General features: G+C 51.4%; 3 protein-coding genes across 9 annotated transcripts; 1 reads left to right on the top strand and 2 right to left on the bottom strand.

Annotated features, from left to right (window-relative positions):
• Positions 1-109: 109 nt before the first annotated feature.
• On the bottom strand, positions 110-34,425 carry CDC16 (cell division cycle 16). 4 transcript variants are annotated; one of them, XM_054447122.2, is made up of 20 exons: positions 34,201-34,425; positions 32,655-32,709; positions 32,458-32,555; positions 30,754-30,792; positions 30,292-30,432; positions 27,306-27,465; positions 26,245-26,336; positions 25,607-25,740; positions 24,628-24,707; positions 23,549-23,598; positions 22,588-22,661; positions 20,040-20,165; positions 13,489-13,641; positions 11,348-11,411; positions 8,795-8,856; positions 7,699-7,834; positions 5,458-5,548; positions 4,739-4,861; positions 304-601; positions 110-221 (listed from the first exon to the last, which is right to left on the bottom strand). In XM_054447122.2, exons 1-19 carry the CDS (start codon positions 34,246-34,248, stop codon positions 342-344), a joined length of 1,986 nt encoding a protein of 661 aa, XP_054303097.1. In that variant the 5' UTR covers positions 34,249-34,425; the 3' UTR covers positions 110-221; positions 304-341. The 4 variants fall into 4 exon arrangements, with proteins under 4 accessions (XP_054303097.1, XP_054303096.1, XP_054303098.1 ...); XM_054447121.2 differs by having other exon boundaries at positions 110-601; XM_054447123.2 differs by lacking the exon at positions 4,739-4,861.
• Positions 34,426-46,745: 12,320 nt separating this feature from the next.
• Positions 46,746-89,792, bottom strand: CFAP97D2 (CFAP97 domain containing 2). 3 transcript variants are annotated; one of them, XM_054447119.1, is made up of 4 exons: positions 89,629-89,792; positions 72,287-72,367; positions 69,362-69,480; positions 46,746-47,335 (listed from the first exon to the last, which is right to left on the bottom strand). In XM_054447119.1, the coding sequence occupies exons 1-4, from the start codon at positions 89,716-89,718 to the stop codon at positions 47,326-47,328; spliced, it is 300 nt and encodes a 99-aa protein (XP_054303094.1). In that variant the 5' UTR covers positions 89,719-89,792; the 3' UTR covers positions 46,746-47,325. The 3 variants fall into 3 exon arrangements, 2 of the variants coding, with proteins under 2 accessions (XP_054303094.1, XP_054303095.1); XM_054447120.1 differs by having other exon boundaries at positions 46,746-47,332; XR_008493453.2 differs by lacking the exons at positions 69,362-69,480; positions 72,287-72,367; positions 89,629-89,792 and adding an exon at positions 57,801-57,967 and having other exon boundaries at positions 47,037-47,332.
• Positions 89,793-137,891: 48,099 nt separating this feature from the next.
• On the top strand, positions 137,892-283,999 carry RASA3 (RAS p21 protein activator 3). Of its 2 annotated transcripts, XM_054447115.2 has the most exons (24): positions 137,892-138,112; positions 192,958-193,075; positions 215,409-215,512; positions 227,533-227,627; positions 237,998-238,074; positions 240,179-240,259; positions 240,645-240,717; positions 244,512-244,588; positions 248,574-248,678; positions 251,349-251,505; positions 252,016-252,164; positions 252,912-253,026; positions 254,454-254,528; positions 255,483-255,606; positions 257,438-257,544; positions 259,439-259,516; positions 261,785-261,862; positions 262,709-262,782; positions 267,256-267,362; positions 268,120-268,202; positions 271,071-271,279; positions 274,784-274,887; positions 280,407-280,590; positions 282,359-283,999. In XM_054447115.2, the coding sequence occupies exons 1-24, from the start codon at positions 138,058-138,060 to the stop codon at positions 282,432-282,434; spliced, it is 2,505 nt and encodes an 834-aa protein (XP_054303090.1). In that variant the 5' UTR covers positions 137,892-138,057; the 3' UTR covers positions 282,435-283,999. The 2 variants fall into 2 exon arrangements, with proteins under 2 accessions (XP_054303090.1, XP_063506755.1); XM_063650685.1 differs by lacking the exons at positions 137,892-138,112; positions 192,958-193,075 and adding an exon at positions 202,194-202,578.
• The last annotated feature ends 1,024 nt before the right edge of the window (positions 284,000-285,023 follow it).

Below are 285,023 nucleotides of genomic sequence, written 5' to 3'. Positions count from 1 at the left end.
AGGTGAGGGGCACATATAAGCTCTCTGTACTATCGCTGCCATTTTTCTGTAAATCAAAAATTAGTCCAAAATAAAAGTTTATTGGAAAAGAAAAAAAAAAGACGTAACAGATGGTTTACCTTCTTTATTCCACTATGTATAACTATTTTGTAGGTTCAGAGAATCAGAACACATCTGTTGCCAAGGTGTGCGATCCAGTCTCTTAAGGCAGGTCTCTGTTCCTAAATGTAGAGATGCAGTTTGGAGTCACGTTAGGAAGTGGGACATCCTTAAGCCATGGAGAGGATGTGAGGGAATACTAACCTACACTGGGACAGTGGGACCAGGACCACTGACTGGAGTCACGTGCTGTGGTCTGACATAGATGTCTCTAACATCATGTCACTTTCATTCATTTCAATTTCAAAGGTTTCTTCCAAGGAAGGTCTGGAATCTGGAGTTTTCCTTGAGGTTTCCAATGGCGTAAGCCCCGTTTCTTCTGCAGTCTGTTTTTCTACTTCAAATTCCCTGAAATCCCACGGAGGTGAAATAATGTTTTTTAGTGTCTTCATTGTATGCACATCAAAGTCATAACATTTTAATTTGTCTTTAATGTCTGCTCCTAAAAAGAAATACTATAATTAGAATAAAATAAGAAATTCCATCGTTTATCATTTCTATTGTTATATAACACCATCTCTATCATTTAAGTCAGATTATACTATTTAGAATAAAATACAAAACTCCATCATTTATCATTTCCATCATTATACACCATCTCTAATCATTTAAGTCAAATTATACTTTTAAGAGCACAAGTTGAGAGCAGAAGGAAAACAACATTCCAGTCTTCTTCTTTTTCATTTGTTTTCCACCATTTGCAAAGGAGGTGTTAGAAGACTTTTAGAAGCACATGCAGTTGCAGCTCCAGTGTTTCAACAGTTGCCCTATTTCCAAGGCCTCCTAAACACGCATGAGGCCTATGGACAACTTTTTCCTCAGCTGTTACAGATAAGAACTGTATTGTGTGGCCAGGCGCTGTGGCTCACGCCTGTAATCCCAGCACTTTGGGAGGCCGAGGCGGGCAGATCACAAGGTCAGGAGATCGAGGCCATCCTGGCTAACACGGTGAAACCCAGTCTCTACTAAAAAAAAAAAAAATACAAAAAAATTAGCCGGGCATGGTGGCGGGTGCCTGTAGTCCCAGCTACTCAGGAGGCTGAGGCAGGAGAGTGGCATGAACCCAGGAGGTGGAGCTTGCAGTGAGCCGAGATTGTGCCACTGCACTCCAGCCTGGGCAACAGAGTGAGACTCCATCTCAAAAAAAAAGAACTGTGCTGTGCCCATTGGGTATAGTCACCAATCTTACGCATAAAAAAGCCACGATGAAATAAAATCCATTTCTCATATATTAAAACCTTAAGGGTAATATAGATTTGAACAGATCTGAACAGATGTATTAAGTACAATCATTCGACATAAACAAAATGAGTTTTACACAGTTCAAACCAATAGCTTTCAGGAATAGGTAGTTTGGCAGATAATGACATGCAAACCTTCTAAAAATAAAAATAACATGAATGGTAAATCTCTTCTGCGAGGTCAAGGAGACGTCCCTCTGACTCATTATCAACTCTCCAGCCTTTATTTAGCTTCCTATAAACTTCCTACCCTTGAACAAATGAGAAAACTAAGGCTCAGACTTGCCTTTCTTGCCACAGGGCTGCCGAGGGGCAGAGCTGAGGCTTCAACCCAGCATCTCTCGGAAACCAGAGCTTACATTTGTTTTTTAAAATTGAGCTAAAACCAAGAGTCAAGTGTGAATCCCCTTAAGCACATGGCTGAATGAACCCTATGCACATGCATCCCAGATGACCACTGCCAGAAGGGCACAGAAACGTGCAACTCCTTAAGACCACCCTGTGCCCACTCCTGGTCAATACTGTCAGCTTTCCCAAGCCTGAGATAAGCACTACTTGGACTTTTCTATCGCTACCAATTAGTTTTGTTCATTACTAATTGACATGGTTTGGATCTGTGTCCCACCAAATCTCAGGGTGAATTGTAATCCTCAGTGTTGGAGGTGGGGCCTGGTAGGAGGTGACTGGATCATGGGGGCGGTTTCTCCTGAATGGTTTAGTACCATCCTCTTGGTGCTGTTCTCGTGATAGTGAGTTCTGGTTGTTTAAAGTGTGTAGCACCTCCTCCCTTTCTCAATCCCTCCTGTTCCGGATATGTGAAGTGCTGGCTCCCCACTTAGCCTTCTGCCATGATTTCAGGTTTCCTGAGGCCTCCCTGGAAGCCAAGCAGATGCCAGCATCATACTTCCTATATAGCCTGCAGAACTGTGAGCCAATTACATTTCTTTTCTTATAAATTACCCAGGCTCAGGTATTTCTTTATAGCAATGAGAGAATGAACTAATACACTAATCTTCCCATAAATGGAAGTAATTAGTACATATTCATATTTTTGTCAAAAATCTGTGAAATTTGCTGGGCACAGTGGCTCACGCCTAGAACCCCCCCCCTTTCCCTTTTCCAACTCGGGACCCTCAGTGGACAGCACCTAAGCACAGAGGCAACTGCAGGTCTCTGGCTGGGGACACTCTGGTGACAGTGAAAGGTTTCCGTGTGGAAGCCTGACCACCACTGCCCAGTTTGGGTGAGGGACCTGAGTCTTTTTCTTGTTTTCAGTCTTTCAGTGGCCATTTCCTACCTAATTGCTCCTTGGTAACTGAGGGCAACTGGCTGGGACCACACTCTGGTGTTACCTAAATTTCTTGAGGCTCTCCTTGGAGGAATGAGAGAGTAACTAAGGCAGTAAACTATGATAAAGTAAGGGAGGTTACACAGGACAAGCAGAAAAATCCAGCCATGTTTCATGGCAGGCTGGAGGAGGACTTTAAAAATATACCAATCTGGACCCTTCCTCTCCCAAAGGCAGTGTTGAGCCCTCTTTTATTCCTAGTATTACTACTTTTGATACGAACTTTCTTTTTTAGTGATTACTCTATCTAAAAGTTTATACATTTTAGTGACTGCTTTAAAGAAACAACCTATATTGTATCATTTTCAAACCCACAGAAATGTATAAGGCATATAATTTTGACATTTTCAATTATTTTTAAGGTTTTAAGCATGTAAAATACTGTTAATATATGTAAGAATATGCATAACTACCAATACATAGCATTTTTTTTTTTTGTTTTGAGATTGGCTCTGTCACCCAGGCTGGAGTGCAGTGGCATAATCTTGGCTCACTGCAACCTCTGCCTCCCGGGTTCAAGTGATTCTCCTGCCTCAGCCTCCCGAGTAGCTGGGACTACAGGCATCTGCCACTATGCCTGGCTAGTTTTTTTTGTTTTGTTTTTTAGTAGGGGCAGGGTTTCACCATGTTGACCAGGTTGGTCTTGAACTCCTGACCTCAGGTTATCTGCCTGCCTTGGCCTCCCAAACTGCTGGGATTACAGGCGTGGGCCACCACGCCCGGCCTAGATAGCTTCTTTTGAAGAGATATTCTCTAAATTTTCATCCACAGTAGATTCACTGCAGTTTCTTAGGTGTGTTTCTCAATACATTGCCTGAATGTTTTAAAGCATATAGAAATGTGAATACTGTTTAACCTCATGTATTCCTTTGTCTATAGATTGTTTAATATTTCTAAGGATTAAAGACATCACAGCCCCCTATAAGATTCAGTAATATTGGCCAGGCATGGTGGCTCACGCCTGTAATCCCAGCACTTTGAGAGGCCGAGGAGGGTGGATCACAAGGTCAGGAGATCGAGACCATCCTGGCGAACACTGTGAAACCCCATCTCTACTAAAAATACAAAAAAATTAACTGGGCGTGGTGATGGGCGCCTGTAGTCCCAGCTACTCAGGAGGCTGAGGCAGGAGAATGGCATGAACCCTGGTGGGGGGGGAGCTTGCAGTGAGCAGAGATCCCGCCACTGCACTCCACCCTGGGCGACAGAGACTCCGTCTCAAAAAAAAAAAAAAAAAAAAAAGATTCAGTGATATTAATAATATTATCATAATAAAATTTGAGATATATAGACATAGAACCCAACACATGCAGAGAAAAACTGTTTATACTGCTGTAGAGCAGGAAACGAAACCCAGGTTCTAAGGGGGCAGGGAAACTGCTAGGTGTGCCATGAGCTACCACACAAGTGCGTCGGTGACTGGGCATAGAGCAGGCACAATTACAGGATGGTTAAGAGAGTGAGCTGTGGAGCCTACGGGAACACGCATTTTTAAACTATGATGTGCCTCAGTTTATCCAACTTTACAATGGGTATTACTCATTTTTTGTTTTTCTTCTCAGTTGGCTGGATTATTTCCCCAGTCTGTCTTCTCGCCACTCTGGATGTCCACATGAGAGGACCCAAGGTAATTTCTGACAGCCTTGGGCTCCTTGGGAAAACCAGAGGGTGCCACAGACCCCGTTTTAGAAGAAACCTCTGTTTTCCTCAGGGAACCCCAAGACACATAAGCAGACAGGTCCCTCTCAAAATCTAAGGCTCTGCTGTTTTGTATCACATTACCTGACCTTTTTGACTTTGGGGGAAATTACATCATAAATTACTTTAGCAGGGGCTGGGCACAGTGGCTCATGCCTGTTATCCCAGCACTTTGAGAGGCCGAGGCAGGTGGATCACCTGAGGTCAGGAGTTCAAGACCAGTCTCGCCTAAACATGGAGAAGACCAGTCTCTACTAAAAATACAAAATTAGCTGGGCGTGGTAGCACATGCCTGTAATCCCAGATACTCGGGAGGCTGAGGTAGGAGAATCGCTTGAACCTGGGAGGCAGGGGTTGCGGTGGGCCGAGGTTGCGCCATTGCACTCCAGCCTGGGCAACAAGAGCGAAACTCCATCTCAAAAAAAAAAAAAAAAAATTACTTTAGTAGGAACGGGAGTTAGCAAGCTTGCAACTTTCCTATCCTAGATCTCAAGATTTAACCTCACCACATCCTCCTTATCACATAATGTTTATAACTAAACGAGTGCCCAAGTACAGCAATTCCATCCAAACTTATACTATTACTTATTCACTGTTATGGAAATGTATGGCATCTCTATTGAAATGTAAAGATTTATATTGTTATACCCTGCATTATAAAATAATGACAGAGCCTCTTCAATTGTTTATCAGAAAAATGTTGCTAAGATTTCTTTTTCCATTACAGAAACAGATGGGTCCTTCTATAACAAAGTGCTTTACACATATTCTGTAGTGGTATTTTGCACTTAGCAAGTATTCAGCTTTAAACTGAATGCGTCCTTGGTGAGTCACTAACTCCCCCACAGCATTGTTCTAATAAAATAAATGGAGTTTCTTGTTTTTAATGCAGCACGAATGGTTAGAAAGATAAACTTGGAACCTCAGATGAGAATATGAGAAACATACACAGAGACATATGACAACCTAAAATATGGAGTACAATACCAATAAGAATAATGATTATCTTACCGATATAAGCTTCAGAATCACCAATGTACATTTCGATGCAATGACCAAGCATTGTAACAGAAAATGTATCATCTCGCCTAAGACCAAGGGCCTGCCATAAAAGATTCAGCATGGTTATTAAAAGAAAATGTATTTCCTTCTCTTATCACACTGATTCATTTCAAAATATTCCAAGGCATCCGGGGTGGAGGAAGTGGAGCTGTTAGCAGGGACATAGCTACATGACTGGCCATGAGCCAATGATTGTTGAAGTTGGTTATGGGTCATGGAGGTTCATCACACTATTCTATTTTCTTATGCTGGAAATCTACCCCAAAAAATATTTTTTAAAAAGTCCTATCTCGACTGGGCGCAGTGGCTCATGCCTGTAATCCCAGCATTTTGGAAGGCCTAGACAGGTGGATCACCTGGGCTCAGGAGTTCGAGACCAGCCTGACCAAAACATGGTGAAACCCCATCTCTAATAAAAAACACAAAAATTAGCCAGGCATGATGGCAAGTGCCTGTAATCCCAGCTACTCTGGAGGCTGAGGCAGGAAAACTGCTGGGAGGCGGAGGTTGCAGTGAGCCGAGATCACACCACTGCACTCTAGCCTGGGCCACAAAGCAAAATTCTATCTCAAAAGAAAAAAAAAAAGTTCTATCTCCATACAGAGTTCTCTGAGCCTTCTGTATTTTTTTTTTTTTTTTTTTTTTTTTTTTGAGACAGAGTCTCGCTCTGTCGCCAGGCTGGAGTGCAGTGGCGCGATCTCGACTCACTGCAACCTCCGCCTCCCGGGTTCAAGCAAGTCTCCTACCTCAGCCTGGGACTGGGCGCAGGGCTAGTAGCTGGGACTACAGGCATGTGCTACCACGCCCAGCTAATTTTTCTATATGTAGTAGAGACGGGGTTTCACCATATTGGTCAGGATGGTCTCGATCTCTTGACCTCGTGATCCGCCCACCTCAGCCTCCCAAAGTGCTGAGATTACAGGCGTCAGCCACCGCGCCCAGCCGAGCCTTCTGTATTAATCAGATCTCAGAAGAAAGGTAAATTATACAATACTCAAATATACATATTTAAAAGGTCATACAGGACTAGAAAATGTGCTTAGTCCAAACTTCTGACAAGCTCAGTGTTCTGGTGAGCATCACGGTACTTTCAAGACTTCATCTAACCTCAAAATCTCTAATGAACTCTTGAAAATCAGTTACGAACGCTCATGAGTTTATCTTTGATAAATTTTCTCATATTTTATCTCTTTCTCCAGATACTATTAGTTCACTGATTCTAAGACCCACATTTTCTCAAATTCGAACACTGCTTCCATTTTACCTGTGGTTTCCTATTACTGCCATCCACCAGCCACCGCTGTGATGTGGGTAACCTGCCTGAGCAGCGTGGACTTGGTGGTTATGTTAGCAGCACAGACTAGATCACAAACCATGTGAGGAACACTTAAACAGACACAGGAATTGTGGTTTTCTAAAAACCTTCTGTTGACACTTTAGCAGACTGAGAGGGATGAGAGAGAGAGTTGGAAAGCAGGTGTCTGTGGCTGGGAGGAAACCCAGAGTCAGGAACTGGGTGTGTGTGCCAGCACCAGGGCACTATTTTGGGAAAACACAGATACTGGCCCTCCGGGCTGAATACTGTAACCATTTATTTCACTTATATGTACATTCCTATGTATGTACTAGAATAATACAAATCTGCCTAAATATGTTCAAGAATATTTTCTCTAAGTACAAAAAAATTAAGTGACAGGAAAAAATTATGTTAAAGTTTAATTGGCAGCACTTTTGTCTTTGTGGTCATCCTGCTTACTCATGGTGTCTTAAATTTGACGGAATATGGTACATGGATTAACGAAAGGTTCTTTCCTTGTGATGACTGCAGAGACTGTTTTGTTCCTCTACTAATGTGATCTAAAGGGACAGTCATGAACAGAAAGACTGGGAGTTCCCAAAGGGGCTACTGTGGGCAGATAACCCCGTGCTCAGCACTCAGATCACTGGTGAGTGCCACTGGGCACCCGCGCACCTCACTGTAAACACTAAGGACAGGACTCATGTTTGTTTCTAATTTGATGAATACTGTACAACACCCACATGCTTTTCTCTGCAAAGAAAAGAATAACACGTAAGGTTGCTTAAAGAATATTAAAATAGTAAGTAAATATTACCTAGAAAAAATATTTTCAAAAAAGGAAGTGGTCAATGTTAACCAGATTTAAAATTAGGTACAAAGAAAAGACATACTGTGTGGAAGTAGTCCACAGCATTTTCAAAGTTGCCCATCAGACTGTGGATATATCCAATAGCAGAGTAGGTGGATGCGTTCTGAGGAATCAACACCAGTGCCTGACGGTGGTAATCCAAGGCCTCAGCATACTTTCTGTGGGGGAGAACGCAATTATTGGCTACAGTAAAAGCACTAAATTCCTAAGTCTAAGATGCGCATCCATCCATATCAACACCCAAGAAACACTGTCTCAATGAGAACAGCAGTCTAGACTGGTGAATGTCCTCCACACCTACTCTCATGCCTCTAAATGCATCTTCCAGGCCCGCTCCCTCCGCCAGCCAAGGGCACTCCTGCAGGGATGTCTGCTGTATTCCTTTTGATGTTCAGTGGGACACTGCAACCAGAACCTAATCCATGCCTCCTAGCTGTGCCCTTACCACACACCACCCTCTTAGGTGACAATCAGTGTCCCATATCAGGGGTACATAAAAGCAGCCAAGGAGTATCGCTTTAAGGTCCAAAAGATTTACTTAGAAAAGTGTTCCTCAAAGTTCTCTGGAATACTTGACTTGTAAAGTCTTTTGTGAAAAAAATGTTTTATGCTCAATTAAACTTTGGAAAATGCTATAAGCTCGTAATACATAGTAAAGACTCAAAGAAATCCTGCAATAGAAATACTTGTCAAATCTTGAGTAACCTAAAATTGCCCAGACATATTTAACCAAAAAACCCATTTTTCAACTGTTGCCTGTTTATCAAACCACAAAACCTCTAGCAGAAAACAGACTATGGACAGGATTTTAATTATATCCTACTGTCCTAATTCTTCTGAATTAATTTTGAACACTAAATTTTCATGTAAAAAAGTAAAATTCTCAATGTGTTTCTAAATGTGTTTCTAAACACATTTCTAAAATTCTCAATGTGTTTCTAAAATAAAATTACACCAACACAGATAAATAATAAAAACTGATTTGATGCTGATTATATCTGAGCAGCCAAGTACAAGAAAGCTGGTTGATCTCATGAAATAAGAATATGACAAATATTCAAAATTAAGTAAACTTTGAGTCACAAAGTATATTTCTGAAAATGCTCTACTTCACTTACTTAAGTTTTCTGCAGACATGCCCCAAGTTGTTCAACAAAGGTTCCCATTTGTCAACTGTTACCTAAAACATAGCAACATCAAGCCCACGAGTTATATATGTCACTGTTCAGCCTGATTTGTTTGCACTGAATTATTTCACGCCTTGCAAGCTGGGCTCTCTCCCAGTGTGTGCCTCCAGCACACCACAAGGCCAGGGTAACTGCTGGTTTATCTATCTCCCTTTCTTTCCTACTAGGAGACTTCCTGAGGACTCTGTTATCATTAGGACAAGTTTATCCAAGAGTCTATCCCTGCTGGAGTTCAAATGAGTATCTGCAGCTCAGAGCTTTCCCTCAAACACCAGACATCTCTATCCATCTGCCTGCTAAATACTTCTGCTTGGAAATGTCACAAGCACTTTAAGTTCAGTGCACCACACACCACACCCATCTCTCCCTGGCCATCCCAGCCCCTGACCTCACTGCTTCTGAGTGTCCCTCCAGTCAGTGAATGGCACCCCCACGCCCTCTGACCCTTCCATGAAGCACACCAGGGCTGGTTCCTTCTAATCGCTAGGCATAACTCCAACCTATTTAGTCCTCACCTTCCTCATTAACAGAGTCAAATCTGGGCCCCAATCATAAAAGTCTGACCGGGATGTTTCCTTCTGAAATCCCTTTTGTTTTCCCACTCTCCTCAGGATAAGGCACAGACTCTTTCATTCTGGGCCCTCAGTGACCCACACTTAACCTCCTGGCCCACCCCTCGACATTCTCTGTGGACTCAAAATCCAAAAGCCATAATGCATCAGCTCCAATTGTTGCAAACACTGAAATACTCTTGCCCTAATTTTTGCCTAGCTGATGTCTGATGACTTTCAGGACTGAGGTGTATGCAAAAGGCTCATTTCTGGGTGAACTGCCTTTCTCTGCGGGCACCTTTAGTTCCTCAACTGCACCGTATTTTCACTGTCAATTTGCGTCCTTACATTCCCCAGTTGATCTGAGGTCAGGAAACAGCAAACTCATTCCCCGTTGCATCCCAAGGCCTAGCTCAGAGCCTGTGGCATGGCTGACACTCATTAAATATATGTCAACTAAATGAATGAACAGACCTGAGCCACAGATTCTCTAACTCTATTGAGACCAGTTCTAGGAGGCACAGCCCATGTGAATGAAAAACAAATCATTTAATGACTCTTAGGCATGACTGTTTCTCTTTATTTTGACATTTGCTGCAGTTCCTAATAAAGTCAATATTTTCTCCCTCTTCGTATAACTATTTAATGGGCATTTTGACATTTCAATAGTATTGTGCTTTCATACTTAAAACCATTAAGTTTCTGTAAGACTCTAAATTTAGTGCCTCTTAATCATCAAAGAATACAGGTTCAACTTAAGTATGGTTTAGGAAAGTGCTTCTCAAACTTTTCTGTGCATGATAATCCCCTGGGCATCATGCTAAAACTGCAGATTTCGATTCAGTTGGTCTAAGATTCTGCACTTCTAGCAGGCTTCTAGGTGATGCTGATGCTGCTGAGCCCGTCTGGGGCATAAGGCAGTCACTTCTCAGAAAACTGACAAGGTGGCAAGTGGCAATCCCCTATTAACAAAACACTTGGATTATCCAGAACTACCCAAGACTATGCGACAGAGGCACCTGCTTTATATACACGCATGTGCAAACACAGAAATGGTGTTTATAAGTTCAGATGACATGAGAGACCAAAGTAAACAAAGCTGTGTCTGTGGGGAAGATCGCTTGACAGGGAGGCAAAGCTGTGTCTGTAACAGCAGAGAGAGCTAACAGCCAAGGGAGAAGAAAACTTTGGGCAGGTGTGCACAAACAGGAACAGCAGGAAGCTGAGAAGTGAAAATCAGAATAGAATGAAACAAAACAGGCACGAATGAAACAGAAGAGCATCATGCAAATCTCTTACTACGCAAGTTTATGGTATCTAAAACTGTTACTACTTTCAAGTAATATCAGTATATACACATCCTTGATAATTGTTAGGTTAACTCATAAGCACCAATTCATGGGATCGTTCATACAACAGAAGCAGTCAAATATTTTAAAATGGAAAGGCCCAAATACACACTCAGTAAGGAGTAACAGCAACAAAAGGTGTGAATTTCAGTAATACCTATCCCATCCCTATCCTTTCAGAAGTGGGACCTGCTGCTGTACTTTATTTACCCTTCAGTCAAAGAAGCTCTCTGAAGTTCTAGAGGAATATTACATCTGACACTACAGTGCCCAATAGTTTCCATGAACCAATGACTATTCCTAGCTTCAGATAATCATCCGATCTATTCTGATGCCTCTCACGTTTCAAAGCTAGAGCCCATTTAAGAAGCAAACGCCCAACACTTGCCCTCTTAGGAAAAAAACTCATTTCTTACACCATGTGGTAAAACAGTTAACTGACAATGCAAACATTAACAGCTGCTTGTTATGAACATATCAGGTTACTATCTTCGAAGGCAAGAGATTTCTGTGTTGTTTTCCTCATTTAACAGTAAACACTCAGGGGTGTATATGTGTATATTTACAGATACTACAAAGAATACCTCGTTCCCAATTGCTTTAATTTTTTCCAAAGCATCAAGAAACCATTTTTCGGCTGTTTTCCATCTAAAATGAAAGGAAAAAAGGTTGCAGATTATTCAAAATTAGCAAATATAAACTTTTTAAAAAATTTTGATTATCTTTCTAGTAGTACTAAAATGCAATGGGGTAAACTGCTGGAAATAATTATAAAAATTCAAAGTTAAGTCACAAATGATTAATTTTATGGCATTAATATCAAGAGTTCAAGATTTCAAGATTTTGGGAGATACAGTATTTATATTCCTTTTTTTTTATTTTTTTTTTAGTCTCACTCTGTCACCTAGGCTGGAGTGCAGTGGTGTGATCTCAGCTCACTGCAACCTCTGCCTCCCGGGTTCAAGTGATTCTTGTGCCTCAGCCTCCTGACACAGCTGGGATTACAGGTGTACAACACCATCCCCGACTAATTTCTGTATTTTTAGTAGAGACGGGGTTTCGCCATGTTGCACATGCTGGTCTCAAACTCCTGGCCTCAAGCAATATGCCCATCTCGGCCTCCCAAAGTGCTGGGATCACAGACGCGAGCCACCGCTCCCAACCGCAGCATTTATGTTCTATAAAGTCACTGTGCACACTGAGTTAGCAAATAGTGAACTGCGGCTCCCAGGGGAAATATAGTTAGATTCCTGCAATCTCTGGTCACATTTTCTCTAATTGATCAATGCATAACCTTGTTTTATGTGTGTTTGTATTTAAAGACATCTTATTTGATACATATTGTTGATTCATCAATATTGAAGTCAGGGCCAGCAGCACTATAACTGATGCCTGCCTGAATGAAGCTTCTCTAATACATGTTTCCTCTGTAAGATACATCACAATTAACACTAGATAGCATTTCACTAAGCTTGGGGATTATTTCAAAACAGTGAAATCATCAACAAAAAGCACAAAAATATGAAAACTGTGGCACTAAATAGACCACAAAAAGTACACTGGTTTATAGTTGAACTGGGAAAAAAGGCAGAGCGTTGCCTTCTTAGACTCCAGCTGGGAGTGTGTGTGCCAGGAGACCCAGCTTTCTCCCAGCCCTGGGCATGTCTGCCAATGGCTCAGAAAGCACCGCAGGAACTGATTTGGGGGTTACAAATAAATTTTAGTGAGTAGGCAAATTCGCAAATACTGATGATTACTGTATTATATTAAAAGATTACTATTTATTTTAAAGGTTCAAACTTTTAAAAACTACCTAGATAACCCATTTTTTAGAACATATACATGCCATAAATGACACTGTAGTAGTATTAATACTAATATTACAGGCGTGGAGGCTCACGCCTGTAATCCCAGCACTTTGGGAGGCTGAGGCAGGCGGATCACCAGGTCAGGAGTTCGAGACCAGCCTGACCAACATGGTGAAACCCCGTCTCTACTAAAAATACAAAAATTAGCCGGGCATGGTGGTGGGCATCTGTAATCCCAGCTACTCAGGAGGCTGAGACAGGAGAATTGCTTGAACCTGGGAGGCAGAGAATGCAGTGAGCCGAGATTGCGCCACTGCACTCTAGCCTGGGCGACACAGCGAGACTCCACCTCAAAAAAACAAAAACAACTAGAACTAATTTACCATTTTAAAATTTGTATATCATGAAATGCAAAGGATTACAGACATTTTTCTCTTTGAGTATAACGCCAAATCACTTATTCTACAAATATCCTAGGGTACAGTAAAGCCTCCACTGACCAGGAATTAAATTTTCTGACTAGTAACTAAATAGAAAACACTATTGTTTCAAAAACCATGCCAAATCTTCCTCAAATACATAAATCCAACTCCTTATCAACACAGAGATAACTAAGGATTCCACAGTGCCCCCAGCCACACTGTGGGGTATGTGTAATCTGAACTGTCCAATCACGTAAGAAAACAAGTGGTAGCTCAGATCAAAAAAAGACCAAAACCTGGGTTTAGAATTTTTAAGGAAATCCAAGATAACAGTTTCTCTCTCTTTTTTTTTTTTTTCTATCTCCTTCTCCTAAAATAGAACATTTAAAAGTACAAATCTACTGAAGAGTCGCTTTGGTCAGTGAACTCTAGTGATCATCTATTCTATTTACAATCACTAGTTAACAGAAGGGTTTCTGGTCTTCTAGTACTTACTCTCCATTCTGAAATGCAACCACGCCGACTTCATGCATAACAAAAGGGTCTTCCGGTGCGATGCTCAGAGCTTGGCTGAAGAACCTTTCAGCTAGTTTTGAGTTATTGGTCAAACCATATTCTAATCCAATATACAGCATAGGCAAATGACACCTAAAAAATTGGAAAATTTCACATATTCAACACCAAAAACTGTGATTTAGCAGAAATTAATCTGTCAACTTCAAATCCTATCTGCAAAATAATTTAAAGGTAGCCAAAACACAGCATTTACTTTTTTCTAACTCTTAATTTACAAATATTTAATGAATGCCTAATGGGCTTTGGACTAATCAGCTGCCACTTCTAGAATCTATCTGCAACTTATTTACCTTTTTCATTATTATTCCACTGTAAAAAAACAAAAACTCTCTAAAGCAAAAGGGCAGGTCTCTGTGGTGCTGTCTTCCTCCTGATGCTAATGTCATGCCCCAGCCGACACTGGTCTTCCTCTTATTTATTCACCACCATTTATCCTTCAAAATTGTGTTCAAGTTCTACTTCCCTTTATGAAGCTACCTCTGACTTTTCTAACATAAATGCTCTCCCTTCTGTGAATTCCCATTATAATCAGTTCTATGCAGAAGAGTTATGAATAATGCCGTGTATGGATTTAATTTTCCCACCTTCTGAGACAGTTCTAGGCAGAGTCAGAACTACTTTTTAATTGAATTTTCATCTGTTCACACGATTGGATCAGTGATTGCATTAAAGCAAGTGTAATAAGACAATCTTTCCTTGATGATGATCTCGGAACATCAATAAATACTGATTGCTTGGTGTGTGCTTTGGTTCTAATCTAGAGCCATAACTCAAATTAAGATTATATCCTCTACAGAAGGTCATGACAAATTATTTAAAAATATTTACACCTCATAGAAGTACTTTCAAAATGGCAGTGTAAGGACTCCAAAAATCTATTCATCCATAGAAGCAACAAGAACACTGGCAAAAATTATCAAAACCAATTCTTTCAGAACTTTGGAAGGTAACCAAGCTCTTAAAACAATCTGAGGAGTGTATATTCAAGAAAAGATGGCTAAATCTCAGTAAGAACAACAAACTTTGTGCTGCTTTAACTTGTCTTATTCCCATCTCCTTTTCCCTAGCTTTGCATTAACTTTAAAAACAAGCAGTCTCATAACCACAGCCGTTGTAAAGCCATCAGCCTAGCAGCCACTGGAGAAAGCAGAATTAATTTAGAGTTCCTCAAACACCCTACAGGGAACTGCTGCTATTTGACCTGTCTGGTAGCTCCTAAAAGAGACCCCTGGGCTCATACCTGTAATCCCAGCACTCTGGGAGGCCAAGGTGAAAGGAATGCTTGAGCCCAGGAGTTTAAGACAAGCCTGGGCACACAGTGAAACCCAATCTCTAAAAAGTAATAAAAAATTAGCCAAGTGTGGTGGTATGGGCTTGTAGTCCCAGACACTTGAAAGGCTGAGGCGGAAGTATCCCTTGAGCCCAGGAGTTTGAGAATGCAGTGAGCTGTGATGGTGCCACTGCACTCCAGCCTGGGCAAGAGAGTGAGACTCTATATACAGGTTGAGTATTCTTTATCAGAAATGCTTCAGACCAGAAGTGTCTGGGTTTTCAGGTTTTTTTTTTTTTTTTTTTAGTTTTGGAATTTATACATCCCTATTCTGAAAATCCAAAATGCTCCAATGAGCAATTCCTTTTGAGTGTCATGACACTGTTCAAAAAGTTTTGGCTTCTGGAACATTTTGAACTTTGGATTTTCAGATTAGGGATACTCAGTGTGGAATTACATTGTTGGGCCTATCATATACACAAATGTAAGGTTTACCAATAACAACATAATAGGAAGTGGGTGACAGCAAAGCTGTATTACAGTAGGAAAGTAACACTGGATGGTAACCTGAACCCATAGGAACAAAGATAACTGAAAATGGTAAATAACAGGGTTAATGTAACAAATGATATAAGTATATACACCTTCTTTCCTCACAGCTTCTTTGAAAAACAAAATTACATAAATAATAACAATGTATAATTGAGAAAATCTGTCATTAGTACATCTGCCCAGTAAGAAATACTAAAGGGAGTTCTTTATGCTAAAATAGAAGGATACTACATAGGAATTCAAATCCACATTGTTGAAGAAGAGTCAAACTCTAAGAACTTGAAGTGCAGGCTTCCAGGTTACAGGTAGATTTAAGATTTTTCTGATTGGTTGAAAGAGTTATTATCAATAGTAAGCAATGTCTGGGTTATGATAAGAGGTTGCAGAGACCAAATTTTATCATGCAGATGAAGCCTCCAGGTAGCAGGCTTCAGAGAGGATAGATGGTAAGTAAGTGTTTCTTATCAGACTGAAGGTCCATTTGATGTTAATGCTGGAGGGTGTAAAGAGGCGTGTTGGACTCCCACTTCCCATCATGGCCTGAACAAGTCTTTCAGGTTAAATTTAGAGGGCCCTGGCCTAGAGGAGGAAGCCCATTCAGACGGTTGGGGAGGGTCTTCAAATTTTATTTTTGGTTTACAACATGAAGAAATGAGAGTCTGATAAAAATAGCTATATTGGTAATTATGAGACAGTATAAAATGTGCTTGTTTTTAACTCTTCTTTCTGATTTAAAAGACAACTGAATAAATAATAACAGATCTGTGCTGATGGACTTATAATGTGTAAGATGTATTCTATATGACAATAACAGCACAAGGAGGCAAGAGGAAACAGCTATATTGGAGTAACGTTTGGGCATACTATTAAAATTAAATTGGTATTAATTCAAAGTAGGTCGTTTTAAGTTAAGGTGCTAATTATAATCCTAAAGATAACCAACCTAAGAAAATAACTCAAAAAATATAGTATAATAAAAAAAGGGGATTCTAATGGGATATTATAAAATATTTACTCAACACAAAAGAAGAAATACAGGAACAAAAGATGTGATGTATAGACAATAAAGAACAAAACGCCAGACATAAATCCTATCTTGTTAGTAATTAAACATAAATGGATCTAACTATATGTTGTCAACAAGAGACATGCTTTAGATTCAAAAAACAAGTTGAAATTAAAAGAATGAAAAAAACCACACCATATAAACAGTAACAAAAGAGAGCTGATGTGCCTACAGTAACATCAGATGAAACAGACTTTATAAAAAAAAGTATTATTAGAAATAGTGATATTTTATAATGATAAAAGGCTCAATCCATCAAGAAAATACAACAATTATAAACATATACACACCTAACAACAGAGACTCAGAATACATGAAGTGAAATGTGCCAGAATTGGAGGGAGAAATATACAATTCAACAATAAAATCTGGAGACTTTAGTACCTCACTTGCAATAATGCAGAGAATAAGTAGAAGATCAATGAGGAAACAGAAGACTTCAACAACACTATAAAACCAGACGTAACAGGTATCTTTGGAACACTCCACCTAACAACAGTAGAATTCTCAAATAATCTGGAACAATCTCTAGAATGGCTCATAAAAAAGCCTCAATAATTTTTTTCTTTTTTTTTTGAGATGGGAGTCTCGCTCTGTCGCCCAGGCTGGAGTGCAGTGGTGCGATCTCAGCTCATTGGAACCTCTGCCTCCAGGTTCAAGTGCTTCTCCTGCCTCAGCCTCCCAAGTAGCTGGGACTACAGGCGTGAGCCACCACACCCGGCTAATTTTTGTATTTTTAGTAGAGATCGGGTTTCACCATATTGGCCAGGCTGGTCTTGAACTCCTGACCTCAAGTGATCCACACCCCTCCGGCTTCCCAAAGTGCTGGGATTACAGGTGTGAGCCACTGCGCCCGGCCAGCCTCAATAAATTTAAAAGGACTAAAATCACACGAAGTATGTTCTCCAACTACAATGGAATTAAGTTAAAAAACAAAAAAAGAAGAAAATTTGGGAAATTCATAAATACGTGGAAGTTAAATGTCAACATATTCTTAAATAACCAATGACTCAAAAAAGAAATCTTAAAGGAAATGTAAAAATATTCATCCAATTTCAAACATTTATCCAAACACAGACAAGTTAAGAAAATGCAGAGCTGCTCTGATAGATAAGTAAACTTGAAAGAAAAATAATGCTTATCTTGATGAGCTATCATGAGGTTTTTGAGACGTCTCTCAACTGGTCACCCAGGCTGGATTCTGGTGGCACAGTGACCATCCTGCCTCAGTTTCCCGCACAGCTGGATTACAGGCAGGCACCATCAATCCCAGCTAATTTTAAAAATTTTTTTTTGTAAAGATAAGGTCTCACTATGTTGCCAGGGCTGGTATCAAACTCCTGGCCTTAAGCAATCCTCCCACCTCAGCCTCCCAAAGTGCTGGGATTACAGGTGTGAGCTACCACACCTAGCCTAATGTGAGAATTTAATGACAAAGTTTGTTAGATTTGGAAACACTGAAGGTATTGTGTCATTAATTATCATTGATTCTGATTCCCAGCTAGGAACTAACTAATAACCATTCTGTTTCTGAGCACCCAAAATATCAAATAAAAATTACCAGACTGTAGCATGTGCTCATAAAAACCAACTCATAGTGAATTATTGAGATTTTTTTTTTTTTGGTAACAAATTATCATGTTGATACACAGGGGAAATATGCAGATACTGGAGCTGAGCTTCAGAAGAGAACTGGAAAAGGTCTCACCCATCTTGGTGAACAGGATGGAGAGACCTGGACTGAGTATGAGGACCATTTAGGTGGATCCATAACTGGGTGCGCAACTCTCCTCTGGAAGGTTATTTCTAGTAATATGTTAGTGCTATGGACTGTTTGTGACCCCTCTGTCCCCCAAATTCATACATTAAATCCCTAACCCCTACTGTGCCTGTACCTGAAGATAGGGCCTATGAAAAGATAATAAAGGTTACATGAAGTCCTAAGAGTATGGCTCTTACCCAATAGGGCTAGTGTAGGGCTCTTATCCAACAGGGCTAGTGTAGGGCTCTTATCCAACAGGGCTAGTGTAGGGCTCTTATCCAACAGGGCTACTGTAGGGCTCTTATCCAACAGGGCTAGTGTAGGGCTCTTATCCAACAGGGCTAGTGTAAGGCTCTTATCCAACAGGGTTAGTGTAAGGCTCTTATCCAATAGGGCTAGTGTAGGGCTCTTATCCAACAGGGCTAGTGTAAGGCTCTTATCCAATAGGGCTAGTGTAGGGCTCTTATCCAACAGGGCTAGGGTAGGGCTCTTATCCAATAGGGCTAGTGTAAGGCTCTTATCCAACAGGGCTAGTGTAAGGCTCTTATCCAATAGGGTTCGTGTAAGGTTCTCATTCAATAGGGCTAGTGTTTTTACAAGAGGAAGAGACACCAGAGCTCTCTCTGCCATGTGAGGACACAGCAAGAAGGCAGTTATCTACAAACCAGGAAGAGACCCCTCAATAGGAACTGCACTGGCCAAAACCCTATCTTGGACTTCTCAACCTCCACAACCATGGAAAAATACATTTCTGCCCTTTAAGTGACCCAGTCTGTGGTATTTTGTTATGGCAGCCCTACTGACTAATACAGCTATGGAGCTATGTCCTTCACAATATTTACTTGGATGAGTAGATATAAAACTCATACTTACCAAATTTAATGACTACTGACTGAGGTTGATAATAATTTGAATGCAGAACTGAGTGCCAAAAAGTCTAACAGTTTACAAAGAGATCAAACCTAACAGGATGAAATTCAATATAGATAAATATATGATTCCACCCCTGCATACTACAAGTAAATAAACAAAGGTAGCTAACTTTCATTGAGTGCTTTCTACATGTAAGATACTCTTCAAAGTCTTTAATTGGTATTATCTCAATTACTTCTCTCAATAAGCCAGTGAGTAAATTTTGCTATTATTCCTATTTCTCAGGAGGCTAAGAAACTTGTCCAACATCACATGGCTGGGAGTGGAAGAGCCAGGAAGAGTCCAGGAGGTATGACTCCAGACTAGGCCTCTGGACCACTGCACTCCCACTACCTCTCCAGGAAGGGATGCAGTCATCAGTCAACAGAAGCAGTCCACACAAACCAATCCTGTAAGTTGTAACCGATGGTGAGACCAAACAGTCAATGTGAATAGAAATACTCTACTCCTCGAAGTAACACACTCTTAATTTCAATACATTTAATATTGATATAAATCTAGAATATTGGCAAATACAGTCCTGCACCTACCACTAAGCCACATCAAATACCTTTTGGTAATAGATAAGATACGATAGTTTTGCTCGTGAATATTTTTATTCTTGCATGAGCATGTGAAGAAGGGCTTCCAGAACTCCTCTCCTCCACCGGCCTAATGTCCTGGTTCCTTCTTGCACTGGTTGGAATCAACTGCTAGGCAAATGCATACACCAGCTTCTCTCCCCTCCACTTTCATAGTTATTTTACAATCACAAGCAACTAGATTAAAAGGCAAGTAAAATGTTTGTGTTTAGTTTAGCAACCAAATAGCAGTAATAGTAATAGAAATTTCATTTCTATTAGGAAAAACATCCCTTCATGGAGTTTGATGAGTTTGCTCTGCCGTACCCTTTCATCAGCTGTGCTGCTGTGAAGTAAGCAGCCATCGCTTGGTCGTGCTCACTCTCCACCGCAAATGAATGTCCATAGGCTATCCATGCAGGTCCGTAGGTTTTCTCAAGTGTTGTGGCTTTGCTAAAACAAAAGAGTTAATTTAAGTAATATAATATTTATTCTTTTTTTTGAGACAAAGTCTCACTTTGTCGCCCAGGCTGGAGTGCAGTGGTGCGATCTCGGCTCACTGCAGCCTCCGCCTCCCGATATCAAGCAATTCTCCTGCCTCAACCTCCAGAGTAGCTGGGATTACAGGCACCCGCCACCATGCCCAGCTATTTTGTATTTACGGTAGACATGGGGTTTCACCATGTTGGTCAGGCTGGTCTTAAACTCCTGACCTCAGGTGATCCACCCACCTCGGCTTCCCAAAGTGCTGGGATTACAGGCGTGAGCCACTGCGCCCGGCCTATTTATTCTTTTTTATTTTTAGAGACAGAGTCTTGCTCTGTCACTGGAGGCTGGAATGCAGTGGTATGATCATAGCTCACTGCAGCCTCAAAATCCTGGGCTCAAGTGATCCTCCTGCCTCAGCCTCTTGAATCACTGGGATTACAGGCATGAGCCACTGTGCCCGGCTAGTATTTATTCTTAAATTGTTAATTTTATATAAGGAGATGGCCTCAAAAACATTAACATCCATTTAGTAAATAAATGAACTATCAACATATTAAACACTAATGTAACATTTGTGTTGATTCATTTGAACTAAAACTGTTTAATAGTATAGCAAAATTTTAAGAAATTTTAGGAGATCCACAGCTTTTTATGTACTGTAGCAAAATCCATTAGCATTCTAAATAGAACTTACAGATATTACTTAATCCAGGAGCTCCAGTTTGTAACCTAGTAGATACATCCTCTCATCCTAATAACTTGCAAGATAAATTCATTTATATTTTAAAGACAGGTATACAAGGCTTGAGGGATTAAGCGATATCCTATAGATGTACCCTGGTTACAGGGACTGGACTCATATATATCAGTGAATAATTGTATAGAGTGAACACTGTATAATTAACCCACAAGGAACAAAGAGAACATATCACAAAGCGTGGAAAACATACGGGGTGATACCCTACTTCCTTGTATCTTAAGTTTTCTTTTATCCAAATGTTACCTGTTTCATGTAGAGCAGGGGTCCCCAACCCCTGGGCCACGGACTGGTATCCCTGGCCTATTAGTCCCTGGCCTATTAGGAACCAGGCGGCACAGCAGGAGGTGAGTGGCAGGCAGGTGAGTAAAGCTTCATATGTCAAAAAGAACTTGCCATTTGAAAAAAAAAAAAAAAAAAAAAAAAAGCTTAATCTGTATTTACAGCCACTCCCCTTCACTTGCGTTTCCGCCTGAGCTCTGCTTCCTGTCAGATCAGAGGCAGCATTAGGTTCTCGTAAGTGTGCAAACCCTATTGTTAATTGCACATGTGAGGGATCTAGGTGGCGCATTCTTTATGAGAATCTAATGCCTGATGACTTGTCGCTGTCTCCCACCTCTCCCAGATGGGACCATCTAGTTGCAGGAAAACAAGCTCAGGGCTCCCACTGATTCTTCATTATAGTGAGTTGTATAATTATTTCATTATATGTTACAATGTAATAACAATAGAAAAAAGTACATGATAAATGTAACGCGCTTGAATAATCATGAAACAATTCCCCCCCACCCCGGGAGGGGGGGTCTTCCACAAAACGGTCCCTGGTGCCAAAAATGTTGGGGACCACTGACTGATAAAGAGTCCATCACTGAATTGCACACTAGATCAAAGCAGCATAGCTCAAAATAACTTTTACAATACTAATCATCTATGTAGAAGTTCTTCTAAAATGCTGAACATACAACCAACCAGGGAACATTCTAGTTTCTTCCTAGTACAGGGTACTTTCGTGGCATCAGTCTTCCTAAGAATCCTGGTATATGAGTATGACATCTCCTCCACCCCCACCCCCACCCCCACCCCCTTTTTTTTTTTGAGACAGAGTCTCACTTTGTTGGCCAGGCTGGAATGCAGTGGTGCAATCTCAGCTCACTACAACTTCCGTCTCCTGGACGGTGGCTCATGCCTGTAATCTCAACACTTTCGGAGGCCGAAGCAGGAGGACTGCTTGAGGCCAGGAGTTCAAGACCAGCCTAGGCAACACAGTGAGATTCGTCTCTACTAAAAAAAAAAAAAATGTTTAAATCAGCTAGGCATGGTGGTGCCTGTAGTCCCAGCTACTCGGGAGGCTGAGCAAGAGGATCATTTGAGTTTGAGGTGAGCTATTATTGCACCACTGCACTCTAGTCCGGGCAACAGAGTGAGAACCTCTCGAGAGAGAGGGGAGGGGAGGCGAGAAGGAAAAGAAAAGGAAAGGAAGACAGAGAGAAAGAAAAGAAAGGAAGAAAAAAAGAAAAACATTTATTCTTTCACGTTGCTTTTAAAGTACTCACTAATTACTACTTGAAAGCTTATGAGCAAGACATCAATTCTATAGGTTAACTAGAGAGGAAGAAAATAAATTCATACCTGAGATATCTTCTGGCATGTTCATTTTTATGACCGACCATGAGATAGTAACATCCCACTGCAAACCAAGACACCTAAAAAGTTCAAAATTTACCATAAACAAAGATTGGAATTGGAATATCTAATTGGAATCTGCAACAAATTAGGGTAGACAGAGGGTATACTACATGTTCCTTATCACATATTCTAGTTAAGTTAGACATTTCTCTAACATGGTGTACTAAGGTCCAAGAGAAGAGGGCAGACACTCCATGGCTCTTTCTCAAGGAGACATCTACACAAGACAAGGCCCCTGAAGAGTCCCTGTTTCAAAAACCAGCCTGTGAGTCCTGACTCCCCTGCACTGCTCATCTCCCCCAGCCTGACCCTGGCTCTTCCTTGCTCTCTGTCTGAGTTCTGACTATTTAGCTGGTTTTCTCTTGCTCTGGTTTCACACTGGGATAGGGTGCAAATTCTTGTCTGGTCTGAGTCTTACACCCTGATTCCCGATTTTGTCTTTAAAGATGCAGTCCCTGATTCCATTTTCCATTCCTAGTTCTCCATTCCGATCCATGACGAGTTTGGAATCAGTACACAATTCAATAGGTTGTCTTACATGTGCAATGTGAGAAAGCTACCAAACAATTATCCGCATTTCTTAGGAAAGGGAGGCGTGACTGTCATGGTCAGTATTTTATATTGCTATATGCTAAGTATTTTAAAATAAGCATGTATAACTTCCATAATCAGAAAAAAGGGTGTAAAACCCTTTTTGCTTTGGTATAATGAAAAAATACCTTCATGGGTTGAAAAGTTAATGCTGCTTTGTTAAGTACGTTAAACACTAGGAGATTCTGTTACAACACTTTAATAAAACATCATTTGCTTGAACTTAAGCTATTGTCTAAATACGAGTTAAGCATTTTCTTAAAGTACAGGTAAAAAAAAAAAAAAAACTAAGACTAAAAGTTATATTACTTACAGGATTACTAGGATATAAATCCACCAGTTTATGAGAAAGATAGAAAAGTTCTGTTCAGGAAAAAGCAGAAAAAGAACAATTGTTCATATCACATGTAATTTAAGACATGATTTCATTACAACTATTCACAATCATAGAATTCTGTTCTTACAGCAATGATTTCACACTTGTCTTTCCTTCTAGATACAAAATTAACTCTCTAACTGGAGAGTTAGATGAAGGACACACGCTGGGCAAGGTGGAACAGACACCCCCTAAGACAGCACTTACCGAATACTGCGGAGGATACAGCAAAGCACCTCACCTCTCTCAGAAGCTCATGCCTGTCACACCAAGGGCCCATTATGGACCATCATAACCACCCACACCAATTTGGTTGAACAAACTTTCAAGTTTATCAGATCAATGATACTATTTAATCTTGAGAAATGTGTAAATCCTGGCATTTCAAGATGACGTTTCCTGCATGCAGACTTGGATTCAGTAGACCAGGGCAGCTGGAGATGCTGCATTTCCAACCAGCTTCCACAAATGCGATGTTGCTGGTCCATGGACCACACTCTGAGCAGCAGGGATTCGGTGAGGGTTTTCCTTCCTGACAGAGCTCACCATTCAGTTTAGAAAAATTTAAGGACAAATGCATCCCCAAACACAACTAAATGTCAAATGTTAAAAATACGGAAAACATGAGCAAACAATCTGCTCCTTTCCAATTTCTAAGTAGTTATCAACTCTTACCATATCAGATTTCCAGTGGAATTTACAAAAAAAAAAGGGGGGGGGGAAGGCAGAACTGACACCCAACAATTCAAAGCTAACAAACCTTGAAACATAAATGATATTTGAGAAAGGGTAGTAGGAAGCAGCGATAAAGAACTAATTGTTCTGACGGGAAAACAAAATTGGCCATTTGCTACTTTCCTAAACATTTCCTCCCCAGTTGTTACTTTTATAGTAGGGTTCCATTATGTTGTTACCTGCAATCTCAACTATCCAGAATTTCAGAGACAAAATTTCAAGTTACAGAAAAAATTTGTTTTATGTCTAAGAATTACTTTAATTTAAAAAAAAATTCTTACCATTGGCTTTATTCAGCTCTACAAGCGTCCCTATATGTACAGGTAAACAACTTGCATGGAAAGGATCTTTCTCCATTACTCTGAAAGTTAAAGCGACACATTACTATGCCCAAAACAGTAGGTGACAGCACTCATGACTATCGGCTATATGTAGACAGTCATTACGGTATCACATATGATGCTGTGGGTTATAACACTTCACTTTCTTCACTCCATTATCTTCAGCTTGATTCAGTTAAGGCCATAATTAAGTTACAAATGAAAGAAAAAATTCTGGTTTATTTGAAAGGAACAAAAATAAACATTATCACATACATTTACTTTAAGTCAACAGAATTGTAATACATAAAATAAGTAGGCCGATTATTTAAAAGAATCAAAACCAAAAGGAAATACTATTAGGTTGGCGCAAAAATAATTGCAGTTTTACCCCTACATTCAACAGCAAAAACTGCAATTATTTTTGCACCAACCTAATAAATAGGTTACGTGTATTTACCAATTAAAATTTTTGTAATTTCAAGGATTTTAAACCAAACCAAGATCTACAAAAAATAGTATATGTCATTTAGCTAAAGTTTAAATTAGGTACACTGGAAAACTGATACGTGTGGGAGATGGCTTAGCTACGGCGTGCAGCATATTAAACACCTAGTATCTATAGTGTGAGTCTCTAATTGAGAATGAATTTTACAAAACAATGTGCCAAAATGGAATTTTCAAACTTGCAAATTATCAAGATCAGTAAGAGCAACATGTATATCCCTCCCAAGTTCATGTAATAAATCTACAAATATGCACAAATTCATGTCTGTAAATTGCTCTTTTAAGACAGCACCCTGTTCAGTGCTCTACAAACGGTAAAGATAACTTAAATTATCATCTAGTTCAAGATTATTCAGAGAGCACGTCCATGAATCACCTAGGTAAGATGGAGTGAACTCCATGTTCCTACAGAAAAATGGACGGATATACTTACACAGAAGTAAGCTTGTAGCACATTTTAAAATCACAGTTATAATAATGTCTCTCAGCTAAAGACACTACCACATCCAGATTCTCTTGCAAGCCATCTACAGACTCAGGGATGACCGTTTCACTAGGCTTATTATACTGAAACACATAGAAATGTAAACATAAACTCAATCAGCAAAAACAAAACAAAATGCGGATTCAATTTGTGTTTGGCCTAAGTGGTTAAAACATTTACAAGAACAAATGTGAGCCTCTGAAAACTTATAACTTTAGGTTTTATAAGTACTCCTCTCAGTAAGTTTAATTCCCTTCTCAATTTTATCACAGAATTCCACAGCGGGATGTATTTCTCAAAGTAAACATTCAGGAAGCATAACAAAAAAATCTTCATTTCCATGCAACACCATTCCGTTTACATTTACTTGGTAATTCAATCTTTTAGTATAAGGAGTCTTTCAGATGAAGAAGGTATTTTTGGAAACTTTTTTTTTTGGAATCTTATGTATCCTAAACGCTCTATTCTTAAAAATGTGCTAAATTTAAAAAGATTTAATTTCAAAAACTTAACATAAGACTAGATGCCAAATTTAATGGAATAAGATATTTACATAAAGCAAATGCTAACTCTTTGGTTTTACTTACTTTTTTCAATTTGTTCTCAAATAGAAAACGCAGCAATTCCTGTTCTTCATTACACAGCTTGCTAAGAGGTAGTGATTCAAGAAGTTCTTTTTCTTAAAAATGGTGAGAAAAAAAAGAATATCCTCATAATATTTATAGAGGGGAAAAAGCCAACAACTAAAAATATGATTCTACAGTTCTTGGTCTAAGTAAATCAAACTCAAAAAAGAACATAAGATCAAAATGTGCAACAGAAGCTGACACAGCGGCTCCAGGCCTGAAGACGGGAATCACCTGGTGGGTGGAGGCTACTCTTTCAGGGCTGAGGCAGGTCCCCAGGTGGCTCTCGTCACCTAAGAACCACCAGCCTCCACACTCCTGACTGCGTGGATCTTGCTCTGCTGGGGCAGGGGAGCCTGTGCACTGCAGGTGCTAAGCAGGACCTCTGGCCGCTAGCCACTAGATACCAGCAGCAACCTCTCAACCTCCCTCCCTGCCCCTAAGCTGTGACAAACAACATCTCCAGACATTACCAAATGTTCCCGGGGCGGGGGGTGGCAAAATCACTCTGGTTGGTTGAGAACCATTGCACTAGGCTAAAATATGTTAGAATCCCATTAATTCAACCACTCTATTTTCTGTTTCCCTTGTTTATGCACCTCACATCACTGCCAACATGCTTGGACTGATTCTCAGTGCCTCTGGTACATTAGGGTCACCTGGGAGCTTTAAATCATCTGCTCTGGAGTTGGGAACTGGACATGGATGTTTCTCAGTCTTCCCAAGGATTTAAAGAGCAACACGGTTGAGAATCACTGAATGAGATACTGAAATCCTGGTTTATACTATCTCAATCACTTCTCAAAAAGATGGCCTCTTCCTATCACAATCCCTAGATTCGGACAGCACAGGGCACCGTACAACACTGCATTCTGCAATGTGCTTTACATTTGAAGACATTAAGAAAGTGAGTAGGTCTATTTAAACCTGTATGTGGTCTGTTGTTGACTTAGAAGATTTCAGAGACAAAAAATCCAAACAATATTAATTTTGCTAAACATAAAACACCTGAGTTTCCAAACCTTCTTGTGCTGTCAACATGTGGTGTGACGTTAAAAGATCGAATGCTTCAAAACAGTAGACATCAAGCTTCAAAGCTTCTTTGTAGCTGTAGGTAGCCAGGGTTCGGTTATCTAGAGCATCATAGATTTTCCCGCGTAGAAGACAAATAGAACTCTTTATCTGTTGGAAAAATGATGAGTCACATATTAAGTCAGTACTTTTAAACTTCACTTTTTTTTTTTTTTCCGTAGAGGCAGAGTCTCACTCTGTCTCCCAGGATGGAGTTCAGTGGTGCGATCATAGCTCACTGCAGCCTTGAACTCCTATGATCTCAAATGACCCTCCTGCCTCAGCCTCCTGAGTAGCTGGGATTACAGGTGTACAACACCACGAACAATTAATTTTTTAAATTTTTTGTACAGACAATCTTGCTATGTTGCCTAGGCTGCTCTCAAACTCCTGGCCTCAAGTGATCCTCCCACTTTGGCCTCCCGAAGTGCTGAGATTACAGGCATGAGCCACCATGCCTGGCCCTTAAACTTAACTTTTGATAGAGAATTGTGTATTTGAATGCTAAGAAGTTTTTATTGCATTTAAAAGGATTTAGTTAATCACAACTGTCAAGGCATAAATAAAAACACACAAAAAAAAATGCAGAGCAAAGCTTCTTCAATTCACCTTCCCTGGGCTCCAACCGCTCTGTTCCAACACATCTTTATAACACAAGTACATGTCACGGCTACTAGGTTCATTACCTGTTTTGTCCAAAACAGTGCAATGATTGAGAGATGGCAGAGTGTGTATGTATGTGTATAAAACTCCAAGATTGACAGTGTGATAGGTAGACACCCCTCAAAAGGATCTTAATGAGCAGAAACTGGCAACAATGCAGCAGAGTGGTCAGAGCAGTCAGCACAATGGCCTGCTGGGGCAGGACAGACCTGAGTTCAAACCCCAGCTCTGCCACTTACTTGTAACCTCGGACAAATGACTGAACCTCTCTTGGCCTCCATTTCCTTTCCTCGTCTGTAAAAAGATAAAAACACTATCTAACTTACAGAACTCTTCACCATTTAACTACAGAAGTCTGTGAGGTCTAGAGATGCCACCATCTCGTTCAACAGCCATCTCACGACTACCATAAACACGAAGATGTGGAAATCTGATGTACATTCTAGACTCTGGACCTCAAACACATCACTGAATTTAAAGATGATCCAGCAACAGGCAGCTAATATCATTAAGGATATGAAGAAGATTCGTAAAGTAAAATTTTAGAAAAAAATAATGAATTATGAGAGTCTTTGAGCTAAGCAATATCCTAGCAGTTGTTTTTTAAAAATGCAATTTCACAAAATAAATAATAATGCATTACAAATAAATCACACATTTCGTAGCAGATAAGTTAATGGATAAGAGGTCCCAAAATAATGACTGTACCACACACTTTCATAAATGCATTTCTTAACAGAAGAATCTGCTTCCCAACACATACATTAGTGAGTGGCCAGAAAAAAAAACAAAAACAAAAACTTAGAATGTGTAATATTCTTTTATGCTTAAAAATAACTATCTAAGGTGAAAAGTCGAGTAATAAAGTTCTACCAAAATATATATAAAGAATAAATGGGCCAGGTGCAGTGGCTCATGACTGTAATCCCAACACTTTGGGAAACTAAGGCAGGAGGATCACTTGAGCCCAGAAGTTTGAGACCATCCTGGGCAACACAGTGAGACCCTGTCTCTACAAAACATTTTTTAAAAATTTAGCCAACTGTGCCGGGCACAGTGGCTCATGCCTGTAATCCCAGCACTTTGGGAGGCCAAGGCGGGCAGATCACGAGGTCAGGAGATCGAGACCATCCTGGCTAACACAGTGAAACCCCATCTCTACTAAAATAGCAAAAAATTAGCCGGGCATGGTGGCGGGCGCCTGTAGTCCCAGCTACTCGGGAGGCTGAGGCAGGAGAATGGCGTGAACCCGGGAGGCGGAGCTTGCAGTGAGCCAAGATCGTGCCACTGCACTCCAGCCTGGGCGACAGCAAGACTCCGTCTCAAAAAAAAAAAATTTAGCCAACTGTGGTGGGATGTGCTTGTAGTCCCAGCTACTCGGAAGGCTAAAGTGGGAGAATCACTTGAGCTTGGGAGGTTGAGGCTGCAGTGAGCTGTGACTGTGCCACTGCACTCCAGCCTGGACAACAAAGCAAAGACCCTGTCTTAATTAAAAAAAAAAAAAAAAAAAAAAAGATGTGGGAAGAAAGAGAAATTGGTAGGTCAGGTAAGGCTTACAGGGATTCTTTCTGAATAAAAAAAATATTCTAAAATTGACCATGGTGAGGTTTGCAAAGCTCTGTGAATACACTAAAAGGAATCAAACCATACAGTTTAAATGGGTGAACTGCATGGCATACAAATTATACCTCAGTAAGTTTTTATTTTTTTTTTTAAATCCAGATTAGTGGTCTGTAAATGTCACTTAATAAGTTATTATATAATGTCTGCCAGCAAGGAATGTACAATTTCATGGAGATATGAAGTATACAAACTGAAATATACACAATTACATAGCAATGTACTTTGAAGCAAACAGAACACAAAACCATTTCCTGGAAAGAAGCAATGTACACTAATTAAAGTTTCTTGGTGTAGGTCCAAAACACTGCTGAAACACAGAAAGAAGGAGAAAAATTATTCCACTTTTAGGGAGTAGCTTAAGGCATCAAATATGAGAAGGAAGTTTCAAGCCAGCCTATTTTGGATGCAGGCATCTGCGGATACAATTACAGCTTCCAACTGAGGGCTCAGAAATCTCTCTCAGAATCTTTTTTGGTTTTGGTGGGCAAATTAAATAAACTGGCAACCACAATTGTTGTTGCCAATTTATTAGCAACAATAAATATACAGTTTTATACAGTAATACTCAAGTCAAAGAAGATAATGTGTTTCTGCCACGTAATGAGGCAATTCTCACTGCCGTTACTGAGGTGTGCTAACAGTACTACTTACTGAAGACTGTGACATTTCCCAGTCGCTGGAGGGATCTTTGAAGCCACTTTCATCCTTCAAGTACTTTTCAAATAATCTTTTGTTGATTGGCTCTTCCATATCAAGAATATCAAGAGCCTGCTGGTACTCTTTTGCAGCATACTATGTGGAAAACAGAAATGCCACTCATCACCCACGATTTCTAACACTAAACATATGATCCAGATTTTTAAAGGATAATATATATTCTGTCCATTATTTAAATGTGAAATGTCTAAAGTAGAATTTTCTTCATGCATGTCAGCTTTTAGTAAACGAAGAATCAGTATTTTACAGCAAACAACACTAAGGAAAGGAACACTTCCTCATGAAATACTTTACTAACCTGCTAAGCTCCATCACTAAAATTCTCACACATATATAAGGGATGCATAACACTCATTTTATTCAACCAAATAAAAATGAAATTGTGAGCATACTTACATGGCACCTAGCTGCAAGGTAACGACATGCTTCATACAACTAGGAAAGAAATTAATTTGTTTAAGTAGTGGTCAAAATAATATGTATCTTCACTTTCAAAGAAAGCCGTAAGCATAAAATAGAGCTAATTTCATAATTTCTTTTACTCTTGCGGTTAAAAAAAAATCCAGTCTTGTTAAACCATATTTATTATGAACCCACTGTTTACTAGGCACCAAGGATTCAAAAGCAGTAAGGCCCTGCCCCAGGAGGTTACAGTAGGGGAGATGTGAACTAAGCACAACAGGTAAGCATGACGAAAGGGGGCTACAGAAAGCACCAGCCAGGTGGAGAAGGAAACGTCTGCAGGAGAGCGAGTAAGTGAGGCAGCGAGTAAGTGGTCAGGCAGAGGAGTGGAGCACTGGGCAGCTCTTCAAGCACTAAGTGTGAATAACTGCCGGGCGTCCAAGGAGCTCGCAGCAGCTCCACTTCAGGCACTCAGTGTGAATAACTGCCGGGCGTCCAAGGAGCTCGCAGCAGCTCCACTTCAGGCCCTGAGTGTGAATAACTGCCGGGCGTCCAAGGAGCTCACAGCAGCTCCATGTGACTGGAGCACGTGCTCCGGGTATTGATGGTGGTGGATTAGACACAGACTGGAGAGAAAACATGGAGGGCCTCACAGACCTACTGATGCATCTGACTTTATCCTGCAGCTAATGGGAAGTCACTGAATGACTTTGTGGGAATATAACCACATCCGTATTTTAAAGACTACTCACTCCTGTAATAGTTCACAAGATGAACTTGTCACAGGGAAGGTGAGAAGAGAGAAACTGTTACTGGGGAAAAGAGACAAGAAGAGAGGCTGTAACAGAACAGACAAAAAATCAAAGGCCTGACACATACGAGTGGGGAGAAAGAGGAATATCCATGATTCCAGAGCTGTTGAGAAAACAGTCTTCAGAATTTACAGACTAGATGGGAGATGGGGGAAAAAGAAGGTGACAGATGAGGTATAAGACATTTTCCCTTCACTTTCACTAAAAAAAATTGGGCCTACTGTGATGACTCACATCTATAATCCCAGCACTTTGGGAGACCAAGGCGGGAGGATTACTTGAGACCAGGAGTTCAAGACTAGCCTGGGCAACAAAGTGAGGCCCTGTCTCTACCAAAAAAATTTAAAAATTAGCTGGGTGTGGTGGCATGCATTTGTAGTCCCAGATATTGGGGAGGCTGAGGCAGAAGGATCACGTGAACCCAGGAGTCTGAGGCTATAGTGAGCCACGATCATCCCACTGCACTGCTGGGTGACACAGAGAGACCTCAAAAAAACAAAAACAAAGAAAAATTGCATCAATTTAAATAACTTCAACATAAATGGAATATACACCTAAAACCCCAATGACATTTTTTTTTGAGACGGAGTCTCGCTCTGTTGTCCAGGCTGATCTCAGCTCACTGCAACCTCCACCTCCTAGGTTCAAGTAATTCTCTGCCTCAGCCTCCCGAGTAGCTGGGATTACAGGCGCCTGCCACCAGCTAATTTTTGTATTTTTAGCAGAAATGAGGTTTCACCATCTTGGTCTTGAGCTCCTGACCTCATGATCCACCAGCCTTGGCTTTCCAAAGCGCTGGGATTACAGGTGTGAGCCACCACGCCCGGCCACTAATGACATTTTTTTTAAAGCTCTGAAGAGCTTTAAAGTTCATACCGTCACTTACTTTGTCCAGTTTTCGTGACCGAAGTGCATGGGCGGCTCTGTGATATTGTGCTGTCAGGTAAAGACATTGAGCCAACCAATAGATGTCCTGGGGTTCCTCTGAAGGGAAAAATTCACGTAAGTGGTCAGAGGTACAAGGTGAAACAGAAAAAAAAATTTAAGATTAATCAGAAAACCAATTAGCATTTTGTCACTTACCATGAGAGAGTGAAGCTACTTTATCTGCCCAAAATAGAGCACTCTGGTACTGTTGCTGCATACCAAAAAAAACAAAAAAGTGGTAACTGCTCTGTTATTTTAATAGTCTTAAACAGTCATCTAATATTATTATAATTCTATGTAATAAATCTACATCTCAAGACAACAATTTGTTACATCTCTATCTTACATCTCACGTAAGGTAAGTTTTAGTTCAGTGTCACAATACAAATATTCCTGTAATATCTTTGTATATACAACTCATGAAGGTAATTTTTTAAAACTCATACACTGTAAAAATGTATCGTGAAACATACAAGTGAAATGCAAGTGAAACAGCAAAGGCTAGTCATGAACAATTCTTGTGTGATTTATATAACACTTTCAACGAGCTGTTAGTGGATCCCAAAGTGAAATTTAGAAGACAGAACACTATACTCAAATACCTTATATAACACAGTTGCAGTTTTAATAACACTCAAGTTTAAAAACACACACACATAAATTAACTAAGCTTCACTGAACATGGGGAAGAACTCACCTCCTCCAAGTCTAACAAAAATGAAGGAGCCGACAACGAGAGACACCCACAGTGACCTACGGCTAGCTTTAGTCCCTGTTCTGCTCCTCGGTCCTCAGTCTTCTACAGTTTCTGCCTCAGTTCCCCTGGAGGCAAGCCAGGACCACTGCTGCTAGCCCGAGGCAGGAGGAATGCCAACGGGATGGTTACAAATATGCTCAATACCGGTGTCTCCGGCTGGAAACCAGGCCTGTCACATTCCTCACTACGTCTCCGTACTGAAGAAAAAGTGATCAGAAAACACTGAATTCAACTAACTCATGGTAAATAAAAACACAGCCCTCCAAATGGACTGCAAACATTTGGCCACGTCATTTAGCAACCAATTCCGAAAACTCTGCATTACCATGGCTTTTCTTTCCCTTTCTTTCCAATTTCCTGAAAGAGCAAGCATTTCAACAAAAACTAAACATTATAGATAAAACTGATGCTGATTCTCGAAGACACTTCTTCCCTTAAACGCTCTCTGCTATTCAAAGGTAGTGTAGAAAACACGGACATAGTTAACGAGAATTTTTAAAGTACTGATTTGAGACAACAGGCTTCTTCACATCTTTATTCACTTAAATTCAGCCCAATAAAAATTACAACTAAACCTCTCAAAAATGTTTTATTAGCTAGCCCTGTAACTTTCCTCCAAAAATTGTCCTTCAACTTGCACTGAGTAGTCAGTGTTTCCTGGGCACCTCCTCCGCGCCAGGTGCAGAACGAGGCTCAGACCCGACTGAGGCGCCCCCTGCGCTGGGGAGCCTCCACTCCCCGGGCTGTGCCCCTCCCAACTGCAGGGACCGCTCCCTTCGGGGTGAGGCGGAGACTGCGCTGCTGGCCCCAGATGAAGGCCCAGGGCTGGCCCAGTCCTTCCCCACCAAGAGCCCCGACGGCAGGCACCCTAGCCCCACGCCGCACGGAAAAAGACCCGGCGAGGCCTTGGCCCCGCACCCCGCGCCCCGAGTCGGGGCCGCCCACCTGGTCGAGGTACTGCCGGACGCGCTTCCGCAGCCGCTCTAGGTTCATGGCCGCGCGGGCCCGGCCTCCCGCCGCACTCCGCCGCCAGGCGCGCGCCTCCTGCCCGCTAAGCGCCCCGCCCCGTGCCCGTGCCCGCGCCCGCGCCCGCCGCCGCCGCCGCCCCAAGACTCGAAGGCCGCGGACTCGAAGGCCGCTGACCCCCACCCGGTCCCTGTGCACCGCCCAGGCTCTTCCGCTCCAGGCAGGCCCCGCCCCGGAAGTCCCCAGCAAACGAGTCCCATCTAGCGCGGGAAAACGGACCCGAGTTGTTGGTTCCGACGCATCTCCTGGAACGTGGGCTTCTGGTTGCCTTGGGGCGAGAGCGCGGCCTCCCCAGAATCGCTGCGGCGCCTCTGGGCATTGGGGAGGGAGTCAGGAGGGCTCGGGGCCGGACCACCCACCCGGGCAAAAAAGCAGGTGGCTGCTGAGCCTTCTTTCCCCAGAATGTAGTCAACATTTTAAAAATAAGAGCAACGCACTCTCATTACCAAAAAAAAAAAAAAAAAATTGTGTGCACAAACAGCAAATGAAGTCAAAAGACAACCTAGGGAAAAATTTGAAACCTATCACAAAATGCTAATTTCCTTATAATGTAAAGCCAGTATTCCCTTTACATATATGTAATAAGTCAGTGGGAAGAGACCAATGGCTCAGGAGAAAGACAGGCAAAAAACAGTTCACAGGGAAAGAAATGCAAATAGATTTTAACATTCGAAAGAAAGCCCAACTTAATTCATAATAAAAATTAAAATTACAGTACGGTACCACTTTTCATATGTTAACAAAGATCACAAAGGTTGATGACACTGCTAGCAGGAATGTGGGGAAGCAGGCACCCTCATGTTTTGTGAGTGGTATTGGTATACTCCCTAGGATGAACGAGTTGGAATATCTTCCAAATTTAAAGGTGTTCGTGCTGTTAAACCTAACGATTTTTATTTTGGGAAATATACCATGGATTTGCATTTTTGCATGTGTGCAAAATGACCTGTGGCTTCGTTTGTAATAGCAAAAGATTGCAGACAATTTAAAGACCCATCAAGTATGGAACTGAGTAAATAGGTTATGATACACTCACATAATGGAATACTCGGTGGCTGTTCAAAAGAACAGGCAGCTTTGCATGGACATTGAACAATCTTCAAGATACAGTATGTGGGAAAAAGCAAGTATAGGATCGTGTTTATCATATGCCTGCATTTGAGCAAAATACGAATTTAATGATAGATAGAAAAATCCCTAAACTGTCCCTGGAAGGAAAAAAGAAAACCGGCATAGCACAAGGCCTCTGGATGGAGTGCTGGAAGATGAGAGATGGTGGAAGTGGGGGAGGTACTTCCTTGGATATCTTTTTGTGCTTCTGAATTTCAGTCCATGTGCATATATTACCTTTTGTGAAATTAAATCATTCAAACTTAAAATAATTTAAACTTAAAGCTGTTGGAACTTTGAATTACCTGAGCCTTGAGGGGAATGTGGCTACGCGGCCTAGGTCATGCCACATGCAGCTGCAACTTCTGCCTTTTTCCCTGTAAATAATAAAGACCAAATGGCACTGGAGATAAGACCCCCTCAGATGACTACCCCTCCTCATGGAGTCATAACGCAATCTTCCTTCAAATACAGAGATCCCTAACCAATGGAACCGCTGCGGCGTGTGCCCCTGGCCTCGTATAAAAACTGTGGTGATCCTGCTGGAGCTTCTGTCTCCGCCTGGTAAGTGAAACCTGAGCTCCACTTGGAAAGGCTGACCCCATTTGTCCAGGTGGCCATTCTCAGGCTCTGTGCTCAAATACACACTATATGTAATCATATTTCTGAATCTCATTATTAAGGTTGACACTTTTAAAAAGTAAATATAACTTTTATAAATATAAAAACCTAAAAAAGTAAAAAAATTCAAAGAAGCAAAAAAAAAAAAAAAAACTTGCTGTAAAGAATCCCATCCACTCAAAAATTCTCTCACGTTACTGTGAGTAATCTGCTGTGTAATTTTCTATGTGTGTGTACATATATGAGTGGGTGATATTTTGAAGTTGTGTTTAAAAATTTGTCCCCCTGTATGTTTCCTTTTCCTCCTCCTTTCCCACTTCTGCAGGCAGGCAGTAATCAACTCTGCTCATTAACTTGGGGCAGGCATGTGGTGAGGTGTGTTTAAGCCATATTTTCAACGACTTCTGTTCATTTAATGAGATTCCTAGTTAACCAAAAATGAGTGACTGAGGCAAATGTCTCCACCAGTAGAGGTCTGAGGATGGGCCCGGGAAAAAAACAAGCCACAGAAGCATCAACTGTGCCATCCAAATAGGGTTATGGGGACTGGGTGTTTAGGAGGAGACAGCAAGCAGGACGAAAAAAAGGGAGGGGTCCACAGTGACGCTCTGATTAGTGCTCAGTAAACCAACAATTTACATAAGATGAGGCAAACATCTGATGAGAGGGAGTAGAGGAAAGAGTTATGTAGCCCATATCAGGGTAGGCAGAAGAGTGACTGATCTCATCTTGTCCTTGTTTTGTACCTGGAATGTAAATTTGTAATTAATATTGCCAGGGTGAGATTTAACAGAAATCACTTTTAGGAGTCCTCTGCCAGATACCCCAACTCATCACTCTCAAGTTCAAAGTTCAAGAGATCCCTAGAGCAGGGGCACAATGCTGCCAGGTTCTTTGCTAATGCATAGCAAAAGCGACCTTTGCTTCAGTTCCTAGTAAGTTTCTCATCTCTATCTGAGACCTTGTCAGCCTGCCCATCTCTCCATATCACTATCAGCATTTGGGTCACAATAATTTAACAAGTCTCTTGGAGGTTCCAAATTTTCCCCCATCTTCTTATCTTCTTCTGAGCCCCCCACATCCTTCCAACCTCTACCCATTACCCAGTTCCAAAGTTATTTCCACATTTTCAGGTATCTTTATACGAATGCCCCACTTTTCAGTACCAATTTTCTGTATTAGCCAGTTCTCACATTCCTATAAAGAAACACCTGAGGCCAGGCCCAGTGGCTCATTCCTTTAATCCCAGCACTTTGGGAGTCCCAGGCAGGTGGATCACGTGAGGTCAAGACCAGCCTGGGCAACATACTGAAACCTCATCTCTACTAAAAATACAAAAAATTAGCCGGGTGTGGTGGCAGACGCCTGTAGTCCCAGCTACTCGGGAGGCTGAAGCAGGAGAGTCACTTGAACTCCGGAGGCGGAGGTTGCAGTGAGCCAAGATTGCACCACTGCACTCCAGCATGGATGACAAGAGTGAAACTCCGTCTCAAAAAAAAAAAAAAAAAAAAGATAAAAAGAAACACCTGAGACTGGGTAATTTATAAGAAAAAAGGTTTAATTGGTTTACTGTTCTGCAGGCGGCACAGGAAGCATAGCTGCTTCTGCTTCTGCGCAGGCCTCAGGAAACTTAACAATCATGGCGAAAGGCGAAGGGGAAGCAGACACAACTTACCAGAACAAGAGAAAGAGAGAGAGGGGGCAGGTGCCATGCACTTTTCTGCAACCAGGCCTCACAAGAACTCACTCACTATACAGTCCCAAGTGGGGGATGATGCTAAACCATTCATGAGAACTCCACCCCCATGATCCAGTCACCTTCCACCAGCCCCACCTCCAGCAGTGGGGATTATAATTCCACGTGAGCTTTGGTGGGGACACAGATCCAAACCATATCACATTCTAATAGAATGACCTGGAATCTCTATATTTGGTTAGATTTCTTGTGCTTTTCTTCCCTTTTATACCTGTAATAGCCTACAGCAAAATCATGTTTACTGATTTTAGAATGATGCCCCTTAGGTTTGTCAACCTTAGATAGAAAGATTCAGAAAATACGAGTTAGCATGGAGTTTATTTGAGCACAAGCCCTGAGGATGACCGCCTGGGAGCACAGATTTGAGTTTCCTTGAGTACGCACCCGAGCAGCAGCAGGTACCTGGGGGGGGGGGGGGGCGGGGGGGGTTAAGGAGAAAAGAAAGGGCGGTTCCTGAGTTGTTTATCAAAAATTTACATTAAAACAACATAAGCTATTGATTGACTATACATTTTTCCTTGTCTCACAGACTCCAGAAACATGAAAATAATGGGTGACACAGCAGTCAGGAACAAAATGCCTTAAGCAATTGTCCCTGTGGCATGGGGAGCAGAGTGACTGCAGTTAGTCCCACACTCATGTCCTGATACATGTTTGCATCCTTCAAATAGTTCAGACTGCTCTGAGCTATTTTTCTTTCCTCAGGTTAAACCTTCCATCACTGTATTTCCTCTACCACACTTCCTAATTGGTTAAACTGATAGGGCTCATAAATATTGTGTATTACCTCACATGACAAAATGGACTTTGCAAGGGGTGATTAAGTTAAGATGGGTTATGTGGGTGGGTGTGATGTAATCACAAGAGTTCTTACAAGTGAAAGAGGGAGGCAGGGGGTCAGAGTCAGAGAGATTGGAAGACGCTACGCTGCTGGCTTTGAAGATGGAGGAAGGAAGGAAGGAAGAACAGTGAGCTGGGAGTGCAGGTGGCCTCCTGAAGCTGGGAAAGGCCAGGGACGGGATTCTTACCTAGATGCTCCAGGAGCACAGCGCTGCTGACACCTTGATATCCTGCAGAGACCCATTTCAGGTAGTGATCAGAGGTTAGCAAACAAAATTAGAACTCTGCCAAATGTGTACATGCCTGAGGCTGGCTTGTCTAACAGAAGACATTCTGTTTATTTTCCTCCTCTTACATTCTCTCCCAGTATTTGCCCTTGTTAAAGAAGATAAAATTTCAGGACCCTCTAAAGTTACTACAAGGGGGAAGTTAAGCGCTGGAGACTGAGTCACAGAGCATGTTTGCAATTCTGCAATACTGAGTTTTGTGAAATTGAGTGTGTAAAAATCTTTGTTTTGTGGTTTTAAAAGATAATTCCTTCCTTAAACTAGTTCCTGAAATACGGTCAGGAAAACAAGACTTGGATTTTCAGTATGACCAGAATATTAAACATGCCAAGTGGTTTCTCAAGAATTTAAATTACTCTGAAAGGAAGAGAGAACAATCACCCTTCTCACTGATTAGAGTGAGGTGGTATTGTCGCCACAGGAGAGCGGTTTACAAAGTTAGAGGATACTGTTGGCTGAAACTGCAAAATGTTGAGGCTTTGAAAGAGCAAAGGCAGTGATTAAGAAGTCAATGATTGGCAGATACATCTTTGTTGTCATTTTACAAAGACAGTTCTCAAGTTTGGAATTAACTGTAGGGACCAGCCCCACAGGGTCGATGGGTCTCTCCCTGTGTGTGGCGACGAGAGAGTGTAGAAATAAAGACACAAGACAAAGAGATAAAAGAAAAGACAGCTGGGCCCGGGGGACCATTACCACCAATGCGCGGAGACCGGTAGTGGCCCCGAATGTCTGGCTGCGCTGATATTTATTGGATACAAGGCAGAAGGGGCAGGGTAAGGAGTGTGAGCCATCTCCAATGATAGGTAAGGTCACGTGGGTCACGTGTCCACTGGACAGGGGGCCCTTCCCTGCCTGGCAGCCGAGGCAGAGAGAGAGAGAGGAGAGAGAGAGACAGCTTACGCCATTATTTCTGCATATCAGAGACTATTAGCACTTTCACTAATTTACCACTGCTATCTAGAAGGCAGAGCCAGGTGTACAGGATGGAACATGAAGGCGGACTAGGAGCGTGACCACCGAAGCACAGCATCACAGGGAGAAGGTTAGGCCTCCGGATAACTGCGGGTGAGCCTGACTAATGTCAGGCCCTCCACAAGAGGTGGAGGAACAGAGTCTTCTCTAAACTCCCCCGGGACAAGGGAGACCCCCCCCCCCCCCCTTTCCCGGTCTGCTGAGTAGCGGATGTTTTCCCTTGACACTTAACGCTACCGCTGGACCACGGTCCACCTGGCAACGGGCGTCTTCCCAGACGCTGGCGTCACTGCTAGACCAAGGAGCCCTCTGGCAGCCCTGTCCGGGCATAACAGAAGGCTCGCACTCTTGTCTTCTGGTCACATCTCACTGTGTCCCCTCAGTTCCTACCTCTGTATGGCCTGGTTTTTCCTAGGCTATGACTATAGAGCGAGGATTATTATAATATTGGAATAAAAAGTAATTGCTACAAACTAATGATTAATGATATTCATATATAATCATATCTAAGATCTATATCTGGTATAACTATTCTTGTTTTATATTTTATTATACTGGAACAGCTCGTGTCCTCTGTCTCTTGCCTCAGCGCCTGGGTGGCTTGCCGCCCACAATTAACATCTATCCAAACATCAAATCTTGATCTATCCTGCGTTTCTCCACACCCTGCGGCTGCAAGTCTGCTCCAGCGCTGCCTTGGAGACCTGTCCAGGTCCACCTGGACCCCACAGACAGGGGCCATAAGCGAAGCGTCGCCTGCAGAGTTGGGCAGAGGAAGCTCAGAGCTTCCCCACTGGGACATGAGTGCCACAATAACACTCTTAAAAAGAAAAACCTTCTGGGTTAATACCTTTCCTTTGAATTAACCTCCATCCAGGTAAAAAATGATTGATGAGTAAATGTTTGTTAATTAAAATTGAGGCTTTCTGTTGGCTTATAAATGTTAAGCTTTGTGGCACTTACTGATGTGGAAAGTAAGACCCAGCAAGGCTAACTTACCTAAGCAAGGTCCCAAAGCCGCAACTAAAACCAAGTCCCTGAGCTGACAATGGCCTCTTGGGTGTTGTACCCATTCGTGAGAATACCTGGGGTTTTAAGGCAAAAGCAGGCTGTGGGGACACTGAGAACATCAGCCTGGAGTTTGCAGCTTCCCCACTCTCCCTGCCTCTTCAGGGACAATGCCCTCTGGGTGGCGGTGATCGAGTTCTGCCAGTGCGGGGAAGCTCTGCGGGGTGAAGAGAAGCCTGGAGAGGGATCTGCCAGGCCCAGCGTCCCCAGCGTCACCTCCTAAAACTGCAGTAAAAGGACTGGGAGGCTACGGGAAGCAAGCTGGGCCACCCGGACAGAGCATCCCCAGGTGCCGGATGCCTTTTCTTCCTAGCATCCTGTCCCACCACCCCCAGGACACTGCAACACTAGTCATCCTGCACAGGCTTCCGCTGCAGCTTCTCAAAGACTGCTGTCCACAGACACGGGCCCAGCCCCGTCGACATGAGGGTAACAGCCAATTCAGAAATGTTGTAATCTCTAGCTGGTTATCTGATTATCTTTTTAATGTATCAAATTAACTGAATAATGCCCTCATTTTGTGTTAGGTGGATATGAACTTTGTCATGAGCCATGGAAGTGTTCACTGGTCTCAATTCTGATGTCAAATGTGGGAAAGCACTTTCTAGTACAAGTTGTTCTGATTGACTCATTCACGTGTGCTTTGGTCTCCTGTGCCAGTGTTCTGCCAGGAGCGGGTGACGGAGTGCAGATTGTGGAGGGCCCTGCGAACACAGGCTTGACGCCTGTGGAGGCCACAGTGGCGGTCCTCAAAGGGACGCCAAAATGGAACTGAAGGATGGGTTGGCCCAGTGGATAGGGGAGGGAGTGGGGGTGGGAGAAGGCCCAGGGCATTCAGGGAATGCAAAGAAACCTAGTCTGGCTGGAACGCAGTGACTGAGGGCCCGTAAGATGAATGAGGAAAAGCTTCCTACAGTGATGTGTGAAAAAAACAACTGCCTCTGGATAGTTTACAATGCTTACAGGTGTTGCTCAGTGTCAAAAATATTTTATTAACACACAGCTTGCTTATGCCAAGAAATATTATCATTATTGTCTGAAACATAGTGCTGAGGATAATTTTTAAAAATGACAGCAGTATATCACTGAAAACAAGCAGGAAATCATCTAATCTGGAGACAGACACACACACACACACACACACACACCCCCCACACTGGTGCACACCCCCCCACAGACACACTACACACCGCACACTAGTCCACACACACCACACACAACATACCACACACAACATACTAGTGCAAACCCAACAGACATACACCACACAATATACCACACACACCCCACAGACACACACACACCACACACTAGTGCACACCCCCCACAGACACACTACACACCACACACTAGTCCACACACATCACACACAACATACCACACCCCACATACTAGTGCAAACCCAACAGACATACTCCACACAATATACCACACACATACCCCACAGACACCACACACCGCACACTGGTGCACACAACACAGACCACACACACACACCACAGCCCCCCCGCCCAATACCACACACATGTAACTATGCTTATGAATTGCTGATTTCAGTGAATGTGGCACTTGGTGATTGGTTACATTCTTCTTGATCAGTCCTCCTTATTCTGAATTACTTTGTATGTATTGAGAATTATACATTATTTTGCCACAATTTATGATTTGATGAAAATATTGGGAAGAATATGAGAAAGAGTGATGGGGTGTTGGAATTGTGGGCTCCTTAAAATTTCCCCTCAGCCTTGTAGAAAATGAGAAAATCTCCAAGTGTCTGGTTAATTTGCCCGGGTACTTCAGTCAGCGGCATCTTTTTTGTTTGTTTGTTTTTGAGACAAGGTCTCCCTCAGTCACCCAGGCTGGAGTGCGTTGGTGTGATCGCTGCTCACTGCAGCCTAAACCTCCCAGGCTCAAGCAATCCTCCCACCTCAGCCTCCTGAGTAGCTGGGACCACAGGCGCCACCACACCCGGCTAGTTTTTGTATGTTTTGTAGAGATAGGGTCTCACTGTGTGGCTCAGGCTAGTCTTGAATTTCCAGACTCAAGCAATTCGCCCTGCCCCCCCACTCCCCCCCACTCCCCCCCATCAGCCTCCTGAGGTGCTGGCAGGTGTGAGCCACTGCCCGCCCGCGGCATCTACTCCACAGGACGTCCATTCTGGAGATCGTCACTAGTGGGCACCATTTCTCCACGCATCCGTGGGCTTTTCTCCAAGGTCCTTGTTAGCGGGTGGCTGCTGGCCTGGGGCATTGCAGTTTTTGAAAGTCTCTGACCAGACATGCACTTATGCAGCGAGGGACTCAAGGTTGTCTCGAGGCCCAGATCACAGAATCTGAGAGGCAATGGGGCTTCACAGATGGATTCCCTAAGGGTTCCGTTTAAGGAGTTCTTTCCATTTCAGCCACGGTTTTGAGGATCAGTACAATTTGTGGTTCCCCTTCCCCAATCTGTGGGTTACATGAAAACTAAATCTGGTCTTTAAAGAACTATTTATTGTCTATGGAGTTTTAGGACATTATAGTTACTGTTGAGGAGAGAAGACAATTAAACAAATACCCATACAAGAAAAGTCCTAGTTGGTAAATACTGAGAGCTTTGCAGCTGCGTGAGCAGAATGACATTTCACGAGTGGCTCCAGCCCAGTGTGGCACGGCTCTGGCACATCTCCGGACCTGAAAACAAGCTCAGCGTAACATGGGACAGACGTCACAGTCCACCGCCTGTGTCAGTCTTGCTGGTTTTAATAACGTTTCAATGTGTGTTTCCCTACCAGACCCATGTGCTGAACCCAGCTGTAGGTCACTGGAGTTTGCCTTCTCTGCTAAGCAAGTCTGACCTCTAGGCTTGGCAACCATTTCTGGAACAGAGATGTTTCACAGTGTTAGCACCCGAAGGGCCTGGACTCCATCAGCTGCCCAGGTTGCATTTCCAGAACATTCCCTCCCATCTGGAATTCTATCCACATCGCAACCAGAGGGGCCTACATGCACCCTAAGGCCAAAGACATCGCCCTTTTATGGTGGCCTCGTTCTTCTCTGAGACAGATGAGGTCTGGGAGTCCTGAGAGTGGCCTTGTGTGACCCTTCTGGTGACAGCAGGGAAGAGTGTGGCAATCAAACCTGGCAGAGCCACGGCCAAAGGGCTGAGATGTCTGGCAGGCCCATCTCCCACTGACCTGGAGAAAACACACAGCAGCCACTGCTTTACCGACTTTGGCTTCACCACTGCAGGGTGGGGACGGGAGTGAGGCAGAGGAGGCGCTCAGGGCTCGGAATGAAGGAGGCTCCTCAGGTGAGCCCTGCACAGCCTAGGGCAACAGCCTCTTGCTCTGCAGGGGGCACTCCCTTCCCCCACCCCAGTACGGGCCTGGGCCACGCCTGCAGTTCTTCTTCCTCCTTCTCTTTCTTGTTGTCCATCCTCTCCCTCCCCTCCCCTTCCACTCCCCCTGCTTCGCTTCTCCTCCCCTCCCCCGTCCCTCCCCTCCCCTTCCTCCCTTCCCCTTCCCCCTCCCCCTCACTTCTCCTCCCCTCCCTACCCCTTCCCCCTCCCCTCCCTCCTCTGTCTTTCTCCTCTTCCTTCTGTCTCTTCCCCTCCTCTTCCACTATGGGACTACTTTTCTTCCTTCTTTTCCCTTCTCCCTTCTTCTCTCCCTCCTTTATTTTCTTCCTTTCTATATTTAACACATATTTCCTGTGTGCCCACCTCACATGGGATAGACAGGCTTCTGTCCTCACTGCTCCATCCGTTATATTTATGATGGTTTTAAAGCATTTCAAAGTTCTATAGGTTTCAATTAATTTGATACCCGGTGTAACATGGGACAGACACATCTCTGGATCTGAAAATGCAGCTGGTACTTGACTTTTCAGGTCATCAGAGCTTGTGGGTGGCTGGTTTTTACACTAAGGCTGCTGGCAGGATGCTCATTTGTCCACTAACTCTCTGAGCAAAGTCCAGAAGGGAAAAGAGCTGACATTATGGCTCTTCTGTGTAATGGGAAGATTTTATCTACTTCTTGACTATGTGTAGCAATTTGTCAGTCTTTATAAACTGTTTGCTCTCTGGAAAGAGACAGATTGAGAACAATGTTCTCAGGACCAGACAGCAGCCTTTCTAGTTTTGTGATAGATCCTTTGAAGTTCATTGCATTAGGGCCTATCAGGGAGGGCTGGCACAGGCCAGGACTCCTACAGCACAACCCTCGTGAGGTGGAACAAGGTGGGGACACACAGGCAGGCACATTCAGAAAATGCTGCCAGAGTCAACCCTAAACTGCCACCTCGAAAAGGAAGTGCAAATTCAAGGCTTGCAAACCAAGGACGCAAATCGCTATGGAGAGGCCATTTTTTCCATCAAGTTTAGCACAGACGTGAACTGTTAATGGAGGTCTGTGCCCAGTTGGGCTTCAAGACAGAGAGGGGCGGGGCCACCTAGAGAGGTCATGGCTGCAGTGGGCAGAGGCCAAGCCCCTCCTGGCCCGATGCAGGCATCTCAGGCTCCAGCACCACCTGTTGCACAGGAGAGGCTTCAGGAGGTCCACTGGGGGAACAGCAGGAGACCCAGAATCCACGTCCAGGCCTGTCTGACCCTACAGTCTGTGATTTTAAACACTGTCAATGGAAGGTCCCCCCTGAGGAGCGCTTAGGAATCTGGGATTGCCGAATTCCGTGTGGAGGAGCCGGAGGCAAGCTCTGCTATTCATGTCAAGTGCATTTTAAAGGAGCTTGTGCATAAAGGAATGAAATAAGGAATGAAATTAGCTGCTGCTGCTTTTTTTTTCTTTTGGTAGAGATGGGTTCTCATCATGTGGCCTAGGCTGGTCTTGAATTCCTGGGCTCGTGCGACCCTCCCACTTTGGCTTCCCAAACTGCTGGGAATGTAGGTGTGCGATACCATGCCCAGCCTGAAATTATCTTCTTATTCTCATTCAAACAAAACAAAACAAAAATCTAAATCTATAATATGGGTTAAAAATAGCAAAGAGTACTTTGGGAGGCCGAGGCAGGCAGATCACCTGAGGTCAGGCATTCAAGACCAGCCTGGTCAACATGGTGAAACCCTGTCTCTACTAAAAATACAAAAATTAGCTGGGAGTGGTGGTGCATGTGCCTGTAATCCCATCCATCTCAAAAAATAAATAAATAAAATAAAAATAATAAATAAATAGCAAAGAGTAGTTAGGGACCGTGACATTTCTGAGGGGTCAGCTATCAGCTCCATGAGGCCGAGACTACATATGCAGAGCTTTGTTGAGTGAATGAAGGTGTGTGTGTGAGTCTTTTAACTCATTTTTAAAAGGTATTGCCCATGGGCTGATGTTCATTGTTGTGGAAGAGTTTAGATGGGATCTTACCTGGGGCTGATAGAGAACTAAGCAGATCCCAAGCACTCTCAGACATACCCTTAATGTCTCCAACCGAGACTCTCTGGGTCCTTTTTTCTTTTCTTCTCTTTTTCTTCTTTTTTTTTTTTTTTTTGAGATGGAGTCTTGCTCTGTCGCCCCGGTTGGAGTGCAGTGGCGTGTTCTCGGCTCACTGCAACCTCCATCTCCCGGGTTCAGGTGATTCTCCTGCCTCAGCCTCCTGAGTAGCTGGGATTACAGGTGCCTGCCACCACGCCCGGCTAACTTTTTTGTATTTTTAGTAGAGATGGGGTTTCACCATGTTGGTCAGGCTGGTCTCGAACTCCTGACCTTGTGATCCGCCCACCTCGGCCTCTCAAAGTGCTGGGATTACAGGCGTGAGCCATCGTGCCTGGCCCTCTGGGTCTTTTTTATATCTTAGGTTATGTATTCTGGAGCCAAGCTGTAGTTTCATCATGTTGAAAAATTTTAATCTGATTTATTTAGATATTTGTTAAAGGAACAATCACAGAGCTTTTAAGGTAAGTACACAAATCCACCTAGGAATTATAGACAAATCCACCACAGCTCAAAATATGGTAACAGAATAAGTCTTCATAGCTAGAGAAAAAAATCTAATTCAAAACCTTTAGCTCCTAATATTACTCTGCATAATTTGTTTTCAGTTATCAGTCCAAGAAGCACAGAAAATAGTTTTGCTGCATCATCTGCTCAGGCACATTGTTGAAACACCGTTTTAGGAGCTGCCTCATGGGTACTTCACAGCTGCTCTGGCTGTGATAACAGTGAAGAGAGGAAGAGAGCGGGACTGCCCTGGCCACGGCCTTGGGCAAGGCTGATACCCCACACTGCCCTGAGACCGGTGGCTGTGTTAGCCTGGGGGAGCTCACGGGTGGCCTTGTGGGTCTTCCTTGTCACCCCCTCATCACACTTGTCTTCTTTCTGGATTTGTGTTCTGAATCCTCACCCTTCCTCACTTCTCTTTTAGGGTCCAGGCTTGGCTATGTGCTTGCTAAATTCCAGTTTCAGTTCCTGCTGGATCAAAAATACATATTTGAAACTAACACTTTCTTAGGCAAGAACAAGAAACTATCAACTTACTTGGGAAATGGAGTATTTCAACTCATTGACAAGTCTTTACTTAGAATTAAACATACAATTTTTTAAATAACAGCTTTATTTGGATACAATTCTATACCCCTTTACAGTGTATATTTTAGTGTGTTTTGGTGTATTCAGAGTTGTGCAACTATTGTCACAATATAATTTCAGAACATTTTCATCACCTCCCCCTCCAAAAATCAAATTCCTTAGTGATCACTCCCCAATTTCCCTTCCCCCAGCCCCTGACAACCACGGATTACTTTTTGTCTCTTTGAATGTGCCTATTCTGGACGTTTCATATAAAAGGGATCAGACAACATGCGGCATTTAGTATCCAGCTTTTTCACAGAACATAATAATGTCTTTAAGGTTTATCCATTCTGTAACTAGTATCATTCTTTTTTATGGTAGAATAATATTCCATTGTATGGCTATACCACGTTTTATCTGTTCATCAGTTGATAGACATTTGGGTTATTTACACCTCTTGGCCGTTGTGAATTGTGCTGCTATGAACATCAGTGTATGGGTTTTTGCATGAATGTATGTTTTCAAGTCTCTCGAATATAGACCTAGGAGTGGAGTTGCTGGGTGATTTGGTAACCGTTTAACTTTTTGATGAACTACCAAACTGTTTTCCAAAGTGGCTGCACCACTCTTTTTTTTTTCATTTTAAGTTTGTATACCTTTTATTTCATTTCCTTTTTTTTTTTTTTGTTATACTTTAAGTTCTAGGGTACATGTGCACAATGTGCAGGTTTGTTACATATGTATACATACCACTCTTTACCCCTACCAGCAGCCTATGAGGGTTCCAGTTTCTCCACATCCTTATTATAATCTGCCTTTTGATTGCAGACAAGTTAGTGGCTGCGAAGTGACATGTCACTGTGGTCTTCGTTTGCATTTACTAATAACATTGAACATCTTCTCATGTGCTTATTGGTCATTTGTATATCCTGTTGGGAGAAATCTCTATTCAAATAATCAGATAATCTTTTGTCAATTTTGTTGTTGCTGAAATGCAGCAAAGTACTTTTCCCGGAATCAGTACACTGAGCCATGTTTACCATCCAGCTTGTTGCTGGATGGTAAAGGGCCTTCAGGAGGAAAAAGGAAAGAAACTCAAATTTATCTTTTGCCAAGTAAGTGTGAGTCACTTTTTTTGTTTTTTGTTTTTTTGAGACGTAATCTCACTCTGTTGCCCAGGCTGGAGTGCAGTGGCGTGATCTTGGCTCACTGCAACCTCCGCCTCCTGGGTTCAAGCAATCCTCCTGCCTCAGCCTCCTGAGTAGCTGGGACTGCAGGCGCCCGCCACCACACCCAGCTAATTTTTGTTTTTTTAGTACAGACGGGGTTTCACCATGTTGGCCAGGATGGTCTCGAGCTCTTGAAATCGTGATCCGCTTGTCTCGGCCTCCTGAAGTGCTGGGATTACACGCATGAGCCACCATGCCCAGCCAAGTGTGAGTCACTTTCACAGTCATCTTTGCAAATGTTATTCACTTAACCCTGACATGAGGTCCAGGAGGTGGTTCCTGTCCCATCTTTACAAGTGAGAATGGGGCTCCCCGAGGCTGAGCTTTTGTCCAAGATGATGGTTGGAGGCCAAGGAGCTCAAAGCCAACTCACATCCATTGTGTGTCCTGTGCCAACCTGCACTGAGTCAGCCGATTATTTAAACAGCTAATTTTGCTCCTTGAGATCATTTATGTTTGTTTAATTTTTGCTTCTTTCTCATGTGCAGGAGTTATTGGGGTTGGGGCACTAAATTAGAGCAATGCATACTTCCAGTTAGCTGGGGGCTCCAGGAAGTGCCAGGATGGCCAGTGGGTTTTGTTGGATAATTGTATAGAAATCCTTCAGTAGAAACAGGTACAAAATTAGTATCTTCTCATTTTGGAGTTAGGGATAAATGACGGATGACTTGAAGAGGTAAGGAGGATGGAAAATTGAAATCCTTCCTTTAAAATGTTTGAGAAATTTTGCAAGTTAATATTTAAACCAGATTGAGATATCCAGGAGACTGGCAGTGCAGCCTCCGTCAGGTGAAGCTTTGGGGCGGAGGAGAGGGGCCTGGGCTCTGGAGAGCAGGGAAGGGCTTCTCTGCCAGTGTCATGAATTTCTGGTACTATAAAGGTAAAATGGTGTGTCCCGTCCATGCGAGGCCAGCGAAGATCCCAGAGCAAAGATCCCGGATCCCAAAGGTCTGGCAGCTGGCCGGACCATAGGGAGGTGGTCCAACAGCAGGTCAAGGTGGCCACTGGGCCCAGGAGAGTCTTCTGAAGGCTGTGTTTCAGGTTTCTTGTCTTATAAAACTTAGCATTTTTCTTTCCTAAGCCTACAGTTTTCAAATAAGTTAACTTTGTTATTCTTTCTAAAACGAGAAGACCTGTGTGCCGTGCTCCCTCCTCGCCAGCTTGGTACATGGCTGGTCTGTTTCCAAGGTGGGGAAGCACCACCGAGAGATGCCTTCACGTTCCAGTAGTTCAAAACTGCAGACCCCATGGCAGGGAAGGGGACTGAAGACTGAGGTACCCTATGGCCCTGGGCCCATCGCCTCCTTCCTTCCTCACACACAGGAGCCAAAGGCCCTAGTAGCTTAAAGATGCTGCTGAGAAAGCCATCTTCTTGGGACACACAGACCATAATTCCAGCTTGAGGTTCAGAGACAATGAGTCGTTTCCCAAGTTTCCCGTTTTTGTCCAGGTACAGGGCAGTGGGGGAGGCACGCCTCAGAGCCAGTGTCCTGCAAGAGCCTGCCCCTCCCCAGCTCTGTCTTGGAGCCTACACTTGAACCATGTGCCAAAGCTGGGGACTTCAAATAAAGTGCAGTGACTGGCCTGTGGCTGCAGGAAACTCTTTCTAGTGCTTCTGTTTTCCTTTTTTTTTGTTTGACTTTATCTTAACATTGCTTTTGTGGTGGGCTTTATCTGTTTCCTGTTACATGAAGCAGGAAGAATAAGATAGCCAAAGAAAGTAAATGAAGTATAAATTTGAAACATTGGTTGCAAGCACTGCCTTGACATTTGCTGAGGAAAAACTCAATAGTATTAATATAAGAGGAGGAAAAGTAAGGAAATGAAAACAAAAGAGCCAGAAATGAGAACAAATACAATATACTTATGTCAATACATATAAATGGATAGAACTGAGTGGGGAAAGCCTCTGGGACTAGGTTAAAATGCAAAATTATGCTATTCTGTTTATGAGACAATATAAAATAAAATGACCCAAAGATATTAAAAATAAAATGATGTAAATTTGTTTGAGTTCTTTGTAGATTCTGGATATTAGCCCTTTGTCAGATGAGTAGATTGCAAAAATTTTCTCCCATTCTGTAGGTTGCCTGTTCACTCTGATGGTAGTTTCTTTTGCTGTGCAGAAGCTCTTTAGTTTAATTAGATCCCATTTGTCAATTTTGGCTTTTGTTGCCATTGCTTTTGGTGTTTTAGACATGAAGTCCTTGCCCATGCCTATGTCCTGAATGGTATTGCCTAGGTTTTCTTCTAGGGTTTTTATGGTTTTAGGTCTAACATTTAAGTCTTTAATCCATCTCGAATTAATTTTTGTATAAGGTGTAAGGAAGGGATCCGGTTTCAGCTTTCTACGTATGGCTAGCCAGTTTTCCCAGCACCATTTATTAAATAGGGAATCCTTTCCCCATTTCTTGTTTTTGTCAGGTTTGTCAAAGATCAAATGGTTGTAGATGTGTATTATTGTTTCTGAGGGCTCTGTTCTGTTCCATTGGTCTATATCTCTGTTTTGGTACCAGTATCATGCTGTTTTGGTTACTGTAGCCTTGTGGTATAGTTTGAAGTCAGGTAGCGTGATGCCTCCAGCTTTGTTCTTTTGGCTTAGGATTGACTTGGCAATGTGGGCTCTTTTTTGGTTCCATATGAACTTTAAAGTAGTTTTTCCAATTCTGTGAAGAAAGTCATTGGTAGCTTGATGGGGATGGCATTGAATCTATAAATTACCTTGGGCAGTATGGCCATTTTCACAATATTGATTCTTCCTATCCATGAGCATGGAATGTTCTTCCATTTGTTTGTGTCCTCTTTTATTTCGTTGAGCAGTGGTTTGTAGTTCTCTTTGAAGAGGTCCTTCACATCCCTTGTAAGTTGGATTCCTAGGTATTTTATTCTCTTTGAAGCAATTGTGAATGGGAGTTCACTCATGATTTGGCTCTCTGCTTGTCTGTTATTCATGTATAGGAATGCTTGTGATTTTTGCACATTGATTTTGTATCCTGAGACTTTGCTGAAGTTGCTTATCAGCTTAAGGAGATTTTGGGCTGAGACGATGGGGTTTTCTAAATATACAATCATGTCATCTGCAAACAGGGACAATTTGACTTCCCCTTTTCCTAACTGAATACCCTTTATTTCTTTCTCCTGCCTGGTTGCCCTGGCCAGAACTTCCAACACTGTGTTGAATAGGAGTGGTGAGAGTGGGCATCCCTGTCTTGTGCCAGTTTTCAAAGGGAATGCTTCTAGTTTTTGCCCATTCAGTATGATATTGGCTGTGAGTTTGTCATAGATAGCTCTTATTATTTTGAGATACGTCCCATCAATACCGAATTTATTGAGAGTTTTTAGCATGAAGGGCTGTTGAATTTTGTCAAAGGCCTTTTCTGCATCTATTGAGATAATCATGTGGTTTTTGTCGTTCGTTCTGTTTATATGCTGGATTACGTTTATTGATTTGCATATGTTGAACCAGCCTTGCATCCCAGGGATGAAGCCTACTTGATCATGGTGGATAAGCTTTTTGATGTGCTGCTGGATTCGGTTTGCCAGTATTTTATTGAGGATTTTTGCATTGATGTTCATCAGGGATATTGGTCTAAAATTCTCTTTCTTTCTTGTGCCTCTGCCAGGCTTTGGTATCAGGATGATGCTGGCCTCATAAAATGAGTTAGGGAGGATTCCCTCTTTTTCTATTGATTGGAATAGTTTCAGAAAGAATGGTATCAGCTCCTCCTTGTACCTCTGGTAGAATTTGGCTGTGAGTCCATCTGGTCCTGGACTTTTTTTGGTTGGTAGGCTATTATTGCCTCAATTTCAGAACCTGTTATTGGTATTTTCAGGGATTCAACTTCTTCCTGGTTTAGTCTTGGGAGGGTGTATGTGTCCAGGAATTTATCCATTTCTTCTAGATTTTCTAGTTTATTTGCGTAGAGGTGTTTATAGTATTCTCTGATGGTAGATTGTATTTCTGTGGGATCAGTGGTGATATCCCCTTTATCATTTTTTATTGCGTCTATTTGATTCTTCTCTCTTTTATTCTTTATTCAACCCCATCAAAAAGTGGGCGAAGGATATGAACAGACACTTCTCAAAAGAAGACATTTATGCAGCCAACAGACACATGAAAAACTGCTCATCATCACTGGCCATCAGAGAAATGCAAATCAAAACCACAATGAGATACCATCTCACACCAGTTAGAATGGTGATCATTAAAAAGTCAGGAAACAACAGGTGCTGGAGAGGATGTGGAGAAATAGGAACACTTCTACACTGTTGGTGGGACTATAAACTAGTTCAACCATTGTGGAAGAACAGTGTGGCGATTCCTCAAGGATCTAGAACTAGAAATACCATTTGACCCAGCCATCCCATTACCAGGTATATACCCAAAGGATTATAAATCATGCTGCTATAAAGACACATGCACACGTATGTTTATTGCGGCACTATTCCCAATAGCAAAGACTTGGAACCAAGTCCATCAATGTCCATCAATGATATATGATATCAGATATATCATGATATCTGATATCAATGATATCTGATATCAGATGTCCATCAATGATAGACTGGATTAAGAAAATGTGGCATATATACACCATGGAATACTATGCAGCCATAAAAAAGGATGAGTTCATGTCCTTTGTAGGGACATGGATGAAGCTGGAAACCATCATTTTCAGCAAACTATTGCAAGGTCAAAAAACCAAACACCGCATGTTCTCATTCATAGGTCGGAATTGAACAATGAGAACACTTGGACACAGGAAGCTGAGCGTCACACACTGGGCCTGTCGTGGGGTGGGGGGAGTGGGGAGGGATAGCATTAGGAGATATACCTAACGTAAGTGACAAGTTAATGGGTGCAGCACACCAACATGGCACATATATAGATATGTAACAAACCTGCACATTGTGCACATGTACCCTAGAACTTAAAGTATAACAGAAAATAAATAAGTAAAAAATAAAATGATATCTGAAAACAAGCTGGGAGGAGGGCAGTGGAGGTGACAATGTGGATAAAAACACTGAGATCCCTGGAGAAGGAGTGTCGCAGACACAGACAGGCTGGGAGAAGCACACCTGTGGGGCCGTGATTTCACAAGGGCAAAGCAAGCAGAAGAGGTGGGAGGCTCTGGGAGGCTCTCATGCACGAATTCAGTCCACTAGTGAGATTTTGACTTGTGTACTTAGACCCAACATATAGGAGGTGCTGACTCTCATACCTAGAACAAGACATGTGCGGGATTGTTAAATCTCATCCCCAAAACTTCCTGCAGGTTTGACTTTGACATAAGCCTCTGCCAAGCACTTGAGCAATTTGACTCTCCTGCCTGAGCCCAGCCCACAGATGGAATTGTGACATATCACCACAATGATCTGTCATTGTGAGAGAGAACAGTGAGGGAGAAAGTGTCTCACCTGTAGTCAAAGAGGGGCAGCATCAAACCAGACACTGCTTTTGGCAGTGAAATGAGCAAAGAGTGCCCCCACGGGTAACACTTCATGTTGGTGAGGACATGGGAAAGCACTACTACAAACCTCTGGAGAACAATTTCTATGAAGTGTGAAGAATAGAGTTTTTGACAATTGTAAACTAATTTTTAATAACTTGTAATAAACTGAAAAAATAAACATTGATCTCTAACTTGCACAATACACAAAAATTCCATAGTTATTAAGTTCCATATTTACTAAAAACTGAAAGGTAATCAAGAAAACTTATGGTATTAGAAGAGAATACAGGAGAATACTTGCATAATCTTAGCTTGAGAGAGCCCTTTCTGTGTATGGCACACAGACCAGATGCCATAAGGGAAATTATTGATGGATTTGGCTACCTTAAAATAAACTTAGGTGAATTGATAAGTAATAATGTGGAAGAGATACTTATGACATTGATAATAGAAAAAAGGTAAATATTGATAACATATGCTTACTATAGATTAATAACTAAGAGGAACATACGATAAGAATTTGGTCAAAGGCTGTGAGCAGACAATTCATACAGGAAGAAATCAGATGGTCCAAAATTTAAAAATATATTTACTACCCAGGGTTGGCAAAATTATGAGGAGACAGACACTTTGGGACCACTTTAAGCAGAGGTAAAAATTGCTAGACTGTTTGTGGGGGGCAATTAGGTGGTATCCACTGAAAATCTAAATGTGCTTACCTTTGATTTAACAATTTTCCTTCTAGGAATATAAGTTACAGCATAATTTTATGTAAAGATACATATGGGTTAAGATGATCATCATGGTTTCACTTGGAATATCGAAAAACTGAAAACAAGCTAAATTTCAATAATTAGGGGACTGATTAAATAAATTAAGGCAAATCTGTACAAAATATTTTGTAATTGCTAAAAAAGGAATGAAGAAGCCTTTCATGTATCGAATGAAACTATTTGTATGATACATTATTGAGTGAAATGAGCAATTTACAGAAAACTACATAGAGTAGGACTCCATTTTTGTTTAAACAAACAAATATGGCCGGGTGCAGTGGCTCATGCCTATAACCCCAGCTACTGAGGAGGCTGAGGCAGGAGAATCACTTGAACTCGGGTGGCAGAAGTTGCAGTGAGCCGAGATCGCGCCACTGCACTCCAGCCTGGGTGACAGAGCGAGACTCCATCTCAACAAACAAACAAACAAAACCTCAAATATATGTACTTGACAAATAAAAATCAAAGTTCACATGCAAGTTGCTAACAGTAATTACTTCCGGGGGCTGCCATCCAAGAGAAGACTCCCATGTTCCCTACACCCTCTATACTGTTTGACATTTTATGGTTTACAAAAAGCAAATATTAGCTTTGTAGTTAAAAGATTTGAGAAAATTGATTGGACTTGAAATGTTTAAATTTTCAATGTAAATTGCAAGGCAAACTAGATTTTCTGAATAATTTCGGAGTTAGTAGCTGCTTAACAGTGATGTGTCTTTGCACAGGTACTTGCTCTCTTCACTCTTCGGGATTCTATAAGAGATGTCCAGCAAGCAGCAAAGCTGGGCTTACAATGTTCTACCAGGCATGGAAGGAAGCACTGCAAAGCTGACATCAGCACAAATACCTGTGGAAACTGCAGGGGCCAAGGCAATGAGGTGCTACTTCAAGTAGGTGCGCAGGGGTAGAGCCTGTGGTCCTAGAACTTGTCCAGGGTGTGGGGTCTGTGGTTCTGAAGCTTGTTCAGGCTTAGGGTTAGGGTTAGGAGCTCGTACAGGGGTGGGGCCTGTGGTCCTGGAGCTTCCACAGGGATGGGGTCTGTGGTCCTGGAGCTTCCATAGGGGTGGGGGTCTGTGGTCCTGGAGCTTGGCCAGGGGTAGGGTTCATGGTCCTGGAGCTTCCACAGGGGTGGGGTCTGTGGTCCTGGAGCTTCCACAGGGATGGGTTCTGTGGTCCTGGAGTTTCCATAAGGGTGGGGTTCGTGGTCCTAGAGCTTCCACAGGGGTGGGGTTCATGGGCCTGGAGCTTGTCCAGGGGTGGGGTCTGTGGTCCTGGAGCTTCCACAGGGATGGATTCTGTGGTCCTGGAGCTCCCACAGGGATGGATTCTGTGGTCCTGGAGTTTCCACAGGGGTGGGGTTCATGGTCCTGGAGCTTCCACAGGGGTGGGGTTCATGGGCCTGGAGCTTCCACAGGGGTGGGGTTCATGGGCCTGGAGCTTGTCCAGGGGTGGGGTCTGTGGTCCTGGAGCTTCCACAGGGGTGGGGTCTGTGGTCCTGGAGCTTCCACAGGGGTGGGGTCTGTGGTCCTGGAGCTTCCACAGGGATGGGTTCTGTGGTCCTGGAGTTTCCATAGGGGTGGGGTTCATGGTCCTAGAGCTTGTGCAGGGGTGGGGTTCATGGTCTTGGAGCTTCCACAGGGGTGGGGTCTGTGGTCCTGGAGCTTGTCCAGGGGTGGGGTCTGTGGTCCTGGAGTTTGTGCAGGGATGGAGTCTGTGGTCTTGGAGCTTGTGCAGGGGTGGGGTCCATGGTCCTGGAGCATTTATTTAATCTTTGGTGTCTACATATTTTTCCTTATGATGGGCTGGATTTTAAGGAAAGCAATCTTCCACATTATAATGGTCCACAATATAATGGTTATATATACAGGTAAAGCGAGTGATGGAAGATCTTTAAAACTCTTTAATTAATTTGATTTATTGGGGGTATTTATAAGCAGTATAATTAATGATAAAATTTAAATCTCATGGTTCTTCCTTTAGAATTACAATTTTGTCAATTTGAATAAAATGAAGAGAGTTTAGAGTTTAAATGGTGGGACAAACTCAGATTTTTAATTCTTTCCATTCTGGATTCTGTGGGACAGCTAATTCAGGATCATCACATGATTTCTTTTTTTCTTTTTTCCTTTTCTTTTTAATTTTTATTTTATTTATTTATTTTGAGACAGAGTCTCGATCTGTTGCCCAGCTGGAGTGCAGTGGCAAGATCTTGGCTCACTGCAACCTCCGTCTCCTGGGTTCAAGTGATTCTCCTGCCTCAGCCTCCCGAGTAGCTGGGATTACAATTTTGTGCCATCACACTTGGCTAATTTTTTGTATTTTTTAGTAGAGACGGGGTTTCACTGTGTTATCCAGGAAGGTCTCCATCTCCTGACCTCATTATCCACCTGCCTTGGCCTCCCAAAGTGCTGGGATTATAGGCGTGAGCCACCATGCCCTGCCTCTTTTTCTTTTTTTAATAGAGACAGTGGCTCACTATATTTCCCAGGCTTGTCTCGAACTCCTCAGCTCAAGCGATCCCCCTACCTTGGCCTCCCAAAGTGCTGGGGGTTATAGACGTGAGCCACTGCGCCTGGCCAACCTGGTGTTAATGATGTTTTATGCATACTATCTGGCTAAGTTATTTTCACCAAATCTTTCTTTCACAATCTACAATCAATCAGCTCAGCTTGTTTTAATTTCCTCAACTTCGTGAACAAATGCGTGGTGGGTGAGGTCATCAGCTGGTTGACTGTTCTGCATCTCTTGTTACTAGGATGTGACCATTTGACATGTCCTGCTGACAACTGAACAAAATGCTCTAATATGGCAAAGAATGAGTGAATACATAATTTTGATGAATCTGATGAAGTAAAACGGGAAATTTCAAATTGCTATGGATTTTAGATGAAAAAGAAGGTGCGGGTACCTTTTTGCTTGGCGTATCTGCTGTCTCCGGGGAGATTCCGCACCAGCACCCGGGACTTCTCAGCCCTGCCCCAGTCTTCACACCACCTTTGAGCTCCATACCATGGTTCTGAGTGTGTGATTCCTTCCAGAATAGCCGTGTTTTCTTCTGCACTCTGTGAAGTTCCTGTTCCCTCTTCCCCCTGTGCAGACTCCAGGAAAGAGAACACACGTTTTGAAATTTGGATTTTATTAAGGCCGCCATTCCCTCGACAGGGCCAACAGGCTCCAGAGCAGGAAGGGGTCCCGGGATGGAGGGTTGCTCCTGCTTCCCACTGAACCAACATTTAAGAAACCGGTTCTCCAGGTGCTGGAGTGGGAGCTGCTGGCTCAGAGAGGAGCAAAGGGCACACTCAGCCCCTGCGTGCTCGCTTTGCACTGCAGGAGGGGCGTTTTCAGGGTGAGCACAACGGGGCACAGCGGGGAAGTCTCCCGGTGCTTCCTGAGCGTCGTCAGCAGAGCAGATGCTGGACAAGATGAGTGGGAGAGAGTGGGGTCCCCAGGCAGGGAGGTCGAGAACCCGGGCGCCCGTGGGGGAGAGCAGGGTCCCAGACAGGGAGGGCAAGCACCCAGGTGCCCATGGGAGAGAGGTGAGGGAGGTTGGCAGGGGTTGGATTTTGGAGGGTCTAGCAGTGCACAGAGTCTGGCATATGTGGAACACAGTGTGGAGCCACTGAATGGCTTCAAACCAGGCTCCACAGGCACTTGAGAAAGACCCCTGTGGACAGGCTGGGGCTGGACTGGGGAGCATGAAGTGGGAGGGAGGGGCATCGATGCCAGCCCACTGCAGTGGTGAGATGGGAGCGGTGAAGACTTGTTCAGGGGGCTGCACTGGATGGAGAGGGAGCCATGGGGGGCTGCGGAAGCGCCTAGAGTAGGGGTTTGACCCTGGCTGTGGAGCACAGAGGAGCACGAAGTAAAGAACCCACCAGGGTTAGGGCTGAAAGTTTGGTGAACTAGGGAGATTTGTGGAAGCAGGGAATAATGGTGGATGGTTGGTGGCCTCCTCCTGGAAAGTCACCATCACCCTCTGGAGACTTGTTGGGCACTTCCTCTGTGCCAGGCACTGTCCTGTGCATATTTGGTTTCATTGGTGACAGATTGCATCTGTTGTTTTGGAAAACCATAGCACACCATGTGCTGCAAGATGCATCTCCATCTCAGAGCCATTAAAGAGTGTGTGTGTGTGTGTGTGTGTGTGTGTGTGTGTATCAAGGAAATGTGCTTCTCTCATTTAACCCTGGGAGTGACGTGAGAGGGAGGCACTGTTGGCAGCCTGGTGGAGGCTGAAGCCGTCCAAGGTGGGGCTGGAGCCGGGCTTGGGCTGGGGTGGAACATTTGGGTGGAACCATCTGGGAGGCTGGTGCTCAGGAGTGACAACAGGGCTGAAGACCTGGATCTGCAATCAAATCTGCAGCATCGAAGTGGTGCTGGGCAACGTCGCCCAGGGAGGACAGACAGGCAGGGAGGCAGCCAAAGGCTGAGCCACGGGGGCAGAAGAAGAAAACAGTTGAGGGAGGAAGGAAGTGCACAAAGTCAGGAGTGAATTACAACCAGGAGGGCGCGGATGCTTATGTTAAAAGTTGCAGAAAGGTCAAGGGTTAGATCGGATCAAACTAAACTGACATTTTATGAGGGTCAAATACAGTGGGTCAAAATCAGCAAAGTCACTCAACATAAAAAGAGTAGGACGGAAGAGTCCACATGGAATTAATGCATAAAAGTTTTCCTTTCAGCATCACTGATAATAGTGAAAATTCTGAATTAATTTTTAATAATATGGAACTGATTAAGAAAGTGATGAACCCATTGAAGTGGTGTTCAAAAGTTTCAATGAGATGTAAAAGTCTTAAGCCAGGATATAAGGTTACATATAAGGTACAATTTTAATTATACTTAATATATACATGTGCACAAAAATATAACTCTAAGGAAATGCAGAAAATATACAAAAAGTATTCTCTCTGGGTGATGAAATGACAGTTAACTTAAATTTCTTCTTGGTATCCATAAATATGTATTATGTTATAATCAGGAACAATAAAAACATTATTTTTTAAACTTTAAAAGGAAACAATTCAATAAATTGAGCAACTAGGAAGTCACTGGTGACCTCATTTGATTGTTCAGTCATTCAACAAATATTTACTGAGTACCTATTATGTGCCGAGCATTGGCCTGGGCATTGAGTCTACAATGACAAACAAAAGAGACAAACTCCCTGGAGTCATAAGGTTTGAGATTCAGTGGGAAGACAGACAGTAAACAGGTCAACACACAAGTAAGTGACTGTGCTTTCTTTTACTGTGCTTAAATGATGACTTTGGCTACTTGAATGACAACTGTGGTGCCCATGGTAAAGGAACACACAACGGTGGAGCTAGAATGAGCACAGAATGAGCGCCACACTGGTGGGCATCAGGATCTTCCTCTAGATGTGACATTTAGGTGAAGGCTGAAAGCTGAATAAGAGCTAGGCCTACAGGAACATTCTAGATTTCTTTTCACATACCAGGAAGGGCCCCTGAGACATGGAGGAGAAAGGTGTTGTACTTGAGACATCATTTTAACTGACACCTTTGCTATTATTCCAGGCAGACCTGTTCACTTTATTATCTGGTCTTCTATGAGACCACCTACTCGGATTATTGTGCAAATTGATGTCATCCAATTAAGTCTTCTCTTTCTTTTACTGTGCTTAAATGATGATTTTGGCTACTTGAAGTTTCACTGGAGCAAATTAGCATGTGTTGGATGCAGACAGAGGGATGGTGCCCAGATGGCACTGGTAAGCGAGCTCCTGTTTCACTGCGGTCCTCACGGCAGCAGAAAGTGAATGTTTCTCTATTATCCATTATTTGTGGATTATCCTTGCTTGCTTTCTTCTCTTTTCATGAGTAATTGGTAGCTGGCTTCATTTGTCTTCCTTCCTCCCTAAATTTTCATTTAGCCCAATTCTCCTCCAGGCTTTAAAAATCACCTTCTATATCCAAAAACCAAAGGGGTCCTATTTAATTCCCTGAGGGATGAGGCTGTCTTTGGTTGTGGACCTGCTTATTCATATTGGAGGCAGCAGGGAGAACTCACATCTTGTGGTTTCTGGCAGCCCAAAGGAAGGGGTTCTTGTCCAGGCTTCTGAATAGGAAACTGGACACATAACAAGGCTCCTAAAGTCGTCCCAGCCAGAGCCAAATCCTAGAGACATGGGCTGGGAGATTCGGCACATAGTCCAGAAAATCATGGATAGAATTCAGGCATCCATGAACCTGGATAGGAAAGCAATTGTGTCATATTTTCACCAGTTTTTAGCTGTAATTCAGCATTTTCTTCCATTATAATTGGAGGCAACAAACACGGTAACCTATGACTTTGTCATCAAGAGAAACTTCAGTATTACAGTTGGTGCTTATTTTTTGGAACATTATTCATACTTCTCACTTAGGTGAATTTTGGTGGCTATAGGGCCTGCTGCAGGGTCCTGTTATTTAATATGGTAATAAATAAGCACATGAATTATTTTGTCATGGTTAAAAAATTATTTTGATAATGTGCTTCAATATAATTGGCTGCCTGTCAAATTGTGTGGATTTTATTCTACTCATTTAAGCACACTGCTTTCAGGAGTCTATGACTTAACCATTCTTCCAAAGCAGGTCATGGCATGAAAAAGTTAAAGAACCCTTGATAGAAAACATCCATATTTGAAATATGAAGAAGCTAATAGCAACAACAATATTGGCTGACTTTAATTCAGTGCTGAGCACTAAGCATTCGCATGTATTAACTCATTTCATTCTCATGACAAGCCTACAAGAAAGGCACAGGAGTTCCTATTTTATACATGGGGAAACCAAGGAGCAGAGAACCTGACAATTTGTCCAAGGTCACACAGCTAGAAGTCGTGAAGCCCAGGTCTAAAGCTGGGAGAGACGGCAGAGTGAGCTGAGGTCCCACCAAGAGCCTGGTTCACAGATCTTACCATCTCCATGGAATGTTGAAACTGCCCAGTGACCCAAGGAGATGCATTGATTACAGATTTTTTATTTTCCAGAGACAGCTTCTCCTTGCTTTCTGGCCAATGTCTTCTCTTAGAGGAAGAGTATGGGACATATTTTGGACCTGAGTTGTAGAGCCAAAATGGGATTAAAAGCCACCACATAGCCTCTCTAGGGAAAAAAAATGGTGGTGGTGACAAAGTCTAGTTGGCTACATGAGAACATTTACAAGCATAGAACAATGATCTAATCAGTTTTCCCTATAAGGCAGAGGTCCCCAACCCCCGGGCCATGGACCCATACCAGTCTGTGGCCTGTTAGGAACCAGGCCAAACAGCAGGAGGTGAGCAGCACAGCCGCTCCCTATTGCCGGCATTACTGCCTGAGCTCCACCTCCTGTCAGATCAGCAGCGTCATTAGATTGTCATAGGAGTGTGAACCCTATTGTGAACTGCACATTCGAGAGATTAAGCTGCTTGTTCCTTATGAAAATCTAATACCTGATGATCTGTCACTGTCTCCACATGATCCCTAGATGGTATCATCTAGTTGCAGGAAAACAAACTCAGGGGTCCCACTGATTCTACATGATGTTGAGTTGTATAATTACTTCATTCTATATTACACTGTAATATCAAGCCTCACAAGAACAGGACCCCTCCCCTCGCTGTCCATGCCGTAGCCCAGTAGCATCCTCAATGGTGGCAAATAAACCCCTAGATTGTTTGAGACCTGTCTAGATACTTTCTGGTTTGCGAGCCCCGAGGACTTTCTGTGTGCCCTGCACGGTGCTGCCCTTGCAGCGGCAGGGGAGCAGATGGGGCTCAGGCTGAGCTTGTGCCTTGCCCACACCAGGTGGACCTGGGGACACAGCTGCCATGCTGTGGCGATGCTTGGCAGCCTGTGCCGGGGCCACAGCTTCTTTCTTTTATCCCCTCAGGGATTGCACTGGGTCTGGGAGGGGTCCCTTTTTGTTGGTGTCTCAATGCCTATCCCTTTAAGGCAAGAACTCCTCCCTGATCCCATACAGGAGCATCCATACACATCCAGCTGACCAGAGAAGGCCAGAATCCGGTGACCCTGGTCCCTTGCCATTTGCAGTAGGTTTGGTGAATGGGCTGTGGGTCTTAGAAGCCCCCAAAAGCAGTGAGATTCTTCCTTGAAGTACAGTTCACATACCATACAAGTCAGTCATTTATCGTGTGCAGTTCAATGGGGAGACGCCCACAGTCATCAACAGTCAGTTGAGAAGATTTTCATCACTTCCTTAGGGAGCTCTGGACCCTTTATCATCTTGCTACCCCTCCATACCCTTGCCTTAAGCAACCACTGATCTACTTTCTGTTTCTATAGATTTGTTTCATATACGTGGAATCATCTAATATGTGGTCTTTTGTGACTGCCTTCTTTCACTTAGCATGTTTTCAAAGTTCATCCATGTTGTAGCCCATGTTAATACTTTATTCCATTTCATAGCTGGGCAATATTCCATTATATGGTTGGGTTAGGGTTCAAAGTCTCTGCTGTATGGTCCTAAGAAGAAACATTTATTCAAAAAAAGCTACTGGCTGGAAGCGGTGGCTCACGCCTGTAATCCCAGCACTTTGGGAGGCCAAGGTGGGCAGATCATCTGAGGTCAGGAGTTCAAGACCAGCCTGGCCAAGATGGCAAAACCCTGTCTCTACTAAAAATACAAAAATTAGCCAAGTGTGGTGGCATACGCCTGTAATCCCAGCTACTCGGGAGGCTGAAGCAGGAGAATCACTTGAACCAGGAGGCAGAGGTTGCAGTGAGCCGAGATTGTGCCACTGCACTCCAGCCTGGGCAACAAAGTGAGACTTTGTCTCAAGAAAAAAAGGAAAAGAAAAAAAGCTACTGTAATTTGGCAAATGTCTCTGGCATTTGAGCTGAAACCTGCTCTTTCTCTGCTGTTCCCAGCTCGGCAATGCAGACTGCACTCCAGAGGCTGCAGCCAAGCACACAGGCTCTACTCCCCACAGCTTCTAGTCGAAGGGCCTTCTTCCTGGAAGAGGCAGGGCCTCAGCTTTTCTCATCTTGTCCTCAGCTGCCTGTTGCTGAGACTAAGTTCCAGGTGAGTGTGGCCCTGAGCTGGAGGTGCCCTTGTTCTGCCCAGCCCCTGTTTATGGAATGGAGGATCAACCTAGAGCCTTGGGAATTGTGCTCCTAAGAATACAGGAGCCCAGATCCCCGTGGTCTGGTTCACAGGCATTGGTTCCATGATGGGAGAGGCAAGCCCAGAAGACCTGTGTGTCCCCACAACATACACACAGTGAAGCAAAGAGCCTGGGGTGTCACTCAGAGAGAAGATTGCCATTGTCCCCACTCCCAGCTCTTCCCAAAGGGACTGTTTCACTTGCAACAGAATTTAGAGAAGTTCAACCCTCACTGAACATGAAAATAAAAGACATCCAAATTGGGAAAGAAGCAGCAAACTATTTCTATTCACAGATGATATGATCTTGCATATAGAAAATCTTAAGGAATGCACTAAAAAGCTGTAGAACTAATCCACAAGTTCAACAAGGTTGCAGAATACAAGATCAATACACAAAAATCAATTGTATATGTTTTTGTGTAGACATGTTTTCATTTCTCTTGGTTATATACTTGGGAGTGAAATTGGTTGTATGGTAAATATATTTAATCCCCATATATTTATTAAAATATGTTTAATCACTTGAGGAACTGCTGGACTGTTTTCCCAAGTGGCTGCACCATTCCTCCCAGCCCTGGAGGGTTCCAATTTCCCCACATTGTCACCAACACTCCTTACTATCTGTCATTTTGATTCCAGTCAATCTGGTAGGCGTGAAGTGCTATCACGTTGTGGTTTTGATTTGCATTTCCTTGATGATTAACGATGCTAAGTATCTTTTCATGTGCTTATTAATCATCTGTATGTCTTCCTTGGAGAAATGTCTATTCAGATCTTTTGCCCATCTTTTAATGGGGTCATTGTCTTTATCATTGAACTGTGAGAGCTCTTCATGTATTCTAGATGCAAGTCCCTAATCATATCTGATTTGCAAATATTTTCTCCCATTCTGTGGGGTTTTTTTTACTTTCTTGATAGTGTCCTTTGATGCACAAAAGTTGTTAATTTTCATTAAGTCCAGTTTATGTATCTTCTTGTTTGTCATTCCTGCTTTTGGTGCCATATCTAAGACTCCATTGCCAAATCTGAAGTCACGATGATTTCCCACTGTTTTCTTCTAACAGTTTTATGGTTTTAGTTCTTACGTCTAGGCCTTTGATCCATTTTTGATTAATTCTTGTATATGGTGTGAGGTGAGAGTCCAACTTCATTCTTTTGCATGTGGCGACAGAGTTGTCTCAGCATTTGTGGAAAGACTATTCTTTCCTCACTGAATGGTCTTGGCCCCTTTGTTGAAAATAAATTGATTATAGACACATGGACTTATTTCTGGACTCCCATTGATTTATATGTCTATCTTTATGCCAGTGTAGTACTATCCTGATTACTATAGCTTTCTTAGTAAGTTTGAAATAGGTGTGGAGTCCTAATTAGGAAAGAGGAGTCAGGCTGGTGGGACCAAGGGAAAGCAAAGAGATAAAGCAGGTAAGCGACAAATCTGCCTTTCTTCATGGTCCAGAACACGCAGCCCTCCCGTGTAAACAGCTCACAATTTTCCTGTGCCGAGCTATTACCAGACACCTGCAAGTTAGCTCACTGTAGCTTTGGCGTTATTGGTGCTGCACAAAGCCCTCGTCAGCATAAATGCTACCCTATAAAATCCCCAGCAAGCCTTGGTCTCCTCATAGTTAGCCTCTCTCCTGTGGGCTGCCCGCTGCCTCCTCGAAACGTTATTTTCCTACTTTCTCTCATAAATCTGCCTTTCTTTACCTACAACTGTCTTGGTAAATTCATTACCCCCATGCCACTGGCTGAGATAGCCATTGCTCCCCAGCGACAATATGGACACGTGAGTCCTACTACTTTGATCTTCTTTTTCAGGATTGTTTTGACTAAAACAATCCATCAAATTTTAGAACCAGTGTGTCAATTTCTACAGAGAAGTTGGCTGGAGTTCTAATTGGGATCGTATTGAATTTGTAGATTGGGTTTGAGACAGTCAAATGCCCAGAATCTCTGCCCCATCTGACAAGTGTTTACACCAGATGCTTTTGTGCAGATAAGGGAACCTGCCCAGGGCCTTGTCTGCACATGCCCACATGCGCACTGGGGAAACAGGTGAAGCCACGGGCCGGGGAGGAGCCTGGCCTCTTCAGTTCCTGTGTGGTGGCCTGGGATTCCATTTGTGAGGTGGGAGCCTGTTAGCAGGACTCCATCTCACTTTGCTGAGTTTTTTTTTTTTCTTTTATTTTTTTCCTTTGTCGCCCAAGAAAATCCTGCTCTACTCACCCTTCAATGTGTTCGTGTGCCTAGATTTTCCTGGTTGTGTAATAAGAACCCAGTTTCAGCTGAATTAAGGAGCAAAATTCTGCAATAGTTTGTATATTGCCATCTTAATATAGCAAGACTTCTGAATCCATAAACATGGGATATTTTTCCATTTATTTAGATCTTCAGTTTTTGTGGATGATGGTTTGTAGTTTTTGGAGTATAAATTTTGTACTTCCTTTGTTTATTCCCAAGTATCTATTCTTTTGATACTTTTGAGTATGGAATTGTTTTCTTAGTTTCCTCTTCAGATTGCTCATTGCAAGTATATAAAAACACAATTGATTTTTGTGTATTGATCTTGTATTCTGCAACCTTGTTGAACTTGTGGATTAGTTCTACAGCTTTTTAGTGCATTCCTTAAGATTTTCTACATGCAAGATCATATCATCTGTGAATAGAAATAGTTTGCTTCTTCCTTCCCAACTTGGATGTCTTTTATTTTCATGTCCAGTGAGGCTTGCACTTTTCTAAATTCTGTTGCAAATGAAACTATCCCTTTGGGAAGAGAATGGGAGCTGTTACAAGGGTCTGCTTCTTCCTCTGGGCAAAATCTCAGAGCCCTGGAACTCGGAGTGGGGACAATGGCAATCTTCTCTCTGAGTGACACCCCAGGCTCTGTGCTCCACTGTGTGTGTGTGTTGGAGGGACACACAGGTCTTCTCGGCTTGACTCTCCCAGCATGGAACCAATGCCTATGAACCAGACCAAGGGGATCTTGGCTCCTGTAGTCTTAGGAGCACCATTCCCAAGGCTGTAGGCTGAGCATCCATTCCACAAACAGGAGCTGGGCAGAACAAGAGCATCTCCAGCGCAGGGCCACACTCACCTGGGATTTAGTCTCAGCGACAGGCAACTACAGACAAGATGAGAAAAGTAAGGCCCCGCCCCTTCCAGGAAGAAGGCCCTTTGACTAGGAGCTGTGGGGAGCAGATCCCATGTGCTTGGCTGCAGCTTCTGGTGTGCATCTGCATTGCTGAGCTGGAAACAGTGGGGAGAGAGCAGATTTTAGCTCAAATACCAGGGACATTTGCTGTTCTTGTCAAATTACAGTAGCTTTTCTTGAATATGTTTCTTCTTAGGACCATACAGCAGAGACTCTAAATGACTGTGTTTTAACCATTTTCAAAAGTTTTGCTGGGGAGTGGGTTGAGGGAGCTCCTCATGCGGTCATTCTGGGGGTCTCTCATGTGGATCCCACTTGAAATCCACTTGTCATTGAGTTTTCAGTCTTGGGCAGAGGTACTCATCTCTGATTTTCTTTTTACATAAACTCTGATTGCAGCCTTATTTGTAATAGCCCAAAACTGGAAACCACCCAAATGCTCATCAACAGGTGAATGGATAAACACATTGTGATAGATCCATACGATGGAGCACTACTCAACGTTATGCCAAGTGAAAGGCAGACAAAACGCATATACTTGATGAACCTACACACATAAAATCCAGAAAGTGCAAAGGCACCCATAGGGAACCTTTGATGGGTAGAGGGTGGTGGGTAGGGGGACCGACAGGCTCAGGGAAACCTGGGGAGTGATGAACGTGTTTACTGTCTTGACTGGGGTGCTGGTGTCATGGGTGTATCATATGACAAACCTATCACATACACTTTGAATATGTGTTTACTGTATGCCAATCACATCTGAATAAAGACATGAAAAATGAAATCAGGAGTGAAGGTCCAATTGTTGGCTCTATAGTTTCTCTCATGTTGATTTGTGCTACTGGCTGACCAGGTAGCTAGATATGTTTATTCCATCAACCAACTGGTCTGCAGTGCTCCAGAAGCAGCTGAGACTCCCCTGAAAATGAACTGTTTCTCTCCAGCATTGTGCATTAACTTGGCAAGTGTCCTTTGTTAAAGAATGGAGTCAACTGAGACATGAAATAGCCAGTTATCAAGCCCCAAACTGATGCATTCTTGAGAAAAATGGTTAACTTTCCCATGGCTTCTGTTGAAGCCCTGGAAGCCCGCAGTAAATCATCTCTGAGGCAGGTTTGCTCTGGTTGGGCCTTTGAACAGAGCCAGCACACAGGACCATGCAGGGCCCGCCTGAGCTTGGAGCAGCACCTTCCCAGTGGTGCACCCTGCTGGGCCTGCAGTCTTCCTGTATCACACACCTCGAGGTACCTGAGGATCAATTATATTTTATTATGAAATCTGAAACTACTATAAGCTTCTTGGGGATAGATACAGGCCAAAAGTCTTAAAAGTTTCAACTACTTCTGGAACAAAAACCCCTTCATTAGAATTAACTATCACAATCACCGTCAAAATCTTGCACTTACAGGGAAAGGGCCATGGTGTAACTATGAGGTTATTCTAGGATGTGTAGGATGCAGGGGGACAGAGGTTATTGACCTTAGACAAGAGAGGCTTTTAGGATTCACAGTCAAGCATTCATAAGGTGGTTTTAAGGAGTATGAAAGCCTGCTGATGTTCATTTTCACAGAGGGCAGAACTCCACTTCTGGGTGAAAAGTGAGGTTATGAAAGAACAGCACCAGCATCCCAGGCTGGGACCCACACAAGATGCAAAGGACATGATTTTCGGTGTTTTTTCCAGAAAGATGCTGGACCTAGTGGTCTGCTGACAGAAAAACAAAACCTTTTGCTGCTTTTGGAAACTGACACCTTCGAGAACTGCATGAGCAGGGCTCAGGTACAGCCTGTGTTCCTCCGCCGCCGAACTGCAACCTTGGCCAAGTTCTGCCACCTGCCAGTGCCTCCGTTCCCTACTATCCTGTGACGCGCACGAGAGCCCGTAGCACAGGGGGTCCTGCGAGGGTTCGGAGTCCAGCGCTTCGGCAGGTTCAGAGGAGCGTCTGGCTCACGGCCAGCTCACGGCGGCTAACTGTGATTTAGTTGTCGGTTGCGGAAACAGCCTAGGAGTCTCAAGTAAAACTTGCAATCACAATCCGCCAAGGAAAAGGGCACCCCTCAGAGCTGTGGCTGTTTTCGGGAGAGGACAGAAACGCCTCGACTCCGACCCACGGGCAGCTCTTCTGCTCATCCCCAACCCCTTCCCGGCACTCGGGTTTGGTGCTGAGCGCGGTGGGATGGCAGGAGCCCCTCCCTTACCTCCTGTGCGTGGAGTCGTTTTTGCTGTCATTCTGTCCCTTGGTTCTCATGACCGAGGCCACCTTCTCCAGGAGCAGGCGGTTGTCCCTCTCGATGACGGAGAGCCGTTCCTCCTCCAGCTGGGGACAGAGAAGGAGGCTGGAGGGGCGCCGGCAGATTGCGAGGCTCTTCCTCACGCCACGTTTCTGTGACTTGAGTGCCCTGGGAGCTTTACGCTGCCTCGTCTCATATTGGCGAGTGCGCCGTCACGCCTCAGCGGGGACCGCACCCACGGGGACGCGCCGTCACGCCTCAGCGGGGACCGTACCCACGGGAACCCACTGTCACGCCTCAGCGGGGACCGTACCCACGGGGACCCACTGTCACGCCTCAGCGGGGACCGTACCCACGGGGACCCACTGTCACGCCTCAGCGGGGACCGTACCCACGGGGACCCACTGTCACGCCTCAGCGGGGACCGTACCCACGGGGACGCACCGTCACGCCTCAGCGGGGACCGTACCCACGGGGACCCACTGTCACGCCTCAGCGGGGACCGTACCCACGGGGACCCATGGTCACGCCTCAGCGGGGACCGTACCCACGGGGACCCACTGTCACGCCTCAGCGGGGACCGTACCCACGGGGACCCACTGTCACGCCTCAGCGGGGACCGTACCCACGGGGACGCGCCGTCACGCCTCAGCGGGGACCGTACCCACGGGGACCCACTGTCACGCCTCAGCGGGGACCGTACCCACGGGGACCCACTGTCACGCCTCAGCGGGGACCACCAGCTGCTTTGGCCATGGATTGGAACGCATTGGGTGGAGTAAGTGACAGAGTTAACACCGAAGCGAGGCACTATCTTGTAAAATTAGGTCACCCTCCAAAAGTAACATGTGGCGGCGGTGCTAATGAGGAAATCTTTTTTATATTTTAAGAAAGGTAGAGATATTTTATTCAATTATAAGAAGAGAATATTTGAGCCCAGAGGAAAAGAATCTGCCTCTTGTTTTAGGCTTCTAAGCGGTCGGTCTGCACAAATGCTGAAGACTGGTTACTTGGCTTCAGCTCAGCCCATTTTAACACCACTGCTTAACAGGCACATAGAAAGCCCACAGCATTTTGTCCTGGAGGCATTACTTCGAGATAGCCATGCAATTCTCACTCACCAAATGAGGTAAACTTCACAAGGTCAGGAGATCAGACCATCCTGGCCAACATGGTGAAACCCTGTCTCTACTAAAATACAAAAAATTAGCTGGGCGTGGTGGTGCCGGCCTGTAGTCCCAGGTACTGGAGAGGCTGAGGCAGGGGAATCGCTTGAACCCGGGAGGCGGAGGTTGCAGTGAGCCGAGATCGTGCCACTGCACACCAGCCAGGCAACAGAGCGAGACTCCGTCTAAAAAAATAAAGAAAAAAAGAAAAGAAAAGAAAAAAGAAATAAACAATGCCTGTAATCCCAGCATTTCAGGAGGCCGAGGCGGGCAGATCACCGGAAGTCAGGAGTTTGAGACCAGCCTGGCCAACATGGTGAAACCCCATCACTACTAAAAACACAAAAATTAGCCGGGCTTGATGGTGGGCGCGCCTGTAATCCCAGCTACTCGGGAGGCTGAGTCAGGAGAATCACTTGAACCTGGGAGGCAGAGGCTGCAGTGAGCTGAAGTTGTGTCACTGGACTCCAGCCTGGGCGACACAGTGAGACTCTATCTCAAAAACAAGCAAACCAAAAACCCAACATTCTGAGGTGGTTAAGAAATGGTTTACTGTAAGGGAATGATGCTAGTTATTCTGGAACTGCACTGAATAAATTGTCACTGTGAATCCACTTCCCTTCCCCCCAAGACATGATGGGTCACGTAAACCACAAATAAAATTCTAAGCCCCCTCCACAACTCCCAGCCAACTGAACAGACCCCTCCTCTTGGCCAAGGGCATTCCTAAGTTAACCTGACAAACTAGTTCAGGCCATGATGGGAAGTGGGGTTGGACATGCCTCATTATGCCCTGCTCCCGATGGAATTTAGGCACAGCTGACCAGCATTAAGGTTAAAACAGAGACCTTAAAACTGCCAAAAAGACTCTTTGTAGCAATAAGATACCAACATGATAGATAGCAGGCGTTAAAAATATATATAACTATTTTACCCCAAAATATATTTATTTGACACATTTCAAAATGGCCCTGCAAAGCTGTCTCTTGTGGAGAAAAATCTACATTCTGTAGAGAATCTCCTTCCCTTTCCAGGTCTTCTTCCTGATCCAGGAGAGAATTTACTAAGAGTCTGGCACCTTTTTAACTCTGATGAGCAACATTTACAATCTATTTCCCCTGAAGCCTGCTACCTGGAGGCTTCATCTGCACGATAAGAACTTTGGTCTCCACAACCCCTTGGCTTAACCTAGACACTCCCTTCTATTGATTCCAGGTCTTTAGATAAATTCTTTCAACCAATTGGCAGTCAGGAAATCTTTGAATCCACCTGTGACCTGGAAGTACCCCTGCTCCCACTCCAAGTTGTCCTGCCTTTCTGGATGAAACCAATGTACACCTTACACGTATTGATTGACGTCTCAAGTCTCCCTAAAATGTATCAAACCAAGCTGTATCTTGACCACCTTGGGAACATGTTCTCAAGGACTTTCTGGGGCTGTGTCACGGGCAGATCCTTAAACTTGGCAAAATAAACTTCTAAATTGATTGAGACCTGTCTCAGATAATTTTTGGTTTACAGTCAGCACGATGACTGGGGAAAGATTTCTGCTCCAATTATCAACCAGCTCCCTCACAGACAGATGGGGCTAATTAATCACCTAGACTGCATTTTGTCTTTGGTGAGTTTATTCCTTACTAACCCTGCCTTTTCTATTTTCCTGGGCTTTTAAGCTGGCATTTTCTAGTTAGCTATTACATTAAGTAAGGTAGAAATGAAAGTGTACCTTCAGCCTCTTGAGTTTCAGGTGGAGATGGTGGAACGTCAGCGGGGCGCAGGTGTCTACCAGCGGCCGGGCACTCTGGACCTGTGGCATGAGGAGGCAGCGTTACTTGGGCGCAGTATTGGAAACAGAGTGAGCTCAGACTGTGCTGCTCTGGGGTCTTTCATGGCACCAGGGATTCCACGTCAGCATACGGCATGAAGTTCTGAGAGGCTCGTGCTTAGATTCGGAATCCGAGTATCCCTGGAGGAAGCCAGGCACCCTCAGAAATGAGCCTCTATTGCCCTTTTAAAAGAGAGAATTAAGTGGGTGCAGGGTGAGAATTTGTTAAATGCCAACACCTGATGACATTTCTAGTCTGCACTCTATTGCCAAGAGGCTTTTTTTTTTTTGAGTCTCGCTCTGTCGCCCAGGCTGGAGCATGGTGGCACGATCTTGGCTCACTGCAAGCTCCGTCTGCTGGGTTCAGGCCATTCTCCTGCCTCAGCCTCCTGAGTAGCTGGGACTACAGGCGCCCACCACCATGCCCGGCTGGGTTTTTTTTGTAATTTTTAGTAGAGACAGGGTTTCAACGCGTTAGCCAGGATGGTCTCGATCTTCTGACCTTGTGATCCGCCCGCCTTGGCCTCCCAAAGTGCTGGGATTACAGGCGTAAGCCACTGCACCCAGCCACCAAGAGGCCTTTTATACAGTGAGTTATGTCCCTGCATCCACCTCACTTTAATTTCCAAGCTCTCCACCAGTATTTCAGGATGAGCACCTTAGGCATTAGCTGTACAACAATCTCTAAAGTTTCCAATTAGAAAAGCTACAAATAAGGGAAACATTTATATTTAAAATGTGACAGGTTAAATGCATGAGACCTGTATGTATCACTGCTTGCAATAAAAAGGAATCCCCGCATATTCTAGACACTCCTTTATAGATTGTTAACTACGGGACCTGCTCACGGATAACCTGAAGGCGACAGCATTGGGAAACTCCCCAGTGGAGGAAGAAACCCCCAGCACACAGAGAAGGATAGCCAGGCTGGGGACTGAACCCACGTGCAATGTGGTGACAGCACAGAGGGTGGAGAAGATGCAGCGAGATGTCAGGAGGTGGAGAAAGGGGCAGATGGAGAGGTGTTCACAGAGCACACTTAGGAGCTGCAACTTGGTCCCCAAAGGAAAGGGAACCACTGGAAATAGAGGCAGAGGAGTGACGTGGTCACATGGTCACTTTTTACAGGCTCCTCTCTCACTACGTGTGAACGAAGAGAAGCCTGAAGGAAGGCAGGGAGGCCAATGCCAAGGCTCCTGTGGTCATCCAGGGAGGAGACCTGGGTCTGCAGCATGCCCAGGGCTGTGGGGCCACTGGGCGGGGAGCTGGCAGGAGCCAGGCCCAGGTGCGGTGTACATGTGTGGGGCGGGGGTGAAGGGAAAGGAAGGCATGAAGAATGCCCTCTACTTCCAGTTTTCATATCAGCTGACACTAAGACAGAGAAGGTGGTGAGTGGGTTTGGGGCATGCACAGGAAATTCTGAGTTAAATATGTTTAATCTGAGATGCCTTCACAGAGCTTTCTAGAAGTAATTTTCTTCAAGCTCCAGATAAAGATTTGAGAACCATAACTGTTATTAAAAATGTCACACTAGCTTGCCTGATAGCAGAACTTGTTGACCAAGGCCTTTTGAACCCCTTAATGTTATCTGATGTTGCTTCTTGTTTAATTTAAACATTAGGTACAGGGGGGAAGGGAGTGTTTCCTTACAGCAAAATGCCAGTTGGTAAACGTAGAAGCAGTGGTGCGGTCGAAAAATCACCGTTTTGTAACCATCATTGTAAAGATTGGTTTTGGCAAAATCATCAAAGAATGTTTGCTCTTGGGGGGAAATGAGTGCCCCCAACAGAGTGCTTATTAGTATAAAAAATGGAGACCCGATCTCCCTTCCACCCTCCTCCCTTCCATGTTTGACTCAGGACTCACGTAAAAAGGCCTGTATTGCCACTGGTCGGTAAATCTTTTACGTCTAATGTACAATTTCCCTGTTTTTCTCCCTGCAATTTGCTATGAGAAATCCAGAGAATTTGTCCTGTAGAGTTTCTGAGTCTGGATTTTGCTGATCACATGCCTGACATTTTCTGTATATTGGCAGTTAGAAATTCAGGTTCGTTTTTCTTTTTCCTTGATAAACCACAGGTGGTATATTGACATTTTGTTGGAAGGTACAAATTTTTGCTTGTCTCTACCTTGTGATGTTAGCAGCAGTGAATGATCCTAGATCCATTACTTAATTATGGTTTGAAAAGTGGAGATATTCTAATTCTATCATTCAATCTGTATTTGTTTGCTGGAATACTTCTGTGAAGAAAAGCTTTGCATTGGCAAGAAAATTACTAGGTTTTCTCTATTTGCCAATTTCAAAATAGTAAGTTGGTTCTTAGTACCTTCCAAAGGTGACTAGTGAGGTGTTTTTTTTTTAAAGACATTAGGAAGTAAAATGTTAAAACATATTTGACATGTTTCAATCTATTGTATTAACTTTGGCAAGGTGCAGTGGTTCACACCTGTAATCCCAGCACCTTGGGAGGCCGAGGCAGGTGGATCATCTGAGGTCAGGAGTTCAAGACCAGCCTGGCCAACATGGTGAAACTTCGTCTCTACAAACACATTTGCCAACTCCTTGACCTTGGACTTCCCAGCCTCCAGCACTGTGAGAAATAAGTTTTATCGTTTGTACATCACCAGCTTATAGTGTTTTGTTATAGTAGCCCAAACAGTCTACGATACTGCTATATATAAATATATTCTCTAAAATTTATGTGTTGGAAACTTAATATCCACTGCAACAGTGTTAGAAGGTGAGGCCTGCCTTCCTGAATGGATTAATGTCACTATAAAAAGGGCTTTTGGGAGTGGGGTCTCTCATGCTTTTCTGCTACATGGGGACACAGAGTCCATCACTTTTTGCCCTTCCACCGTCTGCCATATGAGGACACAGCAAGAAGATCCTCACCAGACACCAGCTGCCAGTACCTTGATTTTGGACTTCCCAGTCTCTGGAACTGTGAGAAATAAAATTCTGTTCTTTATAAATTACCCAGTCTGGGCATTCTGTTATAGCATCACAAATGGACCAATACAGATGCTGCTTTTATTGTTTTCTAAATTTTCATACGCAATTAAATCTATCTGAATATTCTATGCTGCTCTAATTATCTTTACTCATTTATTTTTTGTTTTTAGTAGTTTTTCCATTGATTGTTTTGTTTTTTTCCAGATACTTAGGAATTTCATTTACAAATAAAATATCTATTGTAAAATATTTTTATGCCTCTAATGGATTTGTCTTGTCTAATTGCATTGACTAACACCTCCAATACAATTTAGAAATTTTAAGAGATAGTAGGCATCCTTGTTTTATCTATTACCATAGAAGGAAAACTTTTAGTGTTTTCCTATGAATTATGATACTGGCTTTGAGGTGAGATATTAATTAGTATTTTATCATGTTAGGGACATATCATTGTAATTTCTATTTTATTGCTTGTTTTTTGGCATAAGTGGTTGTTGAATTGTGTCAAAATGTTTTCTGCCTCTATGGAACCAATTGTATAATTTTTTCCTCAGCCTATTATTGTGGTAAATTATATTAGTAGCTTTCCTCATATGGAATTACCCTTGCATCTATGGAATTTCCTTGGTTAAGATGATTTAAAGTGTGCTTCAGATTTTGTTTGATATTATTTTATGAATGTTTTTGCCTTTATATTGACATTCATAAGTGAGATTGATTTGTGCTTTTTTTACTTTTTTTGGTGAAGTATTTGTCATGTTTTGGGATCGATGTCTCCTATTTGCTTCATAAATTAGAAAATTTTCTTTCTCCCTGCACTGGAACAATTTAAGCAGGATTGGATTTTCTGATCATCAAATGTTTGGTATAATTTTCTTATGAAACTATAGATAACTGTCTGATAACTTGTCTGTTTGGACTTTCTCTTCAGAAGCCAATTTTGGTAACACAGTCCTTTTATGTTGTGTTTTTGATTGCAATTTAAAAAAAATTTAAATGAATTTTTAAAAGAACTTTCAGGTTCACAACAAAATTGAGAGAAAGGTACAGATATTTTCCATATACCCTCTGCATCCACACATGCACAACCTCCCCCATTATCAACATGCCCCTCCAGAGTGGTATGTTTGTTACAATCGATGAACCTACATCGACACGTCATAATTACCTAAAACCCATAGTTTACATTAGGGTTCACTCTTGGTGTCATATATTCTATGAGTTTGGACACATGTACAATAACAGGTATCCGTCACTGCATTATCATACAGCGTATTTTCATGGCCCTAAAAATCGTCTGTGCTCCAGCTCTTCCTTCCTCCCCCCCCCCCCCACCCACCTGTATCTTTTTACTGTCTCCATAGTAAACTTTGCCTTTTCCAGAATGCCATGGTGTTAGAATGATATAGTGTGTAGTCTTTTAGCATTGGCTCCTTTCAATTAATAACATGCAGTTAAGGTTCTTCCATGTTTTTTCATATTTGATAGCTCATTTCTTTTTAGCATTGAATGATATTCCACTGTCTGGGTGTACCATGGTTTATTTATCCATTTACCTACTGAATGACATCTTTTTTACTTCCAAGTTTAGGCAATTATGAATAAAGCCATAAACATCCATGTGCAGGTTTTCGTGTGGGCAAAAGTTTTCAACTCCAAGGAGCAAAATTGCTGGATAGTATGGTAATAGTATGTTTAGTTTTGTAAGCAACTACCATTCTGTCTTCCAAAGCAGCTGTATGATTTTGAATTCCCATCAGAAATGAATGAGTTCCTGTTACTCCACATCCTTGACAATATTTGGTGTTGTCAGTGTTCTGGATTTTGGCCATTATTGTTTTAATTTGCATTTCCCTCATGCATAAGATGTGGAGCATTTTTCATATGCTTATTTGCCACCTGTATATTTTCTTTGGTGAGGTGTCTGCTAAGGTCTTTGGCCTAATTTTTAAATTGGATTGTTTAGTTTCTTATTGTTGAGTTTTAAGAGTTCTTTATGTATTTTGGAAACAGTCTTTTATCAGACGTATCTTTTGTGAATATTTTCTCCCAGTCTATAGATGTCTCCTGACTCTCCAGACATTGTCTTTCACAGAGCAGAAGCTTTTAATTTTAATGAAGTTCAGCTTGTCAATAATTTCTTTCATAGATCATGCCATTGGCATTGTGTCTAAAAAGCTATTTCTTGCCAGCTCTGCTTGCTGATTTAAAAAAAAAGTCATTCCCATACTCATGGTCATCTAGGTGTTCTGTTATATTCTAGGAGTTTTATAGTTTTTATTTGCATTTTACATTTATGTCTATGATCCATTTTCCGTTAAATTTTGTGAAGGCTGTAAGGTCTGTGTCTGGATTCCTCTTCTTCCATGTGGATGTTCAGTTGTCCCAGCACCATTTGTTGAAAAGGCTGTCTTTGCTCTACTGTATTGCCTTTGTTGCTGTATCAAAGATCAGTTGATGATTTGCCTATTCTTTCATTAATAGCACACTGTGTTGATGATCATAGCTTTTTAATAAGTCTCAAAGTCCATGAGTTTCAGTCCTTCAACTTTGTTCCTTTCCTTCAATATTAAGTTAGCTATTCTGGGCCTTTTGCCTCTCCATATAAACATCAGAATGAGTTTGCTGATATAAACAAAACAACTTGCTGGGATTTTTATTGGGATTACATTGAATCTATAGATCAAATTGGAAAGAACTAACATTTTGACAATATTGTATCTTATCCATTAACATAAAATCTCTCTCCATTTATTTACATTTATCAGAGTTTTGTAGTTTTCTTTATACAGATCTTGCACATATTTTGTTCAATTTATACCTAAGTATTTCACTTTTTGGGTGCTAATATAATCGTTATCATGTTTTTAATTTCAATTGTCACTTGCTGGTGTATAGGAAAGTGATTGACTTTTGTAGATTAACTGTGCATCCTGCATCCTTGCTATAATTGTTTATTCCTTCCACATATCTTTTTATTGATTATTTGGTATTTTCTACATAGATGATCATGTCGTCTACCATCAAAGACAGCTTTATTTCCTCCTTCCTAATTAGCATATCTTTTATTTGCTTTTCTTGCCTTATTGCATTATCTAAAATTTTCAGTACAATGTTACAATGTTTAAAAGGAGTGGTGAGAGGAGTGGTGAGTGCCTTGTTCCTGATCTTAGTAAGAAAGCTTCAAGTTCTTCAGTATTAAGTGTGATGTTAGGTAGAGGTTATTTTTCAGATGTTCCTTTTTTTTTTTTTAAGACAGGGCCTCTCTCTGTCTTCCAGGTTGGAGTGCAGTGATGCAATCATAGCTCGCTGTAATCTCAAACTCCTGAGCTCAAGTGATCCTCCCATCTCCACTTCCCAAGTGGCAAACATGAGCCACCGCCCAGCTAATTTTAAAAATTCTTTTGTAAAGATGGGGTCTTGCTATGTTGCTCAAGCTGTTCTCAAACTCCTGGGCTCAAGTGAGCCTCCCTCTTCAGCCACCCAAAGTGTTCTGATTACAGGGCGAGCCACCATGCCCAGCCTGGAGATACTCTTTATCAAGTTGAGAAAGTTTTCCTCAACTTCTAGTTTCCTTTATTCTTGGTTTATTGGGATTTAAAAAATCATGAATGAATGTTGGATTTTGTTAAATGCTTTCTCTGCATCTACTGATATGATCATGTGATTTTTCTTTTTTTAGCCCATTGATGTGATTAATTACATTTATTGATTTTTGAATGATGAGCCAGCCTTGCATACCTGGAATAAATCCCACTTGGTCATGGCATATAATTCTTTTTATAGACTTTTAATCTAATTTGCTAGGTTTTGCTGTGGATTTTTGCATCTATGTTCATGAGAGATATTGGTTTACTGTTTTCTTGTAATGTCTTTGGTTTTGGTTATAAGGTAGTGCTGGCTTCACAGAATACATACAGGAGGTATTCCCACTGCTTCAGTCCTCTGAAAGCGATTGTAGAGAATAGGTAAAATTTCTTCCTTAAATGTTTAATAGAATTTGCCAGTGAACCCATCTGGGCCCAGTGTTCTGTTTTGGAAGTTTAATTATTGATTCAATTTCTTGAATAGATATGGGTCTATTCAGATTGCCTATTTCATTTTGTATGAATTTTGGCAGATTGTACCTTTGAAGAAATTGGCCCTTTTCGTTTAGGTTATCAAATTTGTGGGCATAAATTTGTTCATAGTATCCCTTTATTATCCTTTTAATATCCTGGGGATTGTAGTGATCTCCTTTTTTCATTTCTCGATGATCATAGCTTTTTAATATTAGTAATATTATTACTAATATAGTTATATTATAACATATATAGTTATTATAGTTATATTATTACATATATACTAGTAATATAAGTAATAATATTACTAATAATAGCAAAATATTAGTAATTTGCCTCCTTCTTCTTTTTTCTTAGTTAGCCTGGCTACAGGTTTATTGATTTTACTGATTTTTTTTTCCAAAGAATTATCTTTTAAAGAACCAAGTTTTATTGATTTTTCTCTGTTGAGTTCCTATTTTAAATTTCATTGATTTCTGCTGTAATTTTTATTATTTCTTTACTTCTAACTTTGGGTTTAATTTGTTTTTCCTTTTTTGAGTTTCTTTTTTTTTTTTTTTTTGAGATTGAGTCTTGCTCTGTTGCCCAGGCTGGAGTGCAGTGGCGCAATCTCGGCTCACTGCAAGCTCCGCCTCCTGGGTTCACGCCATTCTCCTGCCTCAGCCTCCCAAGCAGCTGGGACTACAGGCACCCACCACCACACCCATCTAATTTTTTGTATGTTTAGTGGAGACGGGCTTTCACCATGTTAGCCAGGATGGTCTCGATCTCCTGACCTCGTGATCCGCCCGCCTCGGCCTCACAAAGGGCTGGGATTACAGGCCTGAGCCACTGCACCTGGCTTCTTTTTTTGAGTTTCTTAAAGCAAAAACTTAGATTATTGATTTTAGATCTTTCTTCTTTTCTAATATATGCATTCAATGCTCTAAATTTCCCTCGAAGCACAGCTTTCACTGCATCCCACAAATTATGGTAAGTTGTGTTTCCATTTTCATTTAGTTCAGAATATTTTTAAATGTCTCTTGAAATTTCTTCTTTCACCCATGTGATTTTTTTTTTAATTTTTGAGACAGGGTCTCACTGTGTCACCCAGGCTGGAGTGCAGTGGCATGATCATAGCTGAAACTTCTCGGCTCACATGATCCTACTGCCTCAGCCTCCCTAATAGCTGGGACTACAGGCATGCACTACCATGACTGGTTAATTAAACTTTTTTTTTTTGTAGAGATGGTGTCTTGCTATGTTGCCCAGGCTGGTCTCAAGCTCCTGGGCTCAAGTGATCCTCCTGCCTTGGCCTCCCAAATTGTTGGGATTACAGGCATGAGCCACGGCACCCAGCCCCCATTGTTGTTGTTTAATATTCACATGTTTTGGGATCTTCCAGTTATCTTTGTTATTGACTTCTAGTTTAATTCCATTGTGGTCTAAGAGGAGATATTGTATTATTTCTAGTCTTCTAAATTTGCTAATATGTGTTTTATGGCCCAGAAGATGATCCATGATCTATCTTGGTGAATATTCCATGTGAGCTTGAGAAGAATGAGTATTATGCTGTTGCTGGATGAATTGGATGATAGATATCAATTGTATCTAGTTGATTGATGATGACGTTGAGTTCAACTATGTCCTTACTGATTTTCTGCTTGTTGGATCTGCACATTTCTGACAGGGGGTGTTGAAGTCTCCAATTGTGATAAGGGGATTCATCTATTTTTTCTTGTAGTATCTCAAGTAGTTTGATACTCTATTGTTATGTGCTTGCACATTAAGGATTATTATGCCTTTTTGGAGAATCGACCCCATTTTATCTTTCCCTTTAACTTTCCTTGTTTTGAAGTCTGCTCTGTCTAAAATTAATATAGTTACTCCAGCTTTCTTTTGACTTGTGTTGACATGCTATATTTTTTTCAACCATTTACTTTTAAGCTATATGTCTTTATACTTAAAGTGGTTTCTTGTGGACAACATATAGTTGGGCCTTTTTTTTTTATTTACTCTGACAAAGTGATTAATGTAGTTGGATAAATAGCTATCATATTTGTTACTATTTTCTGTTTGTTACTCTTGATATTTGTTCTTATTTTTGTCTTTTCTGCCTTTTGTGGTTTTAATTGAGCATTTTATATGGTTCCATTTTCTCTCCCTTCTTAGTTTATCAGTCATACTTCTTTCATTACATTTTTAATGGCTGCCCTAGGATTTGCAATACGTACTTACAAATAACTCAAGTTCACTTTCAAATAACACTATATTGCTTAACAGGTAGTGTGAGTACCGTACCTTATATTACAAAATAATCTGAATACCTCTCTCCTGTTCCTTATCATTGGTGTTCTTATGGGAATCTTGAGGGTGTTGCCTTTCTGGCTGGAAACCTCTGTGGCTGGTGGCACCTTTGCCGAATTTTGCTTGGGCCCACGGGGCCCACTTGGCCTAGCAGGCTGTGCTCAGCTCATGCTACTGGCCTGGATCCCATCCCTCCGAAGAGACTGGAGTGGAGTGGCGAGGGGTGTGTGAGTGAGTGAGTGTGGGGTCCAGTCACTGCACAGCCAGTCATGCCAGCTGCTGCAGTGAGATGGGCAGCTCCAGGTGCCAGCATGGGTGCTGGCTCACTGCGAGGCTGTGCCTGGACCAGGCGTACTGCAAGCAGCTTCCATAGTTGGCACTGGGGAATGCAGTGGTGCCCAGAAGCTTGGAGGTTCCAGGAACTGAAGGGCCCCAAAGTGGGAGTCACAGCCCTGGCTCAGGGAGCTCCCAGGTCTGGGCCCCCCAAGGGCCTCAGCTCTTTTCTCCTTCTCTCTTTTCTCCTCTTCACCCACAGCATGGTGAACAAGGGGCATGTTTCAGCCCTGTTTGTGTTGCAGTTCTTTTAGCCCCACCATTTGGTGGGTCCCAAGTTCTTGTCCTGCATCCAGGAAGAATGAGGTACGCAGACAAGTGGAGGGTGAGCAAGATGAAGAGGAGCTTTACTGAACAATAGAACAGCTCAGAGGAGACCCACAGTGGGCAGCTCCTCTCCATAGCCAGGGTGTCCTGACAAGTGTTCAGCTCTCAGTAGAGAGGGTAGCTCCTCCCTGAAGCTGGTTGTCCTGACGTCTCAGCTCTCAGCAGAGAGGAGATCTTGGGGTGTGCAGCTCCCCTCTGCAGCTGGTCATCCTGTCCTTTCTTCATCTCTCAGCAGAGCGGGTAGCTCCTCCCTGCAGCTGGTCAGCCCATCCTCTCCCCATCATATCTCCATCGTCTGCTAGGCTGTGGCTGAGTCCAGGGTTTTCATGGGCCTCAGTGTGGAGGAAGTGCATGCTGATTGGTCCATGGATGGCCATGGGCAGACCCAGGGAAACGTACCACAAGTTCCCTCTCTGGCTTGCAGGACTGGCAGCTGGACTCCCAGGCTTCAGGCCCTCCCCAGCTTGAAGGTGGGGCTTCACCAGGAACCTGACCCCTTCTGCCCAGGAGTCCGTCTGCCTCCTGTTGCTGTTCATGGCACCCAGGCTGTTCATGCCAAGAGGCACTGCAGGCCAGTGCTGTGCTGTCCTCTGCATCCCCCTCAGCCTCCCTCCTGCGCTTGTCAGTGCCCAAATCTGGAGAGGGCCGAGGTGGCAAGGGGCTGGCATGTCACTTCTGCCCTAAGTGTGGGCACACCCAGCCGGGCTGTGACAGTGCCTGGGCTTGGCCCCAAATTTTCTCCAAGATCGGAGCTGGTGCCAACAGCGGGGAGAAGCCAGGCAGTGGGAGCAGGCACTTCTGAGCCTGTGGGGAGACAGGGGGCCTTCCTGGGCTCCTGAGAGTGCAGAGCCACACACATGCCTGGGTCCACAGCCATGGCCGGGTGGCTGCAGCTGTACCCAGGGGGCACCTGACACGCCAACTCAGAAGGGGTGGGGCTCCTGCTCATTCCTGGCTCCCACAGGCTCCGTGGAGTGTGCAGCCCTGGCCACGCCTCCTCACAGCCGGGGTGGGGGTTCCAGGTCCTCACTGGGCCCCTCTCTGCCTGCTCCTGTGTGCCCAACTGCACTGCTCTCCCGTCAGCAGGTGGCTCGGCCTGGCTCCATTACAGTGGCTCTTAGGGTGACAGGTTCCAGGGGGCTCCCAGGGGTGGGCTCTGGGTACTGTTCACCTCTTTCCTGTGCCCTCCCTGAAGCAGCAGGAAAGAGTGGTGACACGGGGCCAGAGTCTACAGTGGTGGAGGCCCTGGACCCGGGAGCAGGTCCCACCTGGCCACACAAGGGTTGAGAGCGGTGACACGGGGCCAGAGTCTACAGTGGTGGAGGCCCTGGACCCGGGAGCAGGTCCCGCCTGGCCACACAAGGGTTGAGAGCGGTGACACGGGGCCAGAGTCTACAGTGGTGGAGGCCCTGGACCCGGGAGCAGGTCCCGCCTGGCCACACAAGGGTTGGGGGCGGTGACACGGGGCCAGAGTCTACAGTGGTGGAGGCCCTGGACCCGGGAGCAGGTCCCGCCTGGCCACACACGGGTTGGGAGCGGTGACACGGGGCCAGAGTCTACAGTGGTGGAGGCCCTGGACCCGGGAGCAGGTCCCGCCTGGCCACACAAGGGTTGGGGCAGCACAGTTGGCTGCCTTGGGGATGTGGGACACAGAGGTCCCACCGCTGTTACTGCCACTCCTGCAGCTGTTTCCACCACCACCAGTCACGCACCGCCCCCCACCCACTGCAACTGACATGATGGCACTGGCTGCTTATTCGTTTCACTTATATTAATATAAAAGCAGGTGTACGTGTATCACAGGTAGAGATATACACATAAGTATACACAGTCTAATACCATGCAGTTATTATGGTTTTGAACAAACTTTTATCTGTTAGATCAACTAAGAATAATAAAATAAGAGTTTTTATTTTACTGTTGCTTATTCCTGCTCTGATGGTTTCCTTTCTTTATGTGGATCTGTCACTGACCTACACCATTTTTGTTCTCTCTAAAGAATTTCTTCTGCTATTTCTTCCAAGGCAGGTCAACTGACAGATTTCCTCAATTTTTGTTTGTGAAAGTGTTTATTTCTTCTTCACTTCTGATGGATAATTTCTCAGGTACAGAATTCTAGGGTCTTGCTTCCCTTCGTCTGGACACTTCACGTGTCTCCCTCCACTTTTTCCTGGTTACCGGCTGGAGGAGGTGTGCGTGTCATTCTCATCTCCGTTTCTCTGTTGGAGTCTTGTTCCTCTGGCTTCTTTCAGGATGTTTTCTCTATCTCTGATTTTCTATAGTTTGAACACGATATGCCTAGGTGTAGTTTTCTGGGCATTTATCCTTTTTGGCATTCTCTGAACCTCTTGGATCTGTGGCGTGGTGTCTGACATTAATGTGGTGGAAATTCTCATTCATTATTGCTTCAAATATTTCTTCTGTTCATTTCTCCCTTTCTTCTCCTGGTATTCTCATTACAAGTAAGTTACACCTTTGTTATTGTCCCACAGTCCTTGGATAGTCTTTTCTGCTTTTATTCAGACTTCATTCTCTTTGCTTTTTAATTTGTTCCTTGTTTGGCTGTTTGGCTGGTTTTTCTGAGACAGGGTCTCATTTTGTTGCCCAGACTGGAATGCAGTGGAGTGATCGTGGCTCCCTGCAGCCTCAAACTCCTGGGCTCAAGTGATCCTCCTGTCTCAGCCTCCCAAGTAGCTGGGACTACGTGTATATACCACCATGCCCAGCTAACTTTTAAATTTTATTGTAGAGACAAGGTGTCTCGCTATGTTGTCAGGGCTAGTCTCAAACTCCTGGGCTCAAGCAATCCTCCTGCCTTGGCCTCCCAAAGTGCTGGGATTACAGGCGTGAGCCACTGTGTCCAGCATGCTTTTCAGTTTTGAAGGTTACTATGCCTGGAATGTTTGTGTCCCTCCATTGTTTGTGTGGAAACTTAATCCCCACTGTGGTAATAAGAGGTGGGGCCTTTAGGGAAGTGACTAAGTCATGAGGGCTCTGCTCTTGTGAATAGGACTAATGCCCTCATATTAATAAAAGAGGCTTTAGAGAGCTGCCTGGGCCTTCCATCTCTTATGCCATGTGAAGACACAGCCGTTCATCCCTTTTGCCCCTTTCACCACATGAGGATGCAGCAACAAGGTGCAATCTTGGAAGCAGAGAGTGACCTCATCAGACACCAAATCTGCTGGTGCCTTAACCTTGGATTTCCCAGCCTGTTGAACTGTGAGAAGTGAATTCTGTTGTTTATAAATGACAATCTTTGGCCGGGCGTGGTGGCTCACACCTGTAATCCTAGCACTTTGGGAGGTCGAGGCAGGCTAATCACCTGAGGTCAGAAGTTCGAGACCAGCCTGGCCAACATGGTGAAACCCTATCTCCACTAAAAATACAAAAAATTAGCCAGGCATGGTGGCGTGCGCCTGTAATCACAGCTACTTGGGAGGCTGAGGCAGGAGAATCGCTGGAACCCGGGAGGCAGAGGTTGCAGTGAGCCAAGATCACACCACTGCATTCCAGCCTGGGTGACAGAGCGAGACTGTCTCAAAATAAATAAATAAATAATGACAATCTGTGATATCTTGTTATAGTGGCAGAAATGGACTGAGACAGAGGTTTTAATTGATACATCCTAAAGCTCAGGGATTCTCTCCTCAGGAGTGCCAGTCTACTAACAAGCCCATCCAAGAGAAGTCCAGGTGGCACAGGGAAGGGGAAAAAGGAGTTTCTGGAGATGGCAGTGTCTGGAGGTGGCAGTGAGTGCAAGGCCAGAGGGGCATTGTAGGGAAAAGAAAGAGATCAGACTGTTACTGTGTCTATGTAGAAAGGGAAGACATAAGAGACTCCATTTTGAAAAAGACCTGTACTTTGAATAATTGCTTTGCTGAGATGTTGTTAATTTGTAGCTTTGCCCCAGCCACTTTGACCTAACCACTTTGATCCAATCTGGAGCTCACAAAAACATGTGTTGTATGAAATCAAGGTTTAAGGTATCTAGGGCTGTGCAGGACGTGCCTTGTTAATAAAATGTTTACAAGCAGTATACTTGGTAAAAGTCATCGCCATCCTCTAGTCTCAATAAACCAGGGGCACAATGCACTGTGGAAAGCCGCAGGGACCTCTGCCCTTGAAAGCGGGGTATTGTCCAAGGTTTCTCCCCATGTGATAGTCTGAAATATGGCCTCGTGGGATGAGAAAGACCTGACCATCCCCCAGCCCGACACCCGTAAAGGATCTGTGCTGAAGTGGATTAGTAAAAGAGGAAAGCCTCTTGCAGTTGAGATAGAGGAAGGCCACTGTCTCCTGCCTGCCCCTGGGAACTGAATGTCTTGGTTAAAACCTGATTGTACATTTGTTCAATTCTGAGATAGGAGAAAAACCGCCCTGTGGTGGGAGGCGAGACATGTTTGCAGCAATGCTGCCTTGTTATTCTTTACTCCACGGAGATGTTTGGGTGGAGAGAAACATAAATCTGGCCTACGTGCACATCCAGGCATAGTACCTTCCCTTGAATTTAATTATGACATAGATTCTTTTGCTCACATGTTTTTTGCTGACCTTCTCCTTATTATCACCCTGCTCTTCTACTACATTCCTTTTTGCTGAAATAATGAAAATAATAATCAATAAAAACTGAGGGAACTCAGAGATCGGTGCCGGTGCAGGTCCTTGGTATGCTGAGCGCCGGTCCCCTGGGCCCACTGTTGTTTCTCTATAGTTTGTCTCTGTGTCTTATTTATTTTCTCAGTCTCTCGTCCCACCCAACTAGAAATACCCACAGGTGTGGAGGGGCAGGCCACCCCATCAGGCATGGCCAGCCTGGCTGTGGGGTCAGGTGCGTTGGGGAGCTCTGGGGGCAGGGGCCACTCAGGCTCTCAGGGGGAAGGCTGGGCTGAGGATGAGGCTCCTATTCTAGGAGGGCAGTCATCAGGGGATGGGAGTGCACTGTTCTCCCACAGGTCTTTTTTCCCCTTTTATTTTATCTCCTCTTATTCTACCAAGGTCCTTTATAGTTTCAGAGATTCTCAGCCAAGCAATAAAAAACTAAGTTACTCAAAGAGCTGATTCTCTCCACTCTTAATTTGGGAGAAGCATTGTTTTCATCCAAGTTTTAGTGCCAGTTGGAGAACTGTGGAGTGTTAGAGGGGTCCTGCTCATGTAGCTGCTTCCAGCCCCTGCAGCTCCTCACCCTTCTGCTGTAGCTTGCCCTTCTTCTCATTCAGTGGGGCCTGTAGCATCAGGGCCCATCTTGCTCTTCCCCCATTTCTTTGCCCTAAATGAGCCCTACCCCTGTGGGACAGCTCTGCCAGCTGCCTTACCCCCCTTTCCCAGGTCTCACGTCCTACCCTCACGCCCCTCAGCATACCCCTGCCAGGACACCCAGGCATCATCACCACCTGTGTCTGCCCCTGCTGGGAAGCTGTGCTTTCAGTTGCCCTGTTCTTCACCACGACTTCCTTCTTTTCATCATTTGGTCAGCTGTGCCCAACACCAGTTCCTTGACCATATGTGACTTCCAGTTTCTCTCTTTCTGGACTGGTTCTCTGTCTTCACTTCATCCCCTCCAGGTCAGACACCCAGTCCCTTTCTTCAACATTTTTGTGCCAGAATCATGGGTTCCCGGCCCATGCCCCTTGCTGCTACTCAGGGGCCACACTGGGGTGTTCCAATGACTCCATCCTTGGACCCAGTACCTGTAGGTTTCCGATGTCACAGAGCTGCTAAGCTAGCTTATGCCCCCTGGGGCCTCATGGCTCCAGTCAACCTACCAAACTTCACTATTCAATCATCTCTGCACCTCCTACGATGACAATTTCAACCTTCTTTACCTTACAGTTTCTCAGGTACAGAGCCTGGTTACTCACTTAGGCTGCAGGATTACTGACCAGCTACCTCATGCAGGAGGTATATTCTAGTCCCCGGGATACAAAAGCGAACAAGAAAACACCCATGGGGTTTCTATCCTGTAGTATTACTGTAATGCTAACTGATTCATATGTGCTATTGCCTTACCCACTCCTTTCCATCTTTCCCTACTGACAACGGTTGGCCAAGTGCTCACTCCACACTCTACGTGCAGAGAACATCATGGCGGGCAGGGCGTGATCAACACCCTCACTGAGTGGAGAAAACAACACAAATAATGAACATGCCCATCAATCACGTGGCGACAAGAGGTAGCAGGCCCAGGAGCCAGAGAGTGCAAGAGGGGACAGAGAAGACTCCAGGGAGGTGATATTGGAACCGGAGTGCCAGGAAGTGAGGTTGAGCCGGGAAGAGTTCCCAGTGGGGACCTCAAAGGAGACAGCAGGTGCAGAGGCCTGACGTGGGGTGGGGGCTGGGTGCTATGGCGCCTTGCAATGAGTGCGACCTGCAGCCCAGGCCACACAATGTCACTTGCAACCCCAGGAGGAAGAGAAATGCTTGACCTGCAGTTCACTCCTTGGGGTAGTCACTTAAGATCGTTACAGGGCAGTGTCTCCATTCCCAGAAACAGAAACCCAAACTTCTCCTTCTTAAGAGTATTTCCAGCCTGATCAACACACACATGGAGACATGATACGTGGAACATCATTCTCTGACACCTCCACTGAGGTGTGGGCAGAAGACTGTGGGAGGTCACCTCGGATCTGCATGGCGATGCCCTCAAATAATTGTCCACATTTGCATCCGATAAATGGAAATAATAACATATCTTCTAATGGGGACAAGGGTTGGCTTTTAGTCCCCCTTGGAGTCCACTGTTTTGATAGAGAAAAGGATGCTGGGCTGGGCACAGTGGCTCATGCCTGTAATCCCAGCACTTTGGGAGGCTGAGGCGGGTGGATCACCTGAAATCAGGAGTTCAAGACTAGCCTGGCCAACATGGCAACACCCCTATGGCAACATCCCTCTCAAAAACAAACAAAAACAAAAACAAAAAGAAAGAAAGAAAAAGAAAAGGATGCCTCTGGTGTTTTTGTCTTAAGATGCTTTCAAGTCACTTAGGAAAAATTAAGTACTTCTTAAATATATGCTGTGATTAGAAATAGGATGGCCCTAAAACATGGCACATGAAAGTTGTCCTCTTAAAAAAAAAAAAAAAAGAAAGCCATCAACTATTTAATGAGATTTTTATTGGATGGCAACATAGATGATGAATCTTGTTAGGAAAAGTCATTTCAACCATGCTGTCTCCAAAAAGAAAATCACCTCCAGGACTCCAGGGAAAGCACAGGCATTTCGTGGGCACTGCTTGGTGCCCGCCTGCTGAGCTGTTAGGGCTGGATTGGGGACTTGCCTACCTTTCTCCTGTGATCCTGATAGGCTTTCTCCCTTACATGCCACAGGTACTCACTGGCACAGGGAAAGGTCAGTCGGGGAGCTCCGTGCATCTCAGCAACAAAATCGTCTTGCTCCTTCCAGACAGAGGAGCAGCTGGGGCCTGGTGCAGCCCTGGAGACACTGTGTTTGCAGGGTCATGTGACAGTTGTCATGGCGTCCAAGGAGGTGGAAGAACGGGAGCCAGAAGACAGTCTGGGATTCTCAAACAACACGCGAAGAATAATGGTGAAGAGTGGGATCTTCTGCTCCACTGGGGTGTTTTTTTTTTTCAGGAGATCTTGGATAGTTTAGTGTTGCCATTTTGATGCCACTCCTCAGCTACAGAGGAAGGAGATAATCACACATAAGATCCGAGAAATTCTCCAACTAACCTTCCTTCTGCCCACCCTTCCTTTGCTCCTTGCTGTCTTCCTCTCCCCTACCTCTTTCTTCTCCTCCCCTTCCTCCCAACCTCTCCCGCTCTCCAGTTCTTTCCTTTCTTAATTACTACCTTTCTTTCTGCTTTCCTTATCTCCTTTCTCTTCTATCTTGAATAATTTATATAATTCGGATAATTCCAAAATATTTGTTTGAAGGTTAGGCAGCAGATCTTCCCTAATTTTTCTGATTGACTTGAAGATTAGTTATGCAAAGGCTTAGCTGTTTTAAGCCATCCTCTCTCCATTGCTTTAATCAGGTTGGGATGGGTTTTTCCTGAGACTAATGAAGTGAACATGATGCTAGGACAGCTGTCGGTCATTTCATCTTTGTTGAAGCCACATGCGCAATGTTGGCGATGACACATCAGAGGATTTGGTTAATGAGAAAATAGCATTATCATTTTCATGTCAGGCTGTGGTCTTCATTACACTACAGCTCTCATCACATGAGACTCCAGTGCAGAATCCATGGATGGGAACTCATTGTTCAGCTATGCATATGTGAGGAGCAGATACAGGGCATTTCATGAGAAATTTGCTCAGAATATTAGCAGGATTTAGTGGCTGCCAGTCTGAAAGAAAGAATCAGATCTGGAAGTAATAAGATGTGAGTGAAGCCAAAATATGACTTTATTTCCTCCCCTGCCACTCTTGAGGTGGCTGAGGTGCTCTGTATTCAGCTAGCTCTAATGATCTTCAACATTTGGCAGAAGCCTTTATAGGCTGTTAAAACTGTTGATTTAATGAAAATTTTAAAGTTGCCTGGGTTTTTGAAAAGAAAAATTTATTTTAATCCATAATTGTTCACAAGTATTAATTTTTAGATAACTTGCATATACTGTAGAATTTAGATGTAAGAATTCCTACCTAGAAATACAGCCAGCACTTTAAGACATAAGGCTTAGTTAAGATTTCTTAGCCTATACAATCTAAATGTTACATTCAGAGGAATTCTATTAGAATAATCAATTTCCTTTACTCTGATATTGTCATTGGTCAAAAATGACCAGAAAAAGCCTAATATTCAGTAGGTGCTCAACAAATACCTAATATTCAGTAGGTGCTCAACAAATACCTGACAGTCATGCTGATGGGAAGTAGTGCTGTCCATACTGTTGGCTGGTTCCTCAGCTGGGACTCGGAGTCAGACCGTGGGGCTGACCCTGCGTAGCCCTGTCTTCCCTTGTTCTTTCATCCTGTGTGCTGAGAAGCCTGACTGTGCTTGCTGCTGCCATCGGTTGGTGGATGGAGGAGTTAGGGCTGTGCTCTACATTTGCTCACACTCACATGGATAAAGCGTGCATTGAGGGCAAAGTGGACAAAATATGTGATGTTTGAAGTTTTTGTTTTTACAGTGTGGGGGATTCACAGTGGTTTGGATGCACACGCTGTTTTTGATGCTCCTGGTCAAATGAAGTGAGCTCAGGTCAGGGAAGGAGTCCCAGCTGCCACCCATGGCTGCCCACCCACGGCTGTCACTCACAGCTGTCACTCACAGCTGTCCACCCACAGCTGCCACCCTCAGGGAAGGAGTCCCAGCTGCCACCCATGGCTGTCACCCACGCTGTCCACCCACAGCTGTCACCCACAGGGAAGGAGTCCTAGCTGTCCACCCACGGCTGCCACCCATGCTGTCCGCCCACGGCTGTCACCCACAGGGAAGGAGTCCTAGCTGTCCACCCACAGCTGTCACCCACAGGGAAGGAGTCCTAGCTGTCCACCCACAGCTGTCACCCACAGGGAAGGAGTCCTAGCTGTCCACCCATGGCTGTCACCCACAGCTGTCCACTCACGGCTGCCACCCACAGGGAAGGAGTCCCAGCTGTCCACCCACAGCTGTCACCCACAGGGAAGGAGTCCCAGCTGTCCACCCACGACTGTCACCCACAGCTGTCCACCCACGGCTGCCACCCACAGGGAAGGAGTCCTAGCTGTCCACTCATGGCTGTCACCCACAGGGAAGGAGTCCTAGCTGTCCACCCACGGCTGCCACCCACAGCTGTCCACCCATGGCTGTCACCCACAGGGAAGGAGTCCTAGCTGTCCACCCATGGCTGCCACCCACAGGGAAGGAGTCCTAGCTGTCCACCCATGGCTGTCACCCACAGGGAAGGAGTCCTAGCTGTCCACCCATGGCTGTCACCCACAGGGAAGGAGTCCCAGCTGTCCACCTACGGCTGCCACCCTTGGCTGGCCTATGGTTACCTGCAACCCACTGACCACTCGACTCACGTCTGCTCTTGGACTTGACTGACAGCAGGGCCCATGGTACAGGATCTGCAAACATCAGACATGTTGCTAAAGACCCAGGAAACTCAATCACCCCCAACAACATGCTCTGGATTTCAGGGCACCCCAGGGCTCCAATCAAGTTTTGCTTCTTAAGATCAGACCAGACAAGCTAGTTAAGCAGCAGCTCCTTGGCATCTGTCCTGAGGACTAATGAAACACTGACAAGGGCTTGCACACATGGAGGAACACTGCATGGAAGTGAGCTGCAGTCTGGGGTCTAGTGTTGAGAAGCAGTGCTGACTTCCGTCGTGCACCTCCGTTCCGGGATCCAAGCCATGGCACCACACTGCATTTTGTGATTTCTATATTAAGTGGAGAATTATTTTTTATACTGGGCTAGGTTTGGATGTTTGGTATTATATAGTTTCTACTTATATTCTACAGAAAATAAATACCAAAGCCTATTTTTGACTTGGATTATCCAGATTATACTTGGGTGTTCAGCTCCTGCCTTAATCAATATTTTGGCCCAATATTAAGTTTAATGTTGTGTTTCTTAGAAATGCCTTGAAATGTCACCAAGTGATGTCCTGAAATGTGGAGGCCGTTACATAGAACAGCTTATTATGTTGCATGCAATATGTAAAGTATTTGTTATATGACACATATTAACTGTCTTTAATATTCATAATTCTTTTCCTGTGTCCTTAACTCTAAATCCAAGCTTTGATTTTTCTGTTCTGCCCTCCCACAAAAGGCCGCATCTTCAAAACCGAGCAGCAACTTCGTTCTCATTCTGCAGAAGAGTGGTTTACAAACAAATCTCCAACCATTTCAAATTCACTCAACCTTCAACCTTTGGAGGGCAAATGTGCTCGCAAACATTGATTTCCAGAAAAGGTAACTGTGTCTCCAATACCTTCCATGTAGTGCAAATCACTCGAGAACTGAGCTAAAGAAGCTGGGAGTCACCACCACCAGGAACTGCCACGTGACCTGATTAAGTCGACCCTTCCACTGAACAAAGCCAGAGTCCTGGAGGCCATCTCGCATATACTGAAGAGCCCACCCAGGAGTCGGGAATTTTGAGGCTGTGGTCAAAGAAATCTGTCAGACCCCCGAGCCAGCACTCAGAGGGCTTCTCCTGAAGGCACTCAGGATCCCGGCAGTGGGGTCTTTGTGGGGGATGGGGCAGGTGGGCAGTCTTCATAGGAGCCGAAGTCTTCACCCTCAGGAAAAGGTGGATCAGAAATAACCCATCCTTCAACAACTGCCAGGTTACAGCAGAGCAGGGGACAAGACAAGGAAGAGCCCTGTGGCCCAGGTTCACACAGTTGCAAAATTAGCTTAACGTCAGTGCCTAAAAAACCCTCAAGTCGCAAAATTATCTTAACGTGGCCCTGGACTGATGACATCTCAAGATGCTGCCAACTTTCCAGTGTCTCAGTGCACCAAACATCTTGCAAAGTGAATCAATCCTACAGAGAAGACATGGCCAGCACCACGGGAACCTCAGAGCAGATGGCTCAGACATAGATGATAAGACTCACTCTCTGCTTAAAGGCACAAAAGACAAAATCGGAAATAGCTGCAGAGTACAGGAAACCATAAAAGTTTTCAATACAGAAGGAATGTTTACAACATTTGCAAAATTTGATCGTACGCTGGGCCATGAAAAAGTGTCCACGTGTTTCAAAGGGCTGAAATCATACAGATAATGTTCACGGTGGCAGAGAGCCAGGAATTCATAACAAAAGATAACCGGGAAATCCCATGTTTGGAAACTAAGCAATGCAATTCCAAAGTCAGGAACAAGACAGGGATGTCCCTGTGGCCTTCCCTGATACAAGAGGAGCTCTTTGGATTAAGTGGTTTAATGTGTTAGGGGTCTTGAACTGTCCACCTAAAAGGAAATTCAGAGGAACAGGCTCTCCAGAACAAATAAATTTAAGTGGGAATAGCAGGGGATTGCATGCTATGATAGATCACAGGTACACTGGAGGGGCCAGGGCCAAGGGGAGATCTTTAAAGACAGAGAGAACTCCACAGAAGCTGCTTTGTAACAAAAATCACTGGTTAGCAGAGCTTGTCCCAGAGCTGGCGTTAGCTCCTTGTGCAGGCCGCTCACCTGTAATACCCACCTGTCTTGAGGAATTTTCGTGCAATGCATCCTGATATGGGCGAACCTGAGGCCCGTGCAAGGGTGTCTTGAGATGAGGCTTGTCCAGGTGTTTGTGTATGAGGGCGCCCCGTCATGGCCTCCCCACCCCATTTTGTTAGGGTTTGATATAAGTGAACCTATTTTGGTACTAGCAACTTTCACAGAACAGAAGGAGTTCAATTTGCTGGTAATTAGTCGTGGTGGTGTTAACTGCAGCCTTACTCATGCAATCACTTCTCAAGAACCCTATTCCTGCCACAATTCACTTAGGTCTCGATCCCACTCTGGAAATAGTCTTAAAAAATTGATGCAGAAGCATGGGAAAGCTGAGTGTATAAACACATGAATTCCAGTGTCACCGGTTTACTGCTGCACAGAGCTGGAGCTGGGCCCACTCCACACAGAATGTGATGGGGTGTGGTGCAGCCACTCTTGTGATGACTGGAAAGACAAACCCAGCAGATATGCACAAAACTGCTCCTTTTACCAGTAAGTGGGAAGCTGAGCCCAGAAGACACCTCGGAAAAACTTCCTCTTACTAGCACGTGAGAAGCTGAGACTGGAAGGCACCTTGGTAAAGTTAATTTGTTATAGGTGTGTTAAAGCAACTAAATATGGCCCAAGAAGGACTCTGTACTTCTAGAGTTATGAGTCCTTGTGGATAAACTGCAGCCTAACTTAATAGGTAGACAAGATTGAAAACCTAATTTAGGAGTCTGTGCCTGTAACAACAGCTGAGTCTTGGCCAATCCCAGCAGCTGTACTTCAACCACTCACCCTACTGAGTGTCCAAACTGTGTTCAAATAAGGCAAACCCTGAGCTGTAACCAATCCAGCTGTCTGTACCTCACTTCCAATTTCTGTACGTCATTTCCCTTTCTTTGTCTACAAATCTTCTTCCACTACATGGCTGTCCTAGAATCTTTTTGAATCTGCTGTGATTCTGGGGGCTGTCCAATTCGCGAATCCTTCATTGCTCAATTAAACTCCTTTAGATTTAATTCAGCTCAAGTTTTTCTTTTAATAGATGGTGTCAGAAGTGGGATCTGATATTGTAGGGGTTATAAAATTTGGCTTTTGGATGGAAATTCACAGGGATTTTTGTGTTCTACCCCTTTGTTTCATTTTCCCTGTGCACTTAGGTAGAAAAAAATCATTGGTGTATTAGTCTGTTTTATGCTGCTGATAAAGACATACCTGAAACTGGGAACAAAAAGAGGTTTAATTGGACTTACAGTTCCACATGGCTGGGGATGCCTCAGAATCATGGCGGGAGGTGAAAGGCACTTCTTACATGGTGGCAGCAGGAGAAAAATGAGGAGGAAGCAAAAGCAGAAACTGCTGATAAGCCCATCAGATCCTGCAAGACTTACTCACTATTATGAAAATAGCATGGAAAAGACCAGCCCCCATGATTCAGTTACCTCCCGATGGGTCCCTCCCACAACACGTGGGAATTCTGGGAGATATAATTCAAGTTGAGATTTGGGTGGGGACACAGCAAACCATATCAATTGGCTAAGTTAATCAAGGGAATCTGAGGAAAGCCAATATTTTAGGTAAAAATAGGATCCTTTTTTTTAAAATTATACTTTAAGTTGTGGGGTACATGTGCAGAACATGCGGGTTTATTACATCGGTATACACATGCCATGGTGGTTTGCTGCACCCATCAACCTGTCATCTACATTACGTATTTCTCTTAATACTAATGCTATCAAAAATTGGATCCTTAATTTCTAGAAAACTGAGTTCCTTCTGGCTTATACATTAGGCCTGGGAGGCCATGAAGTCTTAAAGAAATGGCAAAATCTTACTAAAGGTAACTTACAGTGGAATGTTCCAAATGAACAATGCACAAAAGTGCATTTAAAAATGAGGGTTCACAAATTAGTCTCATCTAGGGATGCATATTAATATGTGGAAGCTTTTAGAAAGATTTAGAGATGAGGGGGCCAATCTGGGGGCAAGTTTGAGCCTTGCCAGTTTGATATTGGGGGCAAAGCAGAGTGGCTAATGTCTATGTTTTGTCACATGTATTTTGCTCTGGCCAGAGCAGAAAAAGATAATTTTCCTTTGTGCTGTGGCTTGGCTGCAGTGGCTTGGTGCAGCAAGCCGGGTCACTAGGGCCCCTCAGGGAAAGGGAACCCAGAAGCCTAGCATGCTGACAAAAGGCTAAGGATTTCTCATGAGTCAGAGAAATCCTGGCCTCTTTTTCTCTGTGCAAACTGGTTAAATGAATAGTAAAAATCACTGTTTATCTCCTCTGTAAAGTTTTAGTTAATATGAAAAAGAATTCTGAGGCTGGTCTTAAACTGTAGTGAATCTGGTGTGCTTTGTGTGTCTTTCTGTATTGTTCTGTCATTAAAAGGGGTACCTTAGGATAAAATGCATGCCTAAAACGCCATAAGCCCACTATTCAAGATGCAAACTGGTCAGTTATAAACTTTGCTTCAGGTCCCTGAAAGAAGAAAAAGAAAAAAAAGTAGATGAGGTCTCCATCTTGTCTTAAACGTCCCTGGGGGCTTGAGCTTGTAACCACATGGAAATGTTTTCCTCAGTCTCTCCATCACAATGGCTGCCAGGTTCACGGTTCAATTCCCAGCTTAGGGAATGAGTACCTTCTGATTGATATTTGGGTGACATTTGCCATTTTTAAATCCTCTTCCCCTCCATGAACAGTCTTGAATTTTCCTTTCTGTAAGCACAAAAATATTGGCTGTTTGGCCTGGCTAAAGTTGGGTAATCAGAAATTTAAAAGAACTTTTATTAAACAGTGCTCAGCTTAATTAAAAGTGGTTATTCAAGTTCCTAGAGCCTGGGACTCCTTGAGAAAAACAGAGGCACCAGAGACCCTTTCCTTGCCCCGTTCTTCCAAGGACTCGACTCTAAACCAGTAATCCAATAAAGAAACTAACAAACTGGTAAAAGAAAACTTACAACTACTGTAATAATCTTCTGTCTGCCTGTCCGTGTAGTTACATATGTGTTGTGTATGTAATGTTTATATGAAAGAGCTCTAATTAATTGATTTAAATAAAAATAAGCACTTCGATGAAATATTTTTAAAGAAAAATAAAAACTAATGCCCTTTAGTTCACATGATTTTAATAATCTTTGGGAAATAAAAAGTTCTAAAGATTATTGGCAAAAATAAAGACATTTGGTCTAAATTATGCAGGTCAAATACTAGGTTCACTAAATGCTTTAAGGGGATAAACTGCCTTGACTTTTAAGGCCTGGGGACATGTGGAATTCCATTTCATAATATCAAGTGTTTTAAACTTTTAACATATTTGATAGGCTTCTCAAAATCGTATGTCAGTCTTAAAATGGTCTTTTCTGACCTCCAACTTTGGGATGCTACAGAGGGCCCTTGAAACATCCAAAAGAGAGGTCAACAGGATTATCTGACATGTTAAGTTGCATGGGGAGCATTGTTAAAATGAAAATAGTGTTTAATCTTCAGGTTATATTTTAGTGAATTATATTAATATATGTTCCAAAATTGTATGGAATTTCTAAAATTCTAATATGTCTGAGTATATGCTATCAATCATAATTATGGTTATTATGTTAAGTTATTGTAGACCACAGAAATAACCAAATTTCCTAGCTTAAGTGTTAAAGTTTCCTAGTTATAGTGTTTTTAACTATAACTATTTATTTTATTTTATTTCATTTTTTTTGAGGTGGAGTCTGACTCTGTTGCCCAAGCTGGAGTGCAGTGGGGTGATCTCAGCTCACTGCAACCTCCGCCTCCCAGGTTCAAGTGATTCTCCTGTCTCAGCCTCCCAAGTAGCTGGGATTACAGGCACCCACCATCACATCTGGCTAATTTTTGTATTTTTTAGTAGAGATGGGGTTTTGCCATGTTGGCCAGGCTGTTCTCAAACTCCTGACCTCAGGTGATCTACCTGACCTGGACTCCCAAAGTGCTGGGATTATGTTTTTAACTATAACTATTTAAAGTCATTTCCACAGTTAATTGCTTAATGCTGATGCAGTTTCTGAAAAGTTCAAAAGCATGGTGTCTTTTAGGATGTTCATGAAAGGATGGAGAGGACACTGACAAGCACTCCTGAATACAGGTTTCTAATAACTTTAGAATCATATCATTTGAACTGCATAACAATTCCTGGAACTGTAATGAAAAGACCGACTGGGTTATCAAACTGCTAACTCAAGAAGGACAAAAATTAATTGAATACCAATGAAATACTTTGCCAGATTTTCATGCTAAATCAGCCAATACTGAAATTGTTTAGATATACAATTTGAGTGAAATCTATGGTCTAAGTCAAGTTACCTATGATAACCCATTAGTTAACAGTGCTATGCACCTCATTTGGAGAAACAACTGTTATTCAAGAGGACATAAGTCCAGTGTTAAGCATGGACTCATGGAGAACCAGGATGGCTTCCTTGTCCTTCCCGAGTCCTTAAAGCTTTTATTATTAAGAGTTCTGCATTCCATGACTCATCATGGAAAAGATAAAATAATCCAACTTAAATATATTGATGTGGTGATTTATAAATTGCAAAAATAGTTTATAACCAATGTTTGGTTCCATATTCCTGGGAAAACAATCAAAGCTTCAGATAAATTTGGTTATCTGATGGGCCATTTAAACATTTATTAAGGAATTTCATTCAACTGTCATTTTCAATGCATGTTTTCTGGTTGTATAAAAGCCTTCCCATGCGAGAGGACTGATATTATAACACTAAGTTATTGTGCCACAGTGTATTTTCATCAGGTAAAGGAAGCTTCTTTATGGTTCACTCAGGACAGTCAACCTCCTCACAATCTAGAAAGCAAAGATGGGATCTTCTGAGAACGTCACAGAAAGACTGCCATTGCCATCCTCACTGCAACAAAACTTTGGAAACTTGAACCTTGAGTTCATCATCTCACAACTGAGAAGGGTCCCACCACACTCTTGGAACTGGACACCCATTGGAACCCTTAAGGTAAAGCTAACCAGGGAAGTTTCTCCCCAGAAGTAGTTGGCATCCTTGATGTGACCAACTTTTCCCAAGATCACAGATCAAGAATTCTATCACAAGACTCTTAGTTTTGAATATTTTCTCCTTGCTTATGCCTCTATGAACAATAGAAATGGAAAGGGGATCTGTTGTGTGCACTTATGGGGTATACTTTTATTTGTGAAGGGTTTTGCAGCCAGTCTTATACATGGACAATCTTATACTTTGATAGATAAAAGATGAAGGCCTGATGTAGGTGAGAAACTTTAATGGTACATACATTGCCTCATAATCAGTCAGAAACAGAACACTGATTAACTCTTCTTAACCCACATCATGAGTTAAAGAGAACATTGCCAGGAAGCCTTCACTCTTCTGGAAGGGCATCATTTGTTAGGTCCTTGTTTCCATTGTTTGGAGTAAAAGAGGCGATGTAGAAATTTATCCCTCATGATAGGCTCTATAGCAGATTCTACTGAAAAGCTACGGTTACACAACAAACTTTAAATTCTCTTATAAAAGTTATGCTGAAAAGTGGCTAAAAAGAGAAATATCTGTGCAGTTGCTGGCACTTATGGCCTATGAAGAAAATATCGGGTATTACAGAGATTCAGTCAAAGGAGATTAATGAAAAAACCACTTAGTCAAGTGAGTGGACTCCTTATCTAGCTCATTCTTTGATCTATTTGATTTTAGGAGGTTTGGTTTATGGGGACCCTGGGTAAGGAGTATATTGCAGACTCTTGGTATTAGCCTCCCAATAGTCATAATAATAGTCTCCCTGGTGCACTGTATTCTCTCAAAGGTTTTAAATGTTTGCATGCAGCTATCATTAGAATGTCAAATGGTCTCTCTTCAACTGGAATGACTAGAGCTGAAAGAAATGTGTGACCATGAGGACACCATAACCTATGAGGGATGTGCTGAGACCAGAAACTCAAAATCATGGTAACTGAGAGCAGCGCTAATGCCCTAAGTTTTGGTCACACTCTTACCTAAGTGAGAACCTGACCAAAAAGGGGGAATTTATTTTAAACAAAATGATGGGAGGACATTGTTTTGGACTGAGCTCATACAATAGGCCCCAACAGACCAAATCACACAAAAATAGAGCTGCTTGTGCTAAATGTGACATAATCAAACAAAGACTTTAAGGAAACGCACAGATCCTAGGACAGAACAGACCAGGTTTTTTTTCCTCCTGTAAACAGGACGTTCAGTATGAGGAGGTCCCTTCTGTTCAGTCCTTGTTCTTACCTTTGCAAAACTCACTGTCCTACTATTTTCCAGTGGGTTTCAAGACCAAATAAGCACATTTACTATGGTGATAGTGACATCGCTGACTAAAGTTTTGGTTAATCTCTCAAAAATTGAGAAAACGACCGAAAGAGGGGAATTGTTAAAGCAAACTAAATATGTCCTGAGAAGGTCTCTGTACTTCTCTATTTGAGTCCTTGTGGATGAACTGCAACCTGACTTAATAGGTAGACAAGATCGAAAACTTAGGAGTCTGAGCCTGTAACAATCACTGAGCCTTGGCCAATCCCAGTGGCCGTACTTCAGCCACTCACCCTGCTGAGTGTTCAAACTGTGTTCAAATAAGGCAAACGCTGAGTCGCCAGCTGTTCTGTACCTCACTTCCAATTTCTGTACATCGTTTCTCTTTTTTTTTGTCTATAAATCTTCTTCTACCACATGACTGCACTGGAATCTCTTTGAATCTGCTGTGATTCTGGGGGCTGCCCAATTCGTGAATCCTTCATTGCTCAATTAAACTCCTTTAGATTTAATTCAGCTGAAGTTTTTAACAGGTGAGAAGAAAGCCATTTTAAAGTTTTTATCATTTTGTGTGGTTAATTAAAGAAAATCTATTTGATGTGCAAACTAGGCCTTGATCACATCTTTACAGCCGGCCCCTTCCCCACTGACACCATCTCATACCCACTGAGCTTAGAAATTCAAAAAAACACAAAACCACTGCCTGCAAGCCCACCCTGCTCACAAGACGGATTCTCTTATAAAGCAAACAAGAGTCCCTCGGCCGTCGGTGTCTGAACAGCCCCTCCCTGGGCCCTCATGGTGTCTGACCGCCTGGCTGGCGAAGGCGTCCTTGCTTCCTCAGCCCCACATTGTTTCAGGCCTTGGATGTCCCAGGGAATCACAGAGAGGAGACCACAGACAGGAAGGCACCAGACACTCAACTTCCAGGGCCCTGCAGGCTTCCCAGGAAGGCTGCCTGGGAGGGAGGCCAGGCACCATTCCTGCTCTCTGCTCCAAGCCAGCTGAGTGGGGAGGTGATCTGAACGTTCAGTTGGCTTTTGCCGGGAAACCTGGGCAACCCTGATGCTGGGGCAGCCATGCCAAGAGCTCGCAGCCCATGGTGAGGACAGGGGCAGGGGCTGCAGACCCATGCACGCAGAGCGCACACCAGAGCTGGAGGCTGCCTGGTTCCCTTACTGTCTGCAAAAGCACCATGTCCTGCCTGGGGTCTCCACCTCGGTTCCTTTTTTTATCTGGCCATAGAAAGCAGTAAGACTTTCAGAACTGAACAACAACAGCTTTTGTGCTATTTTGAGCAGCTATTTTTTTGTCCCTAGTTACTCGTCCTCAAGTCTGGCCTTAGGCAAAGCTCATGTCATCTGCAGGGGACGGTCCCTCCAGGGCTGGGGCACAGGCTGGAAAGCAGCCAGGCCCTGGAGGAGAACCCATGGGCACTGCCTGCCAGGAAGGCAGAGGGCAGCTGAGGCTGCAGGCGGGGGCGGGGGCGGCGCGAGGCACAGAAGCCTTTGATGCTCAGACCCGTGTGTGCTGAGCCATCTCAGCAGCCCTTGGAGCCTGGGCTCTGCAGGGTCCCACAAAGTAGACAGGATGTGTGTGTGTGCTTCTGAGCCCTGGGGACTGTGTCCAGGAGACCTGCAAGATGCCCAGTAAGCTCTCCAGCCCACAGAGAGGGGACAGGATCCTAAACTCTCAGCCCACGGCCCCTTGTTGCCATCTTAATGCAGATGCAATGGTAAAATAAATAAGCCATTTTCTCCATCACAAAACCAGGAAGCAGTTCATGAGTATTTTTGGCAACATATCCTTCCCTTCAAGAAAAGGAGAAAATTGAATGAAATACAAACTGCACCCTCTCCTCTAACTGAGAAGGAAAATGAAATTGAGAAGAAAGTAAGTATTCGTCTGGTTAGTAAAGACGTCTGATTAAAGGGTCAGATGTCCTAGGTGGGAACTGTCACTGTGACCAGGAGGAGGTGTGGATCCGAGGTTTCATTTCTGCTCCAGCTTGGCGGCTTGGGTCTAATCCAGCAACTGTGGCTCCTCAGTCCGTCCCATCTTAAATGCCTCCGCTGCACCAAGACCTCTTCCCGCTTCTCCTCCTCCTCCTCCCCACAGAATTGCTTATCATGATGGCCACTAACCTGGAGAGAGTGACTCCCAGCAGGTATTCCAGACGGAATCCCTGATTAAAGCTGTGCATACTGCCAAGCTTCCCCCCGTTTTCACATTTTAACGCAGTCCTAGGTGGGAGCGGCCTATCACCTAAGAGGCAGAGTTTAGAAGGCCACTGATGAAAAGTGATACTTTGGGTCAAAGAATTCTGTGCTGTGGGGAGCTGTCCTGTGCATTGTGGGATCTGGGTGGCACCCCTGGCTTCTGGGAGTCTATGGATGTAGAGGTGCCTCACATCCAGTGTGACAGCCCAAAGAGTCTGCAGGCATTGCTGTCCCCTGGGGAGAGATGGCAACAAAAATCAACCCCAGTCGAGAACCACTCCATCAATCTAATGGGTTAGAGTTCAGACTGAGCACCTAGGTTGGTTCTGAGGGAGGTTGTTTTGGGAAGGTTGGCCTATGACATCCGAGCAGATAGTCGCCTTTTATGCGGGTGACATGGAGACCACTTTCTTCACCTTCCAAGCAGGCTAGGAAGGGCTGACTGGCCAGGCAGGCTGTAGTCCTGAGAAGGTTCGAGTGAAGGCACTCTGCCCTTTGCCAGGGTCTGTGCATGGTGAAGGGGCCGTGTGGGTGGGCTGGGGTGAGGAAGACAGGCGTGAGGGTGAGCTGGGAAGCTGGGGGCAGGTGGTCTGGTGTGCGGTGTGATCGCTCCCACACCACTCGTCCCCAGGATGGTCAGTGAGCTCTCAGCACCGAACTGCATGTCTGTTTCCTTGTGGGAACTTAGCGTGCGCCCGCCAGTAAATTATTTTCACATTATTTTCTTACTGGGGCTCATCATCTCTTCCATGAATGGGAAGTACGAACTAAGCACATGCTCCAGCATGCACCCCAGACGGCGACGAGGACACTTGTGCTGGCAGCAGGGCAGGTGGCAGGAACCCCGGCCAGGAGCCCAGAGACACGGGGGACTCCAGCTCCGCGTGTCCCTGGGAGGCTGCTTGTCTTCGGACCTCAGCGTCCACATCAGTAAAATGCAGGGCGTCACATCATAGCTGTGTCACGAGAGGCGAATAAGACCAGAGGTAGAAGCACTGGGAAAGGACGGCACTCCTGGGCCTCGGGCTGAACGGCGGAGGAGCTGGGTGCCTCTGGCTTCCATCCTCCTTGAATCAAGTTCTTGCCATAAATAGCACAGGGACATGCACTGTGCCTTCCAGAAGCAGCACCTTTGAATCGGGGGCAACTCAACTCTAACTTAGACAAAGTGGTTGAGATGAGCTGAGATTTACCTTTTTCCATAATAACCTTTACCTTTTGATTCTAATTCTGCCCACTGAAGTCACACTGAAGAAACGATGTCCTTCTGCACACGAGGCCCCTCAGTATTGAAGACAGCAGAGCACACATCCTTCCCCCATTTGCCTCTCCCTAGGCCACGCTGCCTCAACCCCTGTAACTCTTCCTGCGTGGCCAGGGAAGCATTGCTTGGAGCTGTAATTCACAGTGGCGGTCAGAGGCAGGGAGGAGAGGGTCCCTCCCTGGATGCAGAGTCCGGCGGGGGTGCTCAAACAGTGCATGCCCCCTCCCCACCTAAGGGGCTGATGAGCCCCCTTGGTCCCGGCAGCCCGCTCAGTGCCACATGGTCCCCTACGTCCCCCTGCCAGGTATGGAAGGAGCACTTCTACCAATGGAATGTGAATGGTGTAGAAACAAACAAAAAAAAGCAAGAACCGTCCAGTCCTAGTCTAGGCTCGTGTTTTCAGTAAAGAAACTGTGTCTCCCAGGAGTTGACAGCATCTGCTTGAGGGTGTACAGCTCCCTCGTCACTGGCGAAGGCTGGTGAGGGTGCAGCCTTCCTCACTCCTTATGCTTTTCCCAAACTCTGGGAAAAGCTCATCTCCGCTATCTTTCAGTTACATTCCCATTAGGAACGGGTGTTGTGGACGCCCTGCAGGGTGTCTGCCCAGCCCCCACGACCCACAACCCACCCAGTCTGCCCTGTTCTTGGCACATGACCACCCCTGCCCTCGGCCTGGGCCCAGCTGAATGGATCACAGAAATGATCTCTTTAGAGACTGGAAGTGTTGTTGGGGCGGAGCTGGTTCTCTCAGCATGTGGCTGGCACAGAGGCACTAGGAGACTGTGGGAGATGAGATGAGGGAGAGGCAGGGGAAATAGCCTTCAGGGGAGAGGACTTTGAGAAGACGGACCAAGAAGCAGGTCCAGGAGGCCTGATGGGCTCTGGGTGGCTTTTCCAGCCCTGGCTTTAGATCTGCAAGAAGTCCAGCTGCCCTGGGTCTGTGGCAGACTCTGCAGTCTTCCAGGAAACTCCTCTTCTGTCTGGAGCTGTGAACGGAGACTGTGCTGGAGGCGTTGGCAGTGAGGTAAAGTCACTCCTGTCTCCCCCCAGTTTTGTACATTGGTAATATTTGTCCTCCTGGAAAAATAGAGAGAGGAACCCCCGCCTTCTTTATTTTTTATTTTTATTTGTTTGTTTATTTTCAGATGGGGTCTCACGCTGTCACCCAGGCTGGAGTGCAGTGGCGTGATCTCCACTCACTGCAACCTCTGCCTCCCGGGTTCAAACAGTTCTCCTGCCTCAGCCTCCCGAGTAGCTGGGATTACAGGCACCTGCCACCACGCCCGGCTAATTTTTGTATTTTTAGTAGAGACAGGGTTTCACCATGTTAGCCAGGATGGTCTCAAACTCCTGACCTCAGGTGATCCACCCACCTTGGCCTTCCAAAGTGCTGGGATTATAGGCGTGAGCCACGGCACCCGGCTAACCCCTGCCTTCTTTAATAGAAAAATTCAGATTTCTAATTGACTGGCCTTCTTTATTTTCTTTTGCCTTCAGAAAAACTGGGAACAATATGGAAGATATTTATGCTCATGCTCCCAGTGAAGGAAATTTTTAAAGCCTCGAACTTCCTAGAAGAAGAGCTCTCTGTTGTGCCTCGATGGCTGCATGGCCGTTGCTTGCTAAGACCCAGCATCTGCAGTAGCCTCAGACAGAAATCCAGTCGCTCTGGCGAGTAGCCACACATCGCGGGTCACACTCTCCTGAGACTCTGGCGAGTAGTCACATATCGTGCAGCACAGTGGTTTTGAAAAAGGACCCCAGCGTCTCTCCTGAGATCCCTGCACTCTTCCCTGGCGGCCATCACTTCACCAACAGTGAGCTAAGTTCGTGACGCTTGTTTCTCTCAGGACAAAGCAGAGATTCAGATGTCGGAAAAGCACTGCAGGCACCTTATCCCTGAATCAGAGACTCCCTTGGTCTGCTTTATTTTTAAAGTAGAAACGGTCATTGTCAAAATGGCCCTCAGGCACAATATTTACACGGCAGACCCAGTCGCAGCCGCCTCACACCGAGGTCAAAGGGCAGACACAGAGCAGGAACCGTGAGCTCTGCGTCTCCTCCCTCTACCGAAGCCCTAGTGTTTGCACTGTCTTGACGAAACACCGAGGTATTTAAGTGGGAATAATATAGTTCCTTCTGTAGACAGCACAGCTGATGCTGTGGTCAAGGCAAAAATGTTAAAAAGTTTGGCCTTCAGTCGAGGACGGGCAGTTGTTGCTTTCCTGGAGGTAGCTGGACGCAGGCGACGGGTTTTCCTCCTGTGAGCAGCACAGCAGCCTGGGCGGGTGAGGAGGAGCCAGGCTGGGCAGGGCGGCTGTGGGTTCTCGACTTCCTCCTCCTATTCCGGGTGCCAGGGGCTGTTTACTGCCCTGTGAGAGCTTCCTGACAGCAGCTTCGCTGGCCCCTTCCAATCGAGTTCCTGCCCTCTCATCTTTGTGGAGACCACGCTGACTACGATTTCCGAAAATGTACTTGTTCTCTGCCAAATCCAAGGATTCCCACTCCCTCCCACCCATACCCTCTCCTCGCTTCTTCCCAGTTCTGCACACTCCCCAACTTGCTTCTGCACCAGGGGCCCCTCTGGGGAAAAGCAGATTTCCCTTGAGCTAAAGAAGTTTCAGTTCACCCAGGCTGGGTGTGCTCCTGCCAGGCTGTCCTGGAGGTTGTGGGCACGTGAGCATGGAAGGGGTCTGTGTGTTCCTCCACCCTCACCCAGAGCAGACCCTCTCGGCTTCGTGTAATATGCTGGTGTCATACTTAAGTCTGTTTGAAGAAAATGTCCCAGGACTCATATAAACGATAAAAACCGTCGTTCCAAGCAGCCCATGGCTGGCATCTTGAGTGCCAATGACGTGCTCCCTGAAGCTTTCCCTGGTGGGCACGAAGCAGCACTTCGCTCGTGATGGCTGATTTAAAACATGCCGGTGAACCGGACGACGGTGAGCACGACCCCCGCCCCCCGGCCGCTGTGGCCGCTGCGGGGAAGCCTGCGCGTGAGTGGGACGCACTTTGCCCTTCGTATTCTGAGGATAGAGGTTTGGCCTCTTAGTGAGGCCGTCAGAGTTTCCTCACAGCGTGAGGCGTTCTCAAATAAGAGACGAGAGGGCGCGACCGGAAGAGGAAGCCGCGTGACTGGTGGGGGCGGCGCCGCGCCCGCCTTGGGAAGCTGCGTGTGAGCAGAGGGATGGAAGAACGCGTGCATTTAACGTGGCTTCTGCTGGCTCCGCATGAAACGGGTTTCAGAACAAACTGTATCGGGTCCCTGCCACATGTGCGTTGATCTCATTGGAGGCCAACCTTTGCTCAGGAAACTGATTCACCCAGTGGGTGACAATCAGGAGGGGCACGGTGGGCCAACGTGAGTGTTCTCACAAGCTGGGGACTAACGACAAGGCAGTAGAACAATTGCGGGATGAGGGGGGGTCACGGTGAGTCCTGCTTTGAAAATGAGTCAGGAGTAGATACAACATTTGTAAAGATGACCTGCTACCCAAAGGCCTTTGGTAAAATTCAACATCCTTTCATGTTAAAAACTCTCAATAAACTAGGTATTGATGGAACATACCTCAAAAGAATAAAAGCCATTTATGACAAACCCACAGCCAATATCATACTGAATGGGCAAAAGTTGGAATCATTCCCTTGAAAACTGGCACAAAACAAGGATGCTCTCTCGCACCACTCCTATTCAACACAGTATTGGACGTTCTGGCCAGGGCAATCAGGCAAGAGAAAGAAAGGTTATTCAAATAGGAAGAGAACAAGTCAAACTGTCTCTGCAGATGATATGATCCTATATCTAGAAAACCCCATCATTTCAGCCCCAAATCTCCGTAAGCTGATAAGCAACTTCATCAGTCTCAGGATACAAAATCAATGTGCAGAAACCGCAAGCATTCCTATACACCAGTAATAGACAAGCAGAGAGCCAAATCTTGAGTGAATTTCCATTCACAATTGCTGCAAAGACAATAAAATACCTAGGAATACAGCTAACAAGGGAAGTGAATGACCTCTTCAAGGAGAACTACAAACCACTGTTCAAGGAAATCAGAGAGGACACAAACAAATGGAAACACATTGCACAGTCATGAACAGGAAGAATCAATGTTGTGAAAATGGCCATATTGCCCACAGTAATTTATAGATTCAATGCAATTCCCTTTAAACTACCATTGACGTTCTTCACAGAATTAGAAAAAACTACTTTAAAATTCATATGGGACCAAAAAAGAGCCGATATAGCCAAGACAATCCTAAAGAAAAAGAACGAAGCTGGTTGCTTTAGCTACCTGACCTCAAACAAGGCTGCAGTAACCAAAACAGCATGGCACTGGCACAAAAACAGACACATAGATCAATGGAACAGAATAAAGAACTCAGAACAAAGACTACACATCTTCAGCCATCTGATCTTTGACAAACTTGACTAAAACAAGCAATGGGGAAAGGATTTCCTATCTAATAAATGGTGCCAGGAAAACTGGCTAGCCATATCCAGAAAATTGAAACTGGACCCCTTTCTTACACCTTATACTAAAATTAATTCAAGTTGGATTAAAGACTTAAATGTAAAACCCCAAAGTATAAAAACCCTAGAAGAAAATCTCGGCAATACCATTCAGGACAGTCACGGGCAAATATTTCATGATGAAATCACCAAAAGCAATTGTAACAAAAGCAAAAATTGACAAGTGGGACCTAATTAAACTAAAGAGCTTCTGCACAGCAAAAGAAACTGTCATCAGAGTGAACAGGCAACCTACAGAATGGGAGAAAATTTTTGCAAACTATCCATCTGACAGAGGTCTAATATCCAGAATCTACAAGGAACTTAAACAAATTTATAAGAAAAAAACCCAACAACTTCATTGTTAAAAAGTTGGCAAAGGACATGAACAGACACTTCTCAAAAGAAGACATACATGTGGCCAACAAGCATAGGAGAAAAAGCTCAACATCACTATCATTAGAGAAATGCAAATCAAAACCACAATGAGAAACCATCTCATGCCAGCCAGAATGGAGATTATTAAAAACTCAAGAAACAACGGATGCTGGTAAGGCTGTAGAGAAATAGAAATGCTTTTACACTGTTGGTGGGAGTGTAAATTAGTTCAACCATTGTGGAAGACAGTGTGGTGATTCCTCAAAGATCTGGAACCAGAAATACCATTTGGCTCAGCAATCTCATTACTGGGTATATACCCAAAGGATTATAAATCATTCTATTATAAAGATACATGTATGCGTATGTTCATTGTAGCATTATTCACAATAGCAAAGACATGGAATCAACCCAAATGCCCATCAATGATAGACTGGACAAAGAAAATGTGGCACATATACACCATGGAATACTATGCAGCCATAAAAAGGAATGTGACCATGTCTTTGCAGGGACATGGATGGCGCTGGAAGCCGTTATCCTCTGCAAATTAACACAGGAACAGAAAACCAAACGCTGCGTGTTCTCACTTATAAATGAGAGCTGAACAATGAGAACACATGGACACAGGGAGGGGAACAACACACACCGGGGCCTGTCGTGGGGTCGGGAGGCAGGAGAGCATCAGGAAAAATAGATAATGTATGCTGGACTTAACATCTTGGTGAAGGGTTGATCTGTGCAGCAAATCACCATGGCACACGTTTACCTATGCAACAAGGCTGCACGTCCTGCACATGTATCCCAGAACTTAAAATAAAATAAAATGAAATTAAAGAAAAAAAAAAGATGATCTGCTACAGAATGCCTTTCACAAGAATGCGACCAGGGATGAATTTACCCCCTGTGCTCAGCGTGACTGAAGCTCTTAGGAGAGCAGTAGTCTAATGTTCACCTCCACATTTTACAGACACCGAGAACACCATGAAGGGGGTCTTTGGAAGTGCTGGAATGCCCCCAGATGTCTGAGCACTCTGTCCTGTCCTGAACTCCCGCTAAGTGGAGGGCAGTTGCTGCTGGGCACCCTGAACACAGGGCCTCCCTCCTCTTCAGGCCCAGTTGGATTGAAACAAAGTCCAAGGAGAAACACGTAGCACCAAAGAGAACAGGAATAGAGGTGCTGGCAGATGAGAATGGCCAATGATTTCCGAAGATGGAAGGGGATGCAAGGGTGTGGGTGGTGGGGCAGGGTGAAGGGGCCCAGCCAGAGATGCTCAGAGATCAATGGTGGAGGCCAGGGTCATCTTGCTGAGGGACCCCAGAGTGGCACTGAGCTGGGAGGTCGAAGGGAGATAGATGTGGGGCTGAAAACGGGGTGGGGGCTGGTGATTCCAGTTGCCCGTGAACAAGTGCCTGGCAGTAGCCACCTCTGCAACCCGTGCCTGCGTCTGTAGCCCTGCCAAGAAGCCAGCAGGTTCCCAGGCAGCATCAGAAGATTCTTATTCACGGCTCTGGAGTCAGCAGCCTGGGTGTGGCCACAGCTTTTAGCATGGGTCTAGGGCCCCAGGGTAAAATCTTTTTTTTTTAAATTATACTTTAAGTTTTAGGGTACATGTGCACAACATGCAGATTTGTTACATATGTATACATGTGCCATGTTGGTGTGCTGTACCCATTAACTTGTCATTTACATTAGGTATATCTCCTAATGCTATCCCTCCCCCCAACCCCACAACAGGCCCCGGTGTGTGATGTTCCCCTTCCTGTGTCCATGTGTTCTCATTGTTCAATTCCCACCTATGAGTGAGAACATGTGGTGTTTGGTTTTTTGTCCTTGCGATAGTTTGCTGAGAATGATGGTTTCCAGCTTCATCCATGTCCCTACAAAGGACATGAACTCATCATTTTTTATGGCTGCATAGTATTCCATGGTGTATATGTGCCTTATTCTAGTGTGGATTGCAGTGTTTGGGGGGAAGGGAGAGATGCTAGCCTGCTGCCTGCCCCTCACCCATTTGTCCTAAATAAAGCACAGCCACGCCCCCTCTGTGGATTCCCTCCCAGCTCACCTTTCCACCTGGAGGACCCCACGGAAAACCCACAGTATCCCGTCTAAACGAGCCACTGGTTCTCAGACACAGGTGAGCAGGCTTCTCCAGGCTTTCCGAAGAAACCAGAGACAGAGGGGAGGATCCACAAAGGTGACAGCTGGCTGGGCGTGGTGGCTCACGCCTGTAATCCTAGCACTTTGGGAGGCCAAGGCGGGTGGATCGAGAGTTTGGGAGTTTGAGACAAGCCTGGCCAACATGGAGAAACCCTGTCTCTACTAAAAATACAAAATTAGCCGGGCGTGGTGGCGCATGCCTGTAATCCCAGCTACTCGGGAGGCTGAGGCAGGAGAATCGCTTGAACCCAGGAGGCGGAGGTTGCGGTGAGCTGAGACTGCACCATTGCACTCCAGCCTGGGCAACAAGAGTGAAACTCCGTCTCAAAAAAAAACGTGACAGCTGACCTCAGAGAAAACAGCTAAGTGGGAAAACAAAAAATGAAGTTAAAGATCTAATTACTGTCCTCAATATTCAAGAAAGTACGCATATCGGTAACATAAGAACAGAATACTACTTAAGAACAGACAGCAGGAAAGATGTTTAAAATATGATTTCTGAACTGAAAATCCCACGAAAGACATGGACTTCAGGGTCCAGTGAGGTTTCCAGAATATGCCTCAAAAAGACAGATGGAGAATTCTCAAGGAGAGAATTCCATGCGCTAAGGAAATGCCAGGCGAATAGGCTTCAGAGAAGAGAAGGGAGGCAGGACGCTTCCTCCACAGAGGAAACTTTCCGGAGCAGAAGGACAGGGCAGAGGCTGGTGGGGAGGTGGAGGCAAGCGAGGAGACCTAGGACAAGGGAGCGAAATGACACTTCCTCTCCTCTTCTGGGGAGAAAAACAATCAAAAGGAGAAAGAGAAACACAAACACATTTCAGTTACCATGGCACCAGGACTGGGAAGGGCCAGGGTGAAGGTCGGGGACCCCAGAGGAGGTGCACACCCCACGCGCAGCACCCACCCCATCCACGCCCAGCACCCACCCTTCCCCACCCCTCCACCCCCACGCCCGGCACCCACCCTTCCCACCCCTCCACCCCCACACTCAGCCCCCACCCCTCCCCACCCTCCACCCCCACGCTCAGCACCCACCCCTCCCCACCCCTCCTTCCTCATGCCTGGCCCCCACCCCTCCCCACTGTCCACCCACATGCCCAGCACCCACCCTCCCCACCCCTCCACCCTCATACCCTGCATCCCACACCCTCTCCCTCCACGTAACACCCTAACCCTACACCCCACCACTGGCCCTAATCTTCCATCCCCATGCCTCACACCTCCACTTTCCCCTTAGCCCCTTACCCTCATGGCCTGCACCCCACACCCCACCGCTCCCACAGCCTTCCACCCTCCCCCTCACACCCTCCCCTCCTCACAGCCCCACCCTCACCCTCACACCCTCCCCCTCCTCACAGCCCCACCCTCACCCTCACACCCTCCCCTCCTCACAGCCCCACCCTCACCCTCACACTCTCACATCAAACTCCCCCCACATTCCACCCCTCCCTAACCCCCCACCCCATGCCCCACACCTCCACACCCCACTCCTCCCCTGAGCCCCCCACTTCCACACCCCACAGTGGCACACACTACTGGTCCCTCGGCCTTCCACCCTCACACCTTGCACCCGCACACCCTCCCCCTCCCCCAGGCCCCTCCATCATGCCCCCACACCTACACCCTCTAACTTGACCTTCTAACTCCCCGAGTTCCCACACCCTGCATCCCACACCCCACACCCCACCCACCCCGTTATCCCCCACTGTCCCATGTCTCATGACCCACACCCCACACCCTTGCAGCCCCCTCCACCCCCAACCCCCCACTACAGCCCCCCACTCACCATAACTCCACACCCCACCACTTTGCCCCATGTTCCCAACCTCCCCAATCTCCCCATGCCCCACACCTTAACCCCCTAACCCTTATACTCCACCAGCACATCCAGCACCCAACCCCAACTGCAATCCCTACACACCTTCCACGTCCACCCCGCACCCCCACACGTCACGGGCCTCCCCACTCCTCAGAGCAAATGGAGCCTTGGGCCTCAGTGGTGGAAAGAGGAGGGTGAGCCTCAGCAGCTGCAGGAAGTAGCAGCCTCCTGGGACAGCTCATCTGAGGAGGACAGGCCCCCTTCATGAGAGAAGCCCCACAGGGTCTAGACACAGACAGAGTAAGGCATTTTTTTTTTTTTTTTTTTTTGAGGCAGAGTCTTGCATTGTCGCCCAGGCTGGAATGCAATGGCGCGATCTCAGCTCACTGCAACTTCCGCCTCCCGGGTCCAAGCGATTCTCCTGCCTCAGCCTCCTGAGAGTAAGGCACTTTTTAACAAGGGAAAGGGGCTGAGCGTGGGGCGGCGCTTGCAATCCCAGCACTTTGAAGGCCTAGGCAGGAGGTGCTTCAGCCTGGGAGTTGGAGGTGACAGTGAGCTAGGATCGCACCGTGGCACAGACAAACCAACAGACAAAAAACGGGAAAGGCACAAATGAAACAATGAGAGCAGCAAAGAAGTGTGGCCACAAGGAGAAGGAAAACTGAGCAAACATATCTCCTGGAACGAAAACATCAACCTTCCAAATCAAGACACAGCCACAGTGGAACACAGAATGCTTAGTGAAATTTTTAAAAGAGGAATTGTTAGAAACTATAACATGAAATATGAAAAAACCAAGGGCCACTGCATCCTTCCTCTCAGTCTACATAAGTAAATAAGTTCGACTCACCTCTTTAATGAAAAGACTCGTGGGATCATTCGCAAAGCGAAACCCAACTTTATGTTGTGTGCAAGAAGCAAGCAGAAAACACAGCAGCCCAGACCTTCCAAGGCAGAGGTCGAAGCGTGCAGGCAGGTCCTGAGAAAATGTCAACAGGCATGGAGATGATGGAGTGATGGAGATGATGGAGTGATGGAGATGATGGAGATGATGGAATGAGGAGATGATGGAGTGATGGAGTGATGGAGATGATGGAATGATGGAGTGACGGAGATGATGGTGTGATTGAGATGATGGTGTGATGGAGTGATGGAGATGATGAAGTGATGGAGATGATGGTGTGATGGAGTGATGGAGATGATGGAGTGATGGAGATGATGGAGATGATGGTGTGATGGTGTGATGGAATGATGGAGTGATGGAGATGATGGAGATGATGGTGTGATGGAGTGATGGAGATGATGGAGTGATGGAGATGACAGAGTGATGGAGTGTTGGAGGTGATGGAGATGATGGAATGATGGAGATGATGGAGGGATGGAGATGATGGTGTGATGGAGATGATGGTGTGATGGAGTGATGGAGATGATGGAGTGATGGAGAGGATGGAGATGATGGAGATGATGGTGTGATGGAGTGATGGAGATGATGGAGTGATGGAGTGATGGAGATGACAGAGTGATGGAGACGATGGAGATGATGGAGTGATGGAGTGATGGAGGAATGGAGATGATGGAGATGATGGAGTGATGGAGATGATGGAGTGATAGAGACAACGGAGATGATGGAGTGATGGAGATGATGGAATGATGGAGATGATGGAGTGATGAAGATGATGGAGATGATGGAGTGATACAGATGATGGAGATGATGGTGTGATGGTGTGATAGAGTGATGGAGTGATGGAGATTATGGAGATGATGGAATGATGGAGATGATGGAGTGATGGAGATGATGGAGATGTTGGAGTGATGGAGTGATGGAGGAATGGAGATGATGGAATGATGGAGGTGGTAGAGATGATGGAGTGTTGGAGATGATGGAGATGATGGAGTGATGGAGATGATGGAGTATGGAGTGATGGAGTGAGCAGTAATGGAGATGATGGAGTGATGGAGACTATGGAGATTATGGAGATTATGGAGATGATGGTGTGATGGAGTGATGGAGATGATGGGGTAATGGAATGATGGAGATGATGGAGGTGATGGAGATGATGGTGTGATGGAGATGATGGAGGTGATGGAGATGATGGTGTGATGGAATGATGGAGATGATGGAGATGATGGAATGATGGAGATGGTGATGATGGAGTACTGAGTGATGGAGTGATGGAGATGAGGGAGATGATGGAGTGATGGAGAGATGGAGATGATGGAGATGATGGTGTGATGGAGTAATGGAGATGATGGTGTGATGGCATGATGGAGATGATGGAATGATGGAGGTGATGGAGATGATGGATTGATGGAGATGATGGAGTGATGGAGTGATGGAGATGATGCAGTGATGGAGATGATGGAGTGATGAAGATGATGGAGTGATGGAGTGATGAAGATGATGGAGATGATGGAATGATGGAGTAATGGAGATAATGGGGATGAAGGTGTGATGGAGTGATGGAGATCATGGAGATGATGGAATGATGGAGATGATGGAGTGACAGAGATGATGGAGTGATGGAGATGATGGAACGATGGAGGTGGTAGAGATGATGGAGTGATGGAGATGATGGAGTGTTGGAGATGATGGAGATGATGGAGTGATGGAGATGATGGAGGGATGGAGATGATGGAGTATGGAGTGATGGAGTGAGTAGTAATAGAAGTGATGTAGTGATGGAGATGATGGAGATGATGGATATGATGGTGTATGGAGTGATGGAGATGATGGAATGATGCAGATGATGGAAGCGATGGAGGTTATAGAGATGATGGAGTGATGGAGTGAGTAGTGATGGAGATGATGGAGTGATGGAGTGAGTAGTGATCGAGATGATGGAGTGATGGAGACGATAGAGATGATGGAGATGATGGTGTGATGGAGTGATGGAGATGATGGAATGATGGAGTGATGGAGATGATAGAGTGATGGAGACAATGGAGTGATGGAGTGATGGAGATGACAGAGTGATGGGGTCATGGAGTGATGGAGTATGGAGTGATGGAGTGAGTAGTGATGGAGATGATGGAGTGATGAAGATGATGGAGTGATGGAGATGATGGAGTGATAGAGTGAGTAGTGATCGAGATGATGGAGTGATGGAGACGATAGAGATGATGGTGTGATGGAGTGATGGAGATGATGGAATGATGGAGTGATGGAGATGATGGGGTGATGGAGACAATGGAGTGACGGAGTGATGAAGATGATGGAGATGATAGAGTGATAGGGCCATGGAGTGATGGAGATGATGGAGTGATGGAGATGATGGAGATGATGGAGTGATGGAGATGATGGTGTGATGGAGTGATGGAGATGATGGTGTGAATGGAGACAATGGAGTGGAGTGATGGAGATGATGGAGATGATGGAGTGATGGAGATGATGGAGTGATAGAGATGATGGAGTGATGGAGATGATGGAGTGATGGAGTGATGGAGATGATGGAGTGATGGAGGTGATGGAGATGATGGAGTGATGGAGTACGGAGTGATGGAGATGATGGAGTGTTGGAGATGATCAAGATGATGAAGTGATGGAGATGATGGAGTGATGGAGATGATGGAGTGATGGAGTGATGGAGATGATGGAGTGATGGAGGTGATGAAGATGATGGAGTGATGGAGTATGGAGTGATGGAGATGATGGAGTGTTGGAGATGATCGAGATGATGAAGTGATGGAGATGATGGAGGGATGGAGATGATGGAGTATAGAGTGATGGAGTGAGTAGTAATAGAAATGATGGAGTGATGGAGACAATGGATATGATGGAGACGATGGTGTAATGGAGTGATGGAGATGATGGAGGTGATGGAGATGATGGAGATGATGGAGGGGATGGAGGTGATGGAGATGATGGAGTGATGGAGTACGGAGTGATGGAGTGATGGAGTACAGAGTGATGGAGTGATGGAGTGAGTAGTTATGGAGTGATGGAGTGATGGAGATGGTGGAGTATGGAGTGATGGAGTGATGGAGTGAGTAGTGATGGAGATGATGGAGTGATGGAGATGATGGAGATGATGGTGTGATGGAGATGATGGAGTATGGAGTGATGGAGTGATGGAGTGAGTAGTGATGGAGATGATGGAGTGATGGAAACGATAGAGATGATGGAGATGATAGTGTGATGGAATGATGGAAATGATGAAGACAGAGTGATGGAGATGCTGGAGATGCTGGAGTGATGGAGATGATGGAGTGATGGAGACAATGGTGGCAATGGAGATGATGGAGATGATGGAGTGATGGAGATGATAGAGATGATGGAGTGATGGAGATGATGGTGTGATGGAGATGATAGAGATGATGGAGTGATGGATATGATGGAATGATAGAGTGATGGAGATGATGGAGTGATGGAGATGATGGCGACGATGGAAATGATGGAGATGATGGAGTGATAGAGACAATGGAGATGATGGAAATGATGGTGTAATGTAGTGATGGAGACGGTGGAGTGATGGAGATGATGGAATGATGGTGTGATGGAGATGATGGAGTGATGCCTCTAGGCTCTCGGCAATCTGCTTTTATCCTAGACCCTAAATTAAGTGTGTGGGAATAATAAAGATATTTTTAGACTCATATGGACTCAGAAAGTTTAGGCCCTGTATGGTTTCTTCAGAGCAAGTTGGCTGAATTCTCACTATCGTAGTGGAAGTCTGGCACAGACCGTATCTAAAATTAGTGAGTAGAGAGTGTTGTAAGAACAGGAGGAGGCTGGAAATGCCTGACCAGAGGAAATAGTGGACGTGGTTGCCATGCGGGCAGACGGGGAGATGGTTGAGGCCAGCACTGCTGCCTCCCAGCACAAGCCCTCGGCGTTTTTAACCAAATGCACATGTTGTGCTTTCAATGTTGCTTTCGGCAGGAAGGCACGTGGAGCTTTCTGAGAACTGACCCAGTCCCCCTCACACTTGCCTTTTGTTCTCTGAGCTGCTGGCCTCAGGCGGTCCGCATCTTGTTTGAGTGAGGGAGGCTGCCCCGTTCCTGCTACAAGCATCCCTTGCCGGCATTGCTGCTGCCTGTGTGACCTCCTGTCTGGACGTTTGCCACTGGCAGCAAGAAGCCCAGGCCCCTCCGATTCTGCTCCAATTAGGCCCAACCTGAGGGGCCTGAGCGGAGCCCCATTTCCCCATTGTGTCTTGACGAAAAGAATACCAGGTGGGCCGTTACTTGCTTTCCAACAAACAGATTGGAAACCTGTTTCCAGTGAAGTTCCAACAAACTTCACTCACTTATGTTTTTTAGTGACTGGAGTCCTGCAAATTGAACTGGCAAAAGTAGATTAACAGGAGAAAAAGCGTTACTTCATATGCATGTGGGGGCTTCACAAAATGAAACAAAAACCCCACAGAGGCAGTCAGACCAGAGGCTTATTCACGATTTTAACAAAAGGCAATACATTTGTGAAGCGATGAGCTACAGGAAAACAGTGTTGGGTTCCTAGGGAGGTAAACTGTGAGCGGGGACTGGTGTGAGGAAACCACGGAAGCCGGGATTATTTTTGTGCGGGTCCTTGCGTGGAGCTCTCTCAGTGCTGTTTCAGGGCTGATGAGCGCCTGGAACCCTCATCAGTGGTGAAGACTCTTCTGCCCTTCCTAGAATGAGAGACAGCCGGGGACTCTGTCACAAAGCGACATTTATGCCATGTTTTTAGGCAAATAAGTGCAGGGTAGTGGGCCTTCTCTGCAGCTGCTGTTTCTCAATCGCCCTCAGCTGGAAATGATCTTATACCAAAGCCTCACGTCGCGGGGTTCTCTGCAGCTGCTGTTTCTCAATCGCCCTCAGCTTGAAACGATCTTACACCAAAGCCGCACATCGCCGGGTGGCGCATTACAATCCCTTCACGCCCCATAGGAGCTTATTCAGCCAGGTGAGGGTGGTGTCTCCGAGCACGGCAGGCACTGTGGCGCCGGGGAAAGAGCTGGAGCCTAGGACTGTCACATCTATCACCCGTGGGACAACAGTTACGTGTAGACTTGGGAGTGGAGGACAGGTTTAAACCATGGTCTGCTACTTGCTGGTGACATCTCCTTAGGCAAAATCCTTAAATTCTCTGTAGAAAACAGCTCTAGCAATAGCATCCATTTCATGGGGTTACGGGACTTAATACATGCTAAGCACCTGACCGTGCCTGGCGTGCAGCTAGCTGTCACCACGTGAAGTGCTTAGCACAGCACTGGACAGGGCCCTGGACGGAGGGCAGCGTGGCCTGTTTGCTAGGGCTGCATTGACAGTCGTCAGCTGGGCGCTGCCTGCTTCAGCACAGACGATGCCGTTCCTCAAGGGGGTTTTATGCCTCTTCTTCAGAGTCAGTAGCACGTTCTCTAAAATATCCTTAAATATGGCAAATCTTTGTCTTTAAAGGTAAACTTGAATTTTATTTTTCAATACAGACCAAAGTAATTTGGAATCAAGTATTTTACAGGAAGTGGGTGATTCAGATAGGCAGTGACACTGACCCAGAAGTCAAAGCGCCACCTGGCTGTTGCAGTGATACCAGGCGGTGCCTATTCTCATTCACTCGGCCCTGCCACCTACTTGGAAGAGTGCCCGGGCAACCGCCTACAGTCTCCCAGCTGTAACCTCCTCATCTGTCAGATGCGGAGGACAACACTTCATACCTCACAGGGGATCCGTTCTGTCGGTTCGCCTCGGAACTGAGGGGCTTCCTTGGACACTAACATTGGACGGTTGGGGGAAAACCGTGCCATTGCCCCCCTAGAATTAGATGATCCGTGTGCACGTGGCACTGGTGAGTGCTCTGGAAATAGCTTTTCTTATTTCTTAAAAGTTGTTTTTAAAGATAGTTCAGAAACAATGAGTGTTTTGTTGAAATGGTGAGTTTGTGATGGTGCCCAGACTTGCCTCCATACACCGAGCCTGCATGGCACGCCCCCCCCCCCCCCGTGACCGCTGGGCCTGGCCACACGGTGCGGCTTGACCAAGGGGACAAAAGCGGCCCTGACACCAGCAGAGACTTGGGAAGTGCTTGGAAAGGCATTGGACGTCCCCGCTGTTGCGGTGGGAACCTTCTGCTGCCAAGTGGACAGGCCGAGTTGGCCTCCTGAGAATGAGGGAGTGAATGGCAGAGACTTCGGGTGCCTCGGAGGCCATGTCTCTGTCAGGGCCTCGCACGTGTGAGTGAGGCCCTCTTCCACCCCAGCCCAGCCCAGGAGTCTCAGCCCCGAGAACCTTCCAGCCAACGCTCAGAACTTTGGGAAATGATGCTGCTTCCTTTACGCCACTAGGCTGGTGGTGGTTTGTTATGTAACCGATTGAGAGAGTTTTAAAAACTTAATAAACAAAACTAAAGTTCTTCAGTGCATACAATCCAGAAGGGGAAGTGGTTCTGTATGTTGATGGTGGAAAGGAACACAGCACTGTGTAGAATTTGGAGCCAAGACCTAAAGAAGCAAAGCCTATAAAATTCATCTTTGGCTCGAGGCATAAAATGGTCTCTCAAAGTTTTAGGGTTTTGTTTGTTTGTGTGTTTTTCTTTTTGAATGACTACTCTTTGAAAATTCTTCTCTAAGAGAGAGAAAACTTAATATAAAAATTCCAGATTAGGTGTTGGGGACTCATTTGTTACCTTCTTTTGTGCACATACATCTCAAAGGAAGAAGTCTGCAATAAAAATACAAAGTTCAGCACAATTAATGTCAGCAGTTTTTCTCCACTGCAGGAGTAATAAAGGATCCAGGTAAGTGGTTCTCAAAGTGTGGTCTCCAGGTGAGGTCCCCAGGCGAGGTCCCCAGGTGTGATCCCCAGGTGAGATCCCCAGGTGAGGTCCCCAGGTGAGGTCCCCAGGTGAGGTGACCCCAGGTGAGGTCCCCAGGTGAGGTGATCCCCAGGTGAGGTCCCCAGGTGTGATCCCCAGGTGGGATCCCCAGGTGAGGCCCCCAGGTGAGGTGATCCCCAGGTGTGATCCCCAGGTGAGGCCCCCAGGTGTGATCCCCAAGTGAGGTCCCCAGGTGAGGTGATCCCCAGGCGAGGTCCCCAGGTGAGGTCCCCAGGTGAGGTGATCGTCCCGCTTTGCCCTAGGGCTGCTCCAGCTTCAACGCTGAAAGTCTCAGGTCACAGGAACCCTCTTTCGCCCCTGGCAGACTAAGGGGCTGTCACCCTATTCTGGGACCAACAGTAAAGCATCACCTGGGAAGTGGATGAAGTGTGAATTCTGGGCCCCGCCATAGACCTGCCGAACAGGATCTCTGGGGGTTAGGCTTAGGGTCAGGTCTGCTGGGCAGTGATGATGCAGCTAAGGGCGGGTTCCTGGGTCCAGGTTTAATCTGGGAAGGGTCTGGGAGGGACTGGGTTTAACAGAAGCACCCCTGGTGCCAAGCACTGGGGCAGAGCTGGAATCCCATCAGATGGTGGGCAGACCTGCAGCCGACCACCACTCTCTGCCGAGGGGAGGGGTCCTGACAGTGCCTCATCCACCAGACTCGAGAGTGGGGAGCCTGGTGGCTCCAGGGGACAACTTTCCACGCTTCTCCTTTCACTTCAGGTGTGGCCAGTGTTTCCAGCAGGTGGCACATGCTAATCGTCCCTGTTGGAAAATTCTGAGTCAAACCAGTGGTTGAGTTGGGTCCCGGAATACCAGGTGTGATATATTTGCAAAACACTTGTGGTCAAATTATGCCACCAGCAGTGGTGAAGGGAAACTTGTAATTGTAATAAATTAGCACTTGAGTGTAGTCCCATCATTGGAAAGAGCATGGCCTTCAGCCCCAGTAACACTGAGATTGGTAAGCAGATGTCTTTTGAGGAAAAAAAATAAAAGACGGTATTCTGAAATCCAACACCTGTTTATTTAATCACATTTTCACATTTACTGTGCTTTCTAGATGATATGCCAAGATTGTCTGGTCCTGGTAAAAAATGTATGAAATGCCTCCACCTGAACAGAGAAGAAAATGTGATCCCAATGAGAACTGTCTGCAGCATCACAGTCACCGCTGTGTCTGAGAACAGGATTTTCCATTTCGGCAGCGGATCTAAACCTGATGCCCAAGACCTGTTTTAAGCAGTGAATCAAAGATCACAGAAGTTAAAGTTTGGCAAGTTTTCGATGTCAAGGAGATGGAAAGCCTAAAATCAGTTTCTGAACCACTAAATTAGAGAGAACAGCCTTGCTCATGAATTTTCCAGAATTCCACAAACAATTAAGAAGACCCAGGGTAGGAAACACATACAATTTGTTTTCTTTGATGGTTAAGTTGGTTTAAGGCACAGAGTTGAGAAGACAGGTAAAAAGAAGCAACTGTTCAAGCCCCAAGGAGAATCCAGAACCGACCCAGCCCCCAAGGAGAACCCAGAACCGACTCAGCCCCCACGGAGATCCCAGAACCGACCCAGCCCCCATGGAGAATCCAGGATCCATCCAGCCCCCAAGGAGAATCCAGAACCGACCCAGCCCCCAAGGAGAACCCAGAACCGACTCAGTGCCCCCAGAGATCCCAGAACCAACCCAGCCCCCAAGGAGATCCCAGAACCGACCCAGCCTCCAAGGAGAACCCAGAACCGACTCAGCGCCCCCAGAGATCCCAGAACCGACCCAGCCTCCAAGGAGAACCCAGAACCGACTCAGCGCCCCCAGAGATCCCAGAACCGACCCAGCCCCCACGGAGATCCCAGAACCGACCCAGCCTCCAAGGAGAACCCAGAACCGACTCAGCGCCCCCAGAGATCCCAGAATCGACCCAGCCCCCACGGAGATCCCAGAACCGACCCAGCCTCCAAGGAGAACCCAGAACCGACTCAGTGCCCCCAGAGATCCCAGAACCGACCCAGCCCCCACAGAGATCCCAGAACCAACCCAGCACCCAAGGAGAACCCAGAACCGACCCAGCCCCCAAGCAACGTTCTGCCCCTGGCTTCCTCCACTTGCTGGGCGTGCATCACCATCATCTGCAGCCACTTTCCCCAATGCCAGAATCAGAAATTTTCAAAATGGTTGAATAGTATTTGGTTATTTTTTGATAGGATATAGTGCTTTTTTTCCTTTTTTGACTTCACATTTTCTTTGTTTTCTAAGCTAAATGCCAGCATTTAAACAATTGTGTGAATATTAGCTTGAGGCTCTCTTAAGACAGACTCAGATATCCAAAGGCTTTGCACTCACAGAATTTTGTAAAACTCCAAGCACATTCACACTGCCCTTTGGAACCTGCCTTGTCTACAGAGCTAACAGGCAAGACCAAGCTCACCCAGGGGGCTCGGGGATCCCCAGCCCTGCATGACTTTGCAATACCAGCTGAGATGTCTGGTTCCCAGTTAAGTTACTAGGATGAGTTACAGCACTATTTATTCAAAACTCTGAGAGGCCCGTGTTACTGCTAATTCCAATTTTAACTTTTCTTCCAGAATGGCAGGAAGTGATGAGGGCAGCTGAGGTTTCCAGAGCTCATGTGTAGCAGGTGCCATGGCTAGTGTATCATGTGAAATTATGTTGCTTTTCTCAACTGTGAGGTGGGGACTCAATGTGGTTTCCATCGCAGCCCACACAGGCTGCTGTGGTCGACCAAGCTTCCTTTGCTGGCAGGGCTGGGTGTGTTCTGCTGGCTGCAGCTCACCACGATGCTCAGAACGGCTCATAATCATTTGTTGTGTACAGTTTTTTCCAAAGACACATCTCTGAGACTACAGCAGCTGCACCTGGACATGGTCACACGTCAACATCATACAGAGTGGTTTCTCAGGTAGCAGAAAGTGACAAATGAGATACGGTTATTCTTGTAAGGCAACTGAAATAACAGGGTATCACACAAATTTATGGGTCCATTGTCTTGGTCTCAAATTTTCTCCTTAAGAAATTAAAAACAAGAGAGAAAAACAAGTTTTCGATTAAAAAACAAGGATCTCCTTGGGAGCTGGGTCGGTTCTGGGATCTCCGTGGGGGCTGGGTCTGTTCTGGGATCTCCTTGGGGGCTGGGTCGGTTCTGGGATCTCTGGGGGCGCTGAGTCGGTTCTGGGTTCTCCTTGGAGGCTGGGTCGGTTCTGGGATCTCCGTGGGGGCTGGGTTGGTTCTGGGATCTCTGGGGGCGCTGAGTCGGTTCTGGGTTCTCCTTGGAGGCTGGGTCGGTTCTGGGATCTCCGTGGGGGCTGGGTTGGTTCTGGGATCTCTGGGGGCGCTGAGTCGGTTCTGGGTTCTCCTTGGAGGCTGGGTTGGTTCTGGATTCTCTTTGGGGGCTGGATGGATCCTGGATTCTCCATGGGGGCTGGGTCGGTTCTGGGATCTCCGTGGGGGCTGAGTTGGTTCTGGGTTCTCCTTGGGGGCTGGGTCGGTTCTGGATTCTCCTTGGGGCTTGAACAGTTGCTTCTTTTTACCTGTCTTCTCAACTCTGTGCCTTAAACCAACTTAACCATCAAAGAAAACATATTGTATGTGTTTCCTACCCTGGGTCTTCTTAATTGTTTGTGGAATTCTGGAAAATTCATGAGCAAGGCTGTTCTAATTTAGTGGTTCAGAAACTGATTTTAGGCTTTCCATCTCCTTGACATCGAAAACTTGCCAAACTTTAACTTCTGTGATCTTTGATTCACTGCTTAAAACAGGTCCTGGGCATCAGGTTTAGATCCGCTGCCGAAATGGAAAATCCTGTTCTCAGACACAGCGGTGACTGCGATGCTGCAGACAGTTCTCATTGGGATCCACCTTATGATTCTCATTTGGGTCTAACAGCCTTTCTTTTTTTCAGTTCCTTGTTATTAAGTTGCGGTTTGAATGGGCATGTGGGTAATCTGTGTGTGTGCGTGTACGTGTGTGTGCGAGGGGGTTCACGCGGGCGGATGTCAGGCTGGCACACAGGAATGGAAGGGCTGCCTGCTGGTCTCTGGAGCTGTTCTGAGGCTTCAGAGCGTCTCTTCCACTGCCGCCCTCCCGGGGCTCCCTCGCAGAGAGCAGAAGGCAAGGGCTGCCTGGGCTGCCATGGGCCATGGCTGAGACTGAGAAGACTTTCAAGGATGGTAAGTAAAGCGGGTGGGCACAGGGTAGGTGGGCACGGGTGAGCTGAGAGCCAGCAGCCCAGGCATCCCCGAAGTTCAGTCCATTCTGTCTTCAGATTTGGATTCACTCCCCGTGGTTTAGAAACAATGCTGTTTGAGGTTAAAAACAAAACAAACAAATAAAAAGCCTGATTTTCAATTCTCAGAATGAATGAGAAGAGTGCCCGGTGGAGACTGGACTCTTTTTTCTTAAGTGAATAGCTCAAGGGGAACGTCCAGGTGCCGGCCTTCGGGGGTCTCTGCGCCACTGGAGCGGGGGCTGTTGGGCCTGCGGAGATGCTGCGAGTTGGTGTCTGAGGGTGGGTGTGGGTTCCCACCACCACGAGTACCACCATTTCTATCACCAGTTGGAGAAGTCTGTTTACCTGTGGAGCAGATTCTCTAGTATTGGAGGAAACACTGTGGAAGCATCGACTGTCTGAATGTGGATTCCTGTTCTGTTTATCACTGCTAAGTGAGATGCAATTAGGAATGAGATATCTTCACCCCATTGAGTCTGGGAGGGTCGGTGAGCAGTCACATCAGTGAGCAGGCCAGGTGGTGACGCGTGTTACCTGCGTGTTACCCAGAAAAATAAAGCAGGGCAGATGCAGGTAAGGGCCAGTTATTCGACATTGTGTAGTCGAGGAAATCTCCCTCGCAGGTGTCCACAGGGAGAAGCAACACACAGATCCCTGGGGACAGAGCATTCCTGCAGAGGGAATGTGCAAAGGCCCCGGGAAGGGAGAGACCTGTCCTGCTGAAGGGAAAGCAAGAAGGCAGAGGGTTGGAGCCAGGAGGCCTGGCGCTGCTGGGTGAGGCCTGAGCACCCGGGCTCCTGTGTGCACGATGGGGCTTTGTGATTTGTGCCAAGGGGGACAGGAGGACAGTCCAGGGTTTTGGCAGAGGAGTGACACGGCTCCTTGTAAATCTTCACAGGACCAGGATAACGTCACAACAGGTAGTTAATTCACCACCACACATTTATAGTCTGAGGCCCTTGGACTGTATGAGCTACAACAATGACAGATAATCCAGGTGAGTGCCTCATGAACCCCTGCTGCCCCAGCTGCCACCCATGGCATTTAAGCCAAGAAGCCCCATTGGTCCTCAGGGGCTCTCCAGCACCTGCCCTCCTTCCTCCTGCCCGGACCAGCCCATCTGTCACATGGGGCTCTCTAGCCACCTGCCTCTCTTCCGCTCTGGAGGCTGCATGGAGCTGCTTGTCTTTGTAGCTGAATACTCAGGCCCCGACTTGGTCATCCAGCCAGTCATGGTGGGACAGGCAAGAGGGGAGTCTGAGATGATGAGGGGTCAGTGATGCTGTCTTCCGGTCCATGGCTCATTAGAGATACCCTGTAATTTGCAGTGTTCTTTCTCCAGGAAGAGCAGAGCCCCTCTAATTGCATCTGCTTTTATTGAAGCCTGGAAAATGCAGGCAGAGTGATAAGAGAGTGAAACTGTGGTCGCACTTTCCTGGCCCCCCTTCAAATATGTAAAGGGTCCTAAGGTGAGCCCTGGCCGGGGGGTCCTGAGCCCATGGCTTCTCCCTTGGTGCCTTTCACAGGTGGTCCAGGGCAAACGCTTGGTGCTCATTCAATTAAAATAGCGAAGGAGATGAGCTACAGCTTCTGCAAGGACGGTGTGGGGCTGTCGCCTCTGGGGCCTTAGTTAGAACCACATGAAAACACGAATGCTGGGGAGTAAAATTGTAGGAAATGAACGCAGGAACAGACACGGCTCGGATGTAGCAGAGGTGGGATCGGGAGTGATTTCGTTCCAATTCCCCGATGCTGCTTTCATAGCTGTTGGGGTTGAGTTTGAGGTATTGTAGTTGAACCTGTGTTGTAAGGGCGGAAGGCCTCATCAGCCCAGTGACTGCACTGCCACGCGGGAGCCTCCCCAGTCAGAGGCGGCCTTGGAGGGCAGCTCGCTGTTCTCACTCAGTCCTGATTCTCGGCTCTCTCCTGACCCCCCAAGGTTTCTTCAATCAATTTGAAAGGGGCAAATAGGAAGCTCTGAAGGACAAGGCCCCACAAAGACCCCACACCCTGCAAATCCCCCAGGGGCTGCTCAGGGAGGGCACAGAGAGGCCCCCAGGAATCAGCCCAGCCTCTGTGCCTGGGTCCTGGACCTGGGTGGGCGAGTCCACGTGCCCGGAGCCAGAACCTGCCCCAGCCCTTCACAGAGCCACATCTCAGGGGACCATTCCAGGTGGGGTGACAGTTTCCACCTGCAGCGCCTTAAAGCCCAGGCTGTGGGCAGATGGTCCTTACCTCGGAGGTGGGCGTGAGTCGAGAGGCAGGACCTTGTGGGGTGACAGCTCTGGACCCTGAGTTAGAGTGTGCACCACTCCCAGCTGAGTACCTACTGGTCACACGTCAAGCCCCCACAGCCTCCCTTCAGCCTCTTCACAGGAAACAAGAAGGTGGTGTGGGCCAGGGAGGGGAGCTGACTTGAACAGGGCATTTCAAACTGCCAGTCACAAGCGGGGCCAAGGTTTAACAAATGACTCAGGAAAAAACGGGGTTGGGGGAGGGCGTGAGACACTCCCAGGTGGGAGGAGGTGCAGGCAGCACTCCCTGCGTTCACACTCACCATGGCTTCGCGACAGGGATGCACTCTGAGAAATACATGGCTGGGTGATTTTGCTGTGCGGGCCTCACAGTGACTTACACAAGCCTGGATGGCCGGGCCTCCTGTGTGCAGGCTCCTGTACCGAATACCACAGGCGACTGCAACACAGTGGTGTGTGTGTGTCCAAACACAACTAACCCAGGAGAGGACAGTAAGAATATGGCGCTACAATCCTATGGGACCACCCTGCTTGACCAAAACATTGTTATGTGGTGCGTGACTGTATTTCCACCATAGAACAGATGTCAGCGACCCCAGAGCATGGGTTCATGTAATTTTATAAACTCTATAAGCCCATCGAATTGAATTTCTAGTAATGGCTCTGTTTAACAACCAGCTTGCAAAATTCGTGAACACGTAATGCTTGGTCGTCCTGAGCTGGCACCTTCAGCACATGCGCACATGCTCACACACGTCCTCACACACACACACACACTCACTCACACTCACACACTCTCCCTCACACATACAAGCACACACACACGTGCACACAGCAGCTGCTCACGGCATCTACTTGAGGGGCCTGACACTCATTTAGAAGCTGAGTACAGGAGGTTAGTCTAGGAAGCTAGAACAGAATGTAAAACATCAGGATGCAGCCTGTCTAGTCAGGATAAACATTGTTTATACGTTGGGACACATTTGACTCCTTTCACACCTGGTGCTGGTTGGCTTGGAGAGCAGTGGGGCGCCAGCCGGCTGCTCTGACAGCCACGTCTCCTGGAGGGTGGAGAGAGCCTGGTCTGCAGAAAGCCTGCTTGCTTCCTGAGGGGCACAGACACAGGTGGCCTGAGAGGGAGAAGGTTCTGGAACAGGGGGCCCAGAGGAAAGCCTGCAGCAGGAGCCAGGGTCACGGCGCCCAGCAGCTGCCCTCGCCCTGGCTCCTCCTGTTCCAGGCCAAGCCACCCATCTCGGAGCCGCCGTAAGGCCTCCTGCAATCAAACCGCGAGGCAGCGCCACGCCCACAAGAACCTGAGGTTTCTCCTAGCCTCGACCTTCCTCTCATGACAACAAGGCACCAATTTCCACGAAGGGCTCTGCGCTCAGGGCAGGGCTGGTAAACACGAGGTCACGCCCTTCCTGTGAGGGAGGTTCCAGTTCCCACAGCAGAGGCCTCGGGCAGGTGGGGGCTGCGGCAAGAGCAGGACAGGGCCAGGGAGCTGGTGTCCACTCCCACATAGTCCTCTTGCTTTAAACGGTTCTCTTTTGAGATAATTGCAGATTCACACACAGTCGTAAGGAATAATGCAGAGAGTGCGTGTTCCCTTTGCCCAGTTCCCCCCACAGCAGCATCTTGCAAAGCAAGGAGTGGTCGCCGATGGGATCCAGTGCCTGAGGGGGGATGGCACCAGCTGCACATACACTGGGTGTGAGCATGTGTGTCATTATGAGTATGTGTGTGTCAGTGTATGTGTATGGGTGTGCGTGTGAGTCTGTCAGTGCGTTTGTGTATATGTGGGGGTGTGTGTGTGTGTCTGTGTGCATGTGGGGGTGCGTGTGAGTGTGTGAGAGTATCGGTGTGTCTACGTGTATGTGTGCATGTTGGTATGCATGTGTGTGTGTATCAGTGTGTCTGTGTGCATGTGGGTGTGCATGTATCAGTGTCTGTATGTGTGCATGTGGGTATGCTTGTGTGTGTGTGTGCATGTGGGTGTCCGTGTGTGTATCAGTGTGTCTGTGTGCATGTGTGCATGTGGGTGTATGAGTGTGTGTGAGGAGCGTGAATGTGTGTGAAGGAGGGAGTGCATGAGTGTGTGCATGTGTGTGTGCTTGTGTGTGAGTGTGAGGGACTGGGAATGTGAGTGTGAGGGACTGTGTGAGCATATGTGCATGTGCAAGGGTGTGCATGTGGGTGTGAGTGTGTGAGGGAGGGGAGGGTTGTGAGCATGTATGAGCATGAGTATGCTTATGTGTGAGTGTGTGAGGAAGTGTGTGTATGTGTGCATGAGTGAGGGAGTGTGTGTGCATGTGTGTGAGTGCATGTGGGTGAGGGTGTGTGAGTGAGGATGTGTGTGAGCATGTGCACATGAGTGTGCTTGCATGTGTGAGTGAGGGAGGGTGTGTGTGCGTGCTTGTGTGTGTGAATGGAGGGTGTGTGCATGTGAGGTAGTGTGTGAGTGTGTGTGAATGAGGGAGTGTGTGTGAGCATGTGTGCATGTGTGCTTACATGTGTGAGTGAGGGAGTGTGTGTGTGTGCATGTGTGTGTATGTGTGAGGGAGTGTGCACTTGTGACTGTGTCTAGTTCTGGGCAGTTGAGTCCCGTGTGTGTGCATGTGTATGTGAGGGCGTATGTGCACATGTGTGTGTGAGGGATGAGCTGGGCAGTTGTGTCCCGTGTGTGTGTGTGTGTGTGAGGGAGTGTGTGTGTGAGTGTGTCTAGAGCTGGGCAGTTGTGCCCTGTGTGCAGATCCCTGTGCAGATGCCGGACATTTCCATCCCACGAGCATCTCTCCTGCTCCTTTTCCAGCCACAGCCACCGCCCGCCCCCTCCCTGGCCCCGACCCCTGACCGCTGACACCCGCTGATCTGCTTTCCGTTTCTGTGACTTTGTCAGCTTGAGATTGTCTCCCTTCCCTCAGCCCAGTTCCCCTGAGGCTCACCTGCAACACTGTACACCCGCTTGCTTGCTGCTTTTCACTCAGTTCACCCTTTACCTGCTGAAGGACAGCTTGAAAGTTGCCTCCAGTTTTCTGCTATTACAAATAAATCTGCAGTGAACATTTGTGTTTTTTATGCATCACGTATTTTGAAGGGCATTTTCCTCACTCTCCTAATCCACAGCCTTCCTTGTGGGTGGGAAGAGGCTGAGCCTGGGCAGACTGCGGGGGCTCCCTGGGGGCGGCACCCACACTTCGGCTTCTCTTCTGTGGCCCCGGTGTGGTTTATGTCCGTACAAGAGTGAGATCTGCAAATCCACCAGGGGCCCGACACAGTGTGCAGTGCCGGGAGGATGGCAGAGAGGAAAAACGCCTGCCAGTGCTCTCGGGAAAAATAACCAGGAGAAAAGCTACCTCTAGCCGACTGTTTCTTATCTGCCAGACACAGGACACACAGCACACGCAGCTCGGTCCCAGCACAGGCCTGCGGGCGGGCACTGCTGCCAGCCCCATTTTACAGACGAAGAAACTGGGAGACAGTCAGGGGAGGTGAGTTAGCTTCACAGGAAACTAGTTGAAGAAATAAAAGTAATTGACGCGGTAGCTCACAACTCCTAAGTGTAATGAAAGCAGCCGCGGTCGTTGTCTCAGTCAAGGTGCCAGGGATTTGTGGGCTGATTGGCATTCATCAGCGCCCACGGCTTCTGCGGCGGGGCGTGAGCGTCTCCCTCTGCTCTCCCGCCCTGCCCTGCACAACCTGGTGGTGAATTTCCTGCCCCGCCCGCTGCTCCACCCCTCCCTGAAGCCGGGAGGTTGGCAACTGAGCTTGTGAGGCTCAAGGGTGCCTCGGACGGGCCACTCGGAGGGGAGGGCAGCTCTCCTCGGCCATCTCAGCCAGAAAGTGGGCTCCACCATGTCTACACCCACTGCCACCGTGTCTACACCCACCGCCACCGTGTCTACACCCACCTCCACCGTGTCTACACCCACCTCCACCGTGCGGTGCTGCCACCGTGTCTACACCCACCGCCACCGTGTCTACACCCACCTCCACCGTGTCTACACCCACCGCCACCGTGTCTACACCCACCTCCACCGTGCGGTGCTGCCACCGTGTCTACACCCACCTCCACCGTGTCTACACCCACCTCCACCGTGTCTACACCCACCGCCACCGTGTCTACACCCACCGTCACCGTGTCTACACCCACCTCCACCGTGTCTACACCCACCGCCACCGTGTCTACACCCACCTCCACCGTGTCTACACCCACCGCCACCGTGTCTACACCCACCGTCACCGTGTCTACACCCACCTCCACCGTGCGGTGCTGCCACCGTGTCTACACCCACGGCCACCGTGTCTACACCCACCGCCACCGTGTCTACACCCACTGCTGTCCACTTCGTGACTCGGGGGTCTAGGCTGCTTCTTTCCTCTCTCTCTGCGTTTCGAGAAGATGAGAGTGAGACCATGATGCTCTGTGGTAAGGCCCACCTGGGCCTCCGACTGTAGTTGATAAGCCCAGCAGAGCACTGGGTCTCCTGTCCATCAACAACACAGACCACCAGGCCTCGGCATCCACACGAACCTTGGTGTGGACCTGTCTGCTTCTCTCAGTTGTGTGGCTCAACTAATATTTGAGAAAGACTCTTCGGTGGCTATTTATTCATCTCTCTAGATTCTCCAAATGTGTTCTCCTGCAGCTCATCAGGTCACTAGAAAGCTACTTTCTTTGACTTCTAAGTGCCTACATAAATTTTATGCGAGAGTTATGATTTAATGTTATATTTTTACTACATTCATTCAACAAATGTTCATTGAGCATTTACCATGTTCTAGGCCCTGTAGTGTCATTTGAGATTAAAAACATCCTCCCCTAACTTGTCCAATATTCCTTTTGAAAAGAATTCCCTAAAAAATTTCTTGTATTGCCTTGTGGGCTAAAGTACTGTCTTTCTTGAAAGTCTGACACGCTTCCTTTTATTAGATAATGTGACTTGTGTAAGATTCATATTTCCATATTTCCCTTTTCAACTTGGCTATCAGGAAGCTCAGTGTGGAGCTTTATGTTCAGCTGTTCTCACCTTAGATGTGTCAACAAATCCACTTAAAAAAGTTTCTTTTAAAAGGAAATAGACGGGCTGGGCACGGTGGCTCACGCCTGTAACCCCAGCACTTTGGGAGGCTGAGGCGGGTGGATCACCTGAAGTCAGGAGTTCGAGACCATCCTCAACATGGAGAAGTCCCGTCTCTACTAAAAATACAAAATTAGCCGGGCGTGGTGGTGCATGCCTGTAATCCCAGCTACTCGGGAGGCTGAGGCAGGAGAATTGCTTGAACCTGGGAGGCGGAGGTTGCGGTAAGTGCCGAGATTGCACCATTGCACTCCAGCCTGGGCAACAAGAGTGAAACTCCGTCTCAAAAAAAAAAAAAAAAAAAAAAAAGGGAAAGAGACGTTATTCCAGCAAGCAGTTTGCAAACTGGGAGATGCTGCCTTTGGAACAAAACAAAGGTGTGTTCCAGAGATGAAAGGTGGGATTGTCTTCCACAAGGGAATCCCTGCCCAGGATCTCATTCTGGGCTTTATGCAGGTAAGGGAGGCAGACTTGCTTCGTTCTGTTTGGTAGAGCCTGGTAGCAGTCTATTGGTTTGGTCCAGAGGGCAAATTGGGATTTTTCTGGCCTCGGTTGATTCTGGCAGCATGAATAGACAGCTATGAAAGTTCCAACACTTCCGGGAACGCAGAGCTGGCATGTGACTGCTAGTCAGCAAAGGGTCGCTTGCCTCCATTTGGAATTCAGGCCCAGTGAGCCCCTTGGGATGCACCTGGCAGGATGGGCTCTTTCAGGTTCAGATACCTGATTCCACCATTCTTCCTTCAGTTCTTACTTTGAACCCTCCAAAAATTATTCCGTTGTGTACTGGTCATTTATGTGGCTTCAAATCCTTTGAAAGTAGATTGTTCAGATATGATCTAATAATACTGTTTTGGAAATGAATGAATGTCCACTTGTCAATGGATTGATATGTGAACAGAAGAGTATATCAAAGACAGCAAAGTGTAACACCAAGGTCATTAAAAGAATAAATTATAGAGATTTTCTATTGGGTCATCGTCTGTTCCTTTCATCTCTCAATATTTTATTTCCTATTATCACAGCTCTAAGGGACAACTTTCTAATTTAGAAAACGAATGACCAAATGCATCATTTAGAACACAAATGTGAGAAGGCCGGTGCTTGGGCAGCTCTGTGGCGCTGTGTTTTGTTGAGGGAGCCCTGGATGTATGCTTAGCCCCTGTGCTTCTCAGAGGGCTGGAGGCCACACATACAGATACCTTGCTCCGATGTGCCTGGATAAGCACTGAGGGTGGGTTTTGGGACCGACTGGGGAGAGATGCACGTGGGGTCTGAGTCGACCATCTGTGGGGCACTCTGGTTGTGCCCAGCATCCATTTGTGCAGCACAAACTTTTTCTCTGGGACTGTCCACCCCCCAAGTTCTTGTGGTATCGTAAAGAGGACCACAGTTTCGAGATGTAGGAGTGAAATGGACTGAGGCTAACCCAGTGAAGTTTGTGGCTGGGTTAAGGAGTGAGTCAGGGAGATGCGTGTTTTCTCCTTCATGACTGGGAGAGGAGTGCTCCTCTGCCAGGAGGAGAGGGTGACTGTGCACCTCAGCCACCGGCAGGAGCACCAGAGAAGCCCTGCTCCAGCCCTGCTGATGTCTGGGCCTGGGCCACCAGCCAGTGCAGGGAGCCTGGACCCCAGGAGTGCCTTTTCCAATCCTGACAGACAGCTGCTTAATGTGGGACATTGCTTTATTTTACAAGTTGAAAAGGTCATCCTAGCAGCACGGAGCACCTCCCAGGTGCTAAACCCTGTATCATGATTGAATGCGCCCATGTCAATGAATTCTAATATCTAACTCTACATTCTGCCTCCCCTGAATCCAATGTTCTTTGGCTCTAGTTCTGCATTTACCCCTGGCTCATGCTGGTGCATGCATTTGGGTCCTGAAGCTCCTTGGCCGACTGTCTCTTCCTCAGTTTTTAGCCTCAGCACTTCTCCAGCTTAATGATGCTGACCTGGAGGAGCTGAGCTGGAGGTGGGTGGCAGGCATGTCGCCTTGCAGAGGTCTCTGCAGTGTCTTCAAGCACAGAAACAGCATTTGTCCTTAACAGAGAGAAATGTGACACCTCTTCAGGCCCAGAAGATTTAGAGGAATCTGGGATTCAAGATTTTTGAGTGCATTCATTCAGCTGGCCCCATTGCAAGCCTCAGGGCCTCTCTTCTTCCCAGTCAGGGTCCAGAGCTTGGAACAGCACCTTCCGAGGCCGAGCACCCAGACCTGGAACAGCACCTTCTGAAGCTGAGCACCCGGACCTGGAACAGCACCTTCTGAGTCTGAGCACCCAGACCTGGTACAGCACCTTGGAACAGCACCTTCTGAGTCTGAGCACCTGAACCTGGAACAGCACCTTCCACGGCTGAGCACCTGCCCTGGAACAGCACCTTCCAAGTCTGAGCACCTGCCCTGGAACAGCACCTTCTGAGGCCGAGCACCTGAACCTGGAACAGCACCTTCCATGGCCGAACACCTGCCCTGGAACAGCACCTTCCAAGGCCGAGCACCTGCCCTGGAACAGCACATTCCGTGGCCAAGTACCTACCCTGGAACAGCACATTCCGTGGCCGAGCACCTGCCCTGGAACAGCACATTCCGTGGCCGAGCACCCAGCCCTGGAACAGCACCTTCTGAGGCCGAGCACCTGCCCTGGAACAGCACCTTCCATGGCTGAGCACCTGCCCTGGAACAGCACATTCCGTGGCCGAGCACCCAGCCCTGGAACAGCACCTTCTGAGGCCGAGCACCTGCCGTGGAAGAGCACATTCCATGGCCGAGCACCTGCCCTGGAACAGCACATTCCGTGGCCGAGCACCTGCCCTGGAACAGCACATTCCGTGGCCGAGCACCCAGCCCTGGAACAGCACCTTCCGTGACTGAGCACCTGGCCTTCTCTGGAGCTCTGTCTTCTACGTGGTTAAGTCCTGGCCCTGATCCAGTTTTTTGGTTTTCCTCTGGTCACAGGAGATGAGTGTCTTATGTGGCACTGAGGAGGCCCGTTAATGTGCCACCCTTGTTTCAGGTGGTGATCTTTTCATTAGCTTGCCCTCAACATGAGCCACCTGATTCCATAGTCCATGTATCTGCGACTTTCCCAAACTCTCCAGCACCCGAGATCCTGCCACTGCCAGTGCGTTTCCTTCCAAGGGGCTCCCGTCCCGGCTGCCACTGCTGCAGCCTGGAGATTCACTCCTGACCCCAGCTGTCCCCTGGAAACAAACACCAAAACGAGATCTGCGTTGAGTTTATCAGCAGGCCTGTGAGGGCGGAGGGATGGCAGAGAAGCAGCTTTGTGGCTGGGCTACCACAGAGGACTCCGCTGGTCCTCGGAGAAACACAGGAGCCGGCTTGCTTCCAGTGGCCCCAAACGGGAGTACAGTCTCCGTCATAAAGCAGGGGTGTGGATGGCGTCCACAGCACCCACTGCAGATGCCACCCAGGGCCAGCACTAGACACAGAGGCTCTGGGTTGGAGGAGCCAGGGGTGCCACCTTAACCTCCTGTTCGGCCCCGGTAAGCACCAGGCATGCAAGCGCCGAGGACAAGAGAGGCCCCTGTGGTTGCAGGCTCCCAGCAGTCAGGGGAAGAAAGGCCATTCATTCTTTCAACGCATGGAACTGCTTTTTAGGAGGTGAAGATAAGCAGTGGAAAAAAATAGGCCTCTATCTTCATGAAGCTCCTGTTCCTCTCTATGCAGTGTGTGTGTGTTTGTGTATGTTCACATAGGTGTGTGCATGTATGTTTAGTGTGTGTTTATGTCTGTGCATGTGTATGGGTAGTATATGTGTGTGGTGTCTGTGTTGTGTGTATATGAATATTAGTGTGCATGTGTATATATGTATATGTGGTGTGTGTATGTGTGGTGTATGTATGTAGGGTGTGCGTATATGTGTGTATATGTATGTGTGTACATGTGTGTAGTATGTGTGTGGTGTCTATGTGTATGTATATGTATATGTAGTATATGTGTGGTGTATGTATGTGTGTATATATGTGTAGGGTGTGTGTGTGGCGCTGGGTGCAATGAAGTTTTGTAACATAGAGGAGGGAGTGTAGAGTCTCAGTTCATACACACACCTACATGAACACACACACACAAACATACTCCTCAGAGAGGAGGTCAGGGAGGAGGAGACTTCGAGACAGAAGAAAGGGAGGTGAGGGTGGTACCTGCCCATGCCGGGGTCTGCAGGGGGACTGGGGTGGGGGGACCTGCCCATGCCGGGGTCTGCAGGGGGACTGGGGTGGGGGGACCTGCCCATGCCGGGGTCTGCAGGGGGACTGGGGTGGGGAGACCTGCCCATGCCGGGGTCTGCAGGGGGACTGGGGTGGGGAGACCTGCCCATGCCGGGGTCTGCAGGGGGACTGGGTGGGGAGACCTGCCCATGCCGGGGTCTGCAGGGGGACTGGGTGGGGAGACCTGCCCATGCCGGGGTCTGCAGGGGGACTGGGTGGGGGGACCTGCCCATGCCGGGGTCTGCAGGGGGACTGGGGTGGGGAGACCTGCCCATGCCGGGGTCTGCAGGGGGACTGGGGTGGGGAGACCTGCCCATGCCGGGGTCTGCAGGGGGACTGGAGTAGGGGACCTGCTCATGCTGGGGTCTGCAGGGGGACTGGGTGGGGGGACCTGCCCATGCCGGGGTCTGCAGGGGGACTGGGTGGGGGGACCTGCCCATGCTGGGGTGTGCAGGGGGACTGGGGTGGGGAGACCTGCCCATGCTGGGGTCTGCAGGGGGACTGCGGGGGGACCTGCTCATGCCGGGGTCTGCAGGGGGACTGGGTGGGGGGACCTGCCCATGCCAGGGTCTGCAGGGGGACTGGGGTGGGGAGACCTGCCCATGCCGGGGTCTGCAGGGGGACTGGGTGGGGAGACCTGCCCATGCCGGGGTCTGCAGGGGAACTGCGGGGGGATCTGCTCATGCCAGGGTCTGAAGGGGGACTGGGGTGGGGACCTGCCCATGACGGGGTCTGCAGGAGGACTGGGGAACCTGCCCATGCCGGGGGTCTGGGGTGGGCGGCTGTGTGTGCGTGCATGTGTCCCCGCCCCCCTCGTGCGTCTGCAGCAGGTGCCTTCGGATCGCATCTCAGGAGCTGGAGCTGGGCGCGGGATTCCTCCCTGCCAGATCGTTGTACGTGAACTTCTCTTTGCAAAGTTCGTCCGCGAGTGAATCGCTCAGCCTCGCTCAGCCCCGCTCAGCGGGCCCGGGCCGAGCCGGCGACCTCCCTTCGTCTCTTCCGCCAGGCAGCCCGCGGAGGTCCCTTCCGCTCTGCGGCCAATCCGCGGGGCGGGGGCGGGGGCCGAGGCCTCGGGGGAAGCCGATCCCTGCGCCCCTCGGGTCTCCGCCGCCCGCCAGCGCCGTCCCTGCCAACCCCGCCCCTTCAGGGCCCGGGCCAGTTGGGAGCAGGGGCCGGGCCGCGGGCGGAGCCTCCCGGTCCCCGCCCTCGCCCTCGGCCAACTGGCGGTCTTGCAGGCGGGCGGACCCTCGGCCGCGCTCGGGGCTCCGGCGCCGCCGCTCCTCCTGCTCGGCCCGAGCTGCCCGGGCTCGGCGCGCGCTTCGGGGCGAGGCCCGGCGGGCGCGGACGCGCAGCATGGCGGTGGAGGACGAGGGGCTCCGGGTCTTCCAGAGCGTGAAGATCAAGATCGGTGAGTGTCCGCCGGCAGCGACGCGTCCGACCCCCCGGCCCGACCCTGTCCTCTCCCGCGCCCGCCTCTCCTCCCCAGATCCTTGCTGGGGACCCCGGCGGAGACGCCCTCCAGGCGCGGCGCGCTCCCCGGAGAACGGCTGGTCCGGCGCCGCGGCCCCTCCCCAGCTCCCCGCCTCCCCGGGGCTCGGACTGGGTCGAGTCGGCCCCGGGGGAACGCGGCTCCCCGCGCCTCCTCTGCGCCCGGAGCGGCCCCGGTCCCTGGTAGCGGCGGAGGAGGTGGGGTCCCTGCGCCGAGGGACGTCTGTCCGCGTGTGCGCCCCCGCGTGTGCGCCCGAGCGTGTGCCCCGCGTGTTTGCAGGAGTGCGCGCGCCTGAGGCTGTCTGGGCGCCTGCACTTCAGGTGTCAAATCCACTGACGTCGGGGTCTCGGCATCTCCCTTTCTCCGCTGCGCCCAGAAACTTCCTTTCCGGGGAATGTGGAGGCTCCTTCAAGCCTCTCCCCAGGGGCGTGAGGCCCAGGCGCGCTGCTGCTGCCGTGCGCGCGCGTCTGTGCCTGTGTGCGCGCGTGTTTGTGTGTGCCTGTGTTTGTGTGTCCATGTGTGGGTGGGTGTGTGTGCGCGTGCGTTTGTGGGTGCATGTGTGGGTGCGTATTTGTGTGTGGATGCATGTGTGCGCGCGTGTGTATTTGTGTGTGGGTGTGTGTGTGCGCGCGCGCGTTTGTGTGTGTGCATGTGTGCACACGTGTGTGTGTGTGCATGTGTGCGTGTGTGCTGGTGGGGCGTTCTGGCTGAGGGCTCCCGCGGGGCGGGGAGACCCCGGACCCATGGGCACCAAGTCCCCTTCCACTGAGAAGTGGCGGGCGAGCTGGTGGCGGCCAGGGCCTGCGAGGCTGCGGTTTTTCTCTGGGCTTCAGCAGCTTCTGAAGTGGGCTCCGGGAGGCGTTTCCGGAGAGGAGGCTGTTTCTGGACTTCTGGTTTATCTGGAGGGATCTGCTTTTCCCTGGTTGTTTTATCTTGGGAGAGTGATGTGGAAGTCCTCCCCCTCCCCCAGAGCAAGACCGTTTCCTGGAGTGACTGTTGCATATTCATGCCATGAGTGTGCTGGACCACAGCGCGGTTCAGGCTGGAGAGGCTTCCAGGGCCTGCAGTGTCGCGGTCCCCACGGTCCTTCTCCCCCACTGAGCCGCACTTCGCAGCCAGCCTCTTCCCGTGTGAAGAGGCCTCCGGGAACGGGCTGAGTGTCAGTTGTTGATGACATTTGATGCTGCCGGAGGCATTCCAGCTCCCCTAAACCAGCGGGCTGTTTCCTGTCGGCTTTATTTTGGTTTGCGGATCATCGCTGAGACACTGTCTTGATATTTGGCCCAGAAGCGCCGCAGCTAGGATGTGGCGGCACTTCCGCTTTGAGTAGTCCAGAGAGGAGGGATTTCTTCTGTTAATGTGGTTTAAATCTGCTGTCACTTTCATACAAGAGAGCCAGAGTTGGCGCTCCCTGAAGTGTCTGAGGTCGCCTTGCCTGGGTGGGGAAAGGTCGCGTCCCGTGGGGGTCAGTTTGCTGCTCTTTCCTTCAGCCAAGGCTGCTTGGTTCAGCGAGCGAGTCCGAGAGGTGTGAGAAGCACTGGGCTTCCTCAGTGGGGGCAGGAGGGCTGGAGGCGGGTGCCCCTGTGGGGCAGTGCGAGGTCTCCAGGCAGCAGGCAGAGGTGGCCTGGGGCTTTGCGGCTCGGGGGTGGGGGGCCCACAGCCGGCACAGCGTGGTCGCTGTGTACTCCAGGAAGGGCTACGATTCAGTCTACGGCAGGACTTTACAGAAGGCATGGGAAGTAGAGCAGGAGGGCGAGGGAAGACCAGAGTCTCAGACCAGACACTCAGACCCTGAGTGTCCCAGAAGGCACCTTCACCAGCCTGCGGGCACTCGGCCCCACTTCCAACAGGCGTGGGGGTCAGGCACCCCTGGAGGATCCCTCCGAGACAAGGAGGTTTGGAGATGCCACCACTGGGTCAGGGTCTGTGCTCCACTTTAAACAAGCCAGCGAAACCCTGGCTCAGCTGAGGCTAAGGCTGCTAATCCCACGTGGGGCCTGGATATTATCTGAACCTTTGACCCTCCCAGGGGCAGCAGCAGTGAGGACGGGTAGAGAGGCCCAAATGCCAGCTGCCCAACTCTCTGGATGTGGCTGCAGCGAGAAGTCCCCGTTTCCTCTCTCCTCCAGAGGTCACCTGTGGGGCCGGCTGCCTGAGGGGTATCTGTGCCCCAAGTAGCTGGGGAGACAGGGCACCTCCTGCATTTGAGTGGAGATGCAGTCTGGGCTGGAGACCCCGAGAGTGACCTGTGGGTGCGCTTGTTTGGGGTTAGTCTCATGTAACTGTGCTGTTGGCCTGACACCCCGGGGCTCCAGCGGAAAGCCCATCTGTAGAAGCGAAGTAGAGGATGACCCTGAGCGGCGCTGGTGCCAGGGGGCCACTGAGCTCCTCAGGCTCTTTCTTTAATCCACATTCATGGCCAACCTTGGCTCTGACTTGCCCTGCCTGTCCCCGGTCTTGAAGGTGCAGACAAGACGGTGCCCCTGTGGTTGATTTGAGGGCCCCTCGCCGTCATTCACATCTGAGCCTTGTCTCCAGGCATGCTGGATTTGCACATGAGTCTGCCAGTGACTTGCTGCATGACCCAGGGCCCGTGTCTTCCCCTTCATAACCTCATTTTTCCGTTTGCAAAAGGCAGGCAATTGTTGTCTACTATATCCTGTGGGAATGTACAAGGCAGTGTTGTTCAGGGTTAAGTTAACACCCTGCCCCCTCACTCCCAGAACAAGAATTGTCCCTAAAGTTATACCATAAGCAATTCTGCTACTACTCTTACTAAGAAAAAAAGGCAGCACATTTTTGGGGGGATTGGGAGCTTTTTTTTTAAGGTACAGGGGCATTGGCCATTTAAATTCTTAAATAGCTTTGAAATGTGTGGTGGTGTGTGGCCTCATTCAAACGTTGAAATTGGGAAAAATGGAAAGAATCTCTTCCTCCTTCCCCTTCCTCTTTCTTTGTCCTTCCAGCTCTTGCAGGTGAGGTACTAAGAGGAGAGCGCCACGTAGAAGTGAGGTGCTTTGATGGTAACAATTTGGAGTCTTTGTCTTGAAGAATCTGGTTTTCTGCATTTCAGTTTTGTGGAATCATTTTGGATATGTCCTTCTGTACACTTAAACATCTTAAACACTGTGTCTTTGGAAACAGTCATTAACCTTTCACAGTAGAGTCTGTGTATCATGCATGACTGAGCCACACTTCCTATGTGATCGCTGCTTTGAGGAAGCCGGTGCTTCTGACTTTCCATGAGTCAGGGACCCACAGGGAGGGCACTTCCGCCACGGCCACGGCGTTGTTTTGGGGCCCCCGCCCCCAAGGCGTGTAGTGCCTCCTCCCCTTGCAGTGATGTCTTCCGTTTCCACAATACTTACTGCTTGTTTTTAAATGCGGCACCTTATCTTGATACATGTGTTCAATAAAGAGCAATACACAAGGTCTTTCTCTCAATCTGTTAAAAAAAAAAAAAAAGCCAGCCCTGCGATCCAGGGTGGGAAAGGCTCTTGCACCACTGTGACCCTGCCGTCGAGCTGGAGGCAGTCAGCGTCCTGGGAATGCCGTCCATGGGAGGCCGGGCCTGCCGTGTGCTCCCCTCTGGGGCTTCTGTGGCTCTTTGGTCGCTCCCTTCTTTCTCCTCTGGGCGCAGTGCCTGTGGCTCCACTGGGCTCTTGCTCCCTTCCTGTGAGGCTGGAGCTTGTCCATGAAGAAGACCCACGGCCGGTCTGGCCCAACATTGAACCGCTGGTGCCTGCAGGCCTGTGGGGCAGTGAGGGCCAGGGGCTGCCGGCCTCCAGCCCCAGCTATCCCTCTCCTGATCACAAACAGAATCCCACCTGAAGCAGGAGGAGGTGGCACCGGGTGAGAATAGGGAGAATGACAAGTGGGGTGCCTGGAGGGTCCCCTGGACTGTGCCTCCCTGGCCCCAGCTCCTGGGCTAGAAGGTCAGGGCTCCGGCACGGCTCTGCTAGAAGTGGCAGCTGACACTCTCAGCCTGATGGACTCCCTAACGGGAGGTGGAGGCCGCTGGTCATAGGGCTGTTCCAGGCATCAAATTAGGTGATGGTCTGTTTAATAAGTGAAAGTAGCAACAGTGTCTTCACAGGGCTAGGGCTCACTCAGGTAAGAGAATGAGGTTTTGTGAATGTGAGGGAGGGATACTGGCCATGCTGTGGCTTTCCCCGTGTCTGTCTGACAGTGTAAGGAGGGGCCGTGTGGCCACACATGGGCCTTGGCATCAGAGATTCTAGATTCCCCTAATGCTAAAATTAACTTGGATATTTTATTAACCGAGCTCAGCTAAGCTGCCTGTGCTATTTTTAAGCCCTGAGGACGAAGGTGCAGGGCTTGGCTGCACCTGGGAAACAGCAGGGGCTCCGGCAGGGGCAGGTTCAGCCTGGGGCCCGGGCCTTGCCTGGAAAGGGGAGTGGGTTTCCTGTGCATGTGTGGGTGTGGAGGCGGGATGCAGATGCTAAGGGGGTCGTTTCCATGTATTATCTCATTTTATCTAAATTCTCGAAACTCCACAGCACTGAGGTGGAGAAAGCGAGACCCACGGACTTATCTGGGCCCAAGCCGCCCAGCTCCACGGGCTCCTGGGATCCGAGTTCTTCTCCTCACCACTTAGTATTGTCCATTAAGTTTTTTTTTCTTTGAGACTGGGCCTCACTATGTTGCCCAGGCTGGTCTCCAACTCTCCAACTCCAGGACTCAAGGGATCTTCCTGCTTCAACTTCCTGAGTAGCTGGGACACAGGTGCTCACCACTGCAGCCTGCCTGTCAGTTTAGAGAGCTGTTTCTTCTCTGTGACCTTGGATTTGAATGGGGGGAATCATGGAGAGTTGGAGAACAGAGAGACTTGTTGGTGACTTTAGGGACACGAGGCAGGCAGTGTTCAGGCAGGGAAGGAAGGGGCTGCTGGTCTGTGTGGGTGGACAGTGGCCTGGGAGGCCCAAGACACAGGGTGTGCTGGGAAGACAGTTTGGAGATGCAGAGGTGATCCTTTAAGCAGGGCCACAGCCACCCATCCAGCCTTCAGGCGTGTGAGCAAATGGTGCCTGGCAGGTGGACTCAGCCAGGGTGCTGGACTGGAGGGCAGAGTGTGGACCCCGGAGGCAGCCCTGGGGGTGTCATTCCTGGAAGGGAATCTAGCATTGGTGGAAAACACTTTGATTTGCTTCTTTGGAGCTAATGGAAGCAAATGAGGCATCTGGAGCTAATGAGCGCGTGAACCGCACAGGTACAGAGTGGATGAACAGCGTCTACCTGAGGCTGTGGCACCGTGTTTGCAGGTGGCGCGTCATGTTTTAAACATAGACGTGTATGTGTTTAGAAAGGAGATGGACGTATTGGCTGGAAACAGCCACAAGCAAAGTGGTGGCTGCTAAGGTTTTGAAAGTGAAGGCTGCTGAGTGATGGTGGGAGGGGCTTGGTGAGGAGGAGAGCTCCTGGGGGCCCTCGGAGGAGAGGCGGACGTAGCGAACCCACTTGGAATCAGACACCCGAGACTGCGTGCTGGCCACGTTTCTTGACGATTCTTTGATTTTAGATGACCCCTAACCTCTCTCTGCCTTGGTTTCCTGGTTTGTGAAAGTGGAGGCCAAGGCCTTCTTTTGCAGAGATTAATGGGACTTAGATGCACGCAGGCACTTCCCCTGCTCAGATCTTCATAGATGGGAGGTATTATTCTAGCAGAATTTGAAGCTATCTGTTCGTCTGTAATGAATTGGACTTCTATGTAAGCAAATATATAAATTGAAAAAGAGCTACACTTTAATAAGTAGGAGGGTGGTGAGATCCAGGAGAGCTCACACTCTGGAGAGGTGGCTTTTGTTTTTGGTTTTGGCTGTCATCTGGGTGTCTGGGAGGGATGGCTTTGAACTTGCTCCTGAAGAGAGAGGTGGCTTTGGTTTTGGCTGTCATCTTGGAGGGGGTCTGGGAGGGGTAGCTTTGAACTTACCCCTGAAGAGAGAGTGAGGTCTCAGGAAGGGAAGGAATCATTTGGGTTGGGCTGGTGTTATGAGATGCAAGGCCTGGCCTTTGAGGGGCCCAGATAATTTAGCTGGAGGGGCCAGTGGGACGTGTGGATGGGCCTCTGGCCGATGGGGTGACAGAAGGGGCCACATGGGGTCCCATGGGGATGCGGTGTCACGCCCCGCAGGTGCCGGTACCTCTGGAGGGTGCGAGGTTGGACAGCAGGTGCCGGTACCTCTGGAGGGTGCGAGGTTGGACAGCAGGTGCCGGTACCTCTGGAGGGTGCGAGGTTGGACAGCAGGTGCCGGTACCTCTGGAGGGTGCGAGGTTGGACAGCAGGTGCCGGTACCTCTGGAGGGTGCGAGGTTGGACAGCAGGTGCCGGTACCTCTGGAGGGTGCGAGGTTGGACAGCAGGTGCCGGTACCTCTGGAGGATGCGAGGTTGGACAGCAGGTGCTGGTACCTCTGGAGGGTGCGAAGTTGGACAGCAGTTGTGGAACTGTGGTTGGGGGTCGGGGAGGCAGCTCACTGAGCACATATCGTCTTACGCAGCCGCAGGTCAGAGCAGGGGTCTGTGTTCACACAGGAAAGGAGGGGCTTGCTGTGCAACCAGAGCTGCTAGCTTTGAACCGTAGGTGAAGGTGATGAACAGACACGTCTACTGCAGCAGCACCTGTGGCTAGTGGCTGAGTGAGCAAATAGCAAATAGTAGAAGCAATGTTGAGGAGTTGGGGTGTTCCCACCAATCTCCTGTTGAACTGTCACCCCGTCGTTGGAAGTGGGGCCTGGTGGGAAGCGACTGGATCTTGGGGGTGGATTTATATGAACAGCTCAGCGCCATCCCCTTGGTGCTGTTCTCACGATAGTGAGTGAGTTCTCGCGAGATCCGGTGGTTTAAAAGTGTGCGGCGGTACCTCCCACCTCGCGCTCTTGCCCCTGCTCTCGCCGTGTGAGACACCTGCTCCCCCTTCACCTTCTGCCATGACTGGAAGCTTCCCGAGGCCTCCCCAGAAGCAGATGCCTCCATACTTCCTGTACAGCCTGCAGCACCATGACCAATAAACCTCGTTTATTTTGAATTACCCAGTCTCAGGTGTTTCTTTATAGCAATGCAAGAACAGCCCAATGAGCAGTTGCCAACTGAAATGGTGATTATGTCATGTGCATCCACACGTGGGCTGCTCTGTGGCTTTCAAGGAACATATTAAGCCCAGGCCAAACCACATGACTCGCAGGAAGTTCCACGGCATAGGATTCGAAAGAAGCAAAATGAGAGCGCCCAACACCACCCCCTAGAAAAATGATAAACACAGATCAGATGAGTGTGCGCAGATCAGGGATAAGACCTACACAGCCTGCTAATTGCATTACCTGTGGGATGGCAGGAGTGCTGTGGTAGGAAGAGAAACAGGAATACAAGGCCTTCCGTAGCAGCAAGTATATGTCTATTATGCATCAATGTGCAACTATGTATACGGTGGGTGAGTGAGTGAAGAACAAAGGCGGAGCTTAGAAATCATCCCTTCACAGACTGCAAGAACGGTGTCAGCTGTGGAGGACGCCAAGGCCGAGAAAGAAAATAACTTGCCTTCATTCAAGACGATGTGCTGTGTGGGAAATGCGTGTGGACAGGTGAGGGAGTGGCTCCGTCAGGCCGCAGCGGGCGTCCAGCAGTGACAGGCGGAGTGCAGTTGTGGCTGGCCCCTGAGAGGCCCCGGCCCCTGACCGGCCCCTGACAGGCCCCTGACAGGTTTTGGGGCTCCAGCCTTTGTGTCTGGGGGGCTCTGGCACAGGTGAAGGGGAACTGAGGGTTACATCACCTGCGACAGATGGTTCAGGGTCTCTCTGGGTGTGACGCAGAGTCCAAAGTGAACAGTTACAAACGTTCAAGCTTTGCTGTAGATGCGAGTTTCAGAGTCACCGAGGTGCCCGGGAACCCCCTCATTGGGCCTGGATCCCCGGAAGTGATTTTCCCCATGGGTTATTGGTCAAACGGCATCAGAGTGTCTGGGAGATTTTGTTTTTCTGTGAGTATTTTCTCAAAAATAATGGTTCCTTGTTCTATGAGTGTCTGAAAATATTAGGTGTGTTTCTGCAGACAGGGCTGGATTCCTCAGGCTATAGCTCTAGCCACCCTGAAATTTGGCATTCTTAGTTTTTGTTTTCAAATAAGCTTGAATCCCACATTTGGAACAATCACCCAAATTTAAGGCTCAGTTTTGTTCCTTCTGGGGACAGTCAGTGCCCTGCTGGTATCACAACACAGCTAGTAACGGCTGCAGCGCTGACCCACGTGTCCTGGGTCCCGAGAGACACCGTGCCAGGCTCCTGGGGGCTGGGCCGGGGGGCTGGGTCAGGAGACAGGAGCCACACTGGGGACAGAAACCGGTGCCTTGACCTGGAATTGATCGAGGAACGACTCCTGCACCTGTTCTTTCCTCTTTACATTGTTTCTTTTATGTTATCCGAATAATTTCCAACCTGTAAAGAATCATCCGTCTTGGCCCTGACTGCCCATAGGATAAAACTCCAGAGGTTGGTAAGGGGTCTGAGTCTTTCCTAGACACTGTGGGGATCCTTTTTCTGACCACTGACCAGACAGATGTCCGCTCAGGACATGCATGGGGGCCGTGGCTCCCAGCCCCGCATGGCCCAGCCCCTGGGTGCCTCCCTCACCCCAGGATAGGCCAGAGTCCTCAGCCCCTTGCTGAGAGTCACCCTCCCTGCCTGGTGCTCGTGGCGTGCCCAGGGTAGGACGGAGGATTCTCTGGGATGCCTGACAAAGCTTAGGGGTGATTGTTATTGTGTCTTCCTGGAGTTTGGTTTTTGGACTTCGTCGTCTCCAAGCTGGAGCCTGGGTCTGAATTGGGCGTGATCGCCCAGGCCAGCTGTTCGTGTGGCGTTGGAGCCAGTTCCCATTTCTGCGTTAGGTTTCATTCCTGGCCTTTTGCCTGCTTTGAGGGGCTGCACAGAGTAGCTGAGGGCCCTTGCATGTACCCCTAAATCTTCTCTTTAGCTGTGTTCCTTCTGAAGGAAAAGGTTTCACTCTTCTTTTCAGCTCTGGAGCTTTCTTGTTTTGGCTCCAAACCCTCGAGGTGCTGGAGCAGCTAGTTTGCCTTGATCTTGTCACTTCTGTGTGTTCTCTTCCCCAGAGCAGTCATTGCTCTGGGAGCCTGAGGGCCAGCCTCAGCCCATGGCCCCTGCTGGGGCGGCTGCCTCGGCGTCCGGTGGTCACTGTGCAGGACACGTGTTTCCTGCCCCCCTCGTCTGAGGCTCCAGGAGGAAAGTGCTGTCCCCAAAGCCATGCCGGCAGCAGGAGCATCTCCATGCCGGGCACGCACCGAAGCTGCATCCAGGGTGTAGGGACCCGGGAAGGTTGTCTTGTGGTGGACTCTGATGACCACAGCCCCGGCACCTTTGTGGCTCATGGAATCCCTTTCTAGGAGGCTGGGTGCTGCCGTGGCCTTTTCCTTCCTAGAGCCCTTTCTCATGCAGCGTTGGCTGGGCCTGCTCAGCACTGTGGCAGCTATCACGGCAGCCAGTGGTCCTTGCTTTGGGCAGCAGTGAGACGCAGAGGCCTGGAGTCAGGGCTGGGGCCAACCTGCTGGAGACCCCCTTCCTAGCTGCGTCCCTCACTCAGGGCTGACCTGCCGGAGACCCCTTCCTAGCTGCGTCCCTCACTCGGGGTTGACCTGCTGGACACCCCCTTCCTAGCTGCGTGCCTCACTCGGGGCCGACCTGCCGGAGACCCCTTCCTAGCTGCGTCCCTCACTCGGGGCCGACCTGCCGGAGACCCCCTTCCTAGCTGCGTGCCTCACTCGGGGCCGACCTGCCGGAGACCCCCTTCCTAGCTGCGTGCCTCACTCGGGGCCGACCTGCCGGAGACCCCTTCCTAGCTGCGTCCCTCACTCGGGGCCGACCTGCCGGAGACCCCCTTCCTAGCTGCGTCCCTCACTCGGGGCCGACCTGCCGGAGACCCCCTTCCTAGCTGCGTCCCTCACTCGGGGCCGACCTGCCGGAGACCCCTTCCTAGCTGCATCCCTCACTCGGGGTTGACCTGCTGGACACCCCCTTCCTAGCTGCGTGCCTCACTCGGGGCCGACCTGCCGGAGACCCCTTCCTAGCTGCGTCCCTCACTCGGGGCCGACCTGCCGGAGACCCCCTTCCTAGCTGCGTCCCTCACTCGGGGCCGACCTGCCGGAGACCCCCTTCCTAGCTGCGTGCCTCACTCGGGGCCGACCTGCCGGAGACCCCTTCCTAGCTGCGTCCCTCACTCGGGGCCGACCTGCCGGAGACCCCTTCCTAGCTGCGTCCCTCACTCGGGGCCGACCTGCCGGAGACCCCCTTCCTAGCTGCGTGCCTCACTCGGGGCCGACCTGCCGGAGACCCCCTTCCTAGCTGCGTCTCTCACTCGGAGCCGACCTGCCGGAGACCCCCTTCCTAGCTACGTGGCCCTGTGTGGAGGCCCCACTGGTTCTCCTGAATGCTGCACCCTCTGCTTCCACATCAGAACATTTCCCTCCAATGGGCAGGGGCGAACCCGCCTGCACCCCCAGGCCCAGGTGCTCCCAGATGCAGAGCAAGCCCACCCAGCAGGGGAAGGCACGGCTCGGGGCAGGAAGGAGGCGGTGGAGCTAGGGGTTGTTCGGCCCCAAGCGCCCTGAGCCTCTGGGCGCCTACTTCATTCTGGCCCAGGCTGCATGGGGGTTTCCAAGGCTGGGGTCAGACTGGTGGACAGGGCCATTAGCAGAGATTCAGGAAGAGGAACCGGTTCTGGGAAAACCATTTGCGTGCAGAGCCCAGGGGACTGGCCGTGCTGGACTCTCCTCTGAGGTCAGGGTGGGATCCTCCAACAGGGCTGGTTTTCCCATGGCCTTTGGGATGAAGGCTTTTCTGGGGAATTCCAGATCCCCCCAGTCTGTAGCTGCCAAGCTCAGCCTTCTCAGGAAGCCTTGCTGGCCGGGGGTGGGGCTGACTGCCGAGGGGCCCTGGAGGCTGGAGCAGCCTGGGGAAGCTCTGCCACCGTGGCCCGCTGTGCAGCCTGGAAGGGACGCCTGGCCTCCCAGATCCTCTCCCTCCCCGACAACAAATGTCCAAGACTGACTGCTGAGATTCTGGGATTTGCGGTGGGCCCCACAGGCTGGACTCTTCATTAGTTTAGGTGGCTAGAGGTAGGAGCCTCTGGGCCCTATGTGCCCCTCAGCCAGTCACCTGCAGCGACAGTGGGAGCAGGCTCCTGTACTCGGCCCACAAACCTGCTCTGCTAGCCCCGCTGCATGGTGCGAGGCGGGAGAGAGATTCCAAGAAGCTCCTTCCTGAGCGTGCGGGGGGGCTGTGCATGCTCACAGCTGTAAACAACTAGTATCTCATTCACTGTACAGGGCTAGTGCAATGGGCCATAAACTCACACAGCCATGCTGCTGCACTCAGGGACTGGTCTGGCCGCCCGCGTCCTCAGGGCTACAGAGGAGTGAAGTGTTCAAAGTCTTTCCCTGGGGAAGCCGAAGGTCGAAGGTCGAGCTGTGCCTGAGAGGCAGAGGTTCAGGCTGAGGGAGGAGTCCGCATCCTTATGTTCCTCGGAGGCCTCCTCTTGTGACATGCTTGCACACACTGCACACGTATGCACACCCATGACCCTGGGACCGTTTGGGGCAGGGTTGCACGGCTTGATGTGCAGTGTTGGGTGGAAGTAAGGGAGGCTCCAGTGGGCTTCTGCCAGCTTTTCCTTTAGCCAAGATCCGTGGCAGAAGAAACGGGCCAATCTGTGCTGAGTAGGATGCATGGAGTTTAAAACTTCTCAAGCAGTTCTTAATCATTTTTATTCTACCCCATGTGGCTGAGGCTGAGGACACTCTCCAGACAGCCCCGTGGCTCTCGGGCCTGGTCCCAGGAGGCTCGGCGGGATGTGTTTGGGGCACCAGGGTCTGAATGCCCCGCGGGTGGCCTCCTGCCCCCGGCCGCAGTGCTGGGATGCACCTGCCTTTCTACTTTCCACAACTTGAGATCTTTTCTGGCAACTGCTGTGCGATTTTCTAATATTTTGTATTTGTATAAGAAACGTCTTGTTTTTAGGCCCACAAGTTGTTCTTTTTCCTAATAGCTTTTCCCCCTACTTGTCACTGATCTGTTCTCTTAGGTGGCTGCGTGTTACAGGGGAGTCCCCAATCTTTGGACTGTTCCAGAGCCCAAGACTAGCTCGGCTGTGCCACTCAGGGAAGCACACTGGAATTCAAATGAGACAGATGTTATTCTGGGAATAAACTTGATCCTCTTAGATCTGTGTGAGAAGAAAACAGTGGACAAACATTGGTGCTTGAGCTGTAATTAGTAAGAAATTACTGGTGTTCCTCCTCACCCGTGCCTGGTGATAGGAAGTCAGAAGAAGAGAGTGTTTGATCACTTCTAGATCAGTAGGTTCTGATGATGAAAAGTCCCTTTCCGTGTTATCTGTGGGGCAGGGTCACACGGAATTCTCTGTGGGGATTGTTCTCCACCAGGGCTCGTTGGTCCAGACCCCTCGAACGGCATCGACACCTGGCTGGAGAGAGGAGGGGGGCCCTGATCGACGCCTGGCTGGAGAGAGGAGGGGGGGCCCTGATTGACACCTGGCTGGAGAGAGGAGGGGGGGCCCTGATCGACGCCTGGCTGGAGAGAGGAGGGGGGGCCCTGATCGACGCCTGGCTGGAGAGAGGGGGGGCCCTGATCGACGCCTGGCTGGAGAGAGGGGGGGCCCTGATCGACGCCTGGCTGGAGAGGAGGGGGGGCCCTGATCGACGCCTGGCTGGAGAGAGGAGGGGGTGCCCTGATCGATGCCTGGCTGGAGAGAGGAGGGGGGCCCTGATCAACACCTGGCTGGAGAGAGGAGGGGGTGCCCTGATCGATGCCTGGCTGGGGGGGGGCCCTGATCAACACCTGGCTGGAGAGAGGAGGGGGCCCTGATCGACGCCTGGCTGGAGAGAGGGGGTGCCCTGATCGATGCCTGGCTGGGGGGGGGCCCTGATCAACACCTGGCTGGAGAGAGGAGGGGGCCCTGATCGACGCCTGGCTGGAGAGAGGAGGGGGGGCCCTGATCGACACCTGGCTGGAGTGGGGGGGGCCCTGATCGATGCCTGGCTGGAGGGGGGGGCCCTGATCGATGCCTGGCTGGAGAGGAGGGGGGGCCCTGATCGACGCCTGGCTGGAGGGGGGGGGGCCCTGATCAACACCTGGCTGGAGAGAGGAGGGGGTGCTCTGATCGATGCCTGGCTGGAGGGGGGGGGGCCCTGATCAACACCTGGCTGGAGGAGGGGGGGCCCTGATCGATGCCTGGCTGGAGAGAGGAGGGGGGGCCCTGATCGACGCCTGGCTGGAGAGAGGAGGGGGGGCCCTGATCGACGCCTGGCTGGAGAGAGGAGGGGGGGCCCTGATCGACACCTGGCTGGAGAGAGGAGGGGGGGCCCTGATCGATGCCTGGCTTGGGGGGGGGCCCTGATCAACACCTGGCTGGAGAGAGGAGGGGGGCCCTGATCAACACCTGGCTGGAGAGAGGAGGGGGGGCCCTGCTGGTTCTCTCGCTGCTGCTGGGGGATCCTGAGCGATTGGCCCTCAGAGGCGTGAGCAATTGTCTCCAGGACCTCCGTTCGGCTTCCTGAATTCCCCAGCTGGTCCCATCCATCTGGAATCAGTGGCATTCCTTTCTGCCTTCATCATTTCCTGCTCCATTCAGCGCTCCTCGAGTATTTAGAGAAAGAGTTTCTCAGCATTTGGACCCAAGAATGTGTTTATGGAAATGCTGAGTGAAAATGAAAGACTGGAAAGGAAAAAACACTTTCCACTACGTTTTTGCTAAGTGCCTTTGTTTTTAAGTTTATTTTGTTTTATAAAGTGTATTTCTGTGTTTTCTTTAGGGAAGCCCTTTCTGCCCTCCATATGCCCTTCCCAGGCCCGGGAAAAGAGCTGGGGTGGGTGGGTCAGGAGGAAAGGGGGGTGTGGAGAGGGAGGGGCAGGCAGCCAATGTCATCCCCAAATAAAAGCGCGTTGATTTCTTTCCACCAGATCATGATTCATTGTCATGGGTGACCATTTAGTTCTGTGCTCCCCTGGTTTCCTTCTGGGGGACCCCACGGTGGCACCCACACCCCTGTCGCTGCCCACACCCACGGCTTCCCTCTGGGTAGCTGCACTGGAACCAGTGGGTTTTATGAACACAAGAATGCTGGTGTTTTTCATGCAGGATACAGCTGCTGACTTTCAGCAGAGAAGGCCAGGCAGTGGGCTAGCCTGATGTGGTTAATAATTCATCATAGATTTGTGGATGGTCACATTGAGTGTGCGGAGCTCGAAAGCTGCCACTCGCTTAGAAGCTAGTCCAGATTTTAGTATGCCTGTGGCTTAAAAGTGGTGGTGACATTGGTTTTCAAATAAAATATATCAGAAATATTTGGGACATTTCCGTGCATCTAATCAGAAAATTGTGAGGCTTGTAAAAATGTGCTGTGCATTCTTAACTGGTGTGTTTATTAGGATTTGGGGCTAGAGTTGGGATGTGATAGAGTCAGTGTGAGATGGATGACTTTTTAAGGTCACCCACCAAAAGGCAACAGTGGCAAGGCAAAAGCTTTTAGTTTTACTTGATGTGTTAATTACAAATATTAGATAGATTAAAGTTATTTTTCAGAAGCTTCCCCACCCACTAAAATGTCCTCCCACAGGCACTTGGCTGGGGGGTTTGAGTCACGTAGGCGGGTGTGGGCCTGAGTTTGCCCCCCTGGGGTTCCTGGGAGGCAGCCGCAGTCGTCGGGAGCCATGAACTGGGGCTGTCCCAGGATATAAGGGAAATATTGGCTGTGCCTTCCAAGTTATTATAGAGTAAGGGATAAATAAGACAAACCCATCAACGTGGCCACGTATTTATGAGAATCATGAGAATTTTCAGCCTCCTTGAAGAGGTGAGCTACTATCGTGCTCAGGAAGATTAAGGCACTTCTAACCGGCTGTTCCTGTGCACTCACAGACACTTGGTGTGCACACATGCACACGGCAACATCCACATGTGCACACAGGTGTGTGTGCATGCACCCCTCACACACGTGCTCACCCACAGATGTGCATACAGGAGCATTGCATGCACTCCTCACACACGTGCACCCCTTAGACACGTGCACCCTTCACACATGTGCTCACCCACAGATGTGCATACAGGAGCATTGCATGCACCCTTCACACACATGCACCCCTCACACACGTGCACCCCTCACACACGTGCACACGCACAGATGTGCATACAGGAGCATTGCATGCACCCCTCACACACATGCACCCCTTAGACACGTGCACCCCTCACACACGTGCACCCCTCACACACGTGCATACAGGTGTGTGTGCATGCACCCCTTAGACACGTGCACCCCTCACACACGTGCTCACCCACAGATGTGCATACAGGAGCATTGCATGCACTCCTCACACACGTGCACCCCTTAGACACGTGCACCCTTCACACATGTGCTCACCCACAGATGTGCATACAGGAGCATTGCATGCACCCTTCACACACATGCACCTCTCACACACGTGCACCCCTCACACACGTGCACACCCACAGATGTGCATACAGGAGCATTGCATGCACCCCTCACACACATGCACCCCTTAGACACGTGCACCCCTCACACACGTGCACCCCTCACACACGTGCACCCCCACACACGTGCACCCCTCACACACGTGCATACAGGTGTGTGTGCATGCACCCCTTAGACACGTGCACCCCTCACACACGTGCACCCCTCACACATGTGCACCCCTCACACACATGCACCCCTCACACACGTGCACCCCTCACACACATGCACCCCTCAAACACGTGCACACCCACAGATGTGCATACAGGAGCATTGCATACACCCCTCACACACATGCACCCCTCACACACGTGCACCCCTCACACACGTGCACCCCTCACACACGTGCACACCCACACTGATGCAGAGGATTCTCCAAGCCTGCAGGCTCCGCGTGAATAGTAGAAACTGTATTTGCAGAGTTAATTTTTCATTAAGCAAAATTATTAGGCTGCCATTGAATAACTTTTTCCAAATAACTTTATTTAAAGTGATAAAAACACTTTTATCATTACAAATAAATTAAGCATTAACTCAGTAGTGTTTTGCCTCTTCTAAGGGTTCGTCTGCCGTAAGGTGCAGTTTTCCCTCACATTTTAACGGCTCTGACGGGCGCCGCTCAGTCACCAGTTTCCCCTTTCCCAGTGGTCTGTCCTACGCTGGAGTCTTTTGGATTCCTCAGAATGCGGCATGTTTATGAAAAAGCATTCATAGGGAGGGGTAGGGATGGGGGTCTCTAGGTTAATAGAGAGGACAGTATTTCTATTTCATGTATGTGTGTTTCAGAGTTGCAGATCACCTCAGATAAAATAGGGCCCCTCAGACAAGACAGCAGGCCTGGCCCGAGGGGAGGGGTGTCTGTGATGATCTTCTCAAGGCCAAAAACTTCAGGACCAGCAGGATTCCTCCAGAGAATGTTTTCTTGAAGAGCGTTAGCTGCGCGTTGCGAGGCTGGCTGAGAGGGCACAGGCCTGCAGGGGACCGGGGGTTCCACCCCTGCGCTGCTGCCAGGCTCTGGCTATGTGACCTGTCACCCTCCAGGCCTCAACATCCACACTCATGTCAGCAGAGTGATGACAACTTCCCAGAGACCCCAGAATGTCACCTGTCTCAACTGCAGGCAGCCTCTGAGCACGTGTCCCATTGACAGAGCGTTTGGGTTTCTTCTTTAAGCATGCTGGTTATGACAGAAAGTAAAATATTAACCAAGAAGAATAATCTCACATTTAAATATAGCTTCACACAAACACATACATCTGTAGCAACGTAGTTACAGGAGACCGAGAAGGCGTGGGGGCTCCTCATCATTCCAGGCTGTGCTTTTCCCTTGAGAAGCAATAGAGGTAGGAGACTGCGGCTGTTTCTGACCTCTGGACCGGTTAGAGAGTGTTTGTAGGGTAAAAACATACATAGGAGGCTGTGTGTTATGGGAGGAGCCACCAAATCGGCAGGCAACAGTGCGGGGGACACGCGGCCTGCAGAGGGCGTGGACATGACCAGCTGCTTCCAGGCCTGCGCTCTGCCTCTGACGGCTTTATCTCCAGGGCGCGAGTCTCTTGTGACAGGAAGTGAGTATTAATGAATCAGTTAACCATTTTGTAAACTGGGAAGTTGTCTTGTGACCAGCCTTCACGCAGGCAGGCGCCTCCCCCGTGTGCCCGACACTAACCCAAGCCTTATGTTTTGTGGGACACGTGGCCTTGCCCGGGCCAAGGGTGGGTGTGACTGTCCAGCCTGTGTCACCAAGGTGGCGTGTTCATTTATTGAACTCACATCCTCACCAGCCGTCCCAGCCAGGAGACGCTCGGGAAAACTGCTACCGCACGGCGGCACAGAGGCCTTAAACATGTTGCCACTGGACATAATGGAGGCTGCCCATGACACCACACGCAAAGCCTCCCATGGGTTCCAAGTATTTTTACACAGCCAGATCTGTCCCTGTGCCTTGTTCAGTGACCTCTCTGTGGAGAGGCCTTCTCCTGCCGGGACCTGTAGTGGCCCACAACTGGGGGTGGGGCTGGGGAACCTGCAGCAGCTCACAACTGGGGGTGGGGCTGGAGGTGCTTTCACCCACGGCCAGGGGTCGTGCCTGGGAATTTCCCAGCTTAGCACCCCCCGTCGTCCCCAAAGCTGGGAGCTGTGGGTCTTTCCACTGTTGGTCACGACTCTGCCCTGTCCCTGCACATGAAGGCTGGTGGCTGAAAAATCAACGCCAAGTAAGCTTTGGAGGGAGCGTGTTTAACCTGCCCTCGGGTTTACAATGAAAGCCTGCCCACATTTTATCAAGGGATGCTCATAAACAAAGGTCGGCGAAGGATGAAGAAAAACAAGTTGCTTTTATGAGTCAATTAAATATATAATAGTGCTCAACTCATTTTGGCCTGTGTGGTTTAAAGAACCAGACGAGAATATGCTGTTATTTACTTAAAGGTAAAATGAGGGTCTGGGCCCATTTTGTACCATTTAGCAAGTGAATGGGTAGCTTTTGTGGTCAGACCTCACTTTGGCTGACAGAGCTAGGAAATGTGCAAGGAGCATTTGCTGATTAATTCATCTCCCTCCATCCGTCCGTGTCCCCGTTCCTTCACCCCCCTGCGTGCCAGGCCGAGATATCCCAGAGAATGTTTCCAGAGGAGTTCTGGACTCAAGTCTAATAAAGGAAACCCCAGGAAATCCAGAAGAGAAAGTTAGCGTGTGACAGGAGGAAATTCGTTTTGCACTCCACAGCTGAATTTGCGGTTGCCTTTCTACACCACATGGGCCGTGCTGAGGATAGGGCAGGTCTCTCTCCCCTGCACGGACATTGCAGACGCTCGCCGTGGTGGGGTGGATTGATGGACATGGTGCAAGCTGTATGGACATCGCAGATACTACAGACATCGCAGACACTCGCCATGGTGGGGGGACTGATGGACGCGGTGCAAGCTGTATGGACATCGCAGATACTACAGACATCTCAGATGCTCGCCGTGGTGGGGTGGACTGATGGACACGGTGTGAGCCAGCCAGTCTCTGATGGCAACTGTTTTACATTCCCGGGTAGCATTTGTCCCCTCTGGTTTTCTCATTGGCATCTTTCTCTCTTTTTAAGAAATTCGTCAGAAGCAACATGGTTCTTCCCAGTGAATGTAGCAGAGGTCTGCTTGACATTTTAGATACATTTCTCAAATTCTCCTTCCGTTCCTCGCCAGCCACTGTGTGTTGTGCTGAGCTCAAGCCACAGGTGCGTCTGCCCAAGTGCTGGGCCCTGTCGGGAGGAGCCATCTGAGGCCCCCAGTCTCCATAGAAGAAGGTGCCTGTGAGAGACGACGTGCCAGGAGGAAGCTGGTGTGGCTGAGCAGACAAACTTACACTCAGAGAAGCCTCATCCGTGGAAACAGCCCAGGATGGGCAGCAGCTGTTGGGCTCTGGAGTTGGCGTGTGGCTTATGGCCGAGCATCTCCTTAGGATCATCCCAGCCCTCCAGCTCCTGCCCCCAAGTCAGGAAAGGCTTCCCGTGCATGGCAGGGCCTCCGCGCGCTCTGGAGTCCTGGTCGGCCTCTGCTGGGATGGGCTGGGCCTTTCTCTGAGCCCCAAGGGCTTTAGTGCCTCCCAGCTCTACCTTCCAGCCCTCCCTGAGCTAAGCACCTTCCCAGCCTCCTGCTGGCCTCTGATTCACTCTCTGAACAGGGAGTGTTGCTTTTTTGCTGAGGATTCTCTTGGAAACCCTTTGAGCTGAGAGATGAGCCCACAGCGGTGCCTCTGCCTCGGATGTTGGTGTCCCCTGCGGCCCCAAGGGGAGTGGACGCTGGCAGTCGGGGCACCTTGGCTGTGGGAAAGGAGGACCAGGCTGGCCACAGAGGCCTGAGTGTGTGGGACCAGGGCAAGCAGGGAGAACTGGCATACCCTCACCCCATTCTCCAGTTACCAACCCTTAACCCGGGGCTCTCCTAGCGGGGTCCCCATACCTGCAGCACCAGCATCCCCGGGCACGTGTGTGAAGTGCTCGTGGCAGGCCCCACCCCTACAGAGCTGGGGCTGGGATCTCTCTTTCCACAGGCCCTGCAGAGAGTTCCTGTCCACCTGAAATCTGAGACCCCAGTCTAAAGACTGCGATTCTCTTCCTGCGGAGTATCAGGAGCAGACCAGCTTCCCGAACAGTCACCTGCAGAGCTCCTGCTCCTTCGGGGAGGGCCCTGACTTTCTCGTGGCGGAAATCCTCCACCCAGTCAGGTTCCGGCTGTCCCGGGTCCCCTGGAAGACTCTGGGGATTGATGAGCAGATGCAGGGCTGCCTGGAGCTGGCCTGGCCCCTGGTGCCCTGCTAATGCCATTTTTTGGTAACACCCATTCACAATAGCCTGGCTGAGGGTTTTGTTCTCCTTCTCTTTATTTGCTATCACTAAATCCATCTGATTAAAAATTAGCCTGGTGTGCCCTTGTCCCAGGTGCTGGGGGTGTGCCTGTGGGCCGCTGTTTCCAGGGAGAGGGAGGGACAGTGTCACTTACGGGACCACACAAAGGGGCGAATCTGCCTTTTGCTTTTGTCTCTTCCACTACAGCTCCCACCCTCGCCTGTTCCTTGGAATTAGATAGGGCAAAGTCTGTGCCTCCTTCACTAGCATAAACAGAAGCTATTTTAAGTTGATGGGCCCCAACCCCAACCAAGACACAGGATCCGATGATCCTCTGGAAGCGCCATTTTTGCTCAAATTGCAGCTGGGGATGTCCTAATTCCTGACCACAGATGGAGGTTTGACATTCTCTGCTTTACACGTGAGGTTTTCTGAACAGCTTATGTAGCTAGAGGCTGTTTTGGAGAAACAGAGATGGTCATGGACATAGTTGCAAATACCAAGGCTGTCAGTGGACGTGGACGTGGAGCGGCTGGGCTCTGTGTGACGCAGGAAGTGACGTTTCCCTCCTTAGAGGCTCAGCCCGTTGGAACTCAGCCTGCAGCTCGTTTGAGGCTCAGCCCGTTAGAACTCGGCCTGCAGCTCGTTTGAGGCTCAGCCGTTGGAACTCGGCCTGCAGCTCGTTTGAGGCTCAGCCCGTTAGAACTCGGCCTGCAGCGCGTTTGTGGCTCAGCCCGTTAGAACTCGGCCTGCAGCTCGTTTGAGGCTCAGCCGTTGGAACTCGGCCTGCAGCGCGTTTGAGGCTCAGCCCGTTAGAACTCGGCCTGCAGCGCGTTTGAGGCTCAGCCCGTTGGAACTTGGCCTGCAGTTTGTTTGTGCCGTTCCATGTTGCAGTTTTAGGTTTTTTTTTACTTTGAGCAGCCCTGGATTATGACAGGTGTCTGGCGATGTCTTTCCTGACCAGAGCGTGGCTCAGCCCCCGACTGGGGCCCACAGCCAGACCCTCATTCTGCTGCCCCCCAACTGGGACACTGTGGCTCTCTCAGGAGGATTCTCACTCCCCAGCCAAGCACAGTCTGTGGTGTCAAACCTGCCGGTGTCCGGATGGGTGTGTCCTGGTGCTCTGAGGCTCCGGTCCAGGCCGTGGGGACGAGGGAGGCTGAGCGGGTGAAGGCGGCTGTGATGTGTGTGTCACGCCCTGTGCAGGTGCCAGGAGGGGCTGTCGGTCCTCACAGCAGCCAGGGGAGGAAGCTTGTTGTGTTTGTTGCTGATGAGGAAACGGGGCTCTGGGAGAGAAGTGCTTTGCCGGCTCACGCTGGGCCACAGCTGCCTGCTGCTTTCCTGAGAAGCCGTGCAAGGAAGGTGGCAGCCGAGTGCGCGGAACCTGTCCTGTGTGGGGCCAGGGGTCATGCAGCTGTGCAGGGAAGCAGCCGCAGGCACGGTGCCGTCAGTGAGCCGGGCTGTATCCATTTCACCTTATTTCAGACACTGAGATTTGAGTCGCACGTAATGTTCACAGGCGTGAAATATTATCCTTTTGATAATTTTTAAATTACTTAAAATCTACCTTGCGGGCGTTACAGCACAGGGTTTGGTCAGGGGCCCGGGTCTGTCTCTCCCTGGTCCTGGCAGCCGTGTAAGCCCATGGACCCAGAGCAAGGGTCCAGGTTCCAGGCCCTCCTGGGCACTGCTGAATTCTGTCCCACTGACTTAGATTTTTTATGTTTTATTCTGAGCATTTCTGTTTCTGTTGATTCACTATTTTTTTCTGGTTATAGAAGGAATAATTTTTCTTTTACCAACCACCCAAGCTGCAGCCACGTGTGACTGGTCAGGTTTCTGTGATGGGGAGAGGGCCTGGCCCTGAGGTCTGTCTCATGGCTCTCACTGGGCTCCGCCAGATGCTCGTTGCCCTGAGGGTGCAGCTGTGGCAGCATCTGTGGGTGGCTGAGGAGACGGGACGTTCACCGGGCAGTTGTGCCCCAAGGGTGTTCTGGGGGCTGCCTCGTGTCCCAGAGCTAGACCCACACGATGCTGAGCCTCGTGCTGCCGTGAGACCACCCCCGGTCAAAGAGACCCAGTCCCCTGCCTCGTGGCCCTGCGCCAGCCCCGCCTCTGGTGATGTCTCTTTGGAAGCCACAGCACGAGGAGGCTGCTCACGGCGTTTGGAGGCTCGAGGGCCTGGTCTCCGGGTGTGCACAGCCGGGATGGAGCAGAAGGACGATGAGCTTAAAAGTCAGAGAGTCCTGGGCTCCAGTTTTGTTTTGACGTTTATGTTGCTTTAAGAGAAAACAGCTCAGCTGCGCTTTTCTCCTCTCCACGGCCCTCGTGGCTGATCTGCATGTAAGAAGATTAGAGAGGACCCTGTGTCAACGTTCGCAGCCCACCACAGGCGCTGAGTAAATGTTGGTCGGTGTTTTTCTCACTTTATTTTCGAGCTGTCATTGGCTTGCGATTTTGTAAAAGGCAGCTGGGGTGTGGATTGGAGTGGAGCTCTAAGATGCTTGAGGCAAGAGGAGGCTGTGAACAGGTCTGAGGATTTGGACTGGGAACCACGCAGCGCAAACGAGCTGAGTTCGAGAAAGGCCTCAGTGCCTTGAAAGGCAGCTGCTGTTTACACTTTTCTCAAGACAGAGGCTTCACGTGGTCGCCGTTCACACAAGTGCCGAGCAAGACCCTGGCACCAGAGGCGTGGACTGAAAATGAAGCCACCGGAACATCCTGTGACCATCATGAAGCCGGTCGTGGTCGGGGGCCCGTGTGTGTTTGTCAGGCCAGGGCCCTGCTGCCTGCCCAGCTCTGGCTTAGGAATCCAGTTGGGGAGAAATGCTCCCTCTGAGTACCCCTGGGGTTTTGACCCAGCTCGAGGTTGTAAACAGGCAGAGGGGGTCGAATGGAGAGGCTTCGCTGTGATAGAGACCTGGGCCTGCCCTGCCGCCGTCCGCCGGGAGCCCACGGCAGCCTCGCCCTCCGACACCCGCACGCTGCGTGCGGTGCACTGAACTGCAGGACGCCTGTGTTGCCGCCAGTTCTGCTGTTTGGGAAAAACTCTCTGTGTTAAGTTGGATCTTCCTTGTGACTGATTCAGAGGAGCCACATTGTTACGGAAGGGCTGGGACCCAGACACAGGGTCCAGAGTGTCCTCGAGGTATCAGAAGAACTCCTGGAGAGCAAGCCGAGGGCTGTGTCATCGCCACACCCTCTGTGGGTCCCTGCTCCCGAGTGAGGCTGTGCCCAGCCACCCAGTGACTCAGAAGCTGTGCACACAAGGTGTGAATCCCACCTTGCTCTAGCACCAAGAAAACAGCACCATGGTGATGGGATGTGGATGACGGATGCGGGGTGACAGACGGGATAATGGACGTGGGGTGATGGATGCGGGGTGATGGATGCAGGGTGACAGACAGGGGATCACGGACACGGGGTGACGGACGGAGGATGACGGACGCAGGGTGATGGATGCGGGGTGATGGACAGGGGATGACGGACGTGGGGTGACGGGTGGAGGGTGACAGATGGGGGATGACGGACGTGGGGTGACAGACGGGATGACAGATGTGGGGTGACGGACGGGGGATGACGGACGCGGGGTGATGGATGGGGGTGACGGACGTGGGGTGATGGACATGGGATGACAGACGTGGGATGACGGATGTGGGGTGACAGACGGGGGTGATGGTCACAGGGTGACAGATGCAGGGTGACAGACATGGGGTGACGGACAGGGGATGACGGACACGGGGTGACTGACAGATGCGGGGTGATGGGGGATGATGGATGCGGGGTGACGGACGGGATGACAGAGGATGATGGGCTGTGGGGTGACAGACGCGGGGTGATGGACGGGATGACGGAGGATGATGGGCTGTGGGGATGACAGGACTTCTCAGCGCTGGTTGCTCCTGCCTGGGGGTGGGAATGAGTGGGAAGGAGAAAGGCTCGGAGAGGTCCTTATCCAGTGGCCAGGAGCGGGGCTCAGGTTTTTCGTAGTGTTCAGGGAATCCTGCAGGGCCACCCCCACCATGCCGGCGGGGAAGCAGGCTTGGAGAGGCTTAGCCTTTGAGGCGGCCGTGGAGAGTGGCACTCAGGGGCTGGCTCAGGTCCCAGGCCGGGCGCGAGCTGATCCACGTCAGCCTCTGGTTCTGAAACACTGAGCCTGGCTCCATTCTGAAAAGTACAGCAGTAATTTGAGCCTTGTTCTGAATGGCCCCGCTGATTCATCCTGCTCTTGCAGGGCCCTGCTGAAGGACAGCGGCTTCTGCTTCCTCCGATCCTGGCAGCCTGGAACTTCCTGAGAGGACTGGGCATGTGGACAGCCATGGTGGGGGACGTCCTTTAAACTGGGGAATGGGCTCCCCTAGATACAGTCGCTTCCACAGGAATCTTCTAGAGCCTCACCCAGGGCAGAGCGGACACCCGCAGCAGCCTGGAGTTCCGGGGAGCCCTGGCCTGTCCCTGGGTCATGAGGGACAGGCCAGCCCCCAACCCTTGGGTAGGAAGAGCCCAGGCCTCAGACAGGACAGGCACATGGGTGAACAGACGGCTTCCCCTGCAGGAGGAGATGCAGCCGTTCAGAAGCAGACCTCCAGCGTGGGAAAATCAGACCCATGGCGTCAGGATGCATGAAGGCAGGACACACAGGCCCGTCCCCTGCGAGGGTCAGGACATGAAGGAGGGACACACAGGCCTGTCCCCTGCGAGGACCAGGACACAAAGGCAGACACACAGGCCACGTCCCCCGTGAGGGTCAGGGTGCCCAGGGTCAAGGCTGGAGCCTGAACGCTGTCCGCAGACCGTGGCTGGATGGAGACTGCCATGTTGAAATGCCTGCACATCTGATGGAGGCGTGGCCATGCACACGAGAGAGGAGGTGGGGGTGTGCACACCAAGCTGTCTTCGCCACTGCGCCTCTGGGGGGGGCCTGGCTGAGGGAGGGAAAAAAGTTAACTTTTTCTACCTGGAGACTTGACTGGCTGGAATAAATATTTATTTCTTTGTAATTAAGAACATTTTAAAATACAGAAAAATAGTTTCCTTATAAGACTTTTAATTTTGAACATACGCAGAGCTTTCTAAAAGGGACGCAGCATATAGTTTGGTTTCTGTGGCCATGTGCCTTCCATGTGCATGGAGGATGGACAGGTGGTTTTGTAACGTGTGTCATAGTTTGCACCCAGCTGGTTCAGGTGTTAAACCAAAAACAATTAATAAAGCAATGGTGGTGATCAGTTCAGACAGAGCCCAACCCCTCCCCATGCCAGGGGCTTATGCTCCGGAGTGGGAAGCATGTTCTAAGTAAGACTTGTGTGTGAATTTTCTACACCTACGCTAAGTAAAATGGGCATTTATTTACAAAGCTCCGAATTACATTACATTTTATATTTTATGTTGAAACTTCATTAGGAAAAATTGCCATTATTGTTACACGTAATGAGTTGACTGTCAATATTTAATATAAACGAAGGAAATGTTGGCAAAAGAGAAATTAGACCTAACATTTTTATTTATAATAATCTCAAATGCTGTTAAATTTGTAAGCATTTCTGTTGCTTTATAGATGTTTTGGAAAAGCTAATTTTAAGTTTTCAAGAATGAGAAGTTGTCCCCACTGAAAGCCTAGCACGTTAGCGTCTTTCTTTGCGTTAGTTTCTCTCCATTCTTATTTTGCCCCGTGGAGATACAGTGCGCGCACACACATTCAATATTAAACACACATCTGTAAACACACACAGGAAACATTAAACCCATATATTTCTATGTATTATTGAAAGTTCATCAGAAAAGACAGCAGAGGCCGTGTGCTGCTCTGTGATGCACCCATCAGAGGCTGTGATCCATCCAGAGGCTGCCGTGTGCCGCTCTGTCATGCGCACCCATCCAGAGGCTGCCGTGTGCTGCTCTGTCATGCGCACCCATCCAGAGGCTGCCGTGTGCTGCTCTGTCATGCGCACCCATCCAGAGGCTGCCGTGTGCTGCTCTGTCATGCGCACCCATCCAGAGGCTGCCGTGTGCTGCTCTGTCATGCGCACCCATCCAGAGGCTGCCGTGTGCTGCTCTGTCATGCGCACCCATCCAGAGGCTGCCGTGTGCTGCTCTGCGATGCGCACCCATCCAGAGGCTGCCGTGTGCTGCTCTGCGATGCGCACCCATCCAGAGGCTGCCGTGTGCTGCTCTGTCATGCGCACCCATCCAGAGGCTGCCGTGTGCTGCTCTGAGATGCGCACCCATCCCAACACCCGGTCATCCTCTTCCTCCTATTCAGTGCCTGCGATTTCCTGCCGTGGCCCCAGCGGAACAGCAGCTCTGCAGGGTCAGGACTGCTCGGCTCAGGGCAGGTGCAAGGCGCTCTGTGTGTCAGAGTCTCGCACTGTGGAATGCCCGCTTCCTTTCCCCCACGCTGATTCCCCTCACTGTGTAGCTTACCATAATAGTTTCACAGCTAGCTGACTTCCTTAGGCCACTGGAGTATTGATTTATTCTCATGTTCTCTTAAAATATTTTTCAAAGATTGAGAAGACACCGTAAATATGCCGTCATGGTCAGGTGTCAGGACGACGGACGGGCTGCTCAGAGCCTGGCCTGGTTTCTGTCATTTCTGGAATGCTGTGGGTCTGCTGTAGACGCCAGTGCCTCCCATCCAGCCTCAGGCTGGGTGAAGCGAGGTGGAGGGAGCGTCTGTTTGGTCAGTGCTGGCCCCGGATGTGCCTGTGGCCTTGTCAGGCAGGAGGCAGGCGAGGAGCTTCGATGCCAGCGGTCCCTGTCCCTGTGCTGGAAAAGGGGGGCTCCTGTGGCCTTGTCGGGCAGGAGGCAGGCGAGGAGCTTCGATGCCAGCGGTCCCTGTCCCTGTGCTGGAAGAGGGGGCTACTGTGGCCTTGTCGGGCAGGAGGTAGGCGAGGAGCTTCGATGCCAGCGGTCCCTGTCCCCGTGCTGGAGGAGGGGGGCTGCCGGTGCTGCTCCTCCTTGGCTGAGGCCTCCTGAGCCCTTTTCCCCTAGGTGTCCCCTCCCAAAGCCGGGCTCCTCATAAATTTGGGGGTACAGAGCTCTGCGGCACCCCTTGGTGGAGTTGCCTCTGGAGAGCTCTGCTGCTGCTGTGAACCTGCCTCTGCTTGCTGGTCACACGGCTGCCCAGTGAGCACCTCTTGGTGCAGGGTCCATGGCACCCTGGCATCTCAGAGGGCTGGCGGCTGCTGGGGATGAGGCTGGAGCCCAAGGGCGGGGTGGGGGCTTGCGTGGGGGTCGTCCTCCCAGTCCCGGACCTGCCCTCCACCTGGGGAGAGCCCCACCCACCCTTCTGAGGTGACAGCTTGGCCCTGGAGACTATCTGCCCTGGCTGGGGGCCAGGCGTGCTCTCCATCTCCAGGGATTCTGGGGCTTGGGGAGGTCACAGTCTGTTGGAGGAGGGTGCGCCAATTGGCCAAAGGGTGTTTATGGCCCGAGGTGGAGGCTGGGCGCGGGGGGACGAGGGCCTGGGGGCCACCCTTCCTGTGAGGGCTGCTGACGCTGGTGTTGGCAACACTCAGGTGAACGTGTGTGGGCTGGGGAGGGGGTGAACGTGTGTGGGGAGGGGAGGGGGTGAACGTGTGTGGGGAGGGGAGGGGGTGAACGTGTGTGGGGAGGGGAGGGGGTGAGCGTGTGTGGGGAGGGGAGGGGGTGAACGTGTGTGGGGAGGGGAGGGGGTGAGCGTGTGTGGGGAGGGGAGGGGGTGAACGTGTGTGGGGAGGGGAGGGGGTGAACGTGTGTCGGGAGGGGAGGGGGTGAGCGTGTGTGGGGAGGGGAGGGGGTGAGCGTGTGTGGGGAGGGGAGGGGGTGAGCGTGTGTGGGGAGGGGAGGGGGTGAACGTGTGTGGGGAGGGGAGGGGGTGAGCGTGTGTGGGGAGGGGAGGGGGTGAATGTGTGTCGGGAGGGGAGGGGGTGAGCGTGTGTGGGGAGGGGAAGGGGTGAACGTGTGTGGGGAGGTGAGCAGTTAGCATGTGTGGGGAGGGGAGGGGGTGAGCGTGTGTGGGGAGGGGAAGGGGTGAGCGTGTGTGGGCTGGGGAGGGGGTGAACGTGTGTGAGCTGCAGAGGGGGTAGCCCCCCCCCAGAACAGACACTGCACTGCAGCCTGCACTTGGAGTCTGATGCTCTCTCAAGCAGTCTTGTCCTGAGTCGTAAATAAGGAACGGAAAACCAAAGTTTTGATTTGCTATTTTCTCCTATTCTGAAGGTGCCATTGAGATGCCAAATCTCGGGCGGTTCAGGCTTTTGGCTGTGGTTCTCCACAGGGCGGCTGATGAGAGGCTTTGTGGCCGGCCCACTAGGAGGGCATCGGATGCTCGCCCTGTAATTGCGCTGGGTGTGCCCACCACCGGAGTTCCCGCCCCTGATGACAGGGTCAGGCAGAGAGGCCGGTTCCTGCTAGCTACAGGTTTTGTGGGTACAGGTCATGGGGTGTGGGCTGTGGGTTGAGCCTCTGGCCAGGGTGTGGTGGCATCTCAGGTCTCATCGCCGGTGGGTGTCTGTGGCCGGGGCAGCGTGGACGCATCAGGGGTGGCAGTGCTGAACCGAGACTCGGGCTCCGGTGTCAGGTGCTCCTCGGCGGCTTGTTTCTGTGTCCCCCGTCCCCCCGTCTGGGAGCCGCCCGACCTTCCCTTTGGATGTAGCGTGTGTCTGGGTTTCTTGGTGTTCTCTGTGCTTTGCGAGGGTGAGAGCTACCCCAGAGAGAATGCCAAGCTCTTCCCAGACACCCCGAAGGGCCAAGGCAGCCTTCACTGTGCTGAAGCTGGCTGTGGTCTCTTGGGCATCTCTCCCGACTTGGGCCAGGTGCACAGTGGGGTAGGGCGAATGTGCACACATTTCCGGCGGACTTGGGGGAGACCCTCTAGGTCTCCTTGAAGCACAGAGCCAGTGCACCTGGCTTCTCTGCCAAACACAGCAACAGTCACGGCCATTGGCCACAGCCACCTCCACGACAGCCACAGCTGCATTTCTCCCGCTGGGGCCGGCTGCACCGGAGCTGCCCACATGAGCATCCTTGGCTGACAGCATTGCAGCCTCACTCTTAGAGGTGAGCGAGCAGCAGGGGTGGTTTGGTTCAGGGACCCCAACTCTGGAAGCCCACCTGCCTGGGGCTGGACTCAGGCCCCGTGTTGCCTTGTGGGTGGGTGGGTGGGTGGCACTGCTGGCTGTGTCCACGGCGATTATACAGATGACTTGGTCTTCCTGTCGTCCCCCAGCCCACAGGACTCCAGCCTCCACAGGCTTTGCCGCCCTCCCCAGGGGTCAGGAAGCCCCGGAGACCATAGGACAGAGGTGGTTTAGTTGGGAGTGTCGCCCTGGGGGTAGGCGAGGCAGGACGGGCAGTGACGCTGCGGCCTTGGCCGTGACACCACCTGGTGGGCTGCAGTCCCACTTCTGCCCCTGCCACCGGCCGTGTGGCCTGCTCACCACCCTGGGCCTCAGCATCTTCTCCTGCAAAATGGGGTCGTGATGGTTCCTGAGAGTTTGTGTGTAGAGGGCAGTGCTGGCACAAAACGTCAGAGACAGGGCCCCTCACACCTCCTGCCCGTCCCACGCAGCTGCACCAGGCTTCGGGGGAGGGTGGGGCCTGAGCTTGGTTCTTCCTGTGGGAAGCGCTCTCACTCCCTCTCTGTCCCTCCCTGCCTCCGTCTCTCTGTCCCTCTCCCCCTTACCGTCTCTCTGTCTCCGTCTCTCTTCCTCCTTCGCTCTCGCTCTCCCCCAGCACAGGTCCGACGGTCTGGTTCGGTGTCCGCTGCTCTGCCACCCTCTGGGCTCCTGGCTGGGGCTCTGCTCTGTTTCTCAGCCCGCTGCCTGCCCACTGCCCGCCTACTGCCCACCTGCCACCCGCCTACCCCCCGCCCGCTGTGGATCGTGCGCTTCACAGCCCCCGTCTTTCTGTTTTCTGGCACTGGAAGAAGACACTCTTTTTAAGACAGTCCTGTGACTCACAACCAAAGGGAGGTCATGTGCATTGCACAGTTGTTGCAATCTGGGGGTCTCCGCTCAAGGCTGGGGGCTGTGTGTCGGGCAGGTCCTTCGGTGCTGGGCACGGGGTCTTTCACCCTGCAGACGTCGCTTGTGGGGTCCTTGGAAACTGAGACCCCTGCTCCCCACTTTCTGATGAGAGGGCCCCGTCTGTCTTTATGCCGTGGTCCAGGGTGAGTTGATTTCCTCATGCTGTGGTCCAGGGTGAATGATGTGCCACGTTTCCTGGGAATGACATTTTCCATGTTTTCCAGACGCCATTGGCATGGCCCACTTTGGAATCCAGCAGGTGACTTCAGGGCCCCCAAGCCTCTCACGTCCTCCCCCAGGACCCCGGGTGCACCTGCAGCAGTTAAGGGAGACACTTAGACACTGCCATCTTCCCTGGAAGGTTCCAGTTCCAACTCTGGGGCTGTTCGGGTTTTGCGCATTTCACTGCTGGCTTCACTGTTTTACCAACAGGGGTGACTTGGAAACAAGGACAGCCGAGCGTGTTTGCCAACGAAAGCCCGGATCTCTGGCGTGCAGCGCCGGCTGGGGCTCCTGGCATGGGTCAGGGCCGGGATCAGGCCCCTCGAGGTTCAGATTGTCCATGGGGTGGTGCTTAGACACTGTCTCGGGGCGGGGCCCAGCACCAGCAGTGGCTGGCAGCTCTCCAGCCCTGAGGGGTTCCTCCTCCCTCTGTCCTTCCTGTAGAGGTGCAGGCCCCTGGTGGGCCGTGGGGGTGCAGGGGGTGCAGGGGGTGCTGGGGCCACTGTCCACCCGTCCTGGTTGGGGGTAGACCTCGCTGGGCACAACCCCTTCCTAGCACATGGCCCAGGGGTCTGCTTGCCAGTTGGATTTTCCCTTCCTTTCCCTCTGAAATTCCCTGGTTCTTCAATTTTGGTCCCTTTTTCTGGGCCTCTCTGACTCATCTGTAACAGAAGTGCGGAGAGGTTTGGTGGCTGCCGTTGGCCAGGCCTGCAGGACCCTGCCTTGCTGGTGACTGCACAGGCCATCCATGTGGGTGTGGGGAGCCCCTGTCCCCACACCCCCGGCTGCTCCTCAGGCCCCCAGGTGTGTCCAGCCTGACACCAGCTGACGCTCACCCCCTCACCTGCGGTTTCAGTCACATGTGGTCAGCCGTGGTCCAAAAATGTTAAGTGGAAAATTCTAAAAATAAGCAATTTCTGAGTATTTTTAAATCGTGTGGCATTCTCAGTAGTGGTTGAGGCCCCGCGGTCCACCTGTCAGTCACCTAGCAGCCTCTCCAGGTGGCAAGAACACAGACACACGGGGCCGGGCTCCAGGGCTTCAGGTGTCCCTGGGGCCTTGGAGTGTTTCTCTAAGGCTACACAGTTCCCAAACGGCTGGACGTTTAAACAGGTCCGGGCAGCAGAGAGACCGAACCAGCCTGGGATTTTCCGAGTTGAGGCTGTTTCCCCAGGTGTCCTGGTGTGGGATGTGCTTTCTGGCATTTTCCATGGAAGCCACGTCAGCCGCCTTCTTCCCAACTGCTAGGGCCGGCTGCCGCGCTTGTCTTGGAGGTGGTTTCCAGAACAAACTTCCAGCCAGCCGTGGGGCGCGGCGCAGGGGGACTGGGCCCGGACGGGGGTCCCTGGCTGCTCTGAGCATCACGTCCTCTGCCTGACAGAGCCCTGCCTCCAGGACCTGCCTCCCCTTTCCAGGCCACGCTGACCAAGTGCTTTGCAGGCGGGCGGCCCCTGGGTGTTCCGCACAAGAGTCTAAAATCTCCTTTCGAAATGCTTGGAGGCTGCTGTGCACCCCATGGCCGAAGCTCTGAGGCTGCCCCAGGACGCAGTGGGGAGGGTCGGGGCCGAGGGACAGCCGCTTCTGTGCCGCTTCTGGCACAGAAGCATCCACATCGCGCGCCCTCGGCACCGCGGGCCGGGGCGGGCCGGGGCAGAGTCAGAGCCGCGTCTCCTGCGAGCTCCTCCATTCACCATTCAGTGTCTTCTATTGCGCAGAGTTTGGAAAGCTTTGCTGTGTTCAGGTGTGGCAGTGTGGTCTCTCCACCCTGGCCTGCCGCTCTTCCAGAGCAGACGCTTTGCAAACCCGGAGTTTTTCTTGCTTGATTAGGACAATAGTTTTTAAACAGCGTTAGAGTTAAGGAGATAAAACTCTGACTGGGTGTGAGCATCGAGCGGAGCATGTGGGGGCTGCAGGGGCTGCTGTGGGGGCTGTGGGGGGGCTGTGGGGGGGGCTGTGGGGGGCTGCTGTGGGGGCTGTGGGGGGGCTGCTGTGGGGGCTGTGGGGGGGCTGTGGGAGGGCTGCTGTGGGGGCTGTGGGGGGGCTGCTGTGGAGGCTACGGGGGGGCTGCTGTGGGGGGGCTGTGGGGGTACTGCAGGGGGGCTGTGGGGGGGATGCTGTGGGGGAGCTGCTGTGGAGGCTGCAGGGGGGCTGTGGGGGCTGTGGGGTGGGGGTGCTGTGGGGGCTGCATCTCAGGCGCTGACCCTGCATTTGGGCCAGTTTTAAACAGAGCCTTACTTAGGTCCCAGGCAGGGAGGGAAAGGAGAGAGACGCGCTATGTGAACACGGGTCTGAGAAGCACTGACCAGAGGCCTGAGTCATTCCCAGACACCCCGGGGAATCCAAATATGCCTGGAAAGGGAGAGGCAGTCCCCTCCCTCCCCGACCCAGCACCCACCCACAAGACACGCTATTTCTGTACCGTCTCTGTGTGATGGAGGCCTGGGAGTGGCTGCAGCCCAGGCTGCCGGCCCCGCGTGTCCCCATGCAGGGAGGAGCTTCGTCCCCGGCCTCAGGCCTCAGCAGCTGCCTGTGGCTTGGGAGCGTCTGTTGTGCTTCTGGCTCTGGCCTTCACTGCTGTTCTGACCTTGAGGAAAGGAGGGGTGGTCTGGGGGGCTCGGGTGGCCGGGCCCTGACTGCTGTGGTTCTGGCATCAGTGGGCGTTGCTGCCTTCTTGCCTGCGGGGCCACTCTATGCAGCCTCTTTTTCTTGTGCTGCTGAAGCAAAGGTTAGAGTGTAGCCCAAAGCTCTGTTAAAATAAATTTCAGAGCTTTTATATCTTCATTCTTTAAATCCCTTCCGAGGTCTTTCCCCAGCCCTCGCGCCTTTCACTGCCTCTCTCCTTGCTGTCTGGGACATCCCACGGGGATCCTGCTTCCCTGGGTCTGGGCTGGTCTCTCCTCTGGACTCTCAGCCGGCGTCCATGCCCCTCGCCCTTCCTGCCTCCCCATATCCCGGCCATGGGGTTTCCCACATCTCGATGGGAGGGGGCCGGCCAGCCCGAGTCCACACACACACCCTTAACATCCTGATCCCAGCCCACCAGGTCTCAGGGCTGCAGCCCTGCTGCACTTTCGCCTGTTTGTGTCTCTGTCCCCCATGGCTCTGGTGTGGACCCCTGGGTGTCGCTGGTGTGAGGCCTGGCTGGGCACACGGACCCTGGGATCCTTAGCACCTGCTGACCCGCACCTGGGTCCCTGTTGCCTTGTCTGCCTGTTCTCTCTCCTCTCAGCTCTGCCCCCAGGGTAGAGGGCATGGCCTCCCGTTTGATTTTTTTTCCTGCTGTCTTGGCTGGGCCTGGCTCGTCGCTGATGAGCCGTTGACCACAGGCTGCCCGCCGTAGCCCTGTGTGCTGTGCCTTTCGCCGGGCGCCATGCTCCCCTGCAGCCCCCAGACTTGGAGTTTGGGCCCTGGGGTCCACTTGGGCCTCTCTGTGCTGGCAGCCGGCCTGGGCCTGGATCGGGGCTATAGCCCCTCGGCGTGCTCAGCCGAGGGCCGAGAGCTGCCTTTGTCTGAGGTCTCCATCTGGGCCCACCTTGTTCCCAGGGGTATCCACTCTCTCTCTGGTGGTCTCCCCGGACCCCCTGTGGTGGAGCCCTGGCCGTCTGCACTGCTGCACGGCGTGCACAGGGTCACGAATGAGACAAGACCTCATGGTGGGGCCTTGAGACCCAGGCAGGGCCTTCCTGACGCATCCACTCCGCGTAGGCTGCGTGCCCCGTCCTGTCTGCTGCCCACTCTCTCCCGCCTCTTGCCCTAGAAACCTGCACATCAGCTTCCGTCTCGGCGTCTGCATCCCGGGCAACTGTGTGGCCCTGCAGAGGGGAGCCATTCTGTAAGATGGACTGGGACAAGGAGATGGACGACAGCCTTTGTGGCCGGGCACTTCCGTTCTGTGATTGCTGCTTCATGTTACTGCTCTCTTCTGAGAAAAGGAACTCAGAGGGCGTTCAGATGCTTCAGGAAGATACTTCCAGTGGGGTTTTCAGGCTGCATCATTCCTTTCTTTGAGAAACACCCTGAGGCATCTATTTGCTGCCTGCCTCATCGCTGTGACGTTCTGTCTCATGTAGCAGCGATGGTGTCTTTTGGACCCATTGCCCCGAATCGGGAATGGGATGGATGTTCGGGTGTTTGCTCCTGGCGCCCTGTGGGGATGCAGGCGCCTTGTGGGGATGCACACAGCATAGCCGGGCAGGTTGCCGGCTGCTTGTAGACTTGCGGCTTTTCAGGACACACTGGCACCTGCCGTCTGACCTTATCTGCAGGGTATTTTATTGCTCAGTTAACTGAAGCAGAGATGAGTGACAGTTCTAAGACCACCCAGGCCTCTCGCCCCTGGAGAGTTCCCAGTTAGCTCTAAAGAAGCTCCTTTGGTCAGCCCGTATCTGCTGAAAACTGCTCGGTCCAGAGGGGATGTGTGCACACAACCATAGCTGCTGTGCCTGGGGGAAGGGGAAGTGCCACAGCCTCAGTGACAACTGTGACGCCATGAACACTCAGGGACAGGTGCAGTGGTTTTGGGGGTGATCTGGGAGCCTCGTGGAGGAGCAGACTCTGAGAGTGGCCTGGTGCATGGGAAGGATTGAGACACAGAGGAGGGCACTGCAGGCGGGGAGAACGCATGTACAAAGGCACACACGTTGGCAAACACGGAGTGCGTTTGGCTGGGGTGTAGGGTGAGTACGTCTGAGAGAGCAGTGAGATCGGCCTGGACACAGACGGACATTGCTTGTAGGGGCTTCAGAGTCTGGCTGAAGGGTCAGTGCTTCATTCGGTGGGTGCTGGAGAGCTGTTGAGTGCTTTGGGGGACAAGGAGGGAAGGGTGGTCATAACTGTGGTGGAGTCAGTGTGGTGCTACAGTGTTTAGAGAATGGAAAGGGAAGGCGTTTGGGAAATGGGTCATTTGGCTGGAAAGGAGCAGTTGTTCCCGCAGGAGCAATCGGGTTATTCCAGGCTGGAATAGTTTGAATCACGGAGGAGGGTGAGTTGCACCCAGGACATGGATGGTCGGCCAGAGCTCATACTCTGCAAACTTCCCGGCCAGGGTCCCCAGTACTGAACACTATGAGAAGGTGGCTTCAGGCAGGAGGTCGGCTCACAGATGGGCAATGCACAGGGTTCCGAGCCGGGCGTGCAGAACCACCGAGTGTCGGACAACAGCCGAGATGCTATTCAGGTGACTGTGAGAAAGGCGATTTGCTAGAGGAGGCATGGGCCGGTGAGCAGCTCTCAGACCCGAGCCTGTGCCAGGGTCACCCTGCATTTTCGAGAACGTGGACTCCCAGGCAGCACGCCGGGGTGGGCCTGTGCACCCCCTTCCCAGCACACTGATGCCGCCCAGGGCCACCTGGAGAGCACCCCCTCCCCAGCACACCGATGCCGCCCAGGGCCACCCGGAGAGCACCCCCTCCCGGCACACCGATGCCGCCCAGGGCCACCCGGAGAGCACCCCCTCCCGGCACACCGATGCTGCCCAGGGCCACCCAGAGAGCACCCCCTCCCGGCACACCGATGCCACCAGAGCCACCCGGACAGCACCCCCTCTCGGCACACCGATGCCGCCCAGGGCCACCTGGAGAGCATCCCCTCCCCAGCACACCGATGCCGCCTAGGGCCGGCTGGAGAGCACCCCTTCCCAGCACACGGATATCGCCCAGGACCAGCCAGAGAGCACCCCCTCCCGGCACACTGATGCCGCCCAGGGCCACCCGGAGAGCACCCCCTTCCCGGCACACCGATGCCGCCCAGGGCCAGCCGGAGAGCACCCCCTCCTGGCACACCGATGCCGCCCAGGGCCACCCGGAGAGCACCCCCTTCCCGGCACACCGATGCCGCCCAGGGCCACCCGGAGAGCACCCCCTCCCGGCACACTGATGCCGCCCAGGGCCAGCTGGAGAGCACCCCTTTCCCGGCACACTGATGCCACCCAGGGCCAGCTGGAGAGCACCCCCTCCCGGCACACCGATGCCGCCCAGGGCCAGCTGGAGAGCACCCCCTCCCGGCACACCGATGCCGCCCAGGGCCAGCTGGAGAGCACCCCCTCCCGGCACACCGATGCCGCCCAGGGCCAGCTGGAGAGCACCCCTTTCCCGGCACACTGATGCCACCCAGGGCGGCATCTTCCTGTAGGCAGATCTTGCCAATCGTGGTGTGAAAAATTAACTTTGATTAGCTTGTAGTACCAAAGAGGATCGTGGGTTTATGTCAGTTGCTCTGCCCCCACACTCTGCTGAGTCAAGTAAACACAATAGCTTAACTTTTACTGGATTAGAAAGTGAGACAGAACTCAGGATTGGACTTATTTGCTCAAATCACGGAATCGTGGAGTTGGAAAGAGACCCAGGGTCACCTGATGCCCAGCCACTCAGCTTACAGATGGGGAAACTGAGGCCTGGAGAGGTTGGATGAGTCGCCCCAAGCCACCTGGTTTGTGGAAACAGCCGGGCCCATCATCCTGACCCTCGGAGTGTCTCTCCTGAGCCTTGCCTGCTGCCTGAGCTCTTTGATGACTTGTGAGTGTGAGTGGACGCATGTGAAGGTGTGTGCATGACATAAACAGGTCTCCATTAATCAGCCACAGGAAGGAGTGAAGCCCTGAGACTACAGCATGGAAGAATCTAGAAAACATGAGGCTGCATCAAGGAAGCCAGGTGCAGGAGGCCACGTGTGTGATTCCATTTCTGTGAGATGTTCAGGACAGGCAAATCTGTAGTGATAGAGGGTGGATTAGTGGATGCCAGGGACTGTGGGGAGGGGAGATGGGAGTGGAAATGGGTATGGGGTTTCTTTTTTGGGTAATGAAAATTCTTTGGAGTTAGTGGTGATGGTTTTATAACTCTGTGAATATACTAAAAACCACTGAATTGTACACTTTAAAAGGGCGAATTGTATGATATGTGAATTACAGCTTAATAAAAAATAATCGCAAACAATTACTAAAAAGCCCCAAATTATTCACCAATGGAGGATGATAGGTAGCCAAGTCATTATTTGAAAACCCAGTAAATAAAAGGGAATAATCAAGCATTTATCCTAACTTTCCTATGTGAACTTCACTAATGGGTTACTAAATAGTAAATTCCCCTTATAAAATTATTTCATTTCATGAATTAAAATGAAAGGTAGAATAATGGCATCACCTTTAACCCCCTACTAGAGTAGCAGATGTAGGTACATACTGTATGGTTCTTTTGATCTGAGATGTAAGAATAGGGTGACTCTAGAACTCTGAAGAGTGCTGAGCTTTGGGTGGGGCAGGACATGAGAGGAGATTCTGGAGCAGGGGAGCCTGCGCCTCCGTCTGGGTGCTGACTGTGTAGCTGTGCACATATGTAAACATGTTGAGCTCTATTTACTGAGTGTATATTATAGCCCAACAAAATGCATAAGTAAAAATAATACAATTAAATATAAGCTCTAAAAGAAGTATTTATTTATACCCTTTCTTGCTCCAAAACAGGATGTCAGGTAGAATGTGATGCATGTGTACTGAACACATTCACATTCGCCAATGTTGCCTCTATCAATACTTAGGTAAACATGTTTTTTTTTAAGTTGTAAAGTACACATAACATGAAATTCAGCATTTTAAGAATTTTAAAGTGTACGATTCAGTGGCATTTAGCACATTTACAATGCTGTGCAGCCATCATCCCTCTCTAGTTTGAACACTTTGTGATCACCCCAGAAGAACATCCGTTAAGTAATCACTTCCCATTCCCTGGCAGCCACAAATGACATAACACATTTTGTTTATCAGTTCATGTGTTGATGGACGTTTGGGTTGTTTTCACCTTTTTTGACTATTGTGAATAGTGCTGCTATGAACATTCGTGTATGTTTTTATTTGCACACCAGTTTTCAATTCTTTTAAGTATATACCTAGGAGTGAAATTGGTGGATCATATGGTAATGCTATGTTTAGTTTATTGAGTGGTGGAATTGAAGGTAACCTGCTCATATTTCCCACAACAACAAGAATTCTGTACCTATGCACAGTCAAAAGTCTCTCTGTGGGACCCTTGGGATACAGACATTATCATACATCCACAAGCACCAAGAACATTCAGGCAAATGTGACCTTATGAAATGGATAAAATAAGGTGCGAGAGACTGGCCCTAACACGATGATGGAGATGTGTGATCTCTCAGACAAAGAATTCAAAATAGCTGTTTTCAGGAAGCTCAATGAACTTCAAGAAAACAGAGAATGAATTTACAAATTTATCAGAGAAAGTTAACAGATTGAAGTAATAGAAAAAAATCAAATGGAAATCTTAGAGCAGAAAAATACAGTGAATGAAATGCAAAAATGAAAGAGAGAGCATTAGTAGCAGAACTGATCAAATAGAAGGAAGAATCAGTGAGCTCAAAGACAGAGTATTTGAAAATACACAGAGAAGAAAAAAGAAAAAAATGAAAAGAAATGAAGAAAGCTTACAAGATCTATGGGACAACATCAAAAGAACAAATATTCAAGCTATCAATGTTAAACAGAGAATTGAGAAAAACAAAGCAGAAGAAAACTTATTCAAATAAGTAACAGAAAACTTTCCAACCTGGAGAAAGAAATAAATATTCAGGTACAGGAAGGTCAAAGGTCACCAATCAGATTCAACCCAAATAAGAATACTCTAAGACATACTGTAATAAAAAAACTCTCAAAGATCAAAGAGATGATGTCAAAAGCAGCAAGAGAAAAGAAGCAAACAACATTTCGGGGAGATCCAATATACCTGGCAGCAACTTCTCAGCAGAAACCTTACAGGCCAGGAGGGAGTGGGATGATATATTCAGAGTGCTAAAGGAAAACAATTGTCAACTAAAAATAGTGTACCCAGCAAAGCTATCATTCAGAAATGAAGGAGAGATGGCAGCTTTCTCAGACAAACAAAAGCTGAGGAGACTCATCACTACCACACCTGTCCTACAAGAAGCCCTAAAGGGAGTTCTTCAAACCAAAGGAAAAGGATGCTAATGTGATTGTCATACTAATACTGTAATTATGGTGTGTAAACCACTTCTATCTTTTGTAAGAAGAATGAAAGACACAATTAATAAAATAATAACCACAACAATTAGTTAGGAGATAGGCAATATCAAAATATAAATTGTGACACCAAAAATTCAAAATATGGGAGGAGAAGAGAGTTAATGTGTACATGGTTTTGTTTGTCTCTTTTTTTACAATCAAAGGTAAGTTGGTATCAGTTTTAATAACTTGTTATAACTATAGAATGTTTTTCGTAAGCCTCAAGAGGCCTAAAAAGGAGGTCAATTCAGCAAGGGGATATAACAATAGTAAATATATATGCACCCAGTACCAGAGCACCCCTATATACATAAAGCAAATATTAATAGATCTAAAGAGAGAGACAGACTGTAATACAATAATAGTAGGGGACTTCACACCCCACTTTCAGCAATGGGAAGGTCATCCAGGCAGAAAAATCAACAAGAAACATTGGAGTTAAACTACACTCTAGGCCAAAATAGCCTGACAAACATTAACAGAATATTTCATCCAACAGCTGCAGAATGCACATTATTCTCATTGGCAAGTGGAACATTCTCCAGGATAGGCTATAGGTTAGCTCACAAAACAATCTCAAAAAATTAAAAAATGTCAAAATTATATCGTCTCTTTTCTCACCACAATCAAAAAAACTAGAAACCATAACAAGAGGAACTTTGGAGACTATGCAAACACATGGAAATTAAACAACATGCTCCCAAATGACCAGTGGGTCAGGGAAGAAATTAAGAGGGAAAATTTAAAATTTCTTGAAACAGATGAAAATGGAAACATAACATACCAAAACCCATGGGGATACAGCAAAAGCAGTGCTAAGAGGTACATTTATAGCAATGAATGCCTATGTCATAAAAGTAGAAAGACTTCAAGTAAACAACCTAGTGATGCACCACAAGGAACTGGAAAAGCAAGAAGCCAACCCCCAAATTAGTAGAAGGAAAGAAATAACAAAGATCTGAGCAGAAATGAATGAAATTGAGACAAAAGAGACAAAAGATCAACAAAATGAAAAGCTGATTTTTTTGAAAAGATAAAATTGACAAAGCTCTAGCTAGACTAAGAAAAAAAAAGATAAGACCCAAATAAATAAAATTAAGGATGGAAAAGGAAACATTATAACTGATAGCACAGAAATACAAAGGCTCACTAGAGACTATTATGAACAGCTATACACCAATGCATTAGAAAACCTAGAGAAATTTTATAAATTCCTGGACACATACAACCTACCAAGGTGGGGCCATAAAGAAACAGAACCTGAACAGACCAATAAGTAATGAAGTAGAAATCAGAACAAAAAATCTCCCAGCAAAGAAAAGCCCAGGCCCTGATGGATCATTCAAACATTTAAAGAACTAATACCAATTATACTCAAACTAATCCAAACAAATGGAGAGAAGGGGATACTTCCAAACTTAAGCAGTGAGGTTAGTGTTACCTGATACCCAAACCACACAAGGACACAATACAAAAAGAAAACTACAGGCCAATGTCTCTGATGAACACAGACACAAAAGTCCTTAGCCAGACACCAGCAAGCAGATGCCAGCAGCACATTAGAAAGACCATTCAGCATGACAGGTGGGACTCATCCAGGAATGCAGGGATGGTTTAATACCTGCTCATCAATAAATGTGATCGGTCACATGGATACAATCCAGAGCAAAAACCATGATTATTTCAGTTGGTGCTGGAAAAGCATTTGATACAGTTCAGCATCCCTCATGACAAAAACTCAACAGATTGGGTATAGAGGAACATACCTCAAAATGGTAGAGCCCGTTGATGACAGAACCATAGCTAACCTCATACTGAATGGGGAAAGCTCAGAAGCCTTTCCACTGAAATCTGGGACACGACCTCACACCGAACGGGGAAATCTCAGAAGCCTTTCCACTGAAATTTGGGACACGACAGTGGAGGGGGACCCATGTGGCCCCAGACCCTTCATCTTTCACAGCAGGGAGCCAGCAGCTGATTTTAAGTTGATCTAAGAAATAGCAATGGAACTGTTATTTAAAGTTGGAATGCTAGCTCAAAAAACTAAGAAATTAGTAACTGATTATTTCTAGAGAGTGCGTCTACAGATGGGCATGGGGCTTTAGGGATATTCTTAATTTTTAATCTTGGACTCCTGTAGTTGAAAGTTTTCTACCATGCATTTCTGGTACTACTGAACAATAACACCACTAAAAAACATATATATATGTATGTAACAGATTTTATAGGGAAACCTTCAAAAATAGAATGTTCCCACCTCTCTCCACCTTCTACTTGAGGCTTTGAACTGGAGTTGTAGATTAAGGCTCTGGAACCTCTTGAATTTTCTCCAGGAAAAGGGAACTGGCTTTCTTTTTGTTACGCATACGTGAAGGCCAGCCCTGTGAATTTAGAGGAAGCAAGGGTCTGCGTGTTCACTGCCTGCGCTTGCTGCAGAGATGCCCGTGCCCATCAGGCATGTGTGCTTGTCACGTGGGCTCTCTGCTGTGAGGTATTTTTCTCTTGTAGTTTCACAGCCCGTGCTCCAGTGTGGGCAACGTGAACCTAGACTCATGCTGTAATGAGCGCAGGGGGCAAGCCTACCTGGTCGGAAGTGGAATCTCCTGGGACAGGAGACCCAAAGTGATGTGTTGTGGACCTTTTGCTGCCACACAGGGAGAAGCCTCAGTCCCTTCTCTTCAGAGACAGTTTCTTCATCTGTCTGGTCTTTCACCAAAAATATTAACTGTCTCAAAACTGTTGCCACAATCATGTACCCCCATTTTGCCATCATAAAACAAAACAAAACAAAAATTAAAGACAGATATTTCTCTGACTCAAAGCAAATATATAACCAAAAAGACAGTAACAAGCGCTGGCGAGGGTGTAGAGACATGGTAACGCTTGTGCATTGCAGGCAAGTGTGAAGGCACGGCCCTGGGCAGGCAGCCGGGTGGCTCCTAGGATAATTAAACCTGTTGCCGTGTGGCCCTACCCCTTGGTAAATAACCAAGAGAATCCCAAAGCTGTCCATGTTCACACAGGAACTTGTGCACACTTCACAGCGGCACCACTCACAACAACCAAAAGCTGGTAACAGCCCAAACATCCATCAGTGATTAACAAATACACAGAATGCATTCCATCCGTGACATGAAATATCATCCAGCCAGGAAGATAGGCAGAGCTGTGACAGGCTAAGCGCGGGTGAACCTTGAAGACAGGACGTTCAGTGAAAGCAGCCAGACACAGAAGGGGAAGGACTGTGTGGTCCCGTTCCATGAAATGTCCAGGACAAGCAGACCCACAGAGACAGAGTGGACTCGTGGTTGCCGGGGGCTGGGGAAGGAGGGTGGGTTTCGTTCAGGGGGACGGAAATGCTCGCATCAATCGTGATAACGGTTGCTCAACTCGGAATACACTAAAAACCACAGGATCGCACACTTTAAAAGCGGGGAGTTGTGTGGTGTCAATCAAGACACCCACACACACACCGTGAACACCTGTGTGCAGGCTGCGGGGCGGCCGTGTGGGGCTGATGTCCGTGCGGGGCTGGCCCAGGCCTGCCCTTCCCTCCTGCTTCCTGGGTCACTGGGCAACTCTTCTGCAGCTGGGAGCAGGGGCTGAAGGCGTTCCCAGCCTGAGGTTCCCGTGGGTGCAGCTGGATCGGACAGCACCTTCTGCCTGGTCCTCGGCCTGGGCTTGCTGGGCAGCTGTGTGGGGCTCAGGTGGCTGCCTCCTGCCCTCCATGCCAGGGAAGATCAGGTTGTATTCAAATCACCCTCTGTGAGGTTTCCACCAGGTCCTCACCTTCATTCTCTGCAGCTTTCCCCTTCCCCCTCCCCCCTCCTCCCCCCTCCTCTCCCCTCCTCTCCCCTCCTCTCCCCTCCTCTCCCCTCCTCTCCCCTCCTCTCCCCTCCTCCTCCTTCTCAGAACATCCCTGCCATCTTGGTCTCTTATTTTCTTCACCCTTCTCAGCGCTCTGCCCCTTTAATGAGAACTATTAGAAATTGCTGTGCAAGTAGCACAATATGCAGCAGGAAGGAGCAAAGGAGCAGAAGGCTTTGGGGACAGAGCCCTGCTGGGAGGCTTGAGGGGAGCTCCACCAGGGATTCGGGACTCGCCAGGCTCTGCTGCCCTGGGAGGAGGAGCTGGGGGCTGTCCCTGCACTGCTGTGCTAGTAATTATGAATTTCACATATGGCGGAGTTTTTAATCCCTATTTATTTCTTATGGATCGTCTCTACTTTGTTTCCATAATCTTATTTATTGATATTAGTAACCAGGTAACATTTTACCATGTGAAAATCAATTTGGGAATTTTAGGGCCAGGCGTGGTGGCTCACGCCTGTAATCCCAGCACTTTGGGAGGCCGAGGCGGTCAGATCACCTGAGGTCGGGAGTTCGAGACCAGCCTGACCAACATGGAGAAACCTCGTCTCTAATAGAAATACAAAATTACCTGGGCATGGTGGCGCACACTTGTAATCCCAGCTTCTCAGGAGGCTGAGGCAGGAGATTGTTTGAACCTGGGAGGCAGAGTTTGCAGTGAGCTGAGATTGCGCCATCGCACTCCAGCCTGGGCAACAAAAGTGAAACTCCATCTCAAAAAAAAAAAGAAAATTAATTTGGGAATTTAAATGTGCAAATGTATTCAAATCCATCAAGTATGGCCTTCAGATAAGGAAGTCGAAGTGTGATTCTTCAGGCATTCCTTTCTCTAGGGGGCAAGAGGATTATACTTGAAGGAGCCCAAGAGAATTGCTGTAGAAGGGATCAGAGCAAATGGCTGGGAGCTCCAGGGCGGGGAAGACTGAGAACCTTCCTTATGTGGGCCTGAGAGTGAGCAGAACTGTGGCTCAAGGGTGTGCGGCTGAGGTGTTAGAAAATAAGTCACACAGCAGAATTTTTTAAGTCTAAAGTCACGTTAATCATTGACGTTTCCAAAATATTATTTCTTAATTGTGTAGGCCTTCACATGTCTATTTTAGATTTGTTGTGTGTGTATCTGTGATTGATGTGTCTCTCTCTCTTTTTATTTTTTTTTTTGAGACAGGGCCTCACTCTGTCATCCAGGCTGGAGTGCAGTGGTGTGATCATGGCTCACTGCAACCTCCACCTCCTGGGATCAAGTGATCCTCCCACCTCAGCCTCACAAATAGCTGGGACTACAGGCGTGCGCCACCACGCCCGGCTAATTTTTTGTATTTTTAGTAGAGATAAGGTTTTGCTATGTTGGCCAGACTGGTCTCCAACTCCTGGGCTCGAGCCATCTGTCAGCCTCAGCCTCTCAAAATTCTGGTATTAAAGGCGAGAGCCACTGTGCCCAGCTCATTATCCGATGTAAGGTTTTTGGAAGGAAATGCTGCTCCCAGAATCAGGCTGTGCATGTTGCTGCCTCCAGCCCTCCAAGGCCCTCTGATAAGTTGTCTGAAGTTATCTGTCACTGAAACGGGTTGTGGTGGTGTTGGGCGGGCGCCCTGCTGGCCCTGGGAGCCGTCAGCCCCATGTCAGCCTGGAAGGAGCTCCACTGAGACTTGGGGCTCTGAGGCAGGCTCGTTCCTGCTGGCACTGCCCGGGGCCCTCCCTCCAGAGGCGCAGGCCGGGGCTGCAGAGCAGGTGCAGGCGACTTTGCCTTCCCAGGTGCCCCCGCAATCCCGCCGGCTCTGGAACCTTGCTCATTTCAAAAGCCCGCGTAGCGCGACCGTCTCCAGGAGGTCTCTGTCTGCGTGGACTCCTGCTGCCAATCTTCAGGAGTTTTATGCCCAGATAAACACAGCCCCCATTCAGAATCCCATCACATACGCTGAGGTCAAAGGGAATCAATGCTCCAGACTCACCACTTCCTGTGATTTTCCCGCGAGGTCGAAGGGAATCAATGCTCCAGACTCACCACTTCCTGTGATTTCCCCGCGAGGACGAAGGGAATCAATGCTCCAGACTCACCACTTCCTGTGATTTCCCCGCGAGGACGAAGGGAATCAATGCTCCAGACTCACCACTTCCTGTGATTTCCCCGCGAGGTCGAAGGGAATCAATGCTCCAGACTCACCACTTCCTGTGATTTCCCCGCGAGGTCGAAGGGAATCAATGCTCCAGACTCACCACTTCCTGTGATTTCCCCGCGAGGACGAAGGGAATCAATGCCCCAGACTCACCACTTCCTGTGATTTCCCCGCGAGGTCGAAGGGAATCAATGCCCCAGACTCACCACTTCCTGTGATTTCCCCGCGAGGACGAAGGGAATCAATGCCCCAGACTCACCACTTCCTGTGATTTCCCCGCGAGGTCGAAGGGAATCAATGCTCCAGACTCACCACTTCCTGTGATTTCCCCGCGAGGACGAAGGGAATCAATGCTCCAGACTCACCACTTCCTGTGATTTCCCCGTGAGGACGAAGGGAATCAATGCCCCAGACTCACCACTTCTTGTGATTTCCCCGTGAGGACGAAGGGAATCAATGCCCCAGACTCACCACTTCCCTGTGATTTCGCTGCACGCCGTTGCTGCCGGGCTCCAGCCTGTCTGGCTGGGTGCGTCTGGAGGTGTGGGTGCCTCTGAACGGGGCCCTGCTCGCCTCTGTCTGGCTTTGGGGCCACACTGGTCGCCTGAAATTGGCCAGGAATGTTCACACCACAGAAATCAGGAAGGGCCACACATTGGAGGAAATTGAGCTCACGTCTGAACAAAGGTTTTGCTGATCATCTAATCTTGCTAACCTGAATTGAATAATCTTGTCTATAGCGGTTACACTGCAATAGCACAAAAAATTAAGACAGTGTTTTTCTGGTATTTAAAACTTTACCTGATTCAACAAAGTTGCTTGTGACATTGATGAATGAGTGAGTCTCCAGCATTCCCAGTGTGGAAGCCAGAAGAGGTGTCAGCCTAATTAATATAATTTGTATGAGTGGGAGAAATGTTTTAATGGTCGACACGTAACACACCCAGTGGTGACACACTTTTTGAGAACGAGCTAGCAGAGGGTGCATTGCCTCCGTTTGTCAAATCCTGGTTAAATGCAGCCCAGGATTGGCTTAGAGACAAGAGTTTGCTGTGAGAATCAATTAGCTCTGTGAGTTTGAAATAGAGGACTGTGTATCTCATTATTTTTTGTGAGTTGTGTGCTACACATCTTTTACACTAGTGCAATGTATGACTTAGTTAACCTAGTTGAGCTCATGCATGCATTTTTCCCCTGGAGAACCAGGTGTTGTTAAACCTCTGTTGGGACCACCCACCTGGAGGTACAGCCCCAGGCCTGTCCGTTCCCCTCTCGCATACAGGCTGGGTGTGAACTAAACGTCGTCGTCGCTTGGGTTAAGGAAAGTTGTTTTCCCCGCCCCCCATTCCTTCTCTGCAGCTGCCTCCAGAGACGGGACGCTGCTGGGAGACGTCCTTCATGGTTTTCTCTCAGTGCCGCGCGTCGAGGGAGAAAGACCCAGTTCCCTTTGTTCCTCACTCTCCATTCAAGGGTGTGTGTCCACCCAGGGAGCAGCCTCGGAGCCTCGGAGCACAGGGAGGTTTGCCCACTGTCCGTGATCAGGAAGAAAGCATCTCTATCCGAGGCAGATGTCAGCATTGTTGCCACTGCCTGTTATAAGAGACTAGGGTTCCCCAGGCTCAGGCCCTGCTCCCGAGGTGCAGCCGATATGTGTGCAGGCATCACTGGGTTCCCAATCCCAATTTGGTACTGCGTGAGGCAAACCAGGGCACCTGCAGACGCTCCAGCTCCGGCTCTGCTGTTGCGGTGATGTCCTTCGTCTCAGACGTGGACGTCTCGGGCCTCCTGCCAGCCCCTGTGAGACCCGCAGCTCCCTGGTGAGTGGGGCGAGGAGGTGGGGGCATCTTCACACCTTCTCAGTTCTCAGCAGTAAGTAATGCCTCTCAGTCCTGGCTGTACCAGAACCACCTGCAAGCTTTCTAATCAAGATGAATGTCTGTTCTTACTGCCTGGAGCCCCTCCTAGTCAAAGAATGGCAATCTCTGGGTGGGGTCCGGGCATTTGTCCTGTGAGAAGCTCTCCTGTGTGTGCAGCCGCAGCCGGTGAGTGCGGTTGTGAGGTCCTGTGTGTGGACTCGCAGGAGAGGAGTCACAGCCTCAGGAGATGCAGCCTGGATGCGGGGCAGGCTCTGCTGCGCCAGGAACACAGGGTTGCTGTGCAGCACCGGTGTGTCTCTGCTCCTTTGTGAACTCAGAAGGGCGGCTTCATTTCAGCCCACCTTTGCTTTCTCTTTCCTCATTATTCCCTGGGTGTTTTCAGCCGCCAGTGAAACTTCGGTTTTGAACCCGTAGGATTTGCCTCAGTCTCCTGGTGGACACACCTCTGTGGAGGAGAGGTCCCCTGTCTGCAATCACCTTCTTTCCCATATTTTATTGCCTGTTTATAAGAGTGAGCACAGTTAGAACCAGCTGACAGGGTTTGGAGTCGTGTTTCTCAGGATATTCCGGAGGCACTGCTGCTCCATTCATCTCAGGACTTGAAGTATTTTCCCCAGCGGCTCATCGTAGACCAGCTGGAATCACAGGCAGTCGGAACCGCGAGAGTGCACGTGCTGGTGGCCGTGGTCTGGGGACAGCATTTCCAGAGTGCTGGGTGATGCGGCCCCCGCGCCTTGAGGGTTATACTGCATCGGGAGACTGGGCAGCCCTGGGGAGGCCCGGCCTGGACAACCTTCTGGCTGACCTGGCTCCAAGGCCAGGTCTCCTCCTAGCTGTTTAGGGATCACTTGGGTCTCGGGATGCATGAATCTCTGGCGTGATGTGGCAGCATCTCCCCTGTGGCCATTTCTAATAGCCTTTGCACCAGCACAAGAGGAGGGTCATTTGCACCAGGAGCATGTAACTGGGGCACTGTTGTGTTTTGGGTGGACGGCCCTCAGCCGTGGGGCACTGTTGGTGTTGTAGGTGGACGGCCCTGTGCTGTGTGGCACTATTGGTGTTCTGGGTGGACGGCCCTCAGCCATGGGGCACTGTTGGTGTTCTAGGTGGACGGCCCTCAGCCGTGGGGCACTCTTGGTGTTCTAGGTGGACGGCCCTCTGCCGTGCAGCACTATTGGTGTTCTACGTGGACGGCCCTCTGCTATGCGGCACTATTGGTGTTCTAGGTGGACGGCCCTCAGCCGTGGGGCACTATTGGTGTTCTAGGTGGATGGCCCTCTGCTGTGCGGCACTATTGGTGTTCTAGGTGGACGGCCCTCTGCCGTGCGGCACTATTGGTGTTCTAGGTGGACGGCCCTCAGCCGTGGGGCACTATTGGTGTTCTAGGTGGACGGCCCTCTGCCGTGGGGCACTATTGGTGTTCTAGGTGGACGGCCTCTGCCGTGCGGCACTATTGGTGTTCTAGGTGGACGGCCTCTGCTGTGTGGCACTATTGGTGTTCTAGGTGGACGGCCCTGTGCTGTGTGGTACTATTGGTGTTCTAGGTGGACGGCCCTGTGCCCTGGGGCACCGTGTGCGGTGGGACACTGAACAGAAGGCACCCTGCACTCTGCCCACCAGATGCCAGTTGCACAGCCCATAGTGACAACCAAGCGTGCCTTGGGAGGTGGTCCCTGGGGGAGACCCCTGTTTCAGTGGCCCCTGGGGGAGACCCCTGTTTCAGTGGCCCCTGGGGGAGACCCCTGTTTCAGTGGCCCCTGGGGGAGACCCCTGTTTCAGCCGTTGTCAGGGTCAGGCCTCCAGTAAGCACAGTGGGCGCCTTCTAGGACCCCACCCGCCACCCCGTCACCATAGACATTCTCCCTGTGGTGAAAGTTTCAATTACATTGAATGTGTCCATTATTTGGGAGGGTTTAACACCTAGCCCTGGTCGCCTGCCCCTCAGCAGAACCTCCCGTGCCCTCTGAAGAGCCGTGGAGGCTGGAGGTGCTCTCAAGGAGACTGGACGATGGGCAGACCCCCTGGACGGCAGTGCTGGGCCCTCCCTGGGCAGGTGGTGTCACCCAGTGAGTTTTGGAATCAGCCTGCAGAGCCCTCTCCTCCTTCCACCACTCACAGAAACCCACTGGTGCCAGGGGCTCCCAGCAGCCCCTCCCGGCCAGGAGGATCGGGGGGTGCCTTGCTTGAGGATGGCAGCCTGGGCTTCTGTCATTCATAACCCACAGGAGTCCTCTTGAGGGAGGAGCATGGTGCCCTGGAGAGCCCTGGACAAGGCCTGGGCCTGGCTCCATCCAAGCCCAGCGGCCTCTGCCCCTCCTGAGCGTGAGGATAGAGCAGGTGCTGCCTGCCCTCGTCTTGGCCCAGAGGAAACTCCACTCCCACGGCCTCGCCAAGTTCTGCCTGTTTCTGGCAGCTTCGCAGTCCCTTCGGGAAGGCACTTGTGTTGCCAGGGGTCGTGGGGGTCAGCGTCATGCTGTGTCCTCGAGACGCTGTGTCCCCTGCCTTGGGGCCCCCCCACCTCTTCCTCTTATGGCCTCTGTGCCGCAGTCAGCCCACCGAGATGTGCAGCCTCGTCCCATGGAGGGTGCCGGGTGGGGAGGCCGGTGCGGACGGGCACTCAGGCCCACTCAGAGGCCAGTCACGGAGCCCCCGTGTCCAGAGGCGAACAGCAGCCAGGGGGCACACGGGCCTTGCAGTCAGCAGCTCAGAGCCCGGAGAGGGGTCTGTACCCACGCATGGCACAGAGGCTTCTGTGCCTCACTGAGACCCTGCCAGGGCTTGGAGGAGGACCTGTTCGAGTGAGGATCCCAGGGGCTGGGGCTGGGGTCGCTGTTCCAGGCTTCTAAATAGCCCAAAGTAAACGGGGCTGTTCATCATTTATTCAGATATTTTAGCCACAAGACTATTGTTCTGGTAAATACTTTATGTTGTTAGAAGACGCTGTGTGCCTAGCAAAATTTTTAGACCCCTTTGAATGTTTTGCGTTGGGAGGACTAAAAGGCTGAGGTTGGGAGCCTTGAGAGCCACACTTCCTCGAGTTCTCCCGCAGGGTCTCCTTCCCCGACGGGCCCTGGGCTTTATTGCTGGGACGGGGTTGCTTTCGCTGGACCGTGCACTGGGGCCGTCGCCATCACCCGTTCCGCGTTATTTCAGTGAGGCCGACCTGTAGTTGAGTAAAACGCCATGATGACATGGGAAAGAGAAGAGCGCCCCACCTGGGTGGACGCGGCCAGTCCCAGCACAGCCCTGGCCTCTCCAGGACGTCTTCTGTCGGGGTTGGTGGCAGGAGCTTTGCTCAGCAGAGCCCTGGGCCCTCATCCTCACCCGTGGCTGCCTTCATTCCTTCCTTCGCCCTCTTCGCTGGGCGCTGAGCTGAGCTGCTGAGTGCCTGGGAGACGCCCGCTGCTGTGCTGAGCAGCAGATGAGGCCAGCCCCACCTGAGGGCCCTCCCCGGGATGCCTACAGGGAGGAGCAGCGCTGGGTGGGGTCTGTGGAGACCTCCCCATGCCCTCACAGCTCCTCCCGGGTACAGGGGTGTGGCTCCGGGTGCTGCGGGCCACGCCGACAGCTCGCTGTCAGCACTTGGAGACCCTGCGTGGGCCTCCAGGGAACCCTGGGCATCCTAACCCTCGGTCAGGGCTGGGCCTGTGCTCACCCTGGGGGTGCAGCTTCCCTCCACGGCCCAGAAGGGCTGCTGTGGGCGTGGGAGTCCTGACGCTTCGGATCAGGGCCTTTGTTTTTGTTACTCACTGCCTGATCCCTGGAGTTGGAAATCAGGTTTTGCGGTGTTATGCTGTTTACATTAAATGTGTTTAAGTGCTGCCTTTTACTCCTGTTAGTTGAGTTTTCAGAGCCGATGCGAGGTGCTGTGTTGGCTGTCTTCATCGGTCTGCCAGCTGGTGAACACACCGCATGTGTTTTAGAGACACGTTCCGTGGGAAAAGTGGTCATGAGAACTGTTACTTATTTGGCTGCTAGGATGAAACCAGTTTACTTTTCTTTTAATTCATTTATTCATCCATGCATGCAACAGATAATTCGGCACTTACTGTGTACCACAGACAGCTTTGTCTTTTTATATGAACATCTCTGTGCACCAGAAAAAAAGAGAAAACACGTTTCCTCTAAGAGAGACAGAACAGGCACCTTTGGTGAAGGTAACTGAACCAGCTGTTTGGGGTGCGGTGGAGAAGAAACAGCTGCTTGGGAGCTGGGGCAGCCCCCGTCCTGCTCAGCTGTGGGGCTGCAGGGAGAGGCTCGGTCCTGGTGCATGTGGCACGTGGAGAGGCCCCGGGGCGACATGGCCAGGCCATGCTGTAGCAGCTCCAGCCCTCCTGGTCTGAGCAGCTCATTGGATGTTGGTAGGTACAGCAGGCTCCCTGGTGTTGCTGTCGTCATAGCAACCAGGATGTTTCTCAGGAGGTTTTTTTTTTTTTTTTTTTCTGTTTCAATGCTTTATTAACAGTTGGAAACAAAACCAATGCCCTGGAGGTGATGGCATCAGAAGCCTGAGGCAGGGAAATGGGCTTGCATTTTGTCCCCCCTCTTTTTTTTTTATTAAATGCATCATAGCAAAAGTAGATTAAAAAGAAAGAGTCTCAGCCCCAGATGACAGTGAGCAGGGAGAAGGAGGTAAAGGCGGGGCCATCAGGCGGGGAGGGAGGAACCTGGTGTGTTTTGGGGCCGGGGACTGGGTATCGTTGAGTGGGGAGGGAGGGAGGGAGGAACCCGGTGCGTTGGTGCCAGTGCGGCGGGACTGGGCATCATCAGGCAGGGAGGCAGGGAGGGATGAATCCGGTGTGTTGGCGCCAGCACAGGGAGACCTGGCCTTTTCATGTCGTGTGGTGTCTGTCTTACAGGGAGTCCAGGGAAAGCTTGTGTGTTTCCGTCCTGCAGTGTCTACCTTCGGAAGACACAGCTGGTACTGCTGTGATTTGAGGCCCTGTGGGAACACATCTCAGTTCCGTATTATCCACAAACACCATCTTCCACAGGACTTTCAAAAGCTTTTTTCTTTCTCCTTTTGAGAAACACAGGAACTTACAGCTAAATATCTACACTCATTTGTTGCAAAAAACAAATAAATCCCAGAAAACAAAAGAAAAACAAAAAACTCCCAAAGACAAAAACAAAAAAACCCCAATAAAATCCCAAGGGAAATATGGTCAGCATCAGGTCACACCGTAAAGGTGTCAGAAGGAAAGTCAGCAAAGTCAAGCTGTGTTTGAGGATAAGGACTTCTATCTGCTGCAGAAGCTGTCAGTTCCAAAACAGGGCCGGGAGGCTGGAGGGGCCCCTGTCTGACCTGCTGGGTGTGCTGTGGCTGCCCTCAAATTCAGGGGTAGCCGCGGCAACCAGGAAGGCTGTGTCTGCTCCGGGAACCTCAGCTGCCATCCCCCAGGCTCCCTTCCCTCTCTGGAGAAGCTCGCCGGCCGTGCTCGCCCCTTCGTGCCTGTGAACTTATCACACACCCTGCGTGCGTGTGCTGCGTGTGTGCGCGTGTGCCGCATGTGTGTGCTGCGTGTGTGTGTGCTGCGTGTGTGTGCTGCGTGTGTGTGCTGCGTGTGTGCGTGTGTGTGCTGCGTGTCTGCGTGTGTGTGCATGTGCTGCGTGTGTGTGCTGCGTGTGGGACCTTCACATTGCTGGGAGCCTTCAGAAAGCCTGTCTTTTGACATTTGATAACAGACCTGAGGCCTGGCCTGGAGCCAGGTGCCTCGTAGCAGCCTGGCTGTGTTCTCCCATGCAGCGGGTGAAGAAGGCGCGTCCCGGGAGAGTCGCCGTGTTGAGGTGTTCTGAGGGTCCAGTGCCCATCAGGAAATATTCATTTGCTTTTTCCCACCAACCGATTATCATTGATGCTTCCTTAATGATTCCCAAAATAAAAATTTCCAGAACCTTTTGAATTAGAGATATCTCAGAGCTGGAGGAGCCTTCGAGAGCTGCTGTGTCTCTTGCTTTTGCAGTTCAGGACTTTGAGGCCCAGAGAGGCAGACTGTGTGTTGGGGGCCCTGGCGGGAAACGGCCACAAGCACTGAGACCCTGAGACCTGCTCCGTGTGGGAGCGCCTCAACACCCGCAGATACGCGGCGTGGACACAGGAGGCTTCGTCCAGACCCTGGGGCTTCTGCTCCTTCTCACAGTGTGTCAGGTTAATATTGTGGACGAAAAGTCTTTAAAAAGCTTCAAACTGAGTTTCTCTCTGCCCTTTGGAGTTTCTGGCGTGCCAGTTTGCAAACTGGCGTCTTTGAAATGAGCCGACTGCCCCATGTGAGCCATGACGTGTGCGCTTGCTGAGTTGACGCGAAACATTCAGCACGGAGTGGTGGAAGTGGGGTTCTGAGAAACTTCTACTCTGCTCCCGTTTTTGATTTTGTTTGTTTCAACAAGAATAAGGTGATGTGGCCCCGAGTGGCGCCAGCAGGAGCCTTGGTGTGGTCTCAGTGTGGTGCCTGTGCCTGCATCTGTCCTCTCGTCCTGCGTCGTCGAGACACCACTGCCAGGCGTCTTTAGAGCCAAATGACGGAGGCAGAAAAGGCCCTGGGGAGGCACGAGTGTGTTTGAGGCGTTTCTTTTACAGAATGGACTTAAACTGGGCATCCGCTGTCTGGATTGACAGCTGTCACTCATCCCTTCCTGCTCACTCCTTATTCTCCGATAAACTGGGCCCTTAGGCTTGCCGCTGGGGCGTGCTCCAAGCTTCCAGCAAAGAAGTCGTAGCTGGGGTTCAGTTATGACCTCCAGACTGACCCCAGGCAAACAAGGAGTCCGGCATCAGGGGCGTTTTCTGCAGGGCCAGCCAGGAACTGGCTCCACTTCCTTCAAGCACATTCAGGTGGCGTCTCTGTGGGCTTGAGGGAGGGAGACGTGGACCTAGCTTAGGTCTCCCTGGGACGCTTCTCTTAACTGGCAATTCGAACAGCTGGAGTTTACAGTTAACTCATGTCCACAAGAAAGAGCTCTTTCCTTTAATTCTACTCCAACTTTGACCTAATATCATAAAATAAAATTCAATATAAAAAGGGACTCAGTGGATAAATGAATAAGCAAGACAAGATCCCTCTGCATCATGGAAAGTTATTCAACCTTAAGAAAGAAGGGAATCCAGTCAGCGGCCACAGCAGGGGCCACCCTGGAGGACACTTGCTGAGTAGAGTGAGCCGGGCTGAAAGGACACGTCCTGTGGATCCGCCGACATGAGGCCCCAGAGCAGTCAGATCCACAGAGGCAGAAAGTGGGGTGAGGGCTGCTGGGAGACAGCAGGAGGGGGATGGGAGTGAGTGTTGAATGGGGACCGAGTCTCCGTTTGGGAGGATGAGAGTGTTCCGGAGAGGACGGTGGTGATGCTTGCACAACTCGGTGAACGTGGTTAATGCCACGGAACTGTGCACTCGAACAGGTCAGACATGGAAAATTGTATGTTAAAAATTAAAATAAAGGGACTAATGCGGGTAAACAAGACACGGCAATCCTGAGTCCCAGGCTGGCGGGTCCCTGCTTGCGGGACTTGCATTTGAGGGTGGCGTGTGTGTCCCTCGCCTTTCGGCAGTACACGTGGGGAGCACATCCACGTTTTGACTTGTGGCAAAAAAACCAAGACTTTATAGAGAGCTAGTGAATGCACACAAGCAAAGGCCAGCGTATGGCTGTGAAGTAAATCTACTGTTTGGAAACATGTCTGCGATGAGCAGGGAACAAACATTTCTACACTGCTGATGATGTATGTCGCTTTTATTTTTTAGGTGAAGCCAAAAACCTTCCCTCTTACCCGGGGCCAAGCAAGATGAGGGATTGCTACTGCACGGTGAACCTGGACCAGGAGGAGGTTTTCAGGACCAAAATTGTGGAAAAGTCACTCTGGTAATGTCTTCTGTTGCTTTACTTGACACTGATGTGTTTTCTTTGGTGTAGAGAATGTCCCAAGGGTGTACATCACCTTCCCATTTTCCCGTGTGTGGAGAACGTCCCGAGCATGTACGTCACCTTCCCATTTTCCCACATGTAGAGAATTTTTCTGTGTATAGACAATGTCCCGGGTGTGTACATCACCGTCCCATTTTCCCGTGTGTAGGGAATTTTTCTGTGTGTAGACAATGTCCCGAGCGTGTATATCACTGTCCCATTTTCCCACGTGTAGACAATATCCCGAGCGTGTACATCACCGTCCCATTTTTCCGCGTGTAGACAATGTCCTGAGTGTGTACATCACCGTCCCATTTTCCTTCTGCTTAGTTTGAGGAGGAGATGCTCCCTGGGGCTCTGGTGTGCAGGCAGCTGAGCTTCTGTCCTTGGTGGTGCGTGGGTGTGAACTGGTGTTGGCTAAATGCTCCCGCTGTCCAGGAAGTGCATGTAGGTGGCGGCTCCCCTGTGCGGACTCGCAGGAGTGCTTTTTAATTAGAGATGAACTGGGAAGCTCGCACTCCACAAAAGAGTACAAATTAAGGATTTCGAGAGGAGGAAGTACTAAGAAAGCTTTTTTCTTCCTGTAAAATTTTCTAAAATAGCTATACAGAAGATGGGTGTTAACTGAGGTAAGAGGCCTAGAAAGTGTTTATTGATATGATTTGAGGAAGAGAGGAGTCAGCCAAGAAAAACAAACTCTTAAAATCAACAAGTTTCCCCCTCAGCTTGAGCGTGTGAAGATGTGGGTGCCGACCCCAGCATGTCCAGGGCACAACCAGAACTTGTGTTTCTGAAAAGCTCCAGCAAAGCGGCCAGGCCGTACTCCGAGGACCACTGCAGTTGCACACCAGGACGTGGCACGTGTGGGATATGCACAGGGACAGGAAGTCACGGCGATTTATGTCGGGGGTGGGAAGAGAGAAGCCGGAGAGCGTGTGCCAGGCAGGGCCTTAGTGCTGCAGCCTCGGGGGAAGCATGGGCGGCTGGGTTATAAGGGAGTGGCTTGGGGATCATGGAAGATATCCATGTAGCTGTGACTCCACCGTTCAGTTCAGAAGCATGGGTCGTGTGCTTTGATCAAAACAGCTATTTTGATTTTGAGAACATGTTTAGCTAAAGAACTATATCCTCGCATCTGGCTACTTCCAAGTGGGAATGAGCAACCCATGCTGATGACTGGGTGAGTTTACGTACTAGAAAACTGTGAGGGGTCTCCTGCCCCGGAGAGACTGGGGCTCATATCACTCCATCAATGACAGTGCTTCCCTCCAGGCCGAGGAGTGAGAGTCATTTGTGTTATGTTAATGCAAACTCCTGGTTCTTTGAAATAACTCGTCAAAAAGAACTGCAGGCTGAGGAGCATTGTCAGGCGCCCAGTCCGGCTTTGCGAGAGTGTCTTGGGGTTGCCATGGTGATGACTGGGCACAGCCGTTCTTCTGAAGAAAATGGGAAGAGACATGACCGGGCCCTTCAGAAGCGCCTTTGGAGCTTCCCTGGATAAAAGTCCGTTCTGTGTTTAAATGGTCTGTTGTTAGAGGCCTGTGGATTGTAGGCCTGGAGAATGACTGGCAGTCTTTATCAGGCTGGGATCCTCTCAGACCTGCTGAATCAGAGCCAGTGAGAGGAGAGTCTGTTTGGGAACCTCTCTTTCAGGTGAGGTTGAGAAATGGGGGCCCATTGTCTTTCAGATATTTCAGAAGAATTTAGAAATAGAAATCATGGTTCTGGCCGGGTGTGGTGGCTCACACCTGTAATCCCAGCACTTTGGGAGGTGGAGGCCCCAGTGAGCCATGATTACATCACTGCACTCCAGCCTGGGCAACAGAGCAAGACCTTGTCTCAAAAAAACCCCAAAACACACACAACAAAAGACTGATAGCAAAGAAAGAGAAACCCATGTGGGACAGTTCCAAGAGAGTAACACTGTGGCGCCATTTAGTGTGGACGCCGGCAGCCCTGCACGTGTAACACTGTGGTGCCGTTTAGTGTGGACGCCGGCAGCCCTGTCCACGTGTAACACTGTGGCGCCATTTAGTGTGGACGCCGGCAGCCCTGCACGTGTAACACTGTGGCGCCATTTAGTGTGGACGCCGGCAGCCCTGTCCACGTGTAACACTGTTGTGCCATTTAGTGTGGACGCCGGCAGCCCTGCACGTGTAACACTGTGGCGCCGTTTAGTGTGGACGCCGGCAGCCCTGTCCACGTGTAACACTGTGGCGCCGTTTAGTGTGGACGCCGGCAGCCCTGCACGTGTAACACTGTGGCGCCGTTTAGTGTGGACGCCGGCAGCCCTGTCCACGTGTAACACTGTGGCGCCGTTTAGTGTGGACGCCGGCAGCCCTGCACGTGTAACACTGGCGTCGTTTAGTGTGGACGCCGGCAGCCCTGCACGTGTAACACTGGCGTCGTTTAGTGTGGACGCCGGCAGCCCTGTCCACGTGTAACACTGTTGTGCCATTTAGTGTGGACGCCGGCAGCCCTGCACGTGTAACACTGTGGCGCCGTTTAGTGTGGACGCCGGCAGCCCTGTCCACGTGTAACACTGTGGCGCCGTTTAGTGTGGACGCCGGCAGCCCTGTCCACGTGTAACACTGTGGCGCCGTTTAGTGTGGACGCCGGCAGCCCTGTCCACGTGTAACACTGTGGCGCCGTTTAGTGTGGACGCCGGCAGCCCTGCACGTGTAACACTGTGGCGCCGTTTAGTGTGGACGCCGGCAGCCCTGTCCACGTGTAACACTGTGGCGCCGTTTAGTGTGGACGCCGGCAGCCCTGCACGTGTAACACTGTGGTGCCGTTTAGTGTGGACGCCGGCAGCCCTGCACGTGTAACACTGTGGCGCCGTTTAGTGTGGACGCCGGCAGCCCTGCACGTGTAACACTGTGGCGTCGTTTAGTGTGGACGCCGGCAGCCCTGCACGTGTAACACTGTGGCGCCGTTTAGTGTGGACGCCGGCAGCCCTGCACGTGTAACACTGTGGCGCCGTTTAGTGTGGACGCCGGCAGCCCTGTCCACGTGTAACACTGGCGTCGTTTAGTGTGGACGCCGGCAGCCCTGTCCACGTGTAACACTGTGGCGCCGTTTAGTGTGGACGCCGGCAGCCCTGTCCACGTGTAACACTGTGGCGCCGTTTAGTGTGGACGCCGGCAGCCCTGTCCACGTGTAACACTGTGGCGCCGTTTAGTGTGGACGCCGGCAGCCCTGTCCACGTGTAACACTGTGGCGCCGTTTAGTGTGGACGCCGGCAGCCCTGTCCACGTGTAACACTGTGGCGCCGTTTAGTGTGGACGCCGGCAGCCCTGTCCACGTGTAACACTGTGGCGCCGTTTAGTGTGGACGCCGGCAGCCCTGTCCACGTGTAACACTGTGGCGCCGTTTAGTGTGGACGCCGGCAGCCCTGCACGTGTAACACTGTGGCGCCGTTTAGTGTGGACGCCGGCAGCCCTGTCCACGTGTAACACTGGCGCCGTTTAGTGTGGACGCCGGCAGCCCTGTCCACGTGTAACACTGTGGCGCCGTTTAGTGTGGACGCCGGCAGCCCTGTCCACGTGTAACACTGTGGCGCCGTTTAGTGTGGACGCCGGCAGCCCTGCACGTGTAACACTGTGGCGCCGTTTAGCGTGGACGCCGGCAGCCCTGTCCGCGTGTAACACTGTGGCGCCGTTTAGTGTGGACGCCGGCAGCCCTGTCCACGTGTAACACTGTGGCGCCGTTTAGTGTGGACGCCGGCAGCCCTGTCCACGTGTAACACTGTGGCGCCGTTTAGTGTGGACGCCGGCAGCCCTGCACGTGTAACACTGTGGCGCCGTTTAGTGTGGACGCCGGCAGCCCTGCACGTGTAACACTGGCGCCGTTTAGTGTGGACGCCGGCAGCCCTGTCCGCTTGGAGGGCTGTGCGGGCTGGCCGCCCCTGTAGTGTGAGGGCAAAACACAAATCAACCCACCCCATACGAAAAGTTGGCAGGAAAGGTACTTGAATCCAAAAGCTGGCTGTCTCGTAAATTTGCAGCTGGAATCCACACTACATCTGTGGTCAGAAGCCCTCAATCGGTGCATATGCATTAACGTAGTCCTGTATTAGTCATTGGTCAACATCCACCTGAGAGGCAGGTGTCAGGCAGGGCTGCCCTGCATGCTGGGGAGTTTAGCCCTGGCCACCGCCCCCTCCTCGCTCCATGGTGGCACCCACTTTGGGGCCGGTCCCCCAAGTCTCCTGGTCCCCGAGTCTCCCGGCCCCTGAGTCTCCCACCCCCCAGTCTCCCAGCCCCCAAGTCTCCCAGCCCCCCGAGTCTCCCGGCCCCCCGAGTCTCCCGGCCCCCGAGTCTCCCGGCCCCCGAGTCTCCCGGCCCCCGAGTCTCCGGCCCCCGAGTCTCCCACCCCCTAGTTTCCCAGCCCCCCGAGTCTCCCAGCCCCCCGAGTCTCCCGGCCCCCCGAGTCTCCCGGCCCCCCGAGTCTCCCGGCCCCCTGAGTCTCCCGGCCCCCCGAGTCTCCCGGCCCCCCGAGTCTCCCGGCCCCCAATTCTCCCGGCCCCCTGAGTCTCCCGGCCCCCGAGTCTCCCGGCCCCCGAGTCTCCCACCCCCTAGTTTCCCAGTCCCCCGAGTCTCCCAGCCCCCAAGTCTCCCGGCCCCCCGAGTCTCCCGGCCCCCCGAGTCTCCCAACCCCCGAGTCTCCCAGCCCCCCGAGTCTCCCAATCCCCGAGTCTCCCGGCCCCCCGAGTCTCCCGGCCCCCAATTCTCCCAGCCCCCAAGTCTCCCAGCTCCCTGAGTCTCCCGGCCCCGGAGTCTCCCAGCCCCCAAGTCTCCCGGCCCCCCGAGTCTCCCAGCCCCCAGTTTCCCAGCCCCCCGAGTCTCCCGGCCCCCGAGTCTCCTGGCCCCCGAGTCTCCCGGCCCCCTGTGTGCTTCCTCCAAGGTCAGTGTCACCTTTAAGGTCTGATCGTTCATTTGGCAAAGTCGCTGTGGAAAGACAAAAGCCCACGTCTGCATCTCTGAGCTCAGAAGGGCCCCAGGGTTCTGGCCGCTGGGTCTGCAGCCTGGCAGGAGCCCCTTCTCACATTCCCTGGGGAGAAGCACTTGGGTCAAGTTTGATTTGCTGTTGCCCAATATCGCCGTCTGACTCAGCGGGAAGCTGCAAATGGAACGTGTGAGGAAGGAAAGGCGGAACTCAGCTTCTCTTCTTCCCTCTTTCCCACTAAGGATTTTACCGACCTAGCTCCACCACGGGCCTGTGTCCCCCAAGCCTCCCCCTGAGCCGCGCGTCCGAGGCCCTGGAGTCTGTGGGGCCTCTTTAATGAGTGCTGAGCCGACGTCTGGAGAGAGCGTCCTCTGTCTTCCCTTTTTTCTGTATTTTTCAAGGTGGAGGTTGAAGGGCAGCGTCTGTCACAGGTTTAACTTCAGAACGTATCGAAGTGGACACATTTCAGAGAACAAGCCCTTTCTCTCTGGCCCTTCTCCAAGAAAGTGATTTTGACAGTTTCTGTCCTACTAGAAAAATATTTTTCTGAGGTTGAGTGAACTTTCTTCACAATCCATACCTTTTAGAGCAATCATTTTTGATCATTTAAAGGGCAGCCACTATTTGTTTCCTTATTTACTTAAACTAAAAGGCTCCCTGAAATTGGATTGGCAGGGCTGGGGTTTGGGAACCAGTTTCCCGCCCTGGACCTCCCCTGGGCCAGCACCCACAACCCTAAAACAAGGAGATGACCCCACTCCCCAAGGCTGATCACCGTCTCGTCCAGCAGAAAGGAGCAGCTGGCGTCACACACAACAGAACCTAAATCTCTCCCTGCTGGGTTAGTCCAGTCATTTGCAAGAATATTCAGTAAGTGTCGTGTCCTTATTTCCTTCCGTCCACGTAAGGACGTGGAATGGTGTCTGTCCCTGCCTGCTTCCTCTGCGCCCACGTGGCCGACCTCTCCCCAAACCCTCATCCATGCAGACAGTTCTGGCTCAGGGAGGTGCTGCCTCAGGGTTCTGGGTCTGACCCCATCCCCTGCCGCTGGGGTTGAGGCTGGGCAAAGCCCTCTGCCCCATGCGGAGCCCTGGCCCCCCCTTTCTGTGGAGTTCCCCCTGAGTCCTTTGCAGGGTTCATTTGCATGCCCATCTTGGGGAGAAGGGGCCGTGGCCCCAACAGGAAGAAACTGCAGGCGTGGCCGGTTTCTGTGCCTCCTCCACCCAGAGGTGCCACAGCCTGAACTCCTGCTCTGAAAGCTGGTTATGCGTTAGGTTACAAAGCTGTGTCTGTAGGAAAAGTTTTTTTGTTTAAAAAATCATGAGCACCCCCAAAATGATCTGGATACGCAGACAAAAACATCAATGTGATGGTGATTTCTGAGAAGTGTAATTATGGGGGAGTTCTTGTGCTTTTGTTTGTGTTTTATGTACGATTAGAAGTTACAAGTCAAGGAACAGACAGATCTTCTAGAGCTGAGCGAGGAGAGCTGGGTCGTCCCAGGCAGACGAGGACATCAGACATCACCAGGGACCCTCACTTGGCGGCCCTGAGGGGCAGGCTCTGAGCTCTTCTGGGTGGAAGCCCGTCCCATCCTGTGTGCACGCAGCGGGTGTTTGTTAAAGACAGGGAGGTTTCTTTCTGTTCATACTGCAAGATGTAAATCACCCCCAAAATAGTACTTTTGTGTAGTAGAAATGACTAAACCAAGAAATGTCTCCACAGCTCCAAAGTTTTTCAGGAGAGAAGTTATTTGGGGTTAGAAACTGAAAGGGGCAGGAGGAAGTTGGTGGTTTGGGAGACAGACGGTTCATTCTCTCAGATGCTTTTAATAAAAACCAAGTTGTTGACTTAGGAAACACCGACTTTGACATTAGGCAGCTCATGAAAAGTCACATTTCCCATGAACATTTATTTTCACTCTTTCTGAAGTTAGAGCTTAAACAAAAACCTGCTTGACACGACTGGAGGCTCCTTGAAGCCCAGAACATCCCAGAACGGCTGGAGTAGGGGACCCGTCCTCAGCTCCAGGGTGTCCGCAGATGGGGGCCCATCCTCAGCCCCAGAGTACCCCAGGTGGGGGCCCATCCTCAGCTCCAGGGTGTCCGCAGGTGGGGGCCCATCCTCAGCCCCAGAGTACCCCAGGTGGGGGCCCATCCTCAGCCCCAGAGTACCCCAGGTGGGGGCCCATTCTCAGCTCCAGGGTGTCCGCAGGTGGGGGCCCATCCTCAGCCCCAGAGTACCCCAGGTGGGGGCCCATCCTCAGCTCCAGGGTGTCCGCAGGTGGGGGCCCATCCTCAGCCCCAGAGTACCCCAGGTGGGGGCCCATTCTCAGCTCCGGGCTTTCCGCAGGTGGGGGCCCATCCTCAGCCCCAGAAGTGCCCCAGGTGGAAGCCCATCCTCAGCCCCAGAGTACCCCAGGTGGGGGCCCATCCTCAGCTCCAGAGTGCCCCAGGTGGGGGCCCATCCTCAGCCCCAGAGTACCCCAGGTGGGGGCCCATCCTCAGCCCCAGAGTACCCCAGGTGGGGGCCCATCCTCAGCCCCAGAAGTGCCCCAGGTGGAAGCCCATCCTCAGCCCCAGAGTGCCCCAGGTGGGGGCCCATCCTCAGCCCCAGAGTACCCCAGGTGGGGGCCCATCCTCAGCCCCAGAGTACCCCAGGTGGGGGCCCGTCCTCAGCCCCAGAGTGCCCCAGGTGGGGGGCCCATCCTCAGCCCAGGTCGGGGGGCCCATCCTCAGCCCAGGTTGGGAGGCCTGTCTTCAGCCCAGGTCAGGGGGCCCATCCTTAGCCCACGTTGGGGGGCCCATCCTCAGCCCCAGAGCGCCCCAGGCCAGGGATCTGTTCTCTCAGTCCTGGAATGCTGGCCCCAAATCTCCCAGCAGGTCAGAACCCCTGGCCCTGTCTGTATGACCCCCAAGCCCGGCCCAGCATCTCCATCTCCACCCACGTGTGCCCTTCCGTGTCGTGCTGGCTCACAGGAGCACGCCAGCGTCAGAATGATGCAGGGGGTTCTCTCAGCCGCATAGGAACTCAGAATAGCCGCATAGGGGGGCTGTGTGCAGTGGTGTGTGGCGTGTGGTGTGTGGCATGCCTGGCAACCACAGAGCCCATGCACTGAGGGGCAGCTCCTCGGTACCCCTGAACAGATGGGGAGACTGAGGCTCGGGGAGGTGAGGCGGCTCACCACGGCCGCTGCAGCTGTGAGTCTCTGTGAGTCTAAGCCCAGCCCGCCTGCTTTCCTCACTGAGTCTTTGGGTTCCGTTTGAAGACTCACAGCTCTATTTGCCAATATTTCAAAAAAAACAACCCCACCCATCTTGAACCACAGGAGGCTGCAACCCAGTGTGTGCGGGGCTTCCGCTGAGACCTGCTGTGCTGGGTGGCAAGTGGTCTGTGAGCTGACCACGGACCCCTGCCCTCCAGCCTCTGACCTCTGGGAGCCAGGGCTGCGTGGCCCTGCAGTGCTGGGTGGTGGGTGGGCTGTGAGCTGACCACGGACCCCCATCCTCCAGCCTGCAGTCTGTGGGAGCCAGGGCTGTGTGGCCCTGCAGTGCTGGGTGGCGGGTGGGCTGTGAGCTGACCGCGGACCCCTGCCCTCCAGCCTCCAGCCTGTGGGAGCCAGGGCTGTGTGGCCCTGCACTGGCCATGTGCTTCTGATGGGTGTGTTTTTCCTCCTGTCCTTTGCGGAGATGGAGCATTTTCCCTGGCCGAGTTGCCCCTTCTCTGTGGGGCGCCTCTGAGGATGAGTCAGGCAGTGACTCAGGAGCCCCAGAGCTCAGCCCAGAGGCTGGCTTGGGAGCCCCAGGGCTGCTTCGCAGACCCGGTTTGGGGTTTGGTTCCTCTTCACGCAGCCTTTACCCTCTACCCCGAGGCTGGGGCAGCCCTGGCAGCTCCCGGCTCCCCCCAGGGTTCGGGAAATGTGGGCCCCGAGCCGGCAGCAGAGCACAGAGCTGGGAAACCAGGTTTATTTTCTTATGATCACGCGATGGGAGCAGCCACAGGCGGGATGGGGCAGCGCCAGCCTCGCGCAGATGCTGGGAAGTGACTCAGGGAGGAGAAGGCGGGCGGTTTCTCTGCCGGTCCCAGCTGAGCCCCTGCTCCGGGCTCCAGGAGGAGGAGGAGGAATTCAGTTCAGATGGTTTCCCCTCATCAGAGCCACTACTTAAAGGTCAACACTGTTTTCTGCAAGAGGTTTTTTCTTTTTTCCCCGTGAAAGTTTGCTTGATTCTATGAAACTTCCTTTGCACTTCTTCCAGAAATGACTGAGGGGAAGACTTTGCCAGGGTCTCTGCCTCAGAGGGAGAGGCTGCTGCCTGCGTTAATTTCCTAGGCCACATGGCAGGATTTCAGGCGAGCCTGGTCCTCTCAGGCCGCACTTTTTCTTTATTTGGAAGGAGAGTTCCAGAGCCCTCGGGCGGTGAGTGGGGGCCGCCTGGGCCAGGCATTCATCCTGCATCTGACTGCTGCCGACCTCGGCTGGAGACAAAGCCGGCCTGTCCGAGAGAAACCCTGAGGTTAAGCTGCTGATGGGAAGGGGGGCGCCTGGTGGCTGTGTGGCCCCTTTGAGTCCATCAGAAAGAAGAGATTGTCCGGCACAGGCCACCAAACAGGATGGGGGATGGGAGGAATGCCCTAGCGTTCAGCCGGTTTCATTTTTCTTTTGGAATACGCTTTAAACTCTGCTGCCCAGGAAGGAGAAAGCACAAACCTTCCTGCTGATGAAAGAAAATGGGTGCCCCCACCGTGAGACCCACGGACAGCGGGGGGCTGTGTGTGGGCCTGGGCTTTGCACCTGGGAGTGTTGGTGCTGTGTGGAGGGAACCGAGTCCTCAGGCTGAGCCTGGACTCCCCACAACAGCATGGGGGGGAAGCCACTGTCCTCAGACTCCGCGTGGCCTCCAGTGATGGTGCTGTGGCCACTTCCTGCCGGGTGCTCACCATGGGTTCTGGGTGGGGCTGGGAGGACGTGGGTCATAGGCCGTTCTGCCCACAGGGTGACGTGGTCGAGGTGGACGTGGCTGGCCTCGCAGCCTCTGCTCCTGCAGGTCCTGGGACGCTGCGTCCATCTGCTGGAGCTCATTTCAGAGTTGGCCGATCACATGTCCATACCCACTGGTGACAAAGTTAACAAATTTGTTTTTTTTTTTTTTTAGTTCAAAAAAGATCCTCCTTAAATGTTGTGAAATAATATGTCTTTTAAGTTGCAACACACATTCAGAAGTTCCCAGAGGGTTAAATCCTGAGCACGAAAAGATGGTCATTCTAATAGAAAACAGGCCCAGAGCATTTCAAGAAAAAATGAGATTTAAAACTGCTCATAAAAAGATGGACATTCCACCTCACCAATGAGCCAGACATTTAAATTTTAAGCAGGCTTTTGCCACCGGTTTAGCAAACTGTAAAAATATTTATAAGACAGCGTATGCTGGGGGTGGACGCTGGTCCAGACTCCCTGGAGGGTTCTGTGGCTTTGTGTTTCGAAGGCCTCAGGACAGTGCACATCCTTGGAGGAATTCATCCCACGGGGACAATCAGCCGCTGCACAGATCTCCGTTCCCAGGGTGCTCACCCCTGCTGCTCCCACCGCACAGCGTGCGGATGGCAGGGGGACCTGGCACTGCTGTCCACGCACACACGTGCCGTCTGACCCCAGCATTTTATCAGCTCTTTGGAAAGTGGCCCATGGCCTGATGTGAAAGGAAAAAGCTGACTCTGTCACAGGGAACATAACCTCACTTTTATTTAAAAAATTTACCTGTATTTCCATTCATATCTTCCATATTTATAACATAAATATTTACTATTATTTTTAATATATTTGTATTATAATGAGTTATATTATAGTATGAATATACTTATATTTATATTATAAATATCGTATTTATGTTATAAATGTAATACAAATATATTTATATTTTGTATATTTTAAACCTATAACATTTATATATTTTATTCTATTTTATATCTTTGGAGAAAAAATTCCAGGAGGATGTTTCCTGGAATGTTAATTCCAGATTTCACTTTCTGATTTTTTTACGTATTTAAAATTTTGTTTCTTTAAAAATAGCTTTATTGAGGTATAATTCAAACACCATACAATTCACCCTTTTTAAAATGTACAATTCAGTGGTTTTTAGTGTATTTGCAGAGTTGCACAACCATTGCCACAGCCAATTTTAGAACATTTTCATCTCCCTAAAAGGACACTTGCACCCTGTAATCCTCCAGTTTCCGGCTTGCAGCCTCTCCCGCGGCGGCAGACGCGGGTCTGCGTTGTGTCCCCGGCTGTGCCTCTCTTGGGCATTTTGTGTCAGTGGAAGCATCTGGCCCATGGCCTCTGTGCATGGCCTGTCGGTCGGCACCACACGGTGGATGCCTGTGGTGTGGGGCCAGGGGCCAGGCGTCCTTCCTCTCCAGGGCTGAGCACTGTTCTGTTGTTGCTCCCTCAGCAGCTGAGGCCCTCCTGCCTTGTTTCCACTTTCTGGCCGTCATGACTGAGGCTGTGAGCACGCGTGTCCGAGTCTGCGTGCGGACGTGGGCTGTGAGCACGCGTGTCCGAGTCTGCGTGCAGATGTGGGCTGTGAGCTCGCGTGTCCGAGTCTGCGTGCGGACGTGGGCTGTGAGCTCGCGTGTCCGAGTCTGCGTGCGGACGTGGGCTGTGAGCACGCGTGTCCGAGTCTGCGTGCGGACGTGGGCTGTGAGCACGCGTGTCCGAGTCTGCGTGTGGACGTGGGCTGTGATGTCTCTTGCTGCACACCTGCGGGTGGAACCGCTGGGTCCCATGGCGACTGTGTGTTGAATGTCGGAGGAACCGCCAGCCTGTTTTCCATGGCGGCTGTAGCCACTTGACCTTCCCACAGGTTGTGTGTTTGGATTCGCATCTCCACCTCCCTACCCTTGTTACTGTCTCTGATCACAGCCATCCCGGTGGGTCTGATTTTCTTTGTACAATGTGAGCCCCCGCCTCAATGAATTTTTGCTTTAAAAAAACAATTTGTTGCTTTTAATTGAAAGGAAGCATTCTTTCCTATGCATGTGTTTTTTTTTTAAGCAAACAAAATTCAAATCATAAGGAAGTGAAAAAAAAAACCCACAGGAAAATTCTGAAAACTTGCACATAAATGGAATTACGAATCAACTCATCGTGGAAAATCGTGTCTTGCTGGATGTAGGTTATAGATGTAAGGTTAGGCACAGTGGAAAGGGAGATGGGGCCTGCAGACCCCAGACGTGGACATGGTCCAGGACGGCGCCAGCCCGACCCCCACCTTTGCTGCCCACCGTGGGATCTGGAGCCCCCCGCCCACCATGTCCCCTGAGCTGGCCTGACCTCGCCGTCCTCCCCGCCCGACCCCTGCACCCTGTGCTCTGTGCAGACGCGTCCCCTGTTGAGTCTCAGATGGAGTTAGATGGAGTTACCACTGCAAGCGCAGGTGACGGCTGAAGCCCACTGCTGCCTCCGTGGACATGGCACCAGAAACCCTCTGGAGAGAAGGCAGCCTGCCACGCTTTGTGATGAGCAGTTCACTTAAGGATCGTGTTAGACCCCATGGCTAGTACAGATTTCAAGGCTCCTATTTCTTTCTTTTTTTTTTTGAGACAGAGTCTTGCTTTGTCACCCAGGCTGCAGTGCAGTGGTGTGATCTCGGTTCACTGCAACCTCCGCCTCCCATGTTCAAGTGATTCTCCTGCCTCAGCCTCCTGAGTAGCTGGGATTACAGGCATCTGCCACCATGCCCAGATAATTTTTTTTTTTTTTTTTTTTTTTTTTTTTTAGTAGAGACGGGGTTTCACCATGTTGGCCAGGATGCTCTCAATCTCTTGACCTCATGATCCGCCTGCCTTGGTCTCCCAAAGGGCTCCTATTTCATAACCCATAACCCTTAAAGAGCCTTTCTCTGAGGTGGGCCTGAGCGCCTGGGGTTTTTAGAAACCTTTCCAGGCAACCGTAGTTTGCGGTTCTAAGAGGAAAAACATCAAGAGACCTGAAGAACCCAAGCCCCACGCATCGAGACAGCGTCCCCGGCCGTGGCGGAGGAAGCCCTGCGCATCGAGGCAGCGTCCCCGGCTGTGGCGGAGGGTGGAGAAAGGAGAACTGAGTTGGGTTTTGGTGTGGCTATTTCTGTGGTATTCCCTAGAAATATTTGCCACTGGAAAAATGAAAAAACTCTAAGTGCTTTTAAGTGAGTAATTTCTGTGCGAGGTCTCGGGAAGAAGAAATGTCTCTGTGTGCAGTGCCCAGGCCCCGTCTGCCGGCTGTGGGGGGCTCCGTCTGCCGGCTGTGGGGGGCTCCGTCTGCCGGCTGTGGGGGGCTCCGTCTGCCGGCTGTGGGGGGCTCCGTCTGTCAGCTTTGGGGGGCCCCGTCTGCTGGCTGTGGAGGTGGCAGAGCCTGGCTGGGGTCTTCGCGAGGGCCCAGCCTCCTGCTCTTCACAGGGAGCCTCAGGGAAGGTGGGGCCTCTGCCTCCCTTTCAAGCCGCTGGACTTGAGCTGACCACTGATAACACCGCAGCTCCACCGCGGGCGAGCGCAGCACTGGGGGGCAGTCCTGGCCCGAGCTCTGGGCGTGCGCGGCTCCAGCTGCATCCTGCCCGCCTCTCGCCTCACTGGAAGCAGAGCGGAACGGGGCGTGTCTGGTCCTGGCCCTTCGCGTCGCCGCAGGCCCCTCACCTCCTGCAGGAGCCCGCCTGGCTTCCTGGCAGTCTTGGCTCTGCCAGAACTGAATTCCTGTGGTCCCCATGAGGACAACCAGGATTTGCTCGGCACCGTGGCCTCTCGGGCTCACCGCTGCACCTTGCCTGCAGAAAGCCCCACCTGTGGAGGCTTGGGTGACCTTCCCTTCCTGGTCCACTGTGCCAGGCCTGGGCAGCTCCTGGCTGCTGACCTGAGACAGGTGATTCCTCCCTGCATGCCCACTGCCCCATCTGTACATCCATCCATTCAGTGTCTTGCATGGGGCCTGCACGTTCCCAGCTGCTGTGGCGAAATGTCTGCTCTGCACCACGTGGCCTCGGCCGCACCCTGACCTCTGACCTCGGCTCCCAGCAAGCTCCCGTCCTGCCCTGCCCTGCCCTGCCCTGCCCAGGCCACGCCGGCCTCCTCCTTGCTCCTACGTCTTCATCACACACAAGCCCTGCTGCCTCGAGGCCTTTGCACCTGGTGTCCCTCTGCCTGGACCCCTCCTGCGGGTCTCCTCACCGTCCACGGCCCCGTTCAAGCGCTCACTCGTCTGTAAGCCTCCCCGTCCCCCGAGTGAGGCCACAGTGCCACCCCCGCCAGCCTTGCGCGCGTTCGTGGTTCTGCGTGCTCTTTGTCTGGCTCCACGGGGCCAGGACTTTGCTTCATCGGCTGCTGTTCCCACAGTCTAGAACAGGGATGGGCAGCTGAAACAGTCATGGGGAGAGAGCACTGTGGTTTCTGGGTCCAGTGAGCCACGCCTGGCGGGGGCCAAAGACATCAAAGGTGCTCCCAGTTGTTTGGTCCTGGTGTGTGGGAGGCCCTGCCATGTGCTTGTCTCACTGTGCAGGGCAGAGGAAGAAACCTCCGAGCCAGGCAGTGGCGTGTCCTGGGGAGGCCGCTTTGGGAGCAGAGCCAACTGCCCTTCCCCAGCCAAGTGCCCTCTGTGCCCGCAGGCCGCACTGTGGAGTGGGCGGTGTCCTCAGGCTGAGAGATGAGGGAACTGGCCTCTGGCAAGGCAGCGTTGAAACGTGGACATCCCCGGAGGACTCCATCTTCAAAGTTGTGCTTCCCCCAGCAAGGCCCGTGTGGGTACCTGTGCCTCCTGGGTACCTGCGCCTCCTGGGTACCTGCGCCTCCTGGGTACCTGCGCCTCCTGGGTACCTGCGCCTCCTGGGTACCTGTGCCTCCTGGGTACCTGCGCCTCCTTGGGTACCTGCGCCCCCTTGCATGGGCTTCAGCAACGTCTGTCACAGATTCTTACATTTAGACGTGCCGTATAGTCTTCCTGGTGGAGACCGATGTCCCCTCGGCCTTGTGACGCTCACTAGGGCCTGAATTAGGTGGGGAGGAGCAGCTGCACAGGAGGACTGCGCTGTGAAGATGCAGGAGGGCCTGACAGCGGCTCTGCCAGGCGGGACTGTGCTCTGAAGATGCAGGAGGGCCCGATGGCAGCTCCACCAGGTGGGACTGTGCTGTGAAGATGCGGGAGGGCCTGACGGCAGCTCCACCAGATGGGACTGTACTGTGACGATGCAGGAGGTGCAGGTGTTTGGTTTTTTGAGACAGGGTCTCACCGTGTCACTCAGGCGGGAGTGCAGTGCTGCGATCACAGCTCACTGCAGCCTGGAACCCTGGGCTCAAGCGATCCTCTGCCTCCCTACAGACGTGCACCACCAAACCCATCTAATTTTTAAATTTTCTGTTGAGTTGGGGTCTTGTTGTGTTGCCCAGGTTGATCTCTAACTCCTGGGCTCAAGTGGCCCTTCTGGCATGGCCTCCCAAAGTGCTGGGATTACAGGCGTGAGCCACTGCATCTGGCCTGGATGCAGGTATTTAAAAGAGCTTAGGGAAGTTCTTCAAAAAAGGCTCTGGCCTTTAACTCCCACTTCAACTCCTGATTTTGGTTCTCATTGGGATGTAAGTTTCAGAGCACTCCTGGGCTCAGGAGGAGAGCAGCTCCTCTGCAAGGGGCAGGGCCACCTGTGTCCACAGCAGCAGGGCTTGGTCCCTGGGGACTGCAGGTCAGCATAGTCCACGGTGCCCATGGCCAGTCCTGCAAGCAGCAGGGCCTGGGAAGGGCATTGTCGGGCAGGCGAGGATGGGCATGGGTGCTAGTCTGGGCATCAGTGGCGTTGCTCTGAGAGGGAAAGAGATGCTGTCCCAGCGAGGGTGGCCTCAGGTCTGGACCCTCAAGTGGACACTGTGTTTTGGCTCTAGGACTGGCATGGCCCAACAGGATTTTCTGCAAAACAGGAAATGGTCTCTGTGTGTTCTGTCCAGTCTGGTGGCCACAAGTCACGGGCTGGTGAGCACCCGAGGAGCTGAATTCTGTGGTGGGAATCCAGGTTCGGGAGAGGTCGTCAGGCAGGTGTGCAGACAACGTGAGCTGTGAGCTTCACGCCCGAGGAATCCACTCTTCTTCCTGCTGGACGCGTGGATGGTGGTGATGGCCTCGCCGTAGCCGCAGCACCTGGAGCTGGCCCCTGCCAGGCACGTGGTCTCCGTGGGGCTCATGGCATCCCGGGGGTCTTGGGGGGATGTCACTCTGGTGCCCCGTTTGCAGGTACAAACCTGCCATTCTAGGAGCTGACTGATGCTCCCAGCCCTCACCCCTGTCCTCACACCCCCTGAGTGGTCAGGCAGGGGCTTCACTCGGCTGATTCTGGCCTCCGTGCTAAAATGAATGAATAGGACAGGACAGTGAAGAAAACGCACACCTGGGGAAGTGACCTGGGAACTCACCGCCCCCCACCGACCTCCAGGACTCTGGCCTTCCAGGGCCTCAGCCAGGCCCTGCCCTCTTCAGCACATTGGAAACACCCTCATCTACCCAGTGTGCGCTAGGATGGCAGCTCTCCAGCCTCCAGCCTGCAGGCCAAGCCCGCACCCCAGGGAAGCCATTGTTCTGGGTCCCCTCGTGCTGAGCACCCCAGCTAGAGGTGCCCCTTCCAGGTCTGGGTGTGGTTGGCGGAGGTTTTATGGGTTTTAGCCGTGGGTTCATTCTCAGAGGTTGTTAACTGCCCCCAGAAGGTGGGGAACCGCCTCCACTCTCCTCCTTGAGCTGGGGGTTTTACATTCTTCTGGGAGTTTCTTCAGGGCTCCCTGGCTATGGCACCGTGGCCTTGGGTGTCAGGCTGGCTCTGTGCACAGTCATTGTGGGGAGAGGTTTCCTTCCTGTGGGGGCCTCCACTGTCCCTGGAATCACCCTTCTTATTCCCTAAATAAATCATCGGTCTAAGAAGCTGAAAAACCCTCTATTCTGGCACAGAGACTGGCTCCAGCTTTCCTTGAAATCCTGCAGAACCTTCATTAAAATGAGTGCAAGGCCTGTAGCACTGCCACCTCTCTGGACCCCACTGCCCTGCGATGCCTCCTCCTCTGGGCAGCCTCCCCAGCGGCCTCCTGGTCTAAATCTCTCTGCCCAGGCAGCCCTGCCCCCTGCTCCACACCTTGTGGACTTCGCATCCGGAGTCCAGCTGCTCTCCCCTCTTGGGCTCGTTCAGCTCGTGGGAATGAAGCTGGTCACGGTGGTTGGTGGCTCAGGGCTCCATTGATAAGGCCGGCCGGCCGCCTACAGATGTCCTGCCTGGTTTCCTGAAAGACTTGAGGTGACCTGCAGGAAACAAAGTTAGTAATAACTTTATTAAGTTTAAAAAGTTATATGAAATAAGGAGAAAAACATTAAAATAGGCAATTGGAACCACTAGAATAAACGACATCAGAGATGCAAAATGCTCACCCATCGCCTGTGCTGGAGCCCGTTCTGGCTCCAGGGTTCTCAGCTGCAAATGTGTAAAATGGAAATCTGAGTGTGGCGTTCCCCTTCTTCAGGAGGGGGGACCCCGTGGTTCCCAAGGACAACAGCTCCTCTTAGTGGGCGGGGGCAGCCTGACAGAGGGCCCCAAAGTGCTGCCTCCCCTGCTGCGATTCAGGAGCAAGTTCTAAAGCCGTTGCTGGAGAAATTCCTGGGCGGAGGCTGGAAGAGGTCTTACTCCCCAGGGGTAGTGCGGCAGGGCTTGGGCAGCGGGGCTAAGAGCACGGCGTCCCTGGGGGCTGCCCGGTAGCAGGGTGTTCAGTTGCTCTGCCAAAGGCTCTGCACAAGTGGCTCCTCTCACTGCGACTCTGCTTGGCAGTGGGGGGCTCTGTGGGGGGAAGCCCAGGGCAGAGGCTGTTGGCTGGGCACCTGGGAAGGTCCTGTGAGGCTTCTGGTGGTGCTGACACCTGTCCGTGGAAATTGAGGTGCTTAAAATTCATAAATAAACCAGAAATCCATTCAATAAAAAGAGATAAAAATAGCAGAAAGAGGAAGCTACGAGAAACATACGAACTCCATAAAATTATCACCACAGACTGGACGTGCCCCTTTCTAAATGTAAAAGCGGTTTATAGCAACACAGCATGGCCTGAGTCACGGCACGATCCCTGGGGTTAGTTTCGTTTCATCAGATGTTGGAGTGCCTCGGTTTCCCACCCTGTGCATCGGGGTGGTGAGGAAATGTGCAGGGTTAAATGCCAGGTGCGCGGCGCCCGTGTGTGGGGTGTGCTCAACGCTGGCGTCCTCATCTCACCGCCCCTTACCACGCACCGGTCACGCACCAAATATGCATCAGACACACATCAGACACACCGGACACGCATCAGACACACATCGGATACACACCAGACACCACTCACCGGACACGCATTGGACACGCACTGGACACACATCGGACACCCATCAGACATGCAATCCAGCCCGACCTACTTCCTCCTCCCCACCTTCCTGCGAGGCAGGCACAGGCCCATGTGGTGGGGTCCTCAGTGCCTGTGCGGGGGCGGGGGGCTCTCGGGAAAAGGTGACACCGTCTCACGGCGAGGTGGCCAGGTGAACCCTGAGGCCCGGGTTGCTCTGAAGCTGCCGCAGCTTCCTGACAAGCTGGCTGCTGGAGTTTGTGCCAATGGAGGGCGTCCGTTCCATTCTCTGGCAGCTTGGCTGTCGGTGCTTTTGGTTCTGAGGTTCCTCCACGGTGAATGAAGCTTGATTTACGCCTTTTGGCTATGCATTTGCTGCGAGGCCTGGAGCTGTGCGTGCTCCCGCTGGGCTTCTTGTGTGAGATGCACCGTGGCCGGGACAGCCTGGGCACCTGCCACTCTGGAGCAGGAAGTGAAGCCTCCAGCCCTTGGTTCTTGGGGCTCTGCCGGGAGGGAGCGGGGCTGGAAACGCCAAGTCCAGGCTGCTTCCGCACATTCAAGCACCACGGCTTCCTGCCGTCGCTTAGGCGTCAGTGGCCCTGAAAGTTGCTCTGGGATGTACAGAAGAGGCCGTTTTGTCGTTGTAAAAATCCCAAATGTTTTGTGGATTACTATTAATTGTTAATGCTTGTTCTGTGAGTAGCTCGTCACCTGAGGCCTTGTCGTGAATATTAAAATGTGCGTCTGGTGTCCCTTTTGGCTTCGAGGTTGATGGTGGTTTTTCCTGCCAGTGGGGACGCTGTCTGCAGAGCACCAAGCTTCTCCAGGGAGGCCACCGGGCGCTGCCTGGGGAGTGTGCGTCCTGCCCTGAGATCCTGCAGCTGTGACTTTACACAGGGTGGAGGTGGGGTCACGACCCCTGTGCTTTGTTATGAAAGCAGTGCATTGTGTGGGGTGCATCTGTGGTGCCTTTGTGTACATGTGCACCCAAGTGCTCCAGGGCACACACATGCACACACCCACGTACACGTGCCTGTGGGCATATGCATCCACGTGCCTATGGGTCGCCCACCCCAGGTTTGGGCCTATGCCTGTGCCGTACGAACACGCACACATGCCTGTGGGGACACACATACGGGCACACACATGCACACACAAACACGTGCCTGTGGGTATACACGTACGGGCACATGCATGCACACACACACACATGCCTGTGGGCACACACACCCATGGGCACACACATGCACACATGCACACACATGCCTCTGGGCCCACACACCCATGGGCACACACGTGCACACATCCACACACACATGCCTGTGGGCACACACACCCCTGGGGGTCCCTGACATCAGATCTCAGTGGTGCCCACGCAGACACAGGAGATCAGAGGATGGCTCGCCTGCGTCAACGACCAACTCGAGAATGTGTTTAAAGGAAACATGACTTTCTAATGGGCCTTCATTAACCAGGATTCTGCTACAATGGAAGTCCGTGGAAGTCCCTGAGCATTCTGCCTTCATTGAAAGATAAAGTGATGTTTCTTTTGTGCATAAATGGATACTGCTGTGTTTCCAAAATGCTTAAAACAATGTAGCCATTTTAGGCTTCCCTTGGAAGATTGTTTTATGACAAAAAATGGTTTTCTGAGTAAACGTTACCTAGTCTCTGACCCAGTTATAAAAGTAATGAAATCAGTGAAATCCAAATGAAATGCCTGTCATTAAGGCCACTGCAGGGCGAAGGGGTGGGGCCTGGATTCCAGACCTCTCCCACCTGGACTCTGGGCCCCTCCCACCTGGGCTCCAGGCAGCAATGGTCGTCCACCCCAGGTTTGGGCCTATGCCTGTGCCGTATCTCCTGGTTTAATTTGCATTTTCTCAAGGGCTAATGACATGGAGCATTGTTAATACCTTGTTGGCCATTTGTCTTCTTTGGTGATATGTGTGTTCAAATCTTTTGCCCCTTTTTAAACTGAATTATTTGTTATCATTTATTGAGTTATAAGAGTTCTTTATATATTCTGGATACAAGTCCTTTATCAGATAACTGACTTACTAATATTTTTTCTAGTCTGTCTTTTCACTTTTTATTTTTTTAATTTTTATTATTTTTTTGAGACTGAGTTTCGCTCTTGTCACCCAGGCTGGAGTGCAGTGGTGCAATCTTGGCTCACTGCAACCTCTGTCTCCCGGGTTCAGGTGATTTTCCTGCCTCAGCCTCCCGAGTAGCTGGGACTACAGGCGCCCGCCACCACGCCCTGCTAATTTTTGTATTTTTAGTAGAGATGGGGATTTGCCATGTTGGCCAGGCTGGTCTCGAACTCCTGATCTTAGGTGATTCGCCAGTCTTAGCCTCCCAAAGTGCTGGGATTACAAGCGTGAGCCACTGCACTGGCCCTTTTCACTTTTTAAATAATGCTTTTAATGCAAAAAAGTTTTTAATTTTGATGAAGTTTGATTTTCCATTTATTTTTCTTTTGGCACTTGTGCTTTTGGTGACAGATCTAAGACATCTTTACCTGACTCTAGGGTGCAGGTTCATTCTCATTTTCTTCTCAGAGGCTGGTAGCTCCAACCCTTACACCCTTACACATGGGTGTGGGGTCTGAGCTCATTTCTGTGTGTGGCTGGGGTGGGGCCTGCGCCGTTGGTGACTGTGTGGACGCCCCCCTGACCAGCACCATTGACCTTCCTTTGCTTTCTATCAGAATGGTTCCTCCTTGAATAGCTTACATCTTTCCTATTTTGGACCTTAGCATAAATGTGCATGAAAGTGGGCTTGTTTTAAGTTCTGAGTTGGTGGTAGCTGTGCGTGCACCATGGTAATCGCCAACAGGTCCGGCATGGGGAGGAACCTAACCCCACCTGTGCCAGTCCAGAACAACAGGGAGGTTTGCTGAATGGCCAAGCCCACTGGCTTCTGCTTCTTTATTGGGGTTGCGGTTATTTCAAGTCTCCATCTGTGGGGCGGCTGCATCTCCGGGTGACTCACGCGTGGGCGGCCTGAGCCGTGTACTCTGTAAGCACAGTCAGCAGCGGGGGCCTCTCCCCCAGAAGCGAGGGTGGCTGGGCAGTCAGCAGCGGGGGTCTCTCCCCCAGGAGCGAGGACTCTAAGCACAGTCAGCAGCGGGGGCCTCTCCCCCAGGAGCGAGGACTCTAAGCACAGTCAGCAGCGGGGGCCTCTCCCCCAGGAGCGAGGACTCTAAGCACAGTCAGCAACGGGGGCCTCTCCCCCAGGAACGAGGACTCTAAGCACAGTCAGCAGCGGGGGCCTCTCCCCCAGGAGCGAGGACTCTAAGCACAGTCAGCAGTGGGGGCCTCTCCCCCAGGAGCGAGGACTCTTAAGTACAGTCAGCAGCGGGGGCCTCTCCCCGAGGAGCGAGGACTCTAAGCACAGTCAGCAGCGGGGGTCTCTCCTCCAGGAGTGAGGACTCTAAGCACAGTCAGCAGCGGGGGCCTCCCCCGCAGAAGTGAGGATTCTAAGTACAGACAGCAGCGGGGGTCTCTCCCCCAGGAGCGAGGACGGCTGGGCAGTCAGGACTTTGTACTGGATCTCTGGATAAAAGCAGCGGTCCAAGGCACTGGAGTGCTGTGTTTTATGTTTAATGCATAAAGGGAGCCACCACCTGCTCCAAAGCAGGTACCTTCAAAACATCATGATGGCCCTGAGGCTGGACCTAGACCTGAGCACGTACCATGGAAATCATTCTGGCAGTGGCCATGGTCTCTGTGGAGGTCTCTGAGCTTCCTGGACCGCCAGGCAGCCCAGCCACAGAAGTTCATCTGTGCAGCGCAAAGGCTGGAGGTGGAGGCCAGGGAGCAGCCACAAGGCCCTTCACCCCACAGTGAGCTGCAGGTTCATGTCTCATGCGTGCCACACACTGCAGGGCGTTCTCATGGCACGTTTAAAACTAAGACCACAGGTGTGTGCCCCGGGGGTGAGGCGCGAGCGTGGCCTGTGTTCTAACTGGTGCTTTTGTTTGTCTCTCTAGCCCCTTTTACGGAGAAGACTTTTACTGTGAAATTCCTCGGAGCTTTCGTCACCTGTCCTTCTACATTTTCGATAGAGACGTTTTCCGGAGGGATTCCATCATAGGTAGGTGATGAATGAGCATTTACTTCCCCTTTTCTGCCTTTTCTGTACCGGGGAGTATTAGCATTTCAGTCCAGAGCCTGGCTGGATGGTGCTGAGGGGTCGCTGCAGGGCTCTAGGTCACAGCAGCCCTGGGTATTCCTCCTGATCTGCGCTCGGGATCTGGCCTGGCGTCTGTGGTCCCTGCTAGAGCATCACACCAGGCTCAGGTCAGTGAGCGCTGCCAGTGGAGGCTTCCGTGGCCTCTCAAGGCAAGAGCACAGCATCCCCGACCCTCTTCAGACAACTTCCCAGGGCTTCTCCCTGAGGCATCTGCGGGGGGACCTTTGCATGGATGTGGGGCCCTCCCTCCTCACCACATCCTGGCTGTCCCTGTCCCAACATTAGTCCCCATGGTGTGGGCACGGGAAGGGCGGGTGGGGGGTGGGGGCGTGTGGCCTCAGTTTCCCCCCGGTTTTTGGGGCAATACAGTGACTTCCAGGAGATGGTGTGTTTGGAGCAGGGCTGGGGCTGCTCTTGGAGAAAGCTCATGGGCAGCCCTGCCTGGGATCACAGGAAGGCGGCATCCTGTAAGTTGTGGGGCCTCTGGGCAGCATGGACTTCAGGCTACTCGGGGAGCTCCTTGTTCCTAAATGCAGCCAGAGGACCCCGTCAGGAGCAGACCTCACGCAGCAGGCCTGGGAGGCTGAGGTATCAGGCTAATTCCCGCCATGACGCCGGGAGAGCCAGGAACGGAGGAGGGGTCCTGCGGTGCCTGAGCTCACGCCCAGGACGGGCGGCTAGGGAGCCAGTGTGTACTGGCTGCCACAGCCTGAACCCAGATCCCAGGTGGTGCAGGCTCCTCGTCTCCATGGCTGCCAGGATGCCGAGTGGGACAGGGCGGAAGGCAGCCTGAGGGCCCGGGGGTGCAGGAGGCCTGCAAGGCCACGAGGGTGCTGTGCGTAGGCGGGGTCCGTGTCCATCTGAGGCTCACTGCTCACACTGGCTCCTCACACCGCGTCACGGCCGCTTCACTCCACGCCGGCTGCCCCCCTTTCCCCAGCGCTCACCTGTGTCCCTCAGCTGTGGGCTTTCTTCATTGTCTCTGTCCCTCTGTGAGCTGTGGACCAGGATCTGTGATCTGACCCATTCCCAGTGCTTGGCAAACAGAAGTGAGAGAGGCACGGCCAAAGGTCCACCTCAGAGCTTGAGTGTCCTAAAACCCAGCCTGTCCCCACTGGGCGGCCGGCAGCTAGTGTGTGTCAGCACGATGTTGAGGGTGGGGGCATGAGAGAAACGGGTTAGCAGGTAACGCGTAGGCTCCTGTCTGCACTCTGCCATGTCCCGGGCCTCCGCAGCAAGTGCCCTGACAGAGATGAGAGAGACGCCCATCCTGACCAGTCCTGCTCTCTGCCTGGCATTGAGACAGGCTTGGCTGGGTGGCAGCTGTGAACCCAGAGGCCCTCAGGGCCGGGCAAGGCCTCACCTGGCATTGATAAGGCCGGTGTCCCCTCACCATTGCAGGGGTCGGGACCTGGACATTTTTGGGACTGTTGTTCACTGTACCCAAGTGATTATTCTTAGAAACTGCTGTGCTTTTCATAGAAGTCTCCTGAGTTTGTTTAGAAAATACATGGAACGGGTCACATGGATCTCAGATAATTGACCTTTGACTTCATTTTGAGCGGGAACGCTGTGCTGGGTGCTTCCGCAGCGGACACCCTGGCCCTGAAATGCGATTGCAGAAGGTGTTTGTGCTCCTGAGTGCAGTGGGCACCTGGTCCCCCTTCAGGGTCTTGCTGTGCTGGGCCTCGTGGAGCCTTGTTGGTGAGATGGTCTTGAGGGTCCAGCATGACCCCTGCACCCCCCTGCTCAGTGTCTGCCTGGGAGGCCCTCAGGTTCAGGCCCATAGCTTCATGTCGCGTTCAAGCTGGGTGCTGCGGAAGGATTCCCTCTTCCTCTCTCCCTCTGACCAGGGCATCGGCTCCAGGGCTAGTGGCTGGCAGTTCTCTCTCCTGCCTCCGGGCTCAGCCGCTGTGCACCCCACTCCTGAGGCACCTCCTTCTCCATCCCCACATCCTGCCATGCCCACCTCCGGGACTGGGGCCTACTGCAGGAGATGGCCTCCGACCCCGCGGCATGGGTGGGCTGCCCTCCGAGACCTGCCTCCCCTGCCCCACTCGTTGGTTGTGGTTCTTTTGCCTGTTATGCTGTGTCCACTGGACAGAGCTTCCTGGAGCCCATGGTCCTGCAGGGCAGGCCTGTGTCTCGCTCCTGTGTTCTCAGCCCCTGCCAGGGGCCTCCAAGGGTGTTCCCAGAAGAAAGGGAGGTGTGGAATCCAGATTATTCAGCGGAGGCTAATGGTGTATCTGGCGGGGCTCAGCCTGTGCTGGGTGCCACGCGTGAATTGAGGTGTGACCATGTGTCAGGCCTCATCACCAGCTCAGTTTATACTCGAGAATCCACAGGGACTTGATTCATTCTCGAAGGTGTATGAGACATTTTTTGAGTGACAACCCTAAGGAAAAAGAAATTTAAAAAATTTTTTGCACATTTTAGTAAGAGAAGCTGATCAAGTTAGTTCTGGAGTTATGTGCTCTGAAAAGAACCAAATCAGATATTTATTAATCATTCTGTTGACGTCATCTGCTAGTGGTCCTTGGTGGCTTTACGATGACGGTGACTGGACTTGGATGTTTCACTGTGGCTTTCGCAGCCATGAAAATGGGTGGCTGTCTGGATCTCCGGTAACGATTTATCTTTATGACGGCAATTATGTTGTTATCGGGCATGAAACACTGGGTTCTGTGGAATGCGTTTCTGGGTGGAAGCGCGCGGTGGCCACTGGCTTCCTGGCTGCGTGGTTCTCCTGGTTGTCTTGTTTCTAGCAGCTGCCCACGCCCTGAGGAAACCCCACCTGCCAGCAAGTTTCCCTCGGGGCGACCACAGCTGTGCTCAGTTGCAGGTTCAGGTCCAGGAGTGAGAGGTGCCCCGGCAGGTGCCAGAAGGAAGTGGGGGCGCATTCCTATGGGGTCCGGGGTGTGGGTTGGGGACGGGAGGGCATCTTCAGCCTGGAGGGGGAGGGCGGTGGCGACAGAAACCGAGAAAGGCAGCTGAAGCCGTGCCGGGATACGGCGCTCCGGCAAGTGAGACTTGGGGAAATAAAGGCCTGCCCTCAGCCCTCCCCAGCCCACCCCGGCACCTCCACCGGCCGCAGTCAGCTCCCGCCGCAGCAGGAGCAGAAGGAAGAAGTGTCCAGTGTCCGCGGGCCCCGGGCGGCATGACCGTAGCCTCCTCTGTCCGCGGGTCCATGGCCTACAGAGCGCTGCTGCCGGCGGGAACTGTCAGTCAAGCCGGGCTCCCAGCCGCAGGGCCGTGACCTGCGGGACACACGGGGCGCGGGCTCCTTCAGGATTCCAGGCGCAGGGAGGCGGCCTCTGCCTGGACTCGGCTGCCGGGGGCTGCACCCACGGAGCACAGACCAGAAACGATGGCTCCCCGCAGCTCGGATGCGTGAACTGCGGAAATGCGCGGGGCCGGGCTCGGCGCTGTCAGTCAGGAGCATTGGGGTCTCCGCCCCCTGTGCTGGCGCCTCCCTCCTCTTCCCGCTAGGCCTCCACCTTCCTCTGGGCCCCAGCTCTGGTAACACCACGTTCCCCTCCATTTGTCCCTCCAGCCCCTAGAGACTCTCTGAGGCTTCCCAATGGGGTGGGGATGCAGTGAGACCTCCATTCTTTTTTTTTCTTCTTCTTCTTTTTTTGTTTTTTTGAGACGGAGTCTCTCTCTGTCGCCCAGGCTGGAGTGCAGTGGCGCGATCTCGACTCACTGCAACCTCCACCTCCCGGGTTCACGCCATTCTCCTGCCTCAGCCTCCCGAGTAGCTGGGATTACAGGCACCTGCCACCACACCCGGCTAATTTTTTGTATTTTTAGTAGAGACGGGGTTTCACCGTGTTAGCCAGGGTGGTCTCCATCTGCTGACCTCGTGATCCCCCCGCCTCAGCCTCCCAAGCAGCTGGGACTAGAGGCGCCGGCCACCACACCCAGCTAATTTTTTGTATTTTTAGTAGAGACGGGGTTTCACCGTGTTAGCCAAGGTGGTCTCCATCTGCTGACCTCGTGATCCGCCCACCTCGGCCTCCCAAAGTGCTGGGATTACAGGCATGAGCCACCGCGCCCGGCCGAGACTTCCATTCTTTGTGTATAAATCAGGTGGTCTGCAATTGACATATGGTAAAGTTCACTGTTAGGTGTAGCCTTCACCAATGTATGCAGTTGTGTAGACAGCAGTACAACTAAGATATGTTCCCACAGCCCAGAACACTCCTTTGGGCCCCTTTGGGTTGGATTTCCTACCTGGCCCACAGCCGCTGGCAGCCGCTGCTCTGGGGCCTGTTCCCACAGTTGCCTTTTCCAGGAGGCCACGTGAGTCAAACCCTGGAGGGGCCGAGCCCTCTGCCACTGCGCTGGTCCCGCACTGTGCGGCTGTGAGCCAGGTCGCCCCCTTCCACTGCCCGTGGGTTTCCATCATACAGACACACCTCAGCCGCCTCATCCACTCGCTGGATTGTGTCTAATCCTCAGGACTTATGAATAAAGTCACCGTAAACATTCTCGGATAGGTCTTTGTGTGGACAATGTTTCTGTTTCTTATTCTGAGATAAATGCTTGGGAGCGAGGTTGCTGGGCCACTGTAGGGTGTGTGTTTACTTTCATTAAAACTACCCAACCGTGTCTCCAGGTGGCCGCCCAGTCTGCCTTCTTTCCAGCAGCGGGTGAGAGCAGCAGGTGTTTCGCATCCTGCCCGGCCCTTAGGACTGTGAGTTTTTATTCTTTAGTTACCGTTTGCACTCCCATAGGTGTGCACTGTCTCACTGTGGCTTTTATTGCGTGTCCGTGAAGAGTGGCGTCGAGGACCTTTTCTTGGGCTTAGTGACGGCTCCATTCCTTCTTTGGTACATTTTTCAAATCTTTTGCCCTTTTAATTGGGTTGTTTTCTTGTTACTTTTTAAAGTTCCCTGTATATTCTGGATACGAGTCTATCACAAGTGTGCTTTGCAAATATTTTCTTCCAGTTTGTGGCTTGTATTTCATTTTCTTACCATTGTCTTTGAAGAACAGAAGTTTTTGATTTTGATGGTCCAGTTTATCACATTTTTTTCTTGTATGATTTGTACCTGTGGTGTCATGTCTAAGAAAGTCTTGCCTATCCCATGGTTGTGGCAGTTTTCTCCTGGAAAGCGTGTGCTTTCAGCGTTTACATTTAGTTCCATGATCTGTTTCAAGCTAATTTTCACTTATAGCACAAAGAAAAGGGTCGAGATTCTGTTTTTTCCACATAGACATCCGTTTGTTCCGGCGCCCTTGGTTGAAAGACGACCCTTCCTCTGTTGATGACTTTGGCACATTTACAGCTTAGTTGGCTGCACTGTGTGGGTCTGTTTGTGGCCTCTGTATTCTGCTCCATCTGAGGTAGGAGGCGGGACTGGACTCTGGAGGCAGGGCTCGGACACCGAACCAAATTGAGGACTAGCTGAGACAGGGATGGGTGGAAGCAGCTTTCCATCAGACACACCTGCCAGTGTGCCATGTCAGCTTAACCATTGCCATGGCAATGCCTGGAGGTTACCACCCCTTTCCATAGGAACAACCCCGTGACTCGGAAATTACCACCCTTTTTCTAGAAATGTCTGCATAATCTGTCCTTTAATTGACATATAGTTAAAAGTGAGGATAATAAGACTGCAGGAGTGCCCGGAGGTGCCACTCTCAACACCCCTGCTCTGCAGGAACGGCTGAGACTCTCAACACCCTGCCCGTGGGGAGTCCTTGCTGTGCAGGAGCAGTTTCAGAGCTGTCACTGCCGCCTCCATAAAACTGTTTTCTTCCACCACTACCTCATTCTCGAATTCTTTCCTGAGTGAAGCTACAAACCCTCTGAGGCTAAGCCTCAATTTGGGGCTTGCCTGCCCTGCATCATATTGATCCACCTGTCCTCATGCCAATACCACACAGTCTTGATCACTATAGCTTCATAGCAGGTCTTATTTTGTAGTGTAAGATCATCAAATTTGTTCTTAAACTTGTTTTGCTGTTCTAGATGCTTTGAATTGCCATATATACTTTTGAATGAGCTTCTCAATTTCCAAAATAGTCCCACAGGAATTTTGACTGGGATTACATTAATCTGTAGATTAATTTGGGGAGAATTAATATCTTAACAAAACTGAGTCTTCAAATCCATGGACATGGTATATCTTTCCACACGCTTGGGTCTTTCCAATTTCTGTCATCAGTGTTTTGTGATGTGTTTTCAGCCTACACATTTTGCACATTTAAAAACATTTATTTCCCTGTGTTTTATGTGTTTAATGGAGTGGTTAAAGATTTCTTAGGTAGTCCACCAAAAGCACAAACCTAAAAGCGTAATTTTGTGAAAGGTGCTGTTTTTGTGTAATTTTCATGGTCATTGCTTGTATGTACAAATGCGGTCGACGTCTCCACACTGACTTTGTGTTCTCTGTTCTTGCTAAACACACCAATTAGTTCTATTAGCTTTGCTTGTAGATTTTTTTTTTGTACATTCTATGAATAAAGGCTTTTATTTCTTCCTTTGGGATCTGTATGGCCTTTGTTTTTTCCTCGTCGCCCTGGCTGGGACACAGGTGGGGTCAGAGGGAGGCACGCGCATCTCAGCCGCATTCCGTCTCGGGCAGCTTTTGCTCAGTTGTGTCCTGTGGCTGTTTCCCCTTTTTTTCTGGTCCCTCTGCAGCTGGTCCCCCGTCTGATGCCCTCCAGACCCCTGGCTCCTCCTTTTTGAACGGGCCTAGCCAGCACAGATGCAGCAGAACAAAGTGACCCTTCCGGCCTCTCGTGGTGAGAAGGCAGCCGCCTTTGCCTAAGTGAGAAAGGGAGGCCCAGAGTGTTTGGTAAACTTTTCGGTGTGACTCAAATAGATGGGGACAACCCTGTGGATTAGGCACATCAGAGAAATTTAAGTAGACGCTGTGGCTTTTAGATCAGGCATTCTCTCAGGTCAGCATCTGGAAATATGAACACGCATGCTTCAAATGTCCACGGCCCCCACTGTTGAATGCGGCTGGCTTCTAGAAGGAGAGGCTGGGGGCTGGTGACAGAAATGACCCCACGTCGGGAATGAGGTGGCAGGGGCAGGGATCCCTTCTCGAAGGGATTTTAAATCCTTTTGAATGTTGTGGATTTTGTTCTGTTTCTGTTACCTATTAAAAAATTAAGTGAAGTACTTCTAAAATTAAAGACTTGTAATCATGTGCCAGTTACAAGATTCTTACCCACGTAAATATGTGACTTCTCCCGTCCCAGTTTCAGCTCATAAAAATGTGAAGACACAGTGACATTGCAAGTATTTAAAACTTCGGACTTCAAAACTGACCCTCCTGTCCAGCTGAAGGCGTTTTGGAGTCTGAAGATTTATCCCTTTTCACTGAAATATATTGCCCAACTCAGTTTTAAGAAGTTTTTGCTTTCATGTGGCGTTATTCCTGTGAGACTCAAAACTGAAGTTCGTGTTGTGGGGGAAAGGGGAGGTTTTGCAAGAGCCACGCAGCGGTCGTCAGAGGAGAGGACAGAGCCCCCACTCGGGACCCTTGAAGTCAAAGGCGCCCGCCCAGGGCTGCCGGTGGGAGGGCGGGGGGCTCAGCGAGTGAGGCGGAGCGGGAGGGGGCGGGGGGGCGCTCAGCGAGTGAGGCGGGGGGCGGGGGGAGCTCAGCGGGTGAGGCGGGGCAAGAGGGGGCAGGAGGGGGCGGGGGGGCTCAGCGGGTGAGGCGGGGCAAGAGGGCGCGGGAGGGGGCGGGGGGGCTCAGCGAGTGAGGTGGGGGGCGGGGGGAGCTCAGCGGGTGAGGCGGGGCAAGAGGGGGCGGGAGGGGGCGGGGGGGGCGCTCAGCGAGTGAGGCGGGGCAGGAGGGGGTGGGGGGCTCAGCAAGTGAGGTGGGGCAGGAGGGGTTGGGGGGCTCAGCGAGTGAGGCGGGGCAGGAGGGGGTGGGGGGCTCAGCGAGTGAGGTGGGGGGCGGGGGGCTCAGCGAGTGAGGCGGGGCAGGAGGGGGTGGGGGGCTCAGCGAGTGAGGCGGGGCAGGAGGGGGTGGGGGGCTCAGCGAGTGAGGCGGGGCAGGAGGGGGTGGGGGGCTCAGCGAGTGAGGCGGGGCAGGAGGGGGTGGGGGGCTCAGCGAGTGAGGCGGGGCAGGAGGGGGTGGGGGGCTCAGCGAGTGAGGTGGGGGGCGGGGGGCTCAGCGAGTGAGGCGGGGCAGGAGGGGGTGGGGGGCTCAGCGAGTGAGGCGGGGCAGGAGGGGGTGGGGGGCTCAGCGAGTGAGGCGGGGCAGGAGGGGGTGGGGGGCTCAGCGAGTGAGGCGGGGCAGGAGGGGGTGGGGGGCTCAGCGAGTGAGGTGGGGGGCGGGGGGCTCAGCGAGTGAGGCGGGGCAGGAGGGGGTGGGGGGCTCAGCGAGTGAGGGGGTGGGGGGGCGGGGGGCTCAGCGAGTGAGGCGGGGCGGGAGGGGGCGGGGGGGCTCAGCGAGTGAGGCGGGGCAGGAGGGGGTGGGGGGCTCAGCGAGTGAGGGGGTGGGGGGGTCGGGGGGCTCAGCGAGTGAGGCGGGGCGGGAGGGGGCGGGGGGGCTCAGCGAGTGAGGCGGGGGGCGGGGGGGCTCAGCGAGTGAGGGGGCGGGGGGGCGGGGGGCTCAGCGAGTGAGGCGGGGCGGGAGGGGTCGGGGGGCTCAGCGAGTGCGGGGGGCGGGGGGGGCTCAGCGAGTGAGGCAGGGAGGCGGGGGGGCTCAGCGAGTGAGGGGGCGGGGGGGTGGGGGGGCTTAGCGAGTGAGGCGGGGGGCGGGGGGGCGGGGTGCTCAACGAGTGAGGCGGGGGGGCGGGGGGCTCAACGAGTGAGGCGGGGGGGCGGGGGGCTCAGCGAGTGAGGCGGGGGGCGGGGGGGCGGGAGGGCTGGGGGGCTCAGCAAGTGAGGCGGGGGGCCGGGGGGCGGGGAGGCTCAGCGAGTGAGGGGGCGGGGGGGCGCTCAGCGAGTGAGGCGGGAGGGGGCGAGGGGGCGCTCAGCGAGTGAGGCGGGGGGGCGGGGGGGCTCAGCGAGTGAGGAGACGGGGGGGCGCTCAGTGAGTGAGGCGGGGGGCGGGGGTGCCCAGCGAGTGAGGCGTGGGGGCGGGGGGCTCAGCGAGTGAAGTGGGGGGGCGGGGGGGCTCAGCGAGTGAGACGGGGGGGCGGGGGGGCGCTCAGCGAGTGAGGCGGGGCAGGAGGGGGTGTCCTGGCTGTCGTCCACCCTCGTGGTCTGCGCCATTAGAGGCCATTGGAGGGAGTCCACGTGGTGTGTCACTGGGTTTCTCTCTGAGCCTCCCTGGTGTTCCTTCTCCCACACGTGCTGGGGCCTGTTTCCTGTGCCGGCCCCCTCGGTTCTTGACTTGGCTCTCGCTTGCCCTCAGTGGTGGTTTCAGCATCCCGTGCAGCTCCAGATGGTCTGTGTATGTCTGTGTGGCAAAAGCTGAGCCGATGAGGTCGCCAGGCTGATCGTAGGAACCCATGAGTGCCTGTGTGCTGTATCTGCGTCCCGGTAGCTGTGGAACTGACCGGCCCTGGCTGTGAGCGGGGGGTCCCGGAGCTGTAGTTTGCTGGGAGGGGGCTCCGGCCCCGGCTGTGAGCGGGGGTCCTGGAGCTGGGAAGGGGCTTCTTCCAGGGCTGTTCCCGGGGCTGCTTTGCTTTGCAGAGTGGACGGTGTGAGGTGCAGCCGGCTCCCCTGAGGACACGAGATGAAGGTGCTGACGTGCATGGCAGGTGTCAGGAGCACTGAAGGCAAACTGTCCTGATTCCGCATCTGTCCTTTAGGCATTCGGAAAGCGTCTTTGTGCCTCTTTCCACCTTCCGCATCTCCCACCATGTCCTGTGGCCACGTGGTGCCCCATCATGTGGCCGACCCTGCGCTGTCCCATAGGGTTTGGAGCTGGTGCTGAGCTGGGCGTGTCTCAGAGCCTCGGAGTTTGCAGACAAGGGAGGGGCCTGGCGGCCCAGGCCCACGGGCTCTGAAATTAGTCACAGAACGGACCAGTCAGGCTGAGAGGTCTCGCTCGCATGAGCCCGCGCAGAGGAGCTCCTGAGGGAAGATGCGTCCTGGGACCTCGCGGGGTGGGGACGCTAACATAGGAAGGAACACTGGCAGGATGGCGGGGACGGAAGCTCCCTCTCCCTGCAGCCCCGGCCTGCTCGTCTGTGGGGTGTGCAGAGTGGTACCTGCCCCTTCCGGGTCACTGCAGGACCGACTGAGATGGCGCCTGTGAGAGGCTGGCAGTGGAGTGTTCCCGAATTTACTGAGGCTGGACAAAGAGTCAGGCCGAAGCGTGCGGCTGCTGGATGCCAGGCCGGGGTTGTTCCGACGGGAGCCTGCGGAAGTTTTTTGAGACACGGAAATATAAAAGGATCTTCCTTGGAGGAGAGAACCGGGGCTGGGCTGTGCTGTCCTGGCGTGAGGCAGGGTGGCCGGGTAGGAGGCCCAGGCCGCTCCCAGGAGCCTGGGTCGTGCACAATGTGCTCAGACCCTGCAGCTGCGGACGCTGCGGTGGAACCGGGGTCTGTAGGGACCCAGAGTTTCTCGCTTCAGTGACTGGACCAAGATCCTTAAGGAGGGCGTGTGTGTCTCTGGGTACAGAACGAAGACGTGAGGAGTCTGCCAACATTTCCTTCCTCACTCCTGCTCTCATGTGTGCTCTGCGATGGGCTCAGACATCACATGTGTGTGCGACTCCCTAGGAGTTCACGTGCGTCTGTCAACAGAGGTGCACGTGCTGCGTGGGTGCTCGCCGTGGTGGGTGGCGTGGTCCGCAGTGCGTGGAGCCCACTGGCAGGGTTGACGTGGTGGTGCCATGAAGGGACGCAGGATGGGAGATGGCTCGGTGCCCAGCGCCTGACAAGCCCTGTCCTGCCGGGGATGGGATGGGCATGCGTTTGCCCCGCCACGGGAATGTTTCTGGAATGAGGTGAACGTATAAGCAGATAATAATGGTTATAGATGAGAATTTACACATATAAGTCCATACTAGGTAAACGTATATTGTACAAATATATTCTGATATGTATTTTCATTGGAAGTGTAGCCCCAAAGTACTAAGCCTGTTTAAGGCACAGGAAACTGTTTAGAGTGGACGTCCCCAGACTTTGGGGCCCACACAAGTGCCCAGGGACCTGTGGTGGTGCAGATTGCAGCCCACACCAGAGCTTCCGTTCTCCTCCGTCTGGAGAAGGCCAGGAATCTACACTTTCAGGCTCTCCAGAGGTCCCAGAAGGCGGCTCATTCATTATACTTTAGAGGCACAGATTCAGACCAACCCATGTTGAGTGGGAAGGTGGCAGCTCATTCTAGCTGTCAGTCCTGCCTGTGAATAACCTGAGCACCCACATGCATGCACACGCATGTGTGTCCACACACACAGAAAGCCCTCTAGGCACACGCGTGTTTCAGGCTGTAGCTCGCATGGGTGCACACGTGTCTGTCTTGCGGCATGATGCCACTGCCTTGGTGGTATGTGAGGCGTGAGATGTTCATTTGTGAGAACGGAGCTCTTGTGCACGCAGCAAGCTCTGAGGCACCTCCTGCCGTGAGAACTGGCCACGGACCACAGTGAAAGTGAGGTGCGCATTGCCAATGGAGCGGACGTTGCCGCCTTCACAACGAAGCCTCTGGAACGCCTTACTGGAAGGGAGACAGCGGAGACTTACCCCTATACCTGATTATTTTGACTTTTTAATATCAATTTTTAGAGACACAGTGCCACCATGCCCAGCTCATTCTTTTATTTTTTGTAGAGACAAGGTTTCACCATATCGCCCAGGCTGGTCTCAAGCGACCCTCCCCCCAGGCCTCCCAAGCGTGGGGATTCCAGGCGTGAGCCCCTCACCGGCCGGTGCCCCATTCTGAATTAAACTGTTGGAAATAAGCTGCGGTGATGATGGGCTGGCTTCTGCTCGAAGGCGTCCTGGCTCTGGGGCCTGTGCCCGTGGTGAAGTCTTCTCTGCTTGTTTTGCAGGGAAGGTGGCCATCCAGAAGGAGGACTTGCAGAAGTACCACAACAGGGACACCTGGTTCCAGCTGCAGCACGTGGATGCCGACTCGGAAGTGCAGGTGAGACCCTCGGCGCAGCCCCGAAAACCAGAGCCCCGGGACACCATGGGGCTTCGAGACAGGCCCGGCTTCGACTATGGCTAAAGACGTAGATCGGACTTCGGCCTTGACTGGGAATAACGATGAGCAGATTGCGTGTTCGCCTACTTGTGCTTGGAGTGAGCGTGGGCTCTGCCATGGATTTTCAGTTGTGCGTGTTTGCCCGCTTGTGCTGGGAGTGAGCGCTGGCTTCGCGCACGGATCTTGGGTTGTACGTGTTCACCCATTCGTGCTCAGAGTGAGTGCGTGCTCCGCGTGTGGATTTTGGGTTGTGCTTGTTCGCCCGCTTGTGCTCAGAGTGAGCGCAGTCTCTGCAATAGATTTTGCGTTGTGCGCGTTCGCCGGCTTGTGCTCGGAGTGAGCACGGGCTCCACGCATGGATTTTGGGTTTTCCCTTTGGTTGCTGCCACCCTTTGTCATGCACAACTGAGGAAGCTGTGAAAACAAACATGGTGGGAAAGGACAGGCACGCATCATTGAGGGCCAAGAGAAAACACGGGTGGGGAAGGGCCGAGCCAGGGTCAGTCATCAGGGACTCTCACTTCCCCACGGTCGGCTGGGCGGGCTGCTCCCTGGCACGCGGTGCCAAGAAGGGTCTGAGCTGAAAGAACGTTCTCGTCTCCCGTGTCCGTTGTCGGAAGTGGCCAGGGGCTCACCCTGGCTTGCTGGGACTGTGTGCCGACTGGGGCTCACCCCGGCCTGTCCAGTGGGAGGAGCTTGTCCCACCTCCCCATGCAAGACCAGGGGCTCCAGTGCTGGGGCCCATGTCCCAGACCCTTGCGTTCACAGCTGCTCACGGACGGACGCACGGTGCCCAGCTGCCCAGCAACAGCTGCTCCAGGCTGGCCTGTAAGAGAGGGAGCAGTGGGGGTCAGTCCACCCAAGCCCAAGACTGCACCAGCTCCTGTGGTGTCACTCTGAGCCCTGGTCTGTGACACAGAGCAGCTGCAAAGGCCACAAGCAAGAGGCACTGTGGCCCAACCCTGGGACGTGGGGGGGTTTCCCGAGTGGGTCCTCAGCTGGGACCGCAGTGAGTGTCTGAGTGTAGGGTTGCAGCACAGCGGCCCTGGGACGTTGGGAGGGTGAGTGTCTGAGTGTAGGGTTGTGGCACAGCGGCCCTGGGACGCGGGAGGGCTTCCTGGGTCCTCAGCTGGGACGGCAGTGAGTGTCTGAGTGTAGGGTTGCGGCACAGTGGCTCTGGGACGTGGGAGGGTGAGTGTCTGAGTGTAGGGTTGCGGCACAGCGGCCTTGAGACGTGGGAGGGCTTCCTGGGTCCTCAGCTGGGACCACAGCGTGTGTCTGAGTGCAGAGTCCCAGCACAGGCCGCCAGGCTCGGAGCCAGCTCCCTCATCGGATTGCTGCCAACGTCCTCTGCAGGCCTCAGTTTTCCCATCTGGGTGGGTTTGTGAGGCGTGCTGGAATGGTGTGTGTGCCACTCGATGGCGCCTGGGGCATCGTAAAGTGGTGGCGGTGACGGTTATTTTTACTGCTGGAGGCTGGCATCCTGGACAAACCCCCAAAATAGGTTCCTTGTGAGGACTTTGCCCGAGACTTCAGCAGAGGCAACTGGGTGGGTCGGATGGAGGCTCCGTGCCCACAGATTCAGGGCAGATTTGGGTTGGGGAACTGGATGGCCTGGTGTCCTCCGGGAACCCTTGTGCCCCGGGAACCCTCGTCCTCTGGGAACCCTCATCCTCCAGGAACCCTCTTGCCCCGGGAACCCTCATCCTCTGCGCTTCACTGGGTCAAGGTTGCCATCTGCCGAGGTCATGGGCTGTGCACACTCCCATGGCCAGCAAAGGGTTCATTCATGAAGTTGACCATGAGCCCAGCTGCGGGGGCGGGGTGAGGCCCTCGATGGAAATTAAGGAGTGGAGCCAAGAGGCCCTGGGTATGGCCCTGCCCCAAGGGACCTGTGCTAATTGTGCCTCACACTTAATTAACTCTGCTTCCTAGGAAAGCACTGGCTGGGGAACCCACACGTGCTGTGGAAAGTGAAGGATGCTGTGATTACTGCAAAACTAATGACTGTCCTCGCAGCCCCAGAGCACAAGGGCCCCAGCGCGCTGCTCCCTCGGACCTTGGCGTCCTGGCAGAAAGGCGGGGTTTCCCACGTGCTGCCCGGGAGACCAGGCTTGGTGACTGGGCCGCTCCCGCCTGCGCGTCGGCGAGTTCCCCGGCCCTTCTATTCTGGGATACCCGCCGTCGCTGGGGTCTCCGTCACAAGGGCCTCTGAGCAGCAGGCAGAGTGCGGCCTCGTCATTGGCCTCAGATTCAACTTTGGTTTCATTGGCAGGTGTAGCTTTTCCTCTTTCTTGCCTTTTTTTTTTTTTTTAACTGATTTAATTTTGAAATGGTTATAGATTTACAGGAAGGCACCAAAACAGTACACAGGAGTGGCAAGGGGCGAATTCCCACCTTTCCCTGAAAACGGAAGGCCGTGCTCCCTTCTCCCGGCTTCCACAGGCACCGCCGTGCGCAGCTGGTGCAATGTCAACCAGGATGCCGACATTTGTGCAGTCCACGGACATTATCCAGATTTCACCAGTTCATAGGCACGTGTTTCTGTGTGTGTCTCTCTCTGTGTATTCTATGCTATTTTTTCCAGTTTTTTATGTGGTAAAACAGAGACATCATGAAATTTACTATTTTAACCATTTAAAACGTCCAGTTCAGTGGTACAGCATTAAATATATTCATAATATTGTACAACCATCACCACCACCCATCTCTAGAGCTCTTTTCATCTTGCAAAACAGAACCTCTGTCCCCTCTGTCCTCTGGCTAGAGTTTTATTCACGCGCTCCCGTCCGCCTCTTCCCCGCTGGCAGCCCCATGGCACTCTGTCTCCGATGCGGGCCAGTCCCCGTGGCTCATGGGAGTGAGCTCTGCCCTGCTGGTCTTTCTGAGGATGATGTCGCTCCGCGTGACGTGCTCCAGGTTGCTTGTGGTATCAGAACCTCCTTCCTTCCGAGGCTGAGGAATGATCCAAGGTGCGAAGCATGTGCTGTTGCTCCAGTCGCCTGTCGATGGGCTGTTGTGACAGTCGGTGCAACTTCATCACAGGGTAGATGGTGTAACCACCATGACGATCAGGACTCAGACGTTGCATCTCCACAAAGCTGTAAATAAGAAAGCCGCAGGTTGATCTCACGGCTGGTGGAATCTCATAACTGACGCCCGAGGCTGCGTGCCCGTGGCCGAGCCCAGCATCCTCCAAGCCTGACTCTCACTGTCCGGAACGTGAGGGTCCTGAACCGAGTGGTGTCAGTCTCCCGGGAATTTGCACTTTATGGAAGGGAAATTCGAGCTGTTGTCTAAAAGGGAGGAGGCAGGGTCAGTGCTCTCCAATGCCCGCTGGTCCCGGGCAGGTGCTTCGGATGCTGCCCTGCTCGCTTCACTGACGTAGTCGGCCCCAACGCCACCCAAAACATAGCATGACAGGGAGCAGTGGCCCTGCTGGACTCCAGCCAACCTTTAAAACCTCAAATCCAGGCTGAGCACGGTGGCTCATGCTTGTAATCCCAGCACTTTGGGAGGCTGAGGCGGGCGGATCACCTGAGGTCGGGAGTTTGAGACCAGCCTGACCAACATGGTGAAACCCCGTCTCTACTAAAAATACAAAATTAGCTCGGCGTGGTGGCGCATGCCTGTAATCCCAGCTACTCTGGAGGCTGAGACAGGAGAATCGCTTGAACCCGGGAGGCAGAGGTTGCTGTGAGCTGAGATCGCACCATTGCACTATAGCCTGGGCAACGAGAGTGAAACTCCGTCTCAAAAAAAGAAGAAGAAAAACCCCCACAGCTCCAGTCTCAGGAGCCACCATTTCATCGTCAGATGTCACAGTGACCGTCTTCAGGAAGGCAGGGGGTAGCCGTGTGGCTCCGTGAGTCCCTCCGCTCTGTGATTCCCAGGAACAGTCCTGTGTCCGGACAGCCAGTGTCACAGAAGGGCCCACGGGGGAGGCCAGCGAGCAAGTCACAGAAATGGGGGAAACACAATTAAACCTTTCTTGCTTCCTTCTGGAACGGCCACTGTTGGAAAGTCTTTGTTAAATCACTTTATTATGCAGAGTTGTGCTCTCTGACCCTCCCCCGACGCAGGGCCAGCGGGGGAGAAGCCAGCGTCAGATGCCAGCGGGGGCACCGCCTGTGACAGCGAGGCATCCGCAGTGATCTGGGCGCCTGGGGGTCACTGAGCTCCGTTTATAAACCGGGCGTTCAAGTGCATCTGTGACGTATTCAGAAAATAGCACAGCCCTGCAAGGGATCACAGCAAACCCCCCAGTCCGCCGTCCACCCGAGAGACACCTGCGTGTTTGCTCCTTGGAGTCTTCCAGTTGCACCGTGAAATCTCACTGGGCTAGAAATTCCAGACTCCCGCTACAGCCTCTGGGAATCTTGTGTTTGTGCAGCAGACAGTCCTCTGGGAAGGATTTTCAGAGCAAACAAAGTCACCGTCCGACGTCAAGCTTTCACATCTCTCCAGGGTTGCAGGAGGAGAGGGCCGAGGCTGGGCTTCCTTCCTCATGGCCTCTGCGTCCTGTCTCATCTGCCTGCTGACTTTGTCTCCTCTCTGCGTCTGGCGTGGAACAGCCCTGCATCCAAGGCACCTCTGTCCTGGCTGCTCTCTGGGCTGCTGCCTGCTCAGCGGGGGACACAGCAGCTGGTGGGTGGGGCCAGGACCTTGACCCGGCTCTGCGTGCTGCTCTCTCCCTGGGGAAGGCCTTCCTGAGAAAGATGGATAGGGACCACTGGCTGCTTTTTAGAAATTAATTAACTCTGTTTTGGGGGCAGTTCTGTGTTCACAGGGAAATTGAGCAGAGTACAGAGTTTCCATACACCCCTCAGCAGCCCCCACCCAGGGCCCCATGGGTGACAGCAGGTGACACTGCAGCCACGCGTTGTCAGGAGCTGGACGCTGGGGCCGCTTTGCTATGTCTGTGAGTTCGCAGGAGTGCAGTGCCAGGGACCTCAGTGCAGCGTCCAGGCAGGTGCCGGGGTTGGCAGCCAGGTCCTCTCGTTCCTTTCCTGTGCGAATTTGTGCCTTTTCCCTTTTGCTCTTGGTAGCCTGGTTTGAGGTTTGTTAATTTTATTGATCTCTCAAGGAATTTGCCATTGGCTTTGATTTTTACCTATTGGTTTCCGATCTGACTTCTGTTTTCTGTTCTTGGGCTCTGGGTTTAGTTTACTTATTTTTCTCAGTCTCCCAGCTCTAAGCTCAGGTCAGCGTTCAGATCTCCCTTCTGCTCTAAGCTCAGGTCAGCGTTCAGATCTCCCTTCTGCTCTAAGCTCAGGTCAGCGTTCAGATCTCCCTTCTGTTCTAAGCTCAGGTCAGCGTTCAGATCTCCCTTCTGCTGTAGTCTGTGCGGCTGGCACTCCAGATTCCCTTCCACCCCGAGCACTGCTCCCGCTGCATCCCACTGATTTTGATGAGTAACACTTTCATTTCTGTTTATTCTGGAACATTTTAAAATTTGTCTTGTGTTCTCTGATCAGTGTGTTATTTAGAACCATGTTGTTTAACCTCTAAACGTTTAGGATTCTCCAGCCTGCGCTGGCACCTGCAGATTTACTCACTGGCTTTTTTGGCAGGAGAAAGGGCCTTCCAGGGGTGGGTTTTGTTTGTTCCCACTCCTGAATCAGCAGAAGACGGAAGCACACAAGTCAGCCGGTCGGGAGGGATTCACGCTGCAGGAACAGGAGCAGCCTTAGGACCTGATGGTGCCCAGCCAGGTGCCCCTGGACCCGGCCAGGAGCCGGGAGAGCCCACGGGGGCCGCACAGCCTGCTGCTGGGTACCAGGACCCCCCCATGTGGTCGCGACTCTTCCTGAAGCTCCCGAACATGAATAGAGCTGCCTCCGTCTGCACAGCCTTGCAAATCTGAATGCTTCTGTCCTGAGGGAGTTTGCGCCCGGCATTTCAGAACGGGGATGAAGCGGTGGGGATTCTTGGTTATTCTTGGGTCAGGCACTTTCTCCTGTCTTTGGTGGTCAGGCCACTCCTTTAGCCCGTGGATAGCCACGGATAGCAGGCCCGCTGCCAGGCGGTGAGGACCACAGGCGGATACTCCACTCAGCTCTGAGCTCTGATGGGTGTGGGAAGAGGAGCTGTGGTCTTGGTGGGATCTTTGTTGTCATTTTAGGCACCTGCTTTCCACGCCCACAGTGCTGGCGTGGGGTACGTGCCACCTCCCTGGCCCGACATCCTTGTGGCCCCTCAGGACCTGCTCTGGGGCTGCAGCCACAGGGCTGGAAGGCCACACCCAACCTCCGGGCCCCAGAGTCTCAGGACAGCAGCGGAGGCCCCACCTCCCACACCCGCCTGGGCAGCACAGACCCCGTTCCGTTCCCCCTGTGAGCGCTGGGTCAAGGGTGGGAGTGCCGTGGGGCGTGGTGTCAAGTGAGGGGGTGCCGTGGGACATGGTGTCAGTGTGGGGGTCCCATGGGACGTGGCGTCAAGTGTGAGGGTGCCGTGGAGTGTGGTGTCAGTGTGGGGGTGTCGTGGGGCTGCACTGACGTGGTGTCAAGTGCGGGGGCGCCGTGGGACATGGTGTCAAGTGTGTGGGGATGCCGTGGGGTGTGGTGTCAAGTGTGGGGGTGCCGTGGGGAGTGGTGTCAAGTGTGTGGGGATGCTGTGGGGTGTGGTGTTAAGTGTGGGGGTGCCGTGGGGCATGGTGTCAGTGTGGGGGTGCCGTGGGGCATGGTGTCAAGTGTGGGGGTGCCGTGGGGCATGGTGTCAGTGTGGGGGTGCCGTGGGGCATGGTGTCAGTGTGGGGGTGCCGTAGGGCATGGTGTCAAGTGTGGGGGTGCCGTGGGACATGGTGTCAAGTGTGTGGGGATGCCGTGGGGCATGGTGTCAGTGTGGGGGTGCCGTGGGGCGTGGTGTTAAGTGGGGGGGTGCCGTGGGGCATGGTGTCAAGTTTGGGGGTGCCGTGGGATGTGGTGTCAAGTGTGTGGGGGTGCCGTGGGGCGTGGTGTCAGTGTGGGGGTGCCGTGGGGCGTGGTGTCGTGTGGGGGTGCCGTGGGGTGTGGCGTCAAGTGAGGGGGTGCCGTGGGACGTGGCGTCAAGTGTGGGAGTGTCGTGGGATGTGGTCTCAAGTGTGGGCGTGCCGTGGGGCGTGGTGTTAAGTGTCGGGGTGCCGTGGGGCTGCACCGACGTGGTGTCAAGTGAGGGCTGAATGGCTTTATGTTCACTCTCTGACCAGGGGCTTCGGGGTGTGCAGGTGGCCCCAGAGCGCGGGAGCCTGGCAGGGCCACAGGTGAGCAGCCCACACGCCGACACTGGGGCCATCCCCCTGGGCGGCCCTCGGGCACTCAGGACTCTTTGCAGACACCCTCATGCCTGGGTCCCGCACACAGAGTTAAATGCCGGCTTGGGGGCAGTGGGGAGGGACAGCAGGGCACCCCCAGCAGGGTAGCCCACGCCCACAATGCAGGCATCCTGAGAGTTCGCAGGCAAGGGTTTCAGAAGGTGGGGAGGCCGAGGTTGTGGCAAAGTCATAAATCGGTACATGGAGGCCGTACGTCGGTTTGACCTGAGAAGGCAGACATCACAACATGTGGCCCACGGGTCGGATATAGAGCGTTTTTGATTTGTGATTGGTTAAGGAGGAGAAGCTTTGTCCAAACAATTGAGATCAGCAGAAAAGAATGTTGGCTCTGGCCCACGGGCATGACCCCCTCTGGCCCCTGAGGAAGAAACTCAGAATAGAGCCGGGTTCAGGGTTCGGGCCTGTGATCCCCCCTGCATTTGTGGTCTGTGTTGGTAGATCTGTTTGGTGAGGGTCTCGGTTTTTGAAAAACAATTTAGGAACATATGTTAAGATGCTATTTTTAACCTGGGAATAAATATCTCCTGACTAATTTTTTGGCAATTATTTTATTATTTATTTTGCTTATTAGGTGATATACCTCTCAAGGCTGGCAAGGTGTCTGGAATATTTTTGAAGGAACTCTAAGGTTTTTTAATCGTTTAGGTGGGTGGGGCCTAAGCGGGGTCCCTGCTCCATCCGAGGTTCTGCACCAGGCCACATGCTGCAGGGCTGCCATCGGTTCTGCCATCCACGTCTTAGCGCCAGGCATTCTGCCCGTCCATCCCGCCCTCCCACAGGCAGGGACAAGCCCTGCGGAACAGGCCTTGGCCTCCACGGAGCCTCAGGAGCTGGAGCTCAGGGCCGGGCCAGGCAGAGCCCCTGAAGCATAGATGAGTCTGTGTTTATCCCATCCATTCAGTGCCATTCAGGCTGGAGCAAATACAGGGACAGTGGTACACACAGGTAGGCACACATAGCCGCACACACACACAGGCAGACACAGTCACACATACACACAGGCGGTGCACACACAGGCAGACATGCACACACAGTCGCATGTACAGACAGGCGGACAAATACATACACAGGTGGACACACACAGCCACGTGCACAGACAGGCAGACACAGTCGCACACACACACAGAAGGACATGCACACAGCCACACACAGACAGGCAGACACACAGCCATGTGCACACAGATGGACATGCACACACAGTCACACGCCCACACAGACACATAGGCACATGCACAGAGAGGCAGACACACACAGACGAACATGCACACACAGGCGAACATGCACACAGCTGCACACAGGTGGACACGTACACACAAGCGGATACACACAGTTACATGCACACACAGGTGGACATATAGTCACATGCACATAGGTGGACACAGCCACACACACAGATGGACACACAGTTGCACGCACACAGGCAGACACACAGCCGCACACACAGGTGGACACACAGCTACACACAGGCGGACACGCACACACCAGCAGCACAGATGGACACACATAGTCGCATACATGCATAGGCAGACACACATACACACAGTTGCACGCACACAGGTAGACACACAGCCACACACACAGGACACATAGCTGCACACACACACAGCAGCACAGATGGACACACACACAGCCAGATGCACAGATGGACACAGGCGGACACACACACAAATGGACATGCACACAGCAGCATGCTCACACAGGTGGACACACAGAGCCGCACACACAAACCGCATGCACACACAGGCAGACACACAGTTGTACGCACAGACAGGTGGACACACACCCACAGTCATGCACACAGACAGACAGGTGGACAGACACACAGCAGCACACAGAGACAGACGGATCTAGAGAGACAGGTGGACCCGCATGGCAGCCTTGCTGTCTGTTCTGCTAGAAGCCCCCGTGAGCCTTGCTCTCTGTGTGAGTCTTGCCCTCTGTGTGAGCCTTGCCCTCTGCGTGAGCCTTGCCCTCTGCCTGAGTCTTGCCCTCTGTGTGAGTCTTGCCCTCTGTGTGAGTCTTGCTCCCTGTGAGTCTTCCCCTCTGTGTGAGTCTTGCTCCCTGTGTGAGTCTTGCCCTCTGTGTGAGTCTTGCTCCCTGTGTGAGTCTTGCCCTCTGTGTGAGTCTTGCTCCCTGTGTGAGTCTTGCCCTCTGTGTGAGTCTTGCTCCCTGTGTGAGTCTTGCCCTCTGTGTGAGTCTTGCTCCCTGTGTGAGTCTTGCCCTCTGTGTGAGTCTTGCTCCCTGTGTGAGTCTTGCCCTCTGTGTGAGTCTTGCTCCCTGTGTGAGTCTTCCCCTCTGTGTGAGTCTTGCTCCCTGTGTGAGTCTTCCCCTCTGTGTGAGTCTTGCTCCCTGTGTGAGTCTTGCCCTCTGTGTGAGTCTTCCCCTCTGTGTGAGCCTTGCTCCCTGTGTGAGTCTTGTCCTCTGTGTGAGTCTTCCCCTCTGTGTGAGTCTTGCCCTCTGCGTGAGTCTTGCCCTCTGTGTGAGTCTTGCTCTCTGTGTGAGTCTTGCCCTCTGTGTGAGTTTTGCTCTCTGTGTGAGCTCTCCGAGGTTCCTGCAGGCCTCCATCCGGCCTCGCCCGAGGGGAGGTAAAGGCAGTGGCCCCTGCTCGGGAGACAGCTGTGCTTCCCCTCCGCTTTGTCCTGACGGACACACAAGAGCAGCCTGCAGCGTCATGCCTTTGGGGGTCAGCTTCACTGAATGGCTGTCTCCCACATGGTTGGACCCCTCACTTCTGAGGCAGTGACCTGGTCTCAGCAGAGCCGAAAGCCTGGGCAGCCGCATGGCGCCGAATGGTCAGGCGGGCAGCTCTCCTGGAGGAAGGCCACAGCTGGGACTCTGTGTCCCAGGGGTGGGGTGGTTGGTTGGACGTGCCCATCGGCCAGGGCAGGGCAGAGCCACCTGCTCCCTTTGTCCTCTAGGCTTTCCCTGGGCTGCGCGGCCCTGGTGGCCTGTGGGAGCAGCGCCACAGCCTCTGACACCGCGTCCTCGTGCCTTGCAGGGCAAAGTGCACCTGGAGCTGCGGCTGAGCGAGGTCATCACAGACACTGGGGTCGTCTGCCACAAGCTCGCCACACGGTAAGACACGTCCTCACCAGGGACGGAGCGCGCAGCGAGTGGCACATCTGGCTCCCGAGGAGCACGCAGGGGTTTTCAAACCAACGCACAAGAATTTCCAGAGCCGGTGGCTCCCCAGAATGACACTGTTTAGAGGTTCTGGCCCTCCAAGGATGACGCTGTTTTAGAGGTCTTGAACCCCCAGGATGATGCTGTTTTAGAGGTTCTGGCCCCGCAAGATGACAGTTTTAGATGTCCTGGGCGCCCAGGATGATAGTTTTAGAGGTCCTGGCTCCCAGGATGACACTGTTTTAGAGGTCCTGGCCGCCCAGGATGATGCTGTTTTAGAGATTCTGGCCCCCAGGATGATGCTGTTTTAGAGGTGCTGGCCCCCCAGGATGATGCTGTTTTAGGGGTCCTGGCCCCCAGGATGACGCTGTTTTAGAGATTCTGGCCCCCCAGGATGATGCTCTTTTAGACGTCCTGGCCCCCAGGATGACACTGTTTTAGAGGTTCTGGCTCCCAGGTGACGCTGTTTTAGAGATCCTGGCTCCAGGATGACGCTGTTTTAGGGGTCTTGGCCCCCAGGATGATGCTGTTTTAGAAGTTCTGGTCCTCCTCCAGGATGACGCTGTTTTAGAGGTTCTGGCCCCCAGGATGATGCTGTTTTAGGGGTCTTGGCCCCCAGGACGATGCTGTTTTAGAGGTCCTGGCCGCCCAGGACAACGCTGTTTTAGAGATTCTGGCCCCAGGATGACGCTGTTTTAGAGGTTCTGGCCCCAGGATGATGCTGTTTTAGAGGTTGTGGCCCCCCAGGATGATGCTGTTTTAGGGGTCTTGGCCCCCAGGATGACACTATTTTAGAGGTCCTGGTCCCAGGATGATGCTGTTTTAGAGGTTCTGGCCCCCCAGGATGATACTGTTTTAGAGGTTCTGGCCCCCCAGGATGATACTGTTTTAGAGGTTCTGGCCCCCCAGGATGATGCTGTTTTAGGGGTCTTGGCCCCCAGGATGATGCTGTTTTAGAGGTCCTGGCCGCAGGATGATGCTGTTGGTCCTGGCCGCGGGATGATGCTGTTTTAGAAGTTCTGGCCCCCCTCCAGGATGACGCTGTTTTAGGGGTCCTGGCCCCCAGGATGACGCAGTTTTAGAGATTCTGGCCCCCCAGGATGATGCTCTTTTAGACATCCTGGCCCCCAGGATGACACTGTTTTAGAGGTCCTGGTCCCAGGATGACACTGTTTTAGAGGTTCTAGCTCCCAGATGACACTGTTTTAGAGGTCCTGGCTCCAGGATGACGCTGTTTTAGGGGTCTTGGCCCCCAGGATGATGCTGTTTTAGTAGTTCTGGTCCCCCTCTAGGATGACGCTGTTTTAGAGGTTCTGACCCCCCAGGATGATGCTGTTTTAGGGGTCTTGGCCCCCAGGATGACGCTGTTTTAGAGGTCCTGGCCCCAGGATGATGCTGTTTTAGAAGTTCTGGTCCCCCTCCAGGATGACACTGTTTTAGGGTCCTGGTCCCCAGGATGACGCTGTTTTAGAAGTTCTGGCCCCCTCCAGGATGACGCTGTTTTAGGGGTCCTGGCCCCCAGGATGACGCTGATTTAGAGGTTCTGGCTCCCAGATGACACTGTTTTAGAGGTCCTGGCTCACAGATGACGCTGTTTTAGGGGTCCTGGCTCCCAGGATGACGCTGTTTTAGAGATTCTGGCCCCCCAGGATGATGCTCTTTTAGACGTCCTGGCCCCCAGGATGACACTGTTTTGGAGTTCCTGGCTCCCAGATGACGCTGTTTTAGGAGTCCTGGCCCCCAGGATGGTGCTGTTTTAGGGGTCCTGCCCCCCACCCCCCCCGATGACACTGCTTTAGATGTCCTGTCACACACTCCCAGCGTCCTCACTAAAGCACATGCTCACCTTAGAGGTGTTGTCTTGGGCTTTTGCAAACAGCCAGCGTGATTCAGCATCACACCGAGGCAGAGTGGCTGGTGTGGCCCTCCCTGCCTTCCAGTGAGGAAACTGCATCTCACCGCTTGAACTCAGGCCTCCTGCCCGACCCAGAGCTGTCTCACCATTTGCCCGGGTGTCCGCGTGCCCTCCTGATGCCGCCTCTGCTTCTCTCCTCAGCATCGTCGAGTGCCAGGGTCTCCCCATCGTGAACGGACAGTGTGACCCCTACGCCACTGTAACGCTGGCAGGACCCTTCAGGCAAGTTGCCTCACTCCTCAGGTTTCTGTTCTGGTCCTGGGGGGCTAGGTTCCAGCTCTGAAATCACGAGACCACTGCCTCATTTGGGAGGAGGCAGGAGGTTGCGCTTTGAGGTAGAACATGAATTTTTACTTCCTTTTGTTTTCTTTATTGCTCTAAAATTGCTTTGTAGAAAATGAAGCCTTCGTGCCCTTCACGCTGGGTATTTTTGGCTCAGTAAAGGTTCCTGGTTTGCATACCATCTGGAATTGGAGACCAGCAGAAATATTTATAAAATAAATAAAGGCAATAAGTGACTTGTGCATTTGAGAGCTCAGTTTTACGACTGAGAGACTTGGAATCAGCAGTGTTGCTTTAATCCCAATCCTTTCTCTCTCGATAACAGATCGGAAGCAAAGAAGACGAAAGTGAAGAGGAAGACCAACAACCCCCAGTTCGATGAAGTGTTTTATTTTGAGGTTGGTATCTTCGTGGGTCAACGTCAAGTGGAAACTCTGCACCTGAGACACGTTGGCAGAAAGTCTGGATCAGAACGATCTCGGTCTCTTCCCTCTGGAAGGAACTTCCAGAGAGGAGCCAGCCCCGCCGGCTGGCCCTGGGTTCCCTCCAGAGAGGAGCCAGCCCAGCCGTGGAAGTTCCTTCCAGAGCAGAGCAAGCCCGGCCGGCCGGCCGGCCCGCCCTGGGATCAGAACGATCTCCATTTCTTCCCTCTGGAAGTTCTTTCCGGAGAGGAGCGAGCCCCACCAGCCGGCCCTGGGTTCCTTCCGGAGAGGAGTGAGCCCAGCCAGCCAGCCCTGGGGATTGGACCCGTGGCCCCAGGACCTTTCCCTCCTCTCCCGAGAGAGAAAGGCCATTCGTTGTCTCCCGAACTGGCCCAGATTTGAGTTAAAAGATGACAGATTAATGCTTTCCAAATTACCAGGACCTTGGGGGTTTTTGTTTTTTTGGCTGCTCCACCCAAGCATCCCTAAGCAGGCGGAAGGCTTGTTCCAGTGGAAATAGGCAGGGTTTTGAAACAAAGGGGAAAGGATTCAGACACAGAGATCCTCTCAGAACATGAAGCACCAAAATCCGTGAAAAGGAGGGTACAAGGGTGCCCCTGGTGGAGTGGGACCCGTGGCGCAGTTTTGGGACAGCTGCATCTCGTGGAGTGAGGGCCTGCCATGTGGCTGGTGCAATTTTGGGACAGCTGCATCTCGTGGAGTGAGGACCTGCCATGTGGCCGGCGCGGTTTGGGGACGGCTGTGTGCAGGGCCTTTAGGCAGATGCTCTTCCCATCCACAAATGTTCCCCTGCACAGGCCCTGGAGATGTGAGGATGGATGAGGCCTCTGTGGCAAGAGCATGGCCAGTCACGCCTGAGGGGTCGGGCGGGCTCCCCTGAGCCATGATGGCTGAGCGGGGCTTGATGCATGCAGCTCTCAGGGGACCATAGGAGAGTGGACCTACCGGTCAGTGGGTCCTGACTGAGCAGGACCCACTGGCACTGCTGAGGCTCGAAAGGGCCCCACAGGCAGAGGTGGGAACTTGGTGTCCGAAGCCAGAGCCAGGCTTTCAGGGCCACTGTGAGGAGGGCTTTGGAGGTGGAATCTGTTCTCTGTCTCAAATGGAAGCCTCACTTATAGACAGGCAGAGAAGATGGTTTTGCCAGAGCGAGGGAAGGCAGGGAGCTGCCAGGCTCCCAGGGGCTGGGTGGGCCCTGTTGGAGGTGCAGGATCTGCACCTCCATCCTGCAGCATGGACCGAGTTCCAGGTGGCAGCTCCCCCCGCCTCGGTTGCTGGCTCGGCTGCCACACACAGAGGTGTCATACACACAGTGGGGTAGAGCTCGCCCACTGCCCGGCCACACACAGGTGCTCATCACACTTGCAGTGTTCTCACACCGTTTCTACCATGTGCACTCCCGTTTCACTCTGTAAAGACGTGGATCTCAGCCTACTCGAGCAATTTAGTGACCACAGAGTCTGAAAACCATGGTCTGCATCACCACCTGTGGGGCTCCAGGGAAGGTCCGGACCTCGCTGACCGCTGCTATGTGGGACGCACGGGGCCCTGCTCTTTGGGCTCTGTGACCTTTCACTCCATCTCCACCCCTTCGTTAGCAGCCACGGACCTCTTTCACCAGAACCCTGTCTCTTTCGGCTTCAGCTGCTTCTGATCCAGCTGGAGGCCGAGCCCCGGGGAGGGAGCATGTCCCCCGCAGGATGTGGTCAGACAGCCACCTACTGGGAGCAGACCCAGGAAAACAGATGTTCCGTTTCCATGGGAAGCAGCATCTGTACCATTTTCTTCCAGTAGACACATTAAGGCCCTTTAACTCTCTAAATGAGATTAAATAATCTCATAAATTTGGTAGGAGCTGCCTTCATTCACTCAACAGATGTGTCAGGTGCCAGCACCGTGCTGGTCATCAGCTGGTGATAAGATGTGGGAGGAAACAGAGGAGTCCGAGGCCACCACACCAGGCCAGCATGGTAGGGATGCAAACAGACAAGCCCCTACAATAGCTCCCGACCTGCCCTGCAGAGAGGGCGTGAGGCAGGGGCACTGGGGGCTTCCTGGAGGAGACATTGCCTGACCTGCTCTGCAGAGAGGGCGTGAGGCAGGGGCACTGGGGGCTTCCTGGAGGAGGCATTGCCTGACCTGCCCTGCAGAGAGGGCGTGAGGCAGGGGAGCCGGGGGCTTCCTGGAGGAGGCATTGCCTGACCTGCCCTGCAGAGAGGGCGTGAGGCAGGGGCACTGGGGGCTTCCTGGAGGAGGCATTGCCTGACCTGCTCTGCAGAGAGGGCGTGAGGCAGGGGAGCTGGGGGCTTCCTGGAGGAGACATTGCCTGACCTGCCCTGCAGAGAGGGCGTGAGGCAGGGGCACCGGGGGCTTCCTGGAGGAGGCATTGCCTGACCTGCTCTGCAGAGAGGGCGTGAGGCAGGGGAGCCGGGGGCTTCCTGGAGGAGGCATTGCCTGACCTGCTCTGCAGAGAGGGCATGAGGCAAGGACACCGGAGGCTTCCTGGAGGAGGCATTGCCTGACCTGCCCTGCAGAGAGGGCGTGAGGCAGGGACACCGGGGGCTTCCTGGAGGAGGCATTGCCTGACCTGCCCTGCAGAGAGGGCGTGAGGCAGGGACACCGGGGGCTTCCTGGAGGAGGCATTGCCTGACCTGCTCTGCAGAGAGGGCGTGAGGCAGGGACACCGGAGGCTTCCTGGAGGAGGCATTGCCTGACCTGAGTTTCATGAGATGGGGAAGTTGGGGGGAAGCAAATTTGAGGACAGTGGTGTAGGTCGGGAAGGAGGAGGCATCAGCAGCCTCAACCCGAAGCAGAGAACTGCCCCTGCGTGATCTTCACCTCAGTTTACCAATCAGGAAGTGCAAGCTCAGAGGTTAGGCAGTTTTAGCAACATGATTTTGGTGTCAAGCCCTACATCAGAACTTTGAGCTAAGAGCTCCTGAGCCAGCATCACTGCTGAGGCCCGGTGAAGGTGGGGCAGGGAGGGAGGCCGGGCAGGGGGGAGCCCTTCTTGTAAACGCAGGTGACCTGGTGCACGGCTGATGGTGGTTAAATCGGAACTCCAGGTGGTAACCGACTGTGGTCTCCTGGAGCCCGTGGGGCGGCCTCCTGCTCTGCTGCAAGGGCCCTGCTGGCTGGCGGGGGGGTCCCAGAGCCTCGACCCTTCACGCCTTCACTTCCTTTCTGTTCTAAGGAACCCACGGTGCGGAGGTATCAGGAGGAAGGTAGCAGCGTCTTGACTTTCCACCGTCTGACCCTCCCTAGAGTGCTGGGGTCTGTTAGGGGCTGGCCAGGTTCAGGCACCACAGACCTCACGCTTTTCACTTCCTGTTGGCAAATAGAGCCTTGAGGTGGGGCCACGGGAGGGCGGCGCTGCTTCGTCTCCACGGCAGAGGAGACCCTCCCTCCCTCACGGGGTGGCAGGCCCAGAGCAGGCGCAGGTGAGGGACGTTTAGGTCCCCAGAGGCCGGCACCCATCAGGAGCCGCTGGGAGAGTCCAGCCGTGGCCGTGAACAGCCTTGGGGTAGGTCTCACCTGGGTCTGCCCCTCCAGGGGCACCGTGAGTAGGAAATGCTGGCGCTCAGGAAGCCAGGCCTGAATCCCGAATCCCGCCTGGCGCCTTCCTGGTTGTGGCCCTTGAGTGGCGTGTGGCTAAGCGCAGAGGGTAGGGCAGCCGGGGGCCTAGGTCCGCATATACCCCCTCCTGGTGGCACTGCGGTCTCAGCGCTTTCTCTCTCGTCTGACTCCAGGTGACCCGGCCCTGTAGCTACAGCAAGAAGTCCCACTTTGACTTTGAGGAGGAAGACGTGGACAAGCTCGAAATCAGGTGAGAAAACCAGGCTCCGCATCCCCAACTTGGCAGTTTTCACCCAAACTCCTCAGCTCTTTTGTTCTTTGTTACTAAATATAGGGTCATAGATAGAAATGAATTTCCATTTTCTTGGTAATTTTCACAACAGGATGTTAGAAGTTGTAGTTGAATTGACAGCCTGTGGGTGGTGTTAGGGCTCACCTTGCAATACCTGCGAAGAGGCGAAGGCCAGAGGTCCGCATCCCTCTGGCCGTAAGGCTTCATCCACCTGGAGTGACGGGGGCTGCAGCCGTTCTTAAGGTCTTGTTCTAAGCCCTCCGCCTTCCATGGGTTCAGGCCTCACTCAGAGGTCGCAGGGACTGGCGGGTCAGCACGGCGCCTGGCCCTGACCGAGCAGGACCCAGCGGCACTGCTGAGACTCTCGGCTGGGTGGCCTCTGTGGAGACCCTGTCCCCTTTGACTCGAGTAAAACGCTCTCACCTGGCGTCCTGGGTGCGTGTTTCCTGCGTATGGTCATAGAAGCTGCATCTTCAGCCTTTGCCCATGGAGCCCCCACCACCCTTTCCTGGCCCCTCAATGCCTCACACGGGAAATGGGGAAATCGCTTGTGGGTTCACGCAGGTCAGGACGCGATCTCAGGCTCAGGATTTAGAGAGCTCCACGATCCCGCTGACTCAGAGTTCTGGGGAGGGCGGGCGTCAGAATGTGCCCTTCACAAACCCTGGCGGGTTCCCTCCTCCCAGTGAAAATAAGCTGGATTCCTGCTTGTTTTTGAACGTAGCCTCTGTTCCTTCTGTACCAGTGAATGCCCCCATCCCCTATGAAGAGGCAGATGAGCCTCCCCTGAAGCCCCCGAATCTTTCCATGCTGGACAGAGAAGGAAGGAAACGGCTCCCTCCTGACCCTCCCCAGCCGGCCCTGAGACCCCGAGCCTGAGATGTCCCTGATCCTGGGCTGATCCCGAGCCTGGGATGTCCCCCGAGCCTGGGATGTCCCCGAGCCTGGGCTGAATCAGAGCCTGGGATGTCCCCAAGCCTGGGCTGACCCGGAGCCTGGGATGCCCCCGAGCCTGGTATTCTCCCGAGCCTGGGATGTCCCTGAGCCTAGGATTCTTCCGAGCCTGGGCTGACCCCGAGCCTGGGATGCTCCCTGAGCCTGGGATGCCCCCGAGCCTGGGCTGATCCCAAGCCTGGGATTCTCCCGAGCGTGGGATGCTCCCTGAGCCTGGGATGCTCCCGAGCCTGGGATGCTCCCGAGCCTGGGATGTCCCCGAGCCTGGGCTGACCTGGAGCCTGCGATTCTCCCTGAGCCTGGGATGCTCCTGAGCCTGGGATGTCCCCGAGCCTGGGATGTCCCCGAGCCTGGGCTGTCCCTGAGCCTGGGATGTCCTCGAGCCTAGGATGCACCTGCTTTCTTTAGGTCATTTTGGAGAATGTGCTGGCCATCAAATCCCTGGTCACGCTCCCTCCCAGCGGCTGACACTGCCCCGGGGGGACCCTTAATGGGACACGTGGAGCCGGTGCGTGGCTCAGGCCCTACGGCTGCTGGGAGGCGTGGTTTTGTGGTTGAGAACTGTAGGAATGTCCCTGATGTTATCGGTCAGATCCGCCTCCCATAGTTGTCTCCATCCTGAACCATAGAATGTCCCTGACGTGGTCAGTCAGATCCACCTCCTGAGGGGTCAGGGTCCTGAACCATGGGAATGTCCCTGACGTGGTCGGTCAGATCCCAGCTCCTGAGGGGTCAGGGTCCTGAACCATGGGAATGTCCCTGACGTGGTCGGTCAGATCCCAGCTCCTGAGGGGTCAGGGTCCTGAACCATGGGAATGTCCCTGACGTGGTCGGTCAGATCCCAGCTCCTGAGGGGTCAGGGTCCTGAACCATGGGAATGTCCCTGACGTGGTCGGTCAGATCCCAGCTCCTGAGGGGTCAGGGTCCTGAACCATGGGAATGTCCCTGACGTGGTCGGTCAGATCCCAGCTCCTGAGGGGTCAGGGTCCTGAACCATGGGAATGTCCCTGACGTGGTCGGTCAGATCCCAGCTCCTGAGGGGTCAGGGTCCTGAACCATGGGAATGTCCCTGACGTGGTCGGTCAGATCCAGCTCCTGAGGGGTCAGGGTCCTGAACCGTAGGAATGTCCCTGATGTGATTGGTCAGATCCACCTCCTCAGGGGTCAGGGTCCTGAACCATAGGAATGTCCCTGGCGTGGTCGGTCAGATCTGCCTCCCACAGGGTCTTGGTCCTGAACCGTAGGAATGTCCCTGACGTGGTCAGTCAGATCTGCCTTCCCCAGGGACTCACGCCAGCCCCTTTTTCAAGGAAGGAAGCGCCATCATTGGTTTCTTTTTACACCAAGCTTTGAATTCAGGAGTGAAGTCCTAGTTATTAAATTTTTTAGAAGCACACAAAACATGTTTTAAATATTTCCCTTATTAAAGGCAAACGCGCCTCCCTGGCCACTCGGCACATTTTTTTAAAGTGTTCATGGGCAGATCAGCGGTCCCCTCATGTTCCTTCTGAAAGGAACGTGCTGTGGGTTCCTGTGCAGCCTGTCAGCCCTCCCCGGCCCAGACGCCAGTGCCTCTGCGGTGCCACTGCCCTGCAGGATTCGCAAGGGTAACAGAATCCCCAGCCTTCTGGAATCTTCTCCCTCCAGGGGGATGCCCCTGATGGCCACAGTGTGGTTAGGCCTGCCGAGTTTTACCCCCTGGGTAGGGCCGGCCACGTGTAACTGTGTGGTTTCAGGCCCGTGGGTAGGGCTGGCCACGTATGACTTCAGGTGTTTCAGGCCTATGGGTGGGTGCTGGCCATGAGGGACTGGGGTACCAGCCCTGTAGACTTGTTGCAGCCGGGGATTCTGTGTGTGTGTCAGAATTTCACAGCCCCAGGTCTGTGGACACGTACCGTCCCACACTAGGACAGAACATTAGTGGGAGCCGCTGCCATGTTAGACATTAGCAGAAGCTTCACAATGCTGGGCATGGGCTAGTCACGGAGATTCGTGGACCATGCTGTGGTTTATGGCCACAGTTCTCCCCCCGCTGTGGTGTGCGTGGCACCTGAATCCACTTTGTGCCCCTAGATCATGAGCAATCCATGGAGACAGGGTTCTACATTCAGGGGCAGGGCATTCACAAGAACCCAGTTTTGTTTTGAGGCACATTTTCATGTGACGAAAGCACAGAGCCCCTGGATGTTGAATCGGGCAGTCCATCCTCCACGGGCACCCTCCTCTCTACGGGCCCAAGTTCTCCATCATCCCCTGGATGTTGAATCGGGCAGCCCGACCTCCACGGACACCCTCCTCTCTACGGGCCCAAGTTCTCTATCATCGCCTGCATTGAGCCCTGCAGATGGAGGCTGTTGGGCTGCATGCTGGGGCGGTGCGAGAGGCACATGCCGCAGGGCCCGGAGGGTCTCACTTGCCCGCCATGCACAGACTGCTGGTGCTGGGCCTGTTGTGGGCAAAGGGGACAGATGGTGCTGGAGCCAAGAGCGGCAGCAGCCACATAGCTCCTGGGTGCACACAGCGACTCCTGGCTCCCTCCCGGCACAGAGCCTGGGGTCATGTAGCTCCTGGGTGCACGCAGCGACGCCTGGTTCCCTTCTGCTGCAGAGCCTGGGGTCATGTAGCTGCTGGGTGCACGCAGCGATGCCCAGGCTCCCTCCTATATAAGAGCCTGGGGTCATGTAGCTCCTGGGTGCACGCAGCGACGCCCAGGCTCCCTCCTATCTAAGAGCCTGGGTCTGAGTCTGGGCCCATGGCCTTCCGCCTTCCTCTGCCTGCCCATTACCACTGGGAGACACTCATCTTTATTCCAAAGCCACAGGCTGGTCTGACGTGTTTTAAATGTGCCCCGTGGGCTGAGCCTTGATGGAGACTCTGGGAGGCGCTGCAGGCTCCACTCTGCTCCTGGGGGAACAAAGCGTGGCCTGTAATCTCTGCTTCACCCGGGCTGCCTGCCATCAGCTAGAGCTGTACCAATGCTGTTTTTCAGAGTCGACCTTTGGAATGCCAGTAACCTGAAGTTTGGAGATGAATTCCTGGGAGAACTAAGGATCCCGTTGAAAGTCCTGCGGCAGTCCAGCTCCTACGAGGCGTGGTAAGATGATGTTGTACCTGCAGACTTCAGCATCTCTGAGAGCCACAAAAACACGTGCTGCCTCTGAGTGGAAAGGCACAGAGGCCACCTGTGCTGGTCCTCAGCTGTGCCCAGCACCCACCTGCTCTTACTTTGCATGTAGCTCTGACGAGCTCTGGCTTGATGAGTTTCTGCCCCACAGCAGGTGAGAAACGGCAGGTGAGGAGAGGCAGCAGGGATCACACTGAGCAGGGACTCACGATGGCTGGCACCTCAAAACAAGACAGGGAACGTGGGTGAAGGCAGCCCTAAGCCACGAGCAGCTCGCGGGGTCTGATCCTGGGCGAAAGCGGGACCCTGAGCCGCGAGCAGCTCGCGGGGTCTGATCCTGGGCGAAAGCGGGACCCTGAGCCGCGAGCAGCTCGCGGGGTCTGATCCTGGGCGAAAGCGGGACCCTGAGCCGCGAGCAGCTCGCGGGGTCTGATCCTGGGCGAAAGCGGGGCCCTGAGCCGCGAGCAGCTCGTGGGGTCTGACACCGGTAGGAGAGGGCATCAGCAGCCGGTGCAGGAGCCCAGAATGCGCACACAGCAGGCCCTGCCCTGCGGCTGCGCTCTGGGTCTTGTTCTGGGCCCTCGGCAGCACCTCCTGTTGAGGGCGCATTACAGGGTTCTCCACTCCCCTCTGCACGTCTAGACCTCAGTGGTCGGCTCTGACCCAGAACCCACCCCAGGACATGTGTGTTGCTGCCTCCTGCCTTTCTTTCCTGTTGTCTCCAGATGCTTGGTGTTTTGGTGGAAGGAACAGGCCATTGTTTCATTTTACCTCCAGTTCATCTGTGTCCCTTAGCCACAGGCAGCTCCTGAGAGGGCCCGGAGTCACGGGAGGTGTGCATTCCCAAGGCGTGGACTGTGTGCCGGGGCCTCACGCCCCATGTGTCCCTCTGCCATGTGTGAGGGCAGGTTTCCATCCCAGAAACTGTGAAACACGCGTGTCTTTTGATTCTATGAAGACGGCATGGGCACAGGCCCCTGAGCTGAGTTAGGCTTCCTCCTATGCTGAGCGAACCCCTGGCCCTGGTAGCCAAGGCAGCCACCACATACCCCAGAGAGCCCCAGGGGGCTAATGCCTTGCACACAGGCTCTACCCACCTGAGGCGGGGGGCTAATGCCTCAGACACAGGCTCCACCCACCTGACGGGGGCTGATGCCTCAGACACAGGCTCCACCCACCTGACGGGGGCTGATGCCTCAGACACAGGCTCCACCCACCTGACAGGGGCTAATGCCTCGGACACAGGCTCCACCCACCTGAGGGGGCTTTTAATGCCTCATACCCAGGCTCCACCTACCTGACAGGGCTGCTAATGCCTCAGACCCAGGCTCCACCTACCTGACAGGGCTGCTAATGCCTCAGACCCAGGCTCCACCTACCTGACGGGGCTGCTAATGCCTCAGACACAGGCTCCACCCACCTGGCGTGGGCTAATGCCTCAGGCACAGGCTCTACCCACCTGAGCAGGGGCTAATGCCTCAGGCTCTACCCACCTGACGGAGGCTAATGCCTCAGACACAGGCTCCACCCACCTGAGCGGGGGCTAATGCCTCAGACACAGGCTCCACCCACCTGAGCGGGGGCTAATGCCTCAGACACAGGCTCCACCCACCTGACGGGGACTAATGCCTCGGACACAGGCTCCACCCGCCTGACGGGGGCTAATGCCTCAGACACAGGCTCCACCCACCTGACAGGGGCTAATGCCTCAGGCACAGGCTCTACCCACCTGAGCAGGGGCTAATGCCTCAGACACAGGCTCCACCCACCTGACGGGGGCTAATGCGTCGGACACAGGCTCCACCCACCTGACGGGGGCTAATGCTTCGGACACAGGCTCCACCCACCTGACCAGGCTGCTAATGCCTCAGACACAGGCTCCACCCACCTGACCAGGCTGCTAATGCCTCAGACACAGGCTCCACCCACCTGACGGGGGCTAATGCCTCGGACACAGGCTCCACCCACCTGACGGGGGCTAATGCCTCGGACACAGGCTCCACCCACCTGACGGGGGCTAATGCGTCGGACACAGGCTTTACCTGACGGGTGAGGGGGGGCCTCGGACACAGGCTCCACCCACCTGAGAGCTTAGACTGCCTGGCCCACAAATGAGAGCAGAAGAGGGCTCCTGGGTGACTGCATGGGGTAGAACCAAAGATGGAAGAATGTCTGGGCCGGAAACGTCTCTTACAATGACCAGGTGCCCAGGTGGCCTGCCAGGCTCACCAGCCCAAGGCCCCCACCCAGTGACATCAGGAGCCACGGCACGCTTTGGTTGAAATAATTTTCATTTCCACCTGCTGCTGACACTGCCAGGTGTGGGTCTTAGGGCGAATCACTGACCACTTCTGCGCTGGTTCCCGGAAACCCGTTCCCTTCCACGTTGCACGCCCCTATCCCCCTCCGCGTTTCCCCCCTTGACTCCTGCGCCTTTGACTCCAACACTTGCCTCCTGGGGATCCCCGGTAGCCCTGCTGGGGGTCTTCTGTGGGGAATCCCCAGGGGCTGCACTCTAGTGGGTCCTGCAGGATTACCCTCCTGACCAGTAGGCCTCAAGCAGGCAGCTGGGCTTCCCTGAGAGCTGCTCCTTGGCAGGTGCAGCCTCATGCCTCCCCTCCATGTGTCCCTCCCACCCAGGTACTTCCTCCAGCCCCGGGACAATGGTAGCAAGAGCCTAAAGCCAGACGACCTGGGCTCCCTGCGGCTGAACGTGGTATACACGGAAGATCATGTGTTTTCTTCTGACTATTACAGCCCTCTGCGGGACCTGCTGTTGAAGTCTGCGGACGTGGAGGTGCTTGTCCACGCCGTGGCCTGTGGGTGTGGGCAGGAGGTGCCACTTGCCTGGGGCCCCACCCCACACCCGGGCCCACCCCAGAGGGCACCTTCTCCCTGAGGGGGCTTTTCCCACGCCTCTCAGCCTGGCCTGTTTCCCGTCCAGATGCCTGGACCCCTTTGCTGGGGGCACTGGTCCGTCGACAGTTAGAGCCGTAGGAGCCTGGTGATGCTGAGGACTCTCCGGGTTGTTTGAGGGGGACCCCATCATCAGAGTCCCTCTGCTAGCTCAGGGGCCCTAGAGCTGGCTGCATTTGCGGGTCGCTAGGAGGAGGTGTAGACGCCCCTCCAAGGGTCCAGCCAAGCAGCAGCAAATGGGAAGTTTGGTGCTTTTGCGAATGTGTGTGTTTCTGTCTCAGTAAAGAGCCGTATCTATTGTGGCTGGAAGTGAGACCCCAGCCAGGGTGGGGACAGGCCTCTGGGAGTCCTGCACCCCAGGCCCTGGCACTGACCTCGCCCCTACCCGCAGCCCGTGTCAGCATCTGCGGCCCACATCCTGGGTGAGGTTTGCCGGGAGAAGCAGGAGGCGGCCGTCCCACTGGTGCGGCTCTTCCTACACTATGGCAGGGTGGTGCCCTTCATCAGTGCCGTCGCCAGCGCGGAGGTGAAGCGGACCCAGTGAGTGCCCACCCTGCCCCGGGGAAGAGCGGCCTGGACCCGCTACAGGGATGGCAAGGTCGTCGCCGAGAACCGCGTCCTGGCGCAGGGCTTGAGGGAATTCGAGGGTCCCCAGAAACCATGTTGATTCAGGCTTACTTTCACAGACCCAGTTAATTATTCTTTTTTTTTTTGAAAGCCCCGTTTGCCTTTGAAATCCCGGGTGGAGTGAGTGAGTGGGGAGGGGAGACGGCTCCCAGGGCTCGAGGACAGCTCAGGTCCCCTTCCTGGGGCACTTTGGGAGCCCATGAAAATGGAGCATGGCTTCCCTCAGGACCTGCCTAGTGCTGTTTCCAGACACCCTGTTCTAGAAACATCCGGCTGCTCCTGCGGCCACTGTAGCTGGCAGGAGGGGTTTGCTTCTCTGCTGGCCCTTGGATGCTGCCAGGTCTGGTGCTCAATTCTCTGCACAGGCACAGGCTGCAGAGGGCGAGAGGACGGGAGGGCAAAGGACAGCCAGGGTCCTCCTGAGCTGGTGGCCACGCAGGCGGCCAAATGGTTCCCTCTGGCAGTGTTGACACAGGACGGTTCCATGGCCAGGGCCTCGAGCACCTGGCCTGGTTGTGCTCCTTGTAAAACATCAGGAAGCTGACTGATGGGCGTGCGCTGACCTCACAGCCTACAGGCAGGTGCTCGGGGCCAGGCTCTGCTCCGTCTGCATTTCCGCATCCCCAGGAGACAAACGCTGTCCCCATCGCCATTTCCCAGGGACCCCAACACCATCTTCCGAGGAAACTCACTGGCGTCCAAGTGCATCGATGAGACCATGAAGCTGGCGGGGATGCATTACCTGCACGTCACCCTGAAGCCGGCCATCGAGGAGGTGAGCACGGGGCCCAGAGTCCTCAGCATCATGGGGCGTGGGGAGGATTTCCCCCGACAGAGGGCACTGCACAGGGATCCAGCCAGACCACGAGCGGGGCTTGAATGTCGGCCCCTCCGGCCTCACTTCAGGGATGCTGATTCATTCACTTTTATCAAGAGGATGTTCCCTGTGTACTCCAGAACCTTCCAAATTAAAACTATACATAAGAAAATCCACCACTCCACTAAGGAAAACATGCAAGAAAAACCTGGCTCTTCCCAGGAAGACCTTCTTTCTCCACACGTCCTGCAGTCCCCTGTGTCTGGGCCCTGGCTGCGTGGCACATTTGAGCTGCACGCTCAGTCCTCACCCAACCCTCTGATGCCTGCCAAGCTGTGCCCCCCGTTTATGAGGGGCTTTGTAAACAGGTTATTTGCAAATGTGAGAAAATTTAACATAGCATTCTGGTTTGCTCTGTGGGCAAAATCATGGCAGCATTTTGAAGTAAAAATATTATTAAAGCCCTGTGAGGCCTAGTCGGTGTGGGCTGGTGCACATCACTCTCCGAGAAAGCCCGACTTGTCTGATCACGGGCACGCATCACTCCCTGGGAAAGCCCGGCTCGTCTGATCATGGGCGCGCATCACTCCTTGAGAAAGCCCGGCTCGTCTGATCATGGGCGCACGTCACTCCCTGAGAAAGCCCGGCTCGTCTGATCACGGGCGCGCATCACTCCCTGAGAAAGCCCGGCTCGTCTGATCATGGGCGCGCATCACTCCCCGAGAGAGCCCGGCTCGTCTGATCATGGGCGTGCATCACTCCCTGAGAGAGGCTGGCTCGTCTGATCGTGGGCGCACATCGCTCCCTGAGAGAGCCCGGCTCGTCTGATCACGGGCGCATTGCTCCCTGAGAAAGCCCAGCACGTCTGATCACAGGCGCATCCCTCCCTGAGAAAGCCCAGCTCGTCTGATCACAGGCGCATCGCTCCCTCAGAAAGCCCCGCTCGTCTGATCACAGGCGCATCGCTCCCCGAGAAAGCCCGGCTCGACTGATCACAGGCGCATCGCTCCCTGAGAAAGCCTGGCTCGTCTGATCACAGGCGCATCGCTCCCCGAGAAAGCCCGGCTCGTCTGATCGCTGCCATGGACTGGGCCCCGTGCCTGGTGTTTGCGCCTGACCTCTCACTTGTCCCTCGGCAGCCAGTGACACAGGCCCAGGGTTGCCCCCTTGCAGCCGAGGCTCGGGGCGACACCACCCCCACGGTGGCCACACAGTCCGGCCTCACCGTGCCCCTCCGTGCCAGTGGCCGGGTTCGGGGAGCTGTCCCGGCATTTTCTGGATGAGGCTCAGGGTCTGCATCTCAGCCAGGCCTGAGACCCCCTCCTCCCTCCTTGCCTGTGCCACTGGAACCCACTCACAGAGCCCCGTCTTAAACCTCTCCCCAGATATGCCAGAGCCACAAACCCTGTGAAATCGATCCTGTGAAGTTGAAAGACGGAGAAAACCTTGAAAACAACATGGTAAGTTTTGTTCATGAACCAACCAAAGCCAGTCACCTGCTTGGGGTTTTTCAGCCGGTGGCTGCCTGGAAGATCTGACTCACCCCGTGACCCCGGTTGGGGTGGGAGCAGGACCGGGCGTGGGGATACCTGCCTCACCTGGCTACAGTACACTGGCTGCAGTGCTGGGAGGCCTCAGCCATCACCTTTGGCCTGGCCTGTGTGCCCGGCTCTGCCCCCTCTGTGGGGTCCGGCCTGCACACCCAGCTCTGCCTCCCCTGGGGGGGTCTCGGCCAGTTCTGCCTCCCCTGGAGTGATCCGGTCTGCACACTCCAGCTCTGCCTCCCCTGGAGTGATCTGGTCTGCATGCCCCAGCTCTGCCTCCCCTGGAGGGTCTGCCCTGCACACCCGGCTCTGCCTCCCATGGAGGATCCTGACCAGCTCTGCCTTCGCCCCGGCTCTGCCTTCCCTTGGGCGATAGCTCCTGCCCCTCCCTTTTCCTAGGACAGGATGGCCTCCCCACCTCCCCACCTCCCCAGGCTGTCCCCAGAGCTGTGTCCTGCGTTTTAAAACAGCAAAACTCCCTGATGTTGAACTTGCTCCAACATTTTAGTCACTTCACATGATACTTCTTGCAGAGCGTGCTGTTTGGTCATCTCTGTATGTAAATGACAAGACAGAGTTCTTGCCTTGGGCAGGCACATTCTAGTGAGTGTCCATTCCCCACTCAGTAAACGAGGTCGGGGCCGAGTCAGGGAGCCGACGTGGTGCCCGTGTAGTGATTTTCACACGTGAATCGCCACAGCTCCCAGCACAGATTTCCAGGGAGTGGCTGTTCACACGTGTCTCGCTGCTGCAGCTGCCCTGCGCCCACCCTCAGCCCCTCCCCACGTGCCCCTCCCTGGGCGTGCCCTTGTGCTACACGCACCTGCGGACAGCCTCGGGAGTGGGTCCCAGTGCCGTGTCCCGTTGCAGGAGAACCTACGGCAGTACGTGGACCGCGTCTTCCGCGCCATCACCGAGTCTGGGGTGAGCTGCCCAACCGTCATGTGTGACATCTTCTTCTCGCTCCGGGAGGCAGCGGCCAAGCGCTTCCAGGGTGAGTGCCCCGGACATCCTTATGTTGCTGAGAAACAACCATAGCCCCATGCAGGCAGAACCCCCCGCAGCCCTCGCTGGACTAGAACTGCGGGGTCGTGAACCCCAGTTCCGATGCTGGATTTTTCTGGGGTTTGTGCCGGGCCAGTGTTCCCTAGTTCACCACCGCAGTGGTCTCCGGGGGACCCCAGCCCTGGAGTTCACGACCTCAGTGGTCTCTGGGGGACCCCAGCCCTGGAGTTCACGACCGCAGTGGTCTCCGGGGGTCCGCAGCCCTGGAGTTCACGACCGCAGTGGTCTCTGGGGGTCCCCAGCCCTGGAGTTCACGACCTCAGTGGTCTCTGGGGGACCCCAGCCCTGGAGTTCACGACCGCAGTGGTCTCTGGGGGTCCCCAGCCCTGGAGTTCACGACCACAGTGGTCTCTGGAGGGGCCCAGCCCTGGAGTTCACGACCTCAGTGGTCTCTGGGGGCGCCGGGAAGGGCGGCCAGGCTTTGTCGAGGTGGGATGTGAATTTTCCTGATGTGGCCCCCCGGGTTTTCCCAGTGGTTTCTTTTTGTGGCCGACCCTGGCAGGGCCCAGAGTGGTGTTGGCAGCTCTGCCTGCCCGTGTCTTTGAAGAGACAGGACCCCTGGGGGAGCTGCCCTTTCTTCAAACCCCCAAGCCGGAGATCCCCAGGGACCTGGGCATCCAGCACCCAAACCCCACTTCTCAACCTTGCCGACCCTCACAGAGGAGCTGGGTGCCTGCACCTGCCCATCTCCTGTGATGCTCAAGACCCCGCCGGGACTCAGGCTATGGGGCGCTGAGAGGCTCAGTGAGGGCCTTGCCACCGGCTCCTCTCTTCCTTGCGTGTCCTGCGGCCTTGGGACAGCTGCAGACACCCCAGGGTGGCCATGGCCCTGCAGAGCCATCGCGCTTCTGCGTCACCAGGAGACAAACACTGTCCCCACCCCTGTTTCCCAGGACATCAGTCAGACAGCGCCGGCCGAGGGGCCCAGGGTTCTGGGGGAGGCAGTTCCCAAGCACAACCCAGCCCCAGACCCACTTTGAACAAGGTGGAAGTGAGGAGATAAAACACATCCTCTCACCCAGATGAGCACAGACCACCGTGGAATGAGTCTGTGGCAGGCACCAAAGGGGCTGCGCTGTGTGGTGGTGATGAGAGATGGAGAGAGAGAGAGAGAGATGGAGAGAGACAGAGAGAAACAGGGAGAGAGAGACAGAGACAGGGAGAGATGGAGAGAGACAGAGAGAGAGAGAGACGGAGAGAGACAGAGATAGAGAGAAAGAGAGGGAGAGAGACACAGAGATAGGGAGAGAGACAAAGAGGGAGAAAGAGAGATGGAGAGAGAGACAGATGGAGAGAAAGGGAGAGAGAGAGAAATGGAGATAGGGAGAGAGACAGAGAGATGGAGAGAGAGAGCCAGAGACAGACGGAGAGAGAGAGAGACAGAGATAGAGAGACAGGGAGAGGGACAAAGGGGCGGGGGAGAGAGAGCCAGAGACAGATGGAGAGAGAGAGAGGGAGAGAGAGACAGAGACAGGGAGAGGGACAAAGAGAGGGAGAGAGACAGAGAGATGGAGAGAGAGAGAGACAGATGGAGAGAGACAGAGGGAGAGAGATGAGAGAGAGAGAAGGAGAGAGACAAGGGAGAGACAGAGAGATGGAGAAAGAGAGGGAGACAGAGAGAGGGAGAGAGACAGACACAGGTGGAGATAGATCCAGGACTGTGGCTGGACTTCCCTGTGGACCCTCGGGGCCGGGGCATGGTGTCCCCACGAGGCCACTGTGCCCGAGGGAAAAGGTCACCCCACCTCTGTCTCCCACAGATGACCCGGACGTCAGGTACACTGCAGTGAGCAGCTTCATCTTCCTGAGGTTCTTTGCGCCCGCCATTCTCTCCCCCAACCTCTTCCAGCTCACGCCGCACCACACAGTGAGTGACCGGCTGAGGGACCGAGGTTTTCTGAGCTGTCCTGGGACACCGGCCTGGGTCGGGGCATCTGCGTGGCTGTAGGGGGCCAACCGTGTGGAGTGTGGAATGCATGGGGAGTGTGTGTGGAATGAGGAGTGAGTGGGGAGTGTGTGGATGGTGCGTGGGGAGTATGGAGGTTGTGTGGAATGGGGAGTGTGTGGAGTGCGTGCGGAGTATGTGGATGGCGCGTAGGGAGTGTGGAGTGCGTGTGGAGTGTGTGTGGAGTGCGTGGATGGTGCGTGGGGAGTGTGGAGTGCATGTGGAGTGTGTGTGGAGTGTGTAGACGGTGCGTGGGGAGTGTGGAAGGTGTGTGGAATGGGGAGTGCATGTGGAATGTGTGTGGAGTGTGTGGATGGTGTGTGGGGAGTGTGGAAGGTGTGTGGAATGGGGAGTGCGTGTGGAGTGTGTGTGGAGTGTGTGGATGGTGCATGGGGAGTGTGGAAGGTGTGTGGAATGGGGAGTGCGTGTGGAATGTGTGTGGAGTGTGTGGATGGTGTGTGGGGAGTGTGGAAGGTGTGTGGAATGGGGAGTGCGTGTGGAATGTGTGTGGAGTGTGTGGATGGTGTGTGGGGAGTGTGGAAGGTGTGTGGAATGGGGAGTGCGTGTGGAGTGTGTGGATGGTGTGTGGGGAGTGTGGAGTGCGTGGGGAGTGTGGAAGGTGTGTGGAATGGGGAGTGCGTGTGGAGTGTGTGTGGAGTGTGTGGATGGTGTGTGGGGAGTGTGGAGTGCGTGGGGAGTGTGGAAGGTGTGTGGAATGGGGAGTGCGTGTGGAATGTGTGGGGAGTGTGTGGACGGTGCGTGGGGAGTGCTGGTGGATGCTCTGGGTCCTGGAACGTCCTCGTTGCAGGTGGTTCACCGACCTATTTAAGCTGTGTACGTTCTGGGGGAGTCGAGACAATGTCACAAAAGCAGTGGATGGTTTGGCCAGGGTTTTAGCTGCTGGTCACCGCCCTGCTCTCCTCCCCTGCCCATCACATAGGGAATATCAATCGGTGTATCATCCGTGTATTGAGTCAACAGACTCCTATTCAGCACTGATTTTCTCCAGGCCCCAATGTGGTTGCTGGGGCCGCAGCTCTCAGGGTACAGGGATCTGGGGTGACCGTGTTGCACGTGCCAGTGGCAGAGCTGGAAGGAGATGGCCAGGGCGAGGGGATGTGAGGGATGGCCCGTTCCCCAGCACTTCTTTTTTTTGTTGTTGAGACGGAGTCTTGCTCTGTCACCAGGCTGGAGTGCAGTGGTACCATCTCGGCTCACTGCAATCTCTGCCTCCTGGGTTCAAGCAATTCTCGTGCCTCAGCCACCCTGGTAGCTTGGATTACAGATGTGCGCCACCATGCCCAGCTAATTTTGTATTTTTATTAAAGATGGGGTTTTACCATGTTGGCCAGGCTGGTCTCGAACTCCTGACCTCAAGTGATCTACCTGCCTCGGCCTCCCGAAGTGCTGGGATTACAGGTGTGAGCCACCACGCCCGGCCCCCAGCACTTCTGAGTTGAACCTTCAAACCCTGTGAAGGCTGAGATGAGCCCCAGGCAGGGCCAGGAGACTCAGCACCCCAGAGCCATGACCCAACCTGATGCTTTCGACTTTGAGATGCACCCTGCACACTGGGCCAAGAGGGTGGGTCCCCGCGGTGCCGTCAGATGTTGCCTGCGGGACGGTCTCAGCAGCTCCTGAGACTGTGGGACGCCCACCCCCTCCAGTCCCATCTGCGTTGCTACCCCTGTTTCTCCGTAGCTCATGCACAAGCCACAGCAGCTCTGAGGTGACTCCTGCATTTCGTCCCCTCGATGTGGGAGTCGCAGCATTTCTGTGAAGCTGACGTAGACCTTTCTCGCTCCTGCCTCCCCAGGACCCCCAGACGTCCAGGACGCTGACGTTGATCTCCAAGACCGTTCAGACCCTCGGCAGCCTCTCCAAGTCCAAATCTGTGAGTCCCTCTTCTTCATTTTCTCTTTTTAGGGACAACTGATTCTTTTCTCTCTTCAGAAAATACACGTGAAAAGCCTCCCACATGTGACAGAGTTGTAAGATAAAGATCAAGAATCAAAGCCGGCACCACATCCCCTCCCGAAGCCCAGGACCTGAGCGTGCCCGTCCCGCCCACCTCTCCCCTCCTAAAGTGAACCCCTTGCCTTTTTCGGGAGCCTGTGGCTCGTCGCTGGCCCCGTGGCAGGAGCAGCATCTGACCTGTCAGGTGTGGGAAGTGGCCAAACCGGCCGGGCAGGTGGCCTAACCTGGGGCCTCCTGGGCATTGCGGTGCTGGAGGCTCCTCCCCACGCCTTCCCCTCCTCCCCACGCCTTCCCCTCCTCCCCACGCAGCCCCCTCCTCCCCACACCTTCCCCTCCTCCCCACACCTTCCCCTCCTCCCCACACAGCCCCCTCCTCCCCACACCTTCCCCTCCTCCCCACACCTTCCCCTCCTCCCCACGCAGCCCCCTCCTCCCCACACCTTCCCCTCCTCCCCACACAGCCCCCTCCTCCCCACACCTTCCCCTCCTCCCCACACCTTCCCCTCCTCCCCACACCTTCCCCTCCTCCCCACGCAGCCCCCTCCTCCCCACACCTTCCCCTCCTCCCCACACCTTCCCCTCCTCCCCACGCAGCCCCCTCCTCCCCACACCTTCCCCTCCTCCCCACACCTTCCCCTCCTCCCCACGCAGCCCCCTCCTCCCCACACCTTCCCCTCCTCCCCACGCAGCCCCCTCCTCCCCACGCAGCCCCCTCCTCCCCACGCCTTCCCCTCCTCCCCACACCTTCCCCTCCTCCCCACGCAGCCCCCTCCTCCCCACGCCTTCCCCTCCTCCCCACACCTTCCCCTCCTCCCCACGCCTTCCCCTCCTCCCCACACCTTCCCCTCCTCCCCACGCAGCCCCCTCCTCCCCACGCCTTCCCCTCCTCCCCACACCTTCTCCTCCTCCCCACAACTTCCCCTCCTCCCCACACCTTCTCCTCCTCCCCACACCTTTCCCTCCTCCCCACACAGCCCCCTCCTCCCTACACAGCCCCCTCCTCCCCACGCTGCGCCTCCTCCCCACACCTTCCCCTCCTCCCCACTTCCCTCCCCATGCAGCCCCCTCCTCCCAGGGCCCCTCTCTCCCTGTGGATATGACCCTCCGTCCTCCATCCTCCTCCCTTCAGACTGGATGTGGTGCCGCCAGGTTGGGAGTCCCTCAAGCGTCTGCCCCGTTTCCCCTAAGAGCACCTTGTGTGTTTGAGGGGGTCAGAGCTGACATTTGAGGGGTCCCGGGGGCAGTGCTCGTGGTGAGGCCCAAGGCTGTGTCTGCAGGGGCCCGGCCAGGGCAGGTTGATGCCTTCGGGCCCCCTCGGGGCTCCGTCTGGAGAGGGCTGGGCCATGGTGCACAGATGCCCCGGCCTCCTGGTTCCCTGTTCTTGGTGGGGCCCAGGTAGAAATGAGGGCTTTGGGGAGCAGAGGCCCCCACTGGAGGAGCAGCCCGCTTGGGGCAAACGTTGGGTTTCTCTGAGTCCGAGTGAGTAAAAGATGTGCTGCACCCGCAGGCAGGCCGAGGTGCGCTGACTGCTCTTCCCCACCAGCCAGGCCCTGCGCTGTGGGCTGGAAATTCCATAACAGGCACCTGTGCCTCCTCCGAGGTCTGCACCAAACCCACCTCATTTCACAGCCAGGGAACTGTGCAGTGACCTCAGTGTTGAAACAGCAGGAACTTGGGGTCGAGCCTCAGGAGTGGTGGCTGCAAAGGCCCCCCGAATCCCTGGGTGCCTCCACTTCCCCACATGATGGAGATCCCTGCCCCCTCTTCCCGCCTCAGAGCAGCCCTTATGCCCCACGGGCGAGAGATGGGCGTGGGGGCTCTGGGACCCTGGCCCGTGACTGCAGGTTCCCGGGCAGCCACACCTGGGCCCCAGCGTACCTCTTCGTGAGCCTGGTACCCGGGTGTGAGGGACGGCCTGGGGCCGGGACGGAGTCACTGATGCCAAAGCGTGCTTGGAGACCTCACGGACACTGGCGGGTCTGATGGTCTTCGTTGGCGCCTGGGCAATTTATGTGATTTCGTCCTCCGGGCAGCCCTGCGGGCTCTCAGTTGCCCGGTAACACCGGGTTCTTCACCTGTTTATCGTCATTTAGGCTTGAACAGTTCCTGCCTCTAGCTTTTTCAGATTTGGGCCGTGAGCCGAGGTGCTTCGGGCTGTTCTCAAGTGATCTGCATTTCCTTTTAGGCGAGTTTTAAGGAGTCCTACATGGCTACATTTTATGAATTCTTCAATGAGCAGAAATATGCTGATGCGGTGAAAAACGTAAGTATCGACTCACCATGCGACAGCCCGTGCTGTGCCCAGGAGACAGAGTTGCTCTTTTAAAATTGAGATAGAACCCACATGACACAGACTTGGCCATTCGCGATTTTAAACAATAAGGGCGTTCGGTGCATTCACAGCACTGCCCAGACAGCCCTGTCCCGAGTCCTGGGACACCTCCTTCTCCCGCAGTCGGTAAACTCTGGCGTGACTGCCTTTGGGGCCGAAAAGGGGCCCTCGCCCATCTTGTTCTGTGTCTGAGCCCCCCGGACGAGGGCGCGTCCCACCTCTGTGTGTGGTGGCCGGACTCACTCCAGGCTGCAGTCGTGGAGCCCTGGGGCCGCAGACTCAGTGTCAGGAACACTGCATGTGGGGAACGTCCAGACCGAAGGGCTCTGCTCCTCCCCACAGTCAGGGACGCGGTGCGCAGGGGGAGCGTCCAGACCTCACAGCTCTCCTTCTCCCCACAGTCAGGGACGCGGTGCATGGGGAGGAATGTCCAGGCCCCAGGGCTCTGCTCTTCCCCACAGTCAGGGACACCTGAGCCTCCTCACTGCCAGGACCCGCTTAGAGTCACCCCTGGGTGGCCTCTGGAGATGCAGGTTGATCCCCAGGTGTTGCCTGAGCCCGGCTTCTCACCTGAGATCTCCATGGCAGAGCCGGGGGTAGGATGGCACAGCGGGGAGCAGAGGCCCCACGGCCCTCAGGGAAGGACTCACTTCCCCAAATTCTGTCTCCACTAGTATTAGAAAAGAGGCAGTAGCCGCCGACGCTGTTGTTATACGGAGAGTCGTGCATGTCAGATGTGTGGCTTCCTCCCAGTGACCTGATTTCTTCCCGCTTTAGTTCTTGGATCTGATTTCGTCCTCGGGGAGAAGAGACCCGAAGAGTGTCGAGCAGCCCATCCTGCTTAAAGAAGGGTAAGGAGGGTAAGGTGGCGTCCGGCGGGGCAGGAGGGGAGAAAAGGATGGAGGCCCCCAGTCCCCGGAGCACCCAGCACATTCCGGAAGGTTCCGTAGTCGGGGGCAGCCTCCTCCCTTGCTGGCCAGCAGCCTTGTGATTTCTGTACCACTGGCTGCCTCGTCTACACCTGCACTTGGGGCCGGCCTTCCCTCCAGGCTCCCGAGGGCTCTTTGGTCAGGGAACCAGAGTCAGAGGGGACGGCCCTGGGAGACTGGCCCCTGCGCCTTCAGCCTGGGACCCCTCCGCCGCCTTCTTGGTGACCTTGGAGGGGGACGTCTGTGTCCCACAGCCACCCTGTGTTTCTGACACAGGCCCGTCCTCCCTCGACCTCCACCCAGAGGCCCCTGGAGCGTCAGAGCCCATCACCCTTCCTTACATAACTGACACGTCTGCCCATTTCCACCAACCCTGTCCTGTGGCCTGGCTCCCGCTCCCGCTCAGGGCTTTGTTCTGCCTGGTGTGGCTCATGTTCCTGTATTTTTTATGTGTTTGCCAACATGTCGGGCACAAGTGCAGTCGTATTGGATGGGGCTTCTCGTGAAACCATCACCTGAACGGGCACTTTGTGCCCACTGAGTAATTTCTCATTCCTCTCCCGCTCCCACCTCCACCCCTCAGAGGCCTCAGTCTGTGATTCCAAATACATGTCCCAGAGCGCCCCGCCCCACCCCGCCATGTTTAGCTCCTACGGACCAGTGAGAACACAGGGCGTTTGGCTTTTTGTCTCTGAGTAATCTCCCTTAAGATAACAACCTCTAGCTCCGTTCACATTGCTGGAAAACATAAGATTTCCTTCTTCTTGACGGTGGAGTAGCATGTCGTGGTGTATTTATGCCACGTTTTCTTTATCCAGTCGTCTGTTGGTGGACACGTGGATTCCGTGTCTTTGCTGTTGTGAGTGGTTCAGTGGTAAACGTAAACGTGCAGGTGTCTTTTTGGTAATTGCTCTTCCTTTGGGTGGGGCCCGGTGTGGGATTGCTGGATCGAATGGCAGCTCTGCCTTTAGCTCCTTGAGAAATCTCCGTGGGTTTCCTTAAGTGCTAATTTCCATTCCCCACAGCATGCAAGCGCTCGCATCCTCCCCAGCTCTGACAGCATCTGTCATTCTTCCGTGTTTTATTTGATCACAGGCATTCTGCCCGGCGTGAGCTGGGGTCAGGCGGCTCCATTCTGCCTGGCATGAGCTGGGGCTGCAGGCAGCTCCGTTCTACCTGGCATGAGCTGGGGCTGCAGGCAGCTCCGTTCTACCTGGCATGAGGTGGGGTCGCAGGCGGCTCCGTTCTGCCTGGCATGAGGTGGGGTTGCAGGCAGCTCCGTTCTGCCTGGCATAAGCTGGGGTCGCAGGCATCTCTGGTCCTCATTCCTCGGGTGAGGAGCCACGCTGGGCTTTATATCGTATGCTTGTTGGCCATTTGTCTTCTTCTGAAAAATGTCTATTCCCCTGTCCTTTGGCCACTTTTAAATATTTTTTTTTAATTTTTATTTTTTTTGTTAAGATGTTTGAGTTCCTTCTAAATTGTGGCTGTTAGTCCCCTGTTGGATCCGTAGTTTGCAAATACCCTCCCATTCTGCAGGTCATCTGTTTGCTCTGTTGGTTATTTATTTTGCTGTGCAGAAGCTGTTTAGTTTAATTAAGTCCCATTTGTCTATTTTTGTGGATACTCTGTTAGAGCCATCTGCTCAAACCTGGACCATCTCTCGGTCGCTGGTGGACCATACCCCAGTGGCATTACTTACGTTGCTATTTTTCTTAAAATCACCTTCATTTAACTTAATCATATATTAACCAATAACATTTGGAATACACACATTTCATGTTAGAAATGTAAAATGTTTGTTCTTCGGTGCCATAAGGAAAAATTAGCATTTAGACAAAAAGTTCTTTTCGAGGCAATTTTTACTTTCTGCAGAAAAGGTGTCCCTCGCGGAAAGAATAATGGCGAGGGCACACACAGAATAAAGAGACGCCAGAATATTTATTCCTTACGCATGAGGTTCCTATTGCTGTGTCCTGTCCCCATTGGCTGGAGCCAGACCTCACAATCTAAATTAAGACCTGATTAGCTAATAATTTAAAACTTTTTTAAATAGGTAGAAAAATAATAATATGTTTAAATAAGGAAGGGGCATAGGCTGTGGGCTGGGACATGCCTATGAGTACGTCTAACACAAATACCTTGGTTAAGGTACAAGGACACAATGTATTACGAGCCTGTGGGCACGTCCAACAGCTACACAGGATAGAGCTTAACAGAGTTATTAGCACAAAGCAAGGAGGCTTGAAGGAAGTTAGTCTTTAAAAGAAACTATTATTTCTAACACTTATGATTTATTCTTCAACAAGAAGTGAAACTTTGAGGAGGAAACTTTTTACTTTCTACATTTCATAAATTCACAACTTTCAAAGCAACAGATATTCATCCTGTAATCCCTAAAGCAACACAGGACACTCAGGGCTTGTGTGCCTGACGCCGAGAAGCTGCTGTAGATACAGGTTCAAGGACAGGCGCCTCCCAGGTGCCCTGGACGCAGCTGAGGCTCCACCAGCTCCTTCCAGCAGCTGCACCACCTGCTACTTACACCAAGGTTTTGGTCCATCAGGCCCTCGAATTTCCAGCCCCTGGATCAGCCTCTCCTCCGGGACATCAGCTCTGTCACATCCCCAAACCCAGGGCCACCCTCAGTTGTGCAAGCGTGGGCCGTCCTGGGGCCTTGGTTCTGCTGTCTCAGCCCTTGGTGCCAAGTGTGTCTTGCCATGTTCATCCATGTGTGGGGGTGGTGATGACTGTGTTTCCTGAGGGCTCACTCTGTGCTGAGAAGCTCCCATGCCTCTGCCATCTCTCGGGACTGTGTGTGTCCTCACCCACTGGGACACAGGACCGGAGACAGGGCCTCTGCAGTGCAGCAAGTGTTTGCTGAGTTGAGTTGGCCGTGGCTGCGCGGGGCCGAGCTGCTTTCAGCCTGAGGCTTCCGGCTTAGCCGTGGCTCCTGCCTCCCTGTCCCACACGCGCGATGGTCCCGGTTAGAAAACCGACTCCTGGAGAGCCAGGCGCCCAGGCCAGAGCTGTGTAGTGAGGAGCGGCTGGCTTCTCTCCACTCAGCGCTGCCTCGACCTGGAAACCTGCACATGAAATTCACATGCAGCCTCATCCACTGAAGGCCCTCAGAAAGTTGGGGTTCTTTAAAAAATCCTAAAGCCGAAAACATTTACGACAAGACTGCTGCTCAAATCTAACTGCTGCATGGTCCAGAGTCTTCTCAGAGGCGCCCTGTTGCCCTCAAGGAGGCCGGCACCTCGTGGAGCTCCCAGTGCCCCCACAACCCCCGTCTGTGTGGGCCCCGCCCTGCGCATCCCGCTGGGTCCTGCTGGTCCTCAACAGCCTCCCGGGCTGACTTCCTGCCTGTGAATCCCTGGAATGAACGGCGTTCTGCATCCACTGGTTGTGAACTGCACTGTCCTGGCGGCTCCCAGTGGCTCCGCCTTTTTCTCTCTTGAACAGCTCCCAGCGGCTTCACACCCTCCAGTGTGCATCCACAGCTCTCTGGCCACATGTGGCTGTGTTGCTGCTCAAAGCCCCTCATTCCGATTTCTGAGTGTGCTTGTCGAGGTGCGTCTCCCCCGCCTACCTCCCCACTCTGTCTCTCCAGCTTGGCTTCTCATCCTCAGCTTCCACCTCTGCCCTCCAGTCACTCTGTCCGGCCGCTTTCTTCTCCTCCAGCTCGGCTGCCGGTTCTGGTCAGGGACCCCTGCCCGGCGATGAAGGCCGAGCCTCAGAGGGCCCTGGGCTGCCAGGAGGGCGTTTGAGGACCCTGCCCAGGGCAAGACTTGAGGTCCTCCTCGCTGAGGCCTTGCATCCTCGGTGGCCGTCCTGTCTCCTGCTCCCCACGTTTCCTGAGGACGTGGCCTGGTGGCGCCTTCTACCACAGCAGGGCTGGCCCTGAGGGGGGCAGGTTTGGTCTGGCAGAAGCGCTGGGGCATGACTCCCGCACAACACAGGTGTGAGTTTTGTGGGTGTCTGCTGCCTGCCCCACCCCGAGCCCACGGCCACAGGTCCTCCGTGTTGTGTGGGCGTCTGCTGCCTGCCCTGACCCCGAGCCCGCAGCTGCAGGTCCTCCGTGGGAGCATCGCGTTGGCATTTCCGGTGGCAGCACCACTGTTGAAAGTTCAGTGTGGGAGGCGGGAGGGTTGGAGATCTCCTAAAACCTGGTGCCATCACCAACTGGTGACTCAAAGCAGTCAGCGCTCAACTTTTCAAAGGAGAGGCATTGCCTTCCAATTTTAATCTCATCACTCGGAGTAAAATGATAAGATATTGAAAATCCACCGCCTGCCTCAGGTCTCAGAACGCAGAAAGTGGGGGGTGTGGTTTTGCGCCTGTGCAGGGAGGCGGCTGAGGCCCGGACCCCGGCCCTGTGTGCTCTTCACACAGGTTCATGATCAAGAGGGCCCAGGGACGGAAGCGCTTTGGGATGAAGAATTTTAAGAAGAGATGGTTTCGCTTGACCAACCATGAATTTACCTACCACAAAAGCAAAGGTAAGGAGCAAGGCCGCTTTCCCTGGCTCCTGCCGGAGTGCGCGGGGCCCTGGGACTGAGTCTGCTTTTCAGGGGGAGAGCTGAGGGGAGGAAGGATTCAGTGCTGCGGGCACAGCCCGGGGCCGCGGTGACCCAGAGCCCTCTGCTTCCGGCTCTCCCTTCAAAGATCCCTGAAGGGGTCTTTCAGACCTGCTGCTGGAAGGTGAGGGAAATCTGCTTCCCCAGAGAACCAGTAAACGCAGAGCTGACCGCATCAGTAAGGTGCTTTTCCGTCCACGTCCCTTCCTCCTCTGGTCGCCTCGTCACGGCCAGGGTGCCACTCCCCCAAGGTAGATGGGGCTTCCCACCGCCTCCTGCCGCTCGCTGTCAGATCTGCTGGCTCAGATCTAGATTAGGAAATACCGAGCAGCTTCTCCCATGTTCATGCCCCAGAACGGGAGTGTGTTCTGGGGACAGAGCCTGAGACCACGGCAGCTGTGAGGATGCGAGGATTGGGCCCAGCCTGGGTGCGTGGCAGGTCCGGGTGGGTCCCAGGCTTCCTCAGCCCCCGCACCTGCAGCCTGTCAGTGATTGAGCCATCACGCCCAAGGAGATGAACATGGGGCACCTCCTCCTGCCCAGGGCACCCCAGCAGAGACCCCGTCCCTGGCAGAGGCCCCCCCCGGCAGAGACCTCCCAGTAGAGATCCCTCAGCCCCACCGGGACCCCAGCCGGGAGAGCAGGGGCCGTAGCCGCTGACAGCCGGTCTCTGCTGCAGGGGACCAGCCTCTCTACAGCATTCCCATCGAGAACATCCTGGCAGTGGAGAAGCTGGAGGAGGAGTCTTTCAAAATGAAAAACGTGAGTGTGGGGCCCCCAAGCCTCTCTTTCGGGTTGAGGCCTGGCCAGGTTTTCTCTGCTCTCTTCCCGTGCCTGGCCCTGGGCTCACCCTTCCCCAACCCCTGCACTCCAGGCTTCTCAGAGTCTCCGTGTTACTCGAGGTGTTCACCAGGTGCTGGTGAGTTTGTGTCGGAATCTTGTATCAAAGCAGCCACACTCTCCGTGCCTGGGGTCACCGGGGTGGGGTGGAACCTGAGCTGCTCCAGGTGGCGTCTCCCGCAGGGTCCCCAAGGTCAAGGGGCCCTCTGTCAAAGACATCCCAGAAGCAGGCTTGGGACCGTCTGGAATTCCTTTTGGAAGCTTTTTTATTTTGATATAATTTTGAATTTATAGAAGTTGCACGAGTAGAACAAGTACTTTCCACACACCCTTGACCCAGACCCACGTGTGGCCTCGTTCCCCAGTCACATTCATTCCTTCTCCCTCCACAGTCCCGCCTGTGCTTTTCCAAACGTATCAACACTTCTGAGTGTGTTTCCCCCCGCGCAGTCCCCAAAACCACAGCAGCCGCCATCGCGCGTCGCCGGCGCGGCCACATTCGAGTTTGCCGCTGTCTGGTCCCGTTCCTCCAGCTGTGGTTTCTTCCCCTCTGGATCCAGTCCACACTGCATTCTGCTGCTCCCTCGGTCTGGCCGAATGGACACTCCCGGCCTTTGTGTGTCGTGGCCTTGGCATCTTTGAGGCATGCAGGCCTTCGGTTTTCTGGACGTCCCTCCCTGTGGGTTTGTCGGATGTGCCGACGTGGCAGGTTCTGATGATGCATTTTTGGCAGGAATCCCCTAGAGGTGTCCGTGGCGTCGCCATTGTGTGGTGGCCTCCCAGAGTCGGCCGCTGGCCATGTTCTCCCTGGTGACTCGGTGCCCCTTCAGCCAGCGACCCCGCCGTGCGTGCCATCTTGAGGCTGACCCCTACGCTGACACATGCTGGCTGGGACAAGCCTTCTGTGCCCCAACTGCAGCACGAGGGTCATAGAACAGTTGCAGGGAAGGCACGGTCCCTGGGCCTCGTGCCAAAGTCGACGCACGTTCCTTACCGTTGGTGGAATTTTACTAGCATGTTATTCACAGGCAGTCCAGACAGATCCTGCAAAAGGCAGAAGTTTGTAGAGTAATTTGAAGAGGAGGGTGTGGGAAGAGGAGGGCGTGGGAAGAGGAGGGCTGGGAAGAGGAGGGCGTGGGAAGAGGAGGGCTGGGAAGAGGAGGGCTGGGAAGAGGAGGGTGTGGGAAGAGGAGGGCTGGGAAGAGGAGGGTTGGGAAGAGGGGGAGGTGGGAAGAGGAGGGTGTAGGCTCAATGCCTGCTGACTGAGGGGAATGGCCGGGACCTGGCCCTGAGACCGTTCCTCGAAGGAAGCAGTGTGGACATGTCCTGGAAGCACTTCCAGCACTTCACGTAGATTCCCAATAGTTCCCTAGTTTCAGCCGCCTGTTCCCAGCTGTTCATTCCCACTGACTTCCTCAGAGCCCGATTCCCCTGAGGCCACTACCGGGCCAGGCTCTCACCAGCTGGGGAGACCTTTCTGAAGGCTGCTCCTGGTGGCAGGGCCGAGCCTGGGATGATGGCCAGGACGCCCTCCATGGGGGATCACAGCCACGCACGGGGGCGTCCAGTCCGAGACCTGTACACATGCACCGGGTGCAAGGCAGGAGGCTCCTGGCCTCTGTAAATAAGACCTCAGCTGTTCACCAGAAACCTGGAGCCCAAATCCTCCCCAGATCAGTGCAGAAGGCCCATCCCCTAGAGAAGGCCACTGTCCCCCTGACTCCTGACTTAAGGGCAGTCCCACATGAGAGCCCTCCCAGCCTCCAGTCAGCCTCCTGCTCAGAAAACCTGTCTTCTGTGTGCAACAGAGCCGGCTCCTTCTGGGAGCTTCTGACCTCCAATACTAGGATATCTGTCCCCCCTGCCCCAGGACCCCCATCCCTCTAATCCTAAGGCCTCTGTCACTCCTGCCCCGGGACCCCTGTTCCTCCAATCACAGGATCCCCATACCTCCTGCCCTGGGACCCCCATCCCTCCAATTACAGGACCCCTGTCCCACCTGCCCCAGGACCTTTGTACCTCCCATTTCTTCTGCCTTTGACACCCTTTGCCCCCACCCCCTGCTTAACTAACTTTGAGTCAACCCCGACCACAGCACCAGAACTGCTCACTTCCAGCCGCTGCTGACACCTGCCCTCGTTGAGTCTTTCTTGGTGGTTGCAGGTTCAGTAGAAACTCTATGCCAGGCTTTGTCTCTGGGACCTAGGAGAGTGCTGGTGCTCAGTCATGTTTGTTGAATGAGTAATAAATGGCAAAGATTGTTGCTGCCCCGAGACGCTTCAAGAGGAAGCAGCCCCCTAACCCCAGCTGGGAGGAGGAGGAAGAATCCTGGGCTGGTCAGGTCGGGGAGGAGCTGAGCAGGCCGGGCCACCTGGGCTGACACAGCACGAGCGCCGCGTGGATGGGACGCCTGTGGTCGGCTGCAGGAGGGCCTCGTGGGGAGGCCATAGGGCCCCTCTTTTGTCTTTTGAATGGAGACCTCCAAGGCTCCAGCGCATAAAGGGCCTTGGCCAAGCTGTTCCTGGCCACCTGGCCACGTCTCCAGCTGCACCAGTTCTCACCTCCATTCCCCACGGCCCCAGCTGTCAGGTTTTAGGGTGGCAGAGAGCTCCGTGCACCCCCTGGCTTTGGCCTCTTCTGGGGCTTAGAGCTCCAGGACCCTTGGGCCTATGCTCCCTCAGCATCCCCTCTTACGGCTCCAGCGAGGACGGCCGGGTGCCTGGCGGACTCTTGCACGTGCTCAGCCACGAGACCTCACGTGCGCTGTCCTGAGCCCACCTGTGTCCTCAGATGTTCCAGGTCATCCAGCCGGAGCGTGCGCTGTACATCCAGGCCAACAACTGCGTGGAGGCTAAGGACTGGATCGACGTTCTCACCAAAGTGAGCCAGCGCAACCAGAAGCGCCTCGCCGTCTACCACCCGTCTGCCTACCTGGGCGGCCACTGGCTGTGCTGTAGGGCGCCCTCGGACTCGGCTCCGGGCTGCTCGCCCTGCACCGGGTAAGTCTGTGCCTCGGCACCCGGCTTGTGCGCTGTGCAGGAAATGTGGCCGAGGGGCTGAGTAGGGAGGGACCAGCAGACAGTGCGTGCCTGCCTGTAAGCTGCACATAAGCGGGGCTGCCCTCACCTCCTCCCAGGAGCCTCCCACCTGAGGGGGCCTCCCACCCGAGGGAGCATCTGGGGCCCAGCCTCTGGAAGGCTCCGGGCAGACTCAAGGGTGCCACAGGCCTTTGAGGGTCCTCCTGAGGCCCTGCCCCGGGGGAGTGGGAGGTCAGGGTGAAGGGGGACTCCCCAGGCCGCGGCCATCCTTTTTCTCTAGGAGGAGCCTGGGAGCAAGCCCCTCCCTGAAAGCTTCGTCTGGCCCAGGACACCCACCTTGATTCCACGTGACGCAGCAGCCCATTGTCTTCCAGGCCCCCTGTCAGCCAGGGCCCCTTGTCAGCTGGCCTGTTGTCAGCCGGGCCCCCTGTCAGCCAGGCTCTCCTCAGCCTGCCTCTTGTCAGCCGGGCCCCCCCTCCGCCGGGCCCCTGGCAGTTCCACAGAGGCTTGGGTCATATCTGCCGGTCCTAGGAGGAGGCCTGGGTGCCCGGCGGTCCCCCTGGTTATGCTCGGTGAGATGCACCTCGCTGTTGTCATGGCCGCGTGATGGCGTCGCATAAGGGCGCTGCAGGGGATGAGCCATGCTCCATGCTGGGCCACCGTTTAATCCTCTCACAGCCTCAGAGGTGGGACCTTAGATCCCGCTTCGTGGACACAGAGGCTGAAGCTCAGGAAGAGGGCCTGGCTGCCGCTCAGGCACGCGTGGCCACTGCCCCAGAATCCCCCAGGAGAGGCCAGCGCTCTCCTGTGTCCTCGCATCCCAGGACAGTGGGAAGCATTGCAGCCTGGGGAGGAGAGGAAACCTGGCCCGTCCCCACCTGCGGCCAACCATGCAGGAGACACAGCCCCAGGAGGCTTCCTTCCAGGCCATTTCTCTCCACGAGAACACGTCTGCCGAGTTTGCTCACTGCCTTGGCAGATCTGTGGGTCCCAAGAGGCTCCAGCCGCTGAGGCCGGACAGCTCGGGAGCCTCCCCTATCCTGCACACCCACAGCCAGCCTCAGTTCTCCCAGCTCGGGGATGCTTTTTTAGTTTTATGTTTTTGAGACGGGATCTCGTTCTGTCACCCGGGCTGGAGTACAGTGGTGCAATCTCAGCTCACTGCAGCCTCGACCTCCTAGGCTCAAGCCATCCTCCCACCTCAGCCTCCCAGGTACCTGGGACTACGGGTGTGCTCCACCATTCCAGGCTAATTGTTGTAAGGTTTTTTGTAGAAACGGGGTTTCACCACGTTGCCCAGACTGGTCTTAAACTTCTGGGCTCAAGCAGTCCTCCCACTTCACCCTCCCAAGTAGCTGGGACTACAGGCCGATGCCACACGCCCAGCTCATTAAATTTTGGTTTTTTGTAGAGACGGGGTCTCACTGTTGTCCAGATCTCACTGAGGGTCTCCCCATGTTGCCCAGGGTGGTGTTGCTCAAACTCCTGGGCTCAAGCAATCCTTCTGCCTCGGCCTCCCGGAGTGTTGGGATTACCGGCATGAACTCCCTGACTGGCCAGGGATGTGTTTTAATGTCGGTCACTTCATCTTCTTTCTTCTTTTTTTTTTTTTTTTGATGATAAGTGCATTTCATTATTTATTTAGATGTTTAAGCTCTCACTGCAAAGTTTTTACAAGCTGTTGAAGACTGACAAATTATTTCTCACACAGAACTATAACCACCCATCCCCAGACAGCATAAATATATGGTTGAACACAAATAAATGACACCATTGTATCAATTACATAATAAAACAAATGACCAAGTATCCAAATATTGAGCTACTCAGCTCAAAAGGCATATACAATATAGGACATCTGATCAGTTCATTCGCAGAAACCCACTTGTTTTTTTGCAAGAGAAGTTGGGAAGAAAAGGGAAAAACTGTCACACTTCAAACAAAAATAAGTTGGTAACAATTTCTAATCAGTATGGAAAAAATTACAGACATTTCAGAAATTTTGTGATTTAAGAATTGTTTTAGCTATAATAAGAAGCATTTCTGCCTTTTAAAAAGTATTTACTAAAGAGCATATTTCACACGTTCTGCACAAGGCAGCATTTTGCTAAAAATAACAGCCCCCTGCGTTCCTATCAGGCCCTCCCTTTTGGTTGCACCTGAGTGCAAATGTTAACCGTGAGCCCGCTTTGTCTGAAGCCATCAAAGACATGCTTCTGTACAATGTAGATTTTCTTTTCTTTTCTTTTTTTTTTTTTACACGGAGTCTCGCTCTGTTACCCAGGCTTGAGTGCAGTGGTGTGATCTCGGCTCACTGCAACCTCCACCTTCCAGGTTCAAGCGATTCTCCTGCCTCAGCCTCCCAGGTAGCTGGGATTATAGGTGTGTGCCACCACACCTGGCTAATTTTTGTATTTTTAGTAGAGACAGGGTCTCACCATATTGGCCAAGATGGTCTTGAACTGCTGACTTCAGATGATCCACCCACCTCGGCCTCCCAAAAGTGCAGGGACTACAGGTGTGAGCCACCACACCCGGCTTTGGAGGTTTTTCACAATAACACAAAGTAAGATTTATAAAAAGACATGAGGCCGGGCTCAGTGGCTCACGCCTGTAATCCCAACACTTTGGGAGGTCGAGGCGGGTGGATCACCTGAGCTCAGGAGTTCGAGACCAGCCTGGCCAACATGGTGAAACCCCATCTCTACTAAAAATACAAAAATTAGCCGGCGTGGTGGTGTGCGCCTATAATCCCAGCTACTCAGGAGGCTGAGGCAGGAGAATCGCTTAAACCCGAAAAGCGGAGGTTTCAGTGAGCTGAGATCGCGCCACCGCACTCCAGCCTGACGTGTGCTGGTGTGAACATAGGAGAAGCGGACATAGAATGAGCAGGGAAATAAGCACACAGCCTCCTTCCGTGTTTGAAATGACTGAAGGAATAAACCACATGAGGTCTGGAGTGTTCATAGTTCTTGGGAATTGAGTTCTGTGTGATACTAAAAATGTACAAGTATTACACTGGGGATTTTAGCACCTAGTCTTCCTAAATTTCTTATGTAGTGATAAGATTCTGGAGTAGGAATAGATTTAAACAAGACATAACTCAGTACTGCATGATTTCAGGAAAGGTCAGTTTAGTACAAATGAGAAGCACATTTTAAATACTGAACAGCAAGGATCTTTTGCCACGTGTCCAAATAGGCCGATGGTAACTGAAGCAGAGGTTGCCAGTTAGTTCCGGCCTGCGGCCTGGTGACACTGCTGTGTGTGCTGCTGTGGGCACCATCAGCCTTGCTCAGCCAACACACTGGCTGTGTACAGACGGACAGCAAGTCGGTCCTGTCGAGTTTCACTTCCAACACAATCGTCGTCTTTCTTCAGTGACATTTTTAAAATGAATGTCATTATTAAAAGCATCGTTTAAATAAGTGTTTTTACTTTTCTGTTCTTGCTGTGTCTGGACAGCGGCCTCCCAGCCAACATCCAGCTGGACATTGATGGGGACCGTGAGACGGAGCGTATCTACTCCCTCTTCAACTTGTACATGAGCAAGCTGGAGAAGATGCAGGGTGAGTCCACCTGGCACACAGATCCGTGCAGTGAGGGGATGCCTGGCGAGGCCCCGGCCGCAGGAGCATGCTGCGGGGTGAAAACCTGTGGTCTGAGCCTCTGGTGTAGTGTGGGCTACATGTAGTTGTCTTTGTAGCACGGATGGATGCGAAAAGCTTTTTGCAGGGTAGGCAGCTATTTGGGGGACAATTACCTTGATAATAGGTTCTACAGATAATTTTTAGATGGAATTTAACTTGTAACCTCTGTACTGCCAAATTTCTTTAGAGGACCCTATTTTTTCATTCCTTTGTGTTTTCCAGGGGGATAAGTGCATGTGTGGGGACACGTATGTGAGTGTGCATGCATGTGTGTGGACACACATATGAGATGTGTGCATGTGTGTAGGCATGTATGAGCATGTGAATGTGTGGACGTGTGTGAGCGTGCATGAATGTGGGCACGACATGTAAGTGTGTGAATGTGTGGGTACATGTGTGAGCATGTGTGTGAATGGACACGTGAGCGTTCATGAATTTGTGCATGTGTGGAAACATGAGGACACGTGTGAGTATGCATGCATGTCTTTGGGCACGTGTGTGAGCATGCATGTATGTGGGTGCACACATGCCATATAATTCTGTAAAGCAATTCAATGTCACAGATAATGATACTGCATATAGATTTGAAACAGTGCCAGGCACACTGTGTGTTTCAAATCTATATGCAGTATCATTATCTGTGACATTGAATTGCTTTACAGAATTGAAATAGCAATCCAGGTAAGCCCAATTAGACCACATGGGGACAGTGGTTTGAGGTCTGTGATTCAGGAGAGGCAGAGACAAGAAGAGCCCACGGGGGCAAAGCAGCTGCATTTGTTTCTATGCCAGGGCCTGGTAGAACTCAGATCTGCTTTTGGAGATCATATGACAGGGCCCTTAAGTCCCATTCAGAATGGAAATAGAGCGGAATGTGCCTGGAGTTATGCCTGTTAGATTTTCTTTTCATTGCCCTGATTTAACCCAGAAGTGTCAAGTGTGCCTTGGCCTGGAAACACATGAGTCCTGCCTGAGTGTCCGCTCAGCTGCCCATCTGTGAGCTTGGCCACACCTGTTCTTCAGCCCCATATGCCCTGGGTGTACGTGGGTTCCAGGCCTACACTAACACACAGGCACGTACACATGTATGCATAGCCATGTACACACACGTTCCCAGCAATACATGCGTGAAATGAACACACAGGTACATGTGTGTGCAGACAGGCAAGGCAACAATACCTACACACATGTGCAGTTGAACACAACACGCTCACATGTGCAGGCATGCACACACATGCACAGACAACCACACATGTACGCACTCATGGGCCACCACCCACCACAGCGTCTTCTCCCCCAGCAAGTGTGCCAGGTGCTGTCCCTGGGTCTGAGGTCCCTGGATACTGTGCAGATAGCACAAGGCCACAGGGTGGCCAAGACAGTGGGTCTGGCATCAGCCAGCCTCTTCCCAGCCCTCTCATAACAGGAACCAACACAGCAGAGGCCAGAGTCAGGGAGCCTCGGAGACAGTGAGGTCATCACACACAAGACCCAGGTTCTGAAAGATGCTGACCAGGCCCTCCATGATCAGCTTGCTCCATGCACCACCGTCCAACTTTGCTCAGCTCTTCCCAGGCTGTGCACCCCGCACCACAGCCCCAGCTCTTCCTCTGCTGGGAGCACCCTTGCGCATCAGTCTGGCAGACCCTGTTTACCTTGGAAGTGTCTTCCTCCAGGCGCTTCCCAACCTCCCCATCCCCATAGCCTGGTGTATTAGTTCTCATGTTGCTATAAAGGGCTACCTGAGCCTGGGTAATTTATAAAGAAAAGAAGATTGATTGACTCACAGTTCTGCAGGCTGTACAGGAAGCATGGTTGGGGGGGCCTCAGGAAACTTTCGATCATGGTGGGAGGGCAAAGAGGAAGGAAGGAAGGAGGCACCTCCTACATGCAGGAGCAAGAGAGAGAGATGGGGGAGATGCCACACACATCCAAACAACCAGACCTCCTGAGAACTCACTATCACGAGAACAGCAATGGGGAAGTCTGCCCCCATGATCCCCTCACCTTCCTCCAGGCCCCTCCTCCAACACTAGGGATTACAGTCTGACCTGAGATTTGGGTGGGGACACAAATCCAAACCACATCACCTGGACTCACCTGTGTCACCAAAGTCACAACCATCTCCCATCTCCTCAGCTTCCATATGCAGTGACCTTCCTGGGCCTGGCACAGAGGAAGTGCCTAGAACCTGGATGGGTGCGCTGGACAGATGGCCGGGCAGGCAGCTGAGTGGGTGGGTAGATGGGTGGATGGACCAATGGATGAGTGATGGGTGGATGGACGGTTGGGTGAGTGATGGGTGGATGGACGGTTGGGTGAGTGATGGGTGGATGGACGGATGGATGGGTAGATGGGTGAGTGATGGATGGATGGACAGGGTGAGTGATGAGAGGATGGACCGAGGGGTGAGTGATGGGTGGATAGACAGATGGATGAGTGATGGGTGGATGGAAGGATGGGTGAGTGATGGTGGATGGACGGATGGGTGAGTGACAGGTGGATGGACGGGTGGTGAGAGATGGGTGGATGGACGGATGGGTGAGTGACAGGTGGATGGACAGGTGGTGAGAGATGGGTGGATGGACGGATGGGTGAGTGATGGGTGGACGGACCGATGGGTGAGTGATGGGTGGATGGACCGATGGGTAAGTGATGGGTGGATGGCTAGATCGGCGAGTGATGGGTAGATTGACGGATGGGTAGATGGGTGGATGGACAGATGGGTGAGTAATGGGTGGATGGACAGGGTGAGTGATGGGTGGATTGACAGATGGGTTAGTCATGGGTGGATGGACGGATGGGTGAGTGATGGGTGGGTGGACCGATGGATGAGTGATGGGTGGATGGATAGATGGGCGAGTGATGGGTGGATTGACAGATGGGTGAGTGATGGGTGGATTGACGGATGAGTGATGGCTGGATTGACAGATGGGTGAGTGATGGGTGGATGGACAGATGGGTGAGTGATGAGTGGGTGGACAGATGGGTGAGTGATGGGTGGATGGACAGATAGGTGAGTGATGAGTGGGTGGACAGATGGGTGAGTGATGGGTGGATGGACCAAGGGATGAGTGATGGATGGATGGACCAAGGGATGAGTGATGGGTGGATGGACAGATGGATGAGTAATGGATGGATGGACGGATGGGTGAGTGATGGGTGGATGGATAGATGGGTGAGTGATGGGTGGATGGACCGAGGAGTGAGTGATGATGGGTGGATCGACAGATGGGTGAGTCATGGGTGGATGGATGGATGGGTGAGTGATGGCTGGGTGGACGGATTCCTTATTGTGATTTTTTTTCTAGTTATTGCCAGTTTTATTTTTTAATCAATATTCCAGCTGAGAATTTTGCATCTGATACATGGTCCATGGACTCCTTCTGGGTGAGAGTGGTACTCTGATGGCCCTGCCCACTTCAGGGTCCTTCTTCCCTCGTCTTGAAGAGTGGCACATGTTCACAGCTGAATAGCTCTATGGCCTGGCTTGTAGGGCTTAAGACACTGCAGTCTGCCTTCATTTCATCCTGTTTTCTCTGTTTCCTGGTTTCATCTGGCAGTGCCTCTGCTGGCACGGTTCCTTCTCTACTCCCAGCTGTTGCTGAGATGGTTGGTCAAGTCCAAGGCTCAGCCCCACACTGTCTCCTTATCAGATGGCCACACAGCCACTTGCGTAATGATCTCTTCCAAACATGCTCTCTCATTTTTTTGAGATATGGGTAGGGTGGAATTTTAATTCTCAAATCTTTTAACTTAACCAACTCTTTGAGTTCTGGTTCCTTTTTGCTCAACAATTCCACCTTCAAATCATCTCTCTTCCCCCATTTTGCTGTCAGTGGTCAGGAGGGACCAAGCCGCTCCCCCAGCATTTTGCTTAGAAATCTCCTCAGTTACGTGTCTGATGTCATCACTCGCAAGTTCCACCCTCCCAGAACACGGGGGCGTGAACACAGGTCCACTTTGTCACGAGGATGGCTTTTTCTCCGCGGTGCAGTAGCATGGCCGTCCTTTCTGTCTGAGATGTTGTTAGAACAGCCTTGCCACCCATGCTCATGCCACCTTCTGTTCAGGGTTACTTAGATATCCCCTAAGACAGGACTTCTCTGCAGCTCTCCTCTCCCAAGCCCCCAGCATTGTCCTTCAAGGGCATTCACGGCAGCCATGCCTTTTCCACTCTGCACCCCCAAACCCCTTCAGCCTTCACCCAGCACCCAGTTCCAAAGCCAGTCCACATTTGAAGGTACTTGTTAAAGCAGCAGCCACTTCTCAGTACCAAGTTCTTGGTGAGTTTGGGCTGCCGTAAAAATTGTACTATAGGCTGGGTGGTTACAGATAGCAGGAATTCACTCCCAGAGTGAAGGCTGAGAAGCTCGAGATCAGGGCGTAGCAGCACTGGTTTCGCTGCAGGCCCTCTTCTGGGCTACAGCCCGCCAGTGTCTCATTGTGTCCTCACATGTGGAAGGGGCAAGCCAGCTTCCTTGGTGTCTTCTGTAGGGATGCCCATCCCCTGCACAAGGGTTCCACCCTCACGCCTTGTCACCTCCCAAAGGCCTCACCTCCTGATGCCATCCCTTGAGAGTTAGGATTTCAACCCATGGATTTGGGGGCACAAACATTCCATCCAGATGGGCACAGCTGCAGGGCATCGGTGCTGGCTCCGGGGGTGCGTGCCCAGGCGCTGTGAGCAGTGAGGCAGAGACGTGTGCCTGGTTCGGGTGTTTGGACTCAAGGTGGCGCAGGGCCCTGCCCTGGCTCAAGGGTTCCATGGCTGTCCGCTGGGGGCGAGGCCCCAGAATGGCCTTCAGCAGGAGTGATGTGGTCTGATTAGGAAGGTGGCCCCGGTGCACAGGTGGGGTCTGGGGCAGCGGTCTTTGGAAGCTGTGGCACAGACTGGTGTCCGCCCTGTGCTTGGCCAGCCCCGGGCTGGGCCTGTCCTGGCTGGACATGCTCAGTGGCAGCTGGGTGTGAGATGTGCTGAGCCCCATCGTGCTCACCCCCTAGGCTGACTCTTCAGGGCTGCCCCAGGGCCCATGAGCCAGCCCAGCGTCCAGCTGCAGGTGTCTTCCCTCCTGGTTCTGGCTGGGCGGGCTGGTGGGGTGTGCAGGGATGTGCACGTCCCCCTGTGAGAATGGCTGGTTGGAGACAAGGCTGGGAGCTGGGGGCAGCAGAACCCTCAGAGGTGATTGAGGTTGCTCAGCGTCCAGCTCCCAGTGGGCTTTCCCTGGGCTCAGTGTGGGCGCAACCCGCCTACCCGCGGGAGTGGTTTCTATCTCCGTCTGCATTTACGAGTGATGGTCAGCCCTTTCTGGAGGAGCTTGCGTTGGAAGGACGTGTACCGTGGGTGGGGCCTACAGCGATGCAGCTGTGTGGAGACGGGGCGGGTGGCCACTGGGCCCTGGGCTCCTTCCCTGCGCTGACCCCTCCGCCCTCCACAGAGGCCTGTGGGAGCAAATCCGTGTACGATGGCCCGGAGCAGGAGGAGTATTCGACGTTCGTCATTGATGACCCCCAGGAGACCTACAAGACGCTAAAGCAAGTCATCGCTGGGGTTGGGGCTTTGGAGCAGGAGCACGCCCAGTATAAGAGGGACAAGTTCAAGAAGACGAAATATGGAAGCCAGTGAGTACCACTCCTGTGCCTGCCCTGGACGGCCAGCGTAGCAGGCGGGAGGTTGCAGTGGGGGTGGGGCTGCAGGGAACTCCCAAATGGGGCCGCCTGTGCACAGGTGTCTGCCTGGGGAGGAGAGTCCCACTTGCACTGGGCTGGCACCTGGCAGTGGTCAGTGGACGTGGCCCGGCGCTGCTGGTCCTTCCTTCGGAGCAGGTGCTGCCTTTGCTCTCCAGGCCTCCAGCCAGTGTCCGGGGTGCCTCCCTGGCCTGCTGCCTCCCAGACTCTCTGCTATGCTGGTGTCACGTGCTCTGGCAGTCTCTAGGCCCAGGTCTTGTTCTGCCTTGGTTGAGTGGCACACCCTCTGCCATCTCTCCAGGCCACCCATGGTGCTGGGGAGCAGGGCCAGCTCTGGACGAAACCCACTCTTGTCTCATGAGGCAGGTGCGGCAAGGTTGAGTACATTGAACCTAGTCACCAGCTGCAGGCTAGGTGGCGCTTAGCTAAGCTCCACTGTCCTTCACTCCATGGAACAGAGGGTTGTAAGACCCTCATGCGTTGCTGGAAGATTGACTTAAACTATGTAAAGTGCTAGGCTGGCTCTCAGCCTGGAGTGAGCAGGTGTGTGTGTCACTCTCTCCATCCAGTGGGTACCCAGGTCCACCATGGCAGAAGCCACCACACGGGCTTGTTCAGGGGCGGGTAAGCCCTAGAGCCCTGTGGAGCTGTACAACCTCCTCCTCACTTCCATCCTCCTGCTCGCTCCTCTCTTTGGTCCTCCCTCCCTTCGATCCTCCCTTTCTCCCTCTCCACCCTTCTCCTTCTCCCTCCCTCCCTCCCTTCCTTCTTAACCCCTTCTCCCTTCTACCATGTGGGTCTGGTCTGGGAAGGGCAGTGGTGAGGCTCCAGGAGAGTGACAGGTCCCTGTGGCCCGGACTTGGACTGAGTTGCTCAGGGGACTGAGCCTGCAACACCTCCTGAGTGCTGTGACTTCACCTCTGACATCATCATATCAGATCCCTCTCGACACCCTTCTGGGGAGACAGCCCCATTTGCCTTCCAAATATGTTGCCTCGTTGATATCAGCAGGTCCATCAACCTCATGGCCAAAAGCCAGAAGGTTGAAAATGCGCGAAGCATGATGCTGTTTGTTGTAGTAGAAGGCACACATGAGGCACACGTGGTACGAGATGCACACACATGGCAGGTGCACACACGTGAGAGGAGGTGCACACATGGCAGGAGGTGCACACACGTGGGAGGAGGTGCACACACGTGGGAGGAGGTGCACACACGTGGGAGGTGCACACACGTGGGAGGAGGCACACACACGGAGGTGCACACACATGGTATGAGGGAGGTGTGCATGTGGGGAGGAGGTGCCCACGCCTGCTGAGTGTCCCAGCACTCGGACAGATCTGTGTCCCTAGAGCTCATGCTCCCCACACATGAGCACACTCTTTGCAGTGCAGATGTGCACATTCTGCACACGTGCCATACAGTCTACATATTCCGCATCTGCACATGTATATGCGCTACACACATGCCGCAGGGAGAGCACACATGCACATGTATTTGCATGCCTGACCCACCTGTGCACACACATCAGAGTCACCGTGGGTGCTTCCGGGGGCACTGTGGTTCCTTTGGCTCCTCTATTTTTTGTGTGGCTTGCAGTGCGAGTGTGTCACATTTAGGAACAGGAAAAGCTCCCGCAGCCACGGGTGAGCACCAGGCGATGAGGTCTGTGCCTCATTCCCTCCCCTGTCCCCCTTTTCAGGGAGCACCCCATCGGAGACAAGAGCTTCCAGAACTACATCCGGCAGCAGTCCGAGACCTCCACTCATTCCATTTAAAGTCTGCGGGACGTGCCCAGTGGTGCCAGCGAGCTGCCCACGCAAAGCCGCAGCCTTTGGGAGGGAGAAGAGAAGGAAGAGCACAGAGCCAGCAAAGTGAGATGCATGCCGTCCCGGCCCACGGACAAGTGGCGCTGGGGTTTCCCGCTCCCAGAACCGCCGCCACCACCACCACGCCCTCTGCAGAAAGCCCACCTGGCCTTGTGGAACGTGTCGTCATTTGATTCTGTGCTTTTTGCTCCTTGTCTTTGGGGATCCGGGGATCAGCTGAAGGATCAGGAAGTGTGGGCTGTGCCCTAGCCACACCACAGCCGGCCTCAGGGAGCCACGGCCCGTCCAGTCGACTGTGACGTGCACTTCCGGCTGTGTGTGCATCAGTCTTGTGTGCACGTCTGTCTTGCGTGCACGGTGTGTGTGACGCTGGGCTCTGTGGCTCTGTGCCTGGGAGGCCTGCTGGCCCCGCCTTGGCTTTCGGCTTCATCACATTGGGAGGTTCAGAGCATCACTCTCCCACTGTGCCTGCCGTCCAGGCGCCATGGGAGACGGCCTCCCTGTTCCACTTTTGAGGTTCATTTGATTCCTGGCTGAGGGGCCAGTTTTATGGCTGGGAGGTGCAGAACTACACAGAAATCCCAGTCTGAGGATGTCCTTGGTGCTTGGGGGATACGGGTTCTGTCCACAGAGTCCCTTGGAGGGAAAGGTATGGGCTCCAGCTTCTCCAGGCGTCTGCGGAGCCCGCAGTTGAAGCCCACATCGTTTTGCTGTTGAATGGGGTTTAAAATCAGAATTAACATTTGCCACCCCCCGTGGAAGTTTGAAGATTTTTCAAATAGAAATGTACATTTTTCAAGCTGTTTTTCTTTATGTTTTTAAAGGACCATTTTTAATTAGCTCTTTGATACAAAGTAACCCAGAACGTCAAAACCTATACCCACTAAAGGGAAGGCTGCTGGGAAGGCAAATGGAACAGGAATGGAGCCTGTCTCAGGAAGGCCAGCTGCAGGTCCTCCAGAAAATCAAAGAAGGGAAGAAACTCTGAGTTTGAGGTACAGGAGCTTCGGGATGCAGACGTCCCTCCAGGGCCCATGGTCAGTATTGCACCTGTGTTATGAACCCCTAGATGCTGTGCAGGGCAGGGGCGGGGGCTGCTGTTTTACTGGGGAGGGGAGCATCCTAAAAATGGGGTTCAGGCAGACCCCTCCAGACCTCACACTGCCGAGGAGGCCTTTCCCAAAGGGCGTCCTCCCGGGATGCAGATGGCAGGTGTATGGGAAGCGCCGTTTAAATACACAGCACAACGTATCCTTGTACCAACTTCTCCTGGTTCTTGTTTGAAAATACTGTAGTTCAGGCTCTTGATCTAGATGGCAGATAGGAACTTTGTTGTCACAAAAATAGTGGAGGAAAATGTTGTAAAAATAGACTTTTGGACACACAGCTGTTGGGGCTGTACTGAGCTACAATTTTTAACATGGATTTATAACTTAATGTTTCTGTTTATAAAATACTAATGATTTGCAATGTATTTTACTGGCCAATTAAAACAGATGTTTTATTCTTTCTGAGGACTGGCTTGGTTTTCCAGTGGTACCCACTGGGCATTGCACATGTGGGCATTGGGGGTGGGGGTACAGGGAGGAGGGTGGCACCTGGGGAGCAGGATGACATTGCTGATGCCAAGTGATGTCCCTGGTGATGGGTGATGCTGCTCTGACAGGTGGCACTGCCCTGATGACAGGTCACATTGCTGATGCCAAGTGACATCTCTGGTGACAGGCAGTGCTGCTCTGACAGGTCACAGGTGACATTGCTGGTGACAGTTGATGCCTCGTGATGGGCAGCGCTGCTCTCACAGGTGACATCACTGGTGACAGTTGATGTCTTTGGTGATGGGCAGTGCTGCTCTGACAGTGGCATTCACCTGTGGTGCCTCGGGTGAGAGTCCGGCGCCGTGATACCCTCAGGAAAGGTGTGGGGTCACACAGTGCTGAGGGCTGAGGGCTGAGTGCTGCCAAGGGCCATGAGGTGCAGCTGGAGATGGTGTCCACTCAGGAGGTGCTGGGCAGACGGACTCCACTACGTGCTGCCATCTCCAGGAACACAGAGGGCGAGGCCACTTGGAGGCCCTAGGAGAAGAGAATGGACCTGCCCCTCCAGGCAGGAGAGGGTTAAAGGGGGCTCTGGGTGAAGACTCCATGATACATTTCCGCATTTCTTTATTCCTTTCCTTGCTCCATTTGAATTCCTCTTTTTTGGTACTTCTATTGTGAGTCAGCTCTGGTATGAGAATAATGAGGTGTGGCTTTGGGGATACCAACCCAGGCCTTTCTCCCAGGGAAGGGTGAGGCTTGGTTCAGCCTGGCCAGCCTCCTCAGTCCGTGCTGAGGTGTGGGGTCTGCCCCAGTCCGGGAGTGGCTGTGGGTGGTGGACAAACCCTTGCAGGTGGGGGCATCCTCCCCGGGAGGCCAGCCGGTCCTGGAGCCACACTTCCCAGCAGGGCTTCAGGCAGTGTCGGGAGCCAGGGGGGCTCCATTCACACTCTGGGCACAGCTGTGCTGGGGTCAGCCCAGAAAGGGCCCAGGAGGGCCA

Source organism: Pongo pygmaeus, chromosome 14 (assembly GCF_028885625.2).
Source record: "Pongo pygmaeus isolate AG05252 chromosome 14, NHGRI_mPonPyg2-v2.0_pri, whole genome shotgun sequence".
Classification (NCBI taxonomy): Eukaryota; Metazoa; Chordata; class Mammalia; order Primates; family Hominidae; genus Pongo; species Pongo pygmaeus.
The sequence above is the reverse complement of the archived record's forward strand: the minus strand, read 5'-3'. Positions and strand labels throughout refer to the sequence as shown.

Excerpts from the sequence above, each read along its gene's own strand:
- CDC16 (XM_054447121.2), bottom strand. The coding sequence starts at position 34,248 with ATGAACCTAGAGCGGCTGCGGAAGCGCGTCCGGCAGTACCTCGACCAG. Across the intron at positions 22,662-23,548 it reads ATTTATATCCTAGTAATCCT|GTGTCTTGGTTTGCAGTGGG; the intron begins GTAAGTAATATA and ends TGAACTTTTTAG. Across the intron at positions 20,166-22,587 it reads CATGCCAGAAGATATCTCAG|CAAAGCCACAACACTTGAGA; the intron begins GTATGAATTTAT and ends CTTTTGTTTTAG.
- CFAP97D2 (XM_054447119.1), bottom strand. The coding sequence starts at position 89,718 with ATGCACGGAGCTCCCCGACTGACCTTTCCCTGTGCCAGTGAGTACCTG. Across the intron at positions 72,368-89,628 it reads ATCAGGATCACAGGAGAAAG|GTCCAGAGTGCCCGGCCGCT; the intron begins GTAGGCAAGTCC and ends CTCATGCCACAG. Across the intron at positions 69,481-72,286 it reads TGAAACTCAAGAGGCTGAAG|CTGGAGGAGGAACGGCTCTC; the intron begins GTACACTTTCAT and ends CTCTGTCCCCAG.
- RASA3 (XM_063650685.1), top strand. The coding sequence starts at position 202,400 with ATGGCAGGATTTCAGGCGAGCCTGGTCCTCTCAGGCCGCACTTTTTCT. Across the intron at positions 227,628-237,997 it reads ATGCCGACTCGGAAGTGCAG|GGCAAAGTGCACCTGGAGCT; the intron begins GTGAGACCCTCG and ends CGTGCCTTGCAG. Across the intron at positions 268,203-271,070 it reads AGTCTTTCAAAATGAAAAAC|ATGTTCCAGGTCATCCAGCC; the intron begins GTGAGTGTGGGG and ends CTGTGTCCTCAG.